The sequence below is a fragment of the Homo sapiens genome, chromosome Y, assembly GCF_000001405.40.
Source record: "Homo sapiens chromosome Y, GRCh38.p14 Primary Assembly".
Lineage (NCBI taxonomy): Eukaryota > Metazoa > Chordata > Mammalia > Primates > Hominidae > Homo > Homo sapiens.
Genome location: NC_000024.10, coordinates 15,184,331 through 15,472,688, shown reverse-complemented (window position 1 = coordinate 15,472,688; position 288,358 = coordinate 15,184,331). Strand labels below are relative to the sequence as shown.

At 40.8% G+C, this 288,358-nt stretch overlaps 1 long non-coding RNA gene and 1 pseudogene across 1 annotated transcript; both read left to right on the top strand.

Moving 5' to 3' along the window:
- On the top strand, nucleotides 97,231-99,185 carry PUDPP1 (pseudouridine 5'-phosphatase pseudogene 1; annotated as a pseudogene).
- On the top strand, nucleotides 107,554-225,583 carry LOC107987355 (uncharacterized). The gene is made up of 3 exons (XR_001756089.1): nucleotides 107,554-107,639; nucleotides 123,798-124,020; nucleotides 225,511-225,583. It is a non-coding gene; the product is annotated as an uncharacterized LOC107987355 (long non-coding RNA).
- Nucleotides 225,584-288,358: the final 62,775 nt, after the last annotated feature.

Genomic DNA, 288,358 nt, shown 5'->3' with positions numbered 1-288,358 from the left:
AAATACTATAAGTTTAATCTGGTGTCATACCTCTATACATAAAGAACCACTGGAATTATCAGACCAAATCAGTAACATTCCTGATTCACAGAAGCTCCTGTCTTGAAGAAGTAAAATTTTAACTGGCAGAGTAAAATAATTTTTTAAAAATTCCAGTCAACCCAGCACTTTGGGAGGCCGAGGCGGGCAGATCACGAGGTCAGGAGATCGAGACCATCCTGGCTAACACGGTGAAACCCCGTCTCTACTAAAAATACAAAAAATTAGCCGGGCGTGGTAGCGGGCGCCTGTAGTCCCAGCTACTCGGGAGGCTGAGGCAGGAGAATGGCGTGAACCCGGGAGGCGGAGCTTGCAGTGAGCCGAGATCGCGCCACTGCACTCCAGCCTGGGCGACAGAGCGAGACTCCGTCTCAAAAAAAAAAAAAAAAAAAAAAAAAATTCCAGTCAATAGTTTCTTCATTTTGCATGGTGAAAACTCAGTCATTTGGTAAGCAGACCAGTTTATTATGGCTTATTTCAAAACCATAATAGAAATTGCTAGAATTTTTGGTGGTTGAGCCTAACTATAAAATGTCATTGATGCCTAAAATAGAACCAGATTTGAATTTGTGATGAAGCAAATTCCCTAAATCAGCTAAACATAATAATGTTGACCTAATAAGGAAGAAGAATTTCAACTGCAGAATTTTCTTCTGCTGCGTCCTTGTGGCTTGGGGATAGTTTCAAACTGGCCAATGAATTTGATTTGTGTTTTGCACAGTTAGTTACTCAGGCCACTTTTTGGTTTGTTCAGGGTGGTAGAATTGTTAGTCTTCCATTTATGCTAAAGGTATTGCAATATTGAAAGAGTTAACTGGTAATCTGATATCTCAAAAAGAATGGAAGGCATTCGGAATCATTTGATTATTCTCATTCTTATGCTCTACAAATGGAAATGTCTTCATTTGCAAGATTACATTGGTGATATGATCAATATCCACTGTAACCAACTCTGTGTGCCTTAGGAAACAGTAAAAACCTTAGCTGTAGATCAGGCACAGTGGGACTTAAATTCCAGTTCTGTGAGTCATTACTTGCGTGATCTTGGGCAAGTAATTTTGCCCTTCTGCATCTTAGTTTGGAGGCCATTCACATCTTGTCTCCCTAAATCCACTGTGTAATTCTCCCAAGGGAAGCCACATTTTCTTTTTATTTCTGTTGTCCACAAGTTTGTGTCTAGCAGCAGACAGAGGGAGGTCTTACTAAGCATTTGCAGATTTATTGCTTAAATTGTACAATGAGTTCTGAAGCTTTCTCCTGGGGAATTATAAATAGTCTTAGGGTTTAAGATTAATACAGAACTGGAGATGATTACCTGTGCAAAAGTATATCTTATGAATATCAACCTGGATAAAAACTGCAAATGTGAAAACAATCAAGGATATATAAAGCATGTATTTGATTGCTAGCACTCCTTGGCTCATAGATCTATCACCCGAATTTTTGCCTTTGTGAAAATAGGGCATTTATGCTGTGCATCTTCACATCCTGTTTCCACAAGTGTCCTCTTTTTTGATAAAGACACTAGTCATATTGGATGGGGGCCTACCCTACTCCCGTATGACCTCATCTTAACTTTGCTAATTACATCTGCCATAACCCTATTTCCAAAAAAGGTCACATTCTGAGGTCATGGAAATCACATGATTTTGGGGGGACTATTCAGCTCATTGCAAGCAGAACTGATGGAGGAACTGATGTAAGATCCCTTCTGTAAGAACTGATGGAGGTCCCTAAATTATGCCCCCGAGAGTCTAGGGAAGTAGCGAAATGGAAGACCAAGCTGATTGGGAGCTCACTGTCTTGTCATATCTGAGAACTGTCATAAATATCCTCATTTCTATCATTTCTCAAAGCAGCATCCATAAATCAACCCCAGGGACCTTATGCAATCCATGTGCACTTACTGTTGTTCACAGTACTTTCCTATCCAATATTCTACCAATCTCTCCAATAATAGCTTGTGTTTATGAAAAGACACTACAGACACAAGGACTAGACTGGTGAAAGGTCAGTGGGAATGCTAGAATCCAAGGTTTCTGCTTGTAGTTAGGTACCCAGCCCCAAAAGCTCTCCAGGAAGCCTTGCTGCAAGTTACAACCACCCCATGATAAGGAGTATCTGCCAGCCGAGGCCAGGGGAATAGAACTCACTCAAGAGGAAGACAGCACTCTGCACATGAGGACACATTATCTGTACTGAGCCCACCCCTACAGCATGCATATATGTAATAGTTTTACCTCTCTCCTTTTCTGCTAGACCCTAACTGTTTTTGCTAACCACTGCAGGATGAATTAATAAGTGCCTGCTCTAAGATAGACAGATAAAGCCAATATCAGGGGACCCTTAGAAAATAGAATAAAGGTATGACAAAAAGAATCATCACTGGTTGTTTTGGGTTTGTTTGTCTCTGTTGACCAAGCTAGAGTACAGTGATGCAATCTCAGCTCACTGCCACCTCTCCCTACCAGGCTCAATCAATCCTTCTGCCTTAGCCTCCCAAGTAGCTGGGACTACACTTGGCTAACAGCCTCCCAAGTAGCTGCCATCACATTTGGCTAATTTATATATATATATATTTGTTTTCATCATATTGCCCAGGCTGGTCTCCAACTCCTAGGCTCAAGGGATCCACCCACCTCAGCCTCTCAAAGTGCTGGGATTATAGGCATGAGCCACCACACCCAGCTTTATCACTGTTTTTTTCTTTGTTTGCTTTTCAAAGGCATACCTACAACATCAACCCATAGAACAAATAAGCTTCATCTCAGCCTCAAACAGGAGACTCCTGAAACTGCTGCCAAGTTTTGAAGGCCAGAGCTAAGTCAGTAAACAACCTGAAACCCACTGCCTGTAGGTGATGTTGGCATGCACATGCGCTGTGACAGGCCAGTTCACTGTGAGACCTGGACGAGCAAACCCCAGGAGTCCTTTGCAGAGTCACTTCCGATGCTCTGAGGGTGTTTCTCCTGACACCTTACAGTTACCTTCATGGGAGGCTCTAAAACAGTATCTGTTATTCTTCACCCTTTATGTGTCTTGTCCTGTACTTCCTTTATTAACCCAGGTGTTCATAATGACACCTTTAACAAACAAGTTTTGATTTGATGTCTCCAGGATCTGATAGTTGGCAGACTGGTATTTGTATTTTTAACATTTTAGGCTACAAAGCAATAATTTTTTTTTCTTTTTAAATTTTAGATTAAGTGGGTACATGTGCAGGTTTTTTACAAGGGTATGTTGTGTGACACTGAGATTTGGGGTTCTAACAATTCCATTGAAAAATGATACTTTATTGAATCCATAAATGTGTGCAGAACTTTAAAAATCATAAGTGATTAAGCATTAATTTGTTACTTTACTATTGAATAGCATCCATCTTTTTTGGTGAGCAGACAAAGAGGCCCTGCCTACCAAAATAACAAGCGTTTGCTTAATGGGCATTAAACATTGCCTTCCTGCCGGCGCCGTGGCTTATACCTGTAATCCCAGCACTTTGGGAGGCCAAGGTGGGCGGATCACGAGGTCAGGGGATCAAGACCATCCTGACTAACATGGTGAAACCCCGTCTCTACTAAAAATACAAAAAAAAAAAAAGATTAGCCGGGCGAGGTGGCAGGTGCCTGTAGTCCCAGCTACTCGGGAGGCTGAGGCAGGAGAATGGCGTGAACCCAGGAGGCGGAGCTTGCAGTGAGCCCAGATCACGCCACTGTACTCCAGGCTGGGCAACAGAGCGAGACTCCGTTTCAAAAAAAAAAAAAAAATTGCCTTCCTTAAGACAGCACGATTAATTATCGCATTTAGAAGCATGCCATCAAGGAGAGGCAGCTCTGAGTTTTCCATGCTGCGACCAAGCTGATAAGTGGTGTCTGACTTATGAGGACAGTTAGTCAATTTTTGGAGTGTGGATTTTAAAAAAGTGATTTGGAGGCAAATTCATAATTACTTCCTTTCAGTATAACGTTATTAATCTTGGGTAGCTGGGAGAATTTATGGAGCTTGTCAGCTCTCTCAGGTGACGATTTTTATAAATTACCTAATGTTTGACTACCACTCCCCCGACAATGGTAGTAACATTCATTAAATTGACACCTAGTTTTACAGGCAGAAGTAACCTTGGGACAGTCAATGTCCAATTTTTGCCTGCGAGCTTTGGAGAATGCGAGAGTGAAGGCTGTATCCCCCCGAATGCTGACTCTGTGGAGCAGGGATCCCTGGCCCCAGGGCCGTGGAATGGTACTGGTCCGTGGCCTGTTAAGAACCTAGCTGCACAGCAGGAGGTGAGCAGTGGGTGAAGGAGTGAAGCATCATCTATATTTACAGCCACTACCCATCACTCTCATTATCACTTGAGCTCCACCTCCTGTCAGGTCAGTGGCAGCATGAGATTCTCACAGGAGCATGACTCGTATTATGAACTGCACATGTGAGGGATCTAGGCTGTGTGCTCTTTATGAGAAGCTAATGCCTGATGATCTATCGTGGTCTCCCATCACCCCCAGATGGCACCATCTGTGGTTGTAGGAAAAGAACCTCAGCTACATTTTGGTGAGTTGTATAACATTTTATTATGTATTGTAATATAATAATAGAAATAAAGTGCACAATAAATGTAATGCATTTAAATCATTCCAAAACCATAAACCCTCACCCCAGGTCCAGGGAGAACTTGTCTTTGACAAAACTGGTCCCAAAGACTGGGGACCACTGCTGTAGAGTATGAGGAACACTCTCTAGTAATTATAATCCCAAGACTGTGCTTTATGTGCATACAATGTAGAATGATTACATCAAATCAATTAACATATCCAGCACCTTATATACTTCTCAGTTTTTGTGATTAAGAACATTAAAGCTCTGTTCCCTTACCACATTTCAAGTATACAATGAATTACTATTAACTTCAGTCACCATGTTGTAAAATGGATCTCCTGAACGTATTTCTGCTGTCTAATTTAAACCTTGTACCCCTTAACCAACATCTCCCCATCCTTCCACCTGCACTCTCTGCCCCTGGTAACCGCCATTGTACTATTGTTTCTATGAGTTCTTAAAGTCAGTATTTTGAACCTGTTAGATGCACTCAATCATTGACAGTAGATTGATAACTAATCTCAGATGCCTAATAGTTGTCAAGAAATGACTTTTTAACAAGTGGGGACATATTTGACATTTCCTGCTGTTCCATTGCCAGTTAGTTTTGAAATCAAAGACCTGGGTCTGAATACCTGTACCATGCATGAGATCCAATGAATATGAAAGTAACCAGAGGAGAAGAAATAGAGAAAGCTAGTTACCACTTTAATGAGAAGGACTAGAGAATGACAGTTATCAATTTCATGAGAAGGACTAGAGAAAGCTAGTATCACTTTCATGAGAAGTTTGTTAGGAAAGGAAAGGGGAATGTTTCACTTGAGGTCATTTAGAATTAAAAGAATTTTGCAGGAATTCAGTTCTGGAATATGTTTTTGGAGTGGAGAGAGGAACCTATGCCAAAGGACAAAATCAAAGGCAACAGTAAGGAGAAAACCGATGAACTCAGCCAACACAGGCAATACCCCTGCTGCCCATGACGCGGCAGCAGGAGTACATGAGGCTGGAAAGAGCTGACATTCCCTTCATTGTATCTACAGCTAAACATCTTTTCCTCCAAATTAGGTTCAATGAAATATTGTCCAACAAACACCAATGGCAGCATCACTGAATAGAGAGACAGCGTATCTCAGTACCGGCAGCATCACTGAACAGAGAGATAGCATGTCTCAATACTGAAGCTCGGGTAGCAATCAGTCAATCAATCAATCAATGGAAAGGGCAAAACTATGATGAAGAACATTCTGATTTTATGTGCTTTGTGTTAACAGAATTAATTAATGTACTATACAAAAAATCTTTTGTCTCTTTCTATATCCATCAGATGTCCCTGAACCAGCTCAAGTATACCAATCAAAATAAAGTCTCTGTTGTTTCTGGGCATGGTGGTTCACATTTGTAAACTCAGCTCTTTGGGAGGCCAAGGTGGAAGGATTGCTCGAGGCCAGGGGTTTAAGACCAGCCTAGCCAACATAGCGAGAAACCATCTCTCAAAATATTTAGCTAAAAATGGTGGCACATGCCTATGGTCCCAACTACTCGGGAGGCTGAAGTGGGAAAATCACTTGAGCCCAGGAGTTTGATGCTTCAGGGAGCCATGATTGTGCCAGTGCACTCTAAACCGGGTGACACAGCAAGACCCTGACTTAAAGTGTGTGTATACACACACACACACACACACACACACATATATATGTATGTATTTACTTCCTTTCAGTATAAAGTTATTAATCTTGGGTAGCTGGGGTAATTTATGGAGCTTGTCAGCTCCCTTAGGTGACAAAATTAAATGTCGAATGCAATACTAAATCTTGGCCGTTTTAATTCCAAGGTAAGACTACTTTTCTTCCCTACCCTACCCCCAGCTAAGGCATGCTTTTTGTGGTCTTGAAATGGAGGGCACACACAGGGAAGTGACTGGCTTTCTCAACTGTCCTCCTCCCTCATTCGCCCTGCTGTGGTTACACATCTCCCCACCTGAAGAGTAGCAGGAAAGGAAGGCAAAAAGGAACAGAAAGTTCTTACGTCATTGGTACTGACATGAAAACATTTTAGGCCATCCTAAAAGGCATTTTCTTAAGTTCCTGGAAGCCAGCGAGCTGGATCGCCCCCAACTGCAACTCCTGAGAGACTGGTGGTATCTTCTGTCCCTCCAACTGATTTTCCACTGGTGCCTCTCTGATAGGGTCTCCTCCTCATCCCAGCAGATTTTGTAGGCCAATAGTCCAAATGGCAGGAAGTTTTCCTCCTGCTGGTCTCATCCAGTCATTAAAGTTATCTAGGCATGCATATTAGTTTGAAGGACTCTGGAAGTGAAAGCTAAATGAACACATCCCCCCTAGCCCATGAGCTCAGAAGTCCCTTTAGCACATCAGGCAGGGGTCAGGTGCCAGCCCCTTATGCCTCCAACAGATGCACAATTAAATAGCAACCTCTCTGAGGGGTGTCGCTGAATCCTCCATACTGGACTGAGGCCAAGAGACAGGCATGCCATGTCACTTGTGTGTATTTCATTTACGGAACAAGGAAAAAGAAAACCTAAACCCACTAGGGAAGAGGTAAGGATACAGTGCCACAGAAACCTCTTCATAAGTCCCACTTCTCTTCTTGCTTGAGGCCAGAGATCCATAGGGTTCCTGGCTATCTACATGAAAAATTCTTACAGGATGCCATTTTTGTTTGCATATCATTTGACCATGCTGTCAAATGAATATCCTGTTACCATAAATATTCCCCAGAATACTTTATCTTAATATGCGGTTCAGGGACGTTGGAGTCAGACAGACATGGCATTCTGATTCTAGCACCTACTAGCTGTGTGACCTCCAAAAAGTGCTTAATCACTTGTGACAACAGATTTCTCACCAGTAAGGCAGGCAGAAGTATAAATCCTAGGCCCCTCTAATCAATAACCCTTTACTGATTAGTATAATGTCCCAGTGCATGTTGCCTGGCAAAAAGAAATAGATGCTTCCTTTTGGCAATTTTGAGAGGGCAGAAGTGAAAAGATCTTACTTTACAGAGCTATGAAAACCATGGTACTTTAAGATCATGAAAAACACAGACTTTGGTATATGAATCTGCGTAGATAATTAATGAAATTGTTCAGGGTTGAACCTACCTGATGTTTGACATTCCTAATAACTCTGTCAACCATCAGAAGCATTGCACAGGAATCCACCAGCTAACACTGGGCATTCTTTGTGCTTAGGCCTCTACCTAGAAAGAGCTCATTAGAGAGACTGTTGGTAGAAAATCCTGTAGTCCCACTGAAGAAGGGCACATGCAATCAGAGATTAACAAGCAAAGACTCATTCTCAAAGACTGGGCATGCAGCAATTGCATGAGCAAATTCCTAGGCTTGATAATTAGGGCCCTGAATCAAGGAACAAGCATCTCAATGCACATCAGGCAAGTGGGATGAGAGCAACAAGGTGCTCACCGAAGGGTTCTCCTCTTAGCCATGCAGAAGGAACAGGCCTGGAGCCCCAGAATCCAGCTTATAGTCTCCTTATTGCATCATCCACAACTGCAAAAAATAATCTGCGGTGAGCTCTATATACATTCACAATGGGCTCAACTATTTTCTTCCAAGCCATTTGTCACTTTCATAAAGTCTAGAAACATTAAAAAACCAAATGTGCTCTCATATCTGTCATTTGGGGACCGTCCTTGTATTTTTTTTTTTTTTTTCTTGAGACAGAGTCTCACTCTCTTGCCCAGGCTGGAGTGCAATGGCACAATCTCGGCTCACTGCAACCTCCACCTCCTGGGTTCAAGCAATTCTTCTGCCTCAGTTTTCCAAGTAACTGTAACTATAAGCAAATGCCACCATGCTGGGCTATTTTTGTGTTTTTAGTAGAGACAGGGTTTCACAATGTTGCCCAGGCTGGTCTCGAACTCCAGAGCTCAGGCAATCCACCCACCTCAGCCTCCCAAAGTATTAGGATTACAGGCGTGAACCACCACACCTGGCCTATTTGTGGTTTTTAATTATCATTCCCTTCCCATTCTTCAGGAACAGGTTTAATCACAGCCTTTTCCTTGCTATATTGCATTTCCGTGTTTCAAGCTATAGCTTTATTATTAAACCAAAACCCAAGTCCTGGTAAATTACCTTTCTTTAACTGGTATCCAAGTTTACTCCAGAAGGATGGAGTCATCGAAATTGATTGCCTCTAAGATTCTCTCAGAGTGGTTTCAATGGCCCTAGGAAAATGACTTGAAATAGATGCTTTCCAAATGTTATCATTTTATGTTGATACAACAACAATCAAATAAACATATTCAATTAAAATGTGCCCACAAAAGAACAAAATTAAACAGGTAAAACAAAATACATACATATATTATATATAAAGACCTTTCATCTTAAGTTTGTTAAAACCACACATACTTCCAAAGAAGCAAGAGCCAGCTAAAAAAAAAAAAAAAAAAAAAAAAAAAAAAAAAAAAATCCACACATGCATGTATCTATATGTGTGTGTAAAAAAGTAATAAATATATTTAACTCATAAATACAATAAGTCCTCACTTAGCATCAATAGATTCTCAGAATTTTTTTCTTTTGAGATAGGGTCTCTCTATGGCTCCCAGACTGGTCATGACCAGAGCTCATTGCAGCCTTGACCTCCCAGGGTTAAGTGATCCTCACACCTCATCCTGGAAAGCAGCTGGGACTACAGGTGCATGCCATCACACCTGGCTAATTTTTGTACTTTTTGGTAGAGATGGGGTTTCATCATGTTACCTAGGCTGGTCTTGAACTCCTGAACTTAAGCAATCCACCTGCCTTGGCCTCCCAAAGTGATGGGATTACAGGTGTGAGCTTCCACACCTGGCCGATTCTTAGAAATTGCAACTTTAAGAAGACCAATATACAGCAGGTTGTTTCATTCAACAATATTTTGTTATAAAGTTGAAGAGAGAAAAATTGGTTTTGTTGTGCACAACTTTGCTTGAAGTCACAGTTTCAAAAAGCCTACCAACAATGTTAAGTGAGAACCTACTATAATCATCTTTCTTCTTAACTTTCTTAATTACATGCACTTGCATTATTTTTAATAAAATATGTAAATTTGTGAATATATACAAATTAAACATATGTAAGTTATATATAAAGGCATTTCCTCTTAAGTTTTTAAAAATCACACACAGCAATGTTATTTATATAGATTATATACTTTATTTATGTGTATACATATATACACACATCCTGTTTCAAGTTTTTAAAAATCTTAACTATTGGAAGTACCTAAGAATCTCATTCTCTGAATTTTACCTTGTAAATTTATTCTGCTTTTCAAATGTGTTTTGTGTCACAGTGACTTGGAAAAGTCCCACAGCCTTACTGAATGATTGCTTCAAGAAAGTCAGTGGGTGAGGCAGAATTTAAATCACAATGGATCCTATGCCTAACAGCCGTCTGGCATTTCTAATGTGCGTTTGAGCGAGATACTACTTTCTTTTTTAAGAGCATGTGTGATGTTCTCTGTTGAGTAAGTATGGGAATTGTGTTTAAAAAAAAATGGGAAGACCATCACTGACCACAGAAATGGGAGTTTCAAGTGAACACATGGCTTGTGGATTGAGGAAGCAAGGACCTATTCAGCACATTTTCCAGGTTAATGTGATTATGGGGAAGCTGAGGGAAGTGGCTATGCAACCAACTTTCTGTTCTCTCCAGATGTTAGCTTGCACCAGGAAGCACAGGAGTTGAATGGAAGTAAAATAAAGCTAAAAACTTTCGATTCTAGAAATGACTAGCAGGACCATGTTATCACCGACATGCTCCACTGATATCAGAATTGCAGAAAACTAATGTTTCTTGTTTATTTTTTGAAGCTTCCTTCTCCTTATTGTTTCCCCCCCTTTAATTGGACAGTCATATTTGTATTTGATTTTGATATTATCTATTCACATGTGGTATTAATTACTTACCATTTAAGAAATTTTGAAAAGGCATAGAAAACATAATAATAGATTTTGCCTTTTGGCTCTTTTTTTGAGAAAGGAAGACCAATGGAGGTTCAACTCTCCATCCTGATTGTTTTTAGTTATACGACTTGTGGCAAGGTACCTGGCTTCCCTCAAGCTCCATTTCTTTATTTCTGTAAGAAGAAGCACTCCACTGTCTACCTTGCAAAGTTGCTGAGCCAATGAAATAAGAGATCATTTATAAAGTTGTGAGTATATCCTAATTATATGACAGCTGGTGGCTATTACAATTGTTGTTATGAAACAAGCCAGTTTTTACCATGAACAGCTAATCACTGTTTCATCTCAGACTCTCAGCACATGGCCTTTATAAACACTTCTGAAAAGTGAACAGAGCAACAAGCAACTTGCACAAAATGTGACAGGACTAAGAGCCTTGCAGGTGAGCATGTGTTTTATTAAGAAGCAGTGATGATGCAAGGTGCACATTAGAGATGGCACTCAGCACTCTGCATGGTGAGCTCCAGCTGTGATTCCACTCAAGGAGAGAAGCTTCAGTGGGCAGGGCCAGTGGGCACCCCTCCTGGTGAATGTGGTGCAAGACACTGTAGAGGCCCAAGATGCTGGCATCCCCAGTTGTATCCATTATGGGCACACGGACCCCTCGCAGGTCCTGGAGGGAGGGGGCTATGCCAGAGGAAACATCAGGAGGGAAAGAAAAAAGGAAAAGAGGGAGGGAGGGCAGAAGAGGAGGAGGCAGTTTAGGAGGAGGACAGGAAGACAGGAAAAGAGAGAAGGACAGAAGGAAGTGAAGGAAGCAGAGATGGAGGGAGTCAAGGAGGAAAGGAAGGACAATAGGGAAAGAGAGAAGGAGGAAATGAAGGGAGGGAAGAAGAGAGAAAGGGAGTTGAGGAGGAGGTCAGGAAGGAAGACAGGGAAAAAGAGAAGAAGGAAAGGAAAGGAAGGAAGGAGACAGGGAGAGAGTTGAGGAGGAGGTTAGGAGGAAGATGGAAAGAGAGGAGGAGGAACAGAAGAAAGGAGAGAGGGAGAGTAAAGGAGAGCATCAAGGAAGGCAGAGAAACAGTGAAGGGGAAAGGAAAGGCAGCAAGAAGAGAAGAAGGGAGTCAAGGAGGAGGACAGGAAAGAAGGAAGAGAAAAAGGAAGACAGGGGAAAGACAAAGGAAGAGAGGGGGAAAGAAAGGGAGGGAAGGAGAAAGGGAGGGAGTCTAAGAGGACAGAAAATGAGGAAGAAAGGAGGAAAGGAAGGGAAGGAAGGAGAAAGGGAGAGAGTGGCAAGCGAGGAGGGAATTGTTTGAAGTCAGGAACCCTAAATCCTGGAACAATACGATGATAAAGGGTGGGGTGTGATGAAGCCTGAGCCCCTCTCTCAGATGGCCAGTCACGTCTAGTGAGTGAGAATCCTGGGAGGACAGAGGACATTCAAATGCATGTTAGGGTCTGACCACATGCCTCACTTCCCCACATTTCTGAAGCGCACATCCTACCTTCATATGTGCTATTTTAGAGTAGTGTATGTCTACTTAGGCATTAACATTATGGATATTATAAAACATGATTTTTAATCATTAATGAAGACTATAAAGCTGATGCTGGAATTTCTACTTTCTTTTTATTAATTGGAAGCTACATTTTGTTATTTTCATAGGTATGTATTTAATACGTCCGTCCATTTTTTGAGAGTTATTTTAAAAGTTAAATAATATAAGCTGTAAATACACTTTACCTTAATATGTACATTGCACTATGCTGAAATCAAATAAAATGGTTGACAGCAATGATGTCTTCCCTCCTCTCTGCAAGAATACCTGCAGGAAAGACCAGGACACAAGAACATTGACCAGTGTTCACACAAATATTAAATGTCAGGGCTGAGTGCGGTGGCTCGCACCTGTAATTCCAGCATTTTGGGGGCCGAGGTGGGTGGATCGCTTGAGGTTAGGAGTTCGAGACCAGCCTGGCTAACATAGCCTCTACTAACAAATATACAAAAATTAGCTGGGCATAGTGGCAGGCACCTGTGGTAGCAGCTGCTCCAGAGGTTGAGGTGGGAGGATCCCTTGAATGAAAGAGGAGGGGTTTGCAGCAAGCCAAGATCACACACCACTGCACTCCAGCCTGGATAACACAGCAAGACCCTATCTCAAAAAATAAAATAAAATAAATGTTTGTAAAGCTTAACATATTTGCTACTTCTTTATATTAAAATAGTAATCCTAAGTAGAGCTTCTCATAAGCCCCCTCCCCACAATGAAGTAGCTGGTATACCCCAGGAGGGGGTCAGTGGTCCAGAACATTGGATGCCCTTGTTGAAAGGCAGACGCTGAATCGGTTGCTCTGGGGGTAGTGGCTGGGATTCTGCATTTCTAGCCAGCTCCCAGGGGATGCTGACGCTGCCAGTTCAGATCCTATCTGTTGTCCACCATTCCGGAGAAGCAAACTGGTCCTCTTGCTCAGAGTCAGATTGCAGTCTGATGGTGAAGGCATTCAAAAATAATGACCCACCCGACAAAAGTACCAGATATATACTAGAGTACAAAGCCAGGAGTGGCGAATTCAGCCATCTATGTCAGGCTCCCTTCCAGAGCTCGCTGGGCTTGGAGGAAACCAGCAACGGGAAAAGGTGAGAAAATTTAGTGCCGCTGAAGCAAAAAACTCCTTAGGTTAGCATTGCCAAGACAACTATACAGGGGAAGATGGCAGGTAAATCTGCAATGAGGAGCTCTAATTGAGGCCTCATCAGACAGAAGTCAGAGCTTTCTGGTCTTTCAGCATCATCAAGAAAAGTGGACAGTGGACAGCCACTGAAAAAGATGGTCTCTAGTCCAACTTACCACATTTCATCTATGCTGGGGAAGATGTGTAACTCAGAAAAGTAAAGTGAAGAATGGGGAAAAAGAGGCTCACAGAAAACAGATATAGCAAAGTGGAAACCAAATACAACAGATAACAAAAGCACAGAGACACAAGAACCAGAAGCGCAAACTAAGAAATTTGAAATAAACTAAAGACTTCATACAGGATGGTATAAAAACACACACAATGAATGGCATGTGTAAGTTTGTATCTTGTGTGAAAGAAGACAATCTATTTATTTGTTCCATCAGTTGTTAATGTGCTTTTGATGCCACCATACTGTAGTTTACTGGATTATTTCTATTGTATCTTACAGTTGTCAGGAAAAGCAAATTATTGTCCCATGGGGAAAACACAATTGTACAAAAATAAACTATAATTCATGGAAGGAAATGCAGAATCCCCATCCGCATAAAAGCTGTGCATCTTTGGCTGTTGGAGAATTATGAAAAGCTAAAAACCAACTTTTTGTATGTGTACATACCACATCATTAGAACAAAATATTATTCTTTTCCAATCCAGCTTGTGACAGAGAAACATTCACATAATTTGCTTTTTTAAGCAGAGGAGTCTTCCATGTTATGCAAGGGCATGTTACTAGAAAGCATAGAATGTAAGATTTATTTAAAAATGATGTGAACCATGTTTTCACATCTGTGGAGAGCTGAAGTACATAAGGTTTCTCAATATGTCTCTTCCACAACTGCTGTGAGGCTTTGTCATTTCATCAAATGGCACTGGGGCCTTTTTCCTCTTTGAAAAATACTTTTTGAACTTAATGACTAAACAGAAATGTGACATGGTTATGATACCAAAAAATAATTGTAATTATGATATGTGTGCATCCTTTTGTTTCCAGAGAATGGAAAGAAACTGGGAGGCAGAATTCTTAAGACTCCAGGTGGGAAATACTGTCACACTTACTGTAGATACCACAGCAATGTGTGTGGAATGCATCTATTGTGGAATTGTGTTCCACAAAAAGATATGTTGGAGTCCTCTTCCCCACTACTTCAAATGTGACCTTATTTGGAAACAGGTTCTTGTCAAAGGAAATAAAATTAAAATGTAGTCATTAAGGTGGTCCTCAGTCCAGTAAGACTGGTGTTCTGTTAAAAGGAGAAAATTTGGATACAGAGATACAAACAGAGGGAAGATGAGAGGACAAGTTACAGGGAAAGGAAAGCCACGATCAAGGTGAGGAGAGAGGCCTGGAATAAGTCCTTTCCTCACAGCCCGCAAAAGGAACTAAGCCTGCTGACATCTTGATCTGGGACTTCTGGCCTCCAAATCTGTGAGACAATGTATGTCTGCTGTTTAGGTCACTTAGTTTGTGGTACATTACTATGGCAGCTATAGCAAACTAATACAGAAACCATGAATGACTGCATTTGAGTCACAAGTCCCTTCCGAATTTGCTCATAAATTGCCTTCTCTGTAATCAAGAGTCCTCAAAGGGAAATCAAGATTGCATTAAAGGGGGAAGCTCTCTTATAATATCAACTCTAAAAACACATAATTTTATTGACTATATACTATGCATTAGTACCAAGGGCTTGACCTGCCTCACCTCCTGTATCACCTCCATTTTTACCCAGGAAGAAACAGACACAGGGGCACTTTGTCTATCATAGGTGGTAAGTGTTCTTGCTGAATCCAAGCATACTCCCGTCCACCATGTAGGCACTAAACTAGAAATATACCCTAATGTCGTTATACCTGTTTTTTGTCTTTTTCCTCGCTTGTGGATAATGGGGTCTCGCTATACTGCCCAGGCATGTCTTAAACTTCTGGGCTCAAGCTACCTCCCAACCCCCACCTCCACCTCTCTAAGTACTGGGATTACAGATGTGAGCCACTGACGTTTTTGCTGTTTTTTTTTTTTTTTTTTTTTTTTTCTGAGGCGGAGTCTTGCTGTGTCGCCCAGGCTGGAGTGCAATGGCACAATCTCAGCTCACTGCAACCTCTGACTCCCAAGTTGAAGCGACTCTCCTGCCTCAGCCTCTGAGTAGCGGGGATTACAGGACCGTGCCATCATATCCGGCTAATTTTTGTATTTTTAGTCGACACGGGGTTTCACCATGTTAACCAGGCTGCTCTTGAACTCCCGACTTCAAGTGATGCGCCAGCCTCAGCTTCCCAAAATACTGAGATTACAGGCATGAGCCACCGCGCCAGGCCACGTTTCTAAAGTCTTAAAGTTCTCTTATTTCCTCTTCGCAAAAGGTCCAATCCTTGTCCTTAAATGTGAATATACCATTCACATATAAAGGAACACGAAATATAAACAGGGACAAAAAAAATATTTTTCCGACGATGGCTAACAGAGAGAAATAAAAGCTGTTAGGTTACATTTGAAAAGTTTAAAAGGAAGAAAACTCAGAGTATCCCAAAATACAAATACCTAAGAAGGGATAACCAGCCAGACATGTTGACGATTAGTATTATTTCAACATCCTCCTTGCTCAACTTGGCTTTGCCCTGCGACAGAGGTTGTGGACCCTCTCCGCACACTGCGCATGCGTGGCCGCCGTTCCGGTCGCAGTCCAGGACAACGGGGAGGCGGGCAGGCAAGGATGGCAGAAACCCACCCACGGTCCAGGGGCTGGCGTTCCAGGCTCGGGCGAACCACCCAGGGAATTCCGTGACGAATGCCATTTGTCTGCAACCTTATGGCTCGCAGTGATGCGTCCTGCGCATCTTCAACCCCCTCTCCCCAGTCGACAGCCCCTTGCATGGTCCCTCCATCCTCCTTCACACCCTTGATCCAAATTCGAGCAGTCAATCTGCCCCCAGGCGAGGGCCTCGGCTCTGCGCGGTCGCTGGCTGAGTAGCTTGGCCCGATTCCGGTGTGAATGAGAAGGAACAGCGGTAAAAGCATCGCGCCCGTTCGCACCACATCCCGGGTCTGCGGCTGCTACTGCGGCTAACGCCCAAGGTGCGCGTGCGCGTGCGCGAAGCGGCGATACGCCGCCCAGGTCGCCCAGGCTCGAAGCAGGCAGAGGGGCCGCCAGATGCTCATAAGCCGACCGGCCAGGAAGGCGCGAAGAGGCCCTGAGTGCGCGTGCGCGGGGAGGGCGAGTGCGCGCGCATTTGTTTCTCGGCCTCACCCATACCCAGAAGGCGGCAACAGGGCTGTGTCCCCGCCCTTGCCCCAGCCGCAGCCCTTCACCCACCTCATCTTTGACATGGAAGGACTTCTTCTGGATGGGTAGTCTGTGGCCACCGCCTCCGTGAGGGCGGTCCTGGGCAGGCGTGGCAACTGTCGGCGGGTGGTACGTCATGGCTGGGTTGCCGCGACTGTGCAGCGTTCCAGCAGGGACCCGCGGGCTCCAGTGCTCACGGGAGCCGGCCCCAAAGTGGAGCTGCGTCCAGCAACGCCAGCGGGCTGGGCCGATGGTGGCGAGTGGTCGCGGAGTCTGTGCGGCCCCACCACCTGATTCCGGTCGCCCTATGTGTGGGACCTGGGCACGTAGGCGCGGTGCCTTGGGACCACCGGGCCCGCGCTGGGCTTTGCGTCCTCTACACAGAGCGCGGTGGGGCCGGACCTCAGTCCTCTCTTCTCTTACCCAGGCTTGCGACCTTGAGCGGTGCCCAGCCTTGAGGTGTTGCACCTCACACTTGAGGGCATTAGCTGCGGGTATCTGGCCGGAGACCCTGACCCAAACGATGTATGAATGAAACGTACACTGACAGAAAGGTATTCTGCTTTGCCTGTCCAGCTGAGTGTCCGACCGCCTGCACACCAAGAGAGGTTTGTCACTGCGGCGGCCCTGAGCAGCTGGCACTCCAGGCATTTATTTCGTATACAATTAACAACACAAACTGAGTAAACACACTTGTGGATAATTGACATGGTTAAGAGAGTAGTTCTAGGAATGATTACAGCTCAAGCACCGAGGTCTAAGGTAAATACCATTAGGGGGCAATCTCCCTAGTCGACCTCCCCCTAAGAAGGCCATCTGGCTCAAAGGTTAATTAATGGAGGTAGGGTAAACAGACTTAACTGGGAAGCCTCTATTATCCCTAGTATTTACCTTATGACTAATGCTGTAAGATGAGAACCGGCTGCCTTCAGTCTGTTCAGTTATTACAAGCTATGGAACCTTTCCGCCTTCCAAAAAGGTTTGTGACTATTCCCTATAACTTTCCCTAATATTTCCCAGTAATATTTCTGCCACCATCCTGAGTGAATCCCCAACACCGCCTCAGTTTTGCTGTCTGCAAAATAGCCTGGTTGTTGCTGAGGGCGCATCTTGATGGTAGCATCCTACAAGGTAGTGGTTGTCCACTAGGCAGGGTTTTGCCGGCCTGAGAGCATCCTCTAATGGAGATGTCGGGAGACATTTTGGATGTCACAGCTGGCATGAAGGGATGGGGTCACTGGCATTTAGTGGGGTCCTGACCAGGAGTAGTACTAAACTTCCTGCAGTGCACAGGAATGTCCTATGCAACCAAAAGAAATTACCCGTGCTGTCAACAATGTAGAGGCACAGAAGATCTGCCAAGTGGCCTGGCTGCTAAGGGTGACCAGCACCAGAGACATCACCTGGGAGCCACTTTTGAATGTAGCAGCAGTGGTTCCACCTTCCCCCTGCCCAGTGAGAATCTGCATTTTAACACAAGTGCATGAGCGTTTGAGAACCTGCTGTATGGATCTGAGACATTAACAAACCCAGACATAGCACATGTGAACTTCACCAGCCAAGAGGAATTCGGGTAGAATTCAAAGAATAAAACCCTGTTTTTAACTCAAGACAAAACTATTCTGAGCTTTACCCAAAGCCTCAACAGAATTAACACTGTGAAACATATGTTGTAATCTCATATTCACCAGGAGGCTTCACAGATCTGTAAACCTTCCTGCATACTCTGTGTAGACTGCTGACCTGCTTGTTTATGTATATCATTCCTTCATTTCAAAACTCTGCACATTAGGAGAAAGTATTTGCATTTCACCAATTAAAAAAAAGAAAAAATCCTGCAGCTCAGAGAGGTAAAGCTACTCGCCCTAGGTCACACAGCTAGTAAGAGGCCAAGCTTAGAAATGATTCTGGATTGATCCAGTTCTAAATATAAATGATGATGAACTCATCTTAAATTGTGAATGTGACCTTGTTCCTGCTCATCATATTTCTGGGTAGCTCACTAGAATTGTTTTCTTTTAAAAAGGCACACGAAAACCAGTCTCTTCATTTTATGAGCACAGAGATATAAATTGAGGAATTCCAAAGAAAAAATACTCCCTACAGAGGTCTGTAATTGGAGCCAATGGTGTATGCGCTACTAAATTTGAAATGAGTCAATTTCATAAAGCTTCTGAGATACATAAGTATAGTTTGTAGACAAGATTTTTCCTACTCTGGTGGTCAAAAAGTTAAATTGTCAAATATATTTCTTACCCTCTAATGGAAGGTCCAGATAACCTGTTCTGCGAGTCTCATGAATTTTAAGGCCAAACAAGATGTCTCATTAAAATTAAATTTATTAAGCTTCTAAATGAGCTTGATTCCTAATTCTCATTCTGAATTTGCACATAGCCATGCCCTGAAGTGATGAATGTGACTTAAATGGCATTACAAGCGTGGACCTCACATTGTTACCCAATCCTCTGATCTAGTCCTCTGATAACCAACAATTAGTGCTATTTGGAAAAATAAGCTGTAGCTCTTTTTATTCCCCTCCCTCATTTTCTATCCATTTCCTCCTTTCCGGCCCTACCTCTTCTTTGAGTTGGTAAGGCTTTGCAAAATTACCTTGGCAATATACGTTTCCTTATCCCATTTTTTCTCACAAAATGTATGAATACAAAATACAGCATTCCAAAGTGTACCACTTTAATCTACCAGATTATGCCTGCTCTCATTCTTTAGTACCTCACTTCAGTGTATCTGTTGTCTGCATAACAATGTATCATCAATTTATAATGAGGTATTTTGCAGTAGGTCTGTTTTTTGGGAATTTTGAATGTATTTTCCTAGGAAGTTCTGTTTGTCGATGTAGCACCAATACTTGCATACTTGGGGAAGTAAAATTGAAAACAAATAGTTGCATGAAGAATTGTTGACATTACAGGAGACATTTGTTCAATCAGAGGAGAATGAGGAAGTAAATGCAAAGTTTACAGTTAATGTCGACCAGGAAGAAAACCAGGGCACCTTCCCATGCTTTTGACATGTGTGATGCTGTTAGGTCCTTTTTTTTTTTTTTTTCCCTAAAAAGAAAAAAAAAACAAAAAAACACCCGTGGGATTTGATTTCTCTTGACTAAGGAAACAGTCAGTTATGATTTAGTTAATACTAATAACTCTGGCTCTCAAATGCCATTCAGAAAAGGAGAAAAGCGGACTGAGATTAGTTATAAACTGGAACAAGATTTTGAAAGAAGAAGATGACAAGTTAATTAAACAATATCTCAGCTGCTGGACAGGAAAGATTCAGTTGGTAAATAACTGAAATTAGGAGCACAAAAGATGGTCCTAGTTTCTTTAAAAACAGAAGACAGTCATGTGTCCAGAGCAGCTTTGTCTCATAGAATAGATTTGGGCCAGATAAAATTTTCTGGGAGCAACTTTTAATAAGTAAAAAGATATAGATGACATTGATTCGGATGATGTATGTTATATAACCTAATTTGTTAAAAATGTTAATTAATACAAAGTCAATATAAGAAAATAATCGAAGTGTTTGACATTAATTTTGATACTAGGTCCTCAAAACCTGTGTGTATTTTATACATGCAATACATCTCAGTTTGAACTAGCCTCATTTCAAGCACTCTGTAGCCTCACTTGTTGCATGGCTACTGGCTTGGACAGCGTGGATCTAAGTCTTTGTGGAGCAACCCATGATGTCTGTTGATAATGGCTGTGCTGGGAGGGCCAGCCAGAGGGTGGGTGTTAAGAATATTCAGAATTAGGAATTGTGGTGTGTGTAAAACGTGGTACGTGTAAAATGTGTTTTCTTGGAGTCTAATACAATTTTATTTAAAATTCTTTTAAAAAATCAAAGGGAAATAAGCTTATTTTGAAATTCTTAAAACATCGTAAAACAATAATGTAGATTGCAAAGAGTAATAAGAACATTTGCAGTTCTTATTGACCGTAATGTACCATGTCTTTATAAATTGAGATTGCAGGATTTTAATAAGTCACTTGTAGTTTACCTTTATATAGTTGAATGAAGACATGTTCTGTGCCTTCTTGCAGAACTCCCATAGCTTCTCAGGACTCCCATAGCTCAGCATAATTCTGTCTTGAGTTAAAAACAGGGTTTTATTCTTTGAATTCTATTCCCATAGTATTAAGCTCCCATAGCTTCCACCTTACCAAATAATAGCACTTGGGACTGTAAGTGCCTGCCTCACTGTCTGGGGCCCAGGAGACTGTAAATGGTCACAGAGGTAGGGTCTCTGTGGTGATCACCAAGCCCAGTACCGATGGGATTGTGGGCTGCTTGAGACAGTTGACAGTCATGTCCACCATGTGGTCAAAATCCCACAGACTACAGTATGAGTGTTTCACACTATCATTCTTTATTAACTTCACATAGGCTGTTTCTTTAGACACTGAAACATCCATATAGCTGATGACAAAAATAGACTTACATAATATTAACACATGCCCTAGATGGATTTTCAGAAGAATTTGTGCATGCTGTCATGTGACCCCATGAAATACATCTGAGGTTTAAAATTGTAGCCCACAAGTTTTTCAGCCTCAGTCTGTTCTTACTCCTTGATGTTATCAAGTCATTCGTTCCAAGTGGGGTTTCTAAGAGTTTTGGCACATTTCTGAGGAAGGTGGAGCAAAGTGAAGGATCATTCCACATGTTTCCATAGGTGGTTATTTTTTAACCCCAGAATGTGCAGAGATCCTAGTTGGAATGAGATGGTAATCACAACCTACCCTCCTTCCATCATATTTATTGGGTCTTGCTGTGAAAGTCAAAGCAACTCTGGTGGTAGGTTCACATTCTTTCTTTGCCCTGTCTCCCCTGGGGGCTGACACTGTGCCTTTGGGTTTTAACCTTGCTAGGTGAAATGTACATTCTCTTCTACATTTGCAAAGGAGATGGCTGAGGGTGGAGGCCAGTGCGAGGACTTGGGACACAGGTGAGCCTTTATCTAAGGGCCCATGATTGGCCATTCACTAGAGCATAATCAATAAATAATCTGTTGTTTCCGAAAACTCAAAAGGTTTCTGGAATATACCAAGCACAAGACACATGTGTTCCTGTTAAGGGTCCGAAGAGATTTGGAGTAAATTGTATGTTGGAGAAGCAGCATGTAATTGTAGACTTAGCTGTGTTTGATTCTGTTTTCTAGTGGACCTGAACCATGCCAACCTTAAGTTATTGTAGTAAGTGATTGGTTGTCCACTACAGCTGTTTCGGTTTCTAGAATAATCGAGAAGGGCTAAGACTTAAATTGCAAAATTCTGCAGATCATTATAGTTTTGTCCAGCTTGCCGCACAACTTAAATACAGCAGATTTCTAGGCATGCAGGTATAAAAATATCCTTTTCTTTTTTTCTAGGTCTGCCTTTCAAATAAAAATAGTATGGTTTTATTTGGAATCTTTAAATAAACTGGACACAAGCATACCTGAGAAATATCGTGGATTCAGTTCCAGACCATCACAGTAAAGCAAACATTGCAATAAAGTCAGTCACACGAATTTTTTGGTTTCATGATACACGTAAGGTTTGGTTTATACTATGCTGTACTCTATTAAGTGTACAATAGTATTATGTCCAAAAAATGTACATACTTTAAAAATGCTTATTGCTAGAACAAATGAAATGCAAGGGATCATCTCATCCTCTGTGAGTTGTAAATCTTGCTGGTGAAAGGTGCTGTCTTCACATTGACTGTTGACCAGAGTAGTGGTTGCTGAAGATTAGGGTGGCTGTGGCAATTTTAAAAAATAAAACAGCAGCGAAGTTTGCCATATCAATTGACTCTTCCTTTTACAAAAACCTTCTCTTTTGGCCAGATGTAGTGTCTCACGCCTGTAATCCCAGCACTTTGGGAGGCAGAGGCAGGTGGATCACTTGAGGCCAGGAGTTCGAGACCATTCTGACCAACATAGTGAAACCCTATCTCTACTAAAAAATACAAAAAAAAAAAAAAAAACAAAAAACAAATACATAGCCAGGCATGGTGACCTGTGCTTGTAGTCTCAGCTACTAAGGAGGCTGAGGCAGGAGAATCACTTCAATCTGGGAGGCTGAGGTTGCAGCGAGCCAAGATTGCACCACTGCACTCCAGCCTGGACCACAGAGTGAGACTCTGTTTTAAACAAACAAACAAACAAACAAACAAACAGAATTGGAATTAGTCCTCTCAAAGAAGCTGCTCTCAAAGAAGCAGCTGCTGCTGCTGCTTCTTTATCAACTAAGTTTATGTTAATATAGTGAATCTTTTGTTGTCACTTCAACAGTGTTCAAGGACATCTTCACCAAGAGTAGATTTTTATCTCCAGAAACCACTTTCTTTTCTCATCCCTAAGAAGCAATGTGTCATCAGTTCAGGTTTTATCCTGAGATTGCAGCAATTTAGTCAAATCTCCAGGTTTCACGTCTAATTCTAGTTCTCTTGCTATTTCCAACACGTCTGCAGTTACTTCCTGCACTGAAGTCTTGAATCCCTCAAAGTCATCCATGAGGATTGGAATCAACTTTTTAGAAACTCCTGTTAATGTTGATATTGTCGTCTTTTCCCATGGATCATGAAGGTTGTGAATGACATCTGGAGTGCTAAATCCTTTCCAGAATGTTTTCCATTTACTTTTCCTAGATGAATCAGGGGAATCACTATCTATGGCAGCTGTAGCCTTAAGAAACTCATATCTTAAGTAATAAGACTTGAAAGTTGAATTTACTCCTGAATCCATGGGCTGCAGAATAGACACTGTGTTAGCAGGTCTAAAAACAATATGAATCTCCTTGTACATCTCCATCAGAGCTCTTGGGTGACCAGGCACACTGTCAGAAGGCAGAAATATTTTGAAAGAAATTTGTGTTTCAGAGCAGTAATTGTTAATAGTGGGCTTAAGATATTTGGTAAACAGTACTGTAAACAGATATACTGTCATCCAAGCTTTGCTGTTGCATTCACAAAGCCCAGGGAGAGAAGATTTAGCAACATTTTTAAGGGCACTAGGATTTTCAGAATTGTAAATGAGCGTTAGCATTGACTTAAAGTCACCATCTGCATTAAGCCCTAACACAAAATTCTGCCTGTCTTTTGAAGCTTTCAAGCCAGGCATTGACTTCTCTCTAGCTCTGAAAGTCATGGGTGGCATTTTCTTCCAATAGAAGGCTGTTTTGTCTACATTGAAAATCTGTTTAGTGTAGCCACTTTCATTGGTGATCTTAGCTAGCTCTCCTGGATAACTTGCTGCGGCCTTTCCATCAGCACTTGCTGCTTCACCCTGCATTTTTATGTTATGAAGATGGCTTGTTTCCTTAAACGTCATGAACTTCTGCTAGATTCAGATTTTTCTTCTGCAGCTTTCTCACATCCCTCAGTCCTCATAGAAGTGAAGAGAGTTAGAGCCTTGCTCTAGATTAGGCTTTGGCTTAAGGGAATGTTGTGCTGGTTTGGTCTTCTACTCAGATCATTAAAACTTCCTCTATGTCAGCAAATAAGGAGGTTTCACTCTCTTTTCATTCATGTGTTCACTGGGGTAGCACATTTAATTTCCTTGAAGAACTTATCCATTGCATTCACAACTTGGCTAACTGGGTGCAAGAGGCCTAGCTTTCAGCCTATCAGCTTCTGACATGTCTTCCTCACCAAGCTTAAACTTTCTAGCTTTGATTTAAAGCACGATATGTGTAACTCTTCATTTGAACTCTTAGAGGCCTCCATAGGGTTATTAATTGGCTTGATTTCAATATACCATGATTTAGGGACTACGGAGGCCTGAGGAGAGGCAGAGATATGGGGGTCTGTTGAGCAATCTGAACACACACAACATTTATATTAAGTTGTCTGACATACATGGGCACATTTCATGGTGCTGAAAACAATGACAGCAGTAACCTCAAAGATCACTCAGCACAGATTGACATTAACAGACGTAATAATGAAACAATTTGACATATTGGAAGAATTACAAAAATATGACACAGAGACATGATGTGAGACATGGTATTAGAAAAATGGTGGTGAGCAAGGGTGGGGGGATGGCTCATGCCTGTAATCTCAGCACTTTGGGAATCTGAGGTGGGCGCATCATCTAAGGTCGGGAGTTCAAGACCAGCCTGGCTGACATGGTGAAACCCCGTCTCTACTAAATATACAAAAATTAGCCAGGTGTGATGGTGCACGTCTGTAGTCCCAGCTAATCGGGAGGCTGACACGGGGGAATCACTTCAACCTGGGAGGTGGAGTTTGCAGTGAGCCGAGATCATGCCACTGTACTCCAGCTTGGGACAGAGCGAGACTCTGTCTCATGAAAAAAAAGGAAACTGGTGCTGATAAACTTTCTTGACGCAGGGTTGCCAAAAACCTTCAATTTGTAAAAAACAATCTGTGAAGCACAATAAAATAAGATACTCTTATTTAGTCATGCGGCAGCAAAGCATCGTTGTTTGAGCCAGATTTCTGCTTTTCTCCTTGAAAACCTGTGTGTTAAAATTTCTTTGGTCCTTTACATGTTAGAATTTCTTTGGTCCTTTTTATCTTTGTGATTATTCATTCTTTACTCTGATTCTATTTCTTTTTTAAAAAAACTGCTATAATTTGTATACTATTTGCTGTCATTTTTCAGGAGTAGATGGAGACTTAAAGCATGGTAAAGGAGCAAGGTAAATTAAACCTCTTAAGAAATCTGAGAATAATTGCTGGTGATTTACACTATAAGGATTTGTTAGTGACAGAGCAGGATTTTGAACTGAAAGCACTCCTTACATAGATGCTCAGGCGACTGGTCAGATCTTCTGATGAGATGTTTAAAAAGTGATTGATGGACAGTCTAGAGGTTGAAAGCACAAAACTCTTATCCTGGAATATGTTAAACTTGAAAATAATGATCATACCATCAGCTATAAGGGAATTTCAGTGATTAATAAATGCAGCATTTAATATAGTAAGAGCTCCCTTTAATAGTGTTGAAATGCTGGTGGGGGCAGCCTTAGTTTTGTGTTGCAGATATTTGAGGTTTAAAATGGCCTTATTGGTGCTTAAAGAGCATTCTTCTGAAGACACTGTAATCCTAACACATGTTTCTGCTGTGTAAGAGCACAAAAAGGCAAACTTTGTTTTCTTTTTGGATTTTCATAGCTGGACCATCTGTGTGTTTCCTCTTTACATCCCTTTTCAGCAGTGTCTGGCAGGTTGATGACAACCTTTCCTGATCCTCCTTTATCCCCTGTCTCCCTTGTGTCCTTTGCTGTGATGCCAGCAGTGAGTAGCAGCTAAGGACCCGGGTGCAGCTGACCATGTGGTAAGGTGCCCACACATGGGAAGAGTATGGTCACCTCTTCACAACCATGCCTGACAGGCAGTTACATGGCATTGCTTATGGCACTTGACGGGGCCCTTGACTCTTCTCTCTGACTTCTGGGAGCTGGGCCGAATGATGTGCCCTTTTGTGATCAATGGTGCCCATTTATAAAACACTGCAGATGACACAGGTGGTCAAAGTTTTCTGTTTGACTCCCAATAGACTGTCCAGTATGTCTATGAAGGTGAGAGCAAATGGTCATAGTTCATACATTGAAGCTTATCTGAAGCCTTCAGACAAAAGCCAAAATAAGCACCATCCTCCTTCCCACTTGTGTGAGCTGCCATGCACATGTCCCTGAGAACTACATGGTCCCTGAGAACTGTACTCCTGTCTGCTCTTGAGCCCAGCACTGTCTATCTAGCAAAACTTTCTGCCAGGATGGAAATGTTCTATAATTGTACTGCACCTAGTGGGAGCCACAGGTGGAAACTGGGCTCCTAAAATGTGGCTCGTGCTACTTAGGACCCGAATTTCTTGTGTTATTTACTTAATTTTAAGTAGCCCCCAATGGCTAGTTGCCAAAATGTAACATAGAGACACAAAATGTAGACTGGACAGCACAACTGTAGAGGAATGCATTCACTCATCCTTAATCTATTTAGAAAATACTCTGCTGGGTGTTACAAAGCCTTCAAAATTAGTCTCTTCCTTTAAGGATCTTAGAGTCTTGCTGGAATCTGAAACATGATTGGTAAAATCTGTGAACAATTGCTGGTGATTTACACAATAAGAATGTGTTAGTGACAGAGCAGAATTTTGAACTGAAATCATGTTGTGGGTAGCATACTGTCAAGGATAGATGGGAGTCAAGAAGAGAAATAGATATTCTAGACCAGGAGAAATGGCAAAGCCATAGGCATCATTTCTAAAGCACAGAAGAGAATGATTTTTTTTAATCAAGCAAAGATTGTATTAAAAAAGAAAAAAATATGTTGCTAATGATTTCATTAAATTGTGGAGGTGAAAAGAGATTTGAAAACAATAATCCTGATACATGCATTTTTTTCCTGTGCAAGAGCACAAGAAGGAAGAGTTTGTTTTCCCCTTGGGTTTGTATAAATGGACCATCTGTGTAGCTCCTCTTCACATCTCTTTTGAGCAGTGTCTGGCAGGTAGAGATTAGAAATCTCTATCCAATGTTTCATCAGGAAATTTGAGACTAGGTCTGGGCAGCCTGTAATCTCAACACTTTGGGAGGCCAAGTTGGGTGGATCACCTGAGGCCAGGAGTTCGAGACCAGCCTGGCCAACATGGTGAAACTCTGTCTCTATTAAAAATACAAAAATTATCTGGGCGTGGTGGCGCACGCCTGTAATCCCGGCTACTTGGGCGGCTGAGGCACGAGAATCACTTGAGTCTGGGAGGCAGAGGTTTTAGTGAGCTGAGATTGTGCACCCCAGCCTGGGATACAATGCTGGAGTCTGTCTCCAAAAAAAAAAAAGAGACAGAGAGAGAGAGAGACATACTAGACTAATCTCTGTCAGGCTGAGATCAACAGAGCTCCCATTGGTAAGATCCTTTTAGCCTATTTTAAACTGAAAATCTCACCACATCCTGGTGTTTTACCCAGTGACTTTTGGAAGAGTCTAGGATGGTTATCGTGACACCATCCAAATTTCTGGATTTGTTTTTTTCCACATCATACCACCTTACTTGTTCTTCTGTCCCCTGTATTTCCTCTAATCTAGAAATTATGCATAGTGCTTTGGTTGGACACAGGTCAGCCGCCTCTGTCAAGAATAGTGCTGCACCCCTTCCTCACCTTTTTAGAGAGATGTTTCTATTAGGTCTATATAGGTTCAATACCTTCACGCTATCCTCAGCCCTGCAGAGGAGAGTTGCCCCCAGGAAAGCTGGTGAGCAGACTCCTCTCTTATGGTGGTGCATGGAACTTTTTAGTGAGAAGTACAGGGCCTGTGAGACAAGTTAAAAGTACTAGGCAAATTGCCTGTGTATGTAGATGGCCAGAACCCTAAGGCAGGAAGAGTAGGCAGCCGGGGAAAGAGATGAGCCATGCTGTGCACCCTTTGAAGAGAGGGCACTCACAGGAACCTAATAGGTTTCATGTGCATGGGTTCCACTGTTCTATGCAGTGGGATACAGCAGCCATGCAGCTCTGTTTCTCCCTGTATGAGAACACATGCCACAATCTCTTTGGTGTTTGCTCATGAGATCGAAGGACACTCACGGCTTCGGCACACGATGCCTGAGAAAGCACAGAGTTAACAAGAGCAAATGCAGTTGCCTATGCTTTGTCTGCTTTTGAAAAGTAAACTTAATGTTTCAGTCTAAGATGCATATTTGTCAATGGGGTCCTACATTCTGCACAATTTGTTAGGCTACTTCACACAAAGTGATACAGGTATACTCATGAGGGCTTAAAATAGATTAAATCATTCATTTGGAATCATCGTGCCCAATGAAAGGAACACAGGCCTTGGGGAGATGTGGCTGATTGTAGGGTCCAGGGCCAGTAAAATACTACATGAGCATGAGCACCTTCTCATGCCAGGATGCAGTGGGGGGTCCCACTGGCACAATATGAACCATTTGTAATCAAAAGAATGACCAGAAGAGAGGATAATACTCTATTTTTTTAAAAGGAGACTCTGTATTATGATTCTCAAAAGAAAAGAGAGAAAAAGCGTGGCTGGGGGTGAACTCTTTGACAGAGGAATGCCAGTTAATAAGTATGGACAGAATTAGCCAGTTCACCATTTTGGGATCCCGACTGTAAGTGGTTTCTACAAGCATTGTCAGTGGAAGCCAAAACCATAGAGTAATCATGCAGGAGATGAAGGTGCCCGCAGTGCCATGCCACAAGTCACTGACTGATAACAGAGGCAAACAGGGGCCTTCAGAGCGGGCAGCTCTGGGGGCCACAATTGACCCTGTGGCCCAACTGATGTAGCTTTGCCATCCAGAAAGCAGCATGTCATGTCATGTGTGCTTTCTGAAGTGACCTCAGAAATGGTTAACCTGAATCCATTTGGACCTCTAGGAGTTTCAAAGGGGTAGAGGAATATGGAAGGTGGCATCATGTGGAAACAGCAAGATAAATCCCGAATGTAGGATTTTCCACCAGCTACCTTGCCTGGATCCTTGAATATGTTGACTATCATGGGGAAAAAGTAGGAACTGGTTTTTCCACCTTAAAAGAGGCTAAAATTCATTGGACCTTAGATTGGGGAAAAATATCTATAAAAGAGATTTTTGTCACAATTGGACAGCTGCAATGTGTGCTGAGTGTTTAGAGGTTACAATGAAATATTGCTGATTTGCCTGGGTTTGGCAGTGGTATTAAGGCTGTGTAAGAGAGTATCATTCTTCGGAGAAACATGCAGAGAGCTAGAGGAATGAAGAGTATGGCATCTGTATAGTTTCAGGTGTGTTGCATGCAGGTATAGGGTATATAGATGTTTCCTATGCTACTATTGACTCTTCTTTATACCTGAAAAGTTAAATAGGACAGGGAAAATGAAGTCTTAAGTATGAGCCACTAAAAACAGCCCCAAAAGTAATATTAAGTAATAATCAGTTAATTCTGTTTAAGAGACAAGAATGTAAACATGCATCTTTAGAAGATTCATGTTAGAGATATAAAAGAATCAGTTCCAGAACCTTCAGCTCTCTTGAACATTATGGTGGCAATATATTTCTTGTAGAAGTGTCTTATAGCAGAAAATATTATAAATAAAGAGTACTATTTTATGGTGCTCATTTTTCAGTTCCTTGTCTTTCTGTCATAGTGCAGATTTATAGACAGATGTCTACAGGATTAGGAGACAGATGTCAAAAACATTGTCTTTTGATGTCTTAATTGGAAGCTGATATTTTGTTGGCATCGTGCCTAAAAAAGGAATAAAAGTTTCTAAAATTCTTCAAAGAGTAGCCACTGGAACCTGTGTGTTATGTCATATGCTGATGAGACATGACAGATAATGTTCCTAAGTAGCCTTATAGCTGATCCCGAGGGGCTCCTGTGACTGGGCTCTCACTGCATCTCTCAGTAGACTTCTGCCTACTGGGTCTGTGTCATCCCTTTTTACTCTAAGGCTACTAAGGTCTTAGGAAACTGGAGGTCGGAGCTTGAACTGAGTGATGCGATGAAATGACTTCCGGAAGTGCTGCCCACATCTCATGTATTTTCTCTTGGACCCAGTTGTATCCCTGCCATTAGAGCCCTGGAGGTTACCTGTTCATACACAGTGTTCTCTCCCTTATTTACATCAATTGCAGTAGCTTGGAAACCTTTTAACCTTTCCTTTTTAAAAAGAAGATGATTTGATTATTGTAGAAACTTTTAGTGCAGCAAAGTGTTACACACATTTCTGTTCTAGCCTCAACTAATCATGTATTTTATTAAATACTAAACATTTTGCTGATTTCTATATAGTACTTAAGTGCATTATTTTCTTTCTGCATCTCTTTATTTGCCTTGTTTATCTTAACATAAAGCATTTCTTTGGGTAAGTAGATACTTATATCTGCTTTTTCTTTTTGTATGACTACTATTTAGGTTGGTGCTAAATTAATGGTGGTTTTTATGATTACAATACCTGTAAGCAGACTAGCTTACTTTTTGTGATTTGCACCCCTGCGTTTAGTACTGGCATTTTGCTGACTATTCATCAGCTTTTGATGTGGTATTCTTACATGTCAAGCTTTTCAACTGAAATTGTGATCAAATTTGAGATTTAGAATTGAGTCAGGCCAACCTGGGGAGCTATTAATAGTTGGAAAAGCCCAGTGAAAATCCAGCACCTCTAACTTTTACTCCTGGGCACTTTATTACTTACAATTACTGGTAGTCTTGGTACCCTTTGTTCATACTTGTGCCAGCCCTCACAGGTACAGGTACAATTGTAGATACTAAAAGACCCACTGGCTGACATCTAGTGGTTAAATTCATCTCATCAATAATTGAGAGTCTCTACAATGATTGAGAGGCTGTACTCATCAATGATTGAGAGGCTGCATTCTGTGGACAGGACTTCTGTGAAGAAGTTAAGAAGCCTGAAGAAGTTAACATCTTTATATGATCACACTATAATATAGAGTAATAAATGCCATGTACCCGTTGCCATGCTTATTGTTTCTGCTGGCTGGGACTAGTGAGTGTCCTGATTTTAAGGATGTGTTTTGAAACTTGCTTGTCTCTCTGCCTTCATTCTCATCCAGGCTTGTTGCTAAAGTGGGCTCTGTTTGCGGAACTCACTCCCTGTTTTCCCTTCCCTCACTGTGAGCTGGATTTTTGGCCTTAACACTTACAAAAATTGTTCTGACGTAGGTAGCAGTGATGTGCATGTTAGTTGCAGAGGGTACTCTTTTCTTAAATGTCCCAGGTTCTTTGCTGCTTCCTAATCCTCCTTGGAAATCTTTCTCGGGTAATTCCTCTTCCGGCTTCCTCATCACTTTCTCTTCCTACTGGTGCCTGTGTGGCCTCTCTGTGGTTTTGTTGTGGGCACTCTCCTCTTGCGGAGACCTCTTCCGAGCTCATGGTTTCGGCACACGCCTCTGCACTGATGACCTCTTGACCTCCCTGGCTGGGTCTCATCTCTTTTTAGTTAAAATGTATGTTTCCCAGTGACCACAGGCTCTTCCTGCCTACTTGGCCCAGAGGCCACTCTGAAGCATTGTATTTTAAATGGGGCTTCTAGTTCTCTGTCAGATCTGCCCTTTTCCTGAATTCTACACCGGGCAGCTAACCCCAAAAGCCCCAAAAGAGAAGCCAGGATTTATCTTCCAATCTTCAACCCCTTGCCATCCCTACCCACACCTTCCAAAAAACCTCCTTATTTATAAACATTTCAAAGCCACTTGTGTGTCATCCCAGCTGTCATTTCCTGCTTTAGGCTCTCAGGCCTTTTTCTGATCTAACAGCAATATTTGCTGAGAACCTTTACCACGTGCAGTTCTGCTGCTTAACTGAAGGGAGATCAGTGGTGGCTGTAGGGTTTTGGTGCTCATGAGGGTGAAATTGTGCAGTTCTGGGGCCCAGGTGTACTTGGATAAAGGTAGCTTTGGTGAGAGGGTAGACTTCACCAGCATGTTTTTGGATTTTTTTCTCCTGGTGTATTTTCCTAGATTCCTTTGTCAAACAAATTTGGTAACAGACTGGCCCTTAAGTACTTTCTGAGAGAAGCATTGTTCATGTGGATCAAAACGACCTTGGATTTTGTGTGTTCTCATTGTTGCCCTTTCCTGGGTATTGCTTCTGCATTCTTAATGCAAATATGTGAGTTATTCCCAGTTGTGGCTCCATGACTTGTTCCTTTCTGGAACTGTGGTAGAAATTTTTAAGAAATTATTTTGGGCAGATAGAGAGTAAAAGTTTCCATTTCTTTTAAAACAGCTCCAAAAAATGTTTCTTGTCTATGAGGAAAGTCCAGGCCCTTAGAACCCACAGGCAACTTTTGATATGCAAATGCTGGCCATTAGAAACTGGGTCCACCCAATGCAGTGATTCCCACCATTGTCCTCTTGCCTTTGCCCCCACATATCCCCACTCCTGTAGAACATCATGCTACCCTGCATTTGCATATTAAAAGGCTAGGGTGTGAGGGCCGGTTTTTTCGAGGGCTACGTGATTGACTTGCCTGATCAAACCAATCCCCTGCACCCTTCCAAATCAAACACTACCTCCTCCAGCCTTTTTATATACCTGGCTGGTTTCCACACCACTTAGGGTCTCCTCTTTCAGCTTTGGAGCTCCCCTCTCACTGTCTCTTTACGGGGGAGCGTCTTCCTTTTGACTTCTTCCATTTTTTCTTGCCTGGTAAACTCTCAGCTTCTTTTATATTTTTTATTATTTATTTATTTATTTATTTATTATTTATTTATTTTTATTACACTTTAAGTTATAGGGTACATGTGCACAACGTGCAGGTTTGTTACATATGTATACATGTGCCATGTTGGTGTGCTGCACCCATTAACTCGTCATTCACATTAGGTATATCTCCTAATGCTATCCCTCCCCCCTACCCCACCCCACAACAGGCCCCAGTGTGTGATGTTCCCTTGCTTGTGTCCAAGTGTTCTCATTGTTCAATTCCCACCTATGAGTGAGAACATGCGGTGTTTGGTTTCCTGTCCTTGCAATAGTTTGCTGAGAATGATGGTTTTCAGCTTCATCCATGTTCCTACAAAGGACATGAACTCATCATTTTTTATGGCCACATAGTGTTCCGTGGTGTATATTCACAATAGCAAAGACTTGGAACCAACCCAAATGTCCATCAGTGATAGACTGGATTAAGAAAATGTGGCACATAAACTCTCAGCTTCTTAAAACTGCTCCACATATGTCCATGTCATTTTTTCTAATTTGACTCGAGACAAAGAACCTGGTATTCCTCCACTCATGGGAGCCTCATCAGAAGCTCTAGCCTTATCTCAGTCCTCCTCTTGTTAAATCAGTTATGCTGACCTTGCTGTGCTGACAGCAGCCTGATAAAAGCCTTTAAAGTTGCCCACCTCAAGTCATTTAGCAATACAGTTAGCAAAGCACTAGATGTAGTTAAAATAAATGGCTTAATATTCCCAGCATTTAGGTGGCTCCATTCAGATGGCTGAAGGCAGGTGGCACTTTCTGCTGTGGAGAATTTGGGGAGAGAATTTTAAGTTCAAAAAGAATTTAAGAAAAGCATAAGGTGGATCTATGAGGGCTCTGGAGGAGAGGTTGAGATGTTCAAGGTTTTCCTTCAATTCATGAACCTGACTGACTTCACAGCAAGTCCACCAACTGCCAGATACTGAGACAACTGAGTCAAATGAATACATCATCATCCCTCTTCTTCAGGGGACTGCAGGCTGGTGTCCTGTAACTTGTACAGGGGGAGCTGGACATGATCTGTTCTTCTACATTATCATCATTCATCTGCTAGAGATGACTCGATTTCCTTGGGAGCCAGGAAAAGGAAGTTGGCCAGTTGGACATGCTTCACAGCAGAGCACATGAATCCCAAATGAGCCATCAGTAGGGTTGGGGAGTCAGTGAGGTGGAGGAGGAAGGGCTAAGGGTATTTCAGGACAAAAGGACTTGGTGAGAGGTGGAGCATAGGTCGACATGCCTGCCAAGGCCAGAGGACAGCGAGCCTTGTGCCAGGCTAAGGAATTCAGATTTTATCTCGTACCCATCATAGAGCCTGGTGAGCACATGATTTCTAGAAGGGTGCTTCTGAAGATGTGGACTGTTGGGGCTTAGACACTGGAGACTGAACACTGTTGCTATTGTCTAGGTGAATGATAGAAGAACTGCATGAGTATCCTACAAACTGGGGGGCCTAAAACAACAGGAAATTACTTTATCTCAGCTCCACATGGCCTTCTCTTCTCTCCTTTTGTCTCCTCTAAATAAGGACCCCTGCCATTGGATGTTGGGCCCACCAGGATGATACAGACTGCCCATCTCCAGATCCTTCATTTAATCACATCTGCAAGGTCTTTTTTTCAAATATGGTACAATTCTCAGGCCCTGGGCATTAGGACATGGACATGTATTTTTGGGAGCCACCCTTCAACTGACTACAAGGACCTGTGGGGTTGGAATGAAAGGAAGAGAAGAGGTTGATTCAGAGGCCGTTCAGCTGACAGCTAGGCATAGAGGGATGGGAGGGAGAAGGCAGGTGAATAGCAGTGACTTGTCCAGAAGTTGAGATTAGAGGAAGCCGTGAGGCCTCAGAATAGGGATAAGTTCCATTTTAGGCATTTGAACATGTTGAGTTTCAGGAAACTGAAACACTGCACACCACTTAGGTTGACAGCATTAATGGAAACAACCATGATTTCCCATTTAAACCAAACAAAACTGTTGGTGCTGTCAACCCATCAAGAAAACTGACATAGGTGGCCATCAATGTACACTCATCTTTGAACAGTGACAGTGTAGCAGGATTGATAAGGAATCAGAGAGACCAATGGGGTTCAGGAGGTTATTTATTATTTAGGTACACTAAATAATAAATTATTTAGTTAGTTAGTTAGTTATTATTCATTTAGTTTATTATTTAGCTACACTAAAAATAATAAATTATATTAATAATAAATAATATAATAATATAATAATTAATAATAATAATAAATAATAAATTATTAGGTACACTGGCCCAGTCTGATTAACATCCAGTGATGTTAATCAATGGATGAACAAAGAGTTAAGCCTGAACAAAGAGTTAAGTTACCTTTAAGCATTTTGTGGGGCTGGGGGAGATCTGTGCAGAGGGAAGCATTACAGAAGCGAGAAACAAAGATGGTTATTCAATTAATTGAGACATGCATTACATCATTTCTTACTTTTCAAGGATAAACATGGTTTATGACTTGAGTTTATCTGTCTAGTGACCTTCCAGTTGCTCAGCTAGAGCAACAAGGTCTTCACAATGCCTGGGAAAGGGAGAGATAAGGCTCACTAGCCACAGAAAAACAGACAGTTAATTTTTAAAGGACTCCAGCTCTTTCTTTTTCTCAAGGGGAACTGAATTTTCTTACATACAAGTGAGTTTCTGCTTACACATTCTTTAATTTCTTTTAATTCCTGTTCCATTCCCCCCTTTGGTGCTTTTTATAACAAAGGTGTTAATTGAAAGCACCACTGTTTGCCACCTCTTCATGGAGCTGAGCTTCTTATTCTACAGGCAATGACTGATATTTGTTTGATGCCATCAATTGCTTGGTAGTGTGTCAGGTTACTATTGCCTCTATAGTGGACTGATTACTCCTAATAAGCAGGGGTAAAAGGCAAGGGAGGATGAGGCAGATGACAAGAATAAACAAAAACCCACCAATGAGGGTTTTGAATCCTCCCATGATTGAGAACCATCCTCCAAACAAGAAATCTGGGGACCATCCGGACCAAGTCTGAACAGGGACATGGGCCAGCTTGTGCATTCTAGCTGTGATTTTCATGACAGCTCGGCCATTATTACTGATCTCTAGGCAACAGTTGGTTAAATTAAATTTGCGACATACTCCTTCCTCTAGGGCTAAGAGTTAATAATCTAAAGCTAATCTATTTTGATGTATAGCATTTCTCATTTGTCTTGCTTGTACTGCCAACAAATTTAGTGCCCTTGATGTTTTATTGGTTATAATTTCAAGGACTGCCTGCAAACTTATGATGCAGTTCAGCATATAGATTGGGCTGCGGTAACCCCATGACCCGTCTTGCAACCAGGTAGCTGGCCCATAGTATTTAATATTTTTTTCAGGAGTCATTTATTCTCTTTCCAGTCTTCTCTATCCACATCTTTTTGATATTTGTGTCTATTTTTGTGATTATGTTTCTTCTATTATTTTTCATCATAAACTGGATACCCTAAGAGTTCCCCTTGCTTTAGAGGAATTAGAAAGAGGGATTGCTTGATTGTTTCTAACACACAGGCCCCTGTCCATTTAGCCAGCAGTTGCCAATATGCCCATGCTCCACAGACCCAAGATAGGCCAGAGGGTGCTTTCCAAGCATTTGGAGACTCTAGCTGATGCCAAGAGTGGCTTAGAGTAGAGAACCAAGAGAAAGGGTTTGGATCTGCTAAGTAGGAGTTGTTCTGGGCATTTCTTCATACAGTTTTGTTTTTAGTCTCATTATAATACTGTTGCCTTAGGCAGGTTGGTTTTTCCTACTGCCTCTGTGAAAGCCTTTCCCCAATGGGCAATATGGTATTTTCCCATTACGGAGGTTTTTAACAACCAAACACTAGCTGAGGCTGTTGGTTCTCTGGCAAGGTTAGGCGAAGTGAAGTTGTCTTGTGGCATTAATTATTTTGCCTCCTATGGCCACTGGTCCCCCATATTAGTTCGTCCACATACATAGCATGACGAAATTCTTAAGCTGTCAGTTTTGTTTTCACTTTGAGCAAATAAGTTTTTGGTTGATGGGGGAAGCTCAGGCACTGACTGATCAAACTGCTTATAGAATGACTTATCAACCTGGAATTGCAGGTTTGGATGCATTTGAGTCCTTCTAGTCTTTTTGACAATCAGTAATGGAACTCCAAGGCCTGCTGCTTGTCTATCAACTCGTAATAGTGCTGTCTGTCCTGTAGACCAAAAAGGTAGCTCTGGCTTTAAGACAGTAAAATTTAAAGGATTGCATGTCCTTGTCTTACAATTTGGTTTGGTTGACATACTACTTAGCAGAGTAGTCGTTCCTGAATATAAATGTTGGAGCTGTGTCAGCACAGAACACTGAATGTTACAGTCTGGGCATCCTATTTGTGGTTCTCAGTACAGATGTTTAGGGCTGCTTTTGCTAAGCCTCTCTTGTGTTAAACCATTGCAGACTGCTTCTGGCTTTTTATGATTATGAACATATTTGGCATGGCAGGCATCAAAGTGCAAGGAAGTAGATCTTTTATAGGATGGAGGGCCTTCTTTGTTTTGAGCTATATGCTCTCTTTCTTTTTATCTCTCTGATTTAATATGTACCCCAATCCAGAATTCACAGGGTAAGTGCTTAGGGTCATACCATGCATATAGCTGATTACTTTCTGGGTCACAGACTGAATAGGTGGTTTGGTTGTATGTGCAGGTTCCTAACTTTGTTCCTGTACGTTCATAGTAGGTATGGTACAGTACAGTTTTAACTGTGATATTCCTTACCCAGGTAGTATGTACACAGTGTGGGCATCCTTCTAGAGATTTCTCCTTTTTTAGTATAGGCAGAAATGGTAAGAACATTAGTATATGTAATAGAAATATTCTTACGCTACACATGGGCATGACAAACCTTCCTCTGGGCATAGACGTTTGCAGCATTTGCAGTAATAACAACAGAACAATCAGTATTGACAGAATTATAATTACACTTATAAATTGTATTTACATTTACTTATCCAGAGATGGTCCTTTTAGCTTCATCTGTACGTAGACTAGTTAGCTTCTGGGATGTGACTAGAGCAGAGCTTGCAGGATCCTCAAGCTTCAGCCATGCGTAGACTGACCACCCTCTGGTGTGGTTAGAGCAGGGCAGTTGTCCTTCTTACTGGTGGTTGGGTTTTGCTGTAGGACTATTGGGGTGGGGTGATCTGGGTCTTGTTGGCTAATCCACTGGTCATCATCAGGAGTCACTGCTGCCACTGGTTTCAGCCAACTATGGTGCATCCAAGGTGTGACACCTGCAACTTTAAGAGCAGTGGGAGTAGACATCACAAAATGGGCCTCTCCTATATGGGTCCTAGGGTGGTTGTGTGTCCAGAATTGGTGGGTTCTTGGTCTCACTGACTTCAAGAATGAAGCCGCGGACCCTCGTGGTGAGTGTTACAGCTCTTAAGGTGGCACATCTGGAGTTTGTCCCTTCTGATGTTCAGATGTGTTCAGAGTTTCTTCCTTCTGGTGGGTTCGTGGTCTCGCTGGCTCAGGAGTGAAGCTGCAGACCTTCGCGGTGAGTGTTACAGCTCTTAAGGTGGTGTGTCTGGAGTTGTTGAGCTAGATAGAAAGACTCTCCACATCCCCACCAGACTAAGGAGCCCAGCTGGCTTCACCAGTCCCACACCATGCTCTTGCACTCCTCAGCTCTTGGGTGGTCGATGGGACTGGGCACCGTGGAGCAGGGGGTGGCATTCATCAGGGAGGCTTGGGCTGCACAGGAATGCATGGAGGCGGGGGAAGTCTCAGGCATGGCTGGCTGCAGTCCCAAGGCCGGCCCCATGGGAAGGCAACTAAGACACAGTGAGAAATCGAGCACAGCGCCAGTGGGCTGGCACTGCTGGGGGACCCAGTACACCCTCCGCAGCCGCTGGCCCAGGTGCTAAGCCCCTCACTGCCCGGGGCCAGCAGGGCTGGCTGGCCTCTCCAAGTGTGGGGCCTGCCAAGCCCACACCCACCCAGAACTCCAGCTGGCCTGCAAGCGCCACAGGCAGCCCCAGTTCCCACTCATGCCTCTCCCTGCACACTTCCCTGCAAGCTGAGGGAGTGGGCTCCAGACTTGGCCAGCCCAGAAAGGGGCTCCCACAGTGCAGCAGCAGGCTGAAGGGCTCCTCAAGTGCCACCAAAGTGGGAGACCAGGCAGAGGAGGTGCCAAGAGCAAGCGAGGGCCCTGAGGACTGCCAGCATGCTATCACCTCTCAATCCCCCCTCTAAACAGGACACCCCAATTGCTGTTGGGAATTTGGCCGATGACCGCTCTAGCTACTTCCTGCTGGATAGGGGTGAAGAATGGGCCCTGCAGTTGTGGTGTCCTTCAGAGGGGAACTCTCCAGGCCAGGTGAAGTGCCAGTGGGTTGGTCCAGGGGTCCTCAGTAGAAGTTGTTAGTTGAAATCATTTGGGGTTCCATTTGTAAGACCATCTGTAGCTTGATGGCCTTGATTCTAGAGGAAACAAATTTGACAAGAAGGTTAAAAATACAGGGCCCAAGGGTGAGTAACAGTAAGATGGCTGCCACAGAACCTAGAAAGGGGAGAAGCCATGTTGCCCAACTCCAGAGGTTGGTATAAGAATTTGAAAGGCGTTGTCTGATTTCAGAATCCTTTTCCTGTAAATGCTGGTCAGCATCTCATACTATCCCCAACTCTTAGTGCAAAAACAACACTCTTCCCCTAAGAAGGTGCAGAGCCCTCCTTTCTCAGCAGTGAGGAGGTCTAGGCCTCAGAAATTTTGGAGAGTCACTGCTGCCAAAGAGTCTGTTTGGGATTGTAAAGTAAGAATAGATTTCGTTATTTCTTGCAAACTGTCTGAGAAATCCTTTGAGAATGTGTGGTAGTAGGATAATGAAGTTGATAGACTAGCTATTCCGGTTCTTGTAGCAGTAGCCATTCCTAACCCTGTAAGTAGGGGTATTAGTTGTATGGCTCTGCGCTGATGGACTTGAGCTTTGAGGGGTACTGATAAGGTCTGATTTCCTGGGGCAATGTTAATGTTAGGACTTAGAAAGATTAAGGTGCTGGTGCCTGTCCAGTTAGTGGGGAGGCAGATATAGGTCAACATTCCACATAAGAAGAATATGCCTTGGCTGGGTAGACAGAACTGGTTATGTATGTTAAAAAGGTATGTGAGTTTGTTGTTTTCATTTTCCCATAATCCTAGAGTACTTGCTAAGGTAACTCCAGTGAGTGGCTGGAAAGGGGTGTTGGGAGCAAACTGAGTGGCTCCCTGTGTTCTATCTTCCCACTGGAGAAAAAAAAAATTTGTATCCAATAGGAACCATTTGATAGAGTGATTGAAAGAGGGGATGAGAAGGCATTCACTAGTGGTAGGGGCACTGCCTTGGCCCCCCAAAGTGTTGGCATTACAGGTGTGAGCCATTGCGCCCAGCCTTAGACATTCTTTTCAATACTTATCCATGCATCTTTTCCATGGCCATATTTAAAGCCTGCATGTGACTTTTTAAAGTTAGTTCTCCTAGTTTACAGAGATTACCTTTAATCTGATTTATGATGGCAGGTGACTGGCTGAAAAAAATCTCATAGGACGAATACCAAGTTTGTTTGATGGGGGTGCACCTGACTTGGAGGAGGACCATGGGCAAGATCTGATCCTACTTTTGACGAGTCTTTTGACAAAATTTCTTCAGCAGCTGTTTGAGTGTCTGGTTCATGCACTCCACTTTACCTGAGCTCTGTGGCCTGTAGGCTGTATGTTTTTACCACTTTATTTTTTTTTTTAAATTTTTTATTTTTTATTTTTTATCTTTTTTTATTTTTTTTTTTAATTTTATTATTTATTTATTATTATTATACTTTAAGTTTTAGGGTACATGTGCACAATATGCCGGTTAGTTACATATGTATACATGTGCCATGCTGGTGCGCTGCACCCACTAACTCGTCATCTAGCATTAGTTATATCTCCCAATGCTATCCCTCCCCCCTCCCCCAACTCCCACAACAGTCCCCAGAGTGTGATGTTCCCCTTCCTGTGTCCATGTGTTCTCATTGTTCAATTCCCATCTATGAGTGAGAACATGCGGTGTTTGGTTTTTTGTCCTTGTGATAGTTTGCTGAGAATGATCATTTCCAATTTCATCCATGTCCCTACAAAGGACATGAACTCATCATTTTTTGTGGCTGCATAGTATTCCATGGTGTATATGTGCCACATTTTCTTAATCCAGTCCATCATTGTTGGACATTTGGGTTGGTTCCAAGTCTTTGCTATTGTGAATAATGCCGCAATAAACATATGTGTGCATGTGTCTTTATAGCAGCATGATTTATAATCCTTTGGGTATATACCCAGTAATGGAATGGCTGGGTCAAATGGTATTTCTAGTTCTAGATCCCTGAGGAATAGCCACACTGACTTCCACAATGGTTTAACTAGTTTACAGTCCCACCAACAGTGTAAAAGTGTTCCTATTTTCCACATCCTCTCCAGCACCTATCGTTTCCTGACTTTTTAATGATTGCCATTCTAACTGGTGTGAGATGGTATCTCATTGTGGTTTTGATTTGCATTTCTCTGATGGCCAGTGATGATGAACATTTTTTCATGTGTTTTTTGGCTGCATAAATGTCTTCTTTTGAGAAGTGTCTGTTCATGTCCTTTGCCCACTTTTTGATGGGGTTGTTTGTTTTTCTCTTGTAAATTTGTTTGAGTTCATTGTAGATTCTGGATACTAGCCCTTTGTCGGATGAGTAGGTTGCGAAAATTTTCTCCCATTTTGCAGGTTGCCTGTTCACTCTGATGGTAGTTTCTTTTGCTGTACAGAAGCTCTTTAGTTTAGTTAGATCCCATTTGTCAATTTTGTCTTTTGTTGCCATTGCTTTTGGTGTTTTAGACATGAAGTCCTTGCCCATGCCTATGTCCTGAATGGTAATGCCTAGGTTTTCTTCTAGGGTTTTTATGGTTTTCAGTCTAATGTTTAAATCTTTAATCCATCTTGAATTGATTTTTGTATAAGGTGTAAGGAAGGGATCCAGTTTCAGCTTTCTACATAGGGCTAGCCGGTTTTCCCAGCACCATTTATTAAAAAGGGAATCCTTTCCCCATTGCTTGTTTTTTTCAGGTTTGTCAAAAATCAGATAGTTGTAGATATACAGTGTTATTTCTGAGGGCTCTGTTCTGTTCCATTGATCTATATCTCTGTTTTGGTACCAGTAGCATGCTGTTTTGGTTACTGTAGCCTTGTAGTATAGTTTGAAGTCAGGTAGTGTGATGCCTCCAGCTTTGTTCATTGGCTTAGGATTGACTTGGTGATGTGGGCTCTTTTTTGGTTCCATATGAACTTTAAAGTAGTTTTTTCCAATTCTGTGAAGAAAGTCATTGGTAGCTTGGTGGGGATGGCATTGAATCTGTAAATTACCTTGGGCAGTATGGCCATTTTCACGATATTGATTCTTCCTACCCATGAGCATGGAATATTCTCCCATTTGTTTGTATCCTCTTTTATTTCATTGAGCAGTGGTTTGTAGTTCTCCTTGAAGAGGTCCTTCACATCCCTTGTAAGTTGGATTCCTAGGTATTTTATTCTCTTTGAAGCAATTGTGAATGGGTGTTCACTCATGATTTGGCTCTCTGTTTGTCTGTTGTTGGTGTATAAGAATGCTTGTGATTTTTGTACATTGATTTTGTATTCTGAGACTTTGCTGAAGTTGCTTATCAGCTTAAGGAGATTTTGGGCTGAGATAATGGGTTTTCTAGATATACAATCATGTCGTCTGCAAACAGGGACAATTTGACTTCCTCTTTTCCTAATTGAGTACCATTTATTTCCTTCTCCTGCCTAATTGCCCTTGCCAGAACTTCCAACACTATGTTGAATAGGAGTGGTGAGAGAGGGCATCCCTGTCTTGTGCCAGTTTTCAAAGGGAATGCTTCCAGTTTTTGCCCATTCACTATGATACTGGCTGTGGGTTTGTCATAGAGAGTTGTTATTATTTTGAGATACTTCCCATCAATACCCAATTTATGGAGAGTTTTTAGCATGAAGCATTGTTGAATTTTGTCAAAGGCCTTTTCTGCATCTGTTGAGATAATCATGTGGTTTTTGTCTTTGGTTCTGTTTATATGCTGGATTACATTCATTGATTTGCATATATTGAACCAGCCTTGCATCCCAGGGATGAAGCCCACTTGTTCATGGTGGATAAGCTTTTTAATGTTCTGCTGTATTTGGTTTGCCAGTATTTTATTGAGGATTTTTGCTTCAATGTTCATCAAGGATATTGGTCTTAAATTCTCTTTTTTGGTTGTGTCTCTGCCTGGCTTTGGTGTCAGGATGATGCTGGCCTCATAAAATGAGTTAGCGAGGATTCCCTCTTTTTCTATTGATTGGAATAGTTTCAGAAGGAATGGTACCAGTTCCTCCTTGTACCTCTGGTAGAATTTGGCTGTGAATGCATCTGGTCCTGGACTCTTTTTGGTTGGTAAGCTATTGATTATTGCCACAATTTCAGCTCATGTGATTGGTCTATTCAGAGATTCAACTTCTTCCTGGTTTAGTCTTTGGAGAGTGTATGTGTCGAGGAATTTATCCATTTCTTCTAGATTTTCTAGTTTATTTGCATAGAGGTGTTTGTAGTATTCTCTGATGGTAGTTTGTATTTCTGTGGGATCAGTGGTGATATCCCCTTTATCATTTTTTATTGTGTCTATTTGATTCTCCTCTCTTTTCTTCTTTATTAGTCTTGCTAGCAGACTATCAATTTTTTAGATCCTTTCAAAAAACCAGCTCCTGGATTCATTAATTTTTTGAAGAGTTTTTGTGTCTCTATTTCCTTCAGTTTTGCTCCGATTTTTGTTATTTCTTGCCCTCTGCTAGCTTTTGAATGTGTTTGCTCTTGCTTTTCTAGTTCGTTTAATTGAGATGTTAGGGTATCAATTTTGGATCTTTCCTGCTTTCTCTTGGGGGCATTTAGTGCTATAAATTTCCCTCTACACACTGCTTTGAATGCATCCCAGAGATTCTGGTATGTTGTGTGTCTGTTCTCGTTGGTTTCAAAGAACATCTTTATTTCTGCCTTCATTTCGTTATGTCGCCAGTAGTCATTCAGGAGCAGGTTGTTCAGTTTCCATGTATTGAGTGGTTTTGCATGAGTTTCTTAATCCTGAGTTCTAGTTTGATTGCACTGTGGTCTGAGTGATAGTTTGTTATAATTTCTGTTCTTTTACATTTGCTGAAGAGAGCTTTATTTCCAAGTATGTGTTCAATTTTGGAATAGGTGTTGTGCGGTGCAGAAAAAAAATGTATATTCTGTTGATTTGGGGTGGAGAGTTCTCTAGATGTCTATTAGGTCTGCTTGGTGCAGAGCTGAGTTCAATTCCTGGGTATCCTTGTGGACTTTCTGTCTCGTTCATCTGTCTAATGTTGACAGTGGGGTGTTAACGTCTCCCATTATTAATGTGTGTGTGTCTAAGTCTCTTTGTAGGTCACTCAGGATTTGCTTTATGAATCTGGGATCTCCTGTATTGGGTGCATATATATTTAGGATAGTTAGCTCTACTTGTTGAATTGATCCCTTTACCATTATATAATGGCCTTCTTTGTCTCTTTTGATCTTTGTTGATTTAAAGTCTGTTTTATCAGAGACTAGGATTGCAACCTCTGCCATTTTTTGTTTTCCATTTGCTTGGTAGATCTTCCTCCATCCTTTTATGTTGAGCCTATGTGTGACTTTGCACATGAGATGGATTTCCTGAATACAGCACACTGATGGGTCTTGACTCTTTATCCCATTTGCTAGTCTGTGTCTTTTAATTGGAGCATTTAGTCCATTTACATTTAAAGTTAATATTGTTATGGGTGAATTTGATCCTATCATTATGATGTTAGCTGGTTATTTTGCTCGTTAGTTGATGCAGTTTCTTCCTAGTCTCGATGGTCTTTAAATTTTGGCATGATTTTGCAGCGGCTGTACCAGTTGTTCCTTTCCATGTGTAGTGCTTCCTTCAGGAGCTCTTTTAGGGCAGGCCTGGTGGTGACAAAATCTCTCAACATTTGCTTGTCTGTAAAGTATTTTATTTCTCCTTCACTTATGAAGCTTAGTTTGGCTGGATATGAAATTCTGGGTTGAAAATTCTTTTCTTTAAGAATGTTGAATATTGGCCCCCACTCTCTTCTGGCTTGTAGACTTTCTGCCAAGATATCTGATGTTAGTCTGATGGGCTTCCCTTTTTGGGTAACCCGACCTTTCTCTCTGGCTGCCCTTAACATTTTTTCCTTCATTTCAACTTTGGTGAATCTGACAATTCCGTGTCTTGGAGTTGCTGTTCTCGAGGAGTATCTTTGTGGCATTCTCTGTATTTCCTGAATCTTAATGTTGGCCTGACTTGCTAGATTGTGGAAGTTCTGGATAATAGACTGCAGAGTGTTTTCCAACGTGGTTCCATTCTCCTCATCTCTTTCAGATACACCAATCAGACGTAGAATTAGTCTTTTCACATAGTCCCATATTTCTTGGAAGCTTTGCTCATTTCTTTTTATTCTTTTTTCTCTAAACTTCCCTTCTTGCTTCATTTCATTCATTTGATCTTCCATCACTGATACTCTTTCTTCCAGTTGATTGCATCGGCTCCTGGGGCTTCTTCATTCTTCACGTAGTTCTCGAGCCTTGGTTTTCATCTCCATCAGCTCCTTTAAGCACTTCTCTGTATTGGTTGTTCTAGTTATACATTCTTATAAATTTTTTTCAAAGTTTTCAACTTCTTTGCCTTTGGCTTGAATTTTCTCTCGTAGCTTGGAGTAATTTGATCATCTGAAGCCTTCTTCTCCCAGCTCATTAAAGTCATTCTCTGTCCAGCTTTGTTCCATTGCTGGTGAGGAACTGCATTCCTTTGGAGGAGGAGAGGAGCTCTGCTTTTTAGAGTTTCCAGTTTTTCTGTTCTGTTTTTCCCCATCTTTGTGGTTTTATCTACTTTTGGTCTTTGATGATGATGTAGAGATGGGTTTTTGGGGTGGATGTCCTTTCTGTTTGTTAGTTTTTCTTCTAACAGACAGGACCCTCAGCTGCAGATGTGTTGGAGTACCCAGCCGTGTGAGATGTCAGTCTGCCCCTGCTGGGCGTGCCTCCCAGTTAGGCTGCTCAGGGTCAGGTGTCAGGGACCCACTTGAGGAGGCAGTCTGCCCTTTCTCAGATCTCCAGCTGTGTGCTTGGAGATCCGCTGCTCTTTTCAAAGCTGTCAGACAGGGACATTTAAGTCTGCAGAGGTTACTGCTGTCTTTTTGTTTGTCTGTGCCCTGCCCCCAGAGGTGGAGCCTACAGAGGCACTCAGGCTTCCTTGAGCTGTGGTGGGCTCCACCCAGTTGGAGCTTCCTGGCTGCTTTGTTTACCTAAGCAAGCCTGGACAATGGCAGCCACCCCTCCCCTAGCCTCGCTGCCACCTTGCAGTTTGATCTCAGACTGCTGTGCTACCAATCAGCAAGACTTCGTAGGCATAGGACCCTCTGAGCCAGGTGCAGGATATAATCTCCTGGTGCACCTTTTCTTAAGCCCATCAGAAAAGGGTCATATTCCATTGGGAAGTGATCCGATTTTCCAGGTGCCATGTGTCATGCCTTTCTTTGACTAGGAAAGGGAACTCCCTCACCCCTTGCACTTCTGGAGTGTGGCAATGCCTCGCCATGCTTTGGCTCACGCAGGGTGGGCACACCACTGACCTGCACCCACTGTCTGGCACTCCCTAATGGATGAACCCGTTACCTCAGATGGAAATGCAGAAATCACCCGTCTTCTGCATGGCTCATGCTGGGAGCTGTAGACTGGAGTTCTTCCTATTCGGCCATCTTCTCCCACTTTATTTTTAATAGTTGAGTTCTGAACTATTTCAGCCACAAATGTTGGTCCATTTTCTGATCTTATAGTTAGAGGCAGTCCAAATCTGGGAATAATGTCTCTTAACAACAACTTGGTCACTTCTAGTGCCTTCACTGTCCAGGTGAGGAAAGCCTCGACTTATCCTGAAAAGGTGCAAATGAACACCAACAGGTACTGATAGCCCCCTTTCAGGGCAATTCTGTGAAATCCATCAGCAGTTTTTCACAGGGCCTGGCTTCTGTTTCCTGAACTCCTGGGGCCAAGTAGGTCCTTGTTTTGGATTATTTCAGGCACAGGATAGACGTTGTTTGCAGACAGCACGCATGATGGCAGAGAGCTGTGACACATAGAAATGTCAACCTATCAAAGTCTCTAGGATCATGCTTCTAATGTGTGTTCTTTGGTGGAACTATTTTACAAATCTGGGGCTATTGTCTCTGGGGCAGCTAGCCTCCCATCAGAGAACAGCCACCGTTCACTTTTAATATATTTCCCTGTTTCCTGACCAAACCAAAACTTTTCATCTAGAGTGTAGCTTGGGATCTCTGGGAGGGGAATCTCCAGGAGGAGAGGCATAGCTAAGTCTTTCTCTTTAGAACGTGGAGTTGTCATTGAAGCTTTCTTTGCCCTGTCTGCCTTTCTATTTTCTTTGGCCTTTAGTGTTCTTGCTTTTTGGTGCCCCTTTCAGTGCATCACTGCCACCTCTTTTGGGTCCCATACGGCATTTAAGAGCTGTAGAATTTCTTCCTTGTACTTTATTTCTTAGTTCCAGCTGTTAAAAATCTTTTATAACACTGGCTGATGCTTTTATCTCCATGTTGGAGCACCTCTGAGCTTTTTATATTGGTTGCCTTTTCTTTTACCATCATTTAGCCTTTGCAGAAGTACTTCTTGGCACTTTGTAGGTGTTGAAGCTGGACTGCATCATCTGGGTCCTAGTGGGGGTCCCCTTGTCCTCTTAAGAGACATGAGCATAACATTGGCATGGTCAGAACTGAGATGGCCTGACTTTTTGAAACTTTCACAACTTCCCGAGCTCTGATTTCTCCTTCTCAAGTGAGACTAGGAGCATGTATCTGTTTGAATTTAGCTCCTTAGGGGCAGTTAGCCTTGGTAAAGGGGGGTAGATTGGAATGTAGGGAGGAGGGGTCTCTGTTCCCTCCTATAGTTCTTGCAAAGCCGGTTTTCTCTTTCTTGAGACTTTTCTTTTGTCTCCGTAGCTTCCAGGGCAGCTGATTTTTACTTTCACTTTTGGCTCTGCGTGCTACAAGCCTCTGTGACTTTCCCTTTAACTCTGTAGTTGCCAGTGCAGCTGATTTCTCTCAACGTGAGCTGCGAGCATTCTACAATAAGCTGCTAGGCAATGCTGCATTCATTTAGCCATGAGTCTATATGAAGACTAGGTCTGAATGCCCTGGCTATCCTCCAACCCTAGTCACCACCTTAAAACACGACCAATTTCTCTGTAGTGCCTTCAGCCAGCCATCTGACATTGAAAGAAGGCTAGTCTAATTCACAGTATATCCTTAACTTTGGAACATCCAGTCTTATCCTATAATTATCTCTAAACGCTTTTTCAAAATTCTTTATCATGCACTCCAAAGGAGTTGGTTTTGACACTTGCTCTCCCATTTTCTCTCTTGCATCGCACTTTCACTGTCACTTTTACTCTCTGGTCCATCAGACCGGGTCCTATTATGGGAGTTTCAGATGCTGCTTAGCCAGGAACATGCATTCTCCTGTTAGAGCCTGCTGTGGCTGCAGATCTGGTCCTATCACCTGTATGCAATGTCCTAGGTCTGATTTTCCCACACTCACCTCAGAGCACACAGCCTGTGCTAAAGGACTTGTGCCTCCCCACATCATTGCCAATGTTGGCCTCTCCTGAGACCATCTCTTTAACATACTTTCACACACCTCCCCTGCCCCAGGACTCCTCACTGGGTGAAACAAGTCTCTTCTGTCCTGGTTGACTGCAGTTAGACTCCCACATTCACACAAATACACACACCACTCCTACCGCAGGACTCCTCATCAGACTAAATGAGCCTCTTTTGTGTCCTGGGCAGGTTCACATGCACCCACACACTCCCAGTTGGAGTAGCAAGCTACTCTTGCCACCCTGACAGCAAGCTCTGCCTTGCTGCACTTGCCACTCTATCGGCCCATTTTCTCCTTTTTTTCAGTTCCAATGAACCACTTTCATTTTGTTAGTGGGGACATGAGGTTCATCCAAGTTGGCAGGCCATTCCTGCTGTCCCCAGATGCTCTAGCTTTGATTAATTGTCAGTCCCCAACAGGTGATCAGGCTCCCCTTTGTCCCTATGGGATGGGCTTTGCTGCCTTGGGCTCTTACTCCTTACCATGGTTTATGAAGTGCTGGTATCATCCTGCAGCTCCATCCCTGGTTCCATTACACTAGTGGCCAGGGCACTGGGATCAGGGGAGAGCTGGTTTCCATCTGGGTGAAGCTCCCTCATGGCATGCCTTGGATGCTGGGTTTCCCCTGGCCCTGGGGCTCTAGTCCCACAGGCAAAGGAGACAGTAAATCTCCAATCCTGGATGAGCTCCCAGAAATGTGATGGTATTGGTAAGTAATCAGAGAGACCGATGGGGTTCAGGAGGAGGATATGTATTATTTAGTTGCACTGGCCCAGTCGGATTAACATCCAAAGGACTAAGCCCTGAACAAAGAGTTAAGTTACCTTTTAAGTATTTTGTGGGGCTGAGGGAGATCTGTACAGAGAGAAGCATATTACAGACGCAAGAAACAAATGCAGTTATTCAATTAATTGAGAGATGTATTACATGATTTCTTACTTTTCAACGAAAAACAAGTTTTGTGACTTGAGTTTATCTGTCTAGTGACCTTGCAGCTGCTCAGCTAGAGAAACAAGATATTCACCATGCTGGGAAAGTAGGAGTGATAAGGCTTACTAGCCACAGAAAAACAGGCAGTTAATTTTCAAAGGACTCTAGCTCTTTCTCTTTCTCAGGGGGGAATTGGGTTTTCTTACATATAACTGAGTTTTTGCTCACACATTCTTTAATTTCTGTTCCATTAGTACCTAGAAGTCAGTTTATTTTTTACTTTTATTATTATTTTTTGAGACAGAATCTCATTCTGTTGCACAGGCTAGAGTGCAATGGTGCAGTCTCAGCTCACTGCAACCTCTGCCTTCCAGGCTCAAGTGATTGTCCTGCCTCAGCTTCCCAAGTAGCTGGGACTACAGGTGTGCACCACCACACCTGGCTAATTTGTGTATTTTTAATAGAGATGGAGTTTTGCCATGTTGCCCAGGCTGGTCTCAAACTCCAGGGCTCAAGTGATCTACCTGCCTTGGCTTCCTAAAGTGCTGTGATTACAAGTGCAAGCCACTGTTCTTGACCCCTAGAAGCCAATTTAAACTTATTATTTCTAAGTCCCCTTCCTCAATGAGAATACATATGTACACAGAGTTGGATAGTTGGTCTAGGAAGGGTCTAGAAATGTAAATTTAACTGTATGCCTATCATGTTTTTGTTTTTTAAAAAAAAAAAACAAACAAACAAACAAAAAAAACACGTGGAGTTAGAAAGAAATTCACTGGGTAGCCTGGAAGAGAATATGCAACTCTGATACAGAGGGAGTAGCTCTGGATCCCTAGTTAGTCTTCAGTCAGCCTCCAAATCCTCCCCCAACCCTACATCAAAACCTGAATCCCCACCCCAATCCTGAGCGAAAGCCTGCCACTTCCAGCTTAATCTCTGTTGACTGTAAGGATGCAGAATTTGCAACTTTGAAGTCCTTTTATTCCACTCCCTTGTCCTTTTCTTGTCCCAGCTGGGTTACAAATGTCAAGGAGAAGTAGAGGGCCCAGTCCCACCTCCTGGGTTTGGAGTTATTTAGCCATGGGATGCACCATGATTTTCAAGTACAGTTGATTTTCCATAGAAGGAAGTAAAAAGAAAGTGCTTTGGAATACATTTTGAACTCCATTCACCATGCCGGTGATAAACATGGAAACTAACCATTTGTGTGGTGGTGCTCCGTGTCACATATTTTACACACAATCATCTTCCTTTCCCAGTCTTTTTTTTTTTTTTTTTTTTTCAGAGTTGGACGGCGCCTTGTATGCTGTGTACTGCCTGAGTATGACATGTCTGGTAATAAGAAGGGTTAAGAGGCTCCTTCCTTTGCCTTCACAGAAGTTCTGTGGCCCAGATGTGAGATCTTTAAAAGGTCAGTGTTTTTGAATAAGGAATAAAATTGTATTATAAGATAAAAGTTCATGGAATTATACAATAAAATACTAAATTAGTAAATGGCACTTCCTTAGGTCATGGTCACTGGTCACTGTTTTTGCATCCCATTCTTCTCGCCTTCAGGTAATATCCCCTCAGGTCTGAGAATGATCGCAACTCAGAGCCTGAGAAGAGCTGTGCATCACTCTCTTGGGGATGGCAGCAAAATGCTGAGCAATGTTGGGTCCTACAACGTGTCCTCCATGGATGCCAGGCTCTAGGCCTGTTCTGTTGACTGCTGGAGTCTCAACATTCAGAACACCAGCCCAACATGGCATGTGTATTGACAGAGAGACTTCGGGCAATTTTTATCTCCTTGAATGAATGTATACATGTTACGTGACAGAGCAGGGACTAGATGGAGCCAATATATTAGATCGCCTTCTTTCCACCCCTCATTTTCTACATACTGCAGCCAGGATGGGGATATAAAATGGAAAGGAAGAAGGCATATCATTTTGTATGTGCCCTGTGATCTTTAAATGTTATCAAATGTTGTTAATGAAATGCCATGATATAACTAACTATATGCTGGCACCACTTTCCTGTATACTTGCATTCTCTAATTATGTTCAAAGCAATGGTTGCCCAAAGGCTAAGGGTACGCTCTGACCTTTCTTCACCCATGAGGACTATGTTTTAACTTGTAATTTCACCTGCAGGGGCTCACAGTCCAGCGGCATTTAAGTGCAACTATACTTTACTCACAGTAACTAATAGAAAAGAGAGATTGTGGGGGTTTGGGCAGGGGATTTATAACCTCATATTTAAAAATATGAATTCCTGCTTATTTATGGGTTGAGCATTTTGGGCCCCCATTGTTTCACCAAATCTCAGGGTACCTGATTTTTATTCACAAAATCATGCATTAGTATCCACATTAGAATATAAACACAAGACCTAAGATAAATTTGTTTTGTAGTACTTTGATAGTTAGAACACATTTCCCCAGATAGAAATATTAAAACAAGAGGTTAGATACCCACTCCCATATTCACATAACCCTTACGCACCTGAGGAGCTCTCTCATTTCAGAATGTCCCTGACCATCTCTTATTTCTTATGGGAAAGTGTTTGGGTACCAGCTTGGAATCCCAGGAGTGTAATTCTCCGGGGCAGAGACTCTGCTGCTGGTGCCATTGAGTCCCTAGCCCTTTTTCATGCTCCACTTTCTGATGAGCTTACACACACAGGCATGGTGTACTGTGGCTGCTTAATATTGCTGTAGGACTTCCTGTGTCCTGAGTTCACCACTACACTTTAATTCTAAATATTTATAAGCTATTAAAGTTAGATTCAAAAACTTTTTTGTTCCCTAAGCTTTTTCTGTTTATTTCGCTGATAAATCTAGCAAATGTTGGCTGGGTGTGGTGGCTCATTCCTGTAATTGCAGCACTTTTGGAGGCTGAGGCAGATGGATCACCTGAGCCCAGGGGTTCAAGACAGCCTGGGCAACATGGTGAAATCCCATCTCAACTAAAAATACAAAAATTAGCTGCATCTGGTAGTACACATCTGTAATCCATGCTACTTGGGAGGCTGAGGCATGAGGATCACTTGAACCCAGGAGGCAGAGGTTGCAGTAACCCAAGATCATGCCACTGCACTCCAGCCTGGGTGACAGAGTGAGTCTGTCTGCAAAAACAAAAAATCTAGTAAACGTTAACAGTCACTGTTCATAAGTCATAACATTGTTTCAATCCCTTTACAAATTTATCATAAACTTCACCTTTATACTGTTTAATCACACTTATAAAACTAATATATTTTATGGCTTTGTTGAGTAGTTCAGTTGTCTGAATTAATGAATGAAACCCCTTTAAATAGTCATCATCTTAAGCACAATAAGTGAAGTTTATAAAAATGATGAACCAAAACTTCTTAATATTTCAACATCATGCTTATTGTCTTAAATTGTAAGTGTTAATAATTCAGGTATGTATTTAAATGATTATTTATAGAATTATTTTTCTCACAGGCTGAATTTAATTAAAGAGTACAAGTAATAAAATAATAAGTAACACAGAAAATGTATTCAGTGGTCTTGCCTTTCTTAAACATGTCTCTAAATGATTTGGTTGTTAGGAGACATTAAGGAAAACACTTCCCCTCCCAGGTACTTTACATTCCCATGCAGGTGATTGGATTTTTCATTTTTTTACATAAATCCAATAATCTTTGAACTTGACAAGAATCCTCCATTCTTACTAACTTCTTTCATTATACATCTCAGGTCAGGTACAGTCCCAGGTACAGCTGTTGAAAGAATATCTAATTGAATTCTGGATATCTTTCATGTAGTTTGTCCAACTGACTGACAGTGACAACTCATAAGGCCATATTACTGACATAGTTAGAACACTGAGCTAGCCTTAATTATGTATGTGCCGAGCCCCTAACTGTTCAAAGAAAAGGCGTTCTCTTACCAGCTGTCCTTCCCTGGTAATTGGACTTGTAGAATAAAAGGCAGTTGCTCTTTGAGAATGTGAATGAGCATTTCTGACTCCTCATCCTTCAGAGTCCCCACGTGTGGAAGGCTTGGTAACTTGAGCTGTGCCTGTGGTTAGCAAGCTATGCCTCCTTTTGCCAATATAACTCCCACTTTGCTACTTTGAGTACCAGAGGTACACTCTGCATAGCAGGAACCATACCCTATGCTTTTTGGCTCTTTTGAGAAACCCTAGGTAGAATTAGATAAGTAAAATCTGAGATACACAAATGAATTTATACATATGCAGATATGTATTCTTTAAAAAATGATTTTGATCCTTATTTCTTATGATTTTCTTCATCCCTTCACCATGTTAAGATACACCTTCCATTGACAAACTGCTCTTGCCTTTTATTTAAAACAAAATAAAACAAAACAAAACTGAGTAGATAAAGATGAGTAAGCCAGTGTCATAGGCTGAGTCATGTCCCCCTGAAATATATGTGGTGGAGACCTAACCCCAGGACCTCAGAATGTGATTATATTTGGAGATAGGTCTTTGAAGGGCTAAATGCAGTCCTAATCCAATGAGACTGCCATTCTTATAAGAGGCAGTTAGTACACAGACACACAACAGACAACCATGTGAGGACACAAGGGGAGGGCAGTGTCTGCCAGCAAAGGAGACAGGCCTTAGGAGAAACCAACCTTGCTGAATGACTCTGATATTAGACTTCCAGCCTCCAGAATTGCAAGAAAATCAATTTCTCTTATTTAAACCACCCAGTCTGTGGTATTTTATTATGGCAGCCCTAACAAACTCATAGTCCCAAGAATTTAAGATTTTTCATTGTGGGAAGGGATCAAGCCATCTAGATCAATGTTTTCCCAAGTTTCTGGGCAAACCTCTCCAGGAAGATGGGCAGCAAATTGCCCAGAGCTGTTCAATTAGAGGATTGCCATAGAACTTTCTCCAGTCTCAACTCACATCAACTATTTATAGCTGAATTGTCACACATAGCTCTGTAAACTCTGCCTATACCTCTCATTGACTTTAGGTTGTGAATGAAATGTTTAAAAGTTTATTTTTATGTTTTTTATATATGTTTGAAAGTCATTGTACAGAAGCCCTATTAGAGGGAAAAAATAGCCAAAATTTCTTAATGCATTGGATTTCTATTGCTTCTCTAACAAATTTCAACAAACTGAGGCCTGTTTTTACCAACCTCTTGGTAAAACCAGGTGGTAGCAGGGCTGCGTTTGTTTCTGGAGGCTCTAGTGGAGAATCTTTTCCTGCATTTTCCAGCTATTAGAGGCTACTACATTTCTTGACTCATCTTCAAAGCTAGCACTGTTTCACCGCTCTGACCATGCTCTTTTAGTGAGGCATTTGTAGCCATAATTTCCCTCCAAGCATTGCGTCTGCTGCATCCTATAAGATTTGGAACATTGTGATTTCATTTCCATTCTTCTCAAAGTATCTTGTTAAATTTCCCTCATTATTTCATTTTTGATCTATAAATTTTTAGGAGTGTATTGTTTAATTTCCACATCATTTGTGAATTTCTGAAGTTTTCTTCTGTTACGGATTTCTAATTTCATTTCATTGTTGATTGGGGAAATACCGGTATAATTTCATTTCTTTGAAAGCTTATTGAGACTTGACTTATGACCCAGCATATGGCCTGTTCTGGAGAATTTTCCACATGCACTTACAAATAATATATATTCTCTTATTATTGGGTCAATTTTCTACAGATGTCTGTCAAGTTTTACTGGTTTACGGTGTGTAAATGGATTAAATCAAGTGTTATATTTCTTTATTAATCTTCTGTCTAGTTGTTCTGTCCATTTATCAAAAAGTATAGCATTGAAGTCGCCAGCTACTGTTGTTCACTCAGCTATGTCCCCTTTCAGTTATAACAGTTTTTACTGTTTATATTTTGGGGCTCTGTGGTTACGTTCATTTATGTTTATAATTGTTGCATCTTCTTGATAGAGTGACCTTTTTATTACTGTAAAATGTTTCTATTAAAACTGTGTTGTATTTTTTTTTTTTTTAGTAAAATTGTTTGTCCTAAGTCTGCATTGTCTGATGTTACTTCTCCAGCTGTCTTTGAGCTATTGTTTGCATGGAATATCTTTTCATCATTTTACTTCCAAGCTTTTGCACCATTTGTTCTAAGTTGTATCTCTGTTGTGGATATCATATAGTTAGATCATGTCCCTTTTTTTTGGTACTTCCATTTTTCCAATCTCTACCTTTTAATTGGAGGGTTTTTTGTTTGTTTGTTTCTTTTTGTTGTTGTTTTCTTTTTTTTTTTTGAGATGGAGTCTTGCTCTGTCGCCAAGGCTAGAGTGCAGTGGTGCAAACTCTAATTGGAATTTCTAATCTATTTACATATAGTGTGATTATTGGTAAGACAGGATTTAGGTGTGGCATGCTGTTGTTTTCTGTCTTAAGTTTTCTTGTTACCTTATTTCTTCATTACTGCCTTTTTTAACTTTAGATATTTTCTAGTGTGTCATTTTAATTATTCTGTCCTTCATTTTACTCTGTTTCTTAGTGATTGCTCTGTGGATTATGATAAACTTCTTAACCACTTATTTTAAGTACCTCACAAATCTTTGCTCCTATATAGTTCCATTTCCAATTCTCTTTCTGTTGCTGTTGTCATACATATTACATGTTTATATGTTGTTTTCCCATCAACACTTATAATTTCACTTGGTTCAAAATTTGATTTACAAACAAAACATACAATTATACTGTCTTTATTTTTTCCCAAAGGACAAAACCAAAGCTGAATTGTGAGCCATTGCTTTCAAGTATAAAAAATAAATATTACAGCATCCTTGTCCTTTTTCTCTCTTTAAAGTAACTTAGCATATTTTAGAAAGATCCCCAGATATGTTTTTAAATAGGGTATTGGATAATGAGCCCCCCAAAAATCCTGGATAAAGAATGTTTCATTTTTAAGTTTTCCAATCCTGGCTTGATATTTTCCAGAACCAAAAAATAAAGTAAAACTTCATAACAATTTGTGTTGTAAATACTTCGTTAGAACTTTTTTTGTTCATTAATCTTTATTCAAATATTGAAAGTATGTTGATTGAGAATGGAAATATATACAAACTCTTAAAGTAACTCTAGTAATAATCTCAAGTGAGTTTGACCTGGGGAGAAAGTCTGCTCAGAGAAAGTTTCATGTAGTTCATTGATGAGAATCTGAATCTGAGCAGGCTATGTGTGCAAAGTCTTTATAAATCATCCCTAACTCTCAGCAATCGCCTGGGACAGCTCTTTGCCCTGGAGAAAAACTTCAACAGAGTAACTCTTGATGGGGGAATCTGGATTCAAAACAGGGGCAAGGGGTGGTTACAAAGCAAATCAATCTGTTATTTGATCACATATTTGTGCCTTCTTAAAGGAAACAGGAAAGCATTCTTTTATAAGCATCTGCATGGTCTGAGATTCTGCTTTGAAAAAAATCCATGTAGGAATAGTGAGAAGGAAAGGAGGTGCACAGGAAGGGAGAGCCAGTTCATCTCTGTGACCAGAAAAAAATAATTTAAAAGTTCTTTTTGCACATGTCACGTACTGCCAAACATATGCTTTTAAAAAAGGGAGAGAAATATGCATATACATAGCAATATTATTTAGTATCATCCTGGGTTTTCTCCTCTTTATTATGATTATCCGGTTTTTGTGCAAATGCATATATCATTATATATATATATATATATATATATATATATATATACACACACACATATATATATATACACATATATATATATACACACATATATATATATATATACACATATATATATATATATATATACATATATACACATATATATATATATATGTTTTTGGAGACAGTCTTACTCTGTTGCACAGGCTAGAGTGCAGTGCAGTGGCACAACCTAGGCTGACTGTAACCTCTGACTCATGGGCTCAAGTGATTATCTCACCTCAGCCTCCGAAATAGCTGGGACCAGAGGTGTATGCCACTACACTCAGCTAACTTTTAATTTTTTTTTGTAGAGACAGGGTATCTCTATATTGTCCAGGCTAGTCTCAAACTACTGGTCTCAAATGATCCTCCTGCCACAGTTTCCCAAGTGCCTTGGATTGTAGTCATGAGCCACAGCCCCAAGCTAAGTTATTTTTTAACAACATTACCTACAGGATTTAAGACTCACTCTGGTGGATAGCTTAACTTAAAAGATCTGGCAGCTCTTGTGAATTTATAAATTCAAATTAATAGTTATTTTTTCTCCCAAGCTAGGGATTCAACCTTCTTATGGTTGCAAGGTGCCCTGGCATACTGCATGCTAGTTAGAAAGCCCTCACACTGACCACAGGCCCCTCCCCATATGCCTATACCTGTTGGCCACCTACCTGTGGGTCTTTTCTCTCTGAGATCCTTCTTGTTCTCTGTGTTTGGGACAGGCTGTCACCCTCTGTCAACTAGGGTAACTTGCTCTTAAATTATCCCTTCAATCCTACCTCCACCATAATTAGAGTTAAAGGAGTGGGACCTGCTGTTAGCCAACAGTGACTGGGCATGGAGGGAAAGCACCCTGAAGCCCCATGGAAGGAATGGCACCATACCATGTCTACTTATATGTGCACCACAAAGGATGGCGCTGGGGACAAGAGTCCCAAAACATGGGCGTCCCCTCTTCCCTAAGAAGGCTCAGCAGAGTGTTGTTTTCTGAAGGGAGGTTGAGAAGTCCCAGGAAGACTTCCTCACATTGGATTCCAGGGGTCATTTACTAGCGTTGTGATTGCCTCTGGGTATTTTTTGTCATTCAAGGCTATTTGTATTAGTAATGTAACTGTTCATTTTTTTCCCAACCTAGTAAGGTTTTCTTTTTAAAACAACTTTATGGAGGTTTAATTGGAGTACAATAAACTGCAAGTTTGAAGTGTACCATGTGAAAAGTTTTGGCATCCAGTTTTGGCATGCAGTTACCCGTGACACAATTCACACACCCAGATGATAAATATTTCCACAACCCCCAGAAGTTTCTCATGCCCTCTACAATCCCTGCCTCTCTCTGCCCCCATGCCAAGGGAACCATTGCTCTGCTTCTGCAATTACAGATTTCCTAGAATTTTATATAGAACCATACAGTATGTCTTCTTCTTTTTTTTTAATCTGGCTTCTCTCAGCACAATTTGGGAACTCATTTATATCATTGTTTGTACCAATAGTTTTTATGTCTTTTATTCTGTTGTGTGGCTGCATCATAGGATGAACGTCCATTGACTTATTGACAGTCTTGGCTTCTTTCCAACTTTTAGCTATTACAGATAAAATTGTCATGAATATCTGGTAAGTCTTTGTGTAAACATACGCTTTTCTTTATTGGGTAAACATGCAGCACTGGACTGATTCCCTCCTGGGCATGGTATGGTAAAGTTATAGATAACTATTAAAGAAACTTCCCAAAGAGTTTTTGCTATTTTAGCTTCTTATTAGTGCTGTAACCAGTTGTCAAAAATAGTGGCTTAAAACAATACAAATCTATTGTTGTCTTACAATTCTGGCCAGAATTGTCTAAGTTGCTAAAAATCAAGGTGTTGGCAGGACTGCATTCCTTTCCAGAAGTTTTGGGGGATTGGCTGTTTCCTTACTCCCATCTCCTAAGTGGCTGCCATTCATAGGCTCTGACCACTCTTCCCACCTTCTTCTCTCTCACCCTACTGGCCGCCTCTTATAAGGACCTTGTGATTATATTGAGTCTACCTGGATAATTAATCTAGGATCACTTCCGCATCTCAAGATTCTTAATTACTTTTACAAATTTACTATTGCCAAGGAGTTTAACGTACACAGGTTCTGGGAATTAGGACTGAGACATATTTGGGAGACGATTATTCTCTCTCCTGCAGATTGTGTCATCACTGAGTTGTAAATTTCAGTTCCTTACATATTCTGCATACAAGTCCTTTTGGTGTCTGTGTGCCTGTGTGTATGTATGTATTTTAAATATTTTCCTTCAATCTGTAGTTGCCTTTTGCTTTTTTATGTGTATGTGTATGTGTCTTTTAATTTTGAAGAAAGACCCTTTTTCCACATGTTCTCACATGGCCCTCATTTTTTGTGTTCTATGAATAAAACTCCTGTTTTCTTATAGAAGTTTATGATCCCAGGGATCAAAATTTTTCCCTGATACAGACATATATCTCCATGCAGGTTGGTGTGACTAGTAAGACTTTTTGAACCAATACATTTTTGAGTGACTTTTTAATTTAAATAGGGGTTATCAGAAAAAATCCTTAGACCAATTCCCAAACCTATTAAATAGAACTGCTAATGCCTGTGAGTTATGTCACATGCTAATCAAGAGTTTTACTTTGCAGATGTTCACTCAATTAAATTATCATTACTGATCTATTTTAAGCAATCATTTTTAAATTTTTATTTTTTTCTCTTTGTGTAAAAAATGATAGCTTACAGCCACAAGAAGCAATATGTCAAATACTTAAATACTTTTTTTCTAAGCCCACTACAGCATGCTTCTCATTTGAGGTAATATTACTGAGACCCTTAATTTTATGCTTAATTATTCATTTCAGTCCTTTACATTCCTAAACACAAGAAAGCACTAGCATTTACATGCAGGCTCATTTGTAAAGGTGAACCAGTGACAGCACAGTGCTATGGAAGTTTCTATCTTGTATATATAAAGCACAAAGTATGTTTGTGGTTATAGGGAAAAGTATGGTAGTGCTCACAGTGTGTTAAAAACTTGTAACATTTGTTGCAGGGAAATGACGAGATCATTGCTCCTCTCATCATTTGATGTTGTCATCACCGTGTCTTCTCTCTCCTCATACTGCTGGAATTTGTGCTTGGCTTGTAACATAGCTTCTACCCAACTTCTGTTTTCGGGTCTGAGAGGACATTTCTTAGCTAACAGGTCATTAACATTAGTTAGCTGAAGGTGACATATGCATAGGTCTTCAGGTGAGAAAAAGATTCTGATTTACATAGTGATGTATTCTTTTTTTTTTAGGGAATTAATTATTATTTTTTATTATTATGCTCTAAGTTTTAGGGTACATGTGCACAACGTGCAGGTTAGTTACAAATATATACATGTGACATGCTGGTGCAGTGCACCCACTAACTCATCATCTAGCATTAGGAATATCTCCCAATGCTATGCCTCCCCCTTCCCCCAACCCCCACAACAGTCCCCAGAGTGTGATGTTCCCCTTCCTCTGTCCATGTGTTCTCATTGTTCAATTCCCACCTATGAGTGAGAATATGCGGTATTTGGTTTTTTTGTTCTTGAGATAGTTTACTGAGAATGATGATTTCCAATTTCATCCATGTCCCTACAAAGGACATGAACTCACCATTTTTTATGGCTGCATAGTATTCCATGGCGTATATGTGCCACATTTTCTTAATCCAGTCTATCATTGTTGGACATTTGGGTTGGTTCCAAGTCTTTGCTATTGTGAATAGTGCCACAATAAACATATGTGTGCATGTGTCTTTATAGTAGCATGATTTATAATCCTTTGGGTATATACCCAGTAATGGGATGGCTGGGTCAAATGGTATTTCTAGTTCTAGATCCCTGAGGAATAGCCACACTGACTTCCACAATGGTTGAACTAGTTTACATTCCCACCAACAGTGTAAAAGTGTTCCTATTTCTCCACATCCTCTCCAGCACCTGTTGTTTCCTGACTTTTTAATGATTGCCATTCTAAGTGGTGTGAGATGATATCTCATTGTGGTTTTGATTTGCATTTCTCTGATGGCCAGTGATGGTAAGCATTTTTTCATGTGTTTTTTGGCTCCATAAATGTCTTCTTTTGAGAAGTGTCTGTTCATGTCCTTTCCAGACTTTTTGATGGGGTTGTTTGTTTTTTTCTTGTAAATTTGTTTGAGTTAATTGTAGATTCTGGATATTAGCTCTTTGTTAGATGAGTAGGTTGCAAAAATTTTCTCCCATTTTGTGGGTTGCCTGTTCACTCTGATGTTAGTTTCTTTTGCTGTGCAGAAGCTCTTTAGTTTAATCAGATCCCATTTGTCTATTTTGGCTTTTGTTGCCATTGCTTTTGGTGTTTTAGACATGAAGTCCTTGCCCATGTCTATGTCCCGAATGGAAATGCCTAGGTTTTCTTCTAGGGTTTTTACAGTTTTAGGTCTAACATTTAAGTCTTTAATCCATCTTGAATTGATTTCTGTATAAGGTGTAAGGAAGGGATCCAGTTTCAGCTTTCTGCATATGGCCAGACAGTTTTCCCAGCACCATTTATTAAATAGGGTATCCTTTCCCCATTGCTTGTTTTTCTCAGGTTTGTCAAAGGTAAGGTAGTTTTAGATATGCGGCATTATTTCTAAGGGCTCTGTTCTGTACCGTTGATCTGTATCTCTGTTTTGTTACCAGTACCATGCTGTTTTGGTTACTGTAGCCTTGTAGTATAGTTTGAAGTCAGGTAGTGTGATGCCTCCAGCTTTGTTCTTTTGGCTTATGATTGACTTGCTGATGTGGGCTCTTTTTTGGTTCCATATGAACTTTAAAGTAGTTTTTTCCAATTCTGTGAAGAAAGTCATTGGTAGCTTGATGGGGATGGCATTGAATCTATAAATTACCTTTGGCAGTATGGCCATTTTCATGATATTGATTCTTCCTACCCATGAGCATGGAATATTCTCCCATTTGTTTGTATCCTCTTTAATTTCATTGAGCAGTGGTTTGTAGTTCTCCTTGAAGAGGTCCTTCACATCTCTTGTAAGTTGGATTCCTAGGTATTTTAATCTCTTTGAAGCAATTGTGAATGGGCGTTCACTCATGATTTGGCTCTCTGTTTGTCTGTTGTTGGTGTATAAGAATGCTTGTGATTTTTGTACATTGATTTTGTATTCTGAGACTTTGCTGAAGTTGCTTATCAGCTTAAGGAGATTTTGGGCTGAGATAATGGGTTTTCTCGATATACAATCATGTCATCTGCAAACAGGGACAATTTGACTTCCTCTTTTCCTAGTTGAATACCATTTATTTCCTTCTCCTGCCTAATTGCCCTGGCCAGAACTTCCAACACTATGTTGAATAGGAGTGGTGAGAGAGGGCATCCCTGTCTTGTGCCAGTTTTCAAAGGGAATGCTTCCAGTTTTTGCTCATTCACTATGATATTGGCTGTGGGTTTGTCAAAGATAGCTGTTATTATTTTGAGATACATCCCATCAATACCTAATTTATTGAGAGTTTTTAGCATGAAGGGTTGTTGAATTTTGTCAAAGGCCTTTTCTGCATCTATTGAGATAATCATGTGGTTTTTGTCTTTGGTTGTGTTTATATGCTGGATTACATTTATTGGTTTGCATATATTGAACCAGCCTTGCATCCCAGGGATGAAGCCCACTTGATCATGGTGGATAAGCTTTATGATGTGCTGCTGGATTCAGTTTGCCAGTAATTTATTGAGGATTTTTGCTTCAATGTTCATCAAGGATATTGGTCTAAAATTCTCTTTTTTGGTTGTGTCTCTGCCCGGTTTTGGTATCAGGATGATGCTGGCCTCACAAAATTATTTAGGGAGGATTCCCTCTTTTTCTATTGATTGGAATAGTTTCAGAAGGAATGGTACCAGTTCCTCCTTGTACCTCTGGTAGAATTCGGCTGTGAATCCATCTGGTCCTGGACTCTTTTTTAGTTGCTAAGCTATTGATTATTGCCACAATTTCAGTTCCTGTTATTGGTCTATTCAGAGATTCAACTTCTTCCTGGGTTAGTCTTGGGAGAGTGTAGGTGTCGAGAAATTTATCCATTTCTTCTAGATTTTCTAGTTTATTTGCATAGAGAGGTGTTTGTAATATTCTCTGACAGTAGTTTGTATTTCTGTGGGATCAGTGGTGATATACTCTTTATCATTTTTTCTTGCATCTATTTGATTCTTCTCTCTTTTTTTCTTTATTAGTCTTGCTAGCGGTCTATCAATTTTGTTGATCCTTTCAAAAAACCAGCTCCTGGATTCATTAATTTTTTGAAGGGTTTTTGTGTCTCTATTTCCTTCAGTTCTGCTCTGATTTTTGTTATTTCTTGGCTTCTGTTAGCTTTTGAATGTGTTTGCTCTTGCTTTTCTCATTCTTGTAATTGTGATGTTAGGTTGTCAATTTTGGATCTTTCCTGCTTTCTCCTGCGGGCATTTAGTGCTATAAATTTCCCTCCACACACTGCTTTGAATGTGTCCCAGAGATTCTGATATGTTGTGTCTTTGTTCTCATTGGTTTCAAAGAACATCTTTATTTCTGCCTTCATTTCGTTATGTACCCAGTAGTCACTCAGGAGCAGGTTGTTCAGTTTCCATGTAGTTTAGTGGTTTTGAGTGAGTTTCTTAATCCTGAGTTCAGTTTGATTGCACTGTGGTCTGAGAGATAGTTTGTTCTAATTTCTGTTCTTTTACATCTGCTGAGGAGAGCTTTACTTCCAACTATGTGGTCAATTTTGGAATAGGTGTGATGTGGTGCTGAAAAAAATGTTTATTCTGTTGATTTGGGGTGGAGAGTTCTCTAGATGTCTATTAGGTCTGCTTGGTGCAGAGCTTAGTTCAATTCCTGGGTATCTTTTTTGACTTTCTGTCTCATTCATCTGTCTAATGTTGACAGTGGGGTGTTAAAGTCTCCAATTATTAATGTGTGGGATTCTAAGTCTCTTTGTAGGTCACTCAGGACTTGCTTTATGAATCTGGGAGCTCCTGTATTGGGTGCATATATATTTAGGATAGTTAGCTCTTCTTGTTGAATTGATCCCTTTACCATTATGTAATGGCCTTCTTTTTCTCTTTTGATCTTTGTTAGTTTAAAGTCTGTTTTATCAGAGACTAGGATTTCAACCCCTTCCTTTTTTTTTGTTTTCCATTTTCTTTGTAGATCTTCCTCCATCCTTTTATTTTAAGCCTATGTGTGTCTCTGCATGTGAGATGGGTTTCCAGAATACAGCACACGATGAGTCTTGACTCTTTATCCAATTTGCCAGTCTGTGTCTTTTAATTGGAGCATTTAGTCCATTTACATTTAAAGTTGATATTGTTATGTGTGAATTTGATCCCGTCATTATGATGTTAGCTGGGTATTTTGCTCGTTAGTTGATGCAGTTTCTTCCTAGTCTCGATGGTCTTTAAATTTTGGCATGATTTTGCAGCGGCTGTACCAGTTGTTCCTTTCCATGTGTAGTGCTTCCTTCAGGAGCTCTTTTAGGGCAGGCCTGGTGGTGACAAAATCTCTCAGCATTTGCTTGTCTGTAAAGTATTTTATTTCTCCTTCACTTATGAAGCTTAGTTTGGCTGGATATGAAATTCTGGGTTGACAATTCTTTTCTTTAAGAATGTTGAATATTGGCCCCCACTCTCTTCTGGCCTGTAGAGTTTCTGCTGAGAAATCCACTGTTAGTCTGATGGGCTTCCCTTTTTGGGTAACCCGACCTTTCTCTCTGGCTGCTCTTAACAATTTTTCCTTCATTTCCACTTTGGTAAATCTGATAATTCCGTGTCTTGGAGTTGCTGTTCTCGAGGAGTGTCTTTGTGGCATTCTCTGTATTTCCTGAATCTGAATGCTAGCCTGCCTTGCTAGATTGGGGAAGTTCTCCTGCATAATATCCTGCAGAGTGTTTTCCAAATTTGTTCCATTCTCCCCATCACTTTCAGGTACACCAATCAGACGTAGATTTTGTCTTTTCACATAGTCCCATATTTCTTGGAGAGTTTGTTCGTTTCTTTTTATTCTTTTTTCTCTAAACTTCCCTTCTTGCTTCGTTTCTTTCATTTCATCTTCCATCACTGATACCCTTTCTTCCAGTTGAGCGCTTTGGCTCCTGAGGCTTCTGCATTCTTCAAGTAGTTCTCGAGCCTTGGCTTTCAGATGCATCAGCTCCTTTAAGCACTTCTCTGTATTGGTTATTCTAGTTACACATTCTTCTAAATTTTTTCAAAGTTTTTAACTTCTTTGCCTATGGTTTGAATTTCCTCCCATAACTCGTAGTTTGATCATCTGAAGCCTTCTTCTCTCAACTCGTCAAAGTCATTCTCCATCCAGCTGTGTTCCATTGCTGGTGAGGAATTGCGATCCTTTGGAGAAGGAGATGTGTTCTGCTTTTTAGAGTTTCCAGTTTTTCTGCTCTGATTTTTCCCCACCTTTGTGGTTTTATCTACTTTTGGTCTTTGATGATGGTGATGTACAGATGGGTTTTTTGTGTGGATGTCCTTTCTGTTTGTTAGTTTTCCTTCTAACAAACAGGACCCTCAGGTGCAGGTCTGTTGGAGTTTGGAGAGGTCCACTCCAGACCCTGTTTGCCTGGGTATCAGCAGTGGTGTCTGCAGAACAGTGGTTTTTCGTGACCATGAATGCTGCTGTCTGATCATTCCTCTGGAAGTTTTGTCTCAGAGGAGTACACGGCCGTATGAGGTGTCAGTCTGCCCCTGCGGGGGGGTGCCTCCCAGTTAGGCTGCTTGGGGGTCAGGTGTCAGGGACCCACTTGAGGAGGCCATCTGCCCGTTCTCAGATCTTCAACTGTGTGCTGGGAGAACCACTGCTCTCTTCAAAGCTGTCAGACAGGGACTTAAGTCTGCAGAAGTTACTGCTGTCCTTTTGTTGATCTGTGCCCTGCCCCCAGAGGTGGAGCCTACAGAGGCAGGCAGACCTCTTTGAGCTGTGGTGGGCTCCACCCAGTTGTAGCTTTCAGACTGCTTTCTTTACCTAAGCAAACCTGGGCAATGGCAGCCACCCCTCCCCCAGCCTAGCTGCCACATTGTGATGTATTCTTAATCAATGTTTTTGCAAGGTTTCTCTTTGTTAGTATTTGTTCCAAAATATATTAATGAACTTATCATTTCTGACTACTGATTTATTTAACCTTGTAATTACTGTTTCAGTATCTGCTGTCACATTTTTCTTGGTGTCTAACACTACGTAGGTACCAGTCAACATTTGTGTAATTAAATGGATTGTATTCTGAGTATGTGTAATTTTGGCATACCCAAGATTGATATCTGGCTTATCAAGGGTTTTCATCTGTGGTTCTAATCGGTGTTATATGTCTTGTTTACTTGTGCAACCCAGGATGTTCCCAACTTATTGAATATTTGTCTCAGAGGGGGCTCTGTGTTCAGTCATTGGAAACCTGGACTGAATTTTAATTTAAGAGGGAAAGTCAATTTTAAGTCCTTTTGGATTCTAGTTCATACCATTACAATTTTGTTCTTCAATATCCACAGCATAAATGAAATAAGACATATAGCAGCAAAGAGCAGTGAGCCAGTCAGAGGAGTGTAGTACAGCACTTATCAACCAAAACAAGCAAACCATACTGTTAAATTTTGAACCAGGTAGGTTTGGATCTTCTCCTAGTATATAGACAGGTATTTATTCATGGACAGTAAGCTGGATGGAGATTACAGAAAACCTAAAAGAGAGGAACATGTTTTTTATTTTTAGACTTTGACAACACTTTTTTTGCCTATTCCTGTGACATACTTACCTCTGATTTGTTCATACTCAGCCTCTCTGTTATGTAGTTTTGGAGTGTTTTCTAGAAATCACAGTGTCTTTCTGCTACACACTGGGATAAGAAAATATATTCATGAATTAGATCTGGTAATGGCAGGCCTTGAGAATAGAACAAAGGGTAAAACACAAATATGTCAGCATCCTGACTCACATAGGTGTGACAATTCTCCAGACTATGTTAAAATTTCCTGATTGTGTTAGGACATATTGTATTGCTATATAGAAATTCCTGAGTCTGGGTAATTTGTATGAAAATTGGTTTAAATGGTTCACAGTTATGCAGGCTGTATAGAAAGTGAAGAACCATCAGATTTGGGGGAAGCCTAGGAGCTTACAATCATGGCAGAAGGCAAAGCAGGAGCAGCCAAATCACATGGTCAAAGCAGGACCTCAATAGCAAGTTTTTCAAACTGACTTTGCTTCTGCTCAAAGGGCTGAACTTATGGCTGTGATAACACTGTTAAAATCTTTTAAACAGCCAGTAAATATTGTTTCTGATTCAATATAGTGAAAGCCATGCAAAATATTGAATGTAACTTAATTCAAAATATGATGGATGAACAATGTAATCTTTTATTTCATTATTTACAGCAAGCAGTGAAACAAGCAGGGGAAGGTGCCACACACTTTTAAATGAACAGAGCTTGTGTGAATTCAGAGAAAGAGGTAACTTACTTACCACTGTTAGGGTGATCAGACCCAACACCAGGCTGTGGGGGCGACAAAGTCTGGTGGAGTTAAAGGAACAAGAAAAGACAAGAGAGAGTGGGACCAGGGGTCCAATGTTAGTATGGAGGCTGCAAAGGCCCAGACCTCTGGGGGCCATGCTATTTATTGATGGTCAAAGAAAGAAACAGGTGGTGAGGATGTGGAGATTGAAAGGAAGCAGTGTATCAAGTGAATGAACTATAGCTGTGATGGTTTAGCATTTTCTTTGAAACATATGGCTACTTGAGATAATGGGAGAACTAGAAGGAAGGAGCCTGCAAGACTGGAAACATTACAAAGTCCACAAGGGTTTTACAACCTGGACCCTGGACATGTTCCAAGCCCAGCCTTGGCTTCTCTCCCAACATTCAGCTTTTCTCCCAAATGCCCCCCTTTTCTTTTTGGTGAAACCTCCACAGCTATCATTGCTTGTACTCAATGGAAGCTTACTCTCCAGTGGCAGCTTCTGCAACTTCAGACTAAAACGAGATAGGACAAGCACAAAATTATTAGAACAAAATCCCTAAGTGTAGATCTTCCAGTGATCTTAATCCATTTCAGAGGATTGATGATTTGAATGCCTCTTACATATTTCTCCTTTCTCTTTTACAAGAGGACCCTTAGTTCTAAGGGTGGCAGAAGGATGAATGTCCATCTTCTGTAACTTCTTCATGCTGAATTGGGGTGATGATATTCCTGCCTACCTATTAGTGCCTCTTGTATTCATGGTAGAGAGGAGTTCAGTCAGAAAGCATTGATCCATTAAGCATCTGTTGTACCTCTGAATCCCAGTAAAAGGTAAAACCCTAGTGCTCCAGCAGTTTCCCAGCTTTCTGTGTGGTTTTCTTGATCTGTCCCCATGTTATGGGGTTTGATGTCAGCATGACTGAGATTCAACTGGTTCATGGCTCATACTGGGGGAACCCAGTCCATGGTTGGGATCCGTGGGTCCCTCCAGTATCCCATTCCATGGTCATACACATCTTGAGGGCACCCACATGGTTTGTTCATCTCCTGCAAACACACAAACATACCCTAACCCCCACATTACTAAATCTACTGAAAGAGAAGAAAAGGCTTTTTTTTTTTCTTTTTTCTTTTTCTTTTTTTTTCTGTAGCCAAGAGGCATGCTATTGCTGAAGCATTTGTAACTCAGCTTCTGACTCTTTGGTTAATTATCATGGGGCAAAACTTACCATTGATAACCAGAAGCAGGTTTTTTCTGATTAACAGAAGGCATACAGAAAGCAAATCGAGGTTTATCCTTCTTGTGCAAGAGTATAGCAAAAAAGGAATCCTTAAACCTTCAGTTTGCAATGTACAGCTGGATCCACTAGATGTTATGGTTCTTTTTTTTTTTTTTTTTAGATGGAGTCTTGCTCTGTCGCCCAGGCTGGAGTGCAGTGGCACGATCTCAGCTCACTGCAACCTCCGCCTCCCGGATCACGCCATTCTCCTGCCTCAGCCTCCCAAGTAGCTGGGACTACAGGTGCCCACAACCACACCCACCTAATTTTTTGTATTTTTAGTAGAGGTGGGGTTTCACCATGTTAGCCAGGATGGTTTCAATCTCCTGACCTCATGATCTGCCCGTCTCGGCCTCCCAAAGTGCTGGGATTACAGGTGTGAGCCACCACACCCAGTGATGCTATGGTTCTTGATAGATTTTCAGATGTTTTGTGGGCACCCACACAGGCACCTGGTTGTCACCTGGAGAGACACAAGCAAATCCTCTTTCCGATATAATTATCTTCCTATCTTCCCAGCTCTTTATATGGGAATCTCTCCACCATATACCTTGTCCAGCCTTTTTATTTTCCTTTGCCCTGTCAGGTATTGTTCAGCTGCAGTCATCTGCTGATCTTTTGTAAATTAAAAAAATTGAATGTTAATAAAGTGAAATGGAATTGCATGTGTGGTGTCTTATATTCCTGGTCCCCTCCCTTTTGCTTTTGTATTTGAGTTTTTAGAGTACTATTAGCTCTTTCCACTATTGCCTGTCCTTGAGAGTTATGTGGAATACCGATAGTATGGGTAATATTCTGGTGTTGAAAAAATGTAGCCATGGCTTTACTACAGTATCTTTAGCCATTATTAGTTTTAATTTTTTCTGGGATTCCCATAACTGAAAAGCAAGATAAAAGATATATTTTAACATGAGCTGTAGCTTCCCCTGTTTAACCTGAGGCCCAGATAAAATGTGAATAGATATCTACTGACACATGAACAATGGACAATTTTCCAAAACAGGAATATGTGTTACATCCATCTGCCAGATGGAATTTGGAGATAATCCTCTAGGGTTAACTCCTGTTCCTTGATGTGGCAGATGCAGGCCTTGTCAGGCAGAACAGTGTTGCACTATTTCTTTAGCTTGTTTCCATGATAGACCATATATTTTTCTAAGGCCTACAGCATTAAGATAGATTAAAGAATGGAATGTTTGTGCGTCAAAAAAGACCACAGACACCAATGAGTCTGTCCTTTGATTAAGTTTAGTTAAAGGGCCAGGGAGGTAAGTATGCGCTCTCACATGAGTGATATAGAAAGGGGAATGACTGTTTTACTGCTTGCTGTAAAGAATGAAATTATGTTGTTCATCAGCCACATTTTGAATTAAGGCACATTGAATATTTTGTGTGGCTTGCACTACATAGGCTGAATCAGAAACAATGTTTACTGGCTGTTTAAAAGATTTTAACACTGTTGTCACAGCTGTAAGTTCAGCCCTTTGAGCGGAAGCAAAAGTGGTTTGAAAAACTTGCTGTTGAAGTCCTGCAAATGAGGCCTTTCCATTACTAAATAGCATTTCCTTTTCTACATTCCTTGTGTCCAAATTGCGCACAATTAAAGGAAGAGCCTGAGAAATGGGGCATATTCTTTCCTACTTTCAATCCAGCCATAGCCTGAACTAAAAGAGTAGCCTTATGTAAGTTACCTCCAATGCCATAGCAAGCCTTCATATATTCAGCTTAATGAGACTTCCCTCTCAGGTGTCTAATAGCAGTTTGACATTCTGTATTAGCATTATCATATACAAGAGGGTGTATTATAACATCCTGAGCTGTTTTATCAGTTATGGATTTATACACAACCTCTTGGAGCTGAGCAATAAAATCAATATATGGTTCTTTAGGTCCTTGACAAGCAGAACTGAAAGGATATTTTTCCCCTATAATATTTATCCTTTCCCATATCTGTAAGCACACAGAGTGCATGTGAACAATGGCAACATCCTCCATTACTGCTTGATTCTCTAATCAACCCCATTTTAGGCCAACTCCCATTAACCATTCAAAGGAAACAGGCTCAGGTGGCTGCGCTTGTGTTTTTTCCCTTGCCAAGTTTGACCTTCATCAGCCCACCAAGTTTTAAACTGTAAATACTGAGATGGAGTGAGAACAGGTTTTGTTAAAGTATCCCAATCATGAGGTATTAACCTATTATCAAGAGCCACATTTCTCGACAAATTTGCACGAAAGGAGAGTTCAGTCATATTAACTAATGGTTTGTTTAAATTCTTTTAATAACTTAAAAGGAAAAGCTGCTCAATTTGCTATATTCTGTCCAACTTACTGGGTTACTGGAAAATGCCATGCTTCAAGGTCTCCCTCAGCTCTAGCTTTTTGAATAGAGTTTTTATAGCACCACCAATTGCTGCAGGTGTTAATGTTGCAACTACAGGAGCAGTAAGTTTTTCAGCTAATTCATTTTCTCTCCCATTAAGGGGAGAGAGAGGAAGTGGCCATTCACTTAATTCAGCAGGTGGAGCGGATGGGCTAGTAAAACATACCTTTTTTAGTTTTCCTTTGTTTTCTTTAATCTCCTCTGATAGCTGTTCCTTATACTCAGAATCTGAGGTTAGTTTTTTTACACTTGTTTTCCTCTTCCCCATCTGAATCTGCCTCATCATCTGTTTGAAATTGCTCAAGAGCTGACTTTATTAGCGCTCATATTGGCCAAATGGCAACTGGAATTTTTGCTCCATCTTTATACGCCTTTTTAAAATATCTTCCAGTTCTCTCCTATTCATCTAACTCCACAGTCTCTTGTTCCAGAAACCATGAGCAAAACTGTTTTTCTGTACTAAAGAGCGATAAATTCTGAGTACTAAATTTCACTCCCCCTCTTCATAATAAATGCCTTAAGAAATTCAAATAAGCAGAATGTTTGCTTTCACCTTGTCACATTGTTACCCTGGTTCTTCCAAGCACCCAGCTTACATGCTGAACTTCTTTCAGTCGTCCTCAGGTGTCCTCTAATGATGTGCCCTCTGCTTTTACACACTCTAGCGTTCCTTCACCAGGGTCTTCATCACCCCAAGTTGGGTGCCAGGAATGTTCGGGAGATTGGACCCAACACCAGGCCATGGGGGCGACAAAGTCCAGTGGAGTCAAAGGAATGAGAAAAGACAAGACAGAAAGTTGGACCAGGGAGCCAAAGCTAGTATGGAGGATGCGAAGACCCTGAGCTCTGGGATTCCACACTATTTATTGGTGATCAAACAAAGAAACAGTTGGTGAGAATGTGGGAGTTGAAAGGAAGTGATGTGTCAAGTGAACGAACTACAGCTGTGACGGTTTAGCATTTTCTTTGAAACAGATGGCTTCTTGAGATAATGGGAGTGCTGGAAACAAGGATCCAGCTAGTCTGGACACATTCCAAAGGCCACTAGAGTTTTAGAACCCTGGACCCCAGACATGTTCCAAGCCCAGCCATGGCTTGTCTCCCAACACTCAGCTTTTCTCCCAACAACCACTAAGGGGATGTCCCAAACCATTCATGAGGGATTTGCCACCATGATCCATACGCCCACCACCAGGCTTCACCTCCGGCACTGAAGATTACAATTCAACATGAGGTTTGGATGGGAGCAAATGCACAAACTATATCATCCTGTCCCTGGCCCTTCCTGAATCTTCTGTCCTTCTCACTTTGCAAAATACAATCACGCCTTCCCAATAACCCCCACAAATCTTAACTCATTCCAATATTAACTCAAAAGTGCAAACTCCCATCTGAGGCAAGGCAAGTCCTTTCTACCTGTGAGCGTGCACAATCAAAAACAAGTTATTTACTTCTAGGATACAATGGAGGAATAAGCATTGGGTAAATATTCCCGTTCCATAAGGGAGAAATCAGCCAACAGATATTGGCTGCAGGCCCCACACAATCTGACACCTAACAGGACAGTCATTAAATTTGAAAGCTACAAAATAATGTCCTTTGATTCCATGTCCCATATTCAGACAACACTTGTCCAAGAAGTGGGATCCTAAGGCCTTGGGCAACTCCACCCCTTTGGCTTTGCAGCATGCAGCCCTCAAGGCTGCTGGTCACTGGCTGGAGTTGAGTGTCTACAGCTTTTACAGGGAGCAAGATATTGATGGATCTACCATTCTTGGGTCTGGAGGATCGTGGCCGTCTTCCTACAGCTCCACTAGGCAGTGCCGCAGTGAGGACATTATGAGGCCTCCAATCCCACATTTCCCCTCCATATTGCTGTAGTATAGGTTCTCAGTGAGAGCTCTGCCCCTACAGGAGGCTTCTGCCTTGACATTCAGATTTTTCTATACAACCTTTGAAATCTAGGCAGAGAGGACCAAGCCTTATTCACTCTTGCAGTTTGTGTGCCTGCAGACTTAGCATCCTGTGGAAGCCAACGAGCCATGTGGTTTTTGCTGTTCAGAGCACCAGGGTGAGCTCCCTTTGAGCCCTGGCTGAAGCTGGAACAGCTGGGATGTGGGTAGCAGTGTCCTGAGGCAGCTGGGCCCTGGGCCTGTCTCAGGAAACCACTCTTCCTTTCTAGGACCCTAGGCCTGTGATGGGAGATGCTGCCTTGGAGACTTCTGAAATACCATTGAGGCCTTTTCCCCCACCGTCTTTGTATCAGCATTTGCCTCTTTTTTAGGTATGCAAATGTCTCTGGCAAGTGGTTGTTTCACAGCCTGCTTGAGTTCCTTTCCTGAAAAAGCTTTTTGTTTGCCACATGGACAAGCACATATTTCCCAAACTTTTATGCTGTCTCCCCTTTAAATATAACTTCCAATTTTGTCATTTATTTGTTTCCACATCTGAGTAGAGGCTATTAGAAGCAGCCAGGTTACATCAGGCATGCTTTGCTGCTTAGAAATTTCCTCTGCTAGACAGCCTAAATGATTACCCTGAAGTTCAAACTTCCACAGAACCGTAGGACATGAAGAGAATGCAGCCAATTTCTTTGCTAAGAAATAACATGTGTGACCTTTCCTCCAGTTTGCAGTTTCTCATTTCCATCTGAGACCTTGTTAGCCTGGACTTCACCAACCATATCACTATCAGCATTTTGATCACAACCATTCCCTAAGACACTGCAAATTTTCATCCTTCTCTGTTCTGACATCCTTGTAGGAACACACCACTTCTGCTACAAATTTCCTATATTAGGCTGTGCTTGCATTTATTTAAAGAAAAGTCTGAGTCTAGATAATTTATAAAAGCAGCAGTTTAATAGGCTCACATTTCTGCAGGTTTTACAGGAAGCATAGAAGCAGCTGCTTTGGGGGAGTGCTCAGGAGGCTTACAATCATGGTGGAAAACTAAGTGGGAGCAGGCTTGTAACATGGTGAAAGCATGAGCAAGAGATAATTGTGAGGGAGGTGCCACACACTAAAACCACCAGATCTTGTGTGAACTCAGAGCGAGAGCTCACTCATCACCAAGGTGGGACTGGCCCAAGCCATTCATGGAGGATATGCCCCCATGATCAAGATAGCACCCACCAAGTCTTGACTCCAACACTGGGGGCTAAAATTCAGCATGAGATTTAGGAGGCAGTAAGTATACAAACTCTATTACTGCCCATTGCAGTTTCTCCTCATAAACATTGACCTGATGCAGGGTCTTTTTGATGTAGATGTGGCATGGAGATTAGTTCATTCTGATTGGTTATTACCAAAGGCTAGGCAAGGGCATGTGTTAAGGGATGCAGGAATGCTTGTGGAATGTGGAATTGTGAATGTGGCTGAGCATGGCAGGGGGCCCAGGGCCCAGGACCTAGAGACAAGAGCCTGGCTCAGTGTTCAACTGGGAACATGCTATGGGTTTGCTTTTGGATGGCCAAGGTGGCTGCGAGGAAGCCAGGAGGTAGGCCAGAGTAGGAAGGGCTGCTATACTCATCCCATGTGTCTAGCTGGAAGCCACAGGGTCCTTGGTCAGCTCAATGACTATCTCTCTTTTAAGGGACTTGATTGTCTCAGGCATGCCTGAAGACTTTCCACCACCAGCCAGAGAACAAAAATGTTTCCCCAGCCAATCCCATGGGATGACTCACTTCTAGTTAGTCACCCCCAGTCCCCACAACAACAGCCTCCAGTCAGGGCCCACCTTAGGCCTGTCTTTTCCCATTGTAAAGCTTTCCTGCTCCCCCATCTGCATTTGAACTTCAGCCAGAGGCATGTGCCAATGTCCAACTCTCTTGCTGTGCAAGCTCTAAATGAACAGCTTCTGCTCATTCTTATTTGAAGTCATTCTCATTTACCTTCACACATGTACAGGATCTTTATAACTTAACCCAGTGCCTCCTCATTAACCAAAATCTGTTGTTTTTCATGGGCTTCTCCTGTCTTCCCGCAAATCTAATAATGCCTTCTTGTGACACTAGGAAGCTTTGAGCAGGTAAGACTCTTCCAGTCCATGGTGGTGTGGTTTGGCCTCACTCCTCACTGCAGGCTCAGGCCAGCCCCTCTTTGCAGGCATGTGCATGGAAGCAACTCTGGTAGTTAAGTGAAATAGCGCTGCCGACAGGATCTGGGCTCTGTGCTGTGTGCCAGGAGCATAGAGAGCAATGTTAAACAGCTGTTGCCCACAGCAGACCTTCCAGAACAGTTTTTGCATTAGGGTTCTAGGAATTATTAAGTAAGTTTGGATGTGTACAAAGGTCAAAAAAAGCCCAAGGCAACCCCAGATATCCGAACTAGCCATTTCAGAGGGCTGAAACCCTTCTGCTGTGAAGGGCTGTGTTTCCAAGCTTATGTAGTTCAAAGCTCAATTTTTAGGATTGCTGTGCTACTGATTGAAAGTTGGGTTTTGGAAATTGACCCTTATTTTCCAATAATACCTTTCATAAACCTGGAAATTCTTTCACTAGAAGAAAAGGAGGATCTTATGTTAGAACATACACATATAACAAAGATGTAAAAGCTTCAGTAGTTACTCTCAAAAGAAGGTCACCAAGGACAACTGTGGTTACATGTGTAATGATTCTAGCCTAGAAAATGGTTCTTACTTGATTTTCATTTAAGAGAGATGAGCCAATTAATCTTTGAATATAGTATGTGCCATTAAATTGTCAATGTTTTTATTCCAAGATTCATGTTTATTTAAAAGAACTATTGTATTAAGATGTCTCTTCATAAGCGCTTTATGCTGGCCATGTCCGTGAGAATGCTGTGCATTACTTTCATTGAATTGTACGTCTGATTTCATCCAGACCTAATTAACTATGATTAACTGAGAACTCCAGTTTATTGGAATTATTTACTGCAATTAACTTGAGAAAGAATGGGGTATATTTAAGGGTACTTACTTTTAAATCTTGTTTTCATTACAAACACATTAAGATAAGTCTGATTTAGCAGGTAACAGAAGGAAATAGGAAAAGAAATGTAGCAGAGTCATAATGGAATACAATATAAAGGCAAGTAAGTACTGGGATGAATGTCATCATAGACAGTTTATTCTTTAATTTGTACTAACTTCTACATTTGTATATGTATAATTAAACACTTCTTAGTTAAGATTAATACATTTTTAAAATCACAACTTTATAGAACATAAGTCTTCCATGAAAACATAATGCCAGGTCAGTGGCCCTCCACTTGAGCACACATTCAAATCACTGAGAGGGCTCTGTAAAACACGCATTGCTGGGCCCCACCCCAGTTTCTGATTCTGTAGACCTGGTGTGGGGCCTGCTGTGTGGTTTGAATGTTTATTCTCTCTGAAACTCATGTTGAAACTTAATCTCTACTGTGGCAGTATTGAGAGGTGTGGGACCTTTAAGAGGTGTTGGGTCATGAAGGCTCTGACCTCATAAATGGACCCTTTCATTCATGGATTAATAGATTAATGAGTTATTGGATGAATGGGTTATCATCAAAGGAGTGGGACTGTGGCTTTATAAGAAGAGGAAGAGAGACCTGAGCTTGTGCCCTCAGACCCCTTGAGATGTGATGCCATGTGACATCTTGGGGCTGTATGGAGTCCCCATGAGGAAGAAGACCACCCCCAAAAGCAGTCTCTTGACATTGGTCTTCTCAGCCCCCATAACTGTAAGAATAAATATCTTAATCAATTATCACGTTTTAGGTAGGCTGTTAATAAGCAACGGAAAATAGACTAAGACAGAGCCCAAGAATATGTAGTTGGACAGCGTCTCACATAATACTGATGCTGCTGGTCCTGCAACCTCACTTTGAGAATCAGGGTGTTAAGGAAACAAGCAGTAGAATATCTTCAATGAACAAAGCTAGTGGGTGTACATTTTAAATAAATTCAACAATTACTGATTATCTACAGTGTACCGTCAGAATGGTTTAGAAAAATGACACCACTTCTATCAAAACGTACTGGATGCTGGGTTTTCTAATTAAAGAAACATCACTTTAAAATACATTACTTTCCACACATTCAAAGACACTGCTGACCCTTTTTCCTCAGCTGCCATTAAGGTTCTCAGCCCTTCCAAAGAAGATAAAGCCTTAGCTTATCTTAAGCTTAGCTTAATATTGTGGTGAAACGTCACTTATTGGGTGAGTAGCACCCTGTCCCGTGGTGGCAGCCGCACACCATGGCCTCTGTCTTTGTTGGAACTCACTTGCATCTACTTGGCCCTAATTCTGCACTGCAATGAGGTGGCCATCACATAAGATCATTGCCCTACTTAAAGCAGCTAGTGTAAATGGTGAACCATTTTCACCTTTCCTGTTTTCAAGGGCCTGGCCAGTGTCAACATCAGGAGCCATTTTGATAGCGTGGACAGGCTGATAGACCTGCATCCACATGCAGTTCTGCCCCTATACACCTGCCTCAGCTAGAGTCAACGTTGAGAGCCTCCAGGAGTAGTATAAGGGCTGCTGGACCCGTACCTGTAGGCAGTCCTCCCGCCTCACTGCTTTCCCAGCTGAACAGAAGGAAGTACAAGCAAGGAAAGAAGTATCAGAGGAGTCTACCCAGGAGATGGGCCTTGATCTTGTTGACCAAATCTCTTTGGTAACATGATCAGTAAGAGGTTAAACTCCTGGCTGGGCACCTTGGCTCATGTCTGTAATCCGAGCACTTTGGGAAGCCAAGGTGGAAAGATCACTTCAGGCCAGGAGTTCAAGACTAGGCTGGGCAATATAAGGAGACCCTGTCTCTACAAAAAATTTAAAAATTAGCCTGGTGTGGTGGTGCACATCTTTAGCCCCAGGTACTTGGGAGGGTGAGGCAGGAGGATCACTTGTCTCCAAGAGGTCAGTGCTGCAGTGGGATGTGATCACCCCACTACACTGGGATGAGACCTTGTCTCATAATGAAAACAAACCGAACTTTTAAAACACACACAGAGTCAGTGAATATCGTTATAACTGTCAGATTGTGACAATTTGATTCTAACTCAAGATCAGCCCTTTTTATAGTTTATTTTGTGTCTTTAAGGAACCAGCCTAACTAGCACAAAACACTGGCTTTGGGATTTTTGTCCTTTTTGTAATTAGGAATAATAAAAATTAGGTTCAAGATATATCAAGTAAATTTAAGGGAGAAATGCATTAAGTTGATTCATTTGTGTAAGATGTTTAAAGTGTAACTTCATAAGTAAGCAGTCATAAACTTGGGTTCATAATTCCTTATCCAAGACCTATGGAGGCAGATTTAAAAATTTAAAAATTTAGATTTTTTAATTATTATTTTTAAAAGGTATTATAATTCATATGTTCCATGACATGTAACATTCTCAGGGGTTCTCAGGCAGTAACCATAGTCAAATCCTTTAGCATTTGTATAGGGAAATGCTTGAAGAGTTGTACTAATGAGAGTTGAAGCCAGTTGGGCTTCTGGGTTGAGTGGGGACTTGGAGAACTTTTCTGTCTAGCTAAAGGATTATAAATGCAACAATCAGCACTCTGTGTCTAGCTCAAGTTTTGTAAACGCACCAATCAGTTCTCTATGTCTAGGTAGTTTGGTGGGGCCTGGAGAACTTTTTTGTCTAGCTAAAGTATTGTAAATGCACCAATCAGCACTCTGTGTCTAGCTAAAGTTTTGTAAATGCACCAGTAAGCACTCTGTCAAAATGGTCCAATCAGCTCTTTATAGAACGGACCAATCAGCTCTCTGTAAAATGGAGCAATCAGTTCTCTGTAAAATGGACAAATCAGCAGGATGTGGGTGGGGCCAGATAAGGGAATAAAAGCAGGCCACCCCAGCCAGCAGCAACAACCTGCTTGCGTCCCCTTTCATGCTGTGGAAGCTTTGTTATTTTGCTCTTCACAATAAATCTTGCGCCTGCTCACTCTTTGTGTCCATGTGCCACCTTTAAGAGCTGTTTTAAGAGCAGTAACACTCACTTTGAAGGCCTGCAGCTTCACTCTTGAAGTCAGTGAGACCATGAACCCACTAGAAGGAAGAAACTCTGGACATGTCCAAACATCAGAAGGAAAAAACTCCAGACACACCATCTTTAAGAACTGTTACACTTACCACAAGATTCCGCGGCTTCATTCTTGAAATCAGCAAGACCAAGAACCCACCAATTTCAGACACATTTTGGCAACCATGAAGGGAAATCGACTATTGCTGAGCAGTAAGCACCATCAGAACCCTTTTGCTTGCTATTCTGTCCTATTTTTCCTTAGAATTTGGGGGCTAAATACCGGGCATCTGTCTGTCAGTTAAATGTGACTAGTGTGGTCACCGGACTAAAGATATGGGTGTCAGGCTTTCTGGGAAAGGGCTCTCTAACAACTCCTCACTCTTCAGGGTTGGGAGGGTTGGTTTGCCTGGAACCAGCTTCTGCTTTTCCTGTACTTCTGGGCTGAGCTGAGGGTTGACAAAGAGGAAAACCATTCAGCTCTGGGGTCCTGACAACAAGTTGGTTGACCCTGTGGCCATGAGCGGAACTCTCAAAGTCATGTTGCCCAAGTGAGACTCACCCATATATCCTATCTATCCTGACCCTTGCTGCCTGGATCCTAATGCCTTTCAGACAAACTTCCTCTCACCTCTCTTCTCCAAGGCTAGCCCTGCTTGTAAAAACCACTCCCTCTCTCTGGTGCATTTCTAGTTTCTCCTGTAAGAATGATTTCCAGTATAATCTTCAGGAGTCTGTTACCTTCTTTAGGCACTTGGGCTCACCAATCAGAAAATCATAATTTTTGCCCAGAGCCCCATTGTAGGGGGGACTATCTGGAATTTTAGGGTCCCTCCTCAGACAAGCAGGCCTAACAAGAGCCATTCCTGAAGCTAGGCTATTGGGAGCTTCAGAAATGATATCCTTCCTATACAAATGAGGACAAAAGATTTTACTCTTTGAACCTTGGAGATCCCTTCCCTCCCTCAGGGTATGGCCCTCCACTTCATTTTTGGAGAATAGCATCTTTATAGGACACAGGGAAGGTCCCAATACTAACAAGGGAATGCTTAGGACTCTAACAGGTTTTGGAGAATGCATCAGTAAAGGCCAATAAATACAATTTTTTTCTAGGTCCTCTTTGTGGTCTAGGAGGACAGGCAAGGGTGCAGCTTTTCAAGAATGTGTCAGTAAGGGCCACTCAATCCGACCTTCCTTGGCCCTCTTTGTGGTCTAAGAGGAAAATTAATGTTTCTTCTTCTGTGTTGGTGAGTGCAACTCTCCGATCAGCAGGGTCCAGGGACCATTGCAGATTCTTGGTCAGGGGAGAAATAAAACAAATCAACACTGTAGATAGTTTTTTCTTTCAGATGGGAAACACTCAGAAATCAACAGGCTCACTTTTGATATGCCTTCTAAGCCATTGGGACCAATTGACCCAGAAACCCTGAAAAAGAGGTGGCTCATTTTTTTCTGCACTATGGCCTGGCCCCAATATTCTCTCTCTGATGGGGAAAAATGGCCACCTGAGGGAAGTATAAATTACAATACTATCCTGCAGCTTGACATTTTCTGTAAGAGGGAAGGCAATTGGAGTGAAATACTTTATGTCCAAGCTCTTTTCACTGAAGGAGAATCTACAACTATGCTAAGCTTGCAATTTACATCCCACAGGAGGACCTCTCGGCTTACCCCTATATCCTAGCCTCCCTATAGCACCCCTTCCTATTAATGATAATTCTCCTCTAATCTCCCCTTCCCAGAAGGAAATAAGCAAAGAAATATCCAAAGGACCACAAAACTCCCTGGGCTATCTGTTCTGTCCCCTTTAAGTTACAGGGGGATGAGAATTTGGCCCAACCTGGGTACATGTGCCTTTCTCTCTCTCTGATTTAAAGCAGATAAGGGCAGACCTGGGGAAGTTTGCAGATGATCCTGATAGGTACATAGATGTCCTACAGGGTCCAGGGCAAGCCTTCAATCTCACTTGGAGAGATGTCATGTTATTGTTAGATCAAACCCTGGCCTTTAATGAAAAGAATGCAGCTTTAGCTGCAGCCTGAGAGTTTGGGGATACATGGTATCATAGTCAAGTGAATGATAGAATGACAGCTGAAGAAAGGGACAAATTCCCTACCAGTCAGCAAGCCATCTCCAGTATAGATCCCCACTGTGAACTTGCCTCAGATCATGGGGCCTGGAGTTGTAAACATCTGTTGACCTGTGTTCTAGAAGGACTAAGGAGAATTAGAAAAAAGCCCATGAATTATTCAATGATGTCCACCATAACTCAGAGAAAGGAAGAAAATCCTTCTCCCTTCCTCAAGTGGCTACAGGATGCCTTAAGAAAATATACTCCCCTGTCACCTGAATCACTTGAGTGTCAATTGATTCTAAAAGATAAGTTTATTACCCAGTGAGCCACAGATATCAGGAGAAAGCTTGAAAAGCAAGCCCTGAGCCCTGAACAAAATCTGGAGGCATTATTAAACTTGGCAACCTTGGTGTTTTATAATAGGGACCAAGAGAAACAGGCCCAAATGGAAAAGCAAGATCAGAGAAAGACCACAGCCTTAGTCATGGCCCTCAGACAACCAAACTTGGTGGTTCAGAGAGGACAGAAAATGGAGTAGGCCAATCACCTGATAGGGCTTGTTATCAGTGTGGTTTACAAGTACACTTTAAAAGATTGTCCAGTGAGAAATAAGCTGCCCCCTCATCCATGTCTGTTATGCCAAGGCAATCACTGGAAGGTGCACTGCCCCAGAAGACAAAGGTTCTCTGGGTCAGAAGCTCCCAACCAGATGATCCAACAACAGGACTGAGGGTGTCCAGGGCAAGCAACAGCTCATGTCATGACCCTCACTGAGCCCCAGGTACACTGAACCACTGAGGACCAGGAAATTTACTTCCTCCTTGACACTGGCACAGCCTTCTCAGTGCTAATCTCCTGTCAAGATCCGTTACAATCTGAGGAATCCTGAGACAGCCTGTAACCAGGTATTTCTCTCACCTCCTCAGTTTTAATTGGGAGACTTTACTCTCTTCACATGCCTTTCTTGTTATGCCTGAAAGTCCCACACCCTTATTAGGGAGAGACATATTAGTCAAACATGGAGCTATTATTTACATGAATATGGGGAGCAATTTACCCATTTGTTGTCCCCTACTTGAGGAGGGAATCAACCCTGAATTCTGGGTATTGGAAGGACAATTTGGAAGGGCAAAAAATGCCTACACAGTCAAATCAGGCTAAAATATCCCATCAGTTTTCCTTATCAAAGGCAGTATCCCTTAAGGCCTGAAGTTCATAAAGGATTCCAGGATATTGTTAAACATTTAAAAGCTCAAGTCTTAGTAAGGAAATGCAGCAGTCCTGGTGACACCCCAATTCTTGGAGTACAAGGACCGAATGGTCAATGGAGACTAGTGCAACATCTTAGACTCATCAATGAGGTACTAATTCCTCCATATCCAGGTGTATCGAACCCCTATATCCTGCTCTCTCAAATACCTGAGGAAGCATAATGGTTCACTGTTCTGGAGCTCAAGGATGCCTTCTTCTGTATTCCCCCACACTCCGACTCCCAGTTTCTCTTTGCCTTTGAGGATCTCACATACCACACATCCCAAATTACGTGGACAGTCTTGCCCCAAGGGTTTAGGGACAGGTCTCACCTGTTTGGTCAGACACTGGCCCAAGATCTATGCCACTTCTCAAGTCTAGGAACTCTGGTACATCAATATGTGGATGATTTACTTTTGGCTGCCATTTCAGAAGCTCCATGCCAGCAGGCTACTCTAGAGCTCTTGGACTTTTTAGCTAATCAAGGGTACAAGACATCTAGGTTGAAGGCCCAGCTTTGCTTGTGACAGGCAAAATATCTAGGCCTAATCTTAGCCAGAGGAACCAAGGCTCTCAGCAAGGAGTGAATACAGTCTATACTGGCTTATCCTTGCCCAGAGATATTAAACAGCTGTGGGGATTCTTTGGAATCACTGGGTTTTGCCAACTATGGATCCCTGGATACAGCGAGATAAGCAGACCCCTCTATACTCTAATCAAGGAGACCCAATGGGCAAATACTCAACTAGTAGAATGGGAACCAGGGGCAGAAACAGCCTTCAAAACCTTAAAGCAGGCCCTAGTACCTGCTCCAACTTTAAGCCTTCCCATAAGACAAAGCTTCTCTCTATATGTCAGAGAGGGAGCAGGGATAGCTCTTGGAGTCCTTACTCAGACTCCTGGGACAACCCCACAACCAGTGGCATACTTGAGTAAGGAAATTGATTTAGTAGCAAAAGGCTGGCCTCACTGTTTAAGGATAGTTGTGTTGGTGGTTGTCTTAGTGTCAGAGGCTATCAAAATAACACAAGGAAAGGATCTCACTGTCTGAACTACTCATGATGAAAATGGTTTACTAGGTGCCAAAGGAAGTTTATGGCTATCAGACAACTGCCTGCTTAGATAACAGGTGCTACTCCTTGAGGGACTGGTGCTTCAAATATGTATATGTGTGGCCCTCAACCCTGCCACTTTTCTCCCAGAGGCTGGCGAACCAATCGAGCATGACTGCCAACAAAATATAGTCCAGATTTATGCCGCTCAAAATAGTCTCTTAGAAGTCCCCTTAGCTAATCCTGACCTTAACCTATATATCAATGGAAGTTCATTTGTGGAGAATGGGACATGAAAGACAGGTTATGCCATAGTTAGTGATGTAACTGTACTTGAAAGTAAGCCTCTTCCCCCAAGGACCAGCATGCAGTTAACAGAACTAATGGTACTTATCCGAGCCTTAGAACTGGGAAATGGAAGAAGAATAAATGTGTATACAGATAGCAAGTATGCTTATCTAATCCTATGTGCCCATGCTGCAATATGGAAAGAAAGAAAGTCCCTAACCTCTGGGGGAACCGCTACTAAATACCACAAGAAAATCATAGAGTTATTGCACATAGTGCAAAAACCCAAGGAGGTGGCAGTCTTACACTGCTGAAGCTATCAAAAAGGGGAAGGAGAAGGGAGAACAGCAGTGTAAATGGCTGGCAGTGACAGGGAAAGAACAACAGAGAGAAAGAGAGAGACAAAGTCAAAGGCAGAAGGAAACAGAGAAAGAGAAAGAAAGAGAGAGAGAGAGGCAGAAACAAAGACACAGAGAGAGAGGAAGAGACAGAGAAAAAGGAGTCAGAGAGAGACAGAAAGTCAAAGAGAAAGAAAGAGAAATGGAAATAGTAAAGAAAATAATAGTGCACCCTATTACTTTAAAAGCCAAGCTGAATTTAAAACCTATAATTGATAATCGAAGGTCTTCTCTGTAACTCTGTAACACTCCAAAACTACTTTGTTGTCAGTGTAAACAAGGGCATAGCCTGAAAGCACTAAGGCCACTGACAACCTGTACCCTTCCTATAAAAAATCCGTAACCCAGCAGATTTCCTAATAGGGGATCTAAATCTGGAGGTCCGGCCAGACATAGGAGGAACTCCCTTCAGGACTGGATGATAGATGGTTCCTCCTAGGTGATCAAGGAAAAAGTCACAATGGGTATTGAGTAAATGATAAGGAAACTCTTATAGAAGCAGAGTTAGGAAAATTGCCTAATAATTGGTCTGCTCAAATGCGCTAGCTGTTTGCACTCAGCCAAACCTTAAAGTACTTACAGAATCAGGACGGAGCCATCTATACCAATTCTTAGTTAATATGGACTGAATGAGGTTTTTTTAATAGCAAAGAAAAATTAAAATCCCAAACTTACAAAGTTTTCTACTAAAGTAAAATTTGCTAAAAATGAATAATGTAACATGCATTATCTTACTACCACATTCTCAAAGGATTTCTCAGTCTGCAAGAAATAACAAAATCTATCCAGTAAGGATAGTAACTACAATCCCAAATAGAGTCTTCTGCATCAGTGCCTCTCCAAAAGCACCAAGGCCTAGACCTCCTCACTGCTGAGAAAGGAGTACTCTGCACCTTCTTAGGGGAAGAGAGTTGTTTTTACACTAACCAGTCAGGGATAGTATGAGATGCCACCTGGCATTTACAGGAAATGTCTTCTGAAATTAGACAATGCCTTTCAAACTCTTATACCAACCTCTGGAGTTGGGCAACATGGCTTCTCCCCTTTCTATGTCCTGTGGCAGCCATCTTGTTGTTACTAGCCTTTGGGCCCTGTATTTTTAACCCTCTTGTCAAATTTGTTTCCTCTAGAATTGAGGCCATCAAGCTTCAGATGGCCTTACAAATGAAACCCCAAATGAGTTTAACTAACAACTTCTACCAACCCACTGGACCCCTTCTTCACCCCCATCCAGCCGGAAGTAGCTAGAGTGGTCGTTGGCCAAATTCCCAACAGCAGTCGTGGTGTCCTGTTTAGAGGGGTGATTGAGAGGTGAAGCTGGCTGTGCTTCTGGGTCAAGTGGAGACTTGGAGAAATTGTCTGTCTAGCTAATGGATTATAAATGCACCAATCAGCACTCTGTGTCTAGCTAAAGGTTTGTAAATACACCAATAAGCACTCTGTCAAAATGGACCAATCAGTTCTCTGTAAAATGGACCAGTCAGCTCTCTGTAAAATGGACCAATCAGGAGGAGGTGGTGGTGGCCAGATAAGGGAATAAAAGCAGGCCAACTGAGCCAGCAGCAGCAACCCACTGGGGTCCACTTCCATGCTGTGGAAGCTTTTTTCTTTCACTCTTCACAATAAATCTCACTGCTGCTGACTCTTTTGGTCCATGTGCTGCCTTTAAGAGCTGTTTTAGGAGCCGTAACACTCACTGTGAAGGTCTGCAGCTTCACTCCTGAAGTCAGTGAGACCATGAAACACCAGAAGGAAGAAACTCTGGACAGGTCCAAATATCAGAAGCAAACAACTCCGGACACATCATCTTTAAGAACTGTAACACTCACCGGAAGTGTCCGTGGCTTCATTCTTGAAGTCAGTGAGACCAAGAACCCACCAATTCCAGACACAATAAGACATGCAGTATGACTAGGATCCTCATTTTATAGTTGCTTTACCCAGGGCTGCTAGCTTACAAAGTTTCTGGCTAGAAAGCTGCAGAGCTGGGATTTCCTGTAAGGCCACTGGGCTTTAGAGGGCCTGGCTTCATTCCTTGGGCTGCCTGCCACCTCCCACACCTAGAGCATCTCACCCCCCGCCCCCACCAGGTTTAAGGCTACCCCCCTCTCCAGACCAGCAGCTATTTATTAAATACATTTCTCCAACAGACACTGTAGGTCAGACAGGCTAACAAACTTGTCCCAGGGTGTGCAGCTGAGCTGAGAGTTTTCTGCTGGTCTCCTGGGTTACCAAAGACCTAAGTCTTGTATGAACATAGGGGTAGGAGGAAAATCAGGCCTTCCCATATGTATTAATGTTAGTTCATTCTCACACTGCTATAAACAACTTCCCTGAGACTGGGTACTCTATAGGGGAAGGAGGTTTAATAGAGTCACAGTTCCACATGGCTGGGGAGGCCTCAGGAAACTTACAATCATGGCAGAATGGGAAGCAGCCACTTTTTTTGCAAGGCAGCAGGAGAAAGAGGGGGAAGGGGGAACTTGCAAACACTTATAAAACCATAAGTTATTGTGAGAACTCACTATCATGAGAACAGCATGGCGGAAACCACCCCAATGATCCAATCACCTCCCTCCCTCCACACATGGGGATTACAATTTGAGATGAGATTTATGTGGGGACACAGCCAAACTGTATCACCAGATATATGCTTTAATGACAGTTGGCTTAAAGTGTTTTCCCCTTAAATAACTCAACTCAGAGTTACAAAATTGAAGATAGGTACCCATTTGCATGGTAAGCAGATACAGCTTCCTGAGAGCAGGATCTTATATCTTTATTGGGTAAAACATTGACCACTGTGCCTCAGGGTAGACTTAGCAAGCATTTAAAGTACATTTCCAATTATAAGAGATGTTAGTTGTTTTGTTGCAATTACCCAACCTTCGCCTTAGAAACTTGTAGGCCATTGGCCTAGGCTTCCTCCAGGCCCAGCCTTTCCATAACAATTGAATTAATTTAACCCACAATGCCTCCCATGAACCCCCTGGGAACTCTGACTGCCTCTAAGGCTGAAAACATCCACCAGCCTGGGGCAGCCTGCAGCTTCTTCAGAGCTTCCCTCTCCTCCCCATGTTGCCCTTGCAGCTGCTGCAGAAGCTGCTCTCAACATGCCACACAGATTGCAGCTGGGAGGAGGGGAGTGGTCACAGTCACAAGGGATATTTTCTAACTCACCTAAGGAGGGTAGTAGTGTATGTGGCCCTAGCATGTTAAAAACAATATGACCTTTCCTGACAAAAAGGACACTGAAGCAATGTTAAAGCTGCAAGCTTGTTAATAAGCAGGGAAGAATATACATCTGATGGCTGGTGCAATTGTTTTATCCTCCTTTATTTTATTTCAGCATTTTTCCTTTCACAACGCTGTCCCTTTAAGTGTGCCATCATCAATGGCTGTAGTCATCATTTGATCTGAGGAGTTTAATTACTTGTTTAGATCCTTGATTATTCCATGAATTTAGGATGATTTTATCTAAATTGTGAGGAAAAGTTCAGGGAGCAGGCCTTCTCAATCTCCAATATCCAGAATGGTGGAGATTCTGAGGTTTGGTGTGTTTTACAGTAATCTTAATAAAATACAGCTCAAGGCCAGCCATGGTGGCTCATGCCCTCATCCCAACACTGGGAGACCTATTTTGGAGGATCAATTGAGCCCACGAGTTTGAGACCAGCCTAAGCCAAAGGTCATGGCTCCTATATCTACAAACAATAAAATACAGTTGTGGTAGAAAAGCAAGGAGAAAAATATTACAGGCTGACAATGAAGTGGCACCTGGCATGCAGCTATGGGTGAATTTGCCAAGAAAAGCAGAGAAAGAATGGAGGAGGGCTCTTCTTGTTGCTGGTAGCAGTCAAAGCCAGGGTATCCATAAAGAGGCAAAGAGCCCAGGAAAGAGGGCCACAGAAGGGGTCAGTGCTCAGGAGGAGGAAGGAGGATGGGGAGTGCAGGGCAGTGGACACCAAAAAGCCCAAGGAAGAGACCTGTCCACAACAACCAGCCTCTCACTGTCCACAGGGCAGACTGGGCTCAGCCTCAGCCCCATCCCAAGGAGGAAGAGCTGGTTCACTAGGCAAGTGCGGTGAGCCCTGGGACAAGGAGAGAAGCACACACAGAGGCAAAGTCCACACCGTGACAGTCAGAGCAATCAACAAGCCCAGACCTCTGAGTACAAGGTGGCAAGAGCCCTAGAAAAATACTACAGGAGCTGCCAAGAGATACAGTTTGGATGCTGTTGAAGTGACAGGGTACAGGGCCACATGAGAAATGTCTTTCTTGAGACAGCAGCACTCTGCTCTTGGTACATTCAGGAATTTTGTAAATAGGTGGTGGATATCGTTGCCTGCCCAGGCCATGTGTCTACACAGATGACCATCACTTCCTGTGAGAAAGATGCAGGAGACAAAGCACAGGTAGCCCTACCATTGTGGGAGGGCTGACAAGAGACCTTCCCGGCCTCCTCCATGCCTGACACAGTGAATCCCACACTGCCCGGCAGGCAGCCCTCTGCATGCTTTTCTGAGAGTAGCAGATATTTTGGAATTAAAACCTGCCATAACTTTTTTTTTTCTTCTAAAAGAATCTCACTCTGTCACCTAGGCTGAAGTGCAATGGCATGATCTCAGCTCACTGCAACCTCCTAGGTTCAAGTGATTCTCCTGCCTCAGCCTCCTGAGTAGCTGGGATTACCAACATGTGCCAGCAGTCCAGCTAGTTTTTTTATATTTTTAACACAGACAGGGTTTTGCTATGTTGCCCAGGCTGGTCTTATGCTACTGAGCTCAGTCAATCCATCTGCCTCAGCCTATGAAAGTACTGTGATTATAGACATGAGCCACCCCACCTAGCCCATAACTCTTTTAATAGCTATTCATACCCTGCCAACTTTCAAAATGTGTTGAAGCAATTAGAGACAAGCATGCATGCCTATGTGCATGTAAGCATGTGAACATACACAGGAGTAGGAAGACTTATATGCCTCTTGGATACACACAGCCTTCTCTGTGCATACACATTACTTCCCTCAGTGTGTCCTATGTCTCCCAGATACTATCTTATGGGGAAAAAAAAGTAGTATTTAGGGATGATTATTATATTTGTTTCTGTCATTGTGGGACAGTTAAAGGCCATTGAGATCACCTGCTCTTTTCAGGTCTTGTTGGGTACAGCTGTACAGATTCAGGGTAGACTACATCCTGCTAATGCTGCTCCACACCCCATGGGAAGGTTTCCGTGCTAAATCTAGGACAGGTGGCCAGTCTTCTAACTGAATTTGAATTCAGATTTTTGTCAGATGCATCTGTGTGTCTTCTTTTTAAATCAGGTGTAAACAGGACTATTCCCAGCCTCTCAGGTTCAGGGACTGCCTCTGTGCCACCACAGACTAGAAGACAAGGGCTCTGCCCAAGCCTCAGGACAGCCTTCTGCCTTCACTGGGGTCTTGGGGGGATTGTCACCAGGCAACACTCAGCTCCATGGAGCTTACCTGGTTTTGAAATTCCACTTGGTAGACATTCCTCTGTGTTAAAGTATTTCTTTTTCTTTTTATTTTATTTTTTTGGCATAATGCCTCCTAGCAGGTCAGTTAGTTGGTTCTTCAGTAAAGTAATCTTTCTAGGCCCACACTGGAGACAGTAAGAGTGGGGAAGACAGCTAGTGTGTAACAAGTATGCCCTAGCAGGCTGGCACTAGAATGTTACTTATGTGCCCTGAAGTATTAATTCTGTAAAGTAGGATTATTTCACTGTAGTAGCATCCTCAGTAGTATTCTTATTGGTAATATGAGTGCAATTGATACTATGTATATATTAAATATACATACAGAAAAAACACATGAATAGAAATGGGTGTGAGCTAGTACTAGTTATTATATTGTATGTAGTGTAATGTAGCCTATATTAGTGGTACTGGTGTTATTATTAGCAGTATTCCTGTCCACCTTGTGTAAACATGAGGGAAGGAGTCACCTGCAGTTCTACTGTGTTTCTGAGGCTGTGCTTCAAGTAAGTGCCGAGCCGGGAGTTAATTCTCAGGTCAGCTTTCACCATCCTAAATATTCTGCTCTCACCTGGGAGCTTCACAGCAGCATCCTGGCCAGACATGGTGGGGACTCATTCCACTGGGCAGTGGAAATGTCCTTAATACTACTGGGCCATACAGTGGACTTTGTCAGTTGATGGTGGTTTCCATGTTGTTGGGAACACCAAGTAATGATGCCTTGTGCTATCAGATGGAATTGACCATTCCAAGGACATATTTAGATTAAATATGTACATTTGAACAGAAAACACAATAATACAGATTTCATTTCTCTCCTGAGTTCCACATTTGCAGATCACAACTCCAGACATAATTCCAGCAGCCTTGAGAGGAGGATGCCCACAGTATAATTTAGTGAGAATGACCTGCAAACCTTTCTCCTGTTCACTTAGGTCACCATGAAAACCTCTGTTCATAGGATGCTACCTACACAGTGTGTTTTTGCTGACTTGATACAAACTTACTCTTATATGCACTCTAAAAATCTCTGTCTTTGTGTCTTTATTTTTCTGCAGATACTGAATGGCTGTACTCAGTGGTGTTTGAAGAAATATGTGATCACTATGATGAGAAATACAGCTGGGATATAAAGTCCCTGGTTATGGGTAAGATTGCATTAGAGGCAGCACAGATACCCATCTTGCAGCTCCCGATGTCCAAAGAGGAGCTGATGGAAGAAAACCAAAGGAAGTTAAGGGGAAGTGTTCCCCACAGCTGTGCTCACACCAGGTGCGATTGCCTTGCTGTTTGCAGGATGGTTTGGGAATATTAGCAATCAGATTTGTAACTCAACTTTAAAGAGTAGTGCAGGGCATACATAGTTTGTCCTCTTTTCCTCAGTCTCAAAACTAAGCCTCTTCTTGGTGCTCCTGAAAGAGTTTGGCTGATGCTGTGATTCAATTTTCTCTTTAAAGTCTTATTAAAATAATATGCATTAGTTTCAGTTATTTCTGAGTTCCAAAAACATTTGAGCATTGTTTATATTGGTATCTATAAAGTTATGTTAATGACAGAATGGCTTCAAAGTTTAACTTAATAGATGGTTTAGCATTTTTCTTTTCAAAATCTGATATAGGATTAATATTTCAGCAACTATTCAAACTTAGCAAATTGATAAGCAGCTAAATCTCCCTAAAGAAACTTAATTTAAAAAAAGTAAAAAGCCCAATTCATTTTTACCCTGTGTGTTTGTGTCCCCTTCAGCCATTGCTTTATTTGTATCCTGTTTTATTCTGAAAGGAAAGACAATATTGTTCACTTCAGGCTTGTTAACTGACATCAATCAGAATGGGCTTTCCAATTGCCTCTTATTCAAGAATGGTCTAGATTACAGATAGAAAATAGACTATTTGAAGATTCTTCTGTGATAACAGGATGAATACTCTGTCTTAAGAATTCCTGTTGCCAGGGGAGAAAAAAAATTGCAGTTATGTGAGTAATCTTTGATTTAAAATTGTATTAATATAAAGCATATATACCTTTGAAATTTATGTTATTTATATTTATACATACATCCGAACGTGGATTGACTATTCTTGGGAAGCGTGCACACACATGCAAACACACACCCTTTATAATCACTCTGTCTGCATCTGCTACAAATGGTAGTGTCTGTGAATCTCAGGCATGGGTATGAGAACCATGATACTCAATTCTCTGCCTCTAGTGTCTTTCTGCACCATTTGCACATGAAGTTACTCTATCAAGTCTTGATGAAACACAAACCATATAGTTACTATGTAAAAATTTAATTGTGGTAGGAAACACACACACAGACACATGCTAAAATTTAAAATTTAAAACTAAAAACTAAAATTTACCATCTTACCTATTTTTAAGTGTACAGTTCAGTAGTGTTAGGTCTGCTCACATTGCTATACAATGGACTTCCAGAACTTTTTCATCTTGCAAATCTGAAATTCTGTGCTCATTGAACAACTCCCCATTTCCCCCTACCCTCAGCTCCTGACAACCATCATTCTACTTTGTATTTCTAAGTTTTTTACTACTCTAAGTACCTCAAATAAGAATTATATAGTATTTTTCTTTTGGCTGGGGGTGGTCGCTCATGCCTGTAATCCCACACTTTGGGAAGCTGAGGCAGGTGGCTGACCTGAGGTCAGGAGTTCCAGACCAGCCTGGCCAACATGGTGAAACCTCATCTCTACTAAAAATGCAAAAATTAGCCGGGCATGGTGATGGGCACCTGTAATCCCAGCTACACTGGAGGCTGAGGCAGGAGAATCCCTTAAACCTGGGAGATGGAGGTTGTAGTGAGCCCAGCTGGTGCCATTGCACCAGAGCAAGGCTTCATCTCAAAAATATTTGATTGGCTCATTTCACTTAGCATAATGCCTTCAAGTTTCATCCATGTTAGAGCACGCAATAAGAATTTCTTTCTTTTTAAGGCTGAACAATATTTCATGCTATGTTAGACCACATTTTGTTTATTTGTTCATCTGTTGAGGGACATTTGGTTTGCTTCCACTCCTTAGCTGTTCTTGTGAATAATGCTAATGTAAATATGAGTGCACAAATATCTCTTTGAGTTCCTGCTTTCTGTTCTGTTGGGATATACCCAGAAGTGGAATTGCTGGATGAGGTGGCAATTTTATTTTTAATTTTTTGAATGATTACCATATTGTTTTCCATAGTTGTTAAACCATTGCATATTCCCACCAACAATCTATAAGGGTTCAAATTTTTACACATTCTCATCAAAACTTGTCATTTTCTAGATTTTTTTGACAGTACTCATCCTAATGGGTGTGAGTTAATCTCTTATTATGATTTTGATTTGCATATCTGATGGTTGGGGATGGTGAGAATCTTCATTTTCTTTTTGGCCATTTCTGCATTATCTTTGGAGAAATGTCTGTGCCCATCCTTTGCCTATTTTTAATTTTTTTTTGTTCTTATGTTGTAGGAGTTCCTACGTATTCTGGATATTAAGCACTTTTCAGACATATGACTTATGATCATTTTCTCCCTTCCTGGTTGACTTTTTGCTTAGTTGTCATCTTTGGTGTGCATAAGTTTTTGATTAGATGAATATGACACGTCATCTTATTTGTGTAATTTTGCCTTTGTTACCTGTGCTTTTGGTGTCACAGCCAAGAAGCGATTGCCAAATCCAATTTCATGAAGCTTTAACCTATATTTTCTTCTAGCCATTTTAGTTTTAGGTCTTACATTCAATACTTTAATCCACCTTGAGTTATTTTTTGAATATGGTGTTAATTAGAGTGCAGTTTCATTCTTTTGCATGTAGATATCCAGTTTTCCCAAGCACTGTTTGTTGAAGAGACTTATCTTTTCTCCATTGAATAGTCTTGACTGCTTGTTGACAAATGTGTGACAATTTATTTCTGAGCTGTCTCTTCTATTCTATTAGTATTTAGGACAGTACTGAACTGTTTTGATGAATGCTGCTTTGTAATATATTTGGAAATCCTGACATGTGAGACCCACAATTTTGTCCTTTTTCAAGATTGTTCTGGCTATTTGGGATCCCTTGAAATTTCATATGTATTTTAGGATGTTTTTCCTATTTTTGCTCAAAATGCCATTGGGATTTTGATAGTGATGGCATTGAATCTGTAGGATTGCTTTGGATGCTATGAATATCTTAACAATATTAAGCCTTCCCACCCATGAGCATAATCTTTCAATTCATTTGTCTTTCTTTCAGTAGTGTTTTGTAGTTTCAGTAAGCAGGTCTTTCACCTCTCTTATTTCTAGGTATTTTGTTCTTTGTATACTATTATAAATGGGATTGTTTTTAATTTTCTCTTCAAGTTATTCATTGCTAGTAGATTAAAATGCAACTGATTTTTGTTTGATTTGTATTCTACAACTTTGCTGAATTGGTTTATTGGTTCTAACACCTTTCTTTTTTTAATGTGCTGAATTTTAGTGTTTTCTATATATAAGATCATGTAATCTGTGAGCAAGTATGCAAATATAATTTTGTTTCTTCCTTTCCAGTTTGGATGCCTTTTATTGTGTTATCTTGCCTAATTGCCTGGTTCAGATGGGTGTCCTTGTCTTATTCCTGAACTTAGAAAGAAAGCGTCAGTGTTTGCTGAGAATTATATTAGCTGTGAACTTCTCATATAAGGCCTTCAATATGTTGAGGTAACTTTTTTTTTTTTTTGAGATGGAGTCTTGCTCTGTCACCCAGTCTGGAGTGCAGTGGCGCAATCTTGGCTCACGACAAGCTGCACTTCCTGGGTTTAAGTGATTTTCCTGCCTCATCAATTTGAGTGTTTTCATCATGAAAGAGTGCTGGAGTTTTTCAAATGCTTTTTCTTTCTCATCAATTAAGGGTTTTTTTTTCTTTATGTTTTGGTTTCTTATTCTGTAAATGTGGTTTCATATGTTTAACGTATTTGCATTCCAGGAATAAACTTCACTTGTTCATGTATATGATCCTTTTAATTTGTTGTGGAATGTTAGCTAATATTTTATTTAGATTTTTAAATCTGTGTTCATCAGGGATATTGATCTGTATTTTGTTTTTCATACAGTATTTTACATGTTTGGTAGACTTCTCCAGTGATGCCAGTTGGTCCTGGGCTTTTCTTTCTGGGGATATTTTCTTTTATTATTGATTCAGTCTCCTTACTACTTATAGGTCTGTTCAGATTTTCTGTGTCTTCATTTTTCCCCTCTTTTCAAAATCCTCAGTGATTCTCTGTCTTTATGATTCAGTTTTGATAAGTTGTTTGTTTGTAGGAATTCTTTTATTTCTTTTAGGTTATCCTATTTGTTGTCAAAGGATATGCCAACAAATGGTATACTCCATTTATTTTTGTGGCATTGGTTATAACGTGGGCCCTAGCATTTCTGATTTTAGTCATATGAGTGTTTTTTTTTCTTTGTTACTGTAGCTAAGGTTTGTCCATAAAGTTATTCTGTGACCCAGCATTTCTTCTGACTTAACATACAAAGCACTCATGATGTATGAGGTGTGCATATGTCTTATTTCTTGCTCATCTACCCAAGCCTTTCATATGGTTTGTCTTCTATATTTTTTGTTCTACATGCGAAGATATACTTGAAATATATTATACTGCAATTCTTAAAAAAATGATGTTTTATCTAGCTAGCCTGGTAGTTTGGGTGGAGTGGTAGTGAATTTGTTTTATGGAATCTACTTGATGATCTCATCAACATAGTGTCTTCATTTGGCTTTCTAAGTGAGCAGGTATCAGATTAAGTGAGGTGCCAATCATAGAAACTCATCAAAGATGAACAACTAGCCAGGAGCTACTTTTTTAAAATTAGTTCAGTCCTACAGAACTTGTCTAGATGGCTCTCTTATTTTTTTAACTACTTTTTGACCTATTTCAGGTGACAGGGTTAAAGAAACTATTTAATTCTTTTTGACTTGACAAATTGTTTGGTTTTTTTTTTTGGCATACAATTTGTATGTGTGCATGTGTGTGTGTGTGTGCATGCAGGTATACTTATTTTAATTTCTCCTAGCTGCATGGTTGTGAGTAGGGACTTATCAACGATATTGAAAGTCTGTCTTTGAAAATGATCATATCTGAGTGCCATGTACACAATTAGCTGTGCTTTGACAGAGCAGAACATGCAGAAGAATTGAAGAGTATAAAGAAATGCACAAGGTAATACTGGAAAGAAATTTAAAATCATGCTGGGATGCTAGCTCACATGATGTGCCAGCAACAGCGGTCAGATGATGTGCCGCTTTGATATTCTGAAATGAATTAGGCAGGATAAGACAAAATGATTAGAAATAATACTTAACCTGAAGGGAAAGCAAACTAGAGGAGGGCAATGTTGGATGTGATGTGTACAGCAGAAAGATAGGCTGTGCCTAATTTTGATCCAGAAATGTGTTCTTCCTTAGGGTTTCTGCTCAATATTACACCAGTCACAAAAATAAAAATAAAATAGAACTTCCATCCTAAAAGAACATTCTGGGAGGCCTAGTTTCCATTCATTTTCCACTCCTCCCACCTCGTTTTTTATCTGCACCAAGCCTGAATTCCCCTGGGAAGGTGACATTGTAGTGTCATTGCTCTGGTGACTACATTCAGCAAAATTTGCTGCTATCATCTTCCTTCTTCTAGGTGTTCATTTTGCTTAAGTACTACTTTGTTCCTGTTCTTAAGCTGTAGATCATAATATAACCTTTAATTTCATTTCTTTTCCTTCTGAAAGAATTTTGTGGTAGGATATGTTGGTTTGTGGAAGTCATCTTGACCTCATTAGAAAAGAAAGCTGCCTGTAGGGAGGGCTTAATTCAACATCATTATTTTTCATCTGCTTTCAAAGTGACAGCTGAGGCCAAGCAGGTATTTAGCAAGTTAAATGGCAAGAGTGAATGGTACATTACCAGGAGAAACAGCGCCTGATCATGCTTCAAGGACTGATTGCTGTGATTAGGCTCTGGGGGGTGTCTTCCTGGGCCAGTCACCAGGGAATCAGACTAATCCTGCTGTGGGGGTGTCTGCCTTGGCCATCACCAGAAAATCAGCCTGATTATGCTGTCAGGGTGTGTCTCCCTTGGTCAAACACAAGGGAATCAGCCTTATTATTCTGTGGGGTATGTCTTTCTTGGCCAATCACCAGGGCATCAGCAAGATTATGCTGCAGGGACATGTTTGCCTGGGCCAGTGACTAGGGAATCAACACCCTGATTATGGTGCAGAGGTATGTCCTTGCCTTGATCATGGTATAGAAGTATGTCTTTGCTCTGATTATGAAGCAGTGGCAAGTCTGCCTGATCAAGGTACAGTAGGGCTTTTTGCCTTGGTCAGTCTAGCTGCTAAGAAGACAAGGTGGACCTAATGGACTTGAAAGACGAGGCAGAACAGCCCTGAAGCACTCGCATATCAGCTGCCTATTTGCTGCCTAATCAGGTTTCTGGAAGCCCCTCTCTATAAAAAGGTGGGCAGGCCTATGATGTCCTTAGTGGGAAATCATTTTGAGCAGTTTATTCTGTAGGCATTTCCTACATGGCTTCATGGGTCATTGTAAACTGTCAGTCAGCCAAGACTGAAATTATTTTAAGAAAATAAAGTCTTTTAAATTGTGCAAACCTTAGAGTAAAAAATGCATGTGGTGCATTTCTTGTGAGTTCTAGGTATTTTAAAACAGAACAATATTACAACTGGAAATGTAAGTCGCATTACTTAAAAAAAACTCTTCTCTTGGGATAACAGAAAATCTTATTCAAAATATAGCCTGTGATGATTTCCTCCATTGTATCTTGAACAAATCCTTTCAGTAATGAATTTCTTGGGATAGATGAATTCCTTGCAGCTGCAAGGTACCATCTTGAAACAGGGAGCAGCCCTCTGCAGAGACAGACCTACAGTTGCCTTGATATTGGACTTCCCAGCCTCCAGAGGTGTGAGAAATACATTTCGATTCTTTACAAATTTTCCAGTCCCAGATATTCTGTTACAGTTGCACAAGCATACTATGACCTGAGGCTTTGCTGTAAGACAAACTTGGATTGTGTGTGGTCACACCTGGTCCAGTGAGTGGCTCCTAGAAGGCACTTGTGTCATTTCTGAACCCAGGAGGATCCAGTCCTCACTCTGAATCCCACCTTGAGGAGTCAGTAAGGTCATTCTCCATCCCTGCTCAGCTTTGTTGAAAAGCACACACCAGTCATGACATGGACATGATGCACATGACATGGGCTCTGGTCCTTTTTCTATCAAAACCGTGTCTTCCTCTTGTAAGTAAGCCTTCCTCCTCTAGCTTACTTAGATAATTATGGTTTCCATCATTCTACTTTTTCTCTTTTTCTTTTTATTTTTTATTATAAATTAAGTTCTAGGGTAGATGGGAGGAATGTGCAGGTTTGTTACATAGGTATACATGTACCATTTTGGTTTGCTGCACCCATCAACTTGTCATTTACACTAGATATTTATCCTAATGCTATCTCTCCCCCATCCTCCCATCCTCCAACAGGCCCCAGTCTGTGATATTCCCCACCCTGTGTCTATGTTTTCTCCTTGTTCAACTCCCACTTATGAGTGAGAACATGGGGTGTTTGGTTTTCTGTTCCTGTGTTAGTGTGCTGAGAATGATGGTTTCCAGCTTCATCCATGACCCTGCAAAGGATATGAATGTATGTGCCACATTTTCTTAATTGGGTATGTCATTGATGGACATTTGGGTTGATTCCAAGTCTTTGCTGTCATGAATAGTGCCACAATAAACATACGTGTGCATATGTCTTTATAGTAGAAAGATTCATAATCCTTTGGGTACATACCCAGTAATGGGATAACTGGGTTAAATGGTATTTCTAGTTCTAGATCCCTGAGGAATTGCCACACTGTCTTCCACAATAGTTGAACTAATTTACACTCCCACCATCAAGGTAAAAGTGTTCTTATTTCTCCACATCCTCTCCAGCATTTGTTGTTTCCTGACTTTTTAATGATGACCATTCTAACTGGTGTGAGATGGTATCTCATTGTGGTTTTGATTTGCATTTCAGTGATGACCAGTGATGATGAACATTTTTTCATATGTCTGTTGGCTCCGTAAATATCTTTCAGAAATGTCTGTTCATATCCTTTGCCCATTTTTTGAGGGGGTTGTTTGTTTTTTTCTCGTATATTTGTTTAAGCTCCTTGTAGATTTTAGATATTAACCCTTTGTCAGATGGGTAGATTGAAAAAATTTTCTCGCATTCTGTACATTGCCTGTTCACTCTGATGATAGTTTATTTTGCTGTTCAGAAGCTCTTTAGTTTAATTAGATCTCTTTTGTCTATTTTGGTTTTGTTGCCATTGCTTTTGGCATTTTAGTCATGAAGTCTTTGCCCATGCTTATGTCCTGAATGGTATTGCCTAGATCTTCTGGGTTTTTATGGTTTTAAGTCTTTAATCCATCTCGAGTTAATTTTTGTATATGGTGTAAGGAAGGGATCCAGTTTCAGCTTTCTACATATGGCTAGACAGTATTCCAAGCACTATTTATTAAATAGGGAATCCTTTCCCCATTTCTTGTTTTTGTCAGTTTCTCAAAGATCAGATGGTTGTAGATGTGTGGTGTTATTTCTGAGGCCTCTGTTCTGTTCCGTTGGTCTCTATATCTGTTTTGGCACCAACCATTCTGTTTTGGTTACTGGATCCTCCTAGCATAGTTTGAAGTCAGGTAGCGTGATGCCTCCAGCTTCCTTCTTTTTACTTAGATTAGTCTTGGCTATCTGGGCTCTTTTATGGTTTCATATGAACTTTAAGTAGTTTTTTCCAATTCTGTGAAGAAAATCAGTGGTAGCTTGATGGGGATAGTATTGAATCTGTAAATTATCTTAGGCAGTTTGGCCATTTTCATGATATTGATTCTCCCTATCCATGAGCATGGAACGTTCTTCTATTTGTTTTTGTCATCTTTTATTTCATTGAGCAGTGGCTTGTAGTTCTCCTTGAAGATGTCCTTCACATCCCTTGTAAGTTGGATTCCTAGGTATTTTATTCTTTTTGTCGTAATTGTGAAAGGGAGTTCACCCATGATTTGTATCCTGAGATTTTGCTGAAGTTACTTGTCAGCTTAAGGAGATTTTGGGCTGAGACAATGGGGTTTTCCAAATATACAATCATGTCATCCGCAAACAGACACAATTTGACTTCTTCTTTTCCTAATTGAATACCCTTTATTTTCTTTCTGTTGCCTGATTACTCTGGCCAGAACTTCCAGCACTCTGTTGAATAGGAGTGGTGAGAGAGGACATCCTTGTCTTGTGCCAGTTTTCAAAGGGAATGCTTTGAGTTTTTGCCCATTTAGTATGATATTGGCAGTGAGTTTGTCATAATAGCTATTATTTTGAAATACATTCCATCACTACCTAGTTTATTGATGTTTAGCTTGAAGTGCTCTTTAGCTTGACGTGCTTGAAGTGCTTGAAGTCCTCTTTAGCTTGAAGTGCTGTTGAATTTTGTCAAAGGCTTTTTCTGCATCTATTGAGATAATCATGGGATTTTTCTTGTTGGTTCTGTTTACATGATGGATTACATTTATTTTATTTTTGTATGTTGAACCAGCCTTGCATCCCAGGGATGAAGCCAAATTGATTGTGGTAGATAAGCTTTTTGAGGTGCTGCTGGATTTGGTTTGCCAGTGTTTTATTGAGGATTTGTGCATCAGTGTTCATCAGTGTTATTAGTCTAAAATTCACTTTTTTTGTTGTGTCTCTGCCAGGCTTTGGTTGGAATAGTTTCAGAAGGACGGGTACCAGTTCCTCTTTGTACCTCTGGTAGAATTCAGCTGTGAATCTGTTCTGGTCCTGGTCTTTTCTTGGTTGGTTGGCCATTAATTGTTGCCTCAATTTCAGAATGTGTTATTGGTCTTGTCAGAGATTCAGCTTCTCCCTGGTTTAGTCTTGGGAGGGTGTATGTATCCAGGAATTTATCCATTTCTTCTAGATTTTCTAGTTGATTTGCATAGATGAGTTTACAGCATTCTCTGATGGTAGTTTGTATTTCTGTGTGATGGGTGGTGATATCCCCTTTATCATTTTTTTATTGCCTCTATTTGATTCTTCTCTCTTTTCTTCTTTATTAGTTTTGCTAGTGGTCTATCAATTTTGTTGATCTTTCCAAAAAACTGGCTCCTGGATTCATTAATTGTTTAAAGAGTTTTTTTCTGCTTGACAAATTTTTCTCTACACACTGGTTTAAATGTGTGCCAGAGATACTGGTATTTTGTGTCTTTTTTCTCATTGGTTTCAAAGAACATCTTTATTTCTGCCTTCATTTTGTTATTAACCAGTAGTCATTCAGGAGCAGGTTGTTCAGTTTCCCTGCAGTTGTGCAATTTTCAGTGAGTTTTTAAATCCTCAGTTCTAATTTGATTGTACTGTGGCCTGAGAGACGGTTTCTTGCCATTTCTGTTCTTTTACATTTGCTGAGGAGTGTTTTACTTCCAATTATGTGCTTAATTTTAGAATAAATGTGATGTGGTGCTGACAAGAATGTACATTGTTTTGATTTGGGGTGGAGAGTTCTGTAGATGTCTATTAGGTCTGCTTCATGCAAAGCTGAGTTCAAGTTCTGGTAATCCTTGTTAATCTTCTGTCTTGTTGATCTGTCTAATATTGACAGTGGGGTGTTAAAGTCTCCCACCATCATTGTATGGGACTCTTTGTAGGTCTCTAAGGACTTGCTTTATGAATCTCTGTGCTCCTGTATTGGGTGCATATATATTTAGGATAGTTAGCTCTTTATGTTGAATTGATCCCTTTACCATTATTTAATGCCCTTCTTTGTCTCTACTGATCTTTGTTGGTTTAAAGTCTGTTTTATCAGAGATGAAGACTGCAACCCCTGCTTTTTTTTTTTCTTTCCATTTGCTTGGTAGATCTCCCTCCATTCCTTTATTTGAATCCTATGTGTTTCTCTGCATGTGACTTGAGTCTCCTAAATACAGTACAGTGATGGGTCTTGACTCTATCCTATTTGCCAGTCTGTGCCTTTTAATTGGGATATTTAGCCTGTTTAATTTAAGGTTAATATTGTTATGTGTGAATTTGATCCTGTCATTATGATGTTAGCTGGTTATTTTGCCGTTAATTGATGAAGTTTCTTCATAGCATTGATGGTCTTTACACTTTGGCATGTTTTTGCAGTGCCTGGTACCAGTGCTCCTTTCTATGTTTAGGGCTTTCTTCAGCAGCTCTTGTGAAGGAGGCCTGATGGTGAGAAAATCTCTCAGCATTTGCTTGTCTGTAAAGGATTTTATTTCTCCATCACTAATGAAGCTTAGTTTGGCTGGCTATGGAATCCTGGGTTGAAAATTCTTTTCTTTAAAATGTTGAATATTGGCCCCCACTGTCTTCTGGCTTGTAGGGTTTCTGCTGTTAGATCCACTGTAGTCTCATGGGCTTCCCTTTGTGTGTAACCTGACCTTTCTCTCTGGCTGCTCTTAACATATTTTTTCTTCATTTCAACCTTGGTGAATCCGACAATTATATGTCTTGGGTTTGCTCTTCTCTAGAAGAATCTTTGTGGTGTTCTATGCATTTCCTGAATTTAATGTTGGCCTGCCTTGCTAGGATGGGGAAGTTTTCCTGGATAATATCCTGATGAGTGCTGTCAAAACTGGTTCCACTCTCCCCGTTACTTTCAGGTACACCAATCAAAAATGTAAATTTGGTCTTTTCACATTGTCCCATATTTCTTGGAGGCTTTGTTCATTGTTTTTCACTCTTTTTTCTCTAATCTTGTCTTCTCACTTTATTTCATTAATTTGCTTCACCCACTGCTATCCTTTCTTCTACTGGATTGCATTGGCTATTGAAGCTAGTTTATGTGTCACAAAGTTCTTGTGCCTTGGTTTTCAGCTCCATCAGGTCATTTCTAGTCTTCTCTACATGTTTATTCCAGTTAGCCATTTGTCTAACCTTTTTTCAAGGTGTTTAGCTTCCTTGCAATGGGTTAGAACATGCTCCTTTAGCTCGGAGAAATTTGTTATTACCAACCTTCTGAAGCCTACTTCTGTTAACTTGTCAAACTAATTCTCCATCCAGTTTTGTTTCCTTATAGGTGAGGAGCTGAGATCCTTTGGAGAAGAGGTGCTCTGGTTTTTGGAATTTTCTGCTTTTCTACTCTGGTTTCTCCAATGTTTGTCATTGTATCTACCTTTGGTCTTTGATTTTGGTGACCTAGAGATGCAGTTTTAGTGTTGATGTCCTTTTTGTTGTTGTTGATGCTATTCCTTTCTGTTTGTTAGTTTTCCTTCTAACAGTCAGGCCCCTCAGCTACAGTTCTGTTGGAGTTTGCTGGAGGTCAACTCCGACGCTGTTTGCCTGGATATCACCAGCAGAGGCTGCAGAACAGCAAATATTGCTGCCTGATCCTTCCTCTGGAAGCTTCATCCCAGAGGGGCACCCACCTATATGAGGTGTCTGTTGGCCCCAAGTGGGAGGTGTCTTCCAGTCAGGCTACACTCGGGTCAGGGACCCATTTGAGGAGGCAGTCTGTTCATTCTCAGAGCTTGAATGCCATGCTAGGACAACCACTGCTCTCTTGAGAGCTGTCAGACAGGGTCGTTTAAGTCTGCAGAGGCTGTCTGCCTTTTGTTCAGCTATACCCTGCCCACAGAGTTGGAACCTAGAGAGGCAGTAAGCCTTGTGCAGCTGTGGCGGGCTCCCCTCAGTTCAAGCTTCCTGGCTGCTTTTTTGCCTTTTTTCTTTTTAATTTTGTTCTTGGTTTATTTTCTTACATCATTGTCTTCCTGACTGTTTACAGATACACCCCCACCCTTTCCATTAGGAACATCTGGCAGGAAGGCACTCATCCTCTGGAAGTCGGCTAAGAACTTGCCTCTCTTTCCTCTGAATTCTTGTGCATGTATTGCTGAGTAAGTGCTTGGGGGCACACAGGAGAAAGATCTCTTTCCTAATGGAGTGTGTCATCCATTTGGGGAGAGAGGTTAGGCGTATCTACCGTGTCCAAGTGAAAACCCATGGGAGGATATTGTTACAAACAAAATGAGAAATTCAGGAAAGAGTTGCCAAAGGGATATAGAATTAAGTAAAGCAAGATATTCTTGGAGTAGTGGCTGCTCCTGGGGTAGGGGGTGACCTTCTGGGAGTCCACAACAAAAGAGATACAGATTGGAGAAGCCATTTCAAAAGGAAAACAGCACATGTGGGGGATTCCAGTCTGCCAGTGAGTTTGCTTCTATACAGCATGAAGCCAAGCTTCTCATGGCTCACAAGCTTCAGAGAGGAATTATGGCTTTATGAGTTAACCTTCTTATTCCCCAGCTCATATGTTTGCTTTCTGGATAGGGACAACTATTGGGATTTTTAAAAGGAGGCATGTCAGAATGCAACCTGCACTTGGGGAGAATCCTCTGGGTTTGTGGCACACAATGCCTGCAGCCTAGAAGAGATGGGCCAGAGGAAGGCCAGGGTGATGGTAAAAGACATGCACCCCCCTTGACTGGGCCATGAGGTGTCCAGATGGTATATTCTTTGGAGTGTGTGTGTGAGGGTTTTTCTGGAGGAGATTAGCATTTGAATTGGTGGATTCAGTAAAGGAGATTTTCCTTTCCAATGTGTCTCATGAAACACATAATTTTTCATTTCTTGAAATTTGTCACTAGAGGAATGAAAGGATGATCTTAAGTAGGGAGAATATCCCTTCAGGATAAAAAAAAGAAAAAAACACAATCATGATATGCTTTTTTTTTTTTCCCCACTGGAGATAGAGTCTCATTCTGTTTCCCAGACTGCAGTACAGTGGTGCTATCATAGTTCACTGCAGCCTCTAACTGCTGGGCTGAAGCAATCTTTTCACCTCAGCCTCTGGCATGGCTAGAACTGCAAGTATATGCCACCACACCCAGCTAAGATTTTTTTCTTTTTTTCTCTTTTGTAGAGACAGAGTCTTGATATATTGCCAGTCTGGTCTCAAAACTCCTACCTCAAGCAATCCTCCTTCCTCAGCCTCCCAAAGTGCTGGGATTACAGACATGAGCCACCACACTGGGCTTTTTTTTTTTTTAATTACACAAATTACACTTGCTTCACACAATACAAAAATGCATAGCATTAAAATTGGAAGCCTTCTAACTCCCACTCCCTGGAGGTAACCATTACTCAGTGTTTAACTATTTAGGGTACATCGTTTTAGCCCTTTTCTTATGATGCCACTGTATTTGTGTGTAGACCCACATGTACACAGAGATATGCTAAACTACACTCACCTACATGCACCTTTATGGAATGAGGCCGCTGACTAATTCACCAACATCCAAAGCAAGTACCTATAGATTAATGGGACAGAAATCCCAAATGCTTTAATTAAATTTTTAGTCAATTTTTTTTTTTTTGGAAGTAGGTCTAACAAAAGTGATGACATCTTTTTCCTAGGCTCTTAAGTGAATTGTCACTGTGGATCCCTGAAATGCTGGACATCCCTTGGGATGGGAAGGCACTCAGAGCACTTCCTGCCTGGTAGCACTTACAAGTTGCATTAGTCTGTGCAGTGCTAACATGATTCTTGTGTCAAGGATAGCTTCCAGAGGACCTCAGCAAGCAAGCTGTTCTGCTTTGGTTTGTCCTCCTTAGTGATGGAGGTATTGTGCTGTCCACACATTTACAGTCCTGTAGATTTTCATATGTCCACACTGACACAGTCACATCTCTTGTTCCGTCTCCTGTGCCAGTGGCTTCAGGGCCAGCTGTTACCTTTAGGAACCAGAAAGCACCAACGTCAGCTACCAGGCCAGGAAGGAAGCCAGCAGAAGAATTATAGCCCTTGGTTTATAGGCTGCTTTGATAATCCATTACTTTCTAAGTCTGGTCAGCGGGCCTCAGTGTTGAGGGGCAGTATAACACCTAGGTGGCAGGAGCCTCACAGGAGAGGGACCCATTTGTGTACATGTCACAAACTATGTCTCCACCTGCCTGTCATTCCTGGCCTCCCCTCATCCAGATTTATCACCTGGTGCTGGGGCTATGCCAGTTAGATCTACCCAGGGTGTTGGGGCTTCGAGTCTCATTAGATGGACAGTGCCTAGGAACCCCAGAACACATTCTCTGTGCCATGTTCAGGAAACATACACCCAAAGAGTATTCATGCCCCTTGTCCTTGTTGGTGTCCACTATGGTCGTGTTGGTTCACAAGCATTGAGGACTCGCTGCATGTCATGTTTTCAGTGCTTTCACTCATGGGGGTATGTGTCAGCCTCCTGCCACCTCTAAGAAGCAGCCAGTCTTAGCACAGAGAATGGCAGAGAGGGCTGCAGGGGTCAAGTTTCTTGCCCAAAAGCTTGCAGCCTCTGATTATGGAGGCTGGCCTCAAACCCAGTTGGGGAATGAAGAGTCCATAGCTCTTAGCTACGGTGCTCTATTGCCCCAGATGATGTGGCGGTGACCTTCTGTTGAGGTAGACAACATCAGAGTACAAAGGGGAGAAGATGTGTTCTGACACAGGCCACAAGGCTGAGCCCTTTAAGGCCTGTATAAGTCATGTGGATAAGTCCCCAGTTCTTGGGGAGTCTGCCTTGCCCCTCTCCGTTTCTGGTAGTGGTTTCAATTTGGGAGACTCAGCTGATTCTCAGGCACTGGAGGGGCCCTGCTGGCAAAGCTGGACCTCAGGGATTTTTACTTAGGCAGATTGTACTTCTTGGATAATAGCATAATTAACGGACACATACAACAAGTGAAAAGGGAAATTGTATGCAGACAGTTATGGTAACACATTCAACTTATGCTGTACTCCTGTTGCTTTTAACAAATCTAATTAGCCCCATGTTCAGGAAAATTTGTGATTGTAGGGAGGAAGAAGCCCATTTGCCAGTCAAATGTAAATGACGAGTCTTTAAAATTCTTACTCCCTTTTTCCTTTAAAATATCACATTATTCGATGATGTATATGGACATTATTCCTCTTTTCTGACTATGGTGGCTTTCATAGGCAGCTAATTGCCTTGTTATTTAGCAAATTGTAATGAAAACATCCTAGACTAAGGAAAATAAGATACAGATCTTTGCTTCTGATCATCCTAGATATTACCTCACTGCGCAGGTGGAGATGTTTCTCAAATAATTACAATTTCTGTTTTTTGCTTTGTTTGTTTGACATAGGATCTTACCCTCTTGCCAAGGCTGGAGTGTAGTGGTCAGTCATGGCTTACTGCAGCCTTGACCTCCCGGGCTCAAGTTATTCCCCCACCTCACCCTGCTGAGTAGCTGACACTACAAGTGTATGCCCACCATGCCCAGCTTTTTTTTTTTTTTCTTTTCTGTAGAGACATGGCCCTAGGCTGATTTCAAACTCCTGGGTTCAAGTGATCCTCCTGCTGCAGCCTCCCAAAGTGCTATGGTTACAGAAATGAGCCACAACACCTGGCCCAGTTTCTATTTTTTAAATGTGTGGTGGTTCTGCTGCTGATTTCTAAGTCTTTAGGAGTATAGGATAATGAATAAGAGAAATCCTTACCTCAAGGACCTCTCAACTCAAAGGAGAGGAAATGAGTAGATAAATGACCACGTTCGGTTTAATCAAGTCACTTCCCCTCTGGGAGGGGTGTGCCCACAGCATAGGACCACAGTGTGGAGCTGCACAGACAGGCTTTGAGGGGTGTTAGGTGCCAACACACTCTGCACACTGCAGTCAGGATGAGCAAACAGTGAGGGCAGTGCTTGGCAGGTGAACAGCCAGGATACAGAGCACTGCCAGCTTGCCTCTAGTCCTAGCAACGCCTCACAGCCTTCTGGCGCCAGCAGTGGACATGGTTGCAGAAAGCAACCAGTGAGAATTACTTTCAATTTTCCATCTGCCACACAGAGAAGGTAGGAGAGGCTTGCAAAGGGAATAGGATCTGGTCCTTTTGTTACTTGGGCATAGAAACTTGAAGTTTTCCTTTTGATTGAGTTCTGGGAAGTCAGTGTGAATCTGCCTCCAGACCTTATTCTCCTGTCTCAGTATGATGTCCCTAGAGTTGTCAAATCCATAGAGACAGAAAGGAGAATTGTGATTGCCAGGGGCTGGGGGAGGGGATGGAGGTTTTAGCGATTAATGGGGACAGAGTTTCACCTTCAGGAGATGAACAAGTTCTGGACATGGATGGTGGTGATGGCTGTACAACAGTGTGAATGTACTGAATGCCACAGAATTGTACCCTGAGAAATCATTAAAAGTAAATTTTATATAGTCGGTGTTTTACCGTATACAACCATAGTTATTCTTTTTCAAAAGACAAGAAGCCATTCAAGGATTTTGGAGTTGTGTTTTGGCAAAGCTTCTGTGCAGATGAGGTAGAAAGCCTGTGGTGTATAGACACAAATGTGGGTTTTCACATAAATGTTGTGGATAAGTGCATCTCCCCATCCCCAACAGAATTATACACTCCGTCCGGGAAGACAGGTGTCTCTTGTATGCCCCAAGCACCTGGGTCATGGGGACCTGGGCCCATTGTCATGGGCAGGTTTCAGTGAGGTCAGGAGCACCTTGCACCACACCTGCTCTCCTGAGGTGGTTTCTGCACCACTTCTATATGGTGGGAACTTTCATCGCCGTAGCACAGTAGACACAAGAATACAGGGAAAGTCTTACTCTCTCCTTTCTAGAGGATTCCTTAGAGAGTAGACTGTAAAAGCAAGACTTTAATATTTGAGATTATTGACAGAGACAATATCAACAGAAACTTATTGCCTTATTGTTGAATAAGGCAAAATGAATCCATTTTCATGTGTTATTTAAAAGAAGCATACTTTTCTATTACCTCTTATTTGTGAAGGAATTGAAAACTGAAACTCTTTCCCAGTCTTTATATCATTTGCACTTTTATGTTGGCCGTGTGACATAGTCAGGATGGTCTTATTTGCATTATATAGGAAGTGAGGATACAGGTTCAGAGAAGTGAAGCAGAGAAGAAGTTTGACCCTGGCATGGTAGGCTATTACCAGGTTGCTTTTATTTAGAACCTCTGGTATGGCTTTCTCTGCAATGAGTTAAATGCCTTAATCAGATTGGGTTTTATAATACTTGTGCTTGTTTAGTTAAGATAATTTACATTGTTTAATCATATGGAGACCTTAGTAGAGAATCAGGAAAATTCAATGAGTTATCATTTTCTAGTTTATGTTTTTCTTCCATTGGCTATTAATCATAAGCTATTTAAATAGCTGTTTTATACATTTATTTTGTAGTGATAGATCCTTAGAAGTAGCAACCTGAAAAGTGATTCAAAGTAAATGAAATTAGTACTGTAAGCAGCTTTCTGGCAAATCAAAGAAGACACAAAATCAAATATTTTTCTGAGGATCCTCAGTGTTTTGAGATAGTTGGTCAGGTTCTTCAAATCTTAAGAAAGCCAGTGGAAGAAAAAAAGTCCAGTTAAGCCTGGGTGCAATGGCTCACACCTGTAATCCCAGCACTTTGGGAGGTCAAGGCAGGTGTATCGCTGGAGGTCAGGAGTTTGACAGCAGCCCGACCAACATGGTGAAACCATGTCTCTATAAAGATACAAAAAAATTGGCCGGGCGCGGTGGCTCACGCCTGTAATCCCAGCACTTTGGGAGGCCGAGGCGGGCGGATCACGAGGTCAGGAGATCGAGACCATCTCGGCTAAAACGGTGAAACCCCGTCTCTACTAAAAATACAAAAAAAATTAGCCGGGCGTAGTGGCGGGCGCCTGTAGTCCCAGCTACTTGGGAGGCTGAGGCAGGAGAATGGCGTGAACCCGGGAGGCGGAGCTTGCAGTGAGCCGAGATCCCGCCACTGCACTCCAGCCTGGGCGACAGAGCGAGACTCCGTCTCAAAAAAAAAAAAAAAGAAAAAAAAAAAATTAGCTGGGTGTGGTGGCAGGTGCCTGTAATCCCAGCTACTTGGGAGATTGAGGCAGGAGAATTGCTTGAAACTGGGAAGCAGAGGTTGCAGTGGGCTGAGATTACACCACTGTACTCCAGCCTGGGGAACAGAGTGAGACTCCATCTTAAAAAAAAAAACAAGAAGGAAAGAAAGAACAAATAAAAAGTCCAGTTAAATGTGCCTTTCCTTTAAGTTTCCAAAGCTTTGCACATTCTAGTGAAACCTAGGAGACCTGAGTTAGCACAGTCAAGTGATGAACTAAGTATGTCCTGATCAGAACAAAATACTGTTCATCAGTATCTTTCCCTTTCTTTTTTATGTACTATTGACAGCTGGCTATAGAGATGGCATAATGTCCAGAAAGAATGCTGGTGTAGCTTCTGTAAGGAGAAGAGACTCCTGATGATCAAAAAGTCTTTTTCATGGAGTTGCCAATGACCCTTTGGAAGTGTTCAGTGCCACTTGTTTCTCATATCAATGTAAAACTGTGAAAAGTCCTCTGCTTCTCATCTGTTACATAACACAAAAAAAAATTTACTTGATTTTGAGGGCAAAGAGCAAATTCTAAAACTGATAGTAGACTCCCACATTGAACTGCGAATTTGCCAATGGTGTTATCCTTTGTCACACAGGATGGAGCACAAGATTGTGTCTGAGGGGGTGGGGTCTGACCTGTTTGGGGTGAGGTGGGGGCTTGTGGGAGCCCGCATGGTAGCCTCCAGCCTCTTCATTGTGACAACACAGGAGTTTCTGTTGTTGCAACTGGCTCTCCCTGTTAGATACAGGTGAGATGTGACGCATATAATCAGAGGGTCACTTACCAGCTAGCTTGAGGGAAGTGGGCATTTTCTGAATGTCCCACATTTTAGAAAAATACTATAAAACTCCCAAAAGAGATACTGTCTGGGTTGTATGAATCTTATTTTTCTGATTTTTCTTTGTACGATGCACAGCCTATTGTAAGGGCAATTTAATAAGGAAATTTAAGCATGTTGGTATATCAAACTGATTTAATCTTTATATACATCCTTTTTGTCGATTAGAGATTTATATGAATTTTATTTCATGGGACTAAGAATTTTTTTTTTAATTTAAAAAATTCTGCTCCTTTCTGGTTGCATTGAAATGGGGGGTCTGTGGCTCATAAAATGTTCTATACTTGGTTAACTAAAAAAACTCTATTTGGATTCAGCTGCATAGTACAGGAACTGTACTTCAAACTAACATTAATAAACCTTTATGCTACATATTTTTAGTGAGTTATTATACAATATATATAATATGTAGATTCCAAATATACTTTAAATTCTCAATATTATTTTGATAATTTGCTCCAATAATGCTGTAATAATTTGAGGAGTGTTAGACATTATTTAACTAAATGGTTAATGGAAGAAACTCACTGGGGGCTTTTGGATTCTGTTTCTAGGATGGTAATTCTCTCATGAGGTTAATTTCCTATCTGGTCTGTGCATGAATTCCTTGAAAAACTGACAGTAATTCTTCTCATTAGTGTCACAGGCAAGGGGGCGAAGGGGTTAGGTGTCAATGCCTGGCTGACTTCCTGCATTACAAAATATACCTCTTATATTTCCATCCTACCTAATGTTACCGCTTTCCTTTCACCTCTTGGGCCTGCGCATGATTTGTTTGCTATCTAGCAGAAGCCAGCAAGCTTTCTCTATGTTTTCAGCTTTGCAGACCCCATGGTGTATGTGTGAAGCCTTCAGCTTTGCTGTGTTGAGAAGCAAGTAGCCGTAAACAGTGGTGAGTGCGTGCTGGTGCTGCGCTCCGAACTGTCTGTAAAGACATAGAAAGTGGAACTTCATCTCATTTTCACAGGTTATAAGATCATTGTTAAAACACGTTGTGAAAGAGTGAAAATACTCTTTTCATTTAAAAACATGTAGTAGGGTGAATTTCTGTTTTTAAAAAAACACAGGATAAAACAAAGAGCTAAAACACTGCAGAGCAGTTTAAATTCAAAATATGAAGTAGCCGAGCCACTGGGCCCTCCACCCCAAGTTGTGCATTCAAAATGCCACCTGGGGCAGAAAACAGGTTTATACACAGAGCCAGAAAGACTTCAGATCTCTGGTGATCAGGCACAGTGGAGGATGTAGATAAAAGATCCCTGCACCCTGCGCTGTGAGCCCGCCAGGTCCCTTCACCTCACTCTTTTTTATGCACAGCCAAAAAAGATCCTAGAGAACTCTTCTCTGGGGAAGGAAGTTACCTCATGACAACAACCCTCAAATACCAATATTTCAAGGCCTATTGATGAAAAAACTAACTACAGGTAGTAACTTCCAGTTTGGAGAAGGCTCCCACTTGTGCCCCCAAGTGGTGCTGTGTAGCTTACTTAGAATCTGCCTGGTGACTCAGCCCCCAGTCTTCTGTTGTGGGGATCCACATCTGAAATGTAGTCCTCTCTGGGGAACACACATCCTTTCCAGATGCTCCTGTAATCTATATATTCTTCCCTGCCTTTCAAGAGGCTTAGAACTTAAACTTTGGTTGTCATTTTTGTTGATATTATGCTCTTCAGTCCTAGTATAGCCATTTTCTAAAAGGAAAGAAAAGCAAAGATCATGGATCAGTAGCCAACGTTAGAGTCAGAGAGCAGTTTGCATGCAGGTTGTCACAGAGGCACATCTAGAACACAAGGAAACTCTCATGCATTTCATGTGTTGTAAAATGGCATTATACTGCAAAGTACTAGTCCAGTCATTCTCTGCAAGGGGTTTAAAAAAAAAGGGATCAGGGGTTAGTACTACTTGCTAGAGTCAGAGAACAATTTGTGTGTAAATTGCTACAGTGGCAAATCTGGATCACAAGGACACTCATACGTATCCCATGCTATTAGTAAAATGGCATTTTTTTTTGTAAAGTCATAGTTATTCTTTATAAGGGAAAGAAGCAAGGACCAGTACACCATTCTATAGTGAGAGTGAAGTTTTCATGTAAGATGTTACAGAGGCAAGTCTATACTGCAGGGAAATTTACAGTCATTTTTTAACATTAGGACATCAAGTCCTGCCTGGATGAGGGGCACTTAAGGTCAGTAAGATCAGGTGGAGAGCCCTTCCTTCCAAAGTCCTAGTGCTTAGCAAAGGAATGAGAAAGGGCAGACATTCACTCCCACTATCACACTCTACACCTGTAATGCCAGCATTGTAGGAGACTGAGGGAGGCAGGTTGCTTGAGGACAGGAACTCGAGACAATCCTGGCCAACAAAGTAAAATCCTGTCACTACTTAAGAAAAGGAAATTACACACTGTAGTCTTACGTTCACTTCACAGAAACTAATGTAGAAATGCAGAATCAATTTTTCTGAAATAAAATTCCTGCATTACTCAGTATTACTTTGTCTCTTGTTTTCAATGTCTGAAAAAAAAGTTTTGTTTTAACTTTTATTGTTTGATCCATCTGTAATTACCAGGCATTGCTCAGTGGTTTGAATTGCCCTCCCCGGCTTTCCATTTTAATCTGAAATTCTGCTGTAAGTCTGTGAAATTGGAGCAGAACACAAACTATGCCATTCATGATACTGATAAGGAGATTCTAGAGAAAGGCGCTTCTTTGGTTGGAGGAGTTTATGCCAGTCACATTTCAGCGATCCCAGAGAGCATTAGACAGCATATATTGCTGCAGAGCAAGCAGCCAGCTGTGGATAGAACAGCAGTACATTTGAAGGTAGTCGGATGCTCATCCTCTGTGTTGCACCAAGACCTGCAGATCAAATAAATGCAAACTAGACTCTTGCAACTGTTTGTTTGAAGATTTAAAAGGAGTTAGTTTATATTTATTTCCATAACTGCTTTATTTCCATCAGTATTTAATGTTTGCCAAAGAAGGAAACACAGGTTTCCCACACTGTCTCCCCATCAAGTATCACAAATTTGTGTGTCAAGTACCAGAATTTGAGAAAGATAATTAAGGTGGTTTAAGGTCATCTCACAGATAGAACCTCAGTCTATCCAAGTTTTTTCCTCCAGGGTCAATGCACTGTATTAGCTTCCTGGTAGTGCTGTGTTAATTAAGAAACTCCGTGGCTTAAAGCAGCAGAAACTTATTGTCTGACACCTCAGAAGGCTAGAAGTCCGAAGTCAAGGTGTGAGCAGGGCTGCACTCCCTCTCAAGGCTCTAGGGAAGGATCCTTCCTGCCTTTTTTCAGCTGCTGGTAGTTGCCGGCCACCCTTAGCTTTCCTTGACTTGTAGCTTCATCTCCCCAATCTCTGCCTCCATTTTCACATGCCCTCCCACAGCCTATGTGTCACTTTCTCCAAATTTCCCTCTCCTTTCATTGGATTTAGGGTCCAACCTTAATTTAGAATGGCCTCATAATAACTTGATTACATCTGCAAAGACCCTATTTCCAAATAAGGTCCTATTCCGACATTTTAGGTGAACATGAATTTTGCGAGGAGGGCACTGTCAAGCCATTATACCTCCACCCATACTTTCCTATTCATAGCCCAGACTGCCAGTGTCCAGGGTGCCCCAGAACCTGATGCTGCCCTGATCTGGGGTGCAGGCTTAGTCACTGCTATTTGGCTGGAGTGTTCCAGGAGGGCCCTGAGCTGGGGTGTGGGCTCAGTCACTTACGTTTGGCTGGAGTGTTCCGGGAGGTTCAGCCAGACTTGGCCAGAGCCCTGTTCCTCTTCCAGCCCCCCAGCCCAATTCCTTTCTCTTGTTTCCCTTCCTTCTATGCTACCACACTGTCTTACACTGAGGATATAGGTGAGTGACTCAATTCCATGAGACAGATCTCATGGTGCAAGCAGTGGTGATCCTTGATACTAGCTTTGAGTTGGTGAAAGGTCCCTAGTAAATTAGGACTGAAGATCTGCACATGACCAGGGGCCCTGTTCCTCCCAGCAAGCACCTTTTCAAAGCAGCAGAATTCATTTGGAAGGCCTGGAAAAAGGAAAGAGGTGCTTTGCCAAAATCAGTGATGTCTGAGAAAGAAGCTTGCTCCCTAGAGCTTGGAGAAGTTCAGAAGAGGAATAGGCCTAGGCATGGCTCTGCAGTAAATTATTAAGAGATGCCCAATCACAGTGGCTGTGGCTACCAGAAGTTTCCTGTGAGGGAACTAAAAAGCACACAGTAGTGTTTGTAAGTGATGGTTCCATTTTAATAGATAAACTTACAGAACTTATAAAAATCAAGAATCTATATTATTGACATTTCTTAAATTAGTTAATATTTCTTTTAAATTTATACTTGAAGTTACAATTTTTAAAACTATGTATATGAATGTGAATACTATGTACTCTGGGGAATATGACTTTGGTTATTTTCTAGCGTCAAGGATAAACACAGCCAAACAGTAGTTAAAGTGGTCAGCACAGATTTTCTTCCATAATTTACACTTTTGCAATAGAGAAAACACATATGTGAAACTGGACTCAACATCAATTAGCCCAGAGGTGACCGGACATTTTAAACGGAAACTCAGGGAGTAGGGAAGGGTTAGGAGGGGCTCAGCAGAGTCAGGGAAGTGAAAATTGCAAAAAGCGGGAAGAGGGTTTGGTCAGTGTGAAGCCATCTGGGTTTCACTGGTGCTGATAGAAGTCAGGCTCCTGCCCTTCCACAGAGGCTTGTCTAGCAGGGATGGCTGGAACCAATGATTAGTTAGTTATTTTGGCAGCCTTGAGTTTTCATAGGCAAGTACTTTAAGGGGATTAGAGTCATCTAGGGGTATGACCTTGAGCTGCTGAACATGTTCAAGTCTTTATAGGCCAGTGTAGGGGCATTGTAGAGAAAAAGACTCAGAGCAGCCTGGGTAGAGTCTGGTCCAGGAGACACTTTGTCACTGAGCGCGACCAGTCCATTACTCACAGTGCTAGCGACCTGTCCTCATGGACTTATGTTTCCTTCAATAAACCTTGAACAAGAAATAAATGAATCACCACATTTCTTTTAAAATTAAACAGATGTTAAACTTGCAGTTTGCTAAAATCCATTTTGTGGACCCCTCTGTGAATACCTGACCTATACAGCCTACCCCGTATGATGTAAAGTTAACTTGCATCCATTTTATGGAATCCCAGGTGCCTGTTTGGCCTGCAGACATCTTTCTGCTTTCCTGGTCAACTCACTCAGGGCATCAGCTATTCGCACAGCAGCAGCTTCCTGCATGTGGCCTCTGACTGTCCATTAATGACTGAATGCTCAGGGACTTGGCTCATGGGCCAAGTTGCCCATGTAAGACCCAGTGTTCAGAGAGCAAGACAAGTCCTTGCATTGTAAAGTGCCAAAAATTCTAGTATTCTAAAGCACAGTGTTTTTCAGAACATGGTACCTTCCTTGTGAGATCATGTGTGACATTTGTGAAGAACCTGGCACTGATGTTTCCTTAGGAAGCCTCACAACAGTAAGTGCTTTCAGCTAGCTCAAGGAACTTCAAGTAAGCAAGAAATAAGAATGGAAACACTGCATTACTGCATCAGATCTTGAAAGTTTTCTCTTGGATAAATGTGCCTGTCAGTCACATCGAATCTTATACCGTCTCCGTATGCTATACCACAACAGCAAAGTCTGATGGAGCGTGTGTGCTCCCTGGGTACACATTCTCCAGGAGGCAGCATCTTATTAGAGAGTAACAGGTCTGTCTTGTGTAGAGGAGAACACTAACCGCTCCATGAGAAGGCTCCCCACCATGAACTCGGATAACTGGATGCTATTTTTTTAACTTAATTGTTAATTGACAAATAAAAATCATATGTAGATATCATGCACAACATGTTTTGAAGTGTGTATACATTGTGGAGTGGCTGCATCAAGCTAATGATCACATGTATCATCTCACTTTCTGATCATGTTTTGTGGGGAGAACACTTAAAATCTAGAATCTGAGTGATTTTCACGTAGCCAGATGTTATTTTTAATGAACTTTGCCCTAATTTTCTATTCAATATCAGTCATATTTATTGAGGGCCCAGCATGTGCCAGCCAAGCGTGGCCTCCTAATTGGAAACACAAACTCTAAGAAACTCTGAGCATTGTCGTGTAGCGCAGTGGGCATCCTCACACCCCCACAGCCAGCATTCAGCTTGCTTCATCAGCCATGGATGGAGTCAAAGGAAAACTAGCTCGCCTTCCCACTATGTATCTGAAATCACTTTCTATTCCAATGTGCACACATGTACTGCAAGGAAAAGGAATGATTCCTGCCCCCACCACTGCCTTCCATTCCTAAGAACAGAGGGAATGGAGTATGAGGATGAGGAAAACAGAGGGCAGGAAATAAGCAGTTTATTGACGGGATGTCTGCATGGGGGTCTTGGGAGTGCAGAGGTTATGACTCCTTCTTGAGTGGAAGTTTCTAACCGCATACATACAAGTGAAATAACTGCAGCCAGCTGCTGGAGGTGTTGCGGTGAATCCCAGAGGGTTACAAGGGTGTGAGGAGCCTGGTAAAATTTCCAGGAAGTGATAGCACATGAGCTATGTCTTCACGGCAAAGATGCAGGTAACAGCTCAGATTCTGAGCCTTAGGAAGAGGGTGGAGGCCAGAGGGTGGCAGGGTTTCTCTGTAGTCCTCAGGAAGTGAAACTGCCTCACAGGGAACAAAGCAACATCAATCAGGCAGTTTCTATGTATATTTGAATATTGTCAGTGTTTTAAAAATCACACATGACATATATCTTTTGTTTTGTTTTGTTTTTGCTTTTGTGAGACAGAGTTACACTCTATTACTCATGCTGGAGTGCAGTGGCACGATCTGGCTCACTGCAACCTCTGCCTCCCGAGTAGCTGGAATTACAGGCACGCGCCACCACACTTGGCTGATTTTTGTGTTATTGATTGATTGATTGATTGAGATGGAGTCTCGCTCTGTCGCCCAGGCTGGAGTGCAGTGGCACGATCTCGGCTCAATGCAAGCTCCACCTCCCGGGTTCACGTCATTCTCCTGCCTCTGCCTCCTGAGTAGCCGGGACTACAGGCGCCCGCCACCACGCCCGGCTAATTTTTTGTATTTTTAGTAGAGTTGGGGTTTCACTGTATTAGCCAGGATGGTCTCCTTCTCCTGACCTCCTGATCCGCCCACCTCAGCCTCCCAAAGTGCTGGGATTACAGGCGTGAGCCACCACGCCCGGCCCAATATCCTTCTACATTTTTTTTTTTTTTTTTTCCGGGCAGAGTCTCGCTCTATTGCCCAGGCTGGAGTGCAGTGGCTCAATCTCGGCTCACTGCAAGCTCCGCCTCCAGGGTTCACGTCATTCTCCTGCGGCAGCCTCCCGAGAAGCTGGGACTACAGACGCCCACTACCATGCCCGGCTAATTTTTTGTATTTTTAGTAGAGACGCGGTTTCACCGTGTTAGTGTCCTTGTCTCCTGACCTCGTGATCTGCCAGCCTCAGCATCCCAAAATGCTGGGATTATCGGAATGAGCCACTGTGCCTGGCTGGATTTTTGTATTTTTAGCACACACGGGGTTTCACCACGTTAGCCAGGCAGGTCTCAAACTGCTGACCTGAAGTAATCTGCCCGCCGCGACCTCCCAAAGTGCCAGGATTGCAGGTGTGAGCCACCGTGACCGGCCAAACCTGCACATCTGACATATTTCTAGGGAGCGAGAAAGGGAAGCAGTCTGTTTACCACCTGCCCGGCAACCTCCTTGAACCGCATGCCAGACAGCTTGGTGTTTTAGCTGACATTGCCTGTGTCCGCCCTCATCTCCTGATTTGTTTTAACCCTTCTATGCTCTTTCTTCTTCTGGGCATTGTACTTTCCTAGCTTTCTGTTTTTGTTTTAAAGACTCAGTAACTTATGTCTCCATGAATACTATTATCATGACTGTTGCTTCTTTGCCCACTTTTCTCTGTATTGCCATTGTTTTCTGGCAGATTCTTGTCTTCTGCCTGTTTGTGTCTTCTTCCACAAACACGTGGCAGTGTCTGTTCTGCTCATTCACATTCAAGAACAGAGCACTTGTGTATTCATTTCTTGGGCTGCTGCCACAAGATACTGAAAACTCTCAACTTCTAATACAAGAAATTGACTCGCTCCCAGTTCTGGAGACCGGAAGTCTGAAATCAAGGTGTCTCAGGGCCACACGCCCTCTGGAAGTTCTAGGGGAGTGTCCTTCCTGCTTCTCCCAGCTCCTGGAGACTCCAGGCTTCCCTGGCCTTGTGGCCACATCTCTCCAGTCTCTGCCTCTGTTTCCACGTGGCCTTCTTCTCTGTTTTTCTCACCCCTTTTCGGTCACTTCCAAAGACAACAGTTATCACATTTAGGGCCCATCCTAAATCCAAGGTGAGCTTATCTGAAGATTTTTAACTTAATTACATCTTCAAAGACTTTTTCTAAACAAAAGCAGAAGTACCTTGCGTTAGGGCTTCTGTTTGGGGGCCACCATTCCACCTACTGCTCTCAGTCACACACAGCTTTTAAAGCATAACAGCTTCCCTTCAGGCAATTGCGAAAGTAGCCCCTAAGAAAGACAGCATGCCAAGGCACCTTCCCCATGGTGGGGTCAGGTGAGAGGGGCTAGGAACCCTTAGGATGCCCATGTAGGAGGTGGAGGCTCAGCAGAATCCCACAGGTGTGTCTTGTCTGCAACAGCATCACTGTCTTCTCTTCTCATAGCAAGGTGGCATCCATCAGCTGACCACATCGTCTGCCCCAGTGGCAGACTTCCATGGCTCACTTCAAGTCCTCCATGTCACACTGTCTTCATAGAGCTGTCTTCCATGTCTCACTTCATAGAGCTCTTCTAGACTGAGGCCTAGGACATGGTTCTCGGCACACAGCATTAATGACATGCCTGGCCCTCTAAGCGGTTCCCTCTCCCCATTTGCGCTGTCAACCCCTATTACCCCCAACTTGCTTCTGCTGCTCACTGCAGGTCTCAGTACAGAGAATGTCCAGGCTCGTAGGGTTCTGATGGCCAGATCACCCAAAAATGAATGCCAAGAACACCTGAGACCGCGCGGCAGCTGCCTGTCTTCTGCCTCTTTCCTTTGTTTAATCCTGTTTAATTGCACATCCCTGTTCTCACCCACCTTGGGTCTCTAGGATGGAGGAAAGCAGGAGCGTTTCTTCCCACTCACAGTGCTGATTCTCCACATTCCCCAGTTCTTCCCCTGGAGAGGTGTCCTGTGAGCTGATTGTTTGGAGCAACAGATATCTAGATATCTGTCTCTCTGCGCTTCCTGTAAACCCACGGAAGCACACCAAATTCTAGGAGCTGGGAACTGGAGTTCATTTATACACGTAATTAACCAGCTTCTCCCTAGAACAGAACTCCATTTGCATTTTTTAGTCTTTTACTTCTCAGGGAAGGCCAGTGAGTAAGACAAAGTTTGTGTGCAATCTTTAAAAGATGAAAAACTTTGTGAAGGCATCAGGCAGTTTTCAATCAGGTGATTAGGATCGTTCCTTCCTGCTGATACACTGGAGCTATATCTGATGATAACGACACTACCTAACATTTATCTGGGGCTTCCTCACCCATGTCATTTTCCAGGCATTGTTCTTCTTGTGAATTAATTCCATGAGGAACAGTAATCATTTCTCTTTGACAGATGACAAAATTGAAGCTCAAAGAGGGCATATAATTGACGGATGTCCCATAGTCTCTGACTGTGGTCATAGTCTTGTCTTGGCTTTCATCTTCATAGGAGTCCGTAGCATTTTGAAGATGTCAGTATGCTGTGGTGCTGTAAAGCAATCTTCCAAAACCATTTTTGATTCATTCTCCGTCAATAAGAATATTGAGCTGCATTCCAGTCTAAACACATTGGTGTGCATTTGTTTATGTACTCCACTGTTACAGCTGGTATCTTAGAAAGAATTCACAGCAATAGAAATGCAAAAAGGATAAGCTAAAATAAAATAATAGGCTGGGCACAGTGGCTCACACCTGTAAGCTCAGGACTTTGAGAGGCTAAGGCAAGAGGATTGCTTAAGGCAGAAGTTTGAGATCAGCTTAGGCAACAGAGGGAGACTTTGTCTCTACAAAACATAAAAATTTACTGGGCATGGTGGCATGCTCCTGTAGTCCCAGCTATTAGGGAAGGTGAGTCTGGGGGATTGTTTGATCCCAGGAGGTTGAGGCTGCTATGATTGCTTGACTGTACTCCAGCCTGCATCACAATGCAAGACCCTGTCTCAGAACAATAATAATAATAAAAAATATGTATTTAAGTTTTTAAAATTAATAGCACCAAAGTACTTTAACAAAATTTTCTTTATGCATTGTGTTTTACAGAGAGCCATGTGTTTAAATGTCCTCCATTATTTTTTTAAATATTGCTTTAAAGATGTGTGATACAGTAATTTTAAAATCTTGTTTTAAATTCAGGTTTTGATACTCAGCTTTAATGACTATGTACATCCAGACAGAAGTTCATGATTGCCTAATTTTTTTTGTTTCTTTTTTTTGTTTGTTTTCTTGAGATGGAATCTGGCTCTGCTGCCCAGGCTGGAGTGTAGTGGTGCAATATTGGCTCACTGCAACCTCCACTTCTGGGTTCAAGCGATTCTCTTGCCTAAGCCTCCCAATTAACTGGGATTACAGCATGCACTACCACACATGCTTGGCTATTTTATATATATATATATATATATATATATAACCTTTATTTTATCTCATCTACCAGTTGTGTTAAGGTTAACACTGAAGTTTAGCTTATAAATGTAGTCTTCTGTGATACTAATCAGTGATTGTTGCAAACTAATGAAGTAGTGCGATATTTTAGTATTTTTAACTAATGAATTCATGTTCTGTAGAAGCTCTTCAGGTGGAGTACTTCTACACTGATTGAATATTGTTTTTATGTGTGGAGGTGTATATATGTGTTCATGAGATCTGTCGTTTTCTTGTCTGGCTTTTGTCTGGTTTTGGGATCAGGGAAGTGCTGATGTAAAATGAGTTGAGAGGTGTTCCCTCCAATTTTCTGAAAAGTGTGTTTAGAATTGGCATTCTTTTTTTTCTTGGGAAGTCGGTAAATTTACCAGTGAGGGTGTCTGATCCTAGATGTGAGAAGGAGGTTTTTAACTACAAATTCAATTCTTTTCATAGGCAGAAAGCTATTCAGGTTATTCATGTCTTCTTGAGGGAGTTATATCTTTCAAAGAATTATCTCATTTCATCTAAATGGTCAAATGTGTTGCCATTAATCCTGTAAAAATTAAGTTTTTATCATTTTATTGATGTTGGGATCTGTAGTGATGTCCCCTCTTTCCCTGCTAATATTGGTACATTTGGATCTTCTTTATTTTTTTTGATCAGCTTAGCTAGAAATCTACTAATCTAATTTCTCTTTTCAAAGAACCCACTTTTGATTTAGTTGGTTTTCTGTATTCTACTTTTCATTTCGTTCATTTTCTCTCTTATTTTTATTATTTCCTTCCTTTTATTTGTTTTGGGTTTATTTTGCAATTTTACTTCACTTTCTTGGGGTAAAAGCTTACATCATTGAATTTTCTTTAAGGTGTTTAATGTGTCAACTTAGATCACTTATTTGAGACCTTATTATTTAACATATCACTCAATGCCATCAGTTTTCCTCTAAACTGTGTTTTAGCTACATCTCAGAAATTTTGATAGTTTTTGGTTCTCTACAAAATACTACTAGTTTCCCTTTGTGATTTCATTTTTGACCCATGCCTTACGTAGAAGTTTAACATCCAAATATTTGTGGCTCTCCAAATTCCTTTCTATAATTATTAATGTCTATTTTAATTCTATCATCATTAGAGAAGTTATTCTATATGATTTTAAGTATTTTATAATTTTTGAGAATTGTTTTATTGTTTATAATAGGATCTTTCCTATTGGGTGTTCTGTGTGCACTTAAAAATAATGTGGATTTTGCTGTTGTTGGGAGAATTATTGTGTGAACATCTATTAGGTCAGGTTGCTTGACAGTGGTTCTGAAGTCTTCTATATTCTTACTTCTTTTCTAATTTTTATATAAATTTTTCATAGAGGAGTTTTAAACTTATTTCTACATTTGTGTTTCTCCATTCAGTTCTATTAGTTTTTGCTGTATACATTGTGAAGCTCTGCTATTTGGTGTTATTTAGGATTATGTCTTATTAATGAACTGACATATTTATGATTATGAAATGTCCCTATTTATCTCTGATGATAGTCATTCATTGTTCTAAAGGCTTATCTGTTATGTGCTCCAGATATCTGTGTGTTGCCTTACCTTGAATGGCTTTAGATGTTTGGAAAAAATGACTATGTTGATTCTTTTGTGTAACAATTGACAAAGTAGGGACGTTAGGTTGTGATATTATTAAAATAGACGTGATTATATGACAATTTAAAATAAAATTTTAGAGAAACCATCATACCTTGTATGGATTTAGATGTTCCTGATGTGCTAGTCAGCATAAGTTAAAGTTGGGAAGGATCCTGGTATTTTTTATTCTTTCTGATAACTAGTCCTCTCATAATTGGCTCTATGGTGACCTCCATGAATGCGTGTGGTCCCTGGAATTAATCCATATGGCTAATGACAGTGTGAGGATGCTCTTTTCATATGGCATGTTGCTGTTGATCAGCTGTGTTCAGCAGCTTTCTTTTGTCCCAATCCCTTGTTAAGTAATGCTGCAGCAGTCCCTCAGCCTCAGCCTTTTCCAGTGTCTGGTGGAGGACGTTGTGTGATTTCCTCTTCTCAGCAGGGTGAAGAATGATTGAAATGTTTTCTGCAGAATACGGCAGTTTTGCAGAAAACACAAAAAGCACAGTCATTGTGTATTTGCTGCTGTGGAATAAAAGTATGGTTCAGCGAGTCCCTGCTCTGTGGCCTTCCCTGTGCCCTGGCCAGATCCCAGGTCTAGTCATTTCCTGGACCTGCTACCTGCCCTTCTCCACATTTAATAAAGAGGCCCAGCAGACAAAGCAGCAGTGCCTCCCAGTGCACTTCTTTTCTGTTCCTTTGGGAAATGCACTGCTCAACCGCCAATAGCTTTTTTGAGTTTTTGGTTTATTTTGAGCAGGGATATTTTGGAGCCGAGAACCCCCTTTCAGACAGTCTATCCTAAGTCAGAAATTCCTCAAAAGAAGCAGCCTGAGAGTGTGCTGCCACTCAGCTGGAAGGACCGTCCCTGGAAGAAGGCCTTGTAGTGGAGGCCTCACCCCTCACTGCACTCCTTCCCTCCATCTCCCCAGGAGCTGAGAAACTGGTTGTCAGAAAAAAGGCATCCCCTTTGCGCTGGCCACCAGGTTGAAGTCTGCATCGTTTGAGATGAAGACAAGCCGCCACAAGGAGATCTTCAGCTTGTTTTCCCAGACTGTGCTGGGAGATGACCCCAAAGTGCAGCGTGGCAAGCCAGACCCCGACATCTTCCTAGCTTGCGCCAAGAGGTTCTCTCCCACTCCTGCCGTGGAGAAGGTAAGAGGGTGCCAGTGACATGGGCCGTGTTCCACAACCATGTTACCCCACATAATATCCACGTAGTGTTTACCAAATGTGAAAAGCTGTAATTTGTGCTATTGAAGGCCACTTTGCAGTGCTCCTTAGAATTTGGGTATGTGGGCAGGGAGATGGTCTGGTTGGAAGATTTTGTGAGGAATCGTGGCCACACCTAAGTCTCTAGGCCAGGGAGACTCAGCCAGAATCCACTGGGTCTCAGGGACAGGCTGGTAAGATTACAGTGACAGGAAAAGGCCTATTCAGACATTTTCCAGGGAAGCAGTGGTTTTAATGATGTGGGGCTTAAAACAGTCTTATTGTCTAGATGCAGGCTTTAAGGTGAGTATTCACTGCAGTTCAGATGTAAATCACTAAAACTCACTTCCCCTCCCCAACTGCTTATAGAGTTCTCATCGGTTGCTGAAGAATTTTTCTTGTGTAGTGACATTGAGTTTTTATGGCCAGCTGGGTTTTTTGCGCTTCCATCTATTTCTCCATTGGAAAGGGCAGCTGGTGGGCTTGTATTCCATAACACCTCCTGTCCTGCACCTCAGCCCTTGGTTCCCTCTTGTTATATGAGTCTCCTCCACAGGTGACTTGGGCAGAGGGTTTAGAGAGCTAACCGCTCATGGTGGCCGGCCGGGCCTGGCTCCAGATTCCTCTGACAGCTCTATTACTGCTGACATGGAGTCCTTGGCCTGAACGATTTGCAGATATACATTCTAGAATCACAGCAGGGCACCCTTGAAAGAGGAGCTTTTCTGTTGATATTAGTGTAAGCAGCTGGGGAGGGTGTCCATCAGGGAGTCCCTGCAAATGCCTCTTTCCCTTGGGTGCCTGCGTGTAAGGACTTCAGTGATTTGTGTGGAGGAACATTTTGGTGAATGGTCTTTTTAATACCGCACCTCTCACTGCTAACCACTGACACCAATCACAAGCTCAGGGAAATTACTCAGAAACCTCCTTCCCAATAAAACTGAGCTACTGGAGTAGTCTTGGAAGACCTGGAGTTTTGACTTTTTTTTTTTTTTTTTTTTTTTTTGCCTAGCGTCCAACTTAGTACCTCAAACCTATAGAGGCAGCCAGAACATGTGCCTCAGTATGCAGACCTCTCATTCTCTGAAGCCAATTTGGTATCCAACAATTCACTTCAATTCTGACACTGACACCTAGGTTCAGCCCAGACCACACAGGTTAACTCCTCAGTCCCCCAAGACACCCAATGAAGATGCCCATCACACATTCCAGGGGCCTCCTACCTGTACTTCTGATTGACTGGCTACAAATTGGGGGCTCTTGGCTAGGCATGGTGGCTCATGCCTGTAATGCCAGCACATTGTGAGGTCGAGGTGGGCAGATCACCTGAGGTCAGGAGTTCAAGACTAGGGTGGTCAACATGGTGAAACCCTCTCTGTATTAAAAATACCAAAATTAGCCAGTGTGGTGGCAGTTACCTGTCATCCCAGTTACTTGGTAGACTGATGCAGGAGAATCACTTGAACCCTGGAGGTGGAGGTTGCAGTGAGCCGGGATCACAACACTGCACTCTAGATCTGGGTGACAGAGCAAGACTCCATCTCAAAAAAAAAAAAAAAAATTCAGGGGTTCCTGCAACCCTCTTTTCCGATCTGATAATCCCCTAATGTGACTGATAGAGCTCAGGAAAACACTTTGATACACTTGCTGGTTTGTTATGAAGGATACAACTCAGAGACAGCCAAATGGAAGCAAAGCATGGGCTGTACCCACAGCATGTGGGTACAGTGCTCCCCTGCCCTCTCTGGGTACCTGACCCTCCCAGCACCTCCGTGTGCTCACCAAACTCAAAGCTCCCCAGCCTCCTAATGTATGGGTTTTTATGGAAGTTTTTACATAGGCGTTAGTGATGCCTTCACTAACCATGGCTCTTTGAAGTCAGTCCATGCCACCACTCCCTTCCTGGAGATGGGGAGAGGGCTGAAAGTTCCAATTTTGTTTGTTTGTTTGTTTATTTTGAGTTGGAGTCTTGTTCTGTCACCCAGGCTGGAGTGCAGTCCTGCAATCTTGGCTCACGGCAACTTCCGCCTCCTGGGTTCAAGTGATTCTTCTGCCCCCAGCCTCCTGAGTAACTGGGATTACAGACACCCACCACCACGCCCGCATAATTTTTGTATTTTTAGTAAAGATGGTCTTGTCATATTGACCAGGCTGGTCTGAAACTGCCCTCAGGTGATCCAACCCCGTTGGCCTCCCAAAGTGCTGAGATTACAAGTGTGAGCCACTGCACCTGGCTCCAATATTTTAATCACATGTTTGGTCTTTCTGACCTCTAGACCCTGTCGTTAAGCTATCCTGGGCCCACAAGAGGCACCTCATTTGGTTGAAAATGGCTCATTAATCATTTGGAAATTCCAAGTGGTTTAGGAGCTCTGTGTCATGAACTAAGGACAAAAATTGAGTGTGTAGTTTTTATGATACCACAGCTATAAACAGTCATTGAAAGAGAGTGGGACATTCTTAGCAACACATATACCTGGGCTGATTTAAATTTCATTCTTGATTTAAGTCTCATTATTGAATTCAACTTGACTGCAATTGCTTGATGTGGGATGTGCCTGAGACCTCTTAGCTAGTAAATCAGAGAGTCAAGTCTGAGCCTCCAGGTGCAGCTGGAATGAGCCTCCAGGTGCAGCTGGAACAGTTCCCAGTGGGAACATGTATCTGCTTTTTATGTCTGGACATGTGTATGTCTCCATGCTTGGCATCCTGTTACAAATTCCACTGTAACATGTTCGTTTTTCCTACGAATTTCTCCTCATGAAAGACTTATCCCATAGCTTCCTCTCAGAAGGCTGTAAAGCCTTCCTCTCAGAAACACCATTTTTTTTGTTGTTGTTTAACCTGAATTATGGTTCCTAGAAAAATGAAGGTGGTGCATTCCATACAGGAGGTCCCAGAGTTGATCACAGTATGTTGGCACTTGCATTCAGCGCTGTACTTATGAACTGATAAAGACGAGGTAAAATATTTGCCTTTGTAACATGAGCTGTTCCTATAACTAAGGCAATTAAACTAAATTTCAAGTACAGGCAGTCCTTGTTTTGCAATGCACTGTGTTAATGGAAACATGGTGATCTATGTGGGGTTTTTTTGGTTTTCATTTTGTTTTTCAGATAGGGTCCCACTTTGTTGCCCAGGCCATAGGCAGTAGTGGCACAATCATAGATCACTGCAGCCTCCAACTCCTGGGGTTCAGCAATCCTTTTGCCTCTGTCTCCTGAGTAGCTGGGACCACAGGCACACACCACCATGCACAGCCAGGTGTGGGAGCTCACACCTGTAACCCCAGCAGTTTGTGATCCTGAGGGCAGAAGGATGCTAAGACCCTGGAGTTTGAGACCAGCTAGGGCAACACAGCCAGACCCTGTATTCACAAAACATTAGCCATGTTTTAAAATGTATGTAGAAGCAAAGTGTATGTGGAAAACACATGCTGCCTTTGCATGGGACCAGTTATGGTGAAACCCACAAAGCAAGGGCCCTCATGAACAGGAATGTCTCTCACAAGGTACCCTGCAAAAAAAAGGACCATGGAATGAACTGTTTTAACATCTTGGTGTTCTCACTGACAATGTTTGTTTAGACTTGTCATAGAAAAATGAGCAATTGCATTTTTAAAAGTCATTTAGCTCTTAGAAAGTTTTAAACATTATCGTTAATGTTATCTGTGTTTACTTACAGATGTATTTCTCTTGCAGAAATGAAATGTTTCCTCTCATCTTCTTTCTTAGAGACAGTGAGACCTTGTGGATTTTCCTCTTGTGATGTGCATATTGTAATATTAAGGAAGATTTTCGCAAGCTCCTGCCAGAAAAGCAGCCCTGGTTTTGTACTTGGTGTTTGAGTCAGGAATACAGGAGGCAGTGGCCAGGAGGCTCATGGACGATCTTGGAATTCTTAAGTCAGGCCCTGCTGCTTCCTCTTGGCCACAGTGTGGGTGTGAACTCACAGGGGCAGCATCCCTCCAGAGTTCAAGGGCATTCCATTAAATCAGCAATCACTGAAGAGATTTCTGAATCTCTTAGTTAATTGCCTTAGGGAATTTAGTATGCCATAGCTGTCACCAGATTAATTAGGTGCAGTAATAGTAGTAATAGGAAACTAGTCAAAAACAAATAGGATCAAAGGGTTATTAGTTTTGTTAAATATAATTCCCATCTTAGTAAGAGAAATTTTCCAACAAAGCTGACATTAAAGAATCAAGTTTTTACTGAGAATATTTTCTAGGTTATTTATGTATCATTTTGTTCTAAAAAAAATAAAGCAATTGTGCAAAATGGGGTGGTGTCAAGATGGCCAAATATAAAGAGATCCAGTCTGCAGCTCCCAGCGAGATCAATACAGAAGGCAAATGATTTCTGCATTTCCAACTGATATACCCAGCTCGTCTCACTGGGACTAGTTACACAGTGAGTGCAGCCCACAAAGGGTGAGCAGAAGCAGGGTGGGGCATCGCGTCACCCAGGAAATGCAAGGGGTTGAGGAACTCCCTACCCTAGTCAAGGGAAGCTGTGAGAGACTGTGCTGTGAGGAATAGTGCACTCCAGCTGAGATGCTATGCTTTTCCCACAGTCTTAGTAACCCACAGACCAGAAGATTCCCTTGAGTGCCTATGCCACTGGGGCCCTTGATTTAAAGCACAAAATTGGGCATCCATTTGGGCAGACACTGTGCTAGCAGCAGGAGTTATTTTTCATAACCTCAGTGGCACTTGAAATGCCAGCAAGACAGAACCACTCACTCCCCTGGAAAAGGGGCTGAAATCAGGGAGCCAAGTGCTCTAGCTCAGTAGATCCCATCCCCATGGAGCCCAGCAAACTAAGATCCACTGGCTTAAAATTCTCATTACTAACACAGCAGTCTCAAGTTGACCTTGAACACTTGCGCTTGGTGGGGGGAGGGGCGTTGGCCATCTGTGAGGCTTGAGTAGGCAGTTTTACCCTCACAATGTAAACAAAGCCACTGGGAAGTTCAAACTGGGTGGAACCCACCGCAGCTCAGCAAAGCCACGGCAGTCAGACTGCCTCTCTAGATTCCTCCTCTCTGAGCAGGGCATTTCTGAAAGAAAGGCAGCAGCCCCAGGCAGGGGCTTATAGATAAAACCCCCAACTCGCTGGGACTGAGCACCTGGGAGAAGGGATGGCTGTGGATGCACCTTCAGCCAACTTAAATGTCCCTGCCTGCCAGCTCTGAAGAGAGCAGCAGATGTCCCAGCAGTGTTTGAGCTCTACTAGGGGACAGACTGCCTCCTCAAGTGGGTGCCTCACCCCAGTGCCTCCTGATGGGGACACACCTCCCAGCAAGGGTCAACAGACACCTCATACAGAAGATCTCCAGCTGGCATTGGCAGGTGCCCCTCTGAGATGAAGCATTCAGAGGAAGGAGCAGGCAGCGATTTTTGCTGTTCTGCAGCCTCCGCTGGTGATACCCAGGCAAACATGGTCTGGAATGGACCTCCAGCAAACTCCAGCAGACCTGCAGCAGTGGGGACTGTCTGTTAGAAGGAAAACTAACAAACAGACAACAATAGCATCAACATCAACAAAAAGGACATCCACTCAAAAACCCAATCCAAAGGAGCCACCAAAATCAAAGACCAAAGGTAGATAAATCCAGGAAGATGAGAAAAGCCAGCACAAAAAGGATGAAAATTCCAAAAACCAGAGCACCACTTCTTCTCCAAAGGATCACAACTCCTCACCAGCGAGGGAACAAAACTGGACAGAGAATGAGTTTGATGAACTGACAGAAGTAGGCTTCAGAAAGTGGGTAATAAATTCCTCTGTGCTAAGGAACATGTTCTAACCCAATGTGAGGAAGCTAAGAACCTAGAAAAAAAGGTTATAGAAATTGCTAACTAGAATACCCAGTTTAGAGAAGAACATAAATGATCTGATGGAGCCAAAAACATAGTGGAGAAGTTCGTGAAGCATACACAAAAAACAGCTGAATTGATCAAGCAGAAGAAAGGATATCAGAGATTGAAGATCAACTTAATGAAATAAAGTATAAAGACCTTTTACACTGTTGGTGGGACTGTAAACTAGGTCAACCACAGTGGGAGTCCATGTGGCAATTCCTCAGGGATCTAGAACTAGAAATACCATTTGACCCAGCCATCCCATTACTGGGTATATACCCAAAGGATTATAAATCATGCTGCTATAAAGACACATGCACACGTATGTTTATTGCGGCACTATTCACAATAGCAAAGACTTAGAACCAACCCAAATGTCCAACAATGATAGACTGGATTAAGAAAATGTGGCACATATACACCATGGAATACTATGCAGCCATAAAAAATGATGAGTTCATGTCCTTTGCAGGGACATGGATGAAATTGGAAATCATCATTCTCAGTAAACTATCACAAGGACAAAAAACCAAACACCGCATATTCTCACTCATAGGTGGGAATTGAACAATGAGAACACATGGACACAGGAAGGGGAATATCACATTCTGGGGACTGTTGTGGGGTGGGGGAGGGGGAAGGGATAGCATTAGAAGATATACCTAATGCTAAATGAGGAGTTAATGGGTGCAGCACACCAGCATGGCACATGTATACATATGTAACTAACCTGCACATTGTGCACATGTACCCTAAAACTTAAAGTATAACAATAATATAATAAAAACAAAACAAAACAAAAAATAAAGTGTAAAGACAACAATAGAGAAAAAAAAAGAGTAAAAAGAAATGAATAAAGCCTCCAAGAACTATGGGACTATGTGAGAAGACAAAACCTACATTTGATTGGGGTACCTGAAAGTGAGGGGGGAATGGAACCAACTTAGAAAACACATTTCAGGATTTTATTTGGGAGAAATTCCCCAACCTAGCAAGTCAGGCCAACATTCAAATTCAGGAAATACAGAGAACACCACAGAGATACTCCTTAAGAAGAGCAATCCCAAAACATATAATCATCAGATTGACCAAGTTTGAAATGAAGGAAAAAAATTTAAGTGCAGCCAGAGAGAAAGGTCAGGTTACCCACAAAAAAGAGTCCATCAGACTAACAGTGGTTCTCTCTGCAGAAACCTTACAAGCCAGAAGAGAGTAGGGGCCAATATTCAACATTTAAAGAAAAGAATTTTCAACCCAGAATTTCATACCCAGCCAAACTACGCTTCATAAGTGAAGGAGAAATGAAATTCTTTACAGACAAGCAAATGCTGAGAGATTTTTGTCACCCCCAGGCCTGCCTTATAAGATCTCCTGAATGAAGCACTAAACATGTAAAAGACAAACCAGTATCAGCCACTACAAAAGCATACCACATTGTAGAGTCTGTCAACACTGTGAAGAAACTGCATCAACTAATGGGCAAAACAACAAGCTAGCATCATAATGACAGGATCAAATTCACATATAACAATATTAACCTTAAATGTAAATGGGCTAAATGCCCTAATTAAAAGACACAGACTGGTAAATAGATAAAGATTCAAGACCCATTGGTGGGCTGTATTCAGGAGACACATCTCACGTACAAAGACACACACAGGCTCAAAATAAAGGGATGGAGGAAGATTTACCAAGGAAGTGGAAAGCAGAAAAAAAGCAGGGGGTGCAATTTTAGTCTCTGATAAAACAGACTTTAAACCAACAAAGAGCAAGAGACAAAGAAGGTCATTACTTAATTGTAAAGGGATCAATGCAACAAGAAGAGCTAACTATCCTAAATATATAAACACTAAATACAGGAGCACCCAGACTCATAAAGCAAGTTCTTAGAGACCTACAAAGACATTTAGACTCCACGCACTAATGGTGGGAGACTTTTACACCCCACTGTCAATATTAGATCAACGAGACAGAAAGTTAACAAAGATATCCACGACTTGAGCTCTGGACCAAGTGGACCTAATAGATATCTACAGAACTCCCCACACCAAATCAACAGAATATACATTATTCTCAGCACCACATCAAACTGATTCTAAAATTCAACACATAACTGGAAGTAAAACACTCTTCAGCAAATGCAAAAGATCGGAAATCATAACCAACAGTCTATCAGACCACAGAGCAATCAAATTAGAACCGAGGATGAAGAAACTCACTCAAAACTGCACAACTACAGGAAACTGAACAGCCTGCTACTGTGTGACTACTGAGTAAATAATGACATTAAGGCAGAAATAAAGAAGTTATTTGAAACGAATGAGAACAAAGACACAACCTAACCAGAATCTCTGGGACACATTGAAAGCAGTGTGTAGGGGGTAATTTATAGCACTAGGTGCCTGCAAGAGAAAGCAAGAATGATCCAAAATCGACACACTAGCATCATAATTAAAAGAACTACAGAAGCAACAGCAAACAAACCCAAAAGCTAGCAGAAGATAAGAAATAACTAAGATCAGAGCAGAACTGAAGGAGACAGAGAAATGAAAAACCTTTCAAGAAAATCAGTGAATCCAGGAGCTAGATTTTTGAAAAGGTCAACAAAATAGATATATCACTAGCCAGACTAATAAAGAAGAAAAGAGAGAAGAATCAAATAAATGCAATAAAAATGATAAAGGGGATATCACCAATATTACCACAGAAATAAAAACTACCAGCAGAGAATACTACAAACACTTCTATGCAAATAAACTTCAAAATCTAGAAGAAACGGATAAATTCCTGGACACATACACCCTCTGAAGACTAAACCAGGAAGAAGTTGAATGCCTGAATATACCAGTAACAAGTTCTAAAATTGAGGCAGTAACTAATACACTACCAACCAAAAAAGTCCAGGACTGGACAAATTCAAAGCCAAGTCCTACCAGAGTTACAAAGAAGAGTTGGTACCATTTCTTCTGAAACTACTCCAAGGAATAGAAAAAGAGGGACTCCTCCCTAACTCATTTTATAAGTCCAACATTATCCTGATATGAAAACCTGGCAGAGACACAACAAAAAAATAAAATTTCAGCCCGATTTGCCTGATGAACACCGATGGGAAAATCCTCAATAAAATCCTGGCAAACCAAATCCAGAAGCATGTTAAAAAGCTTATCCACCAGGATCAAGTTGGCTTCATCCCTGAGATGCAAGGCTGGTTCAACCTATGCAAATCAATAAACATAATCCATCACATAAACAGAATAAATGACAAAAACCACATGATTATCTCAATAGATGTAGAAAAGGCCTTCGATAAAATTCAACACCTATGCATGCTAAAACATCTCAATAAACTAGGCATTGATGGAATACATCTCAAAATAATAAGCGCTATTTATAACAAACCCACAGCCAATGCAATACTGAATGGGCAAAAACTGGAAGCATTCCCTTTGAAAACTAGCACAAGATAAGGATGCCCACTCTCACCACTCCTATTCCACACAGTATTGGAAGTTCTGGCCAGGGCAATCAGGCAAGAGAAAGAAATGAAATGTAGTCAAATACAGACAGAGAAAGTCAAATTGTCTTTGTTTGCCAATGACATGATTGTATATTTAGAAAACCCCATTGTCTCACCAACAAATCTTAAGCTGATAAGCAACTTCAGCCAAGCCTCAGGATACAAAATCAATGTGCAAAAATCACAATCATTCCTATACACCAGTAATAGACAAAGAGAGAGCCAAATCATGAGTGAATGCCTATTCACAGTTGCAACAAAGAGAATAAAATACCTAGGAGAACAACCTGCAAGAGATGTGAAGGACCTCTTCAAGGAGAACTACAAACCACTGCTCAATGAAATAAAAGAAGACCACATAATGGAAAAACATTCCATGCTCATGGATAGGAAGTATCAATGTCATGAAAATGGCCATGCTGCCCAAAGTAATTTGTGGATTCAATGCTATACCCATCAGGCTACTGTTGACTTTCTTCACAGATTTAGAAAGAAAACTACTTTAAATTTCACAGGGAACCAAAAAAGAGCTGGTATAGACAAGGCAATCCTAAGCAAAAAGAACAAAGCTGCGGGGATCATGCTACCTGACTTTAAATCACAATACTAGTCTACATTAACCAAAACAGCATGGTACTGGTACCAAAATAGATATATAGGCCAATGGAACAGAACAGATGCCTCAGAAATAACACCACACATCTACAATCATCTGATCTTTGACAAACCTGATGAAAACAACAATGGGGAAAGGATTCCCTATTTAATAAATGGTGTTAGGAAAATCGGCTAGCTCTATGCAGAAAACCGAAACTGCACCCCTTTCTTACACCTTATACAAAAATTAACTCAAGATGGATTAAAGACTTAAATGTAAGACCTTAACCCATGAAACTTTAGAAAAAAACCTAGGCAGTACCATTCAGGACATAGGCATGGGCAAAGACCTCATGACTAAAACACCAAAAGCACTGGCACGAAAATGCAAAATTGACAGTTGGGATGTAATTAAACTAAAAGGCTTCTGCACAGCAAAAGAAACTCCCATCAGAGTTGTAAGGCAACCTACAAAATGGGAAATAATTTTTGCAATCTATCCATCTGACAAAGTTCTAATATTCAGAATCTACAGATAATTTAAACAAGTTTACAGGATTAAAATCAAACAACCGCATCAAAAAGTGGGCAAAGGATATGAACAGACACTTCTCAAAGAAGACATTTATGTGGCCAACAAACATTGAAAAAAAAGCTCATCATTACTGGTCATTATAGAAATGCAAATCAAAACCACAATAAGATACCATCTCATGCCAGTTAGAATGGTGATCATTAAAAAGCAAGGAAACAACAGATGCTGTAGAGAATGTGAAGAAACAGGAATACTTTTACACTGCTGGTGGGAGTGTAAATTAGTTCAACTATTGTGGAAGACAGTGTGGCAATTCCTTAAGGATCTAGAACTGGAAATACCATTTCACCCAGCAATCCCATTACTGGGTACATACCCAAAGGATTATAAATCATTCTACTATAAACAGACATGCACACATATGTTTATTGTGGCACTGTTCACAATAGCAAAGACTTGAACCAACCCAAATGTCCATCAATGATAGACTGGATTAAGAAAATGTGGAACATATATACCATGGAATACTATACAGCCATGAAAAAAGAATGAGTTCATGTCCTTCATGTCCCTTGCAGGGACATCATGAAGCTGGAAACCATCATTCTCAGCAAACTAATACGAGAGCAGAAGACCAAACACTGTATGTTCTCACTCATAAGTGGGAGCTGAACAATGAGAACACCTGGGCACAGGGAGGGGAACATCACACACTGGGTTCTGTCAAGGGTTGGGGGCTAGGGGAAGGATAGCATTAGGAGAAATACTTAATGTAGATCATGGTTGATGGGTGCAGCAAACCACCGTGGCACATGTATACTTATATAACAAACCTGTACGTTCTGCACATGCATCTGAGAATGCAACGTACAATAAATTAAAAATAAATAAATTAATTAAAGCAATTATAAGACCATTGTCAGAAGTCCCCCAGGATCCACCTTCAATCTAACGAGCACTCACTGAGTGAAAGCACCTGCCTGAGGGTGCTGCCTCTGCCAGCACATCCTCTGAAGCCCAGAGACCTGTGGGTAGAGAGCCTCCTTGGGCCTAATGCCAGGCCCTGAGACTTGTGAGTGTGAGCCACTCCTTGGCTGGTGGGGACTTGAGAGACCAAGCTGGAAGGCACCCTAGGGTTCTCTGTTCCAAGGCATAAAAATGCCATCTTTGTTGCAAAACAAAAATTATGGCATTGCTTATGTATCACTTGTATGGTTGATATTTATTACAAGTAAAACCATAAATCAGAAATAAATTTTTTAAAGCCTAGCCATCACTACTTTGCGTGTTTTCATTTTTCTGTTATGTTAATCTTGTTTTAGGAGCTGAATTTCAGGGTTTTAAAAAATTATTATTTTTTTTTGTTTTTCTGTTCAGCTTTCAAGCGAGTTATGTTAAAGTTCACAAATAGGTAGAGTAGACTAATTTCACCAGCTTAAGTTTTGTGTATATTTGGTATCTTTTTTCTTTTTTCTTTTTTTTTGGAATACCAGGATTGAAGTTGTGAGGTAATATTCACCATTCATAAATAAGGGATGTGGTAGATTATATTTTTTCCCTGAAAACCTGCATATTTCTTAATAAAGGAGGTCTAAGTCCACATAAATAGGTAGACTGGACTCATTTCATGAACCTTTAGACATTTTGACTCACACCCCAAACTATTATGCTATCACCTTGTTAAGAGTACAGTCTTACAGGTGGTGGTTCATGCCTGTAATCTCAACATTTTGAGAGGCCAGGGTGGGAGGATCACTTGAGTTCAGGAGTTAAGACCAGCTTGGGCAACACAGCAAAACCATGTCTCTACAATAATAACAAATATTGCAGGCATCATGGTGCATGCCTGTAGTCTCAGCTACTCAGAAGGTGGGAGACATGCACCTTAAGGTGGGAGAATCACCAGTCTGGGAGGCAGAAGTTGCAGTGAGCCGAGATCATGTCGCTGCTCTCCAGCATGAGTGACAGAGCGAGACACTGTCTCAAAAGAAAAATAAAAGGGAGTAGTCTGGGTGGTTGTGTGGGGATATGAGTATTCTGTGAAATTCTTTCAACTCTGATGTAAGCTGAACCATCTTTACATTGCGATGTTGGGGGAGGCAGCTCTACACAGTGTGAGAGAGAAAGAACGAAAGTTCACTCAGACACAAATTAGAACATCATAGGGGATCTGGGGATGGCACAGGCCCTGAGATAAATGCTCAAGGTTTTTACAGAGAAGGAACAGAGAGCGGGATTAGCCAACAGGGGAGCAGCCAACACAGAATCAATCCTGAGGACTTTGGAAACAAATTAGAAAAGTTTACACATGGTGCAGTAGGCATTTGAGCTCACTGGAAGTTCTCAGAAGGACATATTGGCCATGTTTGTTTTATAACTCAGTGGAGTATTGTGTGGCAGGTTAGAAATAGGTGGTAAGGGAGAAGGAAGTGTCAGGCATGATTCCAATGTGATTTCCTTCAAGGAACTTATAGTTCAATTAGAAAACATGAGTAATGAAAAAATTTAGAGGAGGCTTAGGAGAAAGTGAAATTAATATAAGAAAATGGTCACTGGGCATATTTTCATATAAACTTGTACCAAATGTGAAGAACATTTTGCATCTCTATGACTCTTTCCTAGATTAAAAAAAAGTGAAAAAAAAGATGTAGCTAGTTAAAATATATATATGCATGTGTGTAGATATATATATCTAATACCTGTAACTTCATGTGAAACTCACCCAAAGTTTAATCTTGACTTATCCTTATCATACATTTCATATGTCCCAAATGAAGGCATACAGGAGCAGGCAGCCTATCAGTTTGAGTTGACCTTCGTAACTGGAACTTCTTTTCCTCCAACGATAATGGAGAACAAATAGCTGTATATTACTTATGTCCATTTTAAAGTTAATATTTAGGCTGGGCAAGGTGGCTCATGCCTGTAATCCCAAACTTTGGGATTACAGTGGATCACTTGATGTCAGGAGTTTGAAACCAGCTTGGCCAACCTCGTGAAACCTCATCTCTACTAAAAATAAAAAAATTATCCGGGCCTGGTTGTGCACACCTGTAATTCCACCTACTCAGGAGGTTGAGGCAAGAGAATCGCTTGAACCCGAGAGACAGAGTTTTCAGTGAGCCCAGATGGCACAACTACACTCCAGCCTGGGCAACAGAACAAGACTCCTTCTCAAGAAAAAAAAAAAAAAAAAAAAAAAAAAAAAAAAAGGTTAATATTTTGTAACCAGCTGAGCCTGCCTATGCCTCTGGTTTTTGGGAGATCAACTAACTGTTCCTTGAATCAGCCTCTTACCCTGAAACACTGAGTTAAGGGCGCAGCCCCACTGGAGCTGCTATAGGGGATGAGGACAGTCACCTGTCATTGTTTCATTGTTTACCATCCTCTGTGGGCATCATTGCTCCAGCCTCTAGGCCACTTCCTCCTGTCGCCCACAATCACTGAGCAAAATACACTTGCTTCTGGACACTTGTCCTTGGTATTATTTTATTGCCCTTTCTCCCTTATTTTATTACTTGAAAAACCATAATGATAATAATGGCCTTCACAGATACTCCCCTTACACTTCTTTTCTCTCATTGAACTTGCCTTTGGGCTTGGTGTCCCTACTGAGTTTCCTGGCATGAGGTTGATTGCTTTAATCAAATTCCACTATCAGAGGAATAGTATTTCCTCTACCCTCTTAAGTGCAGTGATTGGGGTCTTGTAAATCAAACTAACAAAAGACACACTATCAAGAGTAAAGGTAGATTTATATTTACATACATCCAAGGAGTTCAGAGAAAATTGTGACTCAAGGAGTCAATTAGAATTTGGGAATTGTATGTTATCTTAACATGGATGGGAAAGGAGCAGAAGGATGAGTAGAAGAATAAATGACTTTTAGGAAAAACAAGTGGGCCCTTAGGAGACGAAGGATAAGATAATTTTATGACAACATGTTTTGGGAAAATTTCTCAGCCAGGTGCCACAGGTGCTGACTTCTTATCTTTGGTGATAAGACTCATGCTTTCCTGGTTGTGAAACTCCTGAACATTGAATGTATGAGGGTGGAGGGCTGAATTCTTCTGGAAGGCTTTCCTTAGGAAAAGAAGGAAGTGCAGAAGCCTCCTCTTCCTGTACTTGATGCTCACTCTCTTCAGCGCTAATAACCTTTGTGCCAGCTCTAATAACCCTCATGCCACTGTGATATGTTCTGCAGTCCATGGGGGCCCCATCTGCCTCTTCCCAACTCCCCACTGTCGCTCCCCTGCCCTTCCTCTGAATGCCCAGCACCCAGCACCAATGAGAGGCTCTCTGCCTGCTGAGCACACATGACATCCTTATTTCTAAATGACCCTGAGGTGCCCAGCCCCTGGTACTCAGGTTCTGCCTTATGTCCATGTCCAGAACACTAGCCTTGGGGCATCTTGCTCTCCCAGACAACCTTGGCCTCCCTCAGTCTTGTTCCCACATTAGCTGCCAGATGCCACAATCCCTGTTTCTGACTGTATCTTCACCTTGTCACCTCACCTTGGGGGGCATTTCCTCCTGGCATCTGCCACTCCTGACTGCTGAGACCACAGACATCCATTTCTCATGCTTCTCTGCAATGTCTCCCTGTGCTGGCTGCACCATGCCCATCCGCCCTCATCCACTGCTCCCATTGTTTCTCTCTGCACTTCCTTTCACCCAGGAACTTGGTTCATCAGTCCCCAAATGTCAGCATCTGTGTGTGTGCAGGTGTTGTTCTTGATGTTCATCTCACTCTTTCCCATCCTCCTTGGTGATCTTATCTGCTACTTCTAATCACTATGCCTGACTCAAATCTTGGTTTCTGGACACCTGTAGAGTCCTGGGCCCAGTGGTCTGGAAAGGAGCCTTGGGAAAATCTTATGTAAAAGTTCTGCCAGGTCACACTTACTAGGAGTCTCAGTAGAGGTTCTCCCATCTTAAATCTACTCTTGGGGACCCTGCTGCTTGTCTGAGCCCCAGGCTCATGAATCGGCACTATGTGGAAGTCATGAGCACCTCTGAAAACACAGCGAACACTCACCATTTTCCCACATTCTCCTTCAGCCTGCTCCTGTCACTCAAGGCACCCTGGAGAACCTCAGCCAATCTTGAAGCTTCTCATTGCACGAGGATTCTCTCTCCTCACATGCCATCTGCAGCCAGCAACCTCATTTATCCATCCACTTCTTAGGTCCTCTCTTCTGAAAACCTCCCTTGTCCTCATTTGTACATTTCTTCCCTTCCTGAATTGAGGCTGTAGGTAGTAGCTTCTGTGTGGATTTCAAAGTTTCATTTCCAGCCTGAAAACATAGACTCCTCCCCTGTCCCCACACCCAAATCAGAGGCTATCAATGCATGATATACAGAAGCAGAAGCCAACAGACACAGAATCCAGTCACTGATTCTGTAGGTAAAGAAATAGATTCATACCAAGAGACTCAATTCCCCTCCATAAACTTTTATTGAACCTTTCATGTATGTGCCATTTTATCACTGAAAAATATCAGAATACCAAGTGATTTAGGAGCACACACTGGCATTTAGTTTTAATAATAACCGATGTCATTTCTTATTTAACTTGAATTTAATAGTTATTTCTTGCTCTTTATTTTCAGTTCCTAAAAACTATTGGCAAAGAAAACCTATATTCCCAGGTATAGCATGGCCTTCTACATTAGTCTGTTTTCATGCTTCTAATAAAGACTTACCTGAGACTGGGTAATGTATACAGGAAAGAGGTTTAATGGACTCACAGTGAGGTGTAATGGACTCAAAACTTCCACATGACTGGGGAGGCCTCCCATTATGGTGGAAGGCAAGGAGGAACAAGTCACGTGTTACATGGATAGCAGCAGGCAAAAAGAGGGCTTATGCAGGGAATCTCTCCCTTATTAAACCATCACATCTCATGAGACTTATTCACTATCATGAGAACAGCATGGGACAGACCCACCCCTATGAATCGGTTACCTCCCACCAGCTCCTTTCCACAACATGTGGGAATTGTGGGAGCTACAATTCAAGATAAGATTTGGGTAGGGACACAGCTGAACCATATCACCTTATTTTTCTTTTCCTGTAACTTCCCTGCAAATGCAGAAGGCACTCCCCTTCTGTGTTATTGCACAAAACCAAATCTGACCCCTATTCTCATGATCCCTGTCTCTGTCTCCTGCCACTACAGCTGCAGAGATGCTGATAGAGAGGCTGTCTTTTCCACTTTCAAGCTCTTCCCTTCCCTTGGGTGCATCATCAGCTTTGATAGGAGGTGGAGCTGTGCTTTGGCCAGGTCACAGCACAGTAAGTGTTCTGTCTTCTTCACAGACCCATAGCTGCCTGTGTTCCTCCAGACTAGTTTCCAGGGATTACAGTTGGCGGCAGAGTCTCTCTGCCTCTGATGGAGAGCAGCTTGTTATTCTTGGGGAACTTGAGGCATTGCTGTGTTGATCTCAAGTTCACTGACTCACAGAGACCTAGACACAGATTGCATGCATATGAGTCCCTATACTGTTTTGCAGAATTAAGCCAGAGCTGAGCCATTCTTGGGGCACCATGGTCTCTGGGAAAACACAAAGTAGAGGCATGGGGCCCTTCTGCACTCTATCAAATGCAGAGAAGTGAAGAAATAATTTCACTAAATGCAAGAGAAAAACAGCAAATCTCAGAAAAGAATGAACATCCATCTTCTCATAATTACTCTTCACATGGCTTGCCTTCAAATATCTTCTTTATGCTTGACTAGAGAAATTCTAAGATGGCACTGTGCCCTGTGCTTTATGTGGAGGAAATACTGATGGATGAATCCCTGGTCCACTATTCCTCTTTTAACGGCCTCTCATCTCCTGTTGAGTAGGTTTCTGGGCCATGCACAAAGGGTGTTGGGATGGAAAGGACCAAGGAGAGGACCAAAGAGAGGCCTCTGCATTGCCAGCTACCACATGCTCACCATACAGACAGCTCATTAGCTCATCCACTAGCTCATTTAATCATGAAGTCTTTTAATCCCCTTCAGGTCCAATGAATTTCTTAGGTGCTTTTCTCTCTGTTTATCAGTTCTCATTATAAATGGCAGCTTCTTCTACATGGCACATTTGGAGATGACATGGAAAAATCACTCACACAGGCCAGCAAAGGAACTCTCTTTGTGCCATGATAATCCTGTTTGGGGAAGCCTCCTCTGTAGCTTCTCTCAAAGGCAGGCAAAACTTCACTGTGCTTTTGCTGTCCTAACAGTGTGTGTAGTCATGTTATACAGCAAGCATACCACAAGCAGGTCTCATCTAAGGCATCTAAATGTGTTTTTTCTATAATCAAATGTGCTGTTGAAAATAAACACAACTTGCTGCTCTACAGGTTAGAGCATTTTATTCCTGTACATGGCTAATCTTCCTGAGTCTGTCTGAAGTCATAGTGTCCCTCTAAACACACAAAACTGATAGGGCCTTCTGTCACACCTGCAGATCATAAGTCTCATGCAGAAGACTATGGAAAATGAATTAACACAATTTACCCAGAGGAAGTGGAAAAAGAAAATGATTTCTAGTGACCATCTAGAAACTTGAGGTTTGTTTTTGACTCTAAGACAGTCAGCCCCTTTCAGGGCCTTGCTGGGTTTTCACTGCTGTCTGACAGATGGTGGACACGGTATCTGCACCATTAAAAGAGGAAATCGGGAAGGTTTTCTGAGCTGTCTTAAAGTCTTTTGCTCACTGCTTAATTTACGTATATACACTTTGATATGCATGCTAAGAATGCCCGTCATGTGCTTTTTATGAATAAAATGACACAGAGAGAATTCATTAGGAAGCTTTCCTGCCACCCCTCAACCAAGTTGTTAAATCCTGAAGTTTTTCAAAGGCTTTTCTCTACAAATGAGAGAACCAACTTAGAGGTGCAGTTCATTCATTACTATCTTGTAACTCTAGAGGATTTTGTTGTAAACAGTTTATATCAGTATAGGTTTTATAGTTTGATTTTCACAGCACTATTGATTCAGTAAAACCTTAAAACTGCAGTTTACAGGAGATACTGACCCCCACATCAGCACTATTACTTAACTCAATGCAGCACAACATCTGGCTTACTTGTAGGTAGGTGGATGTGGGCAGGTGGATGGTTGGATGAAGGGAGAGCAGGAGGAAGGCAGGAATAGATAGATAGATAGATAGATAGATAGATAGATAGATAGATAGATAGATACGGATAGATAGATATGGATAGATAGATAGATAGAGGTAGAGATAGAGATGGACGGACAGACGGATGGATCAATGAATAATATAAACAAAAGTACTAATTAGCAATAAAACACACACATACCACAGTAGTCATTTTTACAACATTACTTAAAGTCATGTTTAAACAAACATCAAATAGTGTTTACATATGCAACATGACAACATTGTAGTACTTATTTACAGATCATTGTCTGACAAAGAACATGAAGACAAATAAAACTTAAATCTTAGATGACTATATTGTAATTCCATATATAGTTTATTATTACTAATAATAGTAGACTACTAATAATAGTAGACTATTCATAATAGTAGTCTGTTAATATTTAGACTATATAGAGAATAATAAGTCTGTATGAGTTTGCTAGGACAATATATAGACTTCTCTATATATGCTATATATAGAATAATAGTGTCTATATATATAGTCTATAAATAAAATAATATATTCCCTTTATTGGGAATATATATATTCTGTTTATATAATATATATTCTCTCTCTGTGTGTATATATATATATGTGTGTGTGTATATATATATATATATATATATATATATATATATATATATTCTACTTAAGACATATATGTGTCATCCTGCTTTGCAAATGAAGTGTGAAAAAGCTCTCTTAGGATAAGCTCAGAAAGATATTGAAGACCTGTATACATGGTTGGTTCTGCAGCAAAAATTTACTTATTCGGTTGTTAGCAGGCAGCACTTGAGCCAGCTTCTGCAGGTGGCAGTGTTCAGTGTTGGCTTGTGGCCACAGTTTTATCCTGATGCAGCAGGCTCAACTGGGAGACCTGCTGGTAACTAGGCATAGGGGAGCAGGCCTGCGATGGGAGAATGAGCTGAAACAATCTGCCATAAATGGTTCTGGCATGAGATGCTGTGCAAGCTAAACATAGTGTGCTATACACATGCATGGTTTGAGTATCATGGATACCTGAGGGAATGCAATGAGAGGTTTCTTGGAAACCAACAAAAATACGAAGTCAAACTCCAGCTGGTGAGCATTGGCAGGATAATTAAGTTTCCTGAGGAAAGATTTCTTCCTCCGGGAAGATTTAGGTATCAAAATCCCAGTCATTGCAGACAGCACCATGGGACAGAGTCCAATCCTAGAGGAGAGAGAATCCCAGGTTTCCTTGTCGGACACACCAGGGTTCCCCAGCCTTGGTGCTACTGACATTTAGGAAGATCATTCTGTGCTGTGAGACATCATCTGTGTACCATCAGCACTACTGACATTTAACAAGATTATTGTTTTCTGTGGGAGGGTGTCTATGCAACATGGAATGCATAGTATCGTCCCTGGCCTCTTCCTACTACATGTCAGTTGCACCTGCTCCCAATGATGGAAACCAACAATGTCTCTAGATATTACCAAATGTTCACAGGTGGTAGGAGGGCAGGCATCACCCTGGATGGAGACCCACAGAGCGAGATCATTGGCATGGGGGCCACACAGAATCTCAGCACCATGGACAAGATCAAGGAAAGTGCACAGGGTGGATGCTGGGGGCCACTTCCCAAACTGCAAAGGTGACGCTGGATATCTGGCACTCTATCAGAAGGAGCTGAGGGCACAGATCTGTGTCAAAGAATTGAATGATCCATCAGTGCATCTGGCCAAAGCAGAGGAGTAGCGAATAGTGGCATTTCTGCCACGTCTTTGACATTGCAGGCCCAAGAGACAGCAGGGAAGGGGACACTGTGACTTGATGGGCCTCTGATAATGAATCTGATTTGCAACAGGAATCAGCACCATTCCCTGTAGGCAAGGAGCACGAGCCAGCAGCTTTTCTTCCCATCAATACTGTGCCATGATTGTTACAAGGATAATGAAGCCTTGGGCAGGCTGCTGGGGCCTTGGGAAGGTCCAGATGGATAGAAACAATACACATTTATAGTTCTGAGAGGTTATGCAGTTTAGAAGTCCTCCCCCAGCTTAATAAAAGAATAAGCAGTTTCTGTTCTCTAAAAGCCAGAAGGCTTATGGGGAAGACCAACACACTAACTTAGGGCTTCAGCAGAAATTTCTGTTAAATGAGGTGTCCCTACCTTCCCTTTCACCTTTTCCTAAATGATGTGTCCTCCACCCTGCAGATTGATATCTGATGATGCAAAACGATTAAACAAAAGCCTGTCTTTGCTGACCTGAGAAATCTGAAGTTTTCACAGTGAAAAGTGCTAAATAAATGTTCCAAGTTGACATAGTATATTTATCACTTTACCCCTAAAGATCTTTCTGTGATGAAATGACTTAAGTGCTATGTACTGGAGAATTAGCACAAGTTACCTTTTTTAAATAAAGGGAAGGCTGAAGTGACAAGCTTGTCTCCCTTGGGGTTAGCAAATACAGTTCTCTCTTAGAATAAGGTGATTTAAAGTTGGAGAAGTTCTGAGAGCTTGAGGGTCATTCAAACTGCAAGGTGCCCTGTTCACTGAGTAATTCAGGTTCAGAAAAGTCAGGCACAGATATATGCAGTGATGTGTGCAAGGTTTCACAGCTGGAAGGTTGTACTACATCTCCACAATGATAATCCTTTGCTGCCTTCCTTGATCACTTTTGCTGCAGCTGAATTTTGTTCAGTATCATGGCAGGACCTTGGAGTACCTTTGTAATCACTGAAGTGTGCACCAAATATGTAAAGAGAAGCCATACTTGGAAAAGATTTTAAGACAGAAGCGGAATTTTGGGAAATAGAAATTCCACCGAATGGAGTTAATTTATATAGCAGACAGAGAAGAGTAACTTCTATCAAGGTGAACAGACCAGTAAGCAAATCCCGAATGTGCCCGAGAGAAGAGGATGTGCTCTGACAGGCTGGCCACAGCTCTCATTTTAAAAAAAACAGGAAGAACACCTACAACAGTTCTCTGAGTAGTGGGGAACACTGTCTTCCTGCTTACAGAAGACTGAAAAAATCCTCCTACGTAATTACACCCGAGAACATAAACTGCAATCACACTATTTTCTAAGAGAGCCCTTCATGCCCAGGCAGATTCACTCCTGTTCAGTTCCATCGCCTCTGAGGCATTGCTCAGATTCAGGTGCTACTCTGCTAGTAAAAGAGTACATTGCAGCCATGTGGGTCCTGGCAGAATGTGATACTGTGATCTATTTAATCATGCACAGACACTCAGACAAAGAATCCTAGGTTATATCACAGAAGTAAGAAGTAATTTGAAATATAATATTGTTTCAAAACATTTGAAGACCAATCAGTGTTAACCACAATATTGTCAAACTAAAATGAGGGAAAAGCAAAAATATCCAACAACATGGCCATCTCAACAGATGTAGAAAAAGCATTTTTTAAAAACCCCATCTCCAGCCATGATTAAAATCCTACAGCTGAGTAGGAATAGAAAGGAACTCTTTCAACAAACCTGATAAAGGGAATCTACTAAAAATCTAAAATTCTTGTTAATGGTAAAAACTGAATACTTTTCTTTAAATTCAGGAACAAAATACAAATGCCCACTTTCCCCATTCTATTCAACATTTTACTAGCAATCAGAACTAGTGCAGTAACAAAATAAAAATAGAAGGCACTCAGATTACAAAACAAGTGGTAAAGCCATCTTTATGCATAGACAGCATAAACAAAAATCCAATTTGAATACCCAAAAAAGCTACTAGAACTATTACAAATTGAGTTTAGCAAAGTGACAGGACACAAGTTCAATATACAAAAATAATGTACTATTTTTATGTACTAGTTGAACAATCAAAATTTAAAGTAATTAATACCATTTTTGATAGCATCAGAAATATGAAATATTCTGGAACAAATTTGAAAGATATGTATAAGAGCTGCACCCTGAGAACTACAGAAGTATTCTTGAGAGAAATAAAAGGAGATGTAAGTAAATGAGGAGATATAAATTGGTCATTTGTTGGAAGACCTAATAATGTTAAGATGTTAAACTTTGAAAAAAAAAAGAACAACATTGGAAGACTAATGCTATTTGATTTCAAGCTGTGTTAGAAAGCTGTAGTAATCAAAAGAGTGTGGTATTGGCATAAAGATAGACAAATTAGATCAATGGAATAGCATAGACACATATATGCACAACTGATTTTGGCAAATGTACAAAGCAATTCGGTGAAAAAAGGATAGTGTTTTCAACAAATGGTGTTGGAACAACTGGATATTCATATGCAAAAAAATAAACTTCAGTTCATGCCTACAAATAATACACATAAATAAACATACATGCATCCTAATGTTACTCAAGATAGATCATAGACCTTTATATAAAACCTAAAACCACAAGACTTTGAGAAGGAAACAAAGGGCAAAATCTTGAGACCCAAAAATATGATCTCACATATGCATCCATTGTGGGTCAGTGTCCGCTGATGAGCTTTTCCTGCTTCTTTGCATGCCTAGACATTTTTGATTGGATGCCAAACGCTATGAATCTTCTTTTTAGTATGCCAGATATTTTTGTATTCCTCCAAATATATTTGAGCAATCTGCTCACTTTAGGTTAATTTACTTGGAGATATTTGGCATGTTGGAGCCTTGCTATTGCGAATCATTGGGAAGATTCAGAGCAGGACTCAGACTGCAGATAAATATTCCCCACTATTCACACAAGACCTTTCTGAGTAGTCTAGCCAAATGGCTCATGAATTACAAGGTTTTTTTTTAGTCTGGCTGGTGGAAACGGGCACTCTTTCCAGCCCTGTGTGAGCACCACACACTATTTTCTCTATTTCAGATGGTTCTTTCCCCAGTGGTTTGTGTGTCCTACAGCCCTGTCAAGGCAGTCAGCTGTGTCAAACATGGTGCTCACCTTGTTCATTTCCTGGCTCTCAGGGAGCACTGTCCTTCATTGTCCTATTTCTAGACTCAGGAAACCACTTTTTCATATATTTTGTTTGTTTTTCTGGTTGTTTCAGTTAGGAGAGTTAAGCCAATCTATGTTATTCTTTCTTGTCCAGAAGAGGAAATCTCTCCCTTACTCAAATGTAATATTCCAGAAACAATAGCATGCTCTAAATACCCTCATTTCAGAGAGAAAGCAATGGAAGCCCAGCACATTGCTGTAATTCTTCAAATGAGCAGTTCCTGGCAGTGTCAAATTTTGAACCCAGGGGTTCTGGCAGTGGAAACCAGAATCATACACATGTGCTCCATAGTGATTCTCACATCCTAATATGCTTTGCAGTCAAGAGACTGCTCCCATTGCCTTATTGACTGGACCTGTGGATCACTTTGTGATTAAGAATGGAACCAACTTCTACAGAGAAAACTTGAGGATACATTTAGCCCATCATGTAGCTACCATGGGAAATCTTACCCTTGCTGTACTCCTAGTTTTAATTTAACCTTTAAATCAAGTATCAGCCATTTCCAGAGCTCCATTTTCCCAGCTCTGTTTCATGAATCCAGAGCCTGAGAAACAGGATGTACTTCATGCAATATTGGTAAGCACAGACATCTCAAACACATATGGAAGGGCTCTGAGTCATCATGTGCTGCATCATCTTTGCCCTCAGTACTTCTATTGGTATGGATAAAACAACTGTGGACTTTGGACCATGCCCTTCCTTCAGTATGGATTCTTAAAGTAGAAGACAGAATTTCTTCTTTATCTCAGTACCAGTAGAAGGAAGGCAGAGGAAAGTACCGACCTGGCCGAGATGGTGCCCACAGTCCAGTTTGTTAATGATGATGAAGTGGTTTGAATGATACCAATAAAGCCCAGGATGCTGACAACGGGAAGGGATAAAATGATTTTGCGGGCAGATGAGAAAACCACTTGGGCAAAGAACAGTTCTGTCTGTAATGCTGTAATTAATTTTGCATAAAATCAGCCATATTATATTGTCCTGAAAATTAGCCTATCCTTCACTTGCTTTTATGAGTTTGCAGCAAGTCTCAGAAATTGAGGAAGGATTACAGACATTTTGTGAATGCAACGTTCCAGTGAATGTCCTCAAAAATCATAACCAGCTATTGCTGGTTCCATTCTCAACACCAATATGCACATCTGTATTTATAGCTATAGTTTTGACACACTCATATGGATATGTCATGCTCATATCGATAATAATAAATCACTAAGACATGGATTAATGATAAATGTGAGAGCCCACCCACTAAAGTTTGCATGTGCATAGTTTTGAGCAAATTTGAAGGAACAAACTTTTGCCATTGACACTTTAAAGCATCTCAGTTTAACCGACAGTTCATGACAATTCTACAGAACACATCTCTGGCAGTGTTGAATAATTGGGATGGCAATGTGATAGAAACTAAGGGGGGTGCATTGAAGGCATTTGTGCAGTGAACACTATATGCATTTTAGTTTCTGAGGATCTCTAGTCTATAGCAGAAGCCCTTTCTTTCAATTATTTCCAGCTTGCAAAGGAGTTAGATACCAGTTGAGGTGGCCCCTTGGGATGATTTTTCTTCCCTATCAGTTTGTTCCAAAGCAAAAATAACTTTCCCATATAGTTGCAATTTCAACAAAAAAGGAACATTTCACTTTTTTTATAGAATAAAAGGACATGTATTTGAGCAGGAATACCATTTGCAGCTAGAAAAGCTAAAATACTGGCCATATGGATGCAAAAGACTCTGAGAGCTTCATCAAGCACTCCTCTCTCCTCAGAACCTCTACACATGCTGAAGGTCAGGAGAAGAGCCAGAAAACCCCTTCCCTGTTGATTCCGGCAGACATGTGCATGAATTGGCTGTGCCATTCTCAAAACCCAGCAGGCCGCCTCTCACAACGGCACTGGGACACCTCTCAGTGGCCATTCCAAGGTGATGATACAATCCCACGTTCAGTTCCTAATATACAGGGGGAATGAGCTAGCCAACTGTGTTCAGCTAGGTTCAGACGCTGGGATCACCTACACAATTTGCTACATTGGCTGGCATCTGGGATGGATAGTGCCAACCATGAGGCTGATATTAAGCATTCGAATAGGAATAGCAGGTCCCTAATTGCATTTCATTTTTTGTTATAGCATCTCCTTGATGCCACTTTGGATAGGGAACTGGGGCCTTCCCTGTGTGACCAAGAGCAGCTTCCCATGGAAATGACAAGGAAAATGACTACATCATCTTAAGCCTTCATAAAGATGGTGCTATATGTGGCTGTGTGTGTATTACAGACACACTATTAACATTTTACATGGTCCTGCATCTTGCTACCCTGGGTGCAAAAGACATGAGAAGACTTTGCCTTTTGGCATCAGTTATAATAATAAGCATGAGAAGCCAAACTGCAATGGGAGTCAGGGGACAAAGGTGAGGTGCTGAGGACAGATCTGACTCATGGACAAATAATTTCAATTCAGGAAAGAAAGAGCTGAAGTTTAAGTTGTTGCAAAAGTAATTGCAGTTTTTGCCACTGGAAGTAATGGCAGGGTCTGTTCCAAGATAGCTGAACAGGAACAGCTCCGGTCTGCAGCTCCCAGCATGACTGATGTAGAAGACGGGTGATTTCTGCATTTCCACCAGAGGTACTTTGTTCATCTGACTGGTTCTTGTTGGACAGTGGGTGCAGCTCATGGAGGGTGAGCTGAAGCAGGGCAGGGCATTGCCTCACCTGGGAAGTGCAACGGGTCACAGGATTTCCCTTTCCTAGCCAAGGGAAGCCATGATAGATGGTACCTAGAAAAACGGGACACTCCCTCCCAAATACTGTGCTTTTCTACCGGTCTTACAAATGGCACACCAGGAGATTATATTCCATGTCTGGCAGGTAGTTCCCATGCCCAAGGAGCCTTGCTCACTGCTAGCACAGCAACCTGAGATCGACCTGCAAAGTAGCAGCCTGCTGGCGGGAGGGGCATCCGCCATTGCTGAGGCTTGAGTAGGTAAACAAAGCAGCCAGGAAAGTTTGAACTGGATGGAGCCCACCGCAGCTCAGCCAGGCCTACTGCCTCTGTAGGCTCCACCTCTGGAGGCAGGGCATAGCTGAACAAAAGGCAGCAGAAACTTCTTCAGACTTAAATGTCCCAGTTTGACAGCTCTGAAGAGAACAGTCTTTCTCCCAGAACGATATTTGAGCTCTAAGAATGGACAGACTGCCTCCTCAGGTGGGTCCCTGACTCCAGTGTAGCCTAAATGGGAGACACCTCCCGGTAGGGGCTGACTGACACCTCCTACAGGCAGATGCCCCTCAGGGATGAAGCTTCCAGAGGAAGGATCAGGCAGCCATATTTGCTGTTCTGCAATATTTGCTGTTCTGCAGCCTCCACTGGTTATACCCAGGAAAATACAGTCTGGAGTTGACCTCCGGCAGACACCAACAGACCAGCAGCTGAGGGACCTGACCATTTTAAGGAAAACTAAACAGACAGAAAGGAAGAGCATCAACATAACTGAAAGGAGAACCACACCAAAACCCCATCTGTAGGTCACTAACATCAAAGACCAAAGGTAGATAAAACCACAAAGATAGGGAGAAACCAGAGCAGAGAAGCTGAAAATTCTAAAAAACAGAGCACCTCCTCTCCTCCAAATGATTGCAGCTCCTTGCCAGCAATGGAACAAACCTGAATGGAGAATGACTTTGACTAACTGACAGAAGTAGCCTTCAGAAGGTTGGTAACAACAAACTTCTCCAAACTAAAGGAGGATGTTCAAACCCATTGCAAGGAAGCTAAAAACCTTGAAAAAAGATTAGATGAATGGCTAACTGGAATGAACAGTGTAGCTCCTTAAATTACCTAATGGAGCTAAAAACCATGGCACAAGAACTACACGATGCAGGCACAAGCTTCAATAGCCAATTTGATCAAGTGGAAGGAAGGGTATCAGTGATTGAACATCAAATCAATGCAATGAAGTGAGAAGAGAACTTTAGAGAAAAAACAGTAAAAACAAATGAACAAAGCCTCCAAACTATATGGGAATATGTGAAAAGAACAAATCTACATTTTATTGGAGTACCTGAAAGTGACAGGGAGAATGGAGCCAAGTTGGAAAACAATTTTCAGGATATTATCCAGGAGAAATTCCCCAATCTAGCAAGTCCAGCCAACATTCAAATTCAGGAAATACAGATAACACCACAAAGATAATCCTCGAGAAGAGCAACTTGAAGACATGTAATTGTCAGAATCATCAAGGTTGAAATGAAGGAAAAAATGTTAAGGGCAGCCAGAGAGAAAGGTTGGGTTACCTACAAAGGGAAGCACATCAGACTAACAGTGGATCTCTTGTCAGAAACTCTACGAGCCAGAAGAGAGTGAGGGCCAAAATTCAACATTTTTAAAGGAAAGAATTTTCAACCCAGAATTTCATTCCTAGCCAAACTAAGTTTCATACATGAAGGAGAAATAAAATCCTTTACAGACAAGCAATTGCTAAGAGATTTTGTCACCACTAGGCCTGCCTTACAAGAACTCCTGAAGGAAGCACTAAACATGGAAAAGAACAACTGGTACCAGCCACTGCAAAAGCATGCCAAACTGTAAAGACCATTGATGCTAGGAAGAAACTGTATCAATTAATGGGCAAAATAACCACATAACATCATAATGACAGGATCAAATTCACATGTAACAAAATGTAAATGGGCTAAATGCTCCAATTAAAAGACACAGACTGGCAAATTGAATAAAGAGTCAGGACCCATCAGTGTGTTGTATTTAGGAGACCCATTTCACACGCAGAGACACACATAGGCTCAAAGTAAAGGGATGGAGGAAGATCTGCCAAACAAATGGAAAGCAAAAAAAAAAAAAAAAAAAAAGTGCAGGGGTTGCAACCCTAGTCTCTGATAAAACAGACTTTAAACCAACAAAGATCAGTAAAGACAAAGAAAGCCATTACGTAATGGTAAAGGGATCAATTCAACAAGAAAAGCAAACTATTCTAAATATATATGCACCCAATATAGGAGCACCCAAATTCATAAAGCAAGTCCTTAGAGACCAACAAAGAGACTTTGACTCTCACACAATAATAATGCGAGACTTTAACACTCCACTGTCAATATTAGACAGATCAAAAAGACAGAAGGTTGACAAGAATATCCAAGACTTGAACTCACCTCTGCACCAAGCAGACCTAATAGACATCTACAGAACTCCCCACCCTAAATCAACAGAATATACATTCTTCTCATCACCGCATGATACTTATTCCAAAATTGACTACATAGGTGGAAGAAAAGCACTCCTCAGCAAATGTAAAAGAACAGAAATCACAACAAACTCTCTCTTAGACTACAGTGCAATGAAATTAAAACTCAGAATTAAGAAACTCACTTAAAACCACACAACTACATGGAAACTGATCAACCTGCTCTTGAATGACTACTGGGTAAATAACGAAAGGGAGGCAGAATAAAGATTTTCTTTGAAACCAATGACAGCAAACACACAAGGTTCCAAAATCTCTTGGGCACATTTAAAGAAGTGTGTAGAGGGAATTTTATAGCACCAAATGCCCACAGGAGAAAGCAGGAAATATCTAATATCAACAACCTAACATTACAATTAAAGGACTGGAGAATCAAGAGGAAACAAATTGAAAAGGCAGCAGAAGGTAAGACATAACTAAGATCAGAGCAGAACTGAAGGAGATAGAAACAACAACAAAAAAAAAACCCTTAAAAAATCAATGAATCCAGGAGCTTGTTTTCTAAAGGATCAACATAATTAATAGACTGCTAGCAAGACTAACAAAGAAGAAAAGAGAGAAGAATCAAAGAAATGCAATAAAAAATGATCAAGGAGATATCACCACCGACCACATAGAAATACAGAGTACCATCAGAGAATACTGTAAATACCTCTACGCAAATAAATTAGAAAAGCTAGAAGAAATGGATAAATTCCTGGATACATACACCCTCACAAGACTAAACCAGAAATAAATTGAATCTCTGAATAGACCAGTAAAAGGTTCTGAAATTGAGGCAACAATTAATAGCTTACCAAGCAAAGGAATTCCAGGACCATACAGATTCACAGGCTAATTCTCCCAGAGGTATACAGAGGAGCTGGTACCATTCCTTCTGAAACTATTCCAATGAATAGAAAAAGAGGGAATCCTCCCTAACTCATTTTATGAGTCCAGCATCATCCTGATACCAAAGGCTGGAAGAGACACAACAAAAAAAGAGAATTTTAGACCAATATCACTGATGAACATTGATGAAAAAATCCTCAACAAAATACTGGCAAACCAAATCCAGCAGCACATCAAAAAGCTTATCCACCAAGATCAAGTTGGCTTCATCCCTGGGATGCAAGCCTACTTCAACAATTCACTTCAATAAACATAATCTATCATATAACACAACCAAGGCCAAAAACCACATGATTATCTCAATACATGCAGAAAAGGCATTTCACAAAATTCAACAGCCCTTCATGCTAAAAATTCTCAATGAACTAGGTATTGATGGAACATATCTCAAAATAATAAAAGCTATTTTTGAAAAACCTACAGCCAATATCATACTGAATGTGCAAAAACTGGAAGAATTCCCTTTAAAAACTGGCACAAGACAGGGATTCCCTCTCTCACCACTCCTGTTCAACATAGTGTTGGAAGTTCTAGCAAGGGCAATTGGGCAAAAGAAATAAAGTATATTCAATTAGCAAAAGAGGAAGTCAAACTGTCCCTGTTTGCAGATGACATGATTGTATATTTAGAAAACCCCATCATCTCAGCCTTAAATCTCCTTAGGCTGATAAGCAACTTCAGCAAAGTCTCAGGATACAAAGTCAATGTGCAAAAATCACAAGCATTCCTATACACCAATAACAGATGGACAGAGAACCAAATCATGAGTGAACTCTCATTCACAATTGCTACAAAGAGAATAAAATACTTAGGAATCCAACTTAGAAAGGGTGTGAAGGACCTGTTCAAGAAGAACTACAAACCACTGCTCAACAAAATAAAAGAGGACACAAACAAATGGAAGAACATTCCATGATCATGGTTAGAAGAATCAATACTGTGAAAATAGCCATAATGCCCAAGGTAATTTATAGATTTAATGCCATCCCCACCAAGCTACCAATGAATTTCTTCACAGAATTGGAAAAAAACAACTTTAAAGTTCATATGGAACCAAAACAGAGCACGCATTGCCACGACAATCCTAAACAAAAAGAACAAAGCTGGAGGCATCACACTACCTGACTTCAAACTATAATACAAGGCTACAGTAACCAAAACAGCATGGTACTGGTACCAAAACAGAGATATAGATCAATGGAACAGAACAGAGGCCTCAGAAAGAAGATAATTATGCAGCCACACATGTACAGCCATCTGATTTTTGACAAACTTGATAAAAAGAAGAAATGGGGAAATGATTCCCTATTTAATAAATGGTTTTGGGAAAACTGGCTAGCCATATGTAGAAAGCTGAAACTGGTTCCCTTCCGTACACCTTACACAAAAATTAATTCAAGATGGATTAAAGACTTAAATGTTAGACCTAAAACCATAACAGCCTTAGAAGAAAACCTAGACAATACCATTCAGGAATTAGGCATGGACAAGTACTTCATGACTAAAACACCAAAAGCAATGGCAACAGGAGCCAAATTGACAAATGGGATCTAATTAAATTAAAGAGCATCTGCACAGCAGAAGAATCGACCATCAGAGTGAACAGGCAACTTACAGAATGGGAGAAAATTTTTGCAGTCTACCTATCTGACAAAGGACTAATATCCAGAATTTACAAAGAACTTAGAAAAAGACAAAAACCCCATTAAAAAGTGGGCAAAGTATGTGAACAGACACTTACCAAAAGAAGACTTTTATGCAGCCAACAGACACATGAAAAAATGCTCATCATTACTGATCATCAGAGAGATGCAAATCAGAACCACAATGAGTTACCATGTCACATCAGTTAGAATGACTTTCATTAAAAAGTCAGGGAACAACAGATGCTGGAGAGGATGTGGAGAAATAGGAATGATTTTACACTGTTGGTGGGAGTGTAAACTAGTTCAACCATTGTGGAAGAAAGTGTGGCAATTCCTCAAGGATCTAGAACTAGAAACACCATTTGACCCAGACATCCCATTACTGGGTATATACCCACAGGATTATAAATCATGCTACTATAAAGACACATGCACACGTATGTTTACTGTGGAACTATTCACAAGAGCAAAGACTTGAAACCAACTCAAATGTCCATCAGTGATAGACTGGATTAAGAAAATGTGGCGCATATACACCATGGAATAGTATGCAGCCATCAAAAAGATAAGTTCATGTTCTTTGCAGGGACATGGATGCAGATGGAAACCATCATTCTGAACAAACTATCACAAAAAACAAAGTGTTTTTTTCTGTCCAAACAAAGTGTTTGGACAGAAAACCAAACACTGCATGTTCTCACTCACAGGTGGGAATTGAACAGAGAAAACACCTGGACGCAGGGTGGGGATCATCACACACTGGAGCCTGTGTTGAGGTAGGGGGCTGAGGGAAGGATAGCATTAGGACAAATACCTAATGTAAATGATGAGTTAATGGTTGCAGCACACCAACATTGCACAAGTATACCTATGTACCAAACCTGCCCATTGTGCACATGTACCCTAGAACTTAAAGTATAATAATAAAAAAAAAACATTGTGCTGAACTAAAGAAGGCACACACAAAAACCTACATATTGCATGATTCCATTTTTAAAATGTTCAGAAAATGCAAACTTCTAAAGACAACAGAGAATAGCGATTTTCTGAGACAGAGAACAGGAACAAGGATTAACTGTAAATTGGCATACAGCATCTTGCCAGAGTGATGGAAATGTTCTAAAACTGGATTGTGTTGATAACCACACAGATTGGTAAATTTACTAAAAATCATCAAATTAAAAAGAAAAGGAAGAAAGTAATGGCAAAACTTAAATTACCTGTGCACCAACCTAAATAGTTGAGTGCAGATGCAGCAAGGTCACTGATTGGCAAGTTTTTCAAAAGGTTGATGATCTATAAGGCACCTTTAAGGAAAGCCTTATTTCCTGGCTCAGCATGGCAGCATTCCATTCAAATGGAAACCATCTCCTATATCCAGAGAAGCTCTAAAAAGATAATTCCATTATTTCACCAGTGTCTCGAATAGGCACACACTAGAACTGCCTAAGCTCACATTCCCCCAATTGATCTCCTCACTATCTCTCCAGCATGTCAGATGTGTACAAACCCTCCTTCAACCTCACTTTCCCCAATCTCTGTATCTCTGTTTCTCTCTCATTCTTCCTGCATCCTCCTTCCAATACTATTCCTTTTTTTTTCCTAAGACAAATTCTTGGATATTTAAAAGTATAAATTCTCCCAAAATTTCCAAAATTTTTTATGTTACATCTGAATTTATTATCCTTGCAGAGGCCATGGGAAAACATTCCCTTTTTGCTCTGAAAAATCAACTCACAAAAGGCAAAATTAATTGGAGAAAATTCAAACAAACATACTAACACAGGGAGCATCATAGGGTCATTAATAGGGTAATTACCCAACCCCATGTCCCCAGTGGAGTATAGAAGCTTTCATACCATCTTGGAATAATACAGACCTTTATTTTTCCAAATCCATCATCTCATCAGATTCATCTAGAGAGATTCCTGGTTCCCACTCATAACCTGCCAAATCAAGCCTCCAGGGATAGATACCATAGTATTCCATGGTGTATAAGTGCCTCATTTTCTTTATCCAGCCTATCATGGATGGGCATTTGGATTGTTTCCAAGTCTTTTCTACTGTGAACAGTGCTGCAAGAAACATAAATGTGCATGTGTCATTATAATAGAATGATTTATAATGCTTTGGGTATACACTCAGTAATGGAATTGCTGGGTCAAATGATATTTCTGTTTCTAGATCCTTGAGGAATCTCCACAGTGTCTTCCACAATGGTTGAACTAATTTACACTCCCATGAACAGTGTAAAAGCATTCCTATTTCTCTACATCCTCTCCAGCATCTGTTGTTTCTTGACTTTTTAATGGTCGTCATTGTAACTGGCGTGAGGTGGTATCTCATTGTGGTTTTGATTTGTATTTCTCTAATGATGATGAGCTTTTCTTCAAAAATGTCTTCTCCTGAGAAGTGTCTGTTCATATTCTTTGCCCACTTTTTGATGGGGTTATTGATTTTAAGTTCCTTGTACATTCTGGATACTAGAACTTTGTCAGATGGGTAGATTGCAAACATTTTCTCCCATTCTCTACGTTGCCTGTTAACTCTGATAATACTTTCTTTTGCTGTGCAGAAGTTCTTTAGTTTGATTAGATCCCTTTTGTCAATTTTGGCTTTTGTTGCAATGGCATACTACTCAACCATAAAAAGGAATTAAATAATGGCATTGGTAGGAGCCTGGGTGGAATTAGAGACTGTTATTCTAAGTGAAGCAACTCACTTCACCTAGAATGAAAAACGAAGTCTTATATGTTCTCACTCATAAGTAGGAGCTAACCTCTGAGGATGCAAAAGCATAGGAATGACACAATAAACTTTTGGGGACTTTGGGAACTCAAGGGAAGGGTGGCAGGATGGTGAGGGATAAAAGACTACATATTGGGTAAAATGTATACTACTTCAGTGATGGTGCACCAAAATCTCAGAAATCACCACTAAAGAACTTGTTCATGTAACCAAACACCACCCATTCCCCCCAAAATTCTACTGAAGTAAAAAGTTTTAAAAAGAAAGAAAAGAAAAGAAAAGAAAAGAAAAGAAAAGAAAAGAAAAGAAAAGAAAAGAAAAGGCACAGTAGTTTAACCAGGCATGGCTTGCAGTGAACACCTGCAAAAATCACAGAGCATGAGGTTCAATGACCCACCATTCCTATGCATAAATTTATTGCTCAAAATTCTGGAGACTGGAAATTTCAAGATTAAGCTTTGGCAAATACAGTGACTGGTGCAGCCCCACTTTCTGGTTCACGGATGGTGACTTCTTGGTGTATTTTAACATGGTGGAAAGGTCAAGAGAGCTCCTTTATAATCTCATTCCTATGAGCTGGTGGCAAAGCAAGGAAATATCCACTCAGTTGGCTTAATAGAGTAAGGATGGATAAATGCATGCATGTGGAACATTCCACCTCACACACCTGCCAACTGCTTAGATACTATAAAAATAAAACAAGTAACCAAGTGTGGTAGTGCCTGCCTATAATCCCAACTAGCTGGGAGGCTGAGGCAAGAGTCACTTGAGCCCAGGAACTTAAGGTTGCAGACAGCTATGACTGCACCTGTGCACTCCAGCCTGGGCAACAGAGAAAGATTCTGTCTCTAAAAAACCAACATCTACCCCAGCAAATTTATGACACTCTTCTCATGAAGAGACAGGGTTTGCATCCCCTGCCCTTGAATATTGCCAGAAGAGTGATTGCTTCCAACAATAGAATATGGTGACAGGGACATGACAAGACACTTTAAAATAAGTTTTAGTTGTTGTAAAACACATGTGACATAAAAGTTACCATCTTCACCGTTTTTAAATGTACAGTTGTATTAGTCCACTTTCATGCTGCTGATAAACACATACCTGAGCCTGGGCAATTTATAAAAGAAAGATTTAATTGACTCACAGTTCCATGTGGTTGGGGAGACCTCACAATCATGGTGGAAAGCAAGGAGGAGCAGGTCACATCTTACATGAATGATGGTAGGCAAAGAGAAAAGCGCTTGTGCAGGGGAACTCCCCTTATAAAACCATCAGATCTTGTGAGACTTATTCACTATCATAAGAACAACATGGGAAATATCTGCCCTCATAATTCAAATACCTCCCACTGGGTTCCTTGAATAACATGTGGAAATTCAAGATGAGATTTAGGTGGGGACAAGGAAAACCATATCAACAGGTCAATAGCGTTAAGTTTGTGTTGTCATACAGTGACCATCACCTCCCATCTCCAGAACTCTGTACACCTTGCAAAATTAGACACTGTATTCATTAAATAACTTGTCGTTTGCGACTAGCTTATTTCACTAAGTATAATGTCCTCCTAGTACATACATGTTGTAGCATGTGTCAGAATCTCCTTTTCTTTTAAGGCTGAATAATACTCTACTGTATGGGTAGGGAAAATTTTGTTTATTTGTTTTTCCATTGGTGGACGCCTGGGTTGCTTCCCCCTTTTGGCCATTGTAAAAAGTGCTGCTATGAACATGAATGGACAACTATGTTTTTGATACCCTGATTTCAGTTCTTTGGAGTATATATCTAAAAGTAGAATTGATAGCTTATATCATAATCCTATTTTTAATTTTTAGAGGAATTTCAATGGTTTTCCATATGGCTGCACCATTTTACACTCTCCAAATAGTACAAGCTTTCTAATTTTTCCACTTTTTCAGCAGCACTTGTTACTTTCTGGGTAATTTTTTTAATACTAGTCATGCTAATTGATGCAAAGGAAATCTCTTTGTGGTTTTGATTTGTATTTCCCTAGTGATTAGTGATGTTGAGGATCTTGCATGTGCTTACTGGATACCATGTGACTTTTGAGGCTGGATCGTAAAAGGCCAAAGGGGCTCTCCCTTGTTTGCTGACATACTCACTGCTGGAATTTCAACTCACCACAGTATAAATCCAGGTAATTAGAGGCTGCCATGCTGTAAGGACCTCAAACTACATGGAGAAGCAATGTGCAGGTGTTCTCAACAGCCCCATCTGAGCCCAGATTTTGAGTCTTGCTAGCCCAAGCACAAGAAAGCGAGGAAATAAATCTCTAGATAATTCCAGTTTCCAATTTTTCAGGTCACTCCCACTTATTGGAGTCTTCCCCGTTGAGGCTGTATATACATCATGGATCAGGACAGATTCTGCCCAATATGCCCAGTCCAAATCACCAACCCACTCAATTTATAAGCAAAGAAAATGGTAGTTGTTTTATTCCACTAGGTATGGGTTGGTTTGCTATGTATCAATAGATCAGTGAAACAATCTCATGTCAGTCATAGGCTTTAGGATGTTCTGGGGAGAAATGTAAACTCTCAGGTATTTTCACTTGGCTGAGAGCAGATGGTGCAGCTCTGAGCTGCTAGCAGGCAGTATTCTTCTCAAATGGGCAACAGGTGTCCTGAAGGATAAAATGGCAGAATGAACATGAACAGGGCACCAACAGTCACTACTGCAGTGAAGCTTTAGCAATTTTTCTTCTCTAGGTTTGGAATTAATACTTTGCCAGGAAATTAGCAGTGTCAAGTTGAAAGTAGATTGGAAAGGTGAATGAGGATTAAGACAAAGGCTAAAAGGTAAGAGTGACTGATTTGCTTACCCTGTAATTTTTCCATTTCATAGCTGAAGACTAGGCGGCTTGTTCCTCATTTAAAAACACACAAAGGCAGCTAAATTAATAGTTAGGAAGTGGCCAGAAAAAGACTATTTTATACAGATGACATGCAATTTTGCAGAGATATTCTCAATAATATAAGATGCCAGAATAAACGAAGTAGGCTTTCTACTTACACCAAGCTCATAGGAACAGAAAAACTTTCTAGAAAACTAAGAAAAGATGATTGAGTAGAGAGACACAAAGTGGACTTTAAAATAAGTGTTAAATACTAATTTGAATCCTTTATCTTGTATAGAGTTTAGTGGTGTGATGGAAAAAGTTGTCAGGAGAACCAGCTCATTCATATTTTGACCATAAACTTTATAGGAGCTTATGCTCTATTACTAACATTCTTGAACATTTAGACCTGTACAACATAATCTTAATCATGGATATGGAGCACAGGATTCCCTTGGTGAGGCCACTCATCTTTGAGATCTTGGCTTAAATGTCACTATGTTTAAGAGGTCTTTCTTGGCCATTCATTTGAAGTAGCAGCCCAGGTCCACTGCATTACATTTTATATTTTCCACTTTCTGTTTAGTATATACTGCTGTTATTTTTCTTATACACTAATGTGCAATGTTGTTGCCCAACTCCAAAACACCACTGCCACCTCCACTTTCACCATCTACCACCAACACTACCAACCTCACTGACATCACTAGTGCTATGGTTTGAATGTGTCCCCCAAAGGTCATGTGCTGAAAACAAATCACAGTACATTCAATGGGATTGTACTGGGAGGTAGGCCTAAGAAGAGGTGATTAGGTCATGTTGTCCTTATAAATGGAGTAATGTCATTATAATGAGAGTTGGTTAGTTATGCTGAGAGTGGCTTTGTTATAAAAGCAAGCTCAACCCTCTTTCCCTTTTGCCCTCCATCATTGAATTGTACTGCACAAAGTTCCTCACCACATACTGGTGTCATGCTGTTGGAATTTCTAGTCTCCAGAACCATGAGCCAAACGCATTACTGTTTATTGTAAATTAACCAGTCTGTGGTATTCAGTAATAGCAACACAAAATGGACTAAGACAACCACCATTGTCACTACCATAAACACCACCACCTCCACCTTCAGCACCATCACCACCATCACCATGACCAACCACCATTATCACCATCATCATCAGCATCCATCAACAGCACCATTGCCACCATCATCACCAACACCATCACCACTACCACTATCATCATCACCATCCACAATTATCACCATCATCAGCATCGTCACCATCACCATCAAACCATCACCAACATCACCACCATCATCACTACCACCACCATCACCATCACCACTGTTATCACTACAATCATCACCATTATCATTACCATCACCACCACCACTGCCACCACCACCATCACCCTGGCTTCTCTGTAACCCCCAAGAAGGTGAGGGTGTTGCATTCCTTGCTTAGTGTTGAATCTGCCATGCCTGGAGCATTATCCAGCTTAAAGAAGACATTTAATAAACAAGCATTTGTTGTTGAACATAAAACAACAAAGATACAGCAGCTTTGACAATAACTTTGAAAGGTAGGGGTCAATGTGTTCTCAGGGGAAAATTTAGTAGATTGACTTAGATGACCTAGATCTTATTTACAGAAGACTTCTTATGGCTCTCAGCAATTGGAAAATGGAAAACTTGGTGGGAATATTCAGTATAAGCAGGTATTTTGGAATACTACTTGTGCCTTCTGGAGAACAATGAAAATAATCTGAACACATTATGAGTATGGAGCCTTCTTCCAACTGAAACCATCCCTCTCAATGTGACCCTACGCCCACCCTCTGGGGCCTGATGGACTTCTTTTCCTCACTCCAGTTCCAGCTGAAGTTTTCATTCCCAGAGCAAGATGGGTGATATCCTGCTCTGTGTGAGTTTCCATGACATTTTATTTTTCTCCACCATAATGTGAGTCCCACTGAGCTGGGAATCTCATCTATCTTGTTAATTGCTGTGCCTCAGATCTCAAAGTGAGCTACTTTGTTTTAGTTCTCACACACAGTTGTCAAAAGAATTGACTGAATTTGACGTGCCCTTCCCCTGAGAGTGGATCTTCTCTCATCTTCATCTTTGCACGAGTAAACTTCATATGCAGGTGGAGGCAGCGCTAAAAATGCAGTCCTTAGGAGTCACAAGGAAGCACAATCTTACTCAGGCAAATCACAAATTGATCCCCCTCTCTCTTACCCTGGCAGGTCAACATGCGTTCACGCGTTATATGAGGAGGCCCTGGAGCTAAGTAAATACAAGTGAGTGGAATGAATTCTCTTTATTTGATATTTAAAAACACACTTTTGCTCCTGTGACAAGGGTGCACTCCTTGTAGCAAACACTGCATTAAAAAACCAGTTTTGGGCCATGGCAGTGGCTCATGCCTATAATCACAGCACTTTGGGAGGCCAAGACAGGCAGATCACAAGATCAGGAGACTGAGACCATCCTGGCTAACATGGTGAAACCCCGTCTATACTAAAAATACAAAAAATTAGCTAGGCGTGATGGCACACAACAGTAGTCCCAGCTACTCAGGAGGCTAAGGCAAGAGATTTGCTTGAAACTGGGAGGCAGAGGTTGCAGAGAGCCAAGCCCATCATGCCACTGCACTCCAGTTTGGGTGACAGAACGAGGCTTCATCTCAAATACAACAAAACAAAAAGCAAATTTTAGGAATATTTAAATGGACTTTTCTATGTATTAATTTAAAAAAATTAACAGTCATATACTGTCTTTTATTCTGTGGTATAATATAAACAATAAAAACATAAGTAAAAAAAAACACACCCACACACAAAAAACTTTGACCTGGGCACGGTGGTTCATGCTGTAATCCCAGGACTTTGGGAGGCTGAGACAGGAGGATTGTTGGAGGCCAGGAGTTCAAGACTATCTTGAGCAACATAGCAAGACCTCATCTCTGCAAAAATAAAAAAATCAGTCCTGCATGGTGCCACATGCCTGAGCCCCAGCTACTTAGGAAGCTAAAGTGAGAGGATTGCCTGAGATCATGGGTTTGAGGCTGCAATGAACTATGGTGGTGCCACTGTACTCCAGCCTGGGCAACAGAGAGAAAATGTCTCTTAAATATTTTTTTTTTAATTTAAAAATAGAAAAACAAACTTACATTTCTGTTGCTGTGAGTACTTGTTTTGATAGCAGATTTGATGTTCTATTTTACAGTGAGCTATAAATTTACCTCTAAACCCTCAAGAAAAAAAAGTGTGTTTTCTTATCTTAATCAACTCAGTATGCTTAGATGTACATATATTTTGACTTACGAGGTTTGTGTAAATTTGTTCCACTTTTTTTTGCATATCTGTCCTGATATAGGCATCTGAGGGAGTGCTCCATCAAATGGCAATTAGTTATTTTCTTTTGTTTAAAATAAGGTACACTCATTTAAAATTCAATGAGTTGTGCACATAATTTTAAGAAGCAATGTACTCTTCTAAATGTGGAAGCTCCAGAGATGTTGCTAAGAGTAAGAACATCTACTGTTTAGTATGTAGTTCTGTACCCGAAACTGACACATTTACCAAATGACTAAAAGTGTTATAATATTTCTTAGCATCGCTTCTTCCATATGTCTTATGGGAAAAATCATTCTGTGCTCTAATGCAACAGTTTCAAGTCTCTGAATGAGGGAGAATTTAGAAAGATATGTTAAAAGCTATTTTTGATGGGAAGGTTGAGATGATTTTATATAGATAGTTGTCTTATACAGAAAATCAGCCACTTATTTTAAAACTAAAAAATATTTAAGACATACAGTAATCACTTTGGTCCAGGCAATAGGTGTAAACTATAATAAGAATGAGAAATAAATGTTATGAATAGTTGACAAAAAATTAAAATATACCTATACTCTGGAGGCAGACATTTATTACTTTCGTTGTGCATTTGGTTTCAGAACATATGGCTTCAGCAAACACAACAGCATTGACAATGAAGCCTGAGATTGGCAAAAAAAAAAAAAAAAAAAAAAAAATTAAGACCTCTATTCCTAAATATCTACATCTTAATTCCCAGGATATTTGAATATGTTACCTTACGTGACAAAGGTAATTCAAGTTGAGATGAAGTTAAGGTTTTTAATCAGTTGACCTTAAATTAGGGAGATTAACTGGATTATCTGGGTGGGCCCAGTGGAATTGCAGAGATTCTTTAAATGAGGAAGAGAGAAATAGAAGAATCAAATGATGTGATTTGAGAAATTCTTGGCTAACTTTTGCTGGCTTCAAAGATAGAAGAAGGCCAGGACACAAGGAATTCAGGTTAGGTCTAGAAGCTGTAAAAAGGCAGGGAATAGATTCCCCCACAGATCCTCCAGAATAAATGTGTTTACTGACACTAGTTTTAACCCAGTGAAATTCATTTAGGACTTCTGCCCTTCAAAACTGTGGGATGATAAATGTGGCACTAAATTAGTGATAATGCATTGCAGGTAGGCAAAGGAAACCAGTATTGATTCCTAGTTTGATTAGGGGAACAAAGACCAAAGATGTAGTGAGTGGAAAATAGAAACATGTCTTGGCAAGTGTCACATTGTGCGGTTCCAAAAAGTGGGGCTGGGCCTAGACCAACTCTTCATTCTCCCAACAAATAAAGTTTCTTCTACACTCAAAGCCTCCTTTCTTATCCTTTTAACTTCATCTAAGTTCACTTCTTTGGAATGTTCCAAATCATAGTTTTTCTGCCACAGAACAGTCAGCCACAAACATGGATACCAACAGAGAACTCCGGTATTACATTATGAGCAGGAAGGATGTAGCATATTAACAAAAGGAATCTCCATTGGATGAACCATCTATGGAAGATATTCGCTTCTCTATTTTGAACCCTATTCACTAATTTCAACTCTACCTGCCACTAAGGTCCCCAACAAGATAAACTCGACTTGAATGATCCAATATGGTGGCCACTCACTGCATGTGGGTATGGGCACTTAGAACACTGTGAGTCCTGGGATCTGAGAGACCAGAATAGACCCCACTCTGTCAACTAAGATGGACCCCAGGATTGAGGAGACAAAACTTACCTACTGGTCAAGGGTTTAGGTCTAGGCTGGAATGACAACTTCCTAAATCCCTGTGGTTGCAGAACCATATCCTTGCTAAACTCCCTAACAAGAGGATCTATCAAACCTCTCCCAATTCTGGTTTACAACCCAGACAAGTGTAACTGATTGGATGGAGGACCACCCTTATAAACATTCTTTTCTGATAAGCAATCGTAGACCTTATACCAGTTTCAGCTAGTCTATAGAAGCTGTGAGCAAATTGGATTTGCGTCCTATAATTCACCTCTTCATGTGAGGAGCCAAGTTCTAGCTCATTTTAATGTGAAACCACGCCCCAAAGTGAACATGAGATATATATTATGTATGTGTTTACTCATTGCACATGCACTCACCCCCATCATAAATATGTATAGCTTTCCCTCCAAACCTGCTGAATATGTGTAACTCCACTGTGTAATACAGAACCTGTGAGGCATAAAACCTAACCTGCCCCTTCTGTCCTTGAAGACAGAGCACATTTGGTCCACATGGGAGCGTATCCTCCCTGATTTCCAAACTGATATCACCAGTAAAGCTGTCCTTCTATTTAACCATTCTGGTCGTCTTTTGGACAACAGTCCAAATTGAGATGTACTCTATATGCAAAACATACACCAGATTTCAATAATTTAGTACAAGAAAGAGAATGTAAAATATTCCAATAATTTCTAAAACATTATTGACATATAGCCAGGCACTGTGGCACGTGCCTATATTCCTGGTTGTGTGGGAAGTGGAGGCAAAATAATCACCTGAGGCCAGGAATTACAGGCTATAGTGTGCGTTGGTCATGACTGTGAATGCCACTGCACTCCAACCAGGGCAACATAACAGACTCTTTCTTTAAAATAATAATCATAATAAAATTATTTACATACTGAAATGATCATATTTTGGGTATAATGGCTTATATAAAATATGTTATTGAATTTAGCTTCACTTATTCATTTTACTTTTTAAAATGAGATTATGAGAAAATTTAAAATTATTTTCATGGCTCCTGTTTGTGGCTTGTGTTATGTTTCTGTTGGATGGTGCTAGTCTTTAGTTAATATTTTAAGTGACCATATCCCATCCACCACCCTTTGCAAATAAATAATCAGCCAACATTGGCAATGTAGGCCATAGTTTTGACATTTCAAACTGTAGATGTAATCATGGAAAGGACCATCTGGAAATCACACCATAGTGTCTAAAATATTGGAATGGCTGTGCTTCATACCTATACACTCTTCAAGTTAACTTTTGGGAAATTCTGATATGTGATTCTCTTCCTGTAGAGAACTTACAGTGAGTTATTCAAATGGAATTAAGAAAATATAAAGACACTGTGGGAAAAAAACCCATCCCTTTCAGTGGTTCTTTTTAAAATTTTCACTTTAATGAATCATCTGATGTGCTATAAAGTGACATAAGAAAAAGTTGTTGGAAAAAAAGCATTTATTTCTTCTTTCAGACTTCTGAATGTAAAATGAACATCTTTGGGAATTGGCAAATGATCCATTATATTATTCATCTGAACTGAATGTGTAGGAGACAGTGGTATTCATCGACTCATGCCTTCATTTAACAAAAGGATTGAGTGCTTTCTCAGTATGAGACATATCACCAGCACAGAAGACCTGATGCCTGTCCTTTACAGCCTTCTTATTTTGAGTAGAGAAGGCTCGGGGCCATAGATCTGTGGTCTTTCCAGTCTGAACGGTGCTCCATAAGTGCCCTTAAAAACGACGGAATTTTGCTTGTCATTCTGAGTTCTTAAAAAGGAGGCCTCTAGGCTGGGCATGGTGGCTCACGCCTGTAATCCCAGCACTTTGGGAGGCCAAGGTGGGAGAATCATGAGGTCAAATTTGAGACCATCCTGACCAACATGGTGAAACCCCATCTCTACTAAAAATACAAACATTAGCTAGGAGTGTTGGGGTACACCTGTAATTTCAGCTACTCAGGAGGCTGAGTCAGGAAAATTGATTGAATTTGGGAGATGCAGGCTGCAGTGAGCTGAAATTTCACCATTGCATACTCCAGCCGGAGTAACAGAGTGAAACACTGTGTCAAAAAAAATAAAAAATAAAAAAAGGAGGGCTCTTTCAGCACAGTCAACTAAGCTCCATCTGTGGAAGGTACCTGGATGCTCCACCCACATTCCCTTGGCCATTTTCAGTTCACCAGCAGATGCGCTAGAGGGTCCACAGCAAGCTCACAACCTCTCACTCAAGCATGTTTGGCTTCCTTCTTCTCAGCTCAGGGCTGGCTTTGTCCTTAGGGAGCTTACTCAGCTGAACATGGGTCAAAACCCCTGAGACAGCCCTCAGACACTGGAGAAGGGAGTCAGAAATCAAATGCCTCCTTCCCTGGGGTGGGGGTGTGTTTCCAAGACTACGTCTTCCTTCCCAGGGGTGAAAGTGACTAAGCCCCCACTTATTAACACATTACCTTTACTTCTTCTCTAACTCTCACTCCCCACTTCCCCAGTCAGCTTCTTGGATAAGCTCTTGCATAAGCTACTGCATAAATAAGGCCACTACACGCAACTCCTGGTCTCAGGGTTGACTTGTGGAAGAACTTCGACTAATTTATCTGTAAGAGCAGTCTACAGCAAGATTTTCAAGTTGATGTTGGCAGAATTTTAAAACTGACATATTTTCTCAAGTTGTGCTATGTGCACATTTCAAATATCACAATTTTTTTAATATTGCATAACATTAACATGGAATTATGACATATTAAGCATTGCAGTGTCATGTGATGGAATTTCTTTAGAAAGCATTAGGGGAAAGGTGATGGGGAGAAACATGAGTCCCATACACAGTTGAAAACCCCTTTAATATATTCTTTAGAAAGTCTCCTCATCTTGCAGTGTTTAAACTTTGGGGCATGCATCTTGCTTTTTATGTAATGGAAGTATATCAGAGACTCTAGTCATTGCACCCACGGATAGCCTTGGGGACTTCAATGCCTAAACCTCCTGGGGGCAGATCAAAAGACTGGCTCCTCCACAGAGAAATAAATTATGCAGGAGCTGGAAGAGAAGTAGAGGGTATTACTTGATGAAACTTTCATCAGATCCTTCTAAAGTCAATATAGATAGGATTTCCAAAGCTTTTATTATGTTGGAAAATATCTGCATGTGCAAATACTGCTCCGGGGTTCATCACAGCTATATTTCTTCCTCTATAAAATACCAGAAAAATTACTTAGATTTACAGCAATAAAGATAAACCTGTGGTTGTATCTATTTCTTTTATTACAGTGTCATGTGTGTTTTTGTTTACTTATCTCTGTTCTAAGGATTGAACATTTTCAACCCTTCGATTATAATTAAAATCATGATATGTCATTAATATATCTTCCTTGAATGTGGATAACATGTAAGCATTTCATTAGGAGGCAGAATATGAGAGTTTTAAGAACATGGGCTTGGGGGAACAGTGGCTCAATCTTTTTTTTTTTTTTTTTTGAGACAGTCCTACTCTGTCACCCAGGCTGGAGTGCTGTGGCTCAATCCCTGCTCACTGCAAGCCCCACCTCCCAGGTTCCTGCCATTCTCCTGCCTCAGCCTCCGGAGTAGCTGGTACTACAAGTGCCTGCCACCACGCCCAGCTAATATTTTATATTTTTAGTAGACATGGGGTTTCACCATGTTAGCCAGGATAGTCTTGATCTCGTGACCTCATAATCCACCCACCTCGGCCTCCCAAAGTGCAGGGACCACAGGTGTGAGCCACTGCGCCCAGCCCAAACTTTTAATCCTAGTGCTTTGGGAGGCCAAGACAGCAGGATGGCGTGAGATCAGGAGTTTTAGATGAACCTGGGCAACATAGTGAGACCCTGTCCTTGAAAAAAAAATTAAAACAAAAGTAATAAGGAGAAAAAGTAGGGGTCAGGCACAATGGCTCGCACTTGTTACCCCAGGTTTTTTGGAGGCTGAGGAGGAAGGATCATGTCAGCTCAGGAGTTTGAGACTAGCCTGAGCAACATGGAAAGACTCTCTATCAATAATAATAATAATAATAATAATAATAATAATAATGATAGGATATGGGCTTGAAATGGAGCTGCATGGGTCTGAAGCCTGGCTCATCTACTCTCTGACATTGAGGTTATTATTTATTCTGTGCTTCAGTTTCTGCATCTGCAAAACGGGATTTATAACATCTATCTATAATTGCATCATGAATTCTTCCTGTCCACTGCACAGGCAAAAATCAATTCGCTGAAATACAGTATTGCAGTACAGAGAGAGTTTAATTGATGTGAGGCTGACCTATGAGGGAGAAACAGAGTTATCACTCAATTGTGTCCCTTGGAGGATAATATTTTTATGGACAATTTGGCAGGCAGGGGATTAGGAAATGGGTGCTGCTGATTGGCAGGGGGTGAAATCACAGGGGTATGGAAAACGGTCCTCATGCACTGAATCCACCTCTGGGTGGGGCCACAGGACCAGCTAAGTCATGAGTCATGAGTTCTGCTGGGGTCCGTCTGAAAAACAACTCTGAAAAAAAGAATCTTAGCTTCTACAATAGTGATGTTTTCTATGGGAGCAGTTGCAAAGGTCACATGTCTTGTGACCTCTGGCCACATGATCCCTGAGCAGTAAAGAATTATAGAATCTACGCCTACATCTTAGCAGAGTTCAAGTCCTTGCCATAATTCTATTTTTGTGGCCTTTCAAAGGTGGTTTAGCTTTGGGGAAGGCAGGTTAAAATTTTGAGGAATCATACCTGCTTTAATGTCAAACCGCAAACTAAATTTCTCCTAAAGTTAGCTTGACCTACGTCCAGGAATCACCAAGGTAACTTGGAGTTTAGAAGCAAGATGGAGTTAACTATGTCAGTTTTCTCCTCTGTCATAATTTTGCAAAGGCAGTTTCACCTCCAATGGTAATGGGAGTATACGTTCACTGGGGTGTTATATTAGTCTGTTCTCACACTGCTAAGAAAGATATACACAAGGCTGGGTAATTTATAAAGGAAAGTAATTTATAAAGAAACAGTTTAATGGACTCACAGTTCTGCTTGGCTGGGAAGGCCTCACAATCATGGCAGAAGGCAAAGGAGGAGCAAAGTCACATGCTGCATGGATGCAGGCAAGAGAGTGTGTGCAGGGGAACTGCCCTTCCTAAAATCATCCGATCTTGTGAGACTTATTCACTATCATGAAAATAGCCTAGGAAAGACCTGCCTCCGTGATTCAGTTACCTCCACTGGCATGTGGAAATTATAGGAGCTAAAATTCAAAATGAGTGAAACCCTATCAGGTATAATTCTGTTGCAACTACATCTGGGTGTACTGCCATTCAGCTTTGGCTCTAATCGTCCAGAGTTAGTTCAGACACCGCAAGTTAAAGAGTTTAATCCTCAAGAAGACTTCTCATATTACGGACACCAGCCACACTCTGTTGGTCTCCAGGCCACCTGCACTTTGTACCAACTTACTATAAATTCAGGCATTCCTGTGAACCCCTCAAGTTTTGTAATTCACTAGAATCCACTAAACTTAGGAATCACTATACTTAACCATTACAGTTTTATTGTAAAAGATACACATAAGCTGGGTGCAGGGGCTTACATCTGTAATCCTGGCACTTTGGAAAGCTAAGGTGAGAGAATTGCTTGAGGCCAAGAGTTTGAGACCAGCCTTGGCAACATAGGGTGCCTCATCACACAAAACAAACAAACAAAATAAGCGGGGCATGATGGTGTGTGTAACTGTGGTCCCAGCTATGCAAGTGGCTGAGGTGGGAGGATGGCTTGAGCCCAGGGGTTCAAGACTGCAGTGAGCCATCATTGTGCCACTGCACTCCAGCCTGGATGGTGGAGAGAGGCCCTGTATAAAAAAATAATAATAAAAGAGACAAGAAAAAAAAAAAGGTGTACATATATGCAAGATCCAGGAGTGAATTTAGAGCTTTAGTGCCCTCTCTCCATGGAATCAGGGTACTTCCTTCTCCCAGCATGTCAAGGTATTCACCAGCCAGGAAGCTCTACTGAGCTTCAGTGTCCAGAGTTCTTATCCATGTTTGGTTTGGTAAGCATGATCAATTAAGTATTAGCCGCGTTGTTGACTTTCATCTGCTGTCTGCCATCCCCAGAGGTCAGGCAGATGAAAATCCCCCCAACCCCCCAATCACATGGTTGGTCTTTCTTGTGATCAGCCCCCATCCTATTGCTATTAACTTCAGTGCACCCTGAGTCACCTCATTAGCATAAGAAAGACCCCCTTCTCTCAGGAAATCCCAAGGATTTTAGAAGTTCTTTGGTGGGAACCCAGGACAAAGACTGGACAAGTTATTTACAATCTCAATGAGTAATAACCTGTAATAAAGGCTGGCACAGGGTGAGTGTTCAATATATGGTAGCCAAAGATATGTAGGAGGGCGTAGAGGGCCAAGAGGCATATTTACATCTCATTTCTAAATCCCTGTCATTTGCTGGCACAGTGAGTTGCTCACAGCTGTAATCCCAGCACTTTAGGAAGCCTAGGTAGGAGGATTGCTTGAGGCCAAGTGTTCAAAAGCACCCTGGACAACATAGCAAGAACCTGTCTCTACAAAAAATTAAAATATTATCCAGGTGTGGTGGCATATGCGTGTAGTTTGAGCTACTTGGGAGGCTGAGGTGGGAGGATCACTTGAGCCTGGGAGGTGGAGGCTGCTATGAGCTCTGATGATGTCACTGTACTCCAGCCTGGATGAGAGTAAAACTCTGTCTCCAAATCCTAATAATAATAAATAAATCCCTGTAGTTTAAATCATGGTCAACAAGTGTATTTAAATATCTCAATTTCCATGGTTCTCTCCCTCTACTCAGAAAAAATTCTATGAGTACAACTTTATCAACCCCTCGTGTGCTCCTCCAAATATTGGCTTCCATCAGGTTCCCCAGTTTGTCACATTATATTCTGATTATTCTATGGTTCATATTCCTTTGGGAGAACACTTTTATTCTTCATTCTCTCTGCTTAAAAGTATTTCCCATGCTCCAGGATAAATGCTCTTGGTAGTGTGGTGGTGTTGTTTTGTTTGCTTTTTAAACAAATAAATCAATTTTCACTAAATTTCCTCAGATTTTAACCTCTTGCTTTTGTTCTAAACACATTAGTAGGGAATACGCACATTCTTTCATTTGGTATATCTGTAATTCATAATAGCAGCCAGATCAAAACCATCTAACTAGCCATGGTTATTTTAAAACTGTTTAATACAAGGTATAAACACATTTCAGTTTAATTTCAATTTACATATGAATGCTAGAACATCTGCCTTCTTAACTGGCTTACTTAAGTCAAAGTGGCAGAAATCAGACAGGAAATCAATGGACTAGATGAGGGCTACCCACAGCAGGGAGGGCTATCTGCTTTCCTCAGCCTCTGATTCAAATGTTAATCTCATCCTGAAACACACTCACATGTTTACACCCAAAATAACATTTAATCAATTATTAGGGCACCCTGGACCTGTCAAGTTGACACATGAAATAAATTAATCATCACAGACGGAGAGGTGCCTGACACACAAGATGTCAGAGCTGCTGCATTGGAAAGTGGTTAGGAGAAGTTATGGACCTTAAAGCAGGAGCTGGTATTTTGCATAATAAATGATTGCATTTATAGACATTTTGCTGCCTTAATGTCAGCAAGGGTTGTGGAAGAAATTTTGGTGTGCATGCATTCCAGAAATGTGTAGAAATTCTAGTTATTTATAAATTGTAAGTTGAAAAGAAACCTGCAATCAGATGTTGATTGTAGATAATAGGGCATCTAATTACTTCTAAATCCCTCTGATTAGGAGATTTTGTCTCTGGATGGTCACCTGCTTGGTGGTCACCAGGTGATCTTTGCTTTCCTTAGTGTCCAGTTTACCTCCAACCCTTCTTTCAACATAGCAGCTTTCTTTTTCCTATTGCACATCCACGACATTGGTAATTCCTGGAGAGTCCACGTGCATGTAGGAGAAAAGATGTTGCAATATTAGAAAGTAGACAAGTTTATCTTCACTTCCTCTGGTCTTAAAGCTGCAGGCTTCCTGGAAGCCTTGTTAATGTCTGCATGTCCCTTTCTGAGCTCAGTTCTCTTTAGCTCACACCACAAATGCTAGCCACATTTGCTGGTAGATATATTTTTCATTCGAAGATATAAATATCTGACAAGGACTGAGAGCACTTGCACTGAGGAAACTTAGCCCTGGGAGAAGGTTGTTGAAGAAAGGTTTCTGAGACCAAATAAAACCAAGAAATATTCTAATATCCACCCCTAACCTAGAGCATTAGTGTACTGAAGATGTGAAAATCAGAAAATCTTGGCAGTAAAGATTAAAGTTGAAGTTTGTTTAATTCAGAATTTTTTAGACTCATTGGATCACAATACCTCCTCCCCTATCCCCAATCCAAGTATCTGTTAGTGTCTTTCAAAACAACTGTTCCCCTCACTGCATTTTTAAAAATACTGGTCAAAAGTGTTGTGGCCTCTCAGAGTGATGTTTGCATTGAATATAGATGGGTAAGTCAAACTAAAGACTCAGTATCTAATGGGGATTGGGGGCTTGTAGGACATAGCATGGATAAACATCTATCACAGGGAAGGGAAGGCTACCAGCTCTATGAGGGCATCGAGTGAAACTCAGCAAATTGCAGAGGTTAGGGACATCAACCTCTGTGTAGTCAAAAATTCAAGTATAAATTTGGTTCCTTAAAAACTTAAACTAGTAACAGCCTACTGCTGACCAGAAGCCTTACTGATAAGATAAATGGTCAATTAAAATATGGGATTTATAAATTATATGCATTATACGCTGCATTATAGTAATGAAGTAAGCTAGAGAAAAACAAATGTTGTCAAGAAAGTCAGAAGGAGGAGAAAATACATTTACTATTCATTAAGTGGAAGTGGATCATCATAAGGTGTTCATCCTCCTGGTTCTCACTTTAAGGAGGCTGAAGAGGAGGAGGAAGAGGAGGGGTTAGTCTTACTGTTGCAGGGGTGCAGAGGTGGAAGGAAATCCACTGATAAGGAGATCCTCATAGCTTAAACTCATTGTTCAAGAGTGTACTACAATTCATTTAAAAAACTAAGTCTCATGAAATTATATCAAGGTGTCAGTTTTACTCTTGCAAACTAGAGAGTTGAACTTGAAATAGATACTGCACATTTGTTTGTCTTCTTTACCTTTCTTTAACTTTTAACTTTATTGAACAAAGAGTTTGAGGAACTACTTATCAATAGACTTCCTTCCACCTCTGCTCCCCTGTGACAGCAAGACTAACACCTCCTTTTCCTCCTCCTCTTCAGCCTCTTCAATATGAGAACAAGGAGGAAGACATTTATGATGATCCACTTCCACCAAATGAATAGTAAATACAGTTTCTCTTTCTTATGACTTTCTTAATAACATTTTATTTTCCCTAGATTATTTCATTGCAATAATACAGTATATAACCATACAATACATGAAATATATGTTAATTCATCATTTATATTATCAGTAAAGCTTCTCATCAATAGTAGGCTGTTAGTGGTTAAGCTTTTGGAGAGATAAAAGTTATACTTAAATTTTTGACTAAACAGGGAGTTGTTGCCCCTAAGCTCTGCAGTGTTAAAGGATCAGCTCTATACATAAAAGGCTTAGCACTGGATTGAAAAACTAGATTTAAATTTTCAAATTGTAAAAAATTACACAGACCAATCTTTGTAATCTGAGGTGATTGTTAATAAGTAGTTCCACATTTCTAGCAGATTTTTTTTTTTTTGCTTTTTTTCTGATTCAGAATGTTTTGAAAGTTGGAGTCTTAATTTCTTTAAAGTGTGTATGCATCACAATTGCTCTGGGATAAAAGTAGTCTGTGAGCCAGAGTGTAACAAACAAAAAACTGCATGTGAAAGTCGAGTGGTCTTTATTTGATATATACATGATAGAAGATTAAAAATTGAAGGGGATGTAACATTGTTCAGTCATAAAAAGGAAGGAAGTACTGATATGTGATACAACATGGATGGACCTCAAAAAGGCTGGTGCAGTTCCTCACACCTGTAATCCCAGCAATTTGGGAGGCTGAAGTGGGCAGATCATCTGAGGTCAAGAGTTTGAGACCAGCCTGGGCAACATGATGAAACCCCGTCTCTACTTAAAAAACAAACATTAGCCAGGTATGATGGTGCACTTCTGTAATCCCAGTTACTCAGGGAGACTGAGGCAGAAGAATCTCTTGGGCCCAGGAAGGAGAGGTTACAGGTAATAACAGATAATTAATACAACATGGTAGCTCTTTTCAAATACGTAAAGGGCTTAAGGTAGGGCATGCTGGCTGGTACCTGTAATCCCAGAACTTTAAGAGACCAAGACAAAAGGATCACTTCAGGCCAGGAGTTTGAAACTAGCATGGGAAACACAGGGAGACCGTGACTCTACAAAAAATAAAATTATTTGGGCCTAATGTACTCCCAGCTACTCAGGAGGCTGAGGCAAGAGGATCGCTTGAGTCCAGGAGGTAGAAACTGCAGTGAGCTGTGATCGCACCACTGCACTCCAGCTTGGGAAATAGAGTGAGACCCTATATCAATATATACATATACATAGAATATACTATATAGTAGATATAGTGTTTATATAGTATATGTTACATATAGTGTTTAGATACTACATATTATATGTAGTGTGTATAAACTATATACATATAGTATGTCTAGTATAGTATAAGTACATATATAGTATACATACACAGAGATTGTATAGCGTATATAAACTATAATACTATATATGTATAGAGTACGTATTCCATACATATCGTATATATGTGTGTATATACTGTAGTATAGTATAGTTGTACAAATACAGAATATAGTATACTATATTGTATACTATATATGTATAGAGTGTATACTTTATGCATATAGTATATATGTGTGTATACACTATAGTACAGTATAGTTGTATAATATAGTATATATATACACTATATATAGTATATATGGCATAAGTACACTACATATGTATAGTATAATATACATACTTTACATATACTATCTAGAGTATATCCACAGTATATTACTATATGTATATATAAACATATATGTATAGTATAGTACATATATGCATATACTATACATGGATACACTCCTTATACTATGTATGAAGCATATATGTATATATATGCAAAATGTATAGTGTGTATATATAGTATATATGTATGCATATACTATACATAGTGTACTATATAGAGTTGATATATACTATCTCAAAAATATGTGTAGTATCTACATTATATGTGTACAGTATATATTATATATACTATAATATACTATATATAACAAAAAATATATATATAACTATATAACAAACAATATACATATAACATATATACACATATATAACAAAAATATGTGTATTATCTACATTATATGTATAATGTGGTCACTATAATAATACTATATATTATAAAGCCCCATATATATGGGGCTTTATAATATATATGTATATATGCACACTATATTATGTATATATACATACACACTTGTATACATAAATGGGTTTAAATGGCAAGGAAGGTTTAGATTTGTTCTATTGATTCTCCAAGAGTAAATAAGTGACAATGAGTAAAAGTTATGGGAGGATTTCATATAGTTCATTTAAAGTAGTAAGTATATTTCAACGATTTGAGGTTTCTGAAAATAGAATACACTTCTGTGCAAACAGTGAGTTCTTAATTAGAGGATTTCAAGCAGAGACCAAATGACTGCCTCTCAGGAATGCCACAAGTCTATCCACATTTTTTATGGAGAGTGGGCTGTATTCTAGTTTCTCACACCTGGACATATATCAGAATTCCATGAGGAAATGTTAGAGATTGCTCATTTCTAGGTCACACCCTTAGAGATTCTGATTTAGGAAGTTAGCCACGAGGCCCTGAATTGCTTTTTTTTCTTTTGTTGTTGTTCTTTAACAAATTCTTTATCTCTCTTTGATAAATCAAATTCAAGGACTGATCTTTGAAACTTGCTGGACTGGGAAAAAAAAATGGAAATAACCCACCTTTTAATTTTGGCTTTTCAGTTTAAATGACTGTGACTGATGTAGTTAACGTCTGTTGTTTGCAGTTTTTTCCCATAGAAGTACCTTTTTATGTATTTTTCCCTTGTTTACAACAAAGTGGACTGGGAGAAGAGCTGGAATGAGAATCTTTTTTTCCAGAGAAGAATGAGGCATATTTGGGGCATGTTATGTTCATCACTTTGCTAAATGGACAGGTTAGATTTGTTTCATTTTCTTTTTCATTTTCAGTAAGTTATCATTGAGGTGGCTTTTTTACAATCTGAGTTTTTTTCCCTAAGAATTGCTCAGGGAAAGGAAAGAAGAAATGTCTGTTCATTAATTTAATAAACATGCAGCCATGGTGTTGTCCCTGAAACAATCATCAATAGCAACAAGGAAAAGTGTCTATGTCCAGGGAACCTGGAGTTTAAAGGAGACACAGAAACATTCTGACTTGAAAGGAGAAGTCCAAACTGCTATGGAAATAGGTAAAGAGGTCCCTAATCTCAACTCCAGGAGAGAAAGAAGAGATGAGGAGAAATTGAAACACCAGTAAGCTCTAGAGCAGCATCTTTATTTTAAGGGTGTTTTTAGTTGTGCTGAAAATTTTTAAAAAGAGGAGTAACATAATCACATTTCAAAAGATCCCTTTAGCTTTTGTTCTCAAACGATTAGGAAGCAGAATGTTGTACTTAATTTTATCTGAAAAATTACACAAAAATAATTTTAAAAGTCAGATCTCATTTTAAAAAGGCTTATAGCAAAAAAACCCCACATTTTCTTTTCCCAGCTTTGTCATTTTTTGTTTAATGCTTCCCCCCACAGGCCATCAAATATTTTATTGTTTCTTCTGGAATTTAGAGGGGTTTATTTGCCCATTGGTTAGTTGAGAGGTAGACCTTTTATTATTAACATTAAAACAAATTTGAAGCAACCATGAAAATAATCAAAACCCCCACTGCTCCTGACCCACTGTACCTCACCTCAGTATATGATATAGTTGGTGGCAGTCGTGGCGATTTGGGAGGTGGGGGTGGGTAGTAGTTGAAAGAATTTTCTGAAAAACTGAGAGTTTTTTCCAGAAAAACTAGAAAAATGAGTCTTGCATGAAAAGATGGCTCGCATTTCATTGTAAGAGAGAGAAGAAAAATATTTGTATGGTTTCAGATAGTATGTTGAACTGGGTGCCAGAATAGTTTACTAATGAGAAAGTCATCGGAACATGCAATAAAAAAAAGTAACCTGGTGCCACGTGGCACAAAGTGGCAATATGGGCTGATGTTCTCAAGTTGTTATGTTAAGTCCTAGGTGTCTGGACCAACCAGAATGAGAACCCAGGTTCAAGAGGAGAGGGAACCGCGTTGGGAGAATGGGTATCTCGGAGCTGTCCGTGGTGCTGCCTCACCTCTCGAATTTTACCTGTAATGACAGCTAAGGATGAGCCAATGCTTTTCAAAAACTCCTCCCTTTGATGACCCTGAAGCCCAGATGTGACTCCTTCTGACTCCTTCATGTGAACTCCCTTGGAAACAATACAAAGTGTAGCATAGGGCTGGCCACTCGCATCTTTGAGTTAACCCAATTTTCAATATGACTTGGCCAATCCATGAGAATTGGTAAATCACGAGTCTCCTGACAGTCACACTGGGCTGAATCTGCAGAATACACATCAAAAGACACACCCAAACCGAAAAGCCACCCCCATAGTCTGACCTGTGACCTACTACAGCAATACAAGAGTGATAGTTGAATAAGGATGCTGAGAGGATGTGGACTGGCCGCTGGAAAGACCAGAAGCAGGAGATTGGGGCATTAGTCTCAAGTGTCACCAGATTCCATTTTTCTATTTTCCAATTTCTTGCTATGCCCTACAGCTGGAAATGAAAGAGTAAGAGGATTTTTCTCATCTTAAACATTTTGTTGGACTGACTATTGGATGGGTTGCAGGAGACCCTTCTTTGGGAGGATACTGAAAACTGTTTGTTTTTTTAAGCATTAACCAAGAGGGCCTTGAGCTGTTTATAATGAAGTTTTCGGAAGAGTTACAAAGCCCTTCAGGATTTAAAAAAGGCCATAGTTGAATCTTTTTCTCTTAGATATCCCCTTATATTGTTTGTGTTTAAGTTTATTTGTGTTTATGTTTAAGCCTCTCAGCAGATTCTAAGAACCAAGTTTCTCTCCTTCTTTCCTTCCTTCTCTTTACTTCCTCTCTCCCTTCTTCCCTTTCTCCCTCCTCTCTTTTTCTTTCTTTTCTTTCATCCTTCCCTCTCTCCTTTTCCTTCCTTCATTCATTCCTTCCCTTTCTTTCCTTCTTTCTTTCCTATCCCCTCCCTCCCTCCTTCCCTCCCTCCCTCCCTCCCTCCTTCCTTCCCTTCCTTCTTTTCTTCCTTTTTTCCTTGTCTTGTCTCCCTGTTACCCAGGCTGGAATGTATTAGTGCAGTATAGCTCACTGCAGCCTTGACCTTCTGGGCTCAAGTGAACCTCCTACCTAAGCCTCCTGAAGTGCTGGGACCACAGGCATTTGTCATCATAACAAGCTATTTATTTATTTATTTACTTATTTATTTATTTATTTTTGTAGAGCCTGGGTCTTGCTATGTGACCCAGGCTGGTCTCGAATTCCTGAGCTTAAGTGATCCTCACATTTTGGCCTCCCAAAATGCTGGGATTACAGGCATAAGCCATCACATGCCGCCCTTATTTGTTTTTTAAAGCTGAGATCAGTTCTTTAAAAAGCAAAGATACTCCATTTTTGTTTATTGAGTTATCTTTAAAATTTGAAGTTGCTGGATCTTGGGGTAGGGAAAAACACAGTGTATTGTTTTTTCGATTGTTAACAAAACCTGATGGCAGAACTTGAAACCCTATCATACTTCTCTATTTCCCTAATGTAAGGAAAAGTTAAGGTCTCTTATACATAAAGTATTACATTATAATAGTTTCTTTGAGTAATAGCTCTTTAAACTTTCTTATTGAAGACATCATTTATAAACTTTATATCCTTCCCACCTCCACTGCACAAGGCATGGAGAAATTACCTGCGAATCCTAGTAACAGGTAAATAGATGTCTGGGAGAAAGTAATTTGCATAACAATGGAAAAGTGCAATTCCACTTGTTTTAAAGAAAAGATTACTGGAAATTTCAAGTCACTTAAGATTTAAAAAGTTTGACAGAATTGTCAAAAGTCCTATTCATCATCCTTGCACGATGAGTTTTGCCGAGTTACCTGTGTGGCATCACTCCCCAGCTCTTTGCAGTGTTTGCTGAGACATCTCACCTTCCTTGTTCTTTGAGTCTGAAAACCGTGGATCTGTGCACACCTTTCTCACTGTAATTTAAAGCCTTGATACTCATCTGGAGATGCAAATCCTTCTATTGAGAAGATGCTATGGTGAGATTGCAGGGCTACCATGCTGTTTTGCTCCTGATTTTGTTCCAACCTTCTTGAAGCATCTCAGTGTTGATGTCTCATGCTGCCTTAGTCACCATTCTTTCTTACATCCCCTGGCACCTTCTATTTTCTCTTTTTCTCTGAATGACCTCTTTTCCTGGGAGCCAGTCCCTTCTTTCTTTCTACATCTGAATTGCACGTTATGGCAGCCCCTTTGGGGCCCAGCATATATTTGCACTTAAAATGGAGATGGATTATTTGAATTAGGACCACCTCCCTCTCACAAGAATGAGCTGCAAGTGTTAACAGATAAAAATAAAAGGCTGGGAGTGGTGGCTCACTCCTGTAATCTCAGCACTTTGGGAGGGAGGATCCTTTGAGCTCAGGAGTTAGAGAACAGCCTTGGCAATATGGTGAGATCTTGTCTCTATTAAAAAAAAAAAAAAGAAAGAAAAAAAGAAGAAGAAAAAAAAATAAGGCCAGGTGCGGTGACTCATGCCTGTAATCTCAGCATTTTCGGAGGCCAAGGCAGGTAGATCATTTGAGGTCAGGAGTTTGAGACCAGCCTGGGCAACATGGTGAAACCCCATGTCTACTAAAAATATAAAAATCACCTGGGCATGGAGGCAAGTGCCTGTAGTCCCAGACACTAGGAAGGCTGAAGCAGGAAAATTGTTTAAACCCAGGAGACCGAGATTGTGGTGAGCCAAGATCGCACCACTACATTCCAGCCTGGTGATAGAGTGAGACTCTGTTTCAAAAAAAAATTAAAATTAAAAATAATGCCCATAGAAAATGGCACTGGTGGGTGAACACACCTGTTTGCCTATCATTCTACCTCTATTCACAAGATCAGTCAGTCCTCCCCACATGTGAAAGGCATGGAAGGAAATAAGAACTTCCTCAGTGCAAATGTATTAATGCTACCTGAATCATTTGTAGGTTAAGCCTGTATACACTCCTATTTTTGAGAATCAACCTGACTTTTTCACTATGAGTAAGAGCAGTAAGGGGTTCTTAGTGTTGCTAGGCTATGCTTCAGGATAAAGGAATGTCTTTGGGTGCATGATTCTTTTCTCCATGTTTGGCTCGGTCCTGCTGCCCTAGCAAGGCATAAATTACATGCAGCCTGTTGGCAAAAAGCGATCATGTGACCAATGAGGAATGATGAGTGTTATCTAAAAATCTGCTCTCCATGTGGGTGGTGGAAAAGACCTGGGGCTATAATGGGCAGAATTGGGCACAGCAATAGTAGGTCAATAACTCTCCGAGTTTGGGCTCAATATCTAATTCTTGAGCTTCACCTGGTAGCTGTCATATTTCATTTTCCTTCTTTCTGCCTTCCTTCTACATGCTCCCTGACTGCTCATTCCCTCAGAGGGCAGTAGTTTCTCAGTTCAATCAGGAGCTAATCTTATCATTGACTTCCAGGACTTATAATAATTCTGAATGGAGATGGTGTTGCCCTATATGGAGCATTTTTGAAATTCATAGGGCCATTTTTATTACCCTATACTTTTAAAATATAGTATTTTTTTCATACAGAGTCTGAGATTTGCAAAAACTGAGGTAACATTGTACATTGTTTTGTTTAGAATTTTTCCAAATGTTGAGCCCTGCTTTGGAAAATCATGTCAGTGAAATGCACTCCACTCACCATATTGGAGACATCATAACACATGGTGAAGTTTCCGAATTGGGCTATGTTTTCTGTGATTGTTTGTTACAGCCTGTTTCATGTCATAGCCCAGGAAGTACCTCTGACACTACAGTTATAAATAAGAACAATCCAAGCTCATGTGTGGAAATATTATGCTTTCTCTCCTTGGACAGTGTGCAATTTAGCTTAGCATGTTATCCCTACTTTATTTGCAATCATTACTTTTTTCTTTTACTACTGTCAACAAAATCTTGTTTGTTGGTCCTCATCTTAATGCTAGTTGTTATTCTAGTGCCATCTGCATCCTGATTTTTTATGTCCTTCATTTTCTTTTAGAAACATTTTCTTATCTCCTTTTGTATTTTTATTTTCGTTTTTGAGACAGCATCTTTGTTGCCCAGGTTGGAGTGCTGTGGTACCATCATGGCTAACCACAGCCTGGAACTTCTTGGCTTACGTGATCTTCCTACCTCAGCATCCCAAGTAGCTGGGACCACAGGTGTGTGTCACCACACACACACCTGGCTATTTTTTATTTTTGTAGAGATTGTGACTTGCTGTGTTGCTCAGGCTCTGACCTCCTCTTAAACTATGGCTTATGCATCCTAAGGAGGTATATGTATGTGAGGCTCATGATGTCTTCTTGTGCAACTGTGCCTGATCAGTTACCTATTGGAATACATGTTATTTTATCAGAACTACCTTCCTTGGTTTTATATTTTATATTATGGTTAGTATATTATCTTGACTTATTTTCAAATTATAACTATGATAGATTCTATGATACATGAATTTCTTTTCAAGATATAAAGAAGGCATTCATTTGCTATATTTCAAAAAAGATATTGGGCTTTTTCCTGTGGCTCAGGCCTGTAATCCCAACACTTTGACACTACACTTGGGAGGCTGAGGCAGGAAGATTACTTGAGTTCAGGAATTCCACATCAGCCTGGGCAACAAAGGGAGACCCCACTGTTACAAAAACAAAAACAAAAACAATAAACAATAAATTAGTCAGTCATGATTGTACATGCCTATAGTTCCAGCTACTGGGGTGACTGAGGTGGGTGGATTCCTTGAGCATAGGAGTTGGAGGCTGTAGTGAGCTGTGATCGCACCACTGTACTCCAGCGTGGGTGCCAGAGAAAGACCCCATATCTTAAATTTTTTAAAAAGCTTATTGATGGTGACCATGTTGAGAATGCCTGGGATGTATGAATGAAAGAACTATGAGGTGGCATCCCTCTGGTCTCTCTTCTTTACTAAGAAGGGACATTTTTTGGTGGCAACTTGAAGACATGCCAAGGTCCTGGCTAACTAAATATAAATAAATAAATAAATAAATAAATAAATAATTCAGCTTTGGAGTGGGGAAGGAACAGCCAACCAGCATTTTGGTTGGGCTTGGCCACATGCTGTGGGATCATGTGCAAATCTGTGCCTTCAATTCTCTTCATGTCCTTATCCCCAAACACACATGTCAAGCCAGTGAACAGATTTTCTACTCAACATACAAGGACCTTGTTCTCATGCCACTGCCCCTGGGAAGGTTAGTTCTTTTCACTGATTTGCTTCCAGGTATATCCCTACAAAGCAACCATTTCTTCTTTGAAAATAGGGACTATTTCTTGTTCATCTTTTTGTCCTTGGACATGGGTACTCAAAAATGTAAGGCAATTTAAACATACTGTGGGCTCACTACTTAAATCTTATGTTTATCACGAGGGTGGATAAGATTACAACTACATTTTAAGATCTTTCTTTCACTGTGTGCTGATAACTTCACGAATTTTGATAAGCCAGGAGAATCATTGTCATACTTAACTAAAATAATGAACATAAACCTGCTTGGGAACCACTGTAGTCATTACTATTCTCCCTTATTCTGACTATGGTAATTCCAGAAGAAGAGAAATGGGAGGGGAATTGTGTCAAGCAAAGGGTGGCTTTATATTTCCTATCCAGGCATCAAAATCAGACCATAAACATGCTACAGCTTTATGCATATAAAGGGTCATTTGCTGGAAGCACGCATTATAACCACAGAATAAAATTTACATTCCTGCAGGCTCTAACTTCATATTTATGAAATGTTTATAGGTTTCTAGTAGAGGCAAAGCTTAAAGTTTTGCCAAGATTTGAAAAATGTTTTATAGTTAATGATGGGTACATGGATATTAAGATGTAAAAGCAAAGATACAAGTTGTTGAAATGTTTTCCGAGGAATGACCTAAGTATTCTGTATGTGAATCATGTGCCGTGCATGCCTTTAGGAACTTAGATATAGGTCACCTTATATAACGCTTATCATTTTTTTTTTTAATATGAGGGGCTGGGACCCAGAGATTTGGTCATGCTACTAATAAACAATGGGTATGTTGGAAGCGAGGTTTCTCTGACTCTAAAACCATATTATCTGCTAGGTACTGCTCCTCATTTAAATGCTGCCCTTCTTTTGTCATTAGATATTTTTTCAGACTTCCTTTCCCTAAGTGGAACTTGTACTGCCATTTTGGATATTCGCTCCATGAACATATTTCCCACAGTCAAATTTAACCACTTTCTCTTGTCTGTACTCATTAACAAATTCTCCCTTCTATCTATAATAGATATGCATGTATTTCCATCTATCTGCATGTGGAAAGTGAATAGATATGCATGTATTTCCATCTATCTGCATATGGAAAATAGAAATTTCAGCCAACTGGATTATCATTCTAAATCTCTGTCCTCATATATAGAGATGAAGGCAAATGCTGATCACAGTCTAGTGACAGGTGGCCTTGGGAGACACCTTTGATCTTTGGGCCTACAGCTGGCATTCCTTCAGGATGGGGCTGACTTGCTTCAGCTGTCCTGAAAACAGACATTATCTGCTGTCTCCATTGTCACCCTCCAACAGCAAATCAGGTCCTTGCACACCATGCCTTCTCTACCAATATCACACATGCTAAAAACTCACTGATGTCCAAACATCTGTTTCCATTGCAACACCTGGAGAGGCAGGGATACAGTTACTCTTGCAAACAGAAGTAGAGAAACTCTGAAACAGGCCATGAATTATATGAGGGGGGAAAGCTAAATTTGGACTCGGAAATAATCCAGTCAGCAATTATTACCTAAATTATTAGGTCAGTACTTTGTTATGAGGGAAAGAGAGTAAAATGTTGGCAGTAGTTCAATTATGCTGCAGCTACCTAATACCTGAGAAACAAATTACAAAGAGCCAATGCAGGGTAAGACAACTGTGCAGGTCCATAGATATCAGATTACTCTGCCTGTGGACTGTTAAATGTTTATGAAATTGCCTCTGTGAGCAAAGACAAAGACAGCAAAGGAATAAAAGCAACCCAAAAAGCAAACAGTCAAAAAACAACAGCAACCTTCTTTAATGGCTCTTAACTGAACACATTTTGTAAACATCGCTGTACAAAAGTTCTTTACATAGATGAAGGAGAAAAATACAAAGTTCTAATAGATAACCTTGCAGAAGGCTCCTTTTCTGCTCTTCTTTCTCCACCTGTCCAGTAAGTAGTGGAGTTTGCAGATCTCACTCCTGCCTTTGTTTCCTGGTTGCATTCTATGACCTTCTTACCTTCTGGGTGCTAATGGAATTCTATATTGATATTTCTCGGGAATTCCGGATTTCTACATTTTACTGCCTATCTAGTGTGGGCTCTTTTATGCTTCAGTCTTAATCATTGCCAACCATAATTCCTGGACTTGTCTCCTGTCAGGATGCATTGCTCCAATGTAAAGGCTCTGTGTGTTCTCTCTCAGAAAATACAGGGCCATAGATTCAGCACACATGCTTCCTGGAAGTCAGTCTTTACACACTTTTCTCTCTAAGTGTTCTTCTTCCAACCTAAAACTCATCACAAAATCTTACCTAGGCCATGCATGGTAGCTCACACCTGTAATCCCAGAACTTTGGAAGGCTAAGGCAGGAAGATTGCTTGAGCTCAGGAGTTCAAGACCAGCCTGGGCAATCTGGTGAGACCCTGTCTCTACAAAAACTAAAAAAAAAAAAAAAATTAGCTGGGTGTGGTTTTTCCACCTGTAGTCCCAGCTACTTGGGATGCTAAGGTGGGAGGATTGCTTGAGCCAGGGTGGTCAATACTACAGTGATCTGTGATAATGTCATTGCACACCAGCCTAAGTGACAGAGAACCAAGTGTCTCAGTAAACAAATTAATAAATAAAAATAATAAATTTGACCTAGAATACTCTCAAAAGGTCCCCCACTTTTGGATTGAAGATGTTGTTGTAGGATGATCCGGAAAGGTGTAAAGTATTAAAATAATAAAATAATCTCCAAATAAATGGCTCACTTTACTAGAAGCTTTCAAAGTCCTTCCTGAGGATGTCAACCAGAGCAGAAACAGGAATCAAAAGGGTTATGGTTCTGCAGGCAGCATTGGATGACCAGGATTCTTCAGTTAATTTCCAGCGAGGGTGTAGATACATGCATGTGCCTGGTGCCTGCGTGTCTGCATTTCTCTCTACTCACAGAATTGCTTTATGCTCTTTTCTCTGATATGCCATTAATTTGCAGCCTTTGAGATCCCATTACCTCAAACAATACCATGCTTTTTTAAGTTTCTACATACCACATGTACTGCATTTAACATCAAAACAATTAATGAAAAAATATAAATGTTAGTATTGGACTAATGAAAACATTCCCACCACCCCAAATTAATTACCATATGTTGGTCTAGGAATAAAATTATTCCAACTATAATTAAAATATCACTTGATGCTATCCCTGTACAAAGTGACATGAAGGGGTGTGCAGTTAACTGGAGAACTGATTGACGCAGACTGCTAATCCATGAGTTTCACACACCTTGGCCCATTTTTCTTTCAGTGTTGTCAATTCATCAGTGGTGTAAAATAGGATTGTGCCATTTTCTTCACTGCAGAAGAAATGTGTCAAACTCAGGGATATTAAATCGCTTATCAAAATTGTGGGAATTACCACATTTGTAAGAGACAAATTTGAGACAAGATTGAATTCCTGTAAGACAGACTTTTTTTCTTCTTAAAAAAAAAAAGTACACTCTTTCCTCCTGCAATCACTAAACTATCTTTCTTTTCATGACAAAACTAGCTTACATGCAAAGGGCATGTTTTAGAATTGGTGGTGGGATTGGAGGGGTGATGCATTTATAGGCCAATGCAGAAGAATGTATTTTATCTCAGTTTTGTCTTAGTCCATATTTTCCACTTGTTTTCTTGAAAGATTTCTTAAGCACTTCCATCGCAATAGGACATAAGTATCTTATTGACCTGTCTCCTCTTCCAATGTAGCTTTCCTCATTGATTGTCTGATTATCATTGCTGTGCTATGATGGTTACATATGGTTACAAAGGTAGATCCTGATTGATTAGCATCAAGAATGTTGCATGGGTTTCCATCGACTGAAGGAAAAATTACAAAGGTCTCATTGTGGCCTCTGATGCAGTCATGGCTCCTGCTTGGGGCTCTCCAGCTCTGGATTTTATTTTATTTTATTATTTTATTCATTTATTTTCTTTATTTTTGAGACAGAGTCTTACCCTGTCACTCAGGCTGGAGTGCAGTAGTGTAATCTTGGCTCATTGCAAACTCTACCTCTCAGGTTCAACCAATTGTACTGTCTCAGCTTCCCGAGTAGCTGGGATTACAGGCATGCTTCACCATGCCCAGATAATTTTTCTTTGTTTAATAGAGATGGGTTTTTGCCCTGTTGGCCAAGCTGGTCTCCACCTCCTGGGCTCACCCACCTCAATTTCCCAGAGTGCTGGGATTACAGGCATGAGCCACCGCCACTGCACCCAGCCCTCCAACTCTAGTTATGTTACCATTTTCCCACAGACTTTAACCCCTCATCTGTTACCTCTCCTAGGATCTACTCTCATGGACTGCACTATGGATGATAAGAGCTTAGAGGCTACAGCCAAAGTACATATACTGCACCACTTACAACAGCAATTTTCTTAAATGCTCCGTAGCTCAGTTTTCCTGTCTGTAAAATGGGGATGATTGTATCTCTCCCATTGACCAGCATTATGATACTCATGTTACATAGGAGGAAGTTAAGGCACAATGAGGTTCAAGGGTCCGCTCTCAAGTTGGGGCTCATTCCTCCCTTCCTCCCTCTTCATGGTCATAGGAGGGTATGGCTATTTGTCCATCCTCTTCAAGTCTCAGTTTTCCTCCTGTAAAATGGGAATAGGATAATTTACGTTCTTTGTATGATTGTTGTAAGGCTCACGTCAGATAGTGGAAGCAATGGAGCTATGTAAGACGAAACTTGTGAAGCAAAGGGTAATTCCTACTGTTACAGTGATAAATCTTACTATTGGAGTAAATATACACACATAAGAATCATCCTGGTGGAAGAACTCATTTCTAATCTTTTGCTCATCATAAGAGCTCAGGAGAAGGAAAAAATAACACTGCATTAGTAACACTCAGTGTTGCCTTCACTCACCATAAAACTTTCCATTTACTCTTGTATTTGTTTCCTTTTATGTCATGCTCTCTGACAGGCATGAAACACATCTTGGCTCATTGCTCTCTTTGAAGCCAAATTCACCATGGAGGCACACATTGTCACCTACTAACAGGGCTTACCTTAGCTAGGAGTGCACAGAAAAGGGCTTTTGCATATTTAAAATTAATTACAAAGAGACACATGTTAACCAACAATGCGGAATTATTCTGACTGGGGTTTCTTCTTTTTAGAAAAGAGTCCCTTTGGCAAGATTCATAATTCTGGCGGCCACAGGAATACAAGCTAGACCTTAAAAAGAAAATCATCTATTGTAATGCACTTAGGCAAATGGAAGGTGTGTGTTGGGAGTGGCCAGAGGTGGATGGGCAGTGGGGGAACTCACCCCTGTCTGGTTATATTTTGTTTTGAAAAATAAAAGCAATTTAAATGAACAATGACACATTCCACCCTGTTAGCATTGGCCTTTTCTCCCCTTACCTCCTCCACTTTTCCAAACACTACTCTTTGCTCGCCTGTCTGTAAATGTCAGGGCAACACTGTATTTCATTTAGTATAGAAGGGTGTTTCTCTGCATTGTTTTCTATACCGAAATGTCAGCTGTGATGACTTACCCGTCTTCCAGGAGAAAATCGGGCCTGCCACAAAACAGAGGTGTGCAGATTTTTAAACCCATGACACAGGTGGTACCCAGCCCTAAAGTTATTGGGTGGAAGGCCCTTTGAGGCCAACCAGAAGGAAACAAAGTTGTGTGGGCTTCTAATATGCTTTTCTTTTTCTTTTTAAGTAGCTGAAGAGCAGTATTACATTAAATTAAGCTCCATGTACTTAATTCTCTTGGGGCTTCACCAAAAGAGGCTTGTGTCCCTGGAATCAAACAGCAAATCTTTGCAGGCTCTGTCAGCAGACTGATTCCTCCATCCATCAGGCTCAAAGCTGAAAGGCACCAGTGGCATTTGATGTGATGGCAGGGAGCATCTTCCCCCCTCAGGCAGTTCTTGCAGTTAGCAAAGATGGAGAGGAAGAGAGGGAGACATGCTATTTGTATGCAGCTGGTGGACTTGGCAGGCAAGGCTAGAGCAAATTGCAATTTTAGGCAAGTCTAGGTTGTTAAGAACAGGACCTCTTTCTTACCTAGAAGCCCAAGAAATTGACCACTAGAATGGCTTGAGTTGTGAGTAAAGATCAGTGACAGTGAGAGGAGATGTTTGCCATCACTTACGCTGGGAGGCCTAATTAACAGAGGCCAGCTTGCTGAATTAGATAAAATTTAGTATCCACTGAAATTAATGCAATGTTTTCTGAGCATCTTTCACCTGACAGTGGAAAATCAAGTTTAAGTGGTTGGAAGTGGGAGTGCTGGTGAGAACCAAAACACTGTAGAGAACAAAATAAGTGGATTTTAAAAGAGTTTGCAGGGGCCAATCAGAGGCAAAAACACTTTGGGTTTCTATCTAGAGACAATAGCCACATTTTAGGCATAATAACTAATTGCTGTCCTAAAGAACTAATATTAAGAACTATTGGTGGTGGGTGCCATTTTCTTCCTTTTTTGTCATCTAATGAGAATGGAGAGTTTTCTTCTGTTAGATAAACATACCAGGGGATACAGATTATGGCAAATTTTGTCACATGAGGGAGATAAGTATTAAAATTTGAAATTCGTTATTTAATATCTTGAAAGTCGATGCTGGGGAGGACTATTTCAAAGTTTCCATGTGGACTGGAATCTGAAAGAGGAAAATATAATCCATTCACTGGCTATTTCAATTACCAGACCAATTTCTGCATCTGTGATTTGTGTAAAACACATTTTTTCCCACTGTATTCTATTTATCACTGATGCAACGTTAGTTAAGTAGCTCACATCTGTTAAAATTTTGGAGACTTCAACAAATAAAATCTAGTCTTCTGTTACTGTACTATCTAAAATAGATACTAATTTTATCTTTCTTGAGAAACTAACTAAAAGAACAAAGAATTTTATACTGGGTTGGTTACCAAAGTCATACTAACAGGATGGCCTAGATGCAATTTGTGGATCACAGTGTGAAAGACCAATTTGGAACTTTGATACAGCAGTGTCAAGATTTTGTTTTTTACCAATGTATATTCAACTTTTATTTCTTTCTTCCCATGAAGTTTTTAAAAAAAATATGTAGTCTTGTTTTGCTTATCCCAGGCCTGAATTGCTCACTGAAAATGCTATTGATCTTTTAGTCTGGTAATATGTTTGAATATATACAAATAAAGACTTTCTAAAAGCCCTCCAAATCATGTTTTAAATATTGAGATTTAGTCTTAAAATACCTTTCTTTTTGTATTTTTTTGCAAGTTTAGCAAGGGGAAGTTTGATTCAGTGAAAAACTGAGACTTCCTTCTAACAGCTACATAAGTGAGTCATGGGTCTGCACTTCCTCTAAATCCTTCAGGTAAATTAGAATGAAATGCCATAGTAAAAAACAAATTTTACAACATCATTGTGCACTTAAGAACTCATTTTAAAAGGTCAAGGTTAAAGTTTAGCAGTTAACTACATATCATATCTCATCTGTTTTGCATCTTATTTTAGTCACATAAAGAGATCACTTGGGGTATGTATGGTTGCTCATGCCTATAATCCCAATGCTTTGGAGGGTTGATTTGGGAGGATTGCTTGAGGCAAGATGTTCCAGGGCAGTCGGGGCAGCATGGCAAGAGCCTGTCTCTACAAAAAATGAAAAATTAGCGGGGCATGTTGGTGTGAACCTTCAGTTCCAGCTACTTCGGAGGCTGACGTGGGAGGATTTCTTGAGCCTCAGGGGTTTGAGGCTGCAGTGAGCTATGATTGTACCATTACACACCAGGCTGGGGACAGCGAGAGACTTGTGTCAATCAATCAATCAATTAATAGACAGTGAGACCCTGTTTTCTTTAAAAAAAAATAATAAATCAGTTTGAGATTGGTCAACAATTAGACTGAGGTGATTCTTTTAAATGATTGGAAGATATTTGATTGAAAGGATATACCATAATTTATTTAGCCATTATTCTTTTGGTGGACAGAAGTTATTTCTAATTTTCTCTGCTTCATTATAAAGAGTTATGTATCATATATTTGTATCATACTCATGAGACAGAACCAAACTGTTTTTATTAGAATAGCTTTAAAATATACTTTAATATCTGAGGGCCATCATTTCCACACTTAATTAACTTTCTTCTGCTTTTTTCCCAAATGCAAACATGAGCATCTGAGAATGAAGAAAGGATAAAAATATTTCATACTGCATTACATTCATTTGGAAAAGATAGTGCATTGTAACATGATATGGCTTTGTTGTCCCCACCCAAATCTCACTTTTAATTTTAATAGTCTGCACATTTCAAGTGTGGGTCCAAGTGGTGATAATTGAGTCATGGGGGAAGTGTTTCACTTACTCTTCTCAGGGTAGTGAATAAGACTCATGAGATCTGATGGTTTTAAAAACAGGAGTTCCCCTGCACAACCTCTCTTTCCTGTTGCCATGTGAGATGTGTTTTTGCTTCTCCTTTGCTTTCCTCCATGACAGTGAGGCCTCCCCAGCCATGAGGAACTGTGAGTCCATTAAACCTCTTTCCTTTATAAATTACCCAATCTGGGCTATGTCTTTATTAGCAGTGTGAAAACAGACTAATACATAACAGATTGGCTATAATATTTGGAAGAATCAGATTGTTCTGACTGTTGAGTTTTCTATATATAATTATTAAAGTACTAAAATAGTTTAATTAGTTATTAAAGTAGTCAGAACAATATTATCGATACCAATTTAATTGATATCAATGTCAAACAATGTTGAAATTTTTGTACCAAATCATTTTCACCTCAGCTATCATCATCATAATTTTATCTTGTTCCCAATGTGAAAGATGACATTGGGGATTGTATTAGTTATCTAATGCCATGGAACAAAGCAACTCAAAATGCAATGGCTTACAACAACACACATTTCTTTTCTCACATTTTCTGTGACTCAGCAATCCTGGATTGGCTGAACTTGGTATTTCTGGATCAGGGATCTTATGAGTTGCAGTGAACGTTGTCATCTGGAACTGATGTCATTTGAAGGCTTGACTGGGGCAGAAGGAATCACTTGTAAGATGGCTCACTTATATTGCTGTTAGCTGGAGGTCTCAGTTTCTCACTGTCTGTTGGAAGAAAACGTCAGTTCCTCGCCATGCAGCTTTTTCCATAGAGCTGTTTGAGTATCCTTACAAGGTAGCTGCCAGCTGTCTTCAGGATGAATGTTCCGAGACAGAGCAAGACAGAAACCATAATCTATTTTGTGATCTAGCTATGGGAGTCATACACCATTACTACACAAACAATAACGTTTTATTGGTCCAATAAACCAACCCTGATACAATGTAGGAGAGGGCTATATGAGGATATGTACAACAAGAGTCAAGGACTTTATGAGGGCATTTTAGGGCCAGCTACTATAAGGAGGCAATAAGGCAATAATACCATAAGGATTATAGCTGATACTCTCAGTTCTTGCTCTGGTGCAAAAGACAGATAATTTTTATTCAAATTTTCAGTTCCATATGGCCTGATGGTTTTCTTCCATAACTTGATACTATCATCAGTTTGAGCAGTTCAGTGTCCTATTTTGATCATAGTTACACATGTACCCTAACAGCAGCCTCTTAATTTATCAATTTCTTTTTTCCAGCACAGTTCTTTTTATAATGTATATAAATTATATATAATTTATATAAAATATATATTTAAATTATATTAAGTATATAATTTAATATAATTTAAATATATATTTTAATGTAATTTAAATAATAAAAATAAAATATATCTAAATTTCTAAATATATATAAATTATATATAAATATATATAATTATATATGGTATATATAATAAATTTTATATATAATTTTTATAAATTTAAATTTAAATTTAATAAATTTATTTTTTTCTCTTCTATTATTAACTCCTCACTTAGGTTGAAAATTATTTCTCTAAACCAGTAGAGTTCAAATTATTTCTGTCAGACGACTCAGAAATCCTACTATCTGGGATGTCCTCAACAGAGACTACAACAATGGTGAAAATTTCCAGCAATCTGCATACATATGTACTTTTTGTTTTCTGGCCCCATCTCATCCATTTATAAGTGCTCTATTTTGTTCTTAAAACTCAGATGAGGTAAATAATATTAAAAAATGATCAAGTGATATGTCTTCTCCTATTTATGAACATACTCATCTCTCTTCTTATCTCTCTCTGTCTGTCTCACTCTTTCTGTTTCTGTCTTATTTTATTTTAGATTACATATACATAAAAATATACATGCATATGAGTATATAATCTAGAAAGAATTCGACTGTACAGTGATTCTAGCAGACATGAACTAAAAAACATAATTTGTTTCAAAATGAATTCAGCACATGTACCCCAGAACTTAAAGTATAAATAAAAATAAATAAGTAGATAAATAGTAAGTGCTATACAAGTGTAAACTGCTCCAAAAAAATGAATTCTTTACCAAATTCTCTAGGCCATCAGTAGAGATGTCGTGATAATAATTTTGTGTAAGTATTCAATGGAAGAAACACTTTAAGATGTTTGTGTTTACATTACTGGCCAGGAAACTTTTATCTTTCCTTTTATGTATACCTTCTCACCCATAATTTGATTTCCTTTAAGTAATAACTTCAGCCATAAATAATTGGTCATAATATAGAGGCTTCCTGGAAATCACTAGCTCTTAAAGACTTGTACTCATGTGCACAGAACCCAATTAAAGCAAACTATTTTCAATTGCCATCCTTTGTGCATCTCTAGTGTCACATTTGATATGCATAGTCAATCATGACCATCCACTTGGGGCCTTCTTATGGTCCAGAAAACAGACACTTGGGCAGTGAACAAAATATAGGTTTGGGGTTGCTAATGGTTTTGAATTACTGCACTTCACTTCTTTTCAGAGAGGTTACAGTTGCAGTTAACTTCACAATTCAGGTGGCAAAGATGACTCACAGTGGAAAGCTGCTAAGTTGTCCCAAGGATCAATTTTGTTTTGGGATCACACTGGAAAGCTCTAACTCCTTAGTGAAATCTGCTGATTTGTGTAGTTCAGGCCTAATTTCAAGGAAGTAGAGTCACCCATGAGGAGTTTCTCACCCTGTTCTCTGAGATGACTGAGAATCATATCACAGCTTTTGACATGGTACAGGCTCAGTTGGTTATACTGTTAAGTCATTTTCTTATTTATTCAAGGGGTCCAATAGAGAAGATATAAGGAAGCAATTTTTCCTGTATCTCTTGCGTTTCTGCCTGTATCACAACCAGAGGTGCTGACAGCCTGTATTGTGCACATCCTTTTCAAGCATGTGTGTTTATGTAAAAGCCTTGGAAGATAGATATGGTGTCTTACTTTAAGCCAAATGGTAGGTTTCCTTATTCACCAGTTCAATGAACATTTCCTCCTGGAGGAGAAGCCATGTAGGCTTACTGGTCATGATAAGTATTCAGGTCAGGTCCCTAAGCACAGGGTTCATCTCCTGTAATGCAATCCACTGTAGGCAGGCATCATGCAGCCCTTTACACAGCCCCCAGGATGGTAGGAGGACTGCAGTTCAGGAAACCAGCACAAACATGGCTACTATGTCTACTGCTATTATTGCATGTAGAAACTGTCCTTTGTCTCTGTCCCAGAGAATTTGTGTCTTCTGCCACCATCTGTGAAGCTCCAGCAGGCTGACTTGTTAGCCTGAAACTAGGATGGAATTTCAGAAAATTCACAGTTCTCTACATAAAACACCAACTAAAGAGCAAAGTGAAATACAATTACAGTCACAAGCCATATCATGATATTCTATCAGTGGCAGACCACATATGCAATGAAAATACCCTAAGATTATAATGGAGCTGACAAATCTCTGTCACCTGGTGACAATCCCAACACTTTGTAGGCCTAGACAAAGTTATGTGTTTGTATTTTATCTTTTTTTAAGAAATAAGTTTAAAAAGTAAAAAAAAATTAAAGATACGAAATACTTACAAAATAAAGATATAAAGAAAGTATTTTCATACATCTGAATGATGTGATTGTGTTTTAAGCTATGTTTTTCTGACAGTCAAAAAGCTAAAAAAAAAACAAACTAAAAAAAATTGAAAAGGTTATTTTATTATTAAAGAAAGAGTCTGGGCATGGTGGCTCATGAGTGTAACCCCAGCATTTTGGGAGGCCGAGGTGGTGGATCATCTGAGGTCAGCCATTTGAGACCAGCCTGGCCAACATAGTGAAACCCCATCTATACTAAAAACACAAAAATTAGCTGGGCATGGTGGCTCAAGCCTATAATTTCAGTTACCCAGGAGGCTGAGGAAGGACAATCACTTGAACCTAGGACATGGAGTTTACAGTGAGCCAGAATTGTGCAACTGCACTCCAGCCTGGGCAAAAGAGTGAGACTTAGTCTCAAAAAATTATATATATATATATATATATATACACACACACACACACACACACATGTATATATATATAAACATATGTATGTATACATAAAGACAAACACTTTTAATAAATTAGATGTAAACTCAGTGTACAGTGTTTATAATGTCTGTAGTAGTGTATAGTAGTGTCCTAGGCCTTCACATTCACTCATTACTCACCAACTCATCCAGAACAACTTCCAGGTCTGTGAGTTCCATTCACAGTAAATGCCCTATATAGGGGAACCATTTTTTATCTTTCTTACCATATGTTTACTGTACCTGTTCTATGTTTAGATATGTTTATATACATAAATACTATTGTGTTACAATTGCTTACAGTATTCAGTACAGTAACATACTGTACAGGCTTGTAGCCTAGGAGAAAAAGACTAATCCCACATAACCTAGGTGTATTGTAGTTTATCACATCTAGGTTTGTATCCTAATGACCATTTCTTAGTATGTGTCACCATCGTTAAGCAACACAGGACTGTATTATGAATTCTATATGAATACAATTTTTTTTTTTTTTTAGGCAGAGTGTCCCCGTTTTGCTCAGGCTGGAGTGAAGTGGGATAATCTTGGCTTACTACAACCTCTGCCTCCCAGGTTCAAGAGATTTTTCTGCCTCAGCCTCCCAAGTAGCTGGGATCATAGGTATCCACTACCACACCCAGCTAATTTTTGTATTTTCAGTAGAGAGGGGGTTTCACTATGTTTGCCAGGCTGGTCTTGAACTCAACTAATCTGCCCATCTCAGCCTCCCAAAGTGCTGGGATTGCAGGTGTGAGCCTCAGCGCCTGGCCTAAATATGCTTTTTAAGCCACCTTTTATTGAGGAAGAAACATTTCCTCTAACAGCTAGGTTTTTGCTGGTGTTAGTGAATAACTTAAGTATTCCATAGTCTTTTTCACTGATAGCCCCAAGTTCACTGGTGGTGGGAGAGAGATGAGGGTAGAGAGGATAATAGGTAATAGGAAATCAGGAGGAGAGAAAGTACATACACAGTGGGTTCCCATTACAACAAATGATATATTTAAGGTCCAGCCAATTTCAAGTCCTTTCTTAAATACTTCTGAGGTTTCCAGGGTTTAAGACTGTCCTCACCCTATCCTTCCCTATGAACTTGTTTTCTATTCCTCATAACAATCTTTATCATCCTTTGTTGCCTCAGTCTGAACCGGCATTAGCCATGGCTGGGGTTAAGAGCTTTGGGAGTGGGCATCCAAGCAGCAAGCTGCCTGTACTGCAGATGGTGGTCCTTCCAAGCAGGGATGCAGGCAAAGTGACAAGGACATGAAACTACATTCTGTATTGCTCAGCTTTGCTTGACAAAGGTTGATTGAAAGAAGTATCATGTCATTCAGACTCTAGTCCTTTTATGTGTACCTTGAATGCATTTGTGACTCCTGCTGTGGTTTGAGTCTTTGTGTCTTTCCAAGATTCATATTGGAACTTAATTCCCAATTAGCATTCAGTTAATTCCCAATTAGTGACACTGTTAAGCAATAATGTTAAGAGATGGGGGCTTTTAGGAGGTGATTAGGTCATGTGAGCTTCATCCTCGTGGAGGGGATTAGTACCCTCATTTTAGGTCTTGAGAGAGCAAGCTTATCCCTTTTCTCCCTTTCAACCCAGTCTGCAATGTGAGGACATACTATGTTGGTGCAAAATAATTGCGGTTTTTGTCACTACTTTCTTTTTCTTTTTTTTTTTTGAGACGGAATCTCACTCTCGCTCTGTCGCCCAGGCTGGAGTGTAGTGGCGCGATCTCGGCCCACTGCAAGCTCTGCCTCCTGGGTTCACGCCATTCTCTTGCCTCAGCCTCTTGAGTAGCTGGGACTACAGGCGCCTGCCACCACACCCGGCTATTTTTTTTTTTTTTTGTATTTTTATTAGAGATGGGGTTTCACTATGTTAACCAGAGTGGTCTCAAATTCCTGACCTCATGATCCACCCACCTCGGCCTCCCAAAGTGCTGGGATTTTAGGCGTGAGCCACAGTGCCTGGCCACCACTACTTTCAATAATAGAAACTGTAATTAATTTTGCACCAACCTAATAGGCTGTCCTCTCTGGAGGACACAACTACAAGGCACCATTCAGGGAGCAGAGAGCAGCCCTCACCAGACACCAAGTCTGCTGGCTACTTAATCTTAATCTTCTACCCTCCAAAATTGTGAGCAATAAATTTCTACTGTTTATAAACTACCCTGTCCAGAGTGAGGGCTACAGCAGCATGAACAGACTAAGACAGTTTCTTTCCTGTCAAATGGCCTCTGCCCCTCAACTTTCTCTCCAGACTGTTACCACTGGCAATGCTAAATTAACCAGGTGCAATTCTAAGTCCTATATTCACATCCACATGTGTAAGAGAGAAAAGACTTTTCACCCATTGCAAGGTTCATGGCTGAGACAGTTATAGCAAAAATCAGATCAGCGATAAAAAATCAGATAGATCTATTTAATCTAAGTTTTACATGACATTAGAACCTTCTGAAACGAAGCCTCAAAGAAACAGGGGAAACTGTCCATTTTAATGCTTAGGCTTGATAAGAGGTAACAGTTGTGTAGAAGTATAATTGGACAAAAGGTGATGGGCTCTAATAGGAATAAACCAGGAGGAAATGTAGCAAGGCCTGTTTGTTCAGATTCTTCTTGTCCCCCCTGTGTCTTCAGAGAGGACATTTCCTTATTCTGGGTATAGGGTGGACCCCTTGGAATGACTCATGACCTCCTTTCAGAGGAAAGTCAACCAGGTTTTATGGCTCACTTCAGGCAACTTTTGAGGAGGGGCAGGGGAAGTTTTTCCAGGTAGCTATGGCCGGCTTCTTCTATTTTCCCAAATGCCAAGTTTCCCTATTTTGGGGAAGTGTGTCCTGAACCCCGTCTCAATAAAAAAATGGAATTAGCATGGATTGGTGAGGGCATTCTGCTGCCTGGGAACTTGAGTCGGGGATATATACATTTCAGCTTCAGTGGGATCCTCTGTTGCCTTGCTGTAACTCCAACCATGTGCTTGGCCAACCTCACTCTGTTGGTCTCAGGAATGTACACATTATCTTTCCCCTCCTCATTGTTTTCTATCTCACCAAAAGGTCTTGGACCCATGTATATATTTCTCTGAATTTGCTGACTTCACATAGGCTTTAAATCATCTGGCTGACTTTTCACCTTCATCTAATGCAATAGGAGACCTCTGTGCACAATCCTGGCCACCTATGTACCACAGCATGACATTCTGTGACTGCATATGCTTGGAAGATACCATTTTGTAAGGCTACTGGGGAAACATGATTCAACCTTTGCTCAAGAATAAATAACTCTGACTTTGGCTTCTGAGAAGGGAGAGACGGTTTTCCTATTGCCAGAAACTGTAGATGTGCATCTTATCTCATCTTACCATATCTCATCTCATGTCATCTCATCTCATCTCATCTCATCTCATCTCATCTCATCACATCTCATCTTATCATTTTATTTATTTTGAGGTAGAGTCTTGATCTGTCACCCAGGCTGGAGTGCAGTGGCAAAATCTTGGCTTGCTGCAACCTCCATCTCCTGGCTTCAATCAATTCTCCTGCCTCAATCTCTAAGTAGCTGAAATTACAGGTGCCCACCACAATGCCTGGCTAATATCTATATTTTTAGTAGAGAGGCAGTTTCACCATGTTGGCCAGGGCTGGTCTTGAACTCCTGACCTCAGGTGATCTGCCCACCTCAGCCTCCCAAACTGCTGGGATTACAGGTGTGAGCCACTGTGACTGAGCAGTTGTTATTCTTAGTAGTGATGATGTGTGCATGCATGTGTATATGTTTATCCAGCCAGCCTCCCATCCAGAGATGAGATAATTGGGGAAGTCATTCACCTTTGTTCTCCCATGAGGTCCTGCTACTTCCCACCTTAAAGCCTAGGATGAGGACTCACTCAGGTGCAAAGCAACTAAGTTGCAAATCAACTTTTTGGCTGTTTTGAGGAACGATTGTCTGTCTGTGTACTCCATGCAAGCCATGAAGCCTGTATTGGACAAGCCTATCCCTGCCTTCTTTGTTTGGTGAGAATCCATGCAGCCATTTTTAGTGAAACAGTGCCTGGACTACTGAAACTTTTATATCTGTATCTAAATATACATGTATACACTTAAACACTCTGTGGTGTAAGAAGTTTATGAGTCTAGATTATATCTTATGTAGTATAGACATGGTGTGGTTTGATGGACTTTTAAAAGTTTAAATAGATAATCTAGATTTTGATGTGTGTGTATATATATATATGCACAAAGGCATACACACAATCCTTTGTGTGTGTATACACATACAAACATATACACACACACACATATATATTCATGCATATAATGTGATGCTGATCAATAATATGTATGTTCCCATGTATATATACACACAAAGTATTTTTTTCTTTTCTTCTCTGAATAAGCCTAATATTTTTGAGGTTTTAAAGAGAAGAATGTGCCTATCTATTTTCTTTTTAACAGCGTGGTCAATACAAATATAAGAACATGCTATACAACTTAAAGATCAAGAGTTTTCTCTCCCTTGACTTTGTTTTATTTTTTAATTTTTTGAGACAGGGTCTCTCTCTTTTGCCCAGGATAGAGTACAGTGGATTATACAGTAGAGTGTAGCTCACTGAAGCCCCAAACTCGTGGGCTCAAGTGATCTTCTGCTTCAGCCTCCCAAGAAGCTGAGACTATAGGCATGCCACCACACCCAGCTAATTTTATTTTATTTTGTAAAGGCTGGATCTCACTATATCGTCCATGCTGGTCTTGAACTCCTAGGCTCAAGAGATCCTCATTCCTGGTCCTCCCAAAGTACTGGGATTAAAGGCATGAGCCAGTACACCTTGACTAGTATATTTTAATCCTCCTGGTGTAGGAGGACGAGTTGCAGACAAAACCTCTCAGACACCAAGTTAAAGAAGGAAGGGCTTTTTTTCTGCTGGGAGCATCAGCAAGACTCACATCTTAAAAACCGAGCTCTCTGAGTGAGCAATTCCTGTCCTCTTAAGCGCTTACAACTCTAAGGGGTCCACGTGAGAGGGTCGTGATCCATTGAGCGAGTAGGGGGTACGTGACTGGGGGCTGCATGCACCAGTAATGAGAATGGAACAGAACAGGACAGGAATTTTCACAGTGCCTTTCCATACAATATCTGAAATCTATAGAGAACATAAATGGTTAGGTTGGGGGTCAATCTTTAACTACTGGGCTGAGGGTGTAGCTCTGGGTTGTCTGCCTTTGGATTTCATTTCTGCCTTTTAGTTTTTACTTCTTTCTTTGGAGGCTGAAATTGGGCATAAGACAATATGAGGGGTGGTCTCCTCCCTTATTCCCCACCTTTGAGACCCTCACTCATTAGTGGGAGTTCTCACTTTCATCCTCACTACTCATGACTTCTTGCAAGATAGACTGATAGTGATTCTTATAGTACACTTGTGCTGATGCATTTTGGTGAACTAAGATAGTGATGAAGCTTTTTATCATTTGAAGAAGTACAGGTAGCAAACAAAGGAGCCGTAAGCAGGTTCCTATTACTATGATAACTCTTTATTATAAGAGTTTTAAATCCTCCTAGCACTAGGAACCATTTTCCAAACATGGCCCCAGGATCAAATCCATGCCCCACTTGCAAGGGCACATGTGCCAGTTTTGTTATTTCTCTGACTATGTCTTCGACTACTTGCCCTTGATCATCAATGTGTAGACAGCAATTAGTAAAGTTAAATTTCCCACAGATGCCTCCTTCAGCTGCTGGCAAGTAGTCAAGAGCCAATCTATTTTGATTGATAGCATTTCTCATCTGAGTTTCTTGCTGGGCCAGAATAGTCAAGGCTCTGTCAGTTTTATTAGTGATTATTTCTAAGATAGCTTGTAACCATATGATTTGGTTGATCATGTAAAACCGGGTCCGGTATCCCCACAAGCCATCCCATGCCAAGTAGTAGGCTCATTATATTGTATGATTCTCTCAGGGGGCCATTCATCATCTTTTCAATTTCCTATAGCTATGCTTCTCTTCTCACAGGAAGTATAGACAGGGAAGCCCAGGAGTTCACCTGTTTTTATTGGCAGTAGCTCAAAAGAGCCACATCCCCTTCCTAACTTATTGCTATTAATTACAGCACTGGCATGAAATTTCAAGATTATGCATTTGGGCACTCCTTTTTCTTCTGTTCTGGCTAATACTTTACTTGAATCATTTATGAGTCCCCATCAATCTTCAGTCCTTAATCTTATTTCAAAAACTGTGGCCATGAGAGGTTCAGAGGGTTCATAACCCATGTCTGCCTGGTCATTTCCTGGGCTACATACCTTGTACTGAGTGTCATTATATAAACATGTTCCTTTTAAACTTCCTAGGCATTCATAAAAGCTTTAGAACAGAAAGATTTTTTTAACTTGTCACCCTACCTCAGTAACCTGATGTATACAGTGAGAGCAGTCCTCCAAGTGGGGAAAATCAGTGGAAGTTTTTACTAAACAAGTCCAAATTATAAGGAAAATGAGTCCCATGATGATCCTCCTCATGCTTCAGCCATGCGTAGACCAGTCAGCTTCTGGGTGTGACTGGAACAGGGCTTGTCGTCCTCCTCAGAGTCACTTTGCAGGGGTTGTCTGGGCTCGGTTTTGCCTCCCAGGTTTCATTGGCTGCAGGTTTCACACAGCTGTGGTGGATCCATGCTGGGATTCCTTCTATCTTTGCAGCCGTGGGGGTGGTCAGGATGATGGTCTGAGGTCCTTTCCACCATGGCCGCAAAGGGGCTGCGTTCCAGTCCTTGATCCACATGTGATCACTTGGAGAGAAAGGGTGAACTGGAGAGAATAAGCTGATGGGACACCTCTCATTTGCCCAAGTTGAGATTGTCTGTGTAATTTTCCCCAAAGCCTGTGGCTGTCGCTGTAATTCAATTCCACCTAACTCTCAGGGACTGCCTGGAATTCCCCATAGTATAGGAGGAGGCCTATGATACAGTATTTCATAAGGGCATTATCCTGTTTTCTTAGAAGGGGTGTGTCTTATTTTAAGCAATACCATACTGTGTCCGGAATTGTTGGGTTCTTGGTCTCACTGACTTCAAGAATGAAGCCATGGACCCTCACGGTGAGTGTTACAGTTCTTAAAGGTGGCGTGTCGGAGTTTTTTCTTTCTGAGTTCGGGTGTGTTCAGAGTTTCTTCCTTCTGGTGGGTTCCTTGTCTTGCTGGCTCAGGAGTGAAGCTGCAGACCTTTGCAGTGAGTGTTACAGCTCATAAAGGCAGTGTGGACCCAAAGAGTGAGCAGTAGCAATATTTATTGCAAAGAATGAAAGAACAAAGCTTCCACAGTGTGGAAGGGGACTCCAGTGGATTGCCACTGCTGGCCCAGGCAGCCTGTTTTATTCTTTTATCCAGCCCCACTCACATCCTGCTGATTGGTCCATTTTACAGAGAGCCGACTGGTCTGTTTTACAGAGAGCTAATTGGTTCATTTTGACAGGGTGTTGGTTGGTGTGTTTACAATCCCTGAGCTAGACACAAAAGTTCTCCACGTCCCCACTAGAGTAGCTAAATACAGAGTGTCGATTGGTGCATTCACAAATGCTGAGTTAGACACAGGATGCTGATTGATGTGTTTACAAACCTTGAGCTAGGTACAGAGTGCCAATTGGTGTATTTACAATCCCTTAGCTATACATAAAGATTCTCCAAGTCCCCACCAGACTCAGGAGCCCAGTGGATCCCACACCAGGGCCACAGATGGAGCTGCCTTCCTGTCCCAAGCTGTGCGCCCACACTCCTCAGCCCTTGGGTGTTCAATGGGACTGGGCACTGTGGAGCAGAGAGTAGTGCTCATCGGGGAGGCTTGGGCCATGCAGAAGCCCACAGTGGTGGGAGAGACACAGACATGGTGGGCTGCAGGTTCCAAGCCCTGCCCCATGGGGAGGCAGCTATGGCCCGGTGAGAATTCGAGCACAGCAGCTGCTGGCCCAGTGCTAAGCCCCTCACTGGCTGGGGCTTGCGGGCCGGGCGGCTGCTCCAAGTGTGAGGCCTGCAGAGCCCACAGCCACTTGGAACTCATGCTGACCTGCAAGTGCCACTCGCAGCCCCAGTTTCTGCCCATGCTTCTCCCTCCACAGTTCCCCATAAGCTGAGGGAACCGGCTCTGGCCTCAGCCAGTCCAGGAAGGGGCTCCCACAGTGCAGCCATGGGCTGAAGGGCTCCTCAAGCATGGCCAGAGTGAGTTCCAAGGCTGAGGAGGTGCTGAGAGTGAGTGAGGGCTGTGAGGGCTGCTAGCATGCTGTCACCTCTCAATCCCCCCCTCTAAACAGGACACCCCAACTGCTATTGAGAATTTGGCCAATGACTGCTCTAGCTGCTTCCTGCTGGATAGGGGCAAACAAGGGGCCCTGCAGTTGTAGTGTCCTCCACAGGGGAACTCTCTAGGCCAGTAAAAGTGCCAGTGGGTTGGTACGGGGTTCCTCAGTAGAAGTTGCTAGTTGAATTCATTTGGGGTTCCATTTGTAAGAACATCTGTAACTTGATGACCTCTATTCTAGAGGAAACAAATTTGACAAGGTTAAAAATAAAGGGTCCAAAGGCAAGTAACAGCAAGATGGCTGCCACAGGAACTAGAAAGGGGAGAAGCCACGTTGCCCAGCTCCAGAGGTTGGTATAAGAGTTTGAAAGGCATTATCTGATTTCAGAAGCCTTTTCCTGTAAATACCGGGCCACATCTTGTACTATCCCCAACTGGTTAGTGTGAAAACAACACTCTTCCCCTAAGAATGTGCACAGTCCTCCTTTCTCAGCAGTGAAGAGCTCTAGGCCTCAGCAGTTTTGGAGAGTCACTACTGCCAACGAGTCTATTTGGGACTGTAAATTAAAAATGGATTTCGTTATTTCTTGCAAACTGCCTTGAGTGGCAGATATGGGTTGAAGATCCACATGAGCAGAATATGCCCTGGCTGAGTAGACAGAACTTTACCCTGGCTTTTAAAGGAATAGGGTCCACTGTTTTCCTCTTTACTACTTCCATCTCTCTTTCTTTCTCTTTGACTTCTTCTTTGATTCCTCCTCTCTTTCTGACTCTCCAACTTTCTGTATCTGCCTCTCTTTCTCTCTGACTCCATCTTTGTCTCTCTCTTTCTCTCTGACTCCCCTTTAGTTTCTTCCTCTCTTTCCTTACTTTACTTTCTGTCTCTCTGTCTCTTCTTCTCTGTTTCTTCCTCTCTCTGTCTCTGACTTTCTCTTTCTCTCTTTCCTTCTTACTGGTTTTTCCCTACCTCTGCCAGCTGCTAATGTTGCTGTTCTCCCCTCTCCTTCCCATTTGCATGGCTTTTGCAGTATAAGACTCCCACCTCCTAGGGTTTTTGTATGGCATGCAATAACTCCATAATTTCCTTGGGGTATTTAATGGGGGTTCCCCCAGAGGCTAGGAACTCCCTCTCTTTCCATATTGCAGCATGGGCATGTAGGATTAGATGAGCATACTTGCAATCTGTATACACATTTATTCTTTTTTTCTTTTCCAGTTCTAAGTCTCGGGTAGGTGCCACTAGTTCTCTTAACTGGGCACTGGTTCCTGGGGGAAGAGGCTTACTTTCAAGTATGGTTACATCACTAACTATGGTGTAACCTGCCCCTCATATCCCATTTTCCACAGATGAACTTCCATCGGTATATAGGTTAAGCTCAGGATTAGTTAAGGGGACTTCTAAGAGATCATCTTGGGCAGCATAAGTCTGGACTACAATTTGTTGGCAGTCATGCTCGATTGGCTTCCCATCCTCTGGGAGAAAAGTGGCAGGGATGAGGGCCATCAATGTGCATATTTGAAGCACCAGTCCGTCAAAGAGTAGCACTTGGTATCTAAGTAGGCGGTTGTCTGATAGCCATAAACTTCTTTTGGCACCTAGCATGCCATTTACATCATGAGTAGTCCAGACAGTGAGATCCTTTCCTTGTATTATTTTGAATAGCCTCTGACACTAACACAGCCACTGCTGCAACTGCCCTTAAACAGTGAGGCCAGCCTTTTGCCACTACATCAATTTCCTTACTTAGGTATGCCACTGGTTGTAGGGTTGTCCCCTGAGTCTGAGTAAGGACTCCAGGAGCTATCCCAGCTCTCTCTGTGATGTATAAAGAGAAGTTTTGTCCTGTGGGAAGGCTTAAAACTAGAGCTTGTACTAGGGCCTGCTTTAAGGTTTTGAAGGCTGTTTCTGCCTCTGGTTCCCATTCTACTAGATGAGTATTTGCCTTCTGGGTTTCCTTGATTAGAGTGTAGAGGGGCATGGATATCTCCCTGCATCCGGGGATCCATAGTCAGCAAAAGCCGGTAATTCCAGGAACACCCGCAACTGTTTTAATGTCTTAGGGAAAGGGTAAGCCAGTATAGGCTGCATTCATTTCTTGCTGAAGGCCCTGGTCTCTCTGGCTATTAGGCCTAGATATTTGACCTGCTGTAGGGAAACCTGGGCCTTCAACCTAGACACCTTGTACCCTTGATTAGCTAGAAAGTTCAAGAGATCGAGAGCAGCCTGCTGGCATGAGGCTTCTGAACTGGTAGCCAACAGTAAATCATCCACATATTGAAGGGCCAAAATGCCTGGACTTGAGAAGTGGCCTAGATTTTGGGCCAGTGCCTGACCAAAGAGGTGAGATCTATCCCTAAACCTTTGGGGCAAGACCGTCCATGTAAGTTGGGATGTGTGGTCTGTGGGATCCTCAAAGGCAAAGAAAAACTGGGAGTAAGAGTGCAGGGAAATACAGAAGAAGGCCACCTTGAGGTCCAGAACCGTGAACCATTTTGCTTCTTCTGGTATTTGAGAGAGCAGGGTATAGGGGTTTGGTACAACTGGATATAGAGGAATTACTGCCTCATTCATGAGTCTAAGATCTTGCACTAGTCTCCACTAACCGTTCGGTTATTGTACTCCCAGAATTGGGTTGTTGCAGGGACTGCTGCATTTCTTTACTAAGACTTGAGCTTTCAAAGTTTTAACAATATTCGGTAATCCTTTATGAGCTTCAGGCCTTAAGGGATATTGCCTTTTATAAGGAAAAGTGATAGGATCTTTTAACCTGATTTGGACTGGGTGGGCATTTTTTGCCCTTCCAAATTGTCCTTCCAATGCCCAGACTTCAGGGTTGATTCCCTCCTCAAGTAGGGGGCAACAAATGGGTAACTTGTCCCCATATTCATGTAGATAATAGCTCCAGCCTTGGCTAATATGTCCCTCCCTCATAAGGGTGTCAGACTTTCAGGCATAACAAGACAGGCATGTGAAAAGATCAGTCTCCCAATTACAACTGAGGAGGTGGGAGAAATACCTGGTTACAGGCTGTCCCAGGACTCCCCAGATGGTAACGGACCTTGAGGACAGTCGTCCAGGACAGGAGATTACCACGGAGAAGGCTGCACCAGTGTCCAGGAGGAAGTCAATTTCCTGGCCCTCAATAGTTAAACATACCCGGGGCTCAGTGAGGGTGATGACATGAGTTGGTGCTTGCCCCAGGCACCCTCAGTCCTGTTGTTGGATCATCTGGTTGGGGGCTTCTGACCCAGGGAAACTTCATCCTCTGGGGCAGTGCACCTTCCAGTGATTGCCTCAGCATAGTGGACATGGAGGAGGGGGCAGCTTGTTTCTCATTGGACTTTCTTTTAAAAGTGTCCTAGTAAACCATACTGATAACAAATCCTACTGGGTGATTGGCCTGCTCCATTTTCTGTCCTCTCTGAACCACCAAGGTTTGTTTGTCTTAGGGCCATGCTGCGGCCTTTCTCTGATCTCACTTTTCCTTTTGGTCCTGTTCCTCTTGGTCCCTATTATAGAACACCGAGGTTGCCAGGTTTAATAATGCCTCTAGATTTTGTTCATGGTCCAGGACTTTCTTTTGGAGCTTTCTTCTGATATCTGTGGCTGATTGGGTAATAAACATATGTTTTAGAATCAATTGACCCTCCAGTGATTCGGGTGACAGGAGAGTATATTTTCTTAGGGCCTCTCATAGCCGCTTGAGGAAGGAAGCATTTTCTTCCTTTCCCTGAGTTATGGTGGACATCATTGACTAATTTATGGGCTTTTTCTAATTCTCCTTTGTCCTTCTAGAACATAGGTCAACAGAAGTTTATGAATCCAGTTCCCATGATCTGAGTTAAGGTCCCAGTGGGGATCCATACTGGGGATGGCTTGCTGACTGGTAGGGAATTTGTCCTTTTCTTCAGCTGTCATTCTATTATTTCCTTGACTAAGATACCAGGTATCTCCAAGCTCTCAGGCTGCAACTAAAGCCACATTTTTTTCATTAAAGGCCAAGGTTTGATCTAACAGTAGCATGACATCTCTCCAAGCAAGGTTGAAGGTTTGCCCTAGACCCTGTAGGACATCTATGTACCTATCAGGATCATCTGAAAACTTCCCCGAGGTCTGCCTTGATCTGTTTTAAGTCAGAGAGGGAGAAGGGGACATGTACCGGGGTTGGGCCAAATTCCCCTCCCCCTACAGATTGAAGGGGACATAACCAACAGCCCGGGTGTTTTTGTGGTCCTTTGGAGATTTCTTTGCTTATTTCCTTCTGGGCAGGGGAGATTAGAGGAGGATTGTCATTTATAGAAAAGGAAGCTATAGGGAGGCTAGAATATGAGGGTAAGCTGAGAGGTCCTCCTGTGGGATGTAAATTATAAGCTTTGCATAGTTGTGTATTCTCCCTTAATGAAAAGAAAGTTTGGACATAAGGTATTTCACTCCATTTGCCTTTCCTCTTACAGAAAAGGTCAAGCTGCAGGATACTATTGTAATTTATACTTCCCTAAGGTGGCCATTTTTCCCCATCAGAGAGAATATTGGGGCCAAGTCGTAGTGCAGAAAAAAATGAGCCACCACTTTTTCAGGGTTTGTGGGTTAAATTGGTCCCAATGGCTTAGAATGCATTTCAAGGGTGAGCCTGTTGATACCTGTTTCCCATCTGAAAGACAAAACCGCCTGTAGTTTTGGTTTGTTTTGTTTCTCCCCCTGCTCAGGAACCCACAACGGCCCCTGGACCCTGCTGATCATAATAGTTGCGCTCACTGACGCAGCAGCAGAAACACTAGTTTTCCTCCCAGACCACATGGAGGACTGAGAAAGGTCGGATTTAGTGGCTCTTACCAATGGATTCTGGAAAACCTGCACCTTTGCCTGTTCTCCTAGACCACAAGGAGGAGTGACTGAGATAAATTGGATTCAGTGGCCCTTACCAATGCATTCTCAAAAAACTGTTAGAGTCCTAAGCATTCTCCTGTTGACATTGGGACTTTAACCGTGTCCTATACAGGTGTTATGCCCCAAAAATGAAGTGGAGGGCCGTACCCTGAGGGAGGGAAGGGATCTCCAGGGTTGGAAGAGTGACACCTTTTGCCTCACTTATATGAATAGGAAGGATACAATTTCTGAGGCTCCCCATATCCTAGGTTCAGGAGTAGCTTTTGTTAGGCCTGTTAGTCTGAGGAGGGATCCTAAAATTCCAGGTAGTCCCCACTATGATGGGGCTTTGGGCAAAAATTATGTCTTTATGATTGGTGAGCCCAAGTGCCTAAAAAGGTAACAGAGTCCTGGAGTTTATACTGGAAATCATTCTTATAGGGGAAACTAGAAAACACAAGACACAGGTAGCAATTTTTAGAAGTGAGACTAACCTCAGAGAAGAGAGGCAAGAGGAAGTTTGCCTGGCAGGCATTAGGACCCAGGAGGCAAGGGTTAGGATAGATAGGATAGATGGTCAAGTCTCGCTTGGGTGACATGCCTTTGAGAGTTCTGCTCATGGCTGCAGGGTCAACGAACTTGTTGTTTGGACCCCGGAGCTGCATGGCTTCCCTTTCTGTCGACTCTCAGCTCAACCCAGAAGTACAGGAAAAGCGGAAGCTGGTTCTAGGAAACCACTTTCCCAGAAAGCCTGACACCCATGTCTTTAGTCTGGTGGCCATGCTAATCACTTTTAACTGGATACAGATGCCCGGTATTTAGCCCCCAAATTCTAAGGAAAAATAGGACAGAATAGCAAGCGAAAGGGGTCCAATGGTACTCACTGCTTGGTGATAAGTGACAGTCATGCCTTTCAGTGATAGGTGATGGTCTCACTGCTCAGATATAGTCTCACCCCTTGGCAATAGGTGATGGTCCCTTCGTGGTTGCCAAAGTGTGTCTGGAATTGGTAAGTTCTTGGTCTCACTGACTTCAAGCATGAAGCTGCAGACCGTTGTGGTGAGTGTTAGAGTTCTTAAAGACGGCATGTCCAGAGTTTGTTCCTTCTGAGGTTTGGATGTATTCAGAGTTTCTTCCTTATGGTGTGTTCCTGGTCTTGCTGGCTCAGGAGTGAGGCTGCAGACCTTTGCGGTGAGTGTTACAGCTCATAAAGGTCATGTGGACACAAAGAGTGAGCAGCAGCAAGATTGATTGCAAAGAGCGAAAGAACAAAGCTTCCACATTGTGGAAGGGGACCCCAGCCAGCAGGTTGCCACTGCTGGCTCAGGCAGCCTGCTTTTATTCTCTTATCTGGCCCTACCCACATCCTGCTTATTGGTCCATTTTACAGAGAGCCAATTGGTCTGTTTTACAGACAGCTGACTGGTCCATTTTGACAGGGTGCTGATTGGTGCATTTACCATCCGAGCTAGACACAAAAGTTCTCCATTTCCCCACTAGAGTAACTAGATACGGCGTGTTGATTGGTGCATTCACAAACCCTGAGCTGGACACAAGGTGCTGATTGGTGTGTTTACAAACCTTGAGCTAGATACAGAGTGCCAATTGGTGTATTTACAATCCCTTAGCTAGACATAAAGATTCTCCAAGTCCCCACCAGACTCAGGAGCCCAGCTGGCTTCACACAGTGGATCCCACACCGGGGCCAGAGGTGGAGCTGCCTGCCAGTCTCACACTGTGCGCCCACACTTCTCAGCCCTTGGGTGTTCAATGGGACTGGGCACCATGGAGCAGGGAGCGGTGTTTGTTGGGGAGGCTCAGACTGCGCAGGAGCCCATAGCAGGGAGAAGCTCAGGCATGGCAGGCTGCAGGTCCTGAGCCCTGCCCTGTGGGGAGGCAGGTAATGCCCAGTGAGAAGTCGAGCACAGCAGCTGCTGGCCCAGTGCTAAGCCCCTCACTGCCTGGGGCTTGCGGGCTGGGCGGCTGCTCCAAGTGTGAGGCCTGCAGAGCCCACGGCCACTTGGAACTCATGCTGGCCTGCAAGTGTCACTCGCAGCCCCAGTTTCTGCCCATGCTTCTCCCTCCACAGTTCCCCATAAGCTGAGGGAACCGGCTCTGGCCTTGGGCAGCCCAGGAAAGGGCTTCCACAGTGCAGCAGTGGGCTGAAGGGATCCTCAAGTATGGCCAGAGTGGGCACCAAGGCTGAGGAGGTGCCAAGAGCAAGCAAGGGCTGTGAGGGCTGCCAGCAAGCTGTCACCTCTCCATAGGAAGGGCCTATATCCACTTTCATCCTATTTCCTGTCATACTTTCCCTAAATTAGTTTTGATAGTCCGATTCATTTGCTCCATCTTTCCAGAACTCTGAGGTTTGTAGGTGGCATGTAGCTTCCAAGTGGTTCCTAATGTCTTTGCTGTCCTCTGTACTAAGTCAGCCACAAATGCTGGCCCATTATCTAAGCTGATTCATAAGGGCAGTCCAAACCTAGGAATAAGATCTCAGAGAAGTACACAGGTTACCTCATAGGCCTTTTCAGTTCATGTTGTATAAGCCTCCACTCACCGGGAGTAAGTACACACATAAACCAGCAAATACTTGTTAACTCTACATTCTGACATTTCTGTGAAATCCACCTGAAGATCCTCAAAAGGAGCTGCTCCATAAGCTTATATGCCAGGCAGAACCATGGGGCTTTGCCTCGCATAGTGCTATTGGCAAGTAATGCACTGTTGTGCTACTGTTTTGGCAAAGGCTGGCAAGTGTGAGATGTAGAAGTACTGGCCTAACAACTTTTCAAGTGACTCTTGACCTAGATGAGTGGTTTCATGCATGGCCAGTATGACTGTGGCTCCCAGCAACTGTGGCACAGCTATACACCCATCTGGCAGTCTGATCCATCCTTCTTTTATTACTTGGCCCCCTCCTGCGTGGAAGAAGTCTTTTTCTTCCTTAGAATAGGTAGGTACCAGGTCAGGTGTTTGAGGGAGTAGGCCAGCTGCTACCAATGCCCGGTAAGGGGTAGACGCTGCTTTTTGAGCTTCTGAATCAGCTCGAGAGTTTCCTAAGGCCACTGATATGGAGGCTTACTGGTATCCCCTGCAGTGCAAGACTGCCACCTTCTTAAGTTTTCCACACTGCCTCTAGTAATTGTAGAATTTCTTGTTGATATTTTATGTCCTTTCCCCCAGAGTTTAACAGACCCTTTTCCTTATATAATGCTTCATGCACTTGAAGGATTAGAAAGGCATATTGAGAGTCAGTGTAGATGTTTACATTCTTACCTTCACTGAGTTCTAGAGCCTGAGTTAAAGCAATGAGCTCAGCCTTCTGGGCTGAAGTGCCCCATGGCAATGGTTTGGCTTCAATGACAACATCCAAAGTTACCACTGCATATCCTGCACATCTTTCTCCTTGTGGGTTGATGAAGCTGCTCCCTTCCACGTAACTCCCCATCTACTGATGCCCATGGCTGGTTCTGAAGGTCAGGTCTGCTAGAATAAACTGAGTCCAACACCTCTATACAGTTATGCTTGACCAGGCTCTCTGCTACTGCGAGCAGGGTGGCAGGATTTAGGGTGTTGTAAACTTCTATGTTTATGAGGGATTTTCATATGGTAAGCTCTGGTACTTGGTTAATCTAGCATTTGTTAGCCAATGATGTCCTTTGGTATTCATCAAAGTTATCACAGCATGGGTGGCCTTTATATTCAGATTTTGCCCAAGGGTTAGTTTATCTGCTTCTTGTTCTAACAGGACCATTGCTGCCAGTGCCCTTAGACAAAGGGACCAGGCTTTGGAAATCCCATCTAGTTGTTTTGAGAGATAGGCCACTGGTCCTGCCCAGGGCCCAACAATCTGGGTTAAAACTCCAACTGCCATTTTTTCTCTTTCAGACACATACAGTGTAAAGGGCTTTGTCAAATCTGGTAGTCCTAGGTCTGGGGCCAACATAAGTATTTCCTTTAACTTACAAAAGTCTTCTGTTGTAGAGGCCCCCATTCAAAGGGGCTTATAGAGGCTCTCGGTCATCCCCCTTTGTAACCCTCTACAATGGCTTGGCTAGTACTGCAAAGTTTGGAATCCATAATGTGCAAAACCCCACAGGCCTAGTAATTCCCTTACTTGCCTTCTGGTTTTAGGTTCTGGCAAGCTGAAGATGACCTGATTTCTTTCTGACCTCAGGTTGTTCTCCCCTTTCTGAACAGTGAATCTCAGGTAGCATCTGCTGTCTGCAGATCTGAGCTTTCTTCTTGGACACTTTTACCCACAGTCCTTCAGGTGCTGAAGCAGGGCATCTGTCCCTTTTGCACACCCAACTGCCATGGAGTGTCCAAGCAGAAGGTCATCCATGTACAGGAGCAAGATGCAGACTTGGTCTTTAGCAGGAAACTTTTACAGGTCTCGAGCCAGAGCCCTGTCAAAGATAGTAGGGGAGTTCTTGAACCCTTGGGGAAGCTGGGTCCAAGTGCACTGAGTAGTGATACCTGACTCTGGATCTTCCCACTGAAAGGCAAACAGCTTCAGAATCTCAGGAGCTAGTCTGATGATAAAGAAGGCATCTTTTAAGTCCAGACAGGTAAACCAACTGTCCCCAGCTGGCAGCAGCCCTAACAATGTGTAAGGGTTAGGAACTGTTGAGTGCAAAGTCACTGTAGCTTGGTTGACCAAATACAAGTCCTGTACTAGCTGAAAGTCCTTGGTCCCTGGCTTAGGTACAGGCAGGAGCGGGGTGTACCATGGAGACTGGCAAGAAACTATAATTCCATAGGCTTTCAAGTGCCTGAGATGAACCTGGATTCCTTTGAGAGCTTCTCTGAGAAGTGGATACTGCTTTTGTCTAATTGACTGGGCCCTGGGCTTAACTTCTATGGGAAAGGTGGGTTGTTTGACTGCCACTCCCAGAGGATTATCCTCCACCCATACTTGGGGCCATCACTTACTAGAGCTGGTTTTATCTCTTGGCCTGTCTCAGTTAGAAAAAGTCTCCATTCTTCTTCCAGGGGGACCCTAAGGGCCATGTTAACTCCTGTTCCTCGTAACTTTAGCTGTAAAGAGTGCTGTTTTGTAAAGGAGATGGTGGATGTCAGCTTGCTAAGCAAGTCTCTTCCCAGCAAAACAAGGGACAGTTAGGTATGTACAAGAACTGGTGAACTATTTCATGTCCCCCCACTGAGCAGGTCCTCAGTAGACAGAAAGCCTGCTTAGTGGAAACTCCTGTTGCTCTGATTATAACAACAGTTTTCTTGGTTAAGAGGACAACCAAGGTGATCACTACTGAATGGTCAGCGCCATTATTGACCAAAAACTTAATGTCCTTGCCCCCCTTTGTAATCCTGGGGGGCACTTGAGCCCAGTCTCCTTCAGTCTAATAGCCCTTCAGCCAGATTGAAAAAAGCTCCCTCATCTTTAGCTGAGGTCTTTTGTTCTGAATCACATTACTTTTCCTTCACTTGGGGACACTTATCTTTCCAATGTTCTATTTCATTACAATAGTCACATTGGTTACATTGCAAGTGTGGGCAATTAGACTGGGTATCCTTCCCAGAACCCCCTTTTCCCTCTTCTTTTGGGGGAATTCCCCTAGTGGCCACAGCCAGTAAGTCAGCATTTCACCTAGCCTGACATTCGTCTTCCTTACAGCTTTCTCTGCGGCTTGTTGAATCTCTATTCAGAAACACTTAATTGGCTATTTCCAGTAACTGCGAGGTATTCATACATGCAAACCCAGCCTGTTTCTGCAGTTTTCTCCTGATATCTTCTGCACTTTGACTAGCTAAGGCCATGTTAATCATGCGCTGATTTTCAGGGCTATCTAGATCAAAAGGAGTGTACATACGGTAAGCCTCACACAGTCTTTCATAGAATTGCGCTGGACTCTCCTCTTTTCCTTGGATGACCTCAGAGACCTTATTTACATTTGTAGCCTTTTGAAACCCCTTCTTTGATCTTCTATTAATGCCTCATGGTACCATCTTAGCCTTTCCATGTTTGGTCCCTTGATTGGGTCCCATTGGGGGTCTGTTCCTGGCAGCTGAGCAGCTGGTAGCAATCAGCCCAAGTAGGATTGTCAGTCTATATAATAGTTTGGAGCAAGTCAATTAAAGCTTGAGACTTTTTGGTGTAAGAAGGAGTATTATTCTTCCAATTGAGGTCAGCAGAGGTGAAAGGTTGATACATAAAGGCATGCCTTTCCACCATGTGTCTCTCCTCATCTACCCAAATATATTGCTGCTCTCTCAGGGGCATTTGGATTCTAGCCTTGGGCCATAAGTGAGCTGCCAAGGGAGGAGTTTCTCCCATGGCTTCACTTCCTCTTTTGTCTACTCTTGGTGGTCTAGGAGTGTGGATATCTGGTGGACATGGAGGTGCTGTGGGTTCAGGAGTGTGAAGCCCTCCCTCTTGATAAGGACGGGGCACTGCTGGTACCAATTCCTGCCATGATTCTTCTGCTGTTGGGTTGGACAGGACTTTTGGTACCAACTTCCCTTGGTGGGTGGAGCAAAAGCCTTCCTTAACTAACTGTCCCTTTGCTACTAGTACTGCTGCTGCCTATCCTCTTAAAAATTGTGGGGGATCTAAAACCAGTTGTAACCAAGAATCTATATATGGGAACTGATCTGGGTGCCCTGGCTTACAGATTACCCTGTGCCATATCCTCAAGACAAGGGACCAGTCCAGGCTTCCTTCTTATGGCCAATCCACTTCTAATGCTGGCCTGTCTATCTCACACAAAGTTCTAAGTTTTCCTGGCATCATAGTAACTCCATAGTCTCCCTTAAATCCCTTTTTGACATTTTTCATCATAGTTCCTTGTGGGATGGGGTTATTTTGTGCCTGACCTTTGTTTCCTGGAGACAAAACACCACACTCACACAACATGCACACCACAAAACAAAAAGCAAGTAAAGAGGGCACACACACAATTTTATAGTTTGAGCAATTGCCTACCTGTGAGCATTCGCAGTATCTGTGTTGTTCAAGCTGGTTGGAGTCCCCCATGGGGATGCTCCACAGGGAAGGCCTAAGCTGCCTAAGGGGCTTCCTCAACTGTTTGTTAATCACCTTGCTTCCTGGTCAGGGAACCAAGAAATTAGGAACATGAGCTACAGACAAAACCCCTCAGACACCAAGTTAAAGAAGGAAGGGCTTTATTCAGCTGGAAGCATTGGCAAGACTCATGTCTCTAAAACCAAGCTCCCTGAGTGAGCAATTCCTATACCTCTTAAGGGCTTATAAGTCTAAGGGGTTCTTTGTGAGAGGTTTGTGATTGATTGAGCAAGCAGAGGATATGTGACTGGGGGCTGCATGCACCGATAATCAGCACAGAACAGGACAGGGATTTTCAGAGTGCTTTTCCATACAATTCTGAAATCTATATATAACATAACCAATAGGTCAGGGGTTGATCTTTAACTCCCAGGCCTAGGGTGTGGTGCTGGGCTGTCTGCCTATGGATTTATTTGTGCCTTTTAGTTTTTACTTCTCCTTTCTTTGGAGGCACAAATTGGGCAGAAGATAATATAAGGGGTGGTCTCCTCCCTTACTGGAGCTGGTGTGCCATGCTCTGGTTTGAACTGGTTTTTCCATTTGGTACCCACAGAGCTAATTCATTTTGTGGCCACACTCCTGCATCCTTGATCAGCCTTTGACAACGAACACTGTCTGCATAAGAAATGTGTCTTTCTGAGGCTGTAGCAACTACAGGAGTGATTAACATAAAATAAAGGCTCCAGACAGTGTGCTCTCCCAATTCTTCCATGGATACCACTGTTTTTATTTAACCCTTCATTTGTCTACTTTGTTGGAAATGGTCACTCTTCCTCTCTCTATCTCTCTTTCTTTCCCCATGCTGAGCTCAAAACTAAACAGGGGTCTCTGGCCTCCTTGGAAGCCTTGGCTACTGCAGGCTCCCTCTTGGAAAGCTGCCTGTGGCACCCGGGATGCAAATGATTATTCACTCTCTGCTCCCTGATATTTCCTTAAGCACTGCATCAAAAGGGGCTGAATCACACATCATGTCTCTTGCAGGGAGCCCCAAGTCACCATGTTTCTCCCAGGCTGCAGGTGACATGCAACTGAACTTGGGGTGTATTAATTCCCTGGAAATCAAAGAGGGCAAAGTGGCAGTTCTTAGGTAGCTGGCCTTGGGAGCTTGGCCTAAGGTTGCAAATAAATTTGGAAGCCTCATCATCCTGGCTTTTCCGCTCAGTTTCTTCATTGAGGATGTATAGATACCCTATTCTTTACCAGAGTGTGGGGTAGGTCCTCTTCCAGATAGACGGTGTTTCCAAGTCTCCCCTTTTGGGATTGCCTGCTTAGCAACTCTTGGGGAAAGAGAATATTTCAGGGATGTAAATGGGACAGTGTGACTGTGAAAAGACATAGAAGCTTCTTTCTGCTCTGATGAGCAATCTGTCAAGTTGTTTCCACAGCCCTCTTCTCATTTGCCCTAATTAAGGCATACCAACAGCTTCTCTTATTGATCAGGCTCCAATGACTGGAGAAACACCAATGTTCTTGGTCTCATGTGGATAGGATTAACAACATGGACACATGTGGAGTGTTTTTAAGGAATGAAAAGTTTAATAGCCAAGAAAGAAGGAAGGAAGGAGAAAACAGCTGCCCCATACAGAGACAGAGGGAGGGGGCATTCCAACAAAAAGAAACCCTGTGTTGTGGGCTGGTGGTGGGGGAGTGATATGTGGCTGCTTATATGGTTTGACCAGACATGTCATTCATGTAGCCAGAGAAAAAGCTGTCCCTCCCACCCTAGCTTTTTAAAATACTAATGCATGGCACCATGATGGTCTATGCACCTGTGGATATGTGAGAGAGGCCTTATTACCAGGCACATGTTGGGGCAAGGTAAGGACCATGGGAATCATCATGCTTGGGTGGACCCAGTGTCTCATGGTCAGCATTTGCATATCAAAGTTTGCCTGCAGGCTCTAACAGCCAGGGATTTCCTGCTAGACAAAAAAACTTTCTAGAGCTACTTTAAAATAAATGAAAACATCCCAAGGACCCTTTTTCCTCTCTATATGCCTAAAATAATTTCTTAATAACTCCTATAACATTATATGTCTCAAAACAGTCTTTTCAAAGTGAATCCTTATTGGAAGAGAAAGTACTTGTAGCATGGGTGTGTGTTGTGGGGGACAGGTATCTTTCGAAGCTATTAAAGCACTGTAGTAGACTACTGTTCATTTACAGCTCTCAAAGTCTACAATTGTCCTAATTTAGACAGAAATCTGAGGCTCTTTACACTCAACTGGTGAAAATGGAAAGCATTACCTGTTTTCTTGCAGGTGTTATAGTTTCCATTTAAATATACACCATGCTATATAGGTTCAGAAAGGAAGAGAAAGTATCAAATAGATCTTACATTGTATCTATCTATCTATCTGTATCTATCTGCTTGTTTGTTGGATTGTTTTTCTGTTTCTCTACTGCCTCTTCCCCAAAAAGCAGCTGAAGCAAGCTCCATAAAGATGGATGCAAAGGAATTGGCACATGACTTTAAAAAAAAAAAAAGCAGGAAGAAATAAAAAATAAGCCAGAAACACACTATTTACAAATTCTACCTAAAGTGAATCAAATCCCAGAAATTTAGGTAGTGTATTAATATAGTCACCAAATATGCGTATGTGAATACTAAAGCTTCTGCAGATCCCTTAGGAATTCAGAATACAGCTTAGGCCAGGCTGATGAAAGTCTTGGCTCAAAGAAAATGAGGATTTTCCATTGCAGAGGTCCTCTGTGTGTGAAATTTTCACAGCATTGAGTATAGTTATAAAAGTACCTCACATGTTATATTGTGCTCAGCAGTTACAAAGGGCTTTCTGCACAAGTTCTATCATTATTTTCTATACCATGAAGTAGGTAGGGTAGTGTCATGGTTTAGATGTATGTAAAGAAACAAGGACTTAGAAATAAAAAGCTGGGCAAAGCATCATAAGTAGCAAGGAACCAGTGAGACTATAATTAATGTATATAATTATATAATGTATATAATTAATATATACATTATCTCTTTCTCCTGGCTTGAGAGGAAAATTAAACGAGAATGAATTGGTAATCCAGCAGTATTTGCAATAAAATAAAAATAGCCAATAACCCTTATTGCCTTCCTAGTTTGTGATGAATGGAAGTATTAGTTCTCCATCAACAGGAAAAGTTCAGGCTGAATGAAGTGGCCAAAACACCATAAAGATAAAAATGTGTAAACTCTATAATTTAGTAATCATGATGCTGAATTTAAGGGAAATATTCAGAGAGGTGTGAAAATATTTACTGTCAAGAGTATTCATTGAGTATTATTTGTATTTTATAAAAAATGGAAAAAATCAAATGGCCCCAAATATAATGATTAAGTACATAGTGGGCTTGCTTTATATTAAAATATTACAAGTAGATGTTAAATTTTGTTTTCAAATAATAATATATGATGTGAGAAAGCACATGTCATAAAGGCTGAAGTGAAACTATTGCAAATTATAAAATTATAGATTGAGCATCTGTTCTCAAACTTAATAGAATCTCCTTGGTGGGAGGGGGGCTTGATAAAATAGTTAGTGACCCCTCTCTGCCTCCAGTGTTTCTGATTCAGTCAGTTCAGGGTGGGGACCAAGAAATTGTTGTTGTTGTTTTGTTTTGTTTTGAGAAGGAGTCTTGCTCTGTTGGCTAGACTGGATTGCAGTGGCACAATCTCAGCTCATTGCAACCTATGTCTCCAGGTTCAAGCCATTCTCCTGCCTCAGCCTCCCAACTGCCTGGGACTACAGGCTCCCCACCATGCCTGGCTAATTTTTGTATCTTTATTGGAGATAGGCTTTTGTCATGTTGACCAGGCTGCTCTCAAACTCCTGATCTCAAATAATCTGACCAACTCAGCCTTCCAAGGTGCTTAGATTACAAGTGTGAACCACTGTGCTGGGCCTAGAAACTGTGTTTCTAACAAGTTCCTAGGTAATGTTGATGCTATTGGTTCAGGCACCCCATTGAATTAAATACATGTGTTTTCAGTGTGTGAGCAAGGTCGTCCTTGCTTGCAGGGCAGTGTGGTCCACAATGGCTGTTGATTGCACTCAATGGGGAACCTTTAAAAAGGTATAAATGTCCAGTGACATTCTCCAGTGAGAATGTAAAATGGCACAGTCACCATGAAAAAAGGGTTTGTCATTTCCTCAGTAAGGTGAAAATGGAGTTACCGTACGTCTTAGTCCTCTCTGGCTGCCATAACAAAATGCCATAGGCTGGGTGGCTTATAAACAATAGACATTTCCATCTTACAGCTCTGGAGGCTCAAAGATCAAGACACCAGCAGATCCAGTGCCTGGTGAGAACCCGCTTCCTGGTTCATAGATGGGGTCTTCTCGCTGTGTGGTGGAGAAGGCACATGGTGGAAGAGGTGAGGGAGCTCTCTGGGGCCTTTTTCATAAGGACACTAATGCCATTCATAAGGGCTCCCTCATCACCCCTCATCACCTCCACCCTCATCACCTAGATCACGTCCCAAAGACGTAATCACCTCTTATGGCTCTATCTTCGGGGTTGAAATCTCAATGTATGTATGACTTTTGGGAGGACAGAGACATTCAGTCTATGGTACGATATGAACCAGAAATTACACTCCCAGGCATCCATGAATATGTGTGTGTGTGTGTGTGTGTGTTTATGTGTGTATGTATATGTACACACACACATCTATTATCTATCTATCTATCTATGCCCCTAAATTTTAAAAACAGGTGTCCGAAGACATGTAAAGACAAACAGCTTCTGTTGTTTGAATACTAATATCAGGACTCTTCACAATAATCACATTTGGAAACAACCAAATGTATATCAACAGAGTAGTGGATAAACAAATGTGGTGTATCTATAGAGTTTAATAGTATCCAGCCATAAACAGAAATAAACTACTGGTATATGCTACAATACAGATTAAGTGAAACAGCTAGATTAAGTGAAATAAGCTAGGCACAAAAGACCATATATTGTATCACTCTATTTATATGAAATATTCAGAATAAGAAAAGCCATAGACACAGGAAGTAAATTAGTGGTTGCTGGGGTCTGAGGATGGGAACAGGGAATAAGGAATGACTGCTAACAGGTACTGGGTTTCCTTTTGGGGGTAAGAAAAAAGCGATAATGGTTGCACAACATTGTGAAAGTACTAGAAGCCATTTAATTATACACTCTAAAATAGTTCATTGAATGTTATGTACATTTTGTCTCAATATTTTGAAATGTCTAGAATCTCAAGAGATTTCAGTATCATAATTTTGACATCAGTCATTCAGCTTTTTATAAAGCTTTCAAAATGATGCTAATGTGCAGCTGGAAAGCTGGGGCTTGACTTAAAGCCTCAGGCCTGGTGGGATTTCAGACAATAGCCACAAAGGCTGAGCAACATTGTGTGTTTACTTGGTATGATTCAATGAAGCAAAAGAGCAATTTCAGTGGGTGGATTCTTAGCACTTCACTAACTCTGTGTCCATGAACTAGCTACATCAACCCCACCTTGGATTTTGTCAGAAGCAGAGACTCTCCAGCCCCACTCTAGACTTCCTAACTCAGACCCACCTTTTCATAAGATCCTCGTGACATAGGCATTGACATAGGCATCAAAGCTTCAGAAGCACTGGAGAGGTTATGCAGCCTTTCCATTATCGTGTTTTAGGAAACACTGGTCTTGCTGAGGTACTATTGAACATCCTGAGACAAATGGCTTGTGTTGTTCCAGTGGCTTAGGAGATATTGGTTGGAAGAAAGTTAAACATGGTCATATTTTTCAGGATCTCTCTGCATCTTTGAGAAGTTCCCATGATGCAGGGCAGGAGAGCCACAAAGTAGGGCTTATTCCTTGTGGGTTCTTTGCTTTGCTCTGGGAAGAATTGAAGGACAAGCCGCAGGTGGAGGAAAACAGCTTTACTGAAGAGGCAATGTTACAGCTCCAGCTGTGTTACAGCTTTGTGACTTTTCCTGCAGAATAGGATAAGCCCGTAGCCAGAGTGTGTTACATTTATACCCTCCACTTTTTTTTTTTTTTTTTTTTTTTTTGAGATGGAGTCTCACCCTGTGGTCCAGGCTGGAGTGAGTGGCACAATCTCAGCTAACTGCAAACTCCTCCTCCCCAGTTCAAATGATTCTCCTGCCTTAGACTCCCAAGTAGCTGGAATTACAGATGCCTGCCACCACACCCAGCAAATTTTTGTATTTTTAGTAGAGACAGGGTTTCACCATGTTGCCCAGGCTGGTCTCAAACTCCTGACCTCAAGTGATCTGCACACCTTAAGCTCCTTAAGTGCTAGGATTACAGGTGTAAGCCATTGTGCCTAGCTCATAGCTGCTTTTAATTTCCTGAAGATTAAAGGGCAGTTTGTGCAGACATTTCACGGAAGGGGTAGTAAATTTTGGGTCACTGGGACATTGCCATGGAAAAGGGTGGAAACTCCTGGATGTTGCTGTGACAATGGTAACTGACATGGCACACTGGTGGACATGCCTGATGGAAACCTGCTTCTGCCTTGGCCCTGTTTTAGCTATGCCTCAACTTGGTCCCATGACCAAACTTTGCCTCTGGGGTTGAGTTCTGTCTCCTCCCCAACCTGGACCCAGCAACTCTGCACTGAGTATTGTCTGCTTTGCTATGCAATCACATCCCAAACTATTTGAAAAAGGAAACTCCTTTTGAAGGACCACTTCATGACCCTGAGGGTCTCTAGTGATCTGCAAAGCACAATGTGGAAAATGCTGCTCCAGGATCTTCTAGGGCCACCTAGTCTCAACTAAATGTTAGAAATTATCTTGAATTTGGTGAAACTTTAAGAGTGACTCCAAATTTCAGTACCCAAAGAGATGGAGTGTGAATCAGTGGATTTCATTGAAACCTGCATCACAAAAAAAGAGAAAATGTGGAAAAGAGGCAGAGTTCCCTGACAGCATGGCTCTTTTTCACTGTAGACCAAGAAGATTTTGAAGTTTCATCCTCAGAGTCAGGGTAACCTGAAAAACCGAGATAGCACAACCAACATGGAGCATGTTCCTGAGAAATTCCCAACTTTCCACTCATCTCAAAACACTATGAACTTTCCCATTGAAATTTTCCAGGTTACATTTTCTCAACTAATGTCTGAGAAAAACTTTAAGATGTGATTTTCAAATACATTCTGAGATGACTTAACTACTGTACTAAAGAAAACTATCCAGATGAAAAAGAAAGCTTACGAACTTATGGAAAGAGTTTCAACTACTGCCCTTCTAGTCAGATCAATGGACTTGTCTTTTTTGTTTGTTTGTTACTTTGAGATGGGGTCCCACTGTGTCACCTTGGCTGGAGTGCAGTGGTCTGATCATAGCTCACTACAGCTTTCTTTGTTTTTTTTTGTTGTTGTTGTTTGTTTGCTTCTTGGACAGGGGACCTTAGAGGTGAAAGATGAGTATGGTTTTAGTATTGAGATGATGAAGAATGATTTTCTGTGTTCTGTGTCTCAATCTGTTAATATGAGTTTGTAGATGAGATGCTGACTCTGCTTATAGCCCCTTAAACCTTAGCTTTCACACCTGCTAAAGACATGAATTGATTAACATAATAATTTTTGAAAACCAAGGAAAAATTTCTTTCATTGTAATATAGGAAAAAAAAGAACTTTTAGCCCAAGCCCACATTTCTGAATTTGGTTAATCTTATTTCCCTAGATTTAACTGTTGAGTAAGACAAATGATTCACAAACAAATTGTGGTAATAAATGAGAAGACAAAAGCAAATGAATGCAAGAGGAATGGTGTTCACTGTAGTTAGGATACAAGGCATTGTGCACAACATTTTTTTTAAAAAAAACAATAACACCTGTGGTTTAATTTCCTGAATAGAAAACAAAGGTCAGGGTAGTTTCCATCCACCTTTCATTTGTTTCTGCATCATCAGGATGGTGCAAGACCTTTCTGTTAAGGGTTTAGAGAGGTTGGAAAACTACAACCTGAGGGACAAATTCAACCTATAGCAACTGGTTTTATCAATAAAGTTTCGTTGACATGCAACTTCATCTATTCATTTACAGATTGTCTACAGCTCCTTTCATGCAACAATGGCAGAAATGAATGTTTGCAACAGAGACCAGAAAGGACTAAAATGTCTGGGCCTTTGCAGAAAAGTCTGTGAATCTCTGGCGTTGAGTAATTCTGTAATATCAGCTCATTTCAGCATACATCTTATGATCAGGAGAGTTTAATACGGAAGAAGAATGATACTAGATCCATTTTTGATGTCACACACACAAAAAAAAACACAAGCCAACAGGTAACTATTGAGTTTTCTTAACTTTTACAACCCAATTCTTTGAGATTCTATTATGTGGAAGGCAAGATAAGGGCTAGAAAGATGAGGAAAAATGTTCTTGCCTTTAGAATGGTCTAATGTGTGAGAGACAAATGACTACTAGTTTGAGTTGCAGACATGCTCTGAAAGAGATATTCACAAAGAGGAATATTCACAAATGGGAAATGAAAGAGCTGGAAGGGCTTTGCAAACCCCAGAACTCCAATATGTGCAGCAGTCACAGAGACATGGCAGATTTGGAATAGATTGAGATGAGAACCAAGGAACTGATGGAGTTTGAAATTAATTTGCTTTAAAGCACAAATGCAGGTTAATTGCTGACAAAGATGGTTGCAGATGGTCATGGAAACCTGGAGAGGGGCTCAATGTAAAGTTTCTTAAAGGCTTAAACCAATAATACTTGTATCCCATTCCTCATTCTCCAAGGAGCTCACTCCATTATGAAAGAGAGCTTTAAGCAAATTTGAATGTTTCTTCACTGATTTCTAACATACTCCTGTATTGTGGAAGCTCTTCCTAAGTCCATTTGTTTCCTGGCTAAGTGTGAAATGACTGCTGCTATATCCCATCGTGGGCAAAGGGTACCTGCTATGCAGGGTGAATTGGGATCAGCCTAGGTCTTCATTAAGAACAAAGGGAGACCATGTATGGCTGTGTATTCCACATTCACCAGCGACTAATGAGGAAGATAAAATAGAAAGTAGTTCTCCTCCTCTGAGGTCTCCATTCAGGATGTTGCACAGCCTCATTAATGAACTATTGCTGTAACAAAGCAGGAAATTAAAAATGGCAACACTAACATGCATGAGCCCTTCCTCTGGCAGGTGCTTTACAAACAATAAGGGTGGTGGCTCTCCACTTGTTAACAGTGGACAATTGCACATCACTGTTGACCAGTTTCTTGGTGTATCACTAGCTTAGCTAAGATAAATAATTCCACTGCCTTATAAGGCTGGGCCTACTCAATGCACTGGGGTATAATTTTTCTAGTTATGAATGTCATCTTTCAAAATATGGAAAATACAGTTAAGAAAAATCTTTCAAATTACTGATCAAATTGCCATTACCTCTTACAGTTTAAAAAAAATGGTATGCTGGGTGTGGTGGCTCATACTTGTAATCCCAGCACATTGGGAGGCCAAGGTGGGTGGATCACGTGGTCAGGAGATTGAGACCCTACTGGCCAACATGGTGAAATCCTGTCTCTACTAAAAATACAAAAATTAGCTGGGTGTGGTGAGACATGCCTGTAATCCCAGCTACTCTGGAGGCTAAGTCAGGAGAATTGCTTAAATGAGGAAGTCCGAGGTTGCAGTTAGCTGAGTTCACACCACTGTACTCCAGCCTGGAGACAGAGACAGACTCCGTCTCAAAAAAAGAAAAAAAAATGGTATAAACCATTTTAATGAATGTGACAGGTACATTTGTTCATCTCACTAAAGGTCCTTTTTGGGTTGCTGTTGTTGCTGATAGCTTTATTCTTTCTTATTTTAATTAAACATTTTATTTTGATATAATTATAATCATGTAGTTGTAAGAAAGAATACAGATGAATCCTGTGTGTTTTAGTACACATTTACATAATTGTCCTTGAAATGGCAGTACTGTAGAATTGGAGAACAAATTACTGGGTGCTGAAAATTAAGGAGGGAAAGGCAGGAGGAAGGTGAGTATGGCTTTAAAAGGACAACATGAGAGATCTTTGTGTGGATGGAAATATTCTACATCATGGTTACAGAAACAACAGTATCTTGGTTGTCATATTGTACTAAAATTTTATAAAATAGTACTATTTCTATTTTGGTTTATCTATAGTGTTTTAGTTTATGTCTTTGCATAAGCTTCCTTAGTATGTTTTCTAGGTGCTATATGATATATTCATAACTATTGCAGTCTACTGATGTCACCATTTTATCACTTTTAGTGAACGCAAAAACATTGCTTCCCTTTACCTTCCCCCATTTATGATTATCTTAAGTATTTTTCAGCAGATTCATAGAACCATATCAAAGAAATGTTCTAATTTTTGGTTCAACCCTCAAATACAATTTAGAGTATTCCAGATGAGAAGGAGAGCATATTTATTTATCCATAGTTTTGCATATTGATTTTCCTTCCTGGCACTCCAAGGTTTATTCTGTTATCATTTCCTTCTATTTAAAGAACTTCTTTAAACCAGTTATTTTAGGGTAGGTCTGCTGTTGACAAATTCTGTTAGATTTTCTTCATTGGAGAATTTCCTGATTTCCCTTTCATTCCTAAGGGATATTTTTACAGGATATGAAGTTCTGGGTTGATAGTTCCTTTTTTTCAGCATCTGAAAAATACTTGCCACTTCCATCTGTCCTCCATCTATTCTGGTAATTATTTTCTTATTACTCGAATGATCTGTTCCATAGAGGTAAAATGTTACTTTCTGTGGCTGCTTTCAAAATTTTTTTGTGTGTTTTGTTTTCAGAAGTATAATTAAGAAGGGCCTTGGCATGGATTTCTTGAGATTTACCTTGTTTGGCCTTCACTCAGTTTCTTGCATCTGTTGGCTTATGTCTCTTGGCAAAATTGGCAATTTTTAAGCTACCGTCTCCTTGAGTACTTTCTAAACTCCACCCTCTTTCTCTTTTTTTTCAGGCATTTAGCCAGTTGTTTTATCCCTAATTGTTAATTACAGCTCACATCACATGCCCCAAAAGGGAGTCTGGTATCTTCCTCGCTAAGGCTGGGTGGACTTTCTGTGATCCTTCTGTGTAAAATATGTTTCTATCACATCTCAGTCATTTCTCACTAATGTTTTTAAGGTTTATTGAGAACCTTAATGATTTCAGATGAATTTTAGAAAGAAAATCTGAGAAGTTCCTGAAAACATTTACTAAAGTTTTTAATTGTCATTATAGAAATTGATGTGATAATATGAAAAATGGAGATAATTAAAATATTTATAGTTTGAATCCTGCAACATGATTTATTGTTCCTGTTTATGTAAGCCTAATTATATATATTGCTCAGCTTTAAGCGGTTTAAGGCTTTAAGATTTTCTAGACAGGTTTTACATGTTTCTTGTTAAGGTTAGTTCTAGGTATTTTTATTTATTTTTATTGTTTTGAGACAAGATCTGGCTCTGTCATCCAGCCCGGAGTGCAGTGGTGCGATCTTGGCTCACTGGAACCTTTGCATCCTGGGCTCAAGCTATTCTCCCACCCCAGCCTCCCAAGCAGCTCGAACTGCAGGCACACACCACCACACAGAGACAACTTTTATAAATTTTTTTTTTTTCTGGTAGAGATGCAGTTTCACCATATTGCCCAGGCTGTTGTGGAACTCCTGGGGTCAAGTGATCCTCCCATGTAGGCCTCCCAAAGTGCTGGGATTACAGATGTGAGCCACCAAACCTACCCATATTTTCAGTTTTAATTGTTATTGGGATAGATTCCTTTTAGGTAATCTTTTAAAACTAGCTTCATTGTGTGTATAGAAATACTGTTTTTTTATTATGTTTATTTTATATTTAGCCATTTTATTAAAATTTCTAATTAATTGCTAGTTGTTTTTCAGGGGTGTATTCAGTATTTTTAAATATGTTCCTTGTAGATTTCTTACTTCCTACAACAGATGCCCAAATTTTAGTTACAAAACAGATTCAGGAATATTCTGAAATATGCCTAGTAAACAAACATGCCCATAGTCAATGATTTTGATAAATGTTACATTTAAATTTGTCACCTGCTGATTCACATTCAATGTATCATACTTAAGGCTTTGAGAAGTCCTGGATTTAAGGGCCCAACTAGCCTTGTTTAACCCACGTTTCTGACATGCAAGCCATACATATCAAAAACCCATGGAAAATACATAGAAACTCTACATACATTGCACTTGTAGACAAGTGTTTATATTCTTAAAATGTAAAGAAATCTTACAAAGCAAGGCCAACATGATAAACTCCCACAGTAGAAAGATGGGGAACTGACAGAAGAAACCCACATGGCCAATAAGCCATTTTCACTCAGCAAATTCATGAGACCATGATTATGTCCAGGGTGGCCTGATATTGTTTCTGATATCCCATTTCAACAGCTGCCTTGCACCGAAATTTAAATTATTTATAACCTGGGCTGCCAAGACCACAATGGGGTGTCCTCTGCCTTGCCCCCTGCTTATCTAATTCTATGTCGATTTAGCAGGGATCTCTCTGCCTTTACCATCCTATTTCCTGATGTCTGCCTAGTTTGATTAATCTCCGAAGGTCAGACAAGCCAAGGGATAATTTTCTGAGTTAAAATCCCTGCTGGATATGAAGATGGAAATTTTGCTACACTTTCGATGGGTGAGACAAGCAAGATATGATTTATTTTCTAACTCCCAATACCATGATAAAGAGTTGAAAGAATTCTAGAAAGAGAAAGACATGAGCCAATAATGTTTAGTTGTGTGTTGTTTGAAAACATAAGTCTCTACGTAGGAAAACATCATGGTCCAGTTCAGAACCCCACTTTCTTGTAAACACTCTTGCTGTTGAAACATGGTATCACACCATTCTGCCTTTCTAAAGGATAATACATCCAGAGGTATAAAAATGTCCATGACCATTGATCCATAATTAATTACTTAGAAAAATATTCACAGATGTCAACCATAATTTAAGTCAAGAACATTCACAACAATGTTATTTAAAACAGCAAAAACAACAAAAACTCCATGGTGCTCAATGATAGGGAAGCGTTTAACCAAGCTTTGATATAAACAGAGGTCATGTTGTTACATAGTCTGGGGTTAGGATACTTTCTGTAAGAGACTAAATAGTGACTATTTTAGGCTTTGAGGGACCTATGTTCTCTCTCACAATTATTCAGTTCTACCCTTGCATCTCAAAAGCAGCAATAATCAATAATATAGAAATAAATAGGTGTGTTTGTGCTCTAATAAAATTTCCTTTAAATTTGAATTTCATATAATTTTAAGGTGTCATGAAGTTTTTTTTTAAAGACAAGGTACAATCTGTGCTCACTGCAACCTCCATCTTCTAGGTTCAAGCAATTCTCCCATCTTAACCTCCTGAGTAATGGGGACCACAGGTACACATCACCAAGCCTGGCTAATTTTCTTATTTTTAGTAGAGATGGGGTTTTGCCATGCTGGCCAGACTGGTCTCGAATGATCCAGTGGATCCTGTCCTCAAGTGATCCACCCATCTCAGCCTCCAAAAGTGCTGGGATTATAGGGATAAGCCATTGTGCCTGGCCAAAATATTATTTTTTATTTTTATTTTTAAAAGCAACTTCAACATGTAAAAGCCATACTTACTCATGGGCAGTGAGACAGTGTTTGACCATGGGCTGTGGTTTGTTAATACTGGCATAGCTACTAAAATAATATTTTCAAATGTTATTTTACATAGGAAAATGCTCACAATATAATATTGAATGAAAAACAGTAGAACCTAAAATTATTTTTAGAGTATGCCCTCATTTTAAAAAAATAAAGGAATATAAGGGGAACTAGAAATAAATATCCAAAAGCATTAAAGTGTTTTTATTATATTTATTTTATATTTAGCCATTTTATTAAAATTTCTAATTAATTGCTAGTTGTTTTTCAGTGGTGTTCTCCAGGGTGGCCTCTGAATGATTTTGACTCCACCTGTGTGCTTTTCTATGTTTGCTAAATGCTTTACAAGAAGAATTATTTTTATAATAAGAAACATTATATTAAAACATACTCTTCTTTAAAAAACTATTCTCAAGCCAGTTCTTTCTTCTGCTATTTTAAGGATTCATTTTTCTTATTTTGAAATTTATTTCTTCTGCCTGTCATCTGTTTACTACATTCAGAGATGTTTGTCATTTATTTTCAGAAATCCTTCACTCATTTCCTCACTCATTCATTCTCTTTTCTCCTCGCCCTCCCAACAATCTTTGTCATGTATGACATTTTTTGAAGTTCTATTCTCAGCCAACAGGAGAAAAAATGTTGAAATATATTCATTATAATAATGCAAATGAAGGTAAAAAGTGAACTTTCAAAGCCACTGATTGATTTAATTTTTAACATCTTGGGCATCAGGTAATCCCTCAATGTTGTGAGTATGATGTTTTCAAAAGAAAACTGAACCAGTCTGAAGACATTTAAAAATAAGTTTATCTTTAACATACATTAAATCCTATACCTTGACCATTGGGTCAAGATTCTCTTATCATAGGTGCAGGAAGAATGGCTTTATTTTATTTTATATATTTTTTGATATAAGATCCGCTCTGTGTCCCAGGCTGGAGTGCAGTGGTGTGATCTCAGCTCACTGCAGTTTCAATCTCTCTGACTCAATCGACCCTCCCCCCTCAGCCTCTGGAGTAGGTGGGACTACAGGCATATGCCACTTCACCCAGCTAACTTTTGCACTTTTTGCAGAGATGGGGTTTTGCCATGCTGCTTACTCTGGTCTCGAACTCCTGGCCTCAAAGCCATCCATGCATCTCAGACTCCCATGCCTGTGGCTGGACTACAGGTGTAAACCACCGCACCTGGCCAGGTGCAGGAAGAATAAATGGCTTGCCTTTTCTTGAAAATACTCTCATTTGACTCATAAAAGTCATACAAGGACTTCCCTTATATCCCAGGTAATCTCAGTAATGTAATTGTTCCTCTTCTGGTGAAGACGACCTACCATCACCACAGCACTGAAGAGAAGGCAACAGAGCTTCTATGTTGGGTGGCTTGCTTTCATTCCAAACCCATTTAGCATCTCAATCCAGTTCCCCAAGAAAAATCCTATTAGGATTTTTTTTTTTTTACATTCCGTATCTATTGATTTTCCTGGCTGCTCTTCACTGAATGCCCATTTTGTAAAGGACACTGTTTTAAATACTAGAAATGACAAGGTTGCAGCCCTATGTGAGCATACCACTTGTGGTGGCCCTGAATGAGCTATAATTAATGAAGGAGGATAGGGCTTCAAGCCAGAGAAGAAATAGCACTGTCAGCATTAAGCACTGGGGTGTGGGATGTATAAAGGAAATAGACTAAGTATTCACAAAGGGCTCAGAATATAGTGTCAAAGAGGTTGTAAATGAGGAAGAATGCCAGGGCCCTATTCTTAGTGGAGCCAGGTAACTGCTAGATACTTTGCACATTCTTTGTCATGAAAACCATCAGGGTAGATCCTCTACAGACTGTAAGTCCCTTGTCTTTCATGCCATGCAGGGGAGAGATTGTGAAGGAAAAGGGAATAAGATCCTACAGGAATAATGCTAATTCCACAGGGTTTATACAAATCCATCCCATACCATGTGCCATCCTAGGCACTTGACATGCCCTATCTCATTGAATCATCTAAACAATGATAGGGGGTTAGAACTGGCTGTAGTCCAATATTGAAATGAAGGAACTGGGTCCTGGAGGAAAAAAAAAAGCAAAAACTAACTTACATTTGATCATAGACCTAGGTGGTGGTAGAGACCTAGGTTTACTACAGCTATTCTCATCTACACATAGTAAGAATTATGTAATCCATGACCTTACAATATGAATCAAGCTCAGCCTCAATCTTATTTTTCCATTAAAATGTATTTAAGTCTAATCTGCTAATAATCCTAAATCATTACCATACGACAAGTGTGGGTGGTAGCGATACTTATTAATTTGATGGTAATTTTATAACGAAATGTCCCACAGGTTTAAAAATCTCCATGTTAAAAATAAGGGAGAATAAGTTTAAGAAGAAAACAGGTATCTTTTTGTCCATGACGTGTGCCTGCCTCAAGGGAAAAACTTACCAGATTTTGAAACCTTGGACTGATTTTAAACCTGTGGCTTTGCAAAAAGGGTCTGTCTTTCCTGACTTTGGATATTTAATTGATAAAAGAATAAACAAGAAAGCATCGTTGCCTAAAACCAAAACTACCACCGAGTGCAGATAGAATGCATTCTGTATTGGTAGAAATAGATTCCCATGAATATTACCTAGAGAAATATGAGCAGAGTGCCTAGTTTAACTGGAGCAATGTCTTCCACCAACTTCTTGGCAATCTGGAAATGTGAGATCTACCTTGCCCAGCGGCTGAGGTTTGTTCTTCACATCAACATCATATTCAGGCCATAAAACTCCAGTGGATTGAGGCTGGACAGAGTCTCTAGGGCTAAGAGAAAAATCAGACCTTGGTGCTCAACTCAGAGCGTGGTTGACAGACAGGAGGGGACAAATTCATTCCCAGTCAAGAAGAGAGGGACAACTGAGCAAATGTCAGCACTCTTCCTTTATATATACAAGTTAGCTGACATGGGTAGTGTCTTGACTCTGGTCCTGAATACTTTGTAGAAATGTGGTGTTGCCCCACAGTTGGATCTGCCAACCTCCAGCAATTCACTTTAAAGAAAAAGACCTAAATAAATAATATCAATAAAGAAAAATCATCAGCAACACAAGGAGAAGAAGAGGGAAGGTTCTGTCAACACGGCAATGTGCTTTTGGCCACTTCCCTCTGAACTGACAACTAGGGTGCCATGGTCAATATCAAGTGCATGCAGACTGTTGCAGACTGTTAGCGAGCACTGCTCAATGTTGCCATGGCGAATGAGAAGCGTCCATAATGCCTCAGAGCTTGTTGGCGGCATCGTTATAAACAAACACAATAAGGCCAGTACTTTTGCCAACAGAATTCATGTAACTATGTTGCATATTCAGCTATCCTAGAGTTGGGGAATGTGTCTTAAGGCATAGGACAGGATTAGAATAAAACCGTGAAAGCAACAGGGAAAATTACCTACAGACTAAATGCCAACGTACTCAATGCCAGTGCTTCCCAACCAAAGGTGATTTTTGCCTTCTGACCATATCTGGACATCTGACCATATCTGGAATCATTTTTGGTTTGCACTACATGGGGAGAGGTGCTACTGGCATCTGGTGGGTAGAGGTCAAGGTGCTGTTAAACATCTTACAATGCACAGGACAGCTCCTTATAAGCCAAAGATTATGTGGGCCCAAATGTCACCAATGTCAAAGTTGAAAATCTCTGCTCTCTGCAGAGAACTCTTCATGAGAACCAACTGTAAGATGCTTGGTGTTAGAATCTACTTTCTATAGATTCATGGCATAACAGATGAAGCACAAAAAACTTGACTAGAGAAAGTATCAACAAGTAAACCAATGAAAAATAAAGGAAAATGTCCCACTTGTGTGGACTCCCACTACAGTTCCTAAAGGCGCTGAAATATGTAATTAGGCTGATTGCACAGAAACCAAATTATGACCCAGGAAAACAAGAGAACAGCTGACTCTTTAGGCTCCCATGAAATGACAAGATATATGTATTTCTAAAATTTCCTTTTATAATGTGGAATGCCATATTTGTCAGAGACTGTTTTTTTTTTTTTTTTTTTTTTTTTTTTTTTTTTTTTTTTTTTTTTTTTTTTGAGACGGAGTCTCGCTCTGTCGCCCAGGCCAGACTGCGGACTGCAGTGGCGCAATCTCGGCTCACTGCAAGCTCCGCCTCCCGGGTTCACGCCATTCTCCTGCCTCAGCCTCCCGAGTAGCTGGGACTACAGGCTCCCGCCACCGCGCCCGGCTAATTTTTTGTATTTTTAGTAGAGACGGGGTTTCACCTTGTTAGCCAGGATGGTCTCGATCTCCTGACCTCATGATCCACCCGCCTCGGCCTCCCAAAGTGCTGGGATTACAGGCGTGAGCCACCGCGCCCGGCCCAGAGACTGTTTAAGTAGGGAAGCTCACAGCCAAGAATCAGGCTGACATTTCATAGAATCTGTCCTCTGATTAGCAGGAGTGAACATTTTTGCAGGGCCAGGGGCTATTTGTGGTTTCATATCTCCACCTGGAATCTCTGCTTGTATTTGGAACCAGGCACTTAGCCAGTGATCATATCCTACATGTGCAGCAATTTCATCACTATGGTGGAAGGCTGTGCTACATGTCTAGATTCTGTATTTCATCATGTCTTTCTGATTGCCACCCCCACGTTGATGGGGCAGGTCTCTTCAACATTGCCCAGAGCAACTATAGTGATTTGGCTGCCATCTTGCCCATGATTTGTCTGTACAGAGCCAGTTGGTTCTGAGGGGGCTCTGCCTTACTACAGGTGATGGACACTACTCTAGAATTGTGTCTGTATGTCTCCATCTACTGCACTAGGATTGACTAGAAACATGGTAGAAAATCCATGTCAGGTCTTTGTCATGTAATGACATGACCCATCATCTAATATTGCCTTACTTACATTAAGAATGCTTTGCAAAATGTCTGTTCTAGTTGCTAACTGAGCCAAGGATACGCTTATTTTTAATGCTTAGTTTCATTTCTTTCTTTGTTTTGAGAAGGATATCACTTTGTGCCTAGGATGGCATGTGGTGACGCCATCACAGCTCACTGCAGCCTCAACTCCCGTGGTTTAAGAGATCCTCCCATTTCAGTCTCCTAAGTATCTGGGACCATAGATGCATACTACCATGTCTGGCTGATTAAATTTTTTTTTTTTTTTTTGTAGAGACTATGTCACACTATGTTATCCAGGCTGGTCTCAAACTCCTGGGCTCAAGTGATTCTCCTGTCTCAGCCTTCCAAAGTGCTGTGATTACAGGCATGAACCACTGCCTTCAGCCTCGTTTTGTTTCATTACCGATTAACCAGAGTAGCTTGACAGTGAGATTTTTTGTGTGTGTGAAGACAGATATTTCTCTGAGAAGTGAGTATATTGTCCCAACCCTCTCTAAATTTACACAGTTATTTTCCAGAACAGTTCATGGGAAATGTATCTCTCAGTGCATCCCCTCTCAAGAACATAGAAAATAACTCTTAATGATCCACATCAAAACGATGTCCATTTGAGGGAACTGATATCATCTCATGTCACTAAGGCAAATCAAATGCTGAAGCATTGGGTCTCACTGGAAAGCGATCATACTGAGTTGAACTTACAGTACTTGCAGAAAGGGTGGTAGCACAAACTTACTGTTCAAAACAAGACCTGCCTACCAACATTTAATGACATATTGCTTAGTGAAACCTAAAATGCATAATTTTTGCATTAAGAAACATATGTAAATCAACTTCCATTGTTTTCCTGCCCAGTGATATCTCTCTCTTCTTTGCATTCAAATGAATGTGTCTGAATTTAAGGGTCTACCATTTTCTGCATAACCTTGTTCAGACTTCATTTTATTTTTCAGATGGAGTCTCACTCTGTCACCCAGGCTGGAGTATAGTGGTGTGTTCTCAGCTTACTGCAACCTGTGTCTCCCAGGTTCAAGCAAGTTCTCCTGCCTCAGCCTTCTAAGTAGCTGGGATTACAGGTGCGTGCCACCACACCTGGCTAATTTTTGCATTTTTCATAGAGACCAGATTTCATCATGTTGGACAGGCTGGTCTCAAACTCCTGACCTCAAGTGATCCACCATCTTGGCCTCCCAAAGTGCTGTGATTACAAATGGAAGCCATGTGCCCAGTCAGACTTTTAAATTCATAAATCAAAATGAAAAATATATAGCCCATTGCACCTCTTGCGAAAACAGTTATCACACTCATTTCTCCTTGATTTTTCTTCTGGACTGTGGGGGGAATAGTTTATCTCTGTTGCTGATAAATTTTGGCTTTATCAGTATATCTGGTTCCTGATGGTTTCCTCTGTCCAAGTCGGCCTTGCTACTTGTTTCAACCTGCCACTCCCCATGAAAAACATCTTTATTTTCTTCCATTTTTCATCTGAAGTTTTTCATTTCAGCTTTCTTCTCCCTAGCACTATGGATTCCCTTAACTCTCATTTCTGTTTCCTACACCCCATAAATTTCTTGACCCTGGCTGAAAATATGTTGACCATGTTAACGGCTAAGAGAACCAATTAGCTTCTTAGACTAACTGCTCAGTATTTGTAGGGGACTGGGATCATCCAGCTTTATCTGCTTCCAATTTATATAACCCAATGCCATCAACAATCTTGTCCACAATGATCCCCTTTTGTGTTCCTTGGGGTAGTAATACTAAATCCTCATCACTTTGCTCAAGGCATTCTCACCTCCTCTGTCTTTGCTCTGCTCTCAGGATAATCTATTCTCTACTTTGTGGGGAACATAGTATCTACGTGGTGCGAGGACACTTCGTGTTTTGCTATTCCCTATACCTTGTCTGTATCCCATGATCTACAAGTCTTCCCACTTGAACTCCTTCCTTCTGATCTCGTGGATGAAGTATTGTTCCTATAGTCTAGGATAACTATCTCTGCTGTTAAAATCTTATTTTTTCCTTTTTTTTCTCAGTTTTTCTTGCCATATCTTCTTAATTATCCCCCCAATTATATAATTATATATATTTCATCCCAAAGTAATAACAACCAAATAAGCCAGGCACAGTGGCTTACACCTGTAGTCCCAGCAGTGTAGGAGGCAGAGGCAGGTCAGGATCACTAGCTCAGGAGATCAAGACCATCCTGGCTAACATGGCGAAACCCCATCTCTACTAAACACACACACACAAAATTAGCCAGGCGTGGTGGCAGGCACCTGCAGTCCCAGCTACTCAGGAGGCTGAGGCAGGAGTATGGCATGAACCTGGGAGGCAGAGTTTGCAGTGAGCCAAGATCACACCACTGCACTCCAGCCTGGGGGACAGAGCAAGACTCCGTCTCAAAAAAAAAAAAAAAAAAGAAAGAAAAACCCACACACAGGAAACTAAATCCTTTCTATTTTAAAAGTATCTGTCTCTTCATCTGTTACACATCTTCATCTAGCTACTGCTATGACATCTCCTCTGCTCTTTATGGTCAGCCACTTAGAGTCAAATTCAATCATAATAATGTTCACTTCCTCCCATGAGGAAAAAGGTGGGCAGCTTTATTTAAATATAAAATACATTCCATATCATTAATAAAGTGTGCAATTCAGTGGCTTTTATTCACAAAGTTGTGCAACCATCCCCACTCTCTACTTCCCGAATATTTTCAGCATTCCCAAAAGAAACCCTGTGCCCATTAGCATTCATTCAACCCTCTGCCTATTAGCATTCATTGCCTTTCCCTAATGGTAAGCAACAAATTATTTACATTCTGTCTCTTATGTTTCTTAAAAATTGAATCATACAACATGTGGCTACTTTCACTTAGCATAATGTTTTGAAGGTTCATTCATGTTGCAGCATTTATTAGTGATTCATGCATTTGTATGACTGAATAATGTTCCATTGTATGTATAGACCACATTTTATTTATCCATTCATCAGTTGACGGACATTTGGGATGTTTTCACTTTTAAGCTACTATGAATAGTGCTACTATGAACATCCATGTACATGTTTTCTTATAGGTATGTTTTCATTTCTATTGAGTATAGACCTAGGAGTGGAATTGCTGGGTCCTGTGGGAACTCTATGTTTAAGCTTTCAGAAACTGCTAGACTGTTTTCCAAAACTCTTTTTCCCACTTTTTTCCTTCCATATGCAGTCTACATTCTGGGGAACCTCTTTCTCTCAGGTTACAGTAACTTCCACATTGGCAAATTCCCTAAGAGCTTTACAATCCTTCTCTTACTTTGATCTCTGTGACTGTGACATTCCTAACTTCTTCTCATAAAAAGTTCTGTTCCCCTTTGGTTTTTGGGACATCTTTATCTTCTGGGAAAGCTCTCTTTAGTCTTAACTCATTTTTTCTCCTTTAATCCCACCTAGATACCTCTATCTCGTGTCATCATCACCCTTATATTCTCACTAAGCACATTCCTCCCAGATACTTTGGTGCAATGATGACACAAAATCTGTAACATCACCCCAGATTTCATTTCTGAGCTATAGGATGAAGTTCCCTACACAGATGTCCCATATGAATCTTACACTCAAGAAAATGCTGTACTCATTACATCCTCTGACTCATTTCTCCATGAATGCAATCACCGTCCATCCTGTTAGCTATTCTTTTCCAAGTCAAAATTTTAGATGAGAATAGCTCTGTGTGATGAAATATTGAAAGATATTATTTATGATAGTGTGTTGTAAATACAAGGTATGGAGTCATTAAAAAAATTTGGAAATCACTTTACTAGAGTATGAGTATGCTGAGTTAAGAAAACATAATTATTATTATTTTGCTAAATCTATTTTCTTAGTACCTGACAAGGTATCTGAAATACAGACATTCAGTGATTGTTGGTTGAACTAATTTATATTATATAAATGTCTGTAATTTGTATTTACAGTTGACTTTCATTGTTCATGATCATTACAGTATATTCTACAAAGGTAACAAAAACACTGAATTAGTGAACGTTGAACCATTGGTTAGGTTGTTTGCGCCCCATGGTTACAACATTTTTGTCAGCTGATGAATAGATGATGTTGTTTTCTACTTGTTTCTGTATAGAGAAACCTAACTTCATACATGTTGTTGTTTCCTTCATGTAGAACTCATGGCCAACATCACTAGAACTCATGCCTGAATGAAGCTTCTCTAATACATATGTTATTTCCATAAGACACACCATAGACTTCTTTTGCTTCGGGACACAACACGGCACTCCAGCACTGTGGTTTGGGGCCATTTTCATAACAAAACCAACAAGAAAAAGCATAAACATGTCAAAAACACGATATGAAATTGACAGCTAAAATGACACTTGTTTACAGGATGAAGTGAATCAAGAATGCAGTGTGGCCTTGTTCATCCCCAGCTGACAATGTGTTTTGTTGGGTGACTTAGATTTTTCCTCACAATGCACATGTCTGTAAATGACTATGAACACACCCCAGGCATTGATGCTGTGGTCACAAGTACATTTTAGTGAATAGGCAGACAGGTAAATGCAGAATCTTCATATAATGAGGATCCACTACATATAATTCATATGTCTATAATATATAAAGCACTAAATAATGTATACAGCTGTAATAAATATAATAGATATTATATAATATTTTATAAACTATATTGTAATCATTTATATAATTTCAAAATCATAATTTCTAAGATTTTATAATGTAATACATATGATTTTATATGTGGTAAATACAAAATGTGATAATTTATAATCTATGACATATATGACTATATATGTTATAGTATATAAGTAGATGTCACCAATTTATTTATAATTATTTACAGCATATTAGTCTGTTCTCATGCTGTTAATAAAGACATACCTGAGACTGGGCAATTTCTAAATAAAAAGAGGTTTAACAAACTCACAATGATGGCAGAAGGCAAAGGAGGAGGAAAGTCACCTCTTTTATGGCAGCAGACAAGAGAAATGCAGAATGGAGTTGGCGAAAAGCCTTTTCTAAAACCATCAGCTCTCAAGTGAACTCACCCACTATCATAAGAACAGCATGGAGGTAACCACCCCCATGATTCATTTATCTCCCACTGGTTCCTCCCATGACATGTAGGGATTATAAGAAATATAGTTCAAAATGAGATGTGGACTGGAAACTATAAAAATTCTAGAAGATAAATTGGAAAAATCCTTCTAGACATTGGTTTAGGGAGGGATTTTATGACCAAGAACCCAAAAGCAAATGCAATACAAAGATAAATTGCTGGGACATAATTAAACTAAAGAGCTTTTGCTTGGCAAAAAGAACAGTCATCTGAGTAAACAGACAACCCACAGAATGGGAAAAAATCTTCACAAACTATGTATCTGACAAAGGACTAATATCCTTTATTAGTTTACAATGAACTCAAACAAATCAACAAGAAAAAAAGTGAACAATCTCATCAAAAAGTGGGCCAAGGATGTGAATAGACAATTCTCAAAAGAAGATATACAAATGGCCAACAAACACATGAAAAAAATGCTCAACATCACTAATGATCAGGGAAATGCAAATCAAAACCACAATGCAATAGCACCTTACCCCTGTAAGAATGGCCATAATCAAGAAATCAAAAAACTGTAGATGTTGACATGGATGTGGTGATCAGGGAATACTTCTACACTGCTGGCGGGAATGTAATCTAGTACAGCCACTAAGGAAAACAGTGTGGAGATTCCTTAAATAACGAAAAGTAGAACTACTGTTTGATCCAGTAATCCCACTACTGGGTATCTACTCATAGGAAAATAAGTCAATATGTGAAAGAAGATATTTGCACATGGATGTTTATAGCAGCACAATTCACAATTGCAAAAACATGGAATCAAAGCAAATGCCGATTCAATCATCGAGTGGATAAAGAAACTGTGGTATATTTATGATGGAATAATAGCACATTTTTGTGATGGAATACAAGCACAAACTCAACCATTAAAAGAAATGAATTAATAGCATTTGTTGCAACCTGGATGAGATTGGAAACTGTTTTTCTAAGGGATGTAACCCAGGAATGGAAAACCAAGCGGTATGTTCTCACTCATACTGTGAGCTAAGACATGAGGATGCAAAAACATAACAATGACAGCATACATTTTGGGGACTCAGTGTGAAAGGGTGTGAAGGAGTGAGGGATAAAAGACAACAAATAGGGTGTGGTGTATACCTTTTGGGTGATCGTGCACCAAAATCTTACGAATCACCACTAAAGAACTTACTAATGTAACCAAACACCACCTGTTCCCAGATAACACCACCTATTCCCCGATAACCTATGGAAAGAAATAAGTATAAAGTAAAAAATGTTACAGCTTATAGCATAAAGTGACCTTCCATGAAATAATGTGGCAAAACAAGAAAGTTAATACCAGAGGTAATAAGTGTCTAGACATTAAGAAAAAAAAAAATGAGATTTGGGTGGGGATACAGCCAAACCATATCACTTACAAACTTTGGGTATATAAATGCTTTTATCTATAGGCATATATTCAACTAATTTCACTTATATATGTTAATATATACATATATAAGAGATAATCATATATTCTTGAGAAAATAAAATGCATGACCCCTGTATTCTAATCACAAGTAACAACCATGTGATTAGATTACCTTGATTGCTTAATAATATATTCTCTCTCTTCATCCTAGATTCTCCTTCAGTTCCTTATCTCAGTAAATGGCACCCTCATCATCCAGGCAGAATCCAGGAAAAGATTCTTCCCTCCTTCCCATCTATTGTATCCAAATCATCATTGAGGGCTCCTTGATTTTGCCTTCCTGACATCACTCTCTTCTAGAAACTGCTCTCTTCACTGCCACAGCATTACTGCCACCTTTACTTCAATTGCATTAAGGAAAGTATTCTTCGAATTGCATTATCTTGTCTCTACTCAGTTTTTAGTAAATCCTCCACTCTGGACACAGTGTGGCTTTTAAAAAAGACTCCCTGGATCAGGCCACCTTTGCACAGAATATTTCAGTGGCTTTTCACAGCCCCTACCATCAGGTAAAAGTAAGCCTCCTCCATAGGACATACGATCTGTGCAGTGAGTTGTCCTATGAAAATTCGGCATTGGCTACGTATGTGCAAAGACTAACTCAGAAGTTTTGGAGATGTCACCTCCTGGTTGATCAGAAAAAGGAGGAATGATTAAATGGATCAAGACCAAGAAGAAGCAACCCAGTGAAATTCAGGAAACCAGGAAGAAAGTGCTGTCGGAGGCCAAAGCAGAGATAATTTGAAGTGATATGGGTTTAAATGCTTCCATCAGAATGAATGAGGATTTATAGTCCCTGGGTGTAGCACGTGGGAGGTACCTTGGGGAAACAATTTGAAAAGAAGAAAAAAGCACCACCTGCTGGCCAGGGATTGAAGGAGGGGGAATTAGGAAATGATAAGATGAAATGTATATTATCCCACTGGGACTCCTGATGGGAGAGAGAGAAAAAAGTGGCCAGGGAGGATTCAGGACAGAGGTTGGTTATAAGAAGCACAGGTGAGCCAAGGCATGCTGGCTCACACCTGTAACCCTCAAACTTTGGGAGGCTGGAGTGGGTGGATCACCTGAGGTCAGGAGTTCAAGATCAGCCTAGCCAACATGGCAAAACCATCTCTGATAAAAATATAAAACTTAGCCAGACGTGATAATGCATGCCTGTAATTCCAGCTACCCTGGAGGCTGAGGCAGGAGAATCACTTGAACCTAAGGGGCGGAGGTTGCAGTGAGCCAAGATCATACCACTTCACTCCAGCCTGGGTGAAAGAGTAGAAATCAGTGTCAAAACAAAACAAAAAAAAGAAGCTGCCTCATAATTCTGACTTCTGAAACCTCCAGTGAAGCTGCAAAAACACCAATTATTCTTCTGCTTAAGTGCTCAGCTAAATTCCTCCTGTTGTAAAAATATCTTGCCTGTGGTTTTTGTACTTATAATATCATTTGTACAAATACATGGATTTCTGAGGTGAGAAGTGAAAAGAAATATTCACCTAAGCATGGTTGATAATGAGTGTTATATTTCTGACATCTCAAAGTGAGATGAAAGATTGCACATTTTATCTTGAAAAATGATCTCAAGGCCTCTTCCAAGAGATTCTCCTTACCTAAAAGGATTGTGGCTACCTGCTATTTTACTTCATTTTCTTCTCTTTCTTCTCAAAGAAATATCTGTTATTTTTCATTGCTCAAGTATTGATGACTAGGGTGTTTACTAAATAAATTCATAGAACACAGAACTGGAAGAGGCAATTGTGAAAACTTGACTTAGGGCCAAAATATCCCTCCATTTCCAGCTACTGTGATTTCTTCATTGAAAACCAGAGAGTTTGCAAAGGTAATTGCCAAGCAAATTACCTAAGGGAATCCATCTATAGCAATGATGAAGAACACCAGAATTGGCATCTTGTCTTCCCTTTTTTCTTTCAACATATAAAAAACAAAGAATTCTTTTTGAGGTCACAACTGCAACCATCACGACATAGTTTCAATTGTGTTGCTGAACTAGAAATTTCCAGGATATTCCTGATGGTGCCCAGTGTTCAGAAATCATCTTCATATGCCCTTCAGGTCTTTGGGTTGAAGTAGTTATTGGGTTAATAACCAAACTACCATCGATGGAAACAGTTTTTTTTGTGAAGCTGATAGCACAACTTACAGTTGGAATTAAGCTCCCAAATGAGTTCTTTGAAATTTTTACTGAAATGGTTTCTTTGAGGGAAGTGCTAACCCCCCACCATTTTCAACAAAAGTACCAGGGATCAATGTTTCCAACAGAAAACAGAATCTACCTGAATTTAGCTAGTCAGCAACATACACCAAACAGTTAAAATGAGAAAAGTGAGAAAATAATTAAGCAGTGTGCATATATGTAAGGGAAACATAAACTGCCTCTTCAGGAGTTTACTATCTTTGTTTAGGAGTGCACACACACACATGTGCACACACAAACACAAAATTCAGCCAAAGCCCCATTTCCAATGGTACCAACAAACAAGCACAAATCAATGTAGTAAAAACAAAATACCTAGGCGCTAAGCGAATATGTCCGGGGAGCTAGCCCAAGACTCCAGTAAGCTGCAATTGCTGAGACCATTTTCAATCTGATATAATCATTCTTATAAGTCTGTGAGATTTTGTATAGTTGAAATGCAGATCACACAGATCCAGCCATTTGAATACGAATGGCTCCACACTCTGAAATGACACCTGTAATATTTCCCTGGGAGTTGACTTGACCATGCCGTCTCTTTTTTTTTTTTTCGTGAGACACAGTCTTGCTCTGTCACCCAGGGTATAGTGCAGTGACATGATCTCGGCTCACTGCAACCTCCGCCTCCCAGGTTCAAGCATCCTTCTGCCTCAGCCTCCCAAGTAGCTGGGATTACAGGCACCTGCCACCACACCCAGCTAATTTTTGTATCTTTAGTAGAGATAGAGTTTTGCCATGTTTGCCAGGATTGTCTTGAACTCCTAACCTCAGGTGATCCACCTGCCTTGACCTCCCAAATTGTTGGGATGACAGGCATGAGCCACCACATCCCGCCAACCATGTCATCTCTTAATGCAAGAAGCTGAGTAGTGAGCGAACTTTCAACAATTGTGTACCATCCACCCCTTGGCGTGTTCTCATTTCCCCGAATACCTTCCATTTAACTTCACTTATTTTATGCTCAACTCTTAGGTTTCTGTCATCCTCCATTGCTATTAATCAATAGTCATTTTATAATTGAACTTCATGCCTTTGTGCAAAAATCTTTGCTGGAAGGAAAGGGAGGAGAAAAAACTAATGCACTCCATCTCTGTGGTTCATGGGCAGATTTTTTTTCTTTATACTTTAAGTTCTAGGGTACATGTGTGCAAAGTGCAGGTTTGTTACATATGTATACATGTGCCATGTTGGTGTGCTGCACCCATTAACTCATCATTTACATTAGGTATATCTCCTAATGCTATCCCTCCCCCCTCCCCCACCCCACTATAGGCCCTGGTGTGTGATGTTCCCCTTCCTGTGTCCATGTGTTCTCGTTGTTCAATTCCCACCTATGAGTGAGAACATGTGGTGTTTGGTTTTTTGTCCTTGAGATAATTTGCTGAGAATGATGGTTTCCAGCTTCATCCATGTCCCTACAATGGACATGAACTCATCAGTTTTTATGGTTTCATAGTATTCCGTGGTGTATATGTGCCACATTTTCTTAATCTGTCTATCATTGATGGACATTTGGGTTGGTTCCAAGTCTTTGCTATTGTGAATAGTGCTGCAATAAACATATATGTGCATGTGGTTTTATAGGAGCATGATTTATAATCCTTTGAGCATATACCCAGTAATGGGATGTCCGGGTCAAATGGTATTTCTAGTTGTATATCCTTGAGGAATTGCTACATTGTCTACCACAATGGTTGAACTGGTTTACAGTCCCACCAACAGTGTAAAAGTGTTCCTATTTCTCCATAGCCCCTCCAGCACCTGTTGTTTCTGACTTTTTAATATTTGCCATTCTAACTCGTGTGACATGGTATCTCATTGTGGTTTTGATTTGCATTTCTCTGATGGCCAGTGATGATGAGCATTTTTTCATGTGTCTTATGGCTGCATAAATGTCTTCTTTTCAGAAGTGTCTGTTCATGTCCTTTGCCCACTTTTTGATGGTGTTGTTTGTTTTTCTCTTGTAAATTTGTTTGAGTTCATTGTAGATTCTGGATATTAGCCCTTTGTCAGATGAGTAGGTTGCAAAAATTTTCTCCCATTTTGTAGGTTGCCTGTTCACTCTGATGGTAGTTTATTTTGCTGTACAGAAGCTCTTTAGTTTAATTAGATCCCATTTGTCAATTTTGGCTTTTGTTGCCATTGCTTTTGGTGTTTTAGACATGAAGTCCTTGCCCATGCCTATGTCCTGAATGGTATTGCCTATGTTTTCTTCTGTTTAATAAATGGTGCTTTAGTTACTGTCCTCTCCTATCCAGACAATTGCATTCTAAATACCACAGCCATTTCCTTTCCCTCTTCTTTTTTCTTCAAATCAGCTTGGTCTCACCCAGCTTCTACTCCCAGATCAATTGAACCATATACTCCCTCTGTTACTATCACCGGGCACGTACACCGGTGAGAATTCATGTCTTTACTGCTCTCTGAGCACCAAAATTAACAGTGTTGTGCACAATTCTGATGCTACTGCCTGATAAACTCCCTCTCCCATTTCTCATGCTGGCTTTTACCACATTCTCCAATTTGTCTCAAGTCCTCTGCTTTACCCCTCACTTTCAGCACACAGTCTTTCTTTCTAATGCACAGAGAAACAGTCATTATCAGGAATAACCTTCGTTGGTGTTTTGCATCTCCTGCAAAATGATCTATACCTGCATCCTTTCTTCACTGCCATTTCTGGGGTGCATAGGATCTGAGATAAGAATCTCCCACTCTGCTCTGTAAATTCTATCTCATCCACATAATGGTCCCCATCATTCATCCCCTTTCTCTTCTTTATCGCCAACCTTTCTAAGAATGGCACATCTGCAGATGAATTAGTTCTCTATGGTTCTCAGCATACTTGCCAAATGTCATCCATCAGTATGCTTCCAATTTTAACATATTCATTGCCAGACAAACATTCAAAATTTGTCCACACATACTGCCACAACTTTTTCACTTCCTACTTATTCTGCTTTCAGAATTTACTACTATTCAGAGATACGTATCTTCAAGATCACTCGTCAATGATCTTCTAAATGCAACTTTAATCTCTTCTTTTAGGTCATATTCTTGCATAATCTCTGCCTGTGTTAAGGTTTAAAAAGTAGTGTTTGTTATTTTTTTAAGGGATTGTACTTTTGTCTTCAAAGGAGTAGAAAGTGTTAGACAGAACCTGAGTTGTTCAAACAGCATCCTCTCCTCCTTAATTGTTGTATTTATTTAAGCTTTGGCTGAACAGCCAATTCAGGTCTTTGAGACATACTGAACAACAAGTCTATTCAGTGGTGTTTACCACAATGCTGCCTGCACCATATTTGGGAAATAAGAACATTGGATCTTGGGTTTGATGGAAGGAATGATTTCAGCAACAATGGTGTGACCATAGTTCTTTAATAAGAATTTTGTATCGAATATTTATGGTTGAACATAAAAGAAACCTGCAGAAACTCTAATAATTACTAAGATTCATGGCCTGACAGCTCTGTATTTCAGAGACAGCTAAACATAGACCTGGTACAGGTGTGGTCATTTGGACTTTCTGATTCAACACACATTTGCACAGTTTCTACAAGGTCATGACCCATGAATGGCATCTTGATTCTGCAAAGAAGATGATAGGGTTTATGTATGTCTGTATCCTATTACTGATGGGATCCCCAGGTATTAAATAAACAAATCCTGATATGGAAAGACAGTCTGTGCTTATACAAAAGAGAGGAGATTTATTTATCCCTTCCAAGGTTTTTGTCTTCTTTTTTGGTGGGATGAACTGAAGGACATGTAAGAACTTAGAATAATTTTCATAGACCATATTCACATACATTTTTCTCTTACGTTCTCTGCTGCTAGTTATGCAGACTTCAAGATGTGAATCTGAAAATAAAGATGCATGAAGATTCAATAACTAGTATTCTTTTATTAAAAGCTCTGGACAATTACTGAGAAAAAAGCCTAGGGGATAAAAAATAGATTAGAAAAATTGAATAAGAAAGTCATTATGTACAATACATCACTTGGTATATGGTGCTTTGAGATTTTGAATTTCAATAATGAGTCAGAGACTGCTTAGAATTTTTACTATTATGATGCCCTAAAATTATTCCATAATTATACTCATTACTAATTGGAAAATTCTCTATAAGATAATTTATTGGAAAATTCTCTGTAAGATAATTTATAAGAAAATTCTCTATAACAAAATGATAAGTATAGTTAATTAAGCAGCAATGTAGGAATGTCTATCCAAATTGAAAGAATATTGAACATTGACAAGGGTCTCATGCATATGCATGTACCTGAAAAGGTCAAGATAAGTCAGAGGATGACATTGTACCTTTTGGGAATAACGTTGAAAGCAATATGGCTTGTGCACTTCCCAGCTCATGAAATTACGACAAACTCAAGCACGGACACTGCCCATGTACTGAAACCAGAAGGGAAACATAATAAACTCTTTTGGGTTTCATTAATTCATGTATTTATTCACTCATACCTTTATAACAGTATGTATTGACTAGGGGACTCTCCTTAATAATGACCAATCACACCAGTCAGAATGGAGATTATTAAAAAGTCAAGAAACAATAGATATTGGAGAGGTTATGGAAAACTAGAAACATTTTTACACTGTTTGTGGGAATGTAAATTAGTTTAACCATTGTGAAAACACAGTTTGGCAATTCCTCAAAGATCTAGAACCAAGAATACCATATGATCTAGCAATCCCATCACTGAGTATATACTCAAAGGTTTAAAAATCATTCAATTACCAAGATATATGTATGTGTATGTTCATTGCAGCACTGTTCACAATAGCAAAGACATGGAATCAACCTGCTACGTGTTCTTCCAATTTAAAAATGTCAACACTCCTGAAATTTCAAGAAGTTCTCTATCCTGTTGGCTGTTTAAATTCCTAAGCCACAGCCACAGAGGGGGCTTTGTTATGAATGGATCTTGCTCCTCTCTATGGAAAAGTTCTGAGGAGTCAAGATTGGGTCAATTAAAGAGGACATTGGTACCGGGGCAGTGACTCATGCCTGTAATTCCAGAGCTTTAGGAGGCCAGAGCAGGAGGATTGCTTGAGCCCAGGAGCTTATGAACAGCCTGACGAACATAGCAAGATCCCATCTCTAAAAAAAATTAATAAAATTAGCGAGGCATGGTGGCACATGCTTGTAGTTCCAGCTACTCAGGAAGCTGAGGTAGGAAGGTTGCTATTGCTTAGGAATTCCAGGCTGTGGCGAGGTATGATTCTGCCACTGCACTCCAGCCTGGGAAACAGAGCAAGACCCTATCTCTCTACAGAAACAAACAACAAACAAACAGCAAGTGGCATCCAGGATACTGTTGCATAACTTATTTAGATAAAATCCCACTGGCCCACTTTCAGAAAAGAGGATCCAGTATCCAATTTTCATTTAGAGGTAGTACTGGTCTAGAAATGTGCATAGTAATGACTTTCTATGGTGTGTTCTTTGTTATTTACTCCAAGCTTTCTCTTAGTGCCTTGATTCATTCCCACTGGGAGCAATGGTCACAGTGCAGTGACTAATAGTACTAAACAACTTAACTCAAAGAAAGTACTGGGGCTGGGTGTGGTGGCTCACGCCTCTAATCCCAGCACTTTGGGAGGCCAACATGGATCACGAGATCAGGAGTTCAAGACCAGCCTGACCAACATGGTGAAACTTTATCTCTACTAAAAATACAAAAATTAGCTGGGTGTTTTGGTGGATGCCTGTAATCCCAGCTACTCAGGAGGCTGAGGCAGGAGAATCGCTTGAATCTGGGAGGCAGAGGTTGCAGTGAGCCAAGATCATGCCACTACACTCCAGCCTAGCGACAAGAGCTAGACTGCTTCAAAAAAAAAAGAAAAGAAAAAAAAAAGAAAGAAAGAAAAAAGAAAAAAGAAAGAAAGTACTGGAATAGGACTATCATGAAATGGAATAATAGGTTCCTGCATGAATCTTGCAGACAGAAGACCCCATATATGAGGAAAGGAAGTTTGTTTATTCATGGAAATCTATCATCAGCAGTGAGAAGAAATTAAAATATCAATGCCAGAGAGAATTCATTTAGGGTTCAGCTGCATAGTAGAGTTTTAATTTCACCCGAGTGCAATCATATTTGCATTTATGGCCCAATTTAACTCCACCCTCTTTACAGAGTATTGATGAAGTCTTTGATATTGCCATCATGCTGCAATTTTTTGAGATGTATTATGTAAATAGACCAAAAGCAGAGAAGGGGATGTAAAAATATACATGCCAAGGGATATTACAGAAGTGCTGCTGATTGGTGGCAGAAACTGGTTTTTATTTTCTGGATTCTTTTGGCCAAACTAACTCACTGATGATATAGTCTATTTGTTTTGTTATTATTATTATTTAGTTTAATATTTTTCTATTGAGCTTTTTTTTTTATTGTTGCTTCCACCTATCTAGGTTTTAAGATATTGCACCATTGATAATAGTATGAATAATTTTGCATCGTGCTTATGTCCTGAAAAGATACTCTTGCATTGTGCATATTGCCTGAAGAAGTACTCTTAACTGGAGGGTCATCATATAGTTGTTAGGGTCAGTTATGACTTCCGTCTCCCAGGAAATACTTGTGAGACCTCACATAGGATTCTTATCCCTTCTCTGCCTAAGTTTTCTTGGGTGTAATACAACGGCTGTAATAGGATATTAGGGCTATAATAAATATTTAAATGAGATAATCCATTACAGTGCCTGATCTAAGATACAGACTCAATGTTTATCAGAATTATAAGAAATGTTTTTGTTTTACCAGGGTAATATATACACTTTTTATCATCATTTTAAACAGTTGCACAAGGTTTCATCATACATTCTGCTGTAACCAAAACACTTCTACCTTTGAATCTGTTGGGTCCAGTTTTATGCTGTTATATATTGTTCAATTATGTAGATTTTTGTGCACAAATAATTTTGCACATTGGAGATTCTATCCCTAGGCATAAAAACTCGGAAACAGAATTACCTGTAAAGCATTCGATTTTTTTTTTTTTTTTTTTTTTGGGGGGACGGGGTCTTGCTCTGTCACCCAGGCTGGAGTGCAGTGGTGCGATCTCAGCCCACTGCAACCTCTGCCTCCTGGGTTCAAGCAATTCTCCTGCCTCAGCCTCCTGTGTAACTGGGACTACAGGTGTGCACCACCACTCTCAGCTAATTTTTGTATTTTGAGTACAGATGGTCTTTCACCATGTTGGCCAGGATGGTCTCAATCACTTGACTTTGTGATCCACCCACTTCGGCCTCTCAAAGTGCTAGGGTTACAGGCATGAGCCACCACCCCTGGCCTCATCCAACATTTTTTAGCATTCTTGCTCTATCTTGCCAATTTCCTTTTTCAGAAATGATATGAAGTAGAAAACAATTTTTAGGAATATTTTAAGGGGCACAGCAGTTTGTATAATTGAAAAAATTGTCATCCTCCAAAGCTTGTGGGTTATTAATTCTGCCAAAAGGCATGGTAGACAAATATCTGACACCAAGTCTAGATTTCATTTCCCTCAAGCCATTCAATTGCTGGAGGTGTGACCAGAAACCTGAGACTGTGGTCCTTCCCGTTACTACACAGATGTGGTTATTGTAAATTACCCCACAAAATAAGATGGGAATTATGAATTCAAGGGTCCAGATCATTTTACTTCCCCTTATCATGACTTCCCTTTATGGAAAATATCAAATTGGGATTTTCGAGCTTTGCTGGCTCCCAGTGATAGCACCCCTAGAGAAATGTGGTTTGTGTTTGGATGATTTAAGTCACATGGCAAATGTGTGGTGGAGCTAATATCCATAGACTTGGAAATCTGGACTCCTGGGCTTCCTGTTACAACTGCAAACCATTGCTCATACTGATGCTGACCTGTTGATTAACTTGCATGCTCTCATGTCCCCATGTCCATTGAATATGGCTTCAGACATAAATCCAACATGTGGACACAAAGGAAATGAGATGTGAAACACAAAAGCAAGGGAAAACCTGGAAGTGAAGATAAAACCAGGCTGTATGTATTAGTAATTGTGCAAGTCCTCATTGAGATCTTTGGAGGGTAAAATGTGGAAGAATCCACCACCACAAACCCTTTACATTAGCTGGTACAATCTTGGTAAATGGGAAACACTAAGTCAATGTTAGCCTGTAGCAATGGAAGCCACAGCGGCTTGTGTTGTATCCAAAAGAAAATTTGGAATTTTATTTGTGATGAAATTTGTTGACTGGCTAGTGGGTGCCCTCAGACAACCATGTCTTATAGGAACCATGCAATAATGATAGAGACAGTCACTGCAATAAGAAGGAGCAAAGCAGACTTGAGCTCATCTTTAAAAACAAAGAAACGAACAACAACAAAAAAACCTTTTTCTGTTTTAAAGCAGAGATTTATAAGAAGTTGCAGCATAATGTGCAGGAAGCCCTCATGTGTTCTTCATCCAGTTTCCCTGACTGAAAGCATCTTGAAGGGGTATCAGGCAAGATCAACATGGGTGGTTCCCATTTTTCAAACCAAAAAAGTCCAGGATTTAAGAGGGCTTTTTATTTTCCTAATTTTTGAAAACACTATATTTGAATATGTGTGACTTTGTAAACTGAGTGGAATCTATGTATTTTAGTTTTCCCAAACCACGCATTCTTAAAAATAACTGAACTTGGTTCCCTTTAATCTGAGTTAAGGATAGGCAATTTTTTTTTAATTTATTTGTTTATTTTGAGACATTGTCTGGCTCTGTCACTCAGGCTGGAGTGCAGTGGTGGCTCACTGCAGCCTCGAACTCCTGGTCTTAAGCAATCCTCCCACCTCAGCCTCCCGAGTAGATGGGACTACATGAGCATGCTCCACCACATCTGCTTGGCTCATTTTTCTATTTTGGTAGAGAGATGGTCTTTCCAAAATATGTTTGCCAGGCTGTCCAGTACTCCTAGCCTCAAGTGAGCATCTGTTTTCAGCTTCCCGAAGTGCTGGGGTTACAAGCATAAGCCGCCTTACCCAGCCCAAAGACTTTTTACAAAGGGCCAGATAGTAAATATTTTGGCTTTGTGAACCACACAGTCTCTGCCATAAATAGGCAATTCTGCCATTGTATAACAAAAGCAGCCACAAGCAATATCTGAATAAATGCATGTGACTGCATTCCAATAAATCTTTATTTATAAAAGCAGGCAGTGGGCCAGATTTGGCCTGTGGGCTGTGCTTGCCTATCCTGGCCTAAATTAACCCACTTAATGTCTGATTCAAGAAAGGGGTTTTGCGAGTTAATTCCGTACATACATTTATATCACTTCCCTGTTATTTATCCAGAATCCTCCAAACATACACATTAAAAAAAGAGAGAAGGCTGGGCACAGTGGCTCACACTTGTAATCCCAGCACTTTGGGAGGCTGAGGTGGGTGGATCACCTGAGGTCAGGAGTTCTAGAGCAGCCTGGCCAACATGGTAAAACCCTGTCTCTACTAAAAATTCAAAAATTATCCAGGCATGGTGGCACATGCCTGAAATCCCATGTATTGGGAGCACTGAGGCATGAGAATAGCTTGAACCTGGGATGCAGAGGTTGTAGTGACTGGAGATTGCACCACTTCACTCCAGCCTGGGTGACAGAGTGAGACTTGGTCTTGGAAATAAATAAATTAATTAATTAGTTAATTAATTAAAACAAATAAAAAGAAATATTTCTGTAAGCATGCAGCATTCTACTTTGAGGAAAAAAATGGCATAAAAATGAGTTGATATTAGGAACTTACTTGCATATAACTTTCCAGGATGCATCATGAAATCAATCAATCAACTTATCTACCTACCTACGTACTTAACTATACCTACGTATCTCTACATATGTCTATATCTATCTTTACCTATCTAGCTAATCATCTATCATCTATCTCTATGTATCCCTCTGTGTGTGTGTGTGTGTGTGTGTATAAAATCTATCTACATTCATGTGTGTCTATGTATGTCTATCTGTATAAATGTGTGTATTTGTGTACATAGACATATTGATTTTGATTAAATTCAAATACAAACATATATATTGAATTCCTATTGACTTCCTCTACACACATTCATTTACTATTGCCATATATGTGCATGTGTGAATCCACTTTGGGAATGTAACATAACATATTTGATGTCACATGGATAATTCTCATATATTGTGTTGGATTTTGTCAGCTTTCCACTGGCTTTGAGCTACAGAGGAAAACTGAGATTTGGAGATACAAACAACTTCAGTTTCTGCTGAGTTTTTAAATTAAAATGGCAATTCTTCTATCAAGTGCATGTAAGTTTATTGTGTTAGAACTCATTGATAAGATGTGAAAGTGTGGGATGAGGGGCACAGAGGGTGGATTGTGATCAGCCCTCTTGGTATTACCGTCATGACATTTCAATGAATGCACTCACTTGGGGTCAACATGTGGGCTATAGGCCTTCTCAGAGATCTCACCAGTGGGTTCCAGTTATTAATAGGGCTATTATTTAAATTTAACTTATGACCTCATGTTGGAAAAGGAAAAAAATGATTACAATACTAACAGGTAGGCAAAAGAGATTATTTAAATTATCAAAAATCTGACTCTTAGGGACATCTCCAGTGGTCCATAACCTTTACAAAAGCTGATAAAAATACATTTAATATTGAAATGAAAAGGCTGGAATAATTTAGAAACAACTCTCTAAAATAGGTATCCTTAATTGTTAAAAATATAATCTTTTCTCTCCCTAGTTGAAGGTCCAACCATGTGTACAAAGAAATGTCTATTCTATGATGAGATTTTTAATCAATTATTTTCCCAATGGGAGAATGCTAATTACCAAGTTATCCTTTGGAAAAATACCAAATACCAAATAAAATACAAAATAATAAATAAAATATTAAACACTAGTGCTGCATTTCACAAAAATTTTTACTTGGAAAATCAATTCCATGGAATGTAGGGTGACTAGCCACCCTGCAATACAGAAAATTGCCAGAGTATAGGACTTTCACTCCTGAAATTATGATAGTATTGGGCAAACCAGGATGAGTTGATCACCCTAATAGAATAAGGAATAGTAGAAATTACTCTGCTAAAGGTGTCTATGATCAAACATGACAGAGACTTTCTGGGATGAATAAAAGTTGACCATTGTTTTTACTGTAACCGTTCACAAAATCTTAGTAGGCTAATACATAAATGAGAACAGCATCAGCTGGGCACTGGTATTCCCAAGTTCTAGAAACTAAAATATTACTCCAAGAATGGCCAGGCATTAAATTTTAGCTCAGGTTCCATCCCTCTTGGAACTTGAAGACAGGATCAAACTTTCACAATAAAACTCCCTTGAAAATCAACAGAAGAAGGAGGAAATATTGGAGAGGAAGAGAAGGAATATTGATGCCTCTATCTAAATCACATGGTAGTGATTATTCATGTTTATTCATTTTTTCTTTATCCTACTTTTCACTATCTGGGTCCTCTCAGCCTTGACAATATTGTCATCGGGGGCTGGAACATTATTGTGGAGGGCAATCCTCTGCTTTGTGGTATCTTAAGTGGCATCCCTCACTTGTTCCCAACAAATGCCAGCAGCACCACTCCCACTCTGCCACTTCCAGTTTTGACAATGAAAAATGTCCCCAGACATGGCTAAATATCCCTGAAGAGGAGCAATATTACTCCAAATTGGTAACTATTTAAGTCAGCCTGAAAAATAAGTTCCCACAAACAGAGAAGCAAACTTGGGCAGTGGCTACTCAGGAAAGCAAACCCCTATCAGGACATCATCCTAGATTGCTCCCAGGTTGCTGCCACTTCCTAAGTCATACCAGGTGATTGTTAAGAATGCAAGTGTTCCCACTATCCATGTGCATGATTTCAGCAAAAAGCAGGCCCTTCTGTGCACCATTTTCAAAACCTTGAGGAAACAGACATTGGTGTTCAACCTCAACACCTGGCATGTGAATGTGACTCTATCAGATGATTAACTTGGCTTTCACAAACACAATTCAGGAAGGAAAAGCACATGCAAATAGTTGTTCTCATCACTTTCAAAAACTGCTAATTGTCCCCCTCACTAGCTACTAACGGCACTCAAGGCTGCAGGAAATGGTGACTTAACACAGGTGTTTGTACTCTATCTCTCTCTTCCTCTATTTCCTTGTTTTCTTCCCATGTGGACTTCAATTTGTCAATTAAACTCAAAAGTACCAAAAAAAGAGGAAAGACATTTAAAAATGTCTGGCAATGATTAATGAACCCATCAATGTAATAATCAAATTCCTTGGGTTTGAGGCAGGTTTTCTCATTCTCAACTTTGACATTTGAGGGTTTGGGGTAGGTTTTCTCAACTTTGACATTTGAGGGTGAAGTCATTCTCTGTGGTAGGGGCTGTGCTGTGCATTGTTGGGTACTGAGTAACATCCCTGGTCTCTACCCAACAGATGCTAACTGGGTTATTGCAACCCAAAATGTCTCCAGACATGGCCAAATATCCCTAGGGAAAGAATAATCCCTGTAGAGTATCACTAGTTTAGGGGATAAAGATGAAGAGAAAATGGACAGTTGCTCAAAACATTTAGGAAAAAATCTAAGGGTAACTTCCAAAAATATATATGCCTGGATTCCATGCTTGGAGACTTAGAAGTCATTGGTGTGGGATACAGCTGGGGTACAGGATTCTTTAAACCTCCCCAGGTGGTTTTGGGGTACAGACAGAGTTGGGAGCTACTCATCTAGAAAAGAAGACAACAATGACCAGAGTTCCAATAAAGCTTCATAACACTTCTTGGAAATCGACATGCATGGCACCAACAGATTCCATTACATTGTTGCCCATCATCCATGATGGTTTTGTAAACCGTAGAATTGTCCTTAGTTCTAGAAACTGTGTGTGTTTCTGAGTGTCTAAGAATTCTTGTACATGGACTAAAGTAGATGATGTGGACTGGGGGACCAACCACACCTCTTGGGATACCAGAAGCCAAGACATGCATCAAGCACTGCCTGCACCTGCATCTGCTAGCATTGTCCAAGATTTTCTAGGTTGCCATGAAGGCATCTTCATTTACTCCTTTTTTCATATCCAGTTCATTAAGTCCTGTCTGTTGAAATTTAAAAACATATCCAGAATATGACCTCTTCTCATTAATCTCATCATGACCTTATAGAAAATCCTACCATTGGGTCTTTCAGGAGAATAGTAATGATATTTGTGTTTTTTGCTTCAGTGCTTGCATCGACAGTGCAAAGCCCTCAAGGTTATTCAAATCCCGCTAATGGAGTAACCCTTTAAAAATAGGAGACAACGTTGTGTCAATGTCCCAACCTGGAAGCAGGAAACAGGGTGGGTGGTGCTGCTGACATTTATTGGACAAACACCAGGGATACTTCTCAATATCCTATGATACTTCTCTCCTGCATCCTAAAATCTGAGAACCTTGCAGTAACATGCAAAGATTTGTCCCTGCCATTACCTCTGTGGCCCCACCTCCTGCTACTCTCCATCCCTCACTCATCCATGGCCACTCTGGACTCCTAGGGCAATCCAGGCATGCCCCTCCCTCAGTGTCCTAACACTGGCTGGTCACTCTAGCTGTCCCCTGCTATTAGCACGTTCTAGAAACAAACAATCCTCTCTCCTCCCTCCTTGAGGTCTTTGCTCAAACATCGCCTTCTCTGAGCAGTCTTCCATCACTACTTTATCTAAAATTGCAACTCCCTATCCCAAGCACTAGCTTCTCTCCCTCTAATTTTCTTATAATATTTCTTGCCAGCACTTTGGGAGGCTGAGGTGGGCAGACAATTTGAGATCAGGAGTTGGAGACCAGATTGATCAATACGATGAAACCCTGTCTCTAGTAAAAATTCAAATATTAGCTGGGCATGGGGGCAGGCACCTGTAATCCCAGTTACACTGGAGGCTGAGGCAAGAGATTCACTTGAATCCAGGAGGAGGAGGCTACAGTGACATCCTGTCACTGCACTGCAGCCTAGGCAACATAGTGAGACTCCAAGATCTGAATTTAAACTGTGGAACCCAATTCCCATCACAAATTTGGTCCAATTTCTCAACTTTCTAAATCTCACTGTGTTCAAATTAGATCTGCAGCCCAACTTCTCATTTACACTTCTGGTCTGTGTTGCAATGGACCATCTCTCTCTGGATTCCTGCAGTTGCCTCCCCAAACCAAATATCCTCAGCACACAGCTGAAGGGAGCCTTTGACCACGGACTCTAGGTCATCTGGTGATCTTAGCCCCTCAGCTCAAATCACTGCAGTGGCTACCATTACTCTAGAGTCAAGGCCAGACTCCCCAGGAAGTTCTGAGGTGCTGTCCCATCAGGCCTCCTCCACCTCTACTTCACCTCTGTGACTTTATTTCTTCCTGCTGATGTCCCTAGATCCTCCTCCCCATTCCTGGAGGGAGTCGGAGCCCCCCGGACTGGCTGCTCTAGTCTGGTCTTCACCGGGACAGAAGCACGCCTCTTCCAAGCAGCCTGGCTGGCTCCCTCCTCTGCCTCAAGTCTTGCACCTTTTCCCCATGCCATCCTTAAAAACCCTACTTAATCCTGTCACATGGTGTCCACCCCCACTATACGCAGCATTCCTGTCTCTTTTCCTGTAGAAGTCAAGGCTCCATATGTAAGCGGAGGAGCTCCATGCAAAGGCTGGAGTCAGCAAAAGTGCAATGGCTCAATCGATGCTCCTCATCACCCTGCAGTCTTTTACGTGGTGTTGGCTCCACATGCCACTTTTGGGCACGCAATTTGATATACATTCCTGAATGTACCATTGTTCCTTTGAAATATTTATTTATGGCTCACATGGACAGCTGACATTAGCTATATTTCTTGGCTGTGGACCACATTGAATGTTTAAAATCAACCTACAGTGCAGAAAAGAAAAATTGTACTCAGATTTTATAAAAATGGTTTTACAAAAATATATGAAAATGAAGTGGAAGAAATGTATCAGAGCTATGAAAAAACATAAAACTTTATTAATTCATTTATTCAGTTATAGACTCAAACATATTATTTCCAAGTTACTCTTTCACTTATTCCTCTCCTCTCCTTTTCTTTTTCTTCATTCCTCCCTTTCTTTTCCCTTCCTTCCTTCTTTCATCTCCCTTGCACCTTCTGTTCATTTTTTCCCTCCCTCCCTCCCTTCCTCTCTTCCCTCCTTCCTTCCTTCCTTCCTTTCTTTCTTCTTTCCTCTCTCCCTTGCATATTATTCCTTCTCCCTCCCTCCATCTCTCTCTTGCACCTTTGTTTTTCCCTCTGTCTCTTCCTTCCTTCCTTCCATCTTCCTTCCTTCCTCCCTTCCTTCCTTCCTCCATTCCTTCCTCTCTCTCTTGCACATTATTTTCATTTTCATTTTCATCCCTCCCTCCCTCCCTCTCTTTCTTTCACCTTCTTTTCATTTCCCTCTCTCCCTCTCTCTCTTTTGAACTCTCTTTCCCCCTCCCTCCCTCCCTTCCTTGCTTCCTTCCTTCCTCTCTCCCTTGCACATTATTTCTTCTCCTTCTCTCTCTCCCTTTCTCTCTTACACTTTCTTTTCTTTTCCCTCCCTCCCTCTCTCTCTTGCAACTTTTTTTCATTTTCCTCCCTCCCTCTCTCTCTCACACACCTTCTTCTCCCCTCCCTCCATCCCTTCCTCCTTCCCTTCCTTCCTTCCTTCCTACCTTCCTTCCTTCCTTCCTTCTTTCCTTCCTCCCTCCCTCCCTTCTTTCCATCCTTCCTTCCTTCTTTCCTGCCTTCCTCTCTCCCTTGCACATTATTTCTTCTCCTTCTCTCTATCCCTTTCTCTCTTACACTTTCTTTTGTTTTCTCTCCCTCCGTCCCTCTGTCTCTTGCATCTTTTTTTCATTTTCCTCCCTCCCTCTCTCTCTCACCTTCTTTTCATTTCCCTCCCTCTTTCTCTCTCTCTCTCACACACACACCTTCTTTTCCCCTCCCTCCATCCCTCCCTCCTTCCCTTCCTTCCTTCCTTTCCTTCCTACCTTCCTTCTTCTTTCCTCCCTCCCTCCCTCCATTCCTTCCTTCCTTCCCTCCCTCCCTCCCTCCTCCCTTCCTTCTTTCCTTCTTCCTTCCTTCCCTCCCTCCCTCCCTCTTCCCTTCCTTCCTTCTTCCTTCCTTCTTTCCTTCCTTCCTTCTTTCCTTCCTTCCTTCCCTCCTTCCTTCCTTCCCCTCTCCCTTGCATATTATTTCTTCTCCTTCTCTCCCTCCCTCTCTCTCACACCTTATTTTCATTTCCCTCCCTCCCTCTCCCTCTTGCACCTTCTTTTCATTTTCCTCCCTCCCTCTCTCTCACCTTCTTTTAATTTCCCTCCCTCCCTCTCTCTCTCTTGCACTTTCTTTTCATTTCCCTCCTTCCCTCTCTCTCGCACCTTCTCTTCATTTCCCTCCCTCCCTCTCTCTCTCTCTAGCACCTTCTTTTCCCCTCCCTCCATCCCTCCCTCTTTCCTTCCTTCCTTCCTTCCTTCCTTCCTTCCTTCCTTCCTTCCTTCCTTCCTTCGCTCCTTGCACATTATTTCTTCTCCTTCTCTTGCTCCTTGTCTCTCTTGGACGTTATTTTCATTTCCCTCCCTCTCTCCTTTCCTCCCTCTCTCCCTCTCTCTCTTGCACCTTCTTTTCATTTCCTTCCCTCCTTCTCTCTCTGTCTTGCATCTTCTTTTCATTTTCCTCTCTCCCTCTCTCTCTCTCACACCATCTTCTCCCCTCCCTCCCCCGTCCCTCCCTCTCTCCCTTCCTTCTTTCCCTCTTCCTTCCTTCTTCTCTCCCTTGCACATTTTTTCTTCTCCTTCCTTCCCTTTCTCTTTCTTGAACCTTCTTTTTCCCTCCCTCCCTTCCTTGTTTCCTTCCCTCCCTCCTTCCTTCCTTCTTTCCTTCCTCCCTTCCTTCATTTCTCTCTCCCTTGCACAATATTTCTTCTCCCTCCCTTTCTCTCTCTCTCTCTTGCACCTGCTTTCCATTTCCCTCCCTCTCTCTCTTGCACCTTCTTTTCATTTCCCTCCCTCCCTCTCTCTTACACCTTGTTTTCATTTCCCTCCCTCCCCCTCTCTCTCTTCCAACTTCTTTCCCCTTCCTCCCTGCCTCCCTCCCTGCCTGATTTGCTTTCTTCCTTCTTTCCTTCTTTCCTTCCTTCATTCCTTCTTTCCTTCCTTCCTCTCTCCCTTGCACACTATTTATTCTCCTTCCTTCCCTCCCTCTCTCTTGTACCTTCTTTTCATTTCCTTCCCTCGCTTCTTCCCTATGTCTCTTGCACCTTGTTTTCATTTCCTTGCCTCTCTCCCTCTCTTGCATCTTTTCATTTCCCTCCCTCCCTCCCTCTTTTGCACCTTCTTTCCATTTCCCTACCTCCCTCTCTCCCTTCCTCTCTCCCCTCCTCCCTTTCTTCCTTCCTCCCTTCCTCCCTTCTTTTCTTCCTTTTTCTTCCCTTCCTCACTCTCTGCCTTTCTTCCTCCCTCCCTCATTTCCTCCTTTTCTTTCTTCTTCCCTTCATCTCTTCCTCCTTTCTTCCCTTTCTCCCTTCCTGTCCTCCTTGTTCCTGTCCTCCCTCCCTTTTCTCCCTTCCCTTCTTCCCGTTCTCCTTCCCTCCCTTCCTTGTTCCCTCCTTCCCTTCATTTCCTTCCCTCCTTCCTTCCTTCCTCCCTCCATCCCTCCCTCCCTCTGTCCTTTCCTCTCTCCTTCCTTTCTTCCTCCCTCTCTCATTCTCTCTCTTTCTTTCACTTACCTAATGTGGGTCTCTAATTTTTTATGCTAAAAAGAAAATATAAATTAAGGAGATTTTTTTTCAAAAGCTTTTGGTAAGATTTTACATTTTAAAAGAATGTGTGTGTGTTTGTGCGTCTGTATGAGAGTACGCACATATAAGCCCACACAAGTTTATCAGGGAAAACAGTGGCTTTCCTGTGGTTGATAAAGGAAAATAGTCCTAAAACTACACATTCATGAAGCCTCCTCAGTGAGCCAACCCCAGGACATGAAAATGCAAAGTACAGAAGGCAAATCTATCTTTGAGAGCCTGGAATAGTGGTGTTTAAGCTGACAGCCTTCTGAAAGGTGCCTTTGATCTAGTGAAGCAAAACACTGGGACGGAGATATGCCTGGAATAGCCTTATACAATTTTCTACTAAAATTACTATCAGAAACTGAACTTTTGAGAAAGAGATTTTTAAATAAAAGAATATAAGTGGATCCAACTGTTCCCATCCTTCTCTCCAGAAATAATTTTTAACAATAAGTTGTGCATCTCTTCATAAATATTCTTGGTTTTACATATAAGTATTTATATGTGAAATATGATGGAGCACAAATGGGACCTGTTTACATTTGTTGTTTTGTAACTTCTTTACTTAAGAATATCTATTGTCATTTTAAATTATCATCACACTGAAATATATAGGAACTTAGTATGAACTATCAGGGGTTTAGTGTTTCCGTCCCCTCCTCCCCTCCTTCCCTCCCCTCCTCTTCCTTCCCCTCCCCTCCCCTTCCTTCCGCTCCCCTCCCCTCCTGTCCCAAATGTACAGGAACTCAGTATAAAATACCTGGTGCTTTAGTCTTTCCTTTCCTCCTACTCCCCCTCCCCATCCCCATCCCCTTCCCTACCCTCCCTTCCTCTTTTCCCTCCCCTCCTCTAGCCTCTCTTCTTCTCCCTTCCCCTCCCCTCCTCTCCCTGCTCCCCCTTCCTTTCCTTTCCTTTCTTTAGGTGGACATTAACTTTGTTTCCAGCTTCTCCTACCAGAGACAAACAAAAACACTGTGAAATATAATTGTACGGGACTCTTTGTACATTTGGTTTAGTGAAGCTGTAGCTTGTTTTGCAGGTTATACTATGAAAATGACATTACTATTTCAAAGGGCATATGCATTTTGAATGTTGAACAAGAACAATGAAGGGCAATATTTTCAAGGGTATTTTAAATGTGTTAGTCTTTGCCAATGTGATGAGTGACAACAGGTATCCCATTATTTTAGTTGGTTTTCCACGTTTTTAATACACTGAGATATTGGTAAGACTCAGCTCATAGCTTAAGACATATCCTCTGGGCTGGGTGCAGTGGCTTATATCTGTAATTTCAGTGCACTGGGAGACTGAGGTGGGAGGATTTCTTGAGGCCAGTAGGTCACGACCAGCTCATGCAACTTACCAAGACCTTGTCTCTACAAAAAAATTAAAAGAAAGCTTGGTGTGGTGGCATGCACCTGTATTCTCAGCTATTCAGGAGGCTGAGGCAGGAGGATATCTTGAGCTCTGGATTTCAAGGTTGCAGTGAACTATGGTAGCACCACTGCACTCCAGCCTGGACAACAGACTGAGACCCTGTCTCTAAAAAATCATATCAAATGAAAATAAAAGACTGTATCCCTTGGCAAGGGTCTGGACTGTAGATGTTTACAGTTGAGTAAACCATGACTTTAGAAACCAACTGAGTTGGTACTCTGATATATTGATGTTCTGCACTAGAAATTAAAGATCCAATGTCAACTTTCAAACCCCACTAGCTGCTAGAGGTTTCTGTTCAAGTCTTGAGTCTTGAACTCCAAAGTGCTTTGTGGTGTGCTTTGTGAGTATATTTTCAGGTCTGTCACTTTGTCACTTTGTGCATCACATGTAGCACTCTGGGCTCCAAGAATAGTGGACTTAGTTTTCTAATCACATCTTCAGCTCTTACCATGGGTGATTTCTTTCTTTTCTTTCCTTCTTTTCCCTCCTTCCTTCCTTCCTTCTTTCTTTTCTTCTTCCCTCCCTCTTCCTTTCTTTCTTTCTTTCTTTCTTTCTTTCTTTCTTTCTTTCTTTCTTTCTTTCTCTTCCTTTCTTTCTTTCTTTCTCCCTTTCTTTCTTTCTTTCTTTCTTTCTTTCTTTCTTTCTTTCTTTCTTTCTTTCTTTCTTTCTTTCTTCCTTTCTTTCTTTTTTCGAGAAGCAGTTTCACTTGTGTTGCCCAGGCTGGAGTGCAATGACGAGATCTTGGCCCACTGCAACCTCTGTTTCCCAGGTTCAAGTGATTCACCTGCCTCAGCCTCATGAGTAGTTGGGATTACAGGCATGCACCCGCACGCCCAGCTAACTTTGTATTTTTAGTATATATGGGGTTTCTCCATGTTGGTCAGGCTGTTCTTGAACTCTTGAACTCTGCTGATGTGCCAGCCTTGGCCTCCCAAAGTGCTGGCATTACAGGAGTGAGCCACTAGGCCTGGCCAGGATGGGTAGTTTCTTCGTTGGCAATAATTTCCCTTTATGCTGGATAACTCTTACTTATTCAACAAGATTCAGTGGAAAGGTCACCCCCTCAGCCAGACCTACTGTGAACACCTAGCAGCAATATCCATTGGTATTTCTATTCATAGCCTCGTACTAGAACCTTTGTTCTGTTGACCTGTGTGTTTCACCCCTGGACCAAAAGTTTTCCTTAAAGGAGTGAGGTTCTCCAAAGCACAAAAATAAAACATCTAAAAGTGGATGGGAAGACAGGATTGGAATGCAATTTGTTTATCCTATCATTTAGTGATTCCCAGTTTTGTGATTGTGTAATGACTAAGAATACACATCTTGTGTGAAAATCCAGGCTCCTCTCCATCCGTGAGTGTGGGCTGTGCTTCGAGATTTATTTCCAAATAACACAGTGGACAACGTGGAGGAAGAAGTTATTTTATGATGGAGAAACCTGACAGTCATGACCTCAGCCAATCACATCAGCATCACCTATGGGAGATCAGGGATTCTCTGGAGTGGGTGCTGTCAGACCTCAGCAAATTGTCCTATTGGTTTGAACTGTAAAGTTAGCTCATACTGGTACCAAGCACAGACGGATTTGTCAAAGGTCAGGGGCACCTCCACTCAGAATCCCTCTATGGTTACCAAAATGTGAACCCTGGAAATATGAGACAGATCTGAGTTAATTTAGAAAGTTTATTTTGGCAAGGTTGACAATGAGGCCCCAAGACACAGCCTCAGGAAGTCCTGACAACGTGTGCCCAAGTTGGTCAGAGCACATCTTGGTTTTATACATTTTAAGGAGACAGGAGACATCAATCAATATATATAAGATGAACGTTGGTTCGGTCTGGAAAGGTGGGAAGGCCCAAAGTGGGTAGAGGGCTCCCAGGTCGTAGGTAGAAAACAAACAAATGGTTCCATTATTCTGAGTTTCTGAATAGCCTCTCTAAAGGAGGCAAATAATAAGCATTTATCTCCAGAGCACAGGGGTGACTTTGAACAGAATGGGAGGCAGTTTGGCCCTAAGCAGTTCCCAGATGACTTTTCCCTTTAGCGTAGTCATTTTAAGGACCCAAGATATTTTCCTTCACATAAGTCGTGTTGAGAGTTGTACCCTTAATGTGATGTGAGGAACACAGCACTTTGCCTCTGTGGTCTTCCTCCCCCAAACACCTAACCTTAGTCTAATCATGAGAAAGGCGCCAGACAAGCCCAAATTGCAGGGCATTCTAAAAAATACCTAAGCAGTTCTTCTCAGAACCATCATGGTCATAAAAAGCAAGGAAATTCTGAGAAACTGTCACAGCCAGAGGAGTCCAAGGAGACTTGATGACTCACTGCAGCGTGGTATCCTGGATGCGATCCTGGAATACAAAAGGGACATCAGGGAAAATCTAAGGACATTGGAATAATGTCTGGAGTTTACTAAGTGTAATGGGTGACTTCGTTGCAACAAATGTGCCATGGCAGTCCAAGATGCTAACGGAGGGAAAGGGATGTGGGGTAACCAAGAGCTCTCTTTAATAGCCTTTTCAATATTTTGTGAACATAAAAGTATTCCAGAATTAAAAGTTTAAGCCTGTATCTCACTGCCTATGTGACTTTGGGTGAGTCACATAATCCCTTTGTGCCCTGGTTTTCTCATCTGCGAAATGGGGATAGTATTAACATCATAAAGGGCTTCGATCAGTTTCTGGAAAATTGTCCAATAAGATAAAGTAAATAAGCATAAACATGTTGCTGTTGTATGATGTGATTGATTCCTATGTTAGGATTGTGCAATTCTAATGTCTGTCTTTGTGTGTGTGTGTGTGTGTGTGTGTGTGTGTGTGTGTGTGTGTGTGATGTTTCGCTATGCTGCCCAGTCTGATCTCAAACACTTGGACTCAAGTGATTTTCCTGCCTCAGCCTCCCAAAGTGCTCGGAATACAGATATGAGCCACTACAGCTGGCCTAAATGAGTTTTTTTGTTTTTGTTTTTGTTTGGAGATGGAGTCTCACTCTGATGCCAGGCTGGAGTGCAGTGGCCCAACCTTTGCTCACTGCAACCTCCACCTCTCAGGTTCAAGCCATTCTCTTGCCTCAGCCTTCCGAGTAGCTGGGACTACAGGCCTGTGCCACCATGCACAGCTAATTTTTGTATTTTTAGTAGAGATGGGGTTTCACCATGTTGGCCAGGATGGTCTCAAGCTCTTGACCTCATGATTTGCCTGCTTCAGCCTCACAAAGTGCTCAGATTACAGGTGTGAGCCATCACGCCCTGCTAGATGTGTTTTTTAATAGCAACTGTACTGAAGGCTAACACATAACCTCGCTAATAACAAAAGTATTAATATCTACTGAGTGGATAAAAGGATGAATAAACGATCATCAATATCTTTAGTAATGGTGACTTTAGAATGCTAGATGTTTTATTACCAACAAAAATTCCCCCTCTAGCTTATGAGGGAAAATTAATTTTGCTCCTATATTTCTGCATTTCATTTCTGAGCACTGTCAAGATAATCTGGAACATTTTCATGGCAAAGATTATTAGTAACCCACCTGGCTGTAGGAAAAATCTCTATAATGCCATATTATAGAAGCATGATTTTTAAGCCATAAGTTTTCTCTCTAAAATGTATTCCCTGGCAAGCAAATGAATTTGCCTGTGGTCAGAGGTTATCAAAAATGGCCTGATTAAATTTTTCATGACATCTGCCCAAAACAATGACTTTTATTCACAGGTAGTAACTAATAACATCATTTTTGTTTTAACCCCTGATGATTAGTGAGTTTGAAAGAACTATCTGTGGAAGCAACTCCTATTTTATGACAATGAGATCATGTCATGCATGCATGGGCAACTGTTTTTAGGAAAATCTCTAAACAATTTCACATCATTAAAATGCAAAACCCAAAAGGAGTTCTAGAACATTCTATTCCCTTTTTTTGGCAACTGAAAATTATCACCTGGTTTGTTGAGAAAGCTTTTCTGTTTACCCAACTCACTCAGTGGTGTGTGAAAGGAAAAATAAATCTTGGGACCCCAAACTCACTAAGCGGAAGGGAGAAGTCAAGCTGAGACCTGGGTCATGACTACCTGCCTCCCATTTTGTTCCTAAATAAGAAGGCTACAAAGATAAAAATCTACACACCTACCACAAATTTCAGCCACAAGGAAATTCTTTGTGGGCTGCAAGACCTTTTCCCTAAAACAGATATATTGCTGTACACCATGGCAATGTAAATTGATAGCTTATCTTCATAGGTGCACAGAGACAAGACAGAACTCAAAGTCATCCCTCTGCCCACCAAGACGAATCTCACTGCTGCCTCTGCCCTATTGTCTATGTTATTTCATTTAAAAATGCAGATTCACTGAGCCAGAAAAAGGCATGAAAGACTATTTCCCCATCCCCTTCTCACATGAGAACTGTGTACTTCCCAATAAACTGACTTTCTTCTTTAAATATTGAAGACCTCAAAATCACCTTCAGAGAAAGAACTGTCTCCTAGGTACATGTCCTTAACTTTGGCAAATGATATGGTTTGGCTGTGTCCCCACCCATATCTCAACTCAAATTTTAGTTCTTATAATTCCCATGTGTTGTGAAGACCACCTGTGTCATCCTGTGCCACCTGTACTGTTGCACCACCTCTCTGATGGTGCTTAGCTCTGGGAAGCAGGTAGCCCCCCATAATTCTATACCTAGTGTGCATACTGGAATGACAGTCACACCCACTGGCCACAGGATATAAAAATAGGTTGGCCATCTGAATAAGACACTTGGTTTTAAAATTATTTCTTCTCCACCTGTGACCATGTTCCTCCTCCTCAAATATGACTGGCTGACTCATTAAGCCACCTGGATCCAAAAAGACAAGAGTCCACCCCCAGTGGGAAAAAAATGCTGAGAAGTAAATTCTCCAAAATTCTTCAAAGGGGAAGTTTGCCTTCTTTGAAGTTAAGAACCTTAAGAGCTCATTAAATTTCTTCCATGGTAATTGGTCTTTTTAGCTAGTCTAAATTTTCTTAATTTATAAATTTATATTTTAAGCATGGATTTCATACAGATTTTAAAACTTAATAGGATTGTGTTATATTACGTACTTTTAAGATTCTGTTATGTCATCCTTATCTACAATTATAGCCCATTTATCAATTCTATGGTTTTCTACTTTAGCAATCTCTCTGTCTCTGTCTCTCTATCTCCATCTTTATTTTTAACCTTTTTTTCTCTTGAAGTTTTAAGATGGAGTCAAAGATTTATATTTGAATCTATCAGTTTAATATATTTTTCACTTTTTCATCCATTAAATTTTATCTGTGTATTAAGATCATTTCTTCTGCTTCCTAAGAAAAAATTTTCAAATATATATGCCTTTAAAAAATTACATAATTATAATTTATCACACTGGTATAAGATCTTTCAAGAATTTAGCATTTACTTCCCATTTTGCAATGATGTTTCACAGCATTGTTTAGACTTAATTACATAGTTAAAGAGACCCTCTATTTACTGCTTCTCCTCTCATGCTTTACTGCCTTTCATAGTACGTTGTAAAAAAATTTAACTTGATTTTAATCAAATATTCTCTTATTAAATATAGTTTAATTGATTAAATGAATCAACTTAAATTAATTGGGCTCTCATTTTATTGGAGCACATCTCCAGTGTTTATGTATTTCCAGGAAGGCTTCCAGGATATGTTTTTAGCATCCTTACATATTAAAAAAACTCCCTTGGCTGGTTTTAAATATGTGTGATATTCCTATAATTGTGTGCCTTACAACCATCTCAACTTGATAAGAAGAAAATGTAAATTATACCAGGATTTGCTTAAGAATGTATATTTTTCCTTTTGTTTTTACTTGACAGATAATAATTGTACATATTTATAGAGCCCAGAGTAATATTTTGATACATGTTTACAATGTGTCCTGATCAAATCTAGTTAATTAGCATATATATCAACTCAAACATTTATCATTTCTTTAGGTTGGGAACATTCAAAGTCCTCTTGTGTAGCTTTCTGAAAATATACTCTAAATTATTGATAATCATAGTTCACCCTATAATACTACAGCACACAAAAACTTATTCCTTCCATTTGGTAGTAAGTTTGTATCCATTAACCAACCTCTCCCTAGTCTCCCCTGCTCTCTATGCTTCCCAGCCTTTAGTAACCACAGTAGTATGTATATGGTTTATATATGTACCAGAGGCCATGTTGGGACACATGGCCATGCCCATTTTAATTCCTAATTGTTGTTATAATGTGCCATCTTCAGCATGACCAAGAAGGGCCAGTTATGTTCAAATGTGCTACTTCTGTAAAGTAGGAGGAGAAATAAGCCAATGAGAGATAAAACCTCTTCTGAAAGGTGAGAGATTTGAGAAGGGAGGAAAAGAGGACACGTTTCTGCTTGCTTTGTGTGTTCAGGAGCTACAGGAAGGGTTATAAAATACCAGCATACAAGTGCAGGTATCTTTTTGATGCAATGATTTCTTTTATTTTGGGTATATACCCAGCAGTGGGATTGCTGGATTGAATGATAGTTCTATTTTTAGTTCTTTGGGAAATCTCCATACTGTTTTTCATAGAAGTTGTACTAATCCCACTAACAGTGTGTAAGAGTTCCCTCTTCTCTGCATCCTCACGAACTTCTGTAATCTTTTTGGCTTTTTGAAAATTGCCATGTTTGCAGATGAAACGTGATATCTCATCATTGTTTTAATTTGTGTCTCTGATGATTAGCGATGTTGAGCATTTTTTATATGCTTTTTGGCCATTTGTATGTCTTCTTTTGAACAATGCACTATTCACAATAACAAAGATATGGAATCAACCTAAGTATCCGTCAGTGGATGATTAGAGAAAGAAAATGTGGTATATATACACCATGGAATACTACCCAGTCATAAAAAAAGAATGAAATCATGTCCCTTGCAGCAACATAGATGGACCTGGAGGGCATTATCTTAAGGGAAATAACTTAGAAACAGGAAGTCAAATGCCACATTTTCTCATTTCTAAGAGGGAACTAAATAATGTGTACAGCTGAACATAGAGTGTGAAATAATAGACATTGGAGACTGGGAAGGATAGGAAAGTGAGAAGGGGGTGAAGGATGAGAAATTATGAAATGAGTGTAATGTACATTGTTCAGGTGAGGAATATGCTAAAAGCCCGAACTTCAGCACTATGAAATGTACCCATGCAACATAACTGCACTTGTATCCACTAAATATATACAATACAATACAATACAATACAATACAATACAATACAATACAATACAATACAGTACAGTACAGTACAGTACAGTACAGTACAATACAATAATACAATACAGGCCTTCACTTTATCATAACCTTGGGAATTCCCCATCCATCCTTCAGGGATGATACTCTGAGAATCAATTCCATTCTCTCGGCCCTCCCCTGGTGGCATCCTTGGGGAGGAAACACACCTGTGCTAGTTCTACCACCATCCATGGCTGTGCCATTGGGGACCAACCATGCTGGACCCAAGAGGAAGTGTTTACAGACCATGGGCATGCAATGAAAATTAAGAGAAATGGTGGTTAGTAGTTGCCTTTTCTTCCATTGCCAGTTTGTTTATTTAAAAAGAACTCCTTATTTCTCTTAGAAGTGCAAGCACTCTTAAGCTCCTTATTGTCGGACCACAGGTTTGGGTTGATTATAATAGACTTGTGAAAAGGCCCTGTAAAGCTTCAACCCATGTTGATAAGCTGTGTTTCTCTGCAGCTCATGGTGGATGATGGGTGGGAACCCTCACTCTTGCAAATATTTCTCCAAGATTCAAGTGAATGACATAAAAAAAAAGCCATGTGGTTAAATAATCCTTCATACAAGAGCAGTTATTACTTTAATTAAGAACATTGCTTAATGCAAAAATTGCTAAAATATTAAAACTGGATGTCACATGGAGCTCATTTAAGATAAGTTCTGAAATCACAAATTTCACTTCACCTTGCAATAAACATATTCTGGCATAATTTTCCTACATTTGTTGTTCCCCTTACCCTCCTTTTCCTACTTCTTTTTTTTTTCTTCGAAGAGTGGTTTCTAATTCATGATTTGGTTTTTCTTTTCAAATATCATGAAAATGTCATGAAGAATAGGAAAGAAAAATGAAAACTATATACCATGCATTTGCAAACAGCAGGAATTTGTAAGTTTTATGAAGTATAAGTTTGCTTATTTTAGGAAATGCATAATGAGATGTTTTTATTATTCCTTGACCTTTCAAGGTTTGAATTCCTTCACTTTATTCTTTGAGATACTATAAATCAGGCAATGACTTTTTGGAAGAAATTCTGAAATGGGCCTTTTTTTTTTCCACCTTCACCATTAGCTGTAATTTTGACATTATTCCACATTAAATTACGTTATATGCAAGGTTGCTTTTATTTGGAATTGCTGTCTTAGACAGTGTAGTTTAATGGAAATAAAATATAAGGGAAAAAGATTAAATTACAAGATAAAATAAGGCTAATCTTGGAATAAAACAGAAACAGATTTTTTTTTCCAATTTTCAACTAAATATTCCATCAACATATTTTGCTGAACCCAGTCAACGAAGCTTCTTATATTACAAATCTTTTTGAGTTATCTAGGGAGCATTCATAAATCCAACCCTCATGTTTTACAAATGCTAGCATTTTTGCCATATTTACTGAAGCTCCGATATTCCCCAGAAATAAAATATAGCATATACAATTGAAGACACATCTTACTCTTTCATCCTCCCTGTAAATACCCAGTGTCCTCAAGTAATGGAGAATCTGTCTTTCCAGACCGATCAGGTTTTTATTTTTTTTTTTAGATGGGGGTCTTGCTATGTTGTCCAAGATGGACTTCAACTCCTGGGCTCTTTCAAAGTGTTGGGATTACAGGCATAATCCACCATGCCTGGCCCGCAAGTGCAGATTTTTTACATGTATAAATTCCATGGAGAAGTTTGGGCTTTTAGTGTAGATATCACCTGAATAGTGTACATTTTACCCATTAAGTAATTTTGTATCCCTCACTTTTCTCCCACCTTTCCACCTTTCCTAGTCTCTAGTGTCTATTATTCCACTCTCTATGTCCAAGTGTACACATTATTTAGCTCCCACTTAAAAGTGATATTGTTCAATATTTGACTTTCTGTTTTTGAATGGTATCACTAAAGATATTGGCCCCCAGTTCCATCTGTCTTGCTGCAAAATACATAACCATAATTGTATTCTTTTTGATGGCTAAGTAGTAAGTATTGCATGGAATATGTACAACAGATTTTCTTTCTTCAGTCCTTTGTTGACGGACACTTAAATTGATTCTATATCTTTGCTATTGTGAAGAGTGCTGCAGTGAACATATAAGAACAGGCATCGTTTTGATGTAGTTATTTTTATTCCTTTGAATATATACCCTGTAGCAGGATTGTTGGATCTAATGGGAGTTCTATTTTTAGTTCTTTGAGAAATCTCCATATTGTTTTCCATAAAATCAACAGAGTAAACACACAGCCTAAAAGGTGGGTAAAAATATTTGCAAAACTATATATCTGACACAGTGCTAATATCCAGACTCTATGAGAAACTCAAATAACTCAGTAAGAAAAAAAAAAAAACATTAAAAAGTGGGCATGAAAAACATTTCTCAGAAGAAGATATAGAAATGACAAACATGTAAAAAAATGCTTAACATCACTAATCATAGCAGAGAAATGCAAATTAAAACCTCTATGAGATACTGTCTCACATCAGTCTGAATGGCTACTAGTAAAACGTCAGAAAGCAATAGATGTTGTTGAGCATGTGGAGAAAAGGGAACAATTTTATGCTGTTGATGGGAATGTAAATTAACTAGAGAGAAAATATTTGACCTTAGGTAAGAACACATCTGCCTTTTACTGCTACTTGCCTAATCAAGTCTGGCCCACAGAAGAGATTCTCCCTTTTAAAGAACTCAAAGTCAACTAATTTGTAACCTTACTGACATCTGCAAAAGTCCTTTGCCTTGCCCACGTTCTGTTGGCTAGAAGCAAGTCACAGGTCTCGTTCCTGCTGAAGGGGAGGGGATTATGTAGGCTTTGAGCACAAGGGAGCAGGGACCAGAGGTGTTCACTATGAAATGCTTCCAGGGGGAGTGTGGTCAGAAGTTCAGGAAGGAGGACAGAAGGGAAAGTAACCACCTTTACACCAATAGGTGTAAAGTCAGGCATCAGGCACTGACAGAACAGAGGAGCCTCATTTTGTAAATTCACTCAGTGTTGTTCCAATGCAGAGAAGCAAGTTTTGATGCCCCATAGCTGTCAACCACTGGGGAAGGGAAGGGAGATGCAAAATCCCAGACACTTGCAGCTCACTGTGCATAAAGGTGCAATCATTCCGCCACCCCAAGTGAATCTGATAAAGTGCCCCAGGTGCTTGCTGGAAACATATTGAAGCCAAGATGGGAGTCCTAAAAATGGTTAAAAATGAGCCAATAGCACAGTACTAACATTCTCCCCTACTGAAGGTGAGGATGAATCAGTCACTCCTCTTCTGGAAGTAACATATACTTCCACTGATTATAAGGTTTAATATATTCTGGCCAGGTACCGTGGCTCATGCCTATGGACACAGCACTCTGGGAAGTCAAGGTAGGAGGATCACTGGAGGCCAGGAGTTCAAGACCAGCCTGCACAACATGAAAAGACCCTGTCTCTACCAAATTTTTTTAAATTAGCTGAGCGTGGTGGCTTATGCCTGTGGTCCCAGCTACTTGGGTGGCTGAGGTGGGAGGATCATTTGAGACCAGAAGTTCAAGACCAGCCTGGACAACATAGCATCACTCTAGCTCTGCAAAAAATTAATTAGGCATGTTGGTGTTTTCCTCTACTTTCAGTTATTCAGAAGGCTGAGATTGAGAGTCACTGGAACACAGGACTTTGAAGTTGCAGTGAGCTACGATTGCACCACTTCACTCCAGCCTGGGCAACACAGTAAGATCCTATCTCAAAAACAAACAAACAAACAAACAAAACCATAGAAATGTATTTAAAGGAAAAGCAAATTTTAGAAATTGGGGACTTGGTAAAGAAGGAAAAAAGGTCATGTGTAATCCCATCAGCGCATGGTTCACATCTCAGTTTATCTACTTCTGGACTTTCCTCTCAACAGGCATATTTGTTATTTTCAGAATGTCTAATTAGAGAGTTGGATTCTAATTGCATTTACTATCAGGGCCCACCAAGCCATTTATTGCAGCTGTCAGTTCCAGCCTCTGCACATTTCTGTCTACCATGAATATTTTTTCTTCAAGCAGTTTATTTTACTTTTTTTCAGCATTTAAGTAAATAATCAGCCCAGATATGAATTCTGCTGACATATTATCTTTGCATTTAAGATGATGATTTAGCATTCTAGGTAAGTTCAGCCATGAGCCATTCCACCAGCTTATATATAATGCTTCCCCCTGAAATAAGGGTATTTTCCCAGAAAAGGTGAAGACAGCTATGGAAACAAATTGGAGACACTTACATATATACTTTTTTTTTTTAGCTAACATAATCATTTAGGCTCACAAGTATGTATTTATTGTTTTGAAAGAACCTCTAAGCCTGTCCTTTATTTTGATGATTAATAGATATTAGAGAGAATCAAAAACATAATCTAGTTTCGTAGGAGCCCTTCTGTGACATGCCTTGTGTTTCTACTGGGAACTATTTCACTAGTCCCTGTCCCGCAACCTCTCACCTGGTTCCCTGCCTTGGGAAGCTCAACCCAGTTGTCCCACACCCCATTTCAGATGTGATGTTTGCCATGAAAGATAGGGCAATGGGTGGCTCAATGCTTCTTGCAGCTTTGAGGGTAAGCCTACCAACCTCTTGGTCACTATCATGAGAACCCCAGTGCTGCTACATACCTAATCATGACCTCCAGTATTTGATTCACCAGGAATAATACCAGCATTTTGAACTCCTTCATACTGAGTCCTCTGTCTGTCTCAACTGATGCATAACTCATATTATGAGCTGTTTATTCAGCCTCTTACAAATCTTTGCCTGTTTAGCCTCTTTAAAAACTCTAGTTATCTGCAATTACATAGTTTCATTGATTAAGACATCATTTACTGAATATGTTCCATGAGTAAGGCAATATACAGGCATGTATCATTAGCCATGACTTGACAGTATCTGAGCTTAGTCTAACTAATAAATGTTGCATTTCCTCTATGCATCTTTTTCTCTATCAGGGAGAAAATTGTTACTGTTACTTGACACCATTTTGGGGTTGAGGTCAAGTGGACAATTTTATTATATTAAGGCCATTTAGCAAAGCTAAGAAGTATCCAAAGCATGGATGATTAAATAATAAATGCATAGCCACACATTGGAATGCCATTGGGTCTACAAAACAATATACAAGTATTTACTGGGATGAAAAAATGATCATGATCTGTCATTAAATGAAAAAATTATATGGGTAAGGGATATTGGTTTAAAAAATTAAAACATGATCAGTATGAACTACTTTTTGGTAAAAAAACATTTTTATAAAAATATATGCTTGTATATATATTCTATATATTTTTATATGTATATATTTTTATATATAAGGATATATGTCCTTATAAAATATACACACCTGTGTGTATATATCTATATCTACATCTATATCTATATATATCTATATCTACATCTATATCTATATATATATCTATATCTACATCTATATCTATATATATATCTATATATCTACATCTATATCTATATATATATCTATATATCTCCTGTGCAATATATGTAACATATCCTATTGGGTCTAGATTAACTGGAACAGGCAGACAATATAGGACATATATGCTCTGAGTGGTGACAATGATGTGTTAAAGGGAGGAATAAAGGAAGGTTGTTTTGAAGAATCATTTGCAATGTATGAGTAAACAAAATATATCCAATAGATAAGATACATCTTTTTCTATATGTCTACATCTATAGCTCTACCTATACCTATCATCCATCTATCTGTCTATCTATCTATCTATCTATCTATCTATCTATCTATCTATCTATCTTCTATCATCTTCATTTATCAATGTATCCATGTATCTATATTTGTATCTATTTAGGTCCACAAATATACAAATACAAAAATTAGCTGGGCGTGGTGGTGAGCACCTGTAATCCCAGCTGCTCTGGAGTCTGAGGCTGGAGAATCAGTTGAACCTGGCAGGCAGAAGTTGCCCAGTGAGCCAAGTTCACACCACTGCACTCCAGCCTGGGTGACAGAAACACATTCTGTCATAATAAATACAATGCAATACAATACAATGCAATGCAATGCAATGCAATGCAATGCAATGCAATGCAATGCAATGCAATGCAATGCAATACAATACAATGAAAAGCTCCTTGAGGGTTCTGCATTCTGAATTTGGCTCCCTAGTCCTGCACCAATAGGTGGCATGCAGTTATTTTGTGGATGTGGAGAACAGTTTAGAGATGAGTCAACTCCAACCCAAATTGTGGCCTGATGTATGGTGAATTTGACACTGAAGGCTTTGTGCAGCCCCACATGGACTAGCGTTTACTACAGGGACAAAGCCTAAATCTCTTCCTTAGTTAATGTTGTGCTCAGAGAACACTATCCCAAAATGAAGGCCTCAGAAGAAGCCTCGGGAGCAAAAGTTTCTTTCTCACGTTCTCCTGCCCTCCTGTCTCTCAGTTCTATTCTCCCTCCAGGCCTCATAAAAACTAGAATTTTTCCTCCCCAAGGTGGTTCATAGAAACCAGAGCCTCTTTTTCCCCAAAGCCAGACATAAAATCTAAAATAGGACTCTAACTTACCCTCCATCACCTCTCAGTGTCAAAACTGGCCGTAAAGAAATCCTCTGATCTACCTGGTTTGACTGTAGATCCTAAGACCCGCATTCCAGAGAGGGTCTCGCAGCACACCCGGAAGGAAGGAGCGCTGCTCAGAGAGAGAGGCAAGAAGAATCTACACAGACAGGCCTGGCGGGGTTTCCACCCTCAGTCCATTTGCTTTAGATCAGGCCCTTTTCCTCCAATGCTATTTCTACATGGATTTTGTTCATACCTGCTTGAACCTAAGCATAACAATGCACAGTTTCCCTCGTATCTTTGGGTCTTCAGTCTGAAGGCTCCCATGTCACATAAAAATGTTATAAAATAAATGTTTGCGCCATTTCTCCTATTAATCTGCCTCTTGTCAGTGATTTTCAGTGAAACTTCAGAGGGCGAAGGGGATGTTTTCTTTTGTCCCTGACATTCTCAGTGATATTTCCTCACAGTTGGGACATTTCCACAAAAGGGAATTTACTTACGTGATCAGTGCAGCTCCACACTTTTTTTTCCCCTTTCTCCATGGGACCTGGTCTTCAACTGATGAACTGTGTAAAGTACACAGATTTATGACAATGATGCTTTGGGTGTGTCACAACCTCCAGCCATGGGGGAAATCTGGGACATACACAGTGTTTCTTATGTCTTCAGTGGAAATTGGATAATTAAAAATAGTTACAAGTGAAACAAACACACAGAAAAACCCCAGAGTTTTGGCAAGTGGTTTTGTGCTTCTACTGTTTGCTTGAGTGAGTAGAAGGTGATTTTATTCTGCAAAATCCAGCATCAGCAGCTCCTAGACTATTTGGAATGGCATGTCTGAAATCTGCCACAACGAACAGATGGTGTTAATAGTCCATTTTGTTGCATTTAATAAAAATGACAGTGTCAGAGTGTTGCTCCTTGAACATTTGATGCCAGCCATTGCTGCTGGGTCTAGACTGATGGGAACAGGTGAGTGACTTAAGGCATGTGAGTCCTGAGAGGTCACAGCAATGCAGTCCATGAAGAGTGAATGAGGCTTGCTTTCAAGACTCACCTCTGTTTTACTCTGGGAATGGAGTTGAAGGGTAGCAAAGTGTTCCTGAGCTACAGTTTTATAGTTTACAGTGAATTTACAAGCAGTGGTTTAATGCAAGGGTCAAAGTCAACTGCCCTTATTTCAGGGTGTTACCTACTTCCAGCTGCAGCTGAGTTCCTCTTGAATTCGTCAGATAACATGGATGATTGTATCATTAATGTGAACTGAAGATTGGGAGTGATTAGACAATTTTATATTTAGTATGTGCTAGGCTCCCAAATTCAGCTTTTGTTTGTTTGTTTTTATTGTTGTTGTTTTTGGACAGAGCCTCACTCTGTTGCCTAGGCTGGAATGCAGTGGTGCAACCTTGACTCACTGCAGCCTTCACCCCCACAGTTCAAGTGATTCTCCTGCCTCAGCCTCCCAAGTAGCTGGGGTTATAGGCCCACACCCACCACACCCAGCTAATTTTTGTATTTGTAGTAGAGATGGCGTTTCACCACGTTGGTCTGGCTGGCCTCCAACTCCTGACCTCAAGTGATCTGCTCACCTGGGCCTCCCAAAATCCTGGGATTACAGGCATAAGCCACCATGCCTGGCCCAAACTTAGCTTTTAAAAATGTCCAGTTTCTCTGGTTGTGCCTTAGATTTGAGAAAATAAGGAAAACTTATGAATAAAATGTATCTAAGTCCTTGACTTAAATGTGAATTCCCCTTCTACATCTCTACCTCTACATGTACCTATCTATCTATCTATCTATCTATCTATCTATCTATCTATATTTAATCTATCATCTATCTATGTCATCTCTCTATCTTATTGATTTACCTATCTCATTCATCCCTCTATCTCATCTATCTATCCTATCTGCCTACCTACCTATCCAATCTATCTAGGTGTGCACCTATCTAATCTATCTACCTACACATCCACCCCATCCTATCTTATAAGATAAGATATCTGTGTATCTATCTATCTATCTATCTATCTATCTATCTATCTATCTATCTGTCTAATCTATGTACCTCATCTCTCATTTATCTATGTCTCTCTCATCTATTTCATCTATCCTTCTATCTCATCTGTTTCTATCATCTATCTGTCCGTCTATCTAAATATCTATCTATCTAGCTATCATCTATCTATCTCATCTCACTACTTCATATATCTAATCTATCTATGCAACTATTATCTTATAATATCTCTCTCTTTTTCTCTCCAACCATCTATCCTATTGGTTATGTCTCTTTGGAAAACCCTGACTAATCCACCCTTCCTTTTATACCTTCATCATTCTGTAACACATTTGTTACACATGCTTCTAGTTTGGAAAATAGTGAAGTGCACATTTGCTAATATAGGCAGAGCATGGTTTGGATTAAAACTCTTTCTGTATGTTCAAAATGCCTCCCACATGAAAGGTTCAGTGAGAGCCTCTGGTGCTTCCTATGTTGTATTTGTCAATAATTTTTGAATAGCAGAGTATATATTGCTTAATGAAGTATCCTTCAGAAAAATGAAGCAGAAAACTGAGTTACTGAATGGCTAGTAAATAAGAAAGCAAGCAGATGCAAGCCATGTAGTGATATTTGCAGAATAAATGTCCATATTACTGAGGGAGAAAAACAAATGTGTCAACAAGCAAGTCATATTGAAGCATCAGTGATAGAATTAAATTATGTGGGAATGACCCCAGCCATATTTTTAAATACTCCTCAGACAATTCTGATGTGCTCTAAGGTGAGAACTACTGGTTAGACAAGGAATGTGTTCTGAATTCTAATTGTAGAATAAGCAAAAAGCATTTAATTAATCTTGATATCTACCAAGAGATAAACTAATGCTATTTAAAACAAAGTGGGCCAGGCACGGTGGCTCGCACCCATAATCCCAGCTGTCTAGGAGGCCAAAGTAGGATAATTGCTTGATATCAGGAGTATAAGACCAGCCTGGGCAATATGGGACCCCATCTAAATAAAAAATACAAAAATTGGCCAGACGTGGTGGCATTCAGCTGTGTTCCCTGATGCTTGGTAGGCTGAGGCAGAAGGATTGCTTGAATCCCGAAGACTGAAGCTATTATAAGTCATGATTGTATGAGGGCACTCCAGACTAGGTGACAGAGTGAGAACCTGTGTCAAAAAATAAAAATAAATAAATAAAATCAATGAGAAATCTGTAAATCCAAATGAAACAGAGAATATGTTTGCAAATATGACTAATTGCTAAATGTTAATGGAAACTTTTTTGCAGTGCTTTTTATAGGATTGATATTATAAAGTATTTGCTAAGAGAGGGGGAATGATGGGGATGACAGTTTCCACTCCTTGATCTAAATCAATTAGTTATGGAATATGCTTTATTTTAGTATGCTTACTTCAGAAATGTTCTCAAATTAGATTAGTCACAAAAATTATACGTATTTACAAAAACGACAGGCTCCTTCTGACTAATCCATAATATCTACTCTATGGAATTTGTAACATCTGTAGAATTGAATGCATTATGATCAGAGCTAAGCAGTCAATATATTTCTAATGAGCACTCATTTCTCTACTGAAGGTTCTTGATATGTTAGTGATTTTAGAGAGAATCTCAGAGACTGCTAATATAAAAAACAGATAAACATAACAAGAGACAATTAGGTAACTATTGTTTATTTTTAGTTATAATGCAGAGGCACAAAAGCAATGATTCTCTAAAGAAGTAGGTGAATGAAAAATTATTTGAATTTGTTAATTTGGCATTATATTCACATTATTAATTATGTCTGTTTGTACAGAAAAAAGTAATTGCATTTTCTCAGTACTTTTAATTTTTTTTTCTGGATATGGCGTAAGAATTTCATGGAAGCTATTTCAAATGTTAGATTCATTTCTATGGAAAAAAAGAATCAAGTGATTTGTACAACATCCCCAATTTCATTGCCAAATAATCCTGCAACATCTCAGTTTCTAAGCAATTAAGACCAAATTTATATACTTGCACAAAACAAGTTCATAGCTGTATACATGACACATATATTTAAAGCATGGGATTATCCTATACTTATAATTTGTTTATTTCATTAAGACTATAGTGCAAACATTTATACAGATTGACACTTTTAAATCTTATTCTTTGTGGGCTTGTCTTGAGATGAAAGAAAAAGTAAACACACAAATCAAAATATTTTCAGAAAAGATACTTATAAAACCAACTTAGGTATTTGACAGTTAACTATTAGACACAAAATAATTTGTACAATTTCTGTTAAATAAAGAAGAAAAATAATTCACCTCTTTGGTGAGATGTTTGAATTGCAAAGGAGGGAATTTTCTGATGATCAATTTACAAACTTAGAAAGTCTCTCACAGAGGAGAGACTGTGCTTTGTGCATGGATTTTACTCTTCAGTTCTAGTCCTGCAGCAGATGCTTAATAAGTGAAGATACTTACCTTTTTTTTTTTTTTTTTTTTTTAAGAGGGAGTCTCACTCTGTCACCAGGCTGGAATGCAGTGTCACAATCTTGGCTCACTGCAACCTCTATGTCCTGGGTTCAAGGGATTCTCATGCTTCAGCCTCCCAAGTAGCTGGAATTACAGGTGCATGCCACCACACTCAGCTAATTTTTGTATTTTTAGTAGAGACAGGGATTCACCATGTTGGCCAGGCTAGTGTCAGTCTCCTGACCTCAAGTGATCTCTCTGACTGGGCCTCCCAAAATGCTGGCATTACAGTTGTGAGCCACCATGCTCAGCCAATATGTAAAGATACCTTAATAATAAACTCCATAGAGAGGCAATAGGCTACAAAGCACAGACAGCCATACTCAAACCATTAAATCCAGGTGGAAAGCGGAATTCACAAAAGCTTGTTTCAATAACTCAGCTGTCCCCTCACATTGCCTTTTGTGGCATCAGTGTCATCATAGCTACAGGCAGTTGCTGACAGCAACCGAAGCTTCCTCGTTTGCACCTTGATGAAGGGAGAATGACTGGCTTGTTTCTCAGGAACATCCTGTAAATGTCTTTTTGCCACTCACTGGCCCAATTTAGCATGGGTGAACCCATCGTTGCAGTGGCCCTTGCATGGCACAACAGATGGAATTACCAGAGTTGGTGCATAACGGTAATCTGGGATAGAACACAGGCAGCCAGGAATAGGGAGCCACTATATAACCTCAGGCTGATGTTCCATCTCTCTTGCTTTTAGAAAACTTAACATGCTGTAATTTAATTTCTTAATGTTTATTCTGTCCCCAATAACAGTGGGGGCAAGTTAACACGATTTGGTACAGAGAAGACTGAGATACAAAGTTTGTATAAGAGATTTTCCCAGAGTAATTGCTAGTTCATGGTGAAACCAAAAGAGAACCAGAGTCTAGGGACCAGATATTTTAACATGTGGTCCAAGCCACACTTTTCTGCCCTGCCCACCGCTTCTTTTTTTTCTTTTCTTTTTTTTTTTTTTTTTTTTTTTGAGTCAAGATCTCACTCTGTCAGCCAGTCTGCAGTGCATTTGTGTGATCATAGCTCATTGAAACTTTAACCTCCTGGGCTCATGCCATATTCCCACCTGAGCTTCCCAAGTAGCTGAGACTACAGGAACACACCACCATGCCTGGCTAATTTTTGAATTTTTTGTAGAGATGGAGTCTTTCCCAGACTGGTCTCCAACTCTTAAATTCAAGCGACCCACCTGCCTCAGCCTCCCAAAATGTTGGGATTACAGGCTCGAGCCAACACGCCCAACTCTGGGGACTCATTTTTTGGATTTTATCCTGATGGTGGTAATAACAAATAAGTTTAGTGCCTGTTTTTACCCCAGCAGTGCTTGCCATGAGGGTTCTTAGAGATGGCTGATTAGTTGAACTGAGAGTATTCTTTTTCTTTTTTTTTTAGATGGAGTCTCACTCTGTCGCCCAGGCTGGAGTGCAGTGGCGCGATCTCTGCTCACTGCAAGCTCCGCCTCCCGGGTTCACGCCATTCTCCTGCCTCAGCCTCCCGAGTAGCTGGGACTACAGGCGCCCGCCACCACGCCCGGCTAATTTTTTGTATTTTTAGTAGCGCCGGGGTTTCACCATGTTAGCCAGGATGGTCTCTATCTCCTGACCTCGTGATCCACCCACCTCGGCCTCCCAAAGTTCTGGGATTACAAGTGAGCCACCGCGCCCGGCCCAGTATTCTTTTTTTTTTTTAAATTATTATATTTTAAGTTTTAGGGTACATGTGCACATTGTGCAGGTTAGTTACAGTATTCTTAAAGGTGATAGCGATTGGAATCTGAACTCTATAGGCGGAAGAGCAGACTACAGACCACGAAGAAGGCAACTTTGTTAATAAGAGTTATGGGGAATTCAAAGCTGCTCCTCCACCATTACATTTATAGATGAGTATCAAAAACCATTTTTAAATGAGCTTACTTTCCAGTGCTTTTTCACTGCATTTCGTGTAGTGAATTTCACTACAGAATTCACTTTTATTGTTAAAAAAGAAAATGTTTCAGTAAGTGAAGATGTTCAGTCAGGAAAAAAAATCTAGAAGAACATAAAAAATAGTAAATTTTATTTATATATAAAATACATACGTTATACAGCAGATGATAATAGGTATTGATATAGATTATCCTATTTAGTCCTCTAAATAACATTCTGGAGAAGACAGAACTTGTCATCTTTTTACTTATCACCTTTCTTTGCATATCTATCTATCTGCCTAATCATCCATCCATCCATCCAACTGTTCTCCCCTATCTATCTATCTATCTATCTATCTATCTATCTATCTATCTATCTATGTATCTATGTATCTATCTATCTAATCTATCAGGTATCTATCCTTCTTTGTTTCTAACTTGTTGTTCTGTCTATCTGTCTTACCTATCTGTGGTAAGGGAGGAAAAAAGACTTTTAATCTATCTCTTCAGTTCTGCGACAGGGCCTGTGATCTAAATAGACAAAATATAGATTTTAAAAGACATATGTTTCTTTATTAATACTGACATTTTTATGTGCATGGGGACCCCACAGAAAAGAGGTTAAAAACTGAAAGAGGCAGTTAGACCCCAGGGCTTATCTACCACTTTCAAAAGAGATGATGAATTGTGGAGAAATGACCAGACAAAGAAAAGTTAGGGGGGGATTTGGGCTTCTTGTAGCAACAAATTGTAGGAATGTGATGAAGAAATATATGGTAGTTAGGAATTGTTTGGTACAGTTTATTATACTTTAATAAACCACTTATAGGGAAGAGAAACCCCTTTACAAATATAAATTTACATTAACTTTATAAAGTGAAATTTATGTCATGATTTTAAGAAGGAGAGCAGGAGTTCTTTCTGTACCTGTTGCTTATCAGGTACATTCAGCTAAAAATAATCCTTATGCCAAAATGGCACATTTCGGATAGCATATTCTAATCCCCTTCACTATGTATGCATGTATATATGCATGCATGTATGTATGTATCTATTATGTATCATCATCTTTTTATCTATCATTTATATCAATCATCTATATCTATCACCTGTTAACTATCTACCTTCTATATCTCTCTGTCAATCATCTATCTCTATTTATCATCTGTCTCTTATCAATCACCTATCACTGTCATCCATCTAGGAATCATGTATCTCTATCACCTATCTTTATCATTCATCTATTATCTAACATCTATATTAATCATCTCTCTATCCTGTCAATTATCTATCTATCTATCTATCCATCTTTGATCTAACAATCTGTCTATCTAATTCCAAAACATCAGCTCTTCACAATATACTTTCATACCTATATATGTAAAAATATATTTAGAATGTTTGCAACAGGACTCTCAATGAATACAGTGACACTTATTATCATGAGTGTCTGCAAAGTTAAGAACTTACCCAATAAGAAATAGAGTTAAAAAACATAAAAGCAAACAAACAAAACCTTGGATTTTTTTTTCTGTAACTGCCAGTGCAATGTGTTCTTATTATACTGATTTTATTTACTATCTTGAATTTGTAGAATTAAAAAATTGCTTTCTCAGTCTTCACTGAACTTTAAAGAAATAATCCATTTAGACTTCACATCTTTAATTTGTTTTCAGGCCAAAATCTCCCCTCTCCAAAGGAGAGAAGAACAGAGAGATACAGAGAAAAACAAAGAGATGCACACTTTTTACATATATGAAACATAATTTGTTCTGTAACTGTGTAGACCAAGGAAATAACAGGTTAGAAGTAGCATGGAACTCAAAGAAATTCTGAATGCTGTTTTGTTAATCCTCCTGAATCTTGAAAGCCTCATTATTCAAGTTTACCTCTACTTGCTCTCTGTACCTCCTCCTTTTGGTGGATTACATAAGTCAAGAGGTGCAGGGGCTTATTGTTACAGCTTGTTCTTCTTAGCCTCACTTATCTTGACTCTTTTCTTCCAACTGAAGTTGAAAAAGCTATCCTTTCTGTTGAAGAAGAAAGAAGTTGTAGATAGCCCTGAGCAGGGAAGAATGCTTAGGCTGATGCTATAAAGGGAATCTTCCCAGTCTTTCTCCATCAGTACCACAGTGCAGTCCAAGGGAACACAGGCTAAATGATAACTCCATATTTTACTTCTACAACATAGAACTACTATGAAAAGGGGATTCTGAGACTTCTTTTATAGTATGCATGACTCACTGATATTTTAGAAGAAAATCATCACTCTTCACTGGGCATATTGCTTTTTGTTCTTTTGATCCAGAGAGAAATTTCTAGGTAAACTCATATGCCTTGTTTTGAATAAGCAAGTTGGTCAGCTTTATCATTGTCAATCATGTTTTTTCAATCATAATAGATTTAGAGATGGGGATATTTCTTCTATTTTATTATATTTGTCAGTAGATATGGATCTTACCATATTGCTCAGTCGGTTCTTAAACTCCTGGGCTCAGGCGATCCTCCTACCTTGGGCTCTCAAAATGCTGGGATTACAGGTATGGAGCCATCAGGCCTGACCTGGATTGAGAAAAATTTTGTTTGGGGATAAAATTGCAAAATGCTGTCAAATAATAATGGTGATAATGAATATCTGTTTTTTTCTTGACTTTTTAGCCCTGTAATTACTTAAAAAATGGGTAAGGATATGAACAGACACTTCTCAAACCAAGACATTTATGCAGCCAACAGACATATGAAAAAATGTTAATCATCACTCATCAGTAGAGAAATGCAAATGAAAACCACAATGAGATACCATCTCACGCCAGTTACAATGATGATCATTAAAAAGTCAGGAAACAACAGATGCTGGAGAGGTTGTGGAAATATAGGAACACTTTTACACTGTTGGTGGGAGTGTAAGTTAGTTCAACCATCGTGGAAGACAGTGTGGCGATTCCTCAAGGATCTAGAACTAGAAATACCATTTGACCCAGCAATCCCATTACTGGGTATATACCCAAAGGATTATAAATCATTCTACGATAAAGACACATGGACATGTATATTTATTGTGGTACTGTTCGCAATAGCAAAGACTTGGAACCAACCCAAATGTCCATCAGTGATAAGAATACTATGCAGCCATAGAAAAGGATGAGTTCATGTCCTTTGCAGAGACATGGATGAAGTTGGAAACCATCACTCTCATCAAATTATCACAAGATCAGAATACCAAACACCACAGCCTCCCAAAGTGCTTGGATTACAGGCATGAGCCACCGCGCCCTACCTGGAGGATACAAGATTCTAACCTCCCCAAAGTGCTCCTGGGGATAACATCATTATTGTCCAACCTAAGATTAGTACTTGAGATGTTTTGCCGAACCTGCACTCAATGGGTCAGCTGCCACCTTTCAGACCAGTAAATTGGCTCAACTGATCTTGTGGCCACCACCCAGGAACTGACTCAGCTCAAGAAGACAGTTTCAACTCCCCATGATTTCATCTCTGATCCAACCAGTCACCACTGCCAACTCACTGGCCCCCTACCCACCAAATTATTCTTAAAATTCTCCCCAAATTATTCTTAAAAGTCTCCCCAAATTATCAGGGAGACTAATTATAGTAGTAATAAAGCTAACTCTAGTCTCCTTCACAGCCAGCTCTGTATAAATAACTCTTTCTCTATTGCGGTTCCCCTGTCTTGATAAATCATCTCTGTCTAAGCAGCAGGCAACGTGAACCCATTGGGTGGTTACAACCGCTCTAACAAATAAAGATTAATAAGAGGAAAGGACACACATTTACTCAACACATATTTTATGTGAAACAGGAGCCTTCCTAAAGAAACAAAATCTCCAAGAAACAGCTAAACCTAGATTCCAGGAGTGGAAGCACACAGATGGGTAGGTGCAGGAGCTGGAGTGAGCATATTTGGGCTCAAGCTCCACAGTAGCATCTAAGGGTGTGTTATAATTAATGCTCTTTTAGCAGTTGCCTTCTATGGATAGCTAAGTGTTAAACCAGCCTGAGCTGGCAGCCTTTTACATCCTGCCATCTTGGTATCCGAGTCCTTGTCTAGCATCCAGGAATAATGTGGTTAAA